This window comes from Anser cygnoides, chromosome 5 (assembly GCF_040182565.1).
Source record: "Anser cygnoides isolate HZ-2024a breed goose chromosome 5, Taihu_goose_T2T_genome, whole genome shotgun sequence".
Classification (NCBI taxonomy): domain Eukaryota; kingdom Metazoa; phylum Chordata; class Aves; order Anseriformes; family Anatidae; genus Anser; species Anser cygnoides.
This window is the reverse complement of record NC_089877.1, coordinates 34,041,691-34,293,349: the sequence shown is the minus strand read 5'-3', so window position 1 is coordinate 34,293,349 and position 251,659 is coordinate 34,041,691. Positions and strand designations below refer to the sequence as shown.

Genomic DNA, 251,659 nt, shown 5'->3' with positions numbered 1-251,659 from the left:
CATCCTGCAATGAAAACACAAGAGGCATTAATTCAGGTACTCCTAACTTCTTTCACAGTAAAAGCCTGATTTTTATGGTGCTTTCACCTGGGAGCAAACGTGAGAGCAGCTCAGTTTTAGGAAGGACAGAGGTGAAAGGCTGCTTAATGTCCGACAGCAGGGCCCGGCCTACAAGGCCGTAGCAGCTCTCTGATCCCGTCACAGGCCGAGCATCTTGCAGTGTCCCACACAAACATTTGTCCTGGTGCCAGCAGATAGGTTTGCCCGGCCTTTCGCTGCCTGACCCATCCTGTGTAAGTCGCTCTTCCCTCACAGCAGGCTGCCGTCCTCTCCTCCTTGACCAGATACCCAGCGGAGTATTTTTGTCTTGGATCGCACAGTCCCAATGTTACAATTACCCGCTGACCTCAAAGGCTTACTTTTAAAATTACCCTTCTTTAGCAAACCCTCTGTCTAGTGGGTTGGGTGGTTTTTTTATTTTTTATTTTTATGTCTAAATGGTTAAATAGTGGGTGTGGTTGAGGAGAGAGGAAAAGAAGAAAGAGAAAGAGGCTGACAGAGAAGGCGGGAGGGGGAGGGTTGTGAGGGTCTCAAGTGTCCTCCTCAGGACGGAGAAGCCCGTGTGCTCCGGAGAGGAGACACCAGGCTTTGTCTCGTTCCTCAGCAGCATCTTCTGGAGGGTCAGTTCTCCTGGCTGACAAATGCTACTTCACCTCTGAGAGAACAGCAGTCCCTCTTCCTCACAGGTACGCCTTGAGACGTACCCTTGCAGCCACCACAGGGACCCCACAAACCAGCGCCCTTCGAACACGGCGTGAAAGTTGGCACCTTCCTGTCAATGCTCGCTGATGCTGAATGTAACAAAAGAGACAGGTCAGCATCTCCAGAGTGCTCGGGGCCTACAGACAAACAGGACTAGGCCAGGGCTAGGCAGCCACGGCTGCAAAGCTGTATTAATGGTAAAAAATGTGTAATATAGGTGTCATTTTTCCATGGCGCTGCTCAGCTGACAGTTTCATCAAGTCCCTGCAAAGCTTTGCAGAATACATGGAAACCTCTTGGGAAGGGAGAGGTGAGCATCTCAGGGACAGAGAGTAGGAGGGAATGGGACACCAGTCTGTCCTAGCGAGGTCAAAAAGGGAAGCAGCTCACGGGCTGACTGGAGAAAGTTCAAATCTGCAGCAACACCTCACCCCCAGGATGCTCACACAACTTCTTCAGTTTCCAGCCCACCAGGGCTTTCCCCCCATGCTCCAAATAGCTTTAAAGCCCAGCTGAGATGGCTCTAAGGCTGACTGGAGCCACTGTGAAAGATAAGGCTCTGAGTGATACCAACAGCTTCGGATGGGCTGTTTTTGAAAGCTGGCCTTTAAACTACCTTCTTTCACCCGGCCAGCGGCTGCTCTTCCAGCCGCCTCATGCTCGTGTTGTTCTCCGTCACCTTCAGGCATGCATGTGTCTCAGACTGTGTCTCAGTCCCGGTGGGGTGAGCTTTCATCGTGTCAAACGTCACCAACAAAAAGCCAAGATCCTGCTCTGTGCTGTTGTGGGTCTGCCTGGGGGCTGAATGGCATGCGACAGATCTGAACACCATCGGACCGGAATGATCTCAGTATGTTTGGTAAAGTCAGTGTCCCAGCCAGTTGGGAGGGCATGCTCCTCTTCCCTTCGTTCCTCCTGTGGCTCCCCATGGATACAGCATCTTCTCCCCTTCACTTCAGGAACGCTCATGCTGCAGCACTGCCCCATGCTGTCGCAGAGCTGGCCTCACCCACCTCTGCAGTGGATGCTGCATTTCATGGTGGGTGAACAGACTTTTGGTTTGGGGTGGGGTTCTGTTGTCAATTTTGGGAAATACTTCCGAACCCTGTGAAACTGAAATGGATTCAAACTGACTACAGGCTGGTTAGCACAGCCCAGGCTGGGGCAGAAAGGAATATCAGAGCTACAATTAAGTGATACCTATAAATGGTGGCATACAGTGATGATGAAAGGGCACGCGAGGACACACCACTTCTCTCATTTGGATTTAAGAAGCCAAATCCACCTACTACCAACATTTTTTGAGTGGTGTTTGTTTCACTGGGTATCAGTAAGCAAGGCATCAGTCAGAAGTTTTCACCTCTGAAATAAAAAAGTCAAATTCTAAACTCTGCACTTCTAATGAGCTCGGGTAAATTTGCTCCCTTTTGCAGTCCCGGGGTCAATCAATTAGCGGCTGCTTAGGGAGAAGCTTAATTAAGCTCAGATAACACAACAGAGTTTTCACCCCCTTACCCTCCCTCTATACACATCCTCCTTTACACATCTGGATAAAAGCTTCGCTGCAAAGCCTAGAGAGAGCAATTGCTTCAAGCAGAGTCCCCGAGAGCACGTCCAAGCTCCCGAAAAGCATTGCAAGCTCTTGCATCATGCAGAGGCAGGAGAAGCCAGAGCAGCTAGGAAGTGAGAAGATCCACTCTGGCAGCTGCTGCCACAGGGACAGGGTGTCACTCAGAACAGCAAGAGGCGCTTGAACTGAGGAATTGCCTTGCCACGATTTATCCGTCCTTTAGCAGAGGCAGGATTCCTCCCCGGCCGCCTCGCGATGCCCTCGCGGTGCTGCTCCCGCAAGCAGCGCTGCGCCAGCCATTCAGAAGTAGCCTGAAATCTGGCTCCAGCTGCTCGGCTTTATTAATGACAGAAGCCCTCGAGGGGTGGGATCCAGAGGCATCACAGAGATTTTTTTCCCCTTTCCTAAGCACAAAAGACAGAAGTGGAATGTAGCTGAGGAATGTTTCGCCCTTGGAAGGGATGTAATAAATCTCCTTGGATGTGATATTTGGTTTATTTTGTGGGAGTCATTCAAAAGGAAAATGCAGATTGTGGGGCTTAGTGCTCAGCCTATGCTGGCAAAGGATCCCCGACAAAGAATGTTCATTGGCAGGGAATGTCCTGACTTTGCAAGTGAGCAAACGCCTCTTTTTCAGTTACTCTAAAAGCTGTCTTGTTATTATATAAAAGGTTGCTATAAAGCAGACTGTGATCCAGCTCCGCTAGGAGAAGGACAAGCAATAATTGGCCTAATCTGCAGGAGAAAAGATTTGGGCTGCACTCAAGAAAGTGCTTTCTTCCCAGGAAGGTCTCCTGGGTCGCAGGGGGCTGCTGGGGCTGTGGTCCGATGGCTAGAAGCCTTTCACACTGCTCCGGGTGACTCCACCTCAGGGGGCGGGGGGAAGATGGCTTCAAAGGCTCGCTGGAGTCCCTGCCAGCCCTCTGGTGATTATTACTGGTGTGTGATTTTTATTTAACAGTGGGAGTGCCCCCTTTGGAAAAGGCTCTTAAGGAGGATTCTTCCCCTGCTGAAGGTCACTGGATCTAGGGATAGGTTAGCAGGCAGAGGAGGGGGGAGAAGCTGGCAGAAGGGAACTGATGTGCAGGTGGACTTGATTTACTGCAGAAGCAAGGCAGAGAAAAAGCCCAGAGGTGACCGTGAACCTAGCACAGAGGCGAGGCTCACTGACAGAGGTGGGCAGGGAAGAGATTACGGCTGGAGCCTCACAGCTGTCAGCGAACTCCTTGGGAGAGGTCGCGACGGAGGCCGGGCGGATGGCAGCAAACCATCTGGGAACCCTAAAGTGGGATGAAAGGGAGCTGGTGGAGGAGCAGCAGACTGCACGGAGCCAACCTCAGCTGCCTGCAGCGGTTCCACCACTAAGGGAATCGCTCTGGTGGGAGGTGGGAGGGCAATGAGAAACGCAGCCATATGTGTGGTACACAAGCTGTTTTATAATGGTGTAGGCTTGGTGACTGCCAGTGGTACCAACCCAGCTGTAAAAACCCCAAAGCCCTTCCACCTACCTGTCTGGAGAGGAGCAGGGCAGCCTGAGCAGGCAGAGCTACCGGGAGAGCCGCAGGAAGCCCGGGCAGAGGTGGAAGCAGGCTCCCAGCACACACTCGGTGACCCCAGATGTGAAGCTGTGCCCTGCTAACGGCAGCCCCGCGGTGGCACCGCCGATGGAGCCGAGTCCAGAGGGGTCAGCCACAGCAGCGGCCGGCTCATCGCTCTGCTGGTCCTCCAGAAATGCCATTCTGGGGTGCTGGGGATTCGCCTTTCTCACGTGCTTGTGAGAAGAGATGAAAAAAAGGATACCATTAGCAAGGAGGTGCTTGTTAGGATTTTAATTTCCTAGACCAGGAAGCGTGTGTTTGCAGCCCACTTTTAAAAGCGTCCTTCAGGTTGTTGCCTGCCGTTGTCAGCTGCTGGAAGGAACATGTTTGCAGCATTCCCTTTCTTGTTAGGGAGCACAAATATCTTCTGTTCTCCTCCCTGCGCTTTCATATGGAGAGGAGGTGCTCGTGTAACACAAGTGACCTTATCAAGAAGCTAGCAGTCATGAGTTATTACCAGAGCTGGACTAAGCACTTTGCTGCTGTTATCATTGCTATTGATTATTCATTTAGAGCGAGCTGCAAATTTACACAGTGCTTAATAAACACAAAGTTTCCTGGACTGCCACTAGTGACAGGAGAACTGGGAGGCCTTTCTTTTAAAAAACAAAACAAAACAAACAAAAAATAAACCACACACAACAAACACACCACCAAACTACAATTACATCATATGTTATTTTTCCACTACAGCAAAAGGCTCAAGATCAGAGGAGCTGCCTCCACACTCTTTTGTGCATGAGCACATCAGGATATTGTGCGAGCAGATGATCTAACGTCCTACCAGACAGAATGGCAATTTTATACCCCTTATCCCGCTGTCTTAATCCAATGTTTTGGACAGCCAAGTCCAAAATGTGCTGGGTAAGAGTGAACCACCTCATGGCCTTGGCTTTTATTCTTGCTGTGCCTCTTAAAAATTCCCCCAAGTTTTCCAAAGAAGCATTATTTTCCTCCTGCAAGAGTGGGACAGGTTGTGATGCAACATGAGAAGTGTAGTCTGGACTGAGACGTGTAAGTAGGGAAGTCCAGCAATGTAAGATAGGCAAATTAAATCCCTTAGGACACAGCAGCATTATTGGCACAAATATTTTCACTCTGACCAAATTATTTGTTCATCACCGTAAAAATGAAAATCTTTTGGCTGAAGCCTTTGTAGGCATTTTAAGAATGTTTCTTTTACAGGCACCTCTGAGAGCTGGGCTGATTTCTCCTACCCTCTTCATCGTACATCTGAAAATATCATTTTGTGCAACACTTGTTGACAAAGACTCAAAAGAAGGAAAGGGAAGAGCAAACAGCTTTGAGGACAGGAGGCTGGAAGATGGGAGGAAAGACTAGAAGTCATGTGGCCTTGAAGAACAGGATAGGAGCACAAGCTGAATCCTAATCATCTCCAATGAATTAAAACATCAGGTTGGACAATTCCCAGGAGAAAGCACTGGGTCAGGCCTGAGGGGGGCTGAATCATCACATATTGGAGCTTGAAGAGGACTACAGAGAGCACTGAGGTTAAAACCAGTGTTTGGAAGGCACTTGGGTAAGGAAAAACAAAGACTTGAGGGTGATTTTTGGAAAGAAAAAAAAAATCAAAAAAATTTAAATGCAAAGATGACATGCCATGGCTGTGCTACAGCAGAAACTCTGTCAGGAAACCAGGTGAGAGACATTCTCCCTGGAGGTGGGAATATCCTCTAGGAGTCTGGGTCCCCCACTGCCAGTTCTGCTCCCCACAAGGAGGTAAAGCTCTGTCACTCTGCATTCACTGCCTTCGCGCAGTTTACATTGGCAGCTATGGACATTGTTCAGCTGGACACGGGTGTGGCTGAGTGTACCCGGGCCCTTTCTGCAGTGCTTCTCCGTGCCTTAGAGGCTGGCATGGCCAAATGGCCCAGCCTTGGAAAATATTATCATCTCACAGCGAACACAGGTTGTGAACTGTACCCAAAGGAGGCCAGCCTGTACGCAGGGAAAACTGGGATCCTTAATGAGCAGCTGGGTGAAACTCCCTCGGCTCTGCACGTCGAGTGAAGCAGAGAAATCAGCTTTTGAAAAGTTCACCTGAGAATACTCCCTTACATCTTAGCCCTCCCACTCTGCTTTCAGCATGATAGCTCCCTATGTGCCACAAACACAAACCAAATTTCTGTTTTTGAAGGACTGGACATGTGTGGATGTAACATTTGTCTGCCTCTTCCACTGGGCTATCCTAAAATACCTGACGAGGCATTAACGACTTGAGGCTGCAGGGTCGCACAGCAGCATTCCCCTGGGAAAGGGCCCTGGGGGCAGGCTTCAAGCTCCTTGGCCACGCTTCAGGCACATCCCAGCACAGCTCTGCGATGCCATCTGTCCAGGTATCTCACTGAACCTCTTACAGTACAGGCCAAATGCCTTCTGTTCTGTTCTGTGTCATGACCATATAGGGAATTACCTAGTTTTCTAAATTTTTCTAAATAGTGGTTTTTTGTTTTGTTTTGTTTTGTTTTGTTTTGTTTTTGCTTTTCCCATATGCTACTGCGGACCCTAGTAAATACCCATTAAGGCTAAGCCAGGGTGATTCTGCCATGCACGGTGCTGTTGCAGAGTCCTTGCCAGCGCTCTCCACAGAACATTTCAACTTCACTTTAACCCACCACTGTTCCATCTGTACATCTCAGTGCGTTTGCCAGGCACATATAATGTGATTCAATTTGATCCTGGAGATTTTCTACATGGGCCAGTAGGTATCAGAGTCTATGAGTTATTTTGAGCTTGTCTGTGACATCCAATTCCACCCACCAGGCTTGCACAGATATATAAATCGTGGAGGTGTCTAAAATAACAGGCCCTGAGGAAACATCTGTCACCTCCAAAAGCTTGTGAGGGAGGAAGAAGCATTCAACTCAGCAACTTAGAGAATTTTCTTTTAGCTCCAAGAAAGCAGAGAGCAGCGGGAGGCTTTGTGACACAGCCCAGATGCCTCGGCACTTAGACTTTCGCATCGCTTTCACAATTTATTTGACCTGTGAAGGTAAGGCAAGCAACACATAGGTGCTGGGCAATTCAGATGACCTCTGTGCCACCTAACCTTTGCCTTCAAAATGAATGGGTTACTTCTCTCCCTTTTTGTTCCTGCATATATATATATATATGTATGTAAATATATACATATATATATATTTTTTTCCTGAAAATTGGCTGGTTTGGGGCCTTTCCACCCAACCTCTCAATGAAAAAACACACAACTTGCCATATTGCAAGTTGCACAGCTGCTCTAGTCCTGAAACCTGCCACCTCTCGTGCTGGTTAAATATATGGGCATATATTGCATATCCTACAGTTATCAATCTTTTGGGCAAAATTGGGCAGAGCTGAGATGGTGTATTTTCACTCCCTGCGTCCTTTTAAAGTGATTTTTTTTTCTTGGACCCCAACGCCCCTAATTCTTTGTTGCTCTTCATAGCAAAGAAAACAGCTGCAGAACTGTGGAAGAAGGGGGGAATACCGCAGATTACACGCGGGGAACGGTACTTATGGGGTGACCGATGGCAATTTCTGAAGCACGTCAGCTTCGTGAAGGAAAGCAGCGCACTGAGCACAGATGGTGCTGCCCTCCAGCACCAACATGAGGGAGCGGGGCCAGCCTCAGCTCGCAGGACTCGGCGTGGGGCGGCGGGTACAGGCGGAGACCCGTCCGGCCCATGCCCCCCGCCAAACACAGCCCCCGCGGCGGCTGCGAGCCCCCAAACGCCGCCGCCGTCCCGTCAGGGCCGGCCGCAGGCCCCGCCGCCATCACGGGGCTGGGGCGCGCTGACGCTGACGCGCTCGGCCCGGGCCGGCCCGCGGCGGCGGCGCCCCCTGGCGGCGGGCGGGCGGCGCCGCTCTCGGTGCGGCCGTGGGCTCGGGCCCGCCGCCGCCAGGGGGCGCCCCCGCCGCGGGCATGGAGATGGCGGCCGGGGGGAGGGAGGGGCCGGCCCGCCGCCATCAGCCCCCGCCCCGGCACGGCACGGAGCGGCCGAGCGGGCGGCGGTGGGGGCCTCAGGCTGGGTGTCAGGGAGAGGTTCTGCACCCGGAGGTGGTCGGGCACTGGGGCAGGGTCCCCAGGGATGTGGGTACGGCACGGAGCCTGCCGGAGTTGAAGGAGCGTTTGGGCACCGCTCTCTGACACACGGACTGATTTTGGGTGGCCCTGTGTGGGGCCAGCGGTGGGACTCAGTGATCCTTGGGGGTCCCTTCCAGCTCAGGGTGTTCCTGTGGTTCTGCCGGCCTCGTGCAGCCTGAGGGTTTGGAGATGGAGGTTTGGAGAGCAGCTTCCTCTGCAGCTGTTACAGGATTTGCAGAGAGGTCTGAGGCCTAGGCAGCGAAAGCTCCCTTTCCAGACACTTTGTACCTCCAGATATCGCGGTACAGACACTGCCGCATCCTCCGGAGGGGTCGGGGACAGCTGCAGCAGCCCTTGCCTCCAGACAAGGCCAGCGCCCACGTACCACGCTCAGGGCAGCCTCACGAGTCGCTAGGTCAGGAGTGTGCTGTTTGGAAGGCAGCACCAAGGTGTAATGGGGCCAAAGGCGCTGAAATAAGGTGTAACGAGGGGCTGAAGGTGCGGGGGAGGATTTATGTAAGAGCAATCTAGTTTCACATAAAGAAGGAATGAGGGAACCTTCCCCTTCTAGTTAAAAAGATCAGCAGACTGAATAAAACCACCTCACCGGTACCCAGACCCTCCTGGATGCAGAAGCAGATTTAAGTACCAAAGATGTTGGAGGAAGAGGTAACAGGATGCAGATTAGCTGTCCAGGCAGCCTGTGGTTTTGTTTCCTACCCAGGAAAGCTGACTCTGTAACTCAGGTGTAGCAGCAGTGCATATGGTAGAGCCAGTTTTGACTGACAGCGTGGTTACTAATTGGCATATCGAGAGCAGCGTGATCTTTCATGCCAACTACAAACTTGCTGAGAGGCTGGGGAAAGACCTGGGCGCTAAACCCCCTGCAGCTGTGGCCGGCCTGGTAGGAATTCCTAGCTGGCAGCTGGCTCCGGTATGTCTCCAGTGCTCCGGCAGCAATGTGGCCATGCAGTGAGAAGCACTCCTGCTCGCTGTGTGCCATTATGTTGCTGGTGTCGTGTCATCTGTTCCCTGCAGGAGCCTAGGACTGCAGTGCAGGAGGATGGGATAAGCAAGGAATACATTCCTTCCGCTTTTGTAGCCTTTTGACTCACGTTCTGAATTGTATCAAACACCTCTCTTTTGCAAAACCACATGCTCTTTTAAAACAGAATCCAAACAAAGCTTGGAAATAAAAATAAAGGTGGAGTTAATCCAGTTTCCAAGGGGTTCCTCCCCACCCTTGTTAAAAATAGGATTTATAAGGGGGTCGTAGCACTTGAGTATTGGGAAAACTCTTTATTCAAGAAGTGATCAACCTTGTGGTAGGTAACGTATGATTATAAGAATGTGGAAGCTTACAGAGACATTTTTTTTGTTGACAGTGGACCAAACTGGGAAATATATATACAGCTGACAAAGTGTTGTAAACAGTAGCGGATCATCTTAATTGTGTGGAGAGTTGCATAAGGACATCTTCACAGGTTCGTCACACAAGCAAGAGCTGATTGCCGGTGCCATTGCAGTGTCAGTATCTTTCATATTTTTTATTTGATGTAGGCTCACCACATGCTAGAATCTGGTTTCTTCATAGAAGACACTCCTTTGGCTGCCTTGGGCTGCCCACCTGTCTCCAGTCCACACAGAGTAAGCAAATTCCACAGAAGCAGGAACATAGGATTAGTAGAAAAATCTGTAAACTCATACTAACTTAGGAAAGATCTGCAAGAAAAAGGGATTCAAAATGTGCCGGAGAAGCTGAGTACACTAATTTGTGTACTGCATTTGGTAGAAAACTATACAGAAAATAGTCTGTGGATAGAAATATGAAGGACAGATATATAAGGGATTATAAAAGACTGCAGGCTGAGCTGTCCAGGCCACAGAAGGCACGGGCAGAGCTTTCCCAGCCACTGCAGAGATGCCCACCTGCAGCTAAGTGCAGCGAGCAGAGTACCGGACACGGAAGACTTCCTGATGCACAGTCTGAAGTCCAAATCACGGACACATGGATTCGCTACACGAAAGAAAGAATCAGGAAGCTTTTAAGGAGCAGCTTATCCTGGAGCAGTTCACCAAACATTATATCCCTTTTAACAGATATTCCACAGGCACTTTTTCACTCCCGTGTAGTGCATACTTATTTAAAAGGGGGAATAACTGGATGATCAGCTAGTTCTTCAAGAGATGTTGATTACATTCAAACATACTATATTTGGAATAAATACATATTGGAATAAATACCGCTGAGCCTCTGGTGACTGAAGATTTTGATTTGGTTAGAAAGGTGTCAGATCCAGAGCCTGGAGATATTTAGCCCTATTTTCTGCTGTCTACCGCAGCACCTTATTAGTACTTCTGATATTATCATCTGCTTTAATAAACAAATTCCCTCAAACAGCAGTAGTCCCTAATAGATCCCTCTTATATTCCCATCTCGTTGGCCACATATTGCTTACTGTGCTAAGTGCTAAATGGCTCTTGGAAAGTGCTAAGAGGGTGTTGTGAAAGGACTAAGCTGAGTCTCACAAACAACTGCCTGTACAGAGAAATAGCGCTGTCAGCAGGGGAGTGCCAGCAGGACCAGAGGTGGCTTGGTTGAAGACCCCTGTCCTGACAAAGCTGAAGAACTGAACTTTATGGCTGTGTTCTTAAGATAATGAGACATTTCCACCTTGAGGAAATGATCCTAACTGAACTAATACAACTGGATACTTCATCAGAAGTATTCAATGAGATCAGTATGTTCCTGCTAACCAGGTCAAGTTCATCTGCTCTGCTGTCTCCACCAGAAACCATCTCAGCACTTGATAATTCTTAGAAGAGAAGAACAATTCTTGGAACATGGTGGGAACAAAGCCCCAGGCCCCCAAGCTAAAACAGGAACATTGCTTCTTAAGCCCCAGCCAAAGTCAGGAAAAAATGTAAACAACAAATAAGCCATCTTGCTTAAAAGGGTACTGGGTCTCCACGACAATCCAAATGCTCCCTGACTGATCAAAATTGTTTGGGCATGGGCAGAAAGAAGGTAAAACAGACCAGTATTTTTTATCTTCTCCAATGTGTGGCAGCATGTTGGGGCCACCAATAGGCATTAGCCAGTGCATTAGCTTCAGCCTGCAAGTAGAGGGGAAGCATCACTGTATGGGAAGCCACTTAACTGCAAGAGCATTTCAAGAAAGAGGTGTGCACAGGGTCTTTCCAGAGAGTCAGTTCCCTGGGTGAACCAGCTCTGTCTGTGGTATTGGGTTGTTTCTCTGCTTATGTATCAAAGTGCTTAACTGTGAGGAGATGTGTTCCCAGGAACTGTGGCCACAAAACACCTCTTTGACTCGTTAGTCACTGGCACTTAGGGGATCTCTGTTAAACTGGGCTGTAGCAAATCTTTTAGTGAGTGCTGGTGTAGGTTGGTTTCTGGCCTGAGTAAGTAGTCATATGCTGTGCCTTATCAGTGAAATTACGTGTTTTAACTCTAATCCAAAAGGTTAGCAAAAAGCAAAACAAAAAAACAACACACCAGTCTTTAGTTAGTGATTATTTTGCTTATTTTATAGGGTGCTTCAGATACTTTCAATTTCTGTGTAAAAAAGATGTAGTATCATGAACACTGATGGCTGCCTGGTAACTTTTAATTTTGCAATATTTGCAATTAAATTACTGCAGGTTAGATGCTAGCTAATACAGTTAAATCAACCAAATGAATTGTTTTTTTATAGATGAGTAACACATTTTGAAAGCACGTTTCCCTTAAGAAGAATAGGATCTGTAATTGTTTTACCAAGGTACTTGGGTTCTGAAATGCATTTCATTCTGAAATGAAAAAAAGGCCACGGAGCCTGTTATCTCCTATGTAGTATTTGTCATCTGTGGGCCTGTAAGGAAAGTTTTTTATAAGGAAAGTCAGTTTAAGTTATTAAGCCGGGATCATTATCTCATTTTATCGTTGGCGCTAATGTGGCACAGGGACAGGTGAAATGCTTTCCCCACAGTGTCACGCAGCAAGTCCAATTTGTCCCAGCTCCTGCTACATGCCCAGCCAGTCCTTGGCCCACCGCGCCATGCACTCCTCCACCGTGCTACTTCTACTGCTCCCCGACTCCACAGCAATCAGCATGGTTCAGTTTTGTCGCATCCTTCCAGCTACGGGTCTGCTACAGAGGATATAGTTTCCTAAGTGATGATGATGGATTTCCGTACGGCTTTCCAGATTAACAACTTTTACTAGAACCTTATGTTTTCTCGACTGTTTTAGAAAACAAATATATATCTGCTACGCTCACTTCATTCAGAAGAAAGGACACATTCGTAACTAAATTTGAACAGTGGAGGTTAGCAAAACCTTATTTGCCACTAACCATTGGCTGTGCTTTCCTTTTCCGGGTTGAGAAACGGTGAAAAACTCAGTGGGTTCCAAAATTGTTCTCTCTCTTTTTTTTTTTTTTTTCTCGATTGTTTTGTTTCCTCAATGAAATTCAAAGCTCCAGTATTCAAAGAAACTGCAGCCAGCTTTAAGGAGAATTGAAATCGCAGAGGAAAATATTGGCCTTTTTTTTTCAGTTCAGTCACAGCAGAGACTAGCAGCTACGGAAACACAAAATGTCCACATGGATGTAGGCAAGGCACAGGAGACAAAAGCAGAGACTCCCTATACTGGCAAGAGCTTAGACACTTTTTATTGTCCCTGGAAGCCTCCTGGGATCTCCTCACCAGGATGTTCAGAAACAGCTTCAGAAGAGTCTGGGGACATAATTCATGGCCTTTTTGCACCAGCTGCCACAGGGTCTTTTTGTAACTTGATAGATAGAAGGAAGTTGCTCTGCCCTCGCTGTCAAACTAAATATTGCCATCTTTGGGGTTTATAGCAAAATAAATCATTTTGTCTTCATTTCTGGGGTGGCACAGTTCAATTGTGGTAACCCTGTACGGATGCCTTGAGCTCGTTTCCATTTGCATCCTACGTTTGCTGCCTACTGGCAGGCCTGAGCACAGCTACAGCATCCCCGATAAAGTCTGTCGCAGTAGGTTGAACAACACTGTGCACGGCCACCTTGGTGGCTCCTCGACTTCAGTCCCTTAGGAATAAGTGGCAAAGGTTTTAATACATTGCTGGAGCCTTTGTTTTGAAAAGAAATGTCTTGTCCTGCTCCCAGTGGTCAGTAAGAAGACGTGAGCTTTATAAGCCAGCAATTATCCCACCGTTCTTTAGCCTCACCTTTCTTAAACAAGCCTTCTTTACTCTTTCTTCAGAGGACATTGCTTTCAAAACCTCTTCTCGGACTTGCTGCTCAGCTCTGAAATCTCCTGTTTGTGGATGGCCTTCCTGTGCCAGGAGGAGCAAAACAGTACCTGCCGTGTCGTGCACCCAACACCCAGCATTAACTTTGCCTTTTTTTGGAACAGCATCACACTGTTGACTCCTGTTCAGTTCACGGCTCACACCCTGAGCTGCCTTTCTGCAGTACTGCTGCCGGGCCACTTATTCCCCATTTTCTCTTTGTGCTTTTGATTTCCTCCTCTTAAGTGTAGCACTTTGCACTTTTCTTTACTGAGTCGTTGATTTTCTCCAATTTAGCGAGATCATTTTGAATTCTCAGTCCATCCGCCAAACTGTTTGCATCCTCTCCCAGCTAGATGATGTCTGCAGATTTTATGAGTACTCTTTATTCCCTCGTCACAGGTTGTTAATGAAAATACTGCATAAAATGGTTTCCACACAGATGTTGGAAAGACCCCGTTTGAAAACTCCTCTAAGTATGACGGAGAGCAATTGACAACTGTTTTTAAAGGTATCTTGCTAATGAGTCACGCACCTACTTTTTGAGGATATCATCTAAACTGTATTTTCTTTGCTTGCTTATGAGAATGTCGTGTGGAATGCTGTCAAAACCTTGTAAGAATCCAAATGTATAGGAATTGTAACTTCCTACCTACAAAGAAGGTTAAATAGACCCCACACTAATCTAAGCCAAGAAGAGTATTTTCATATGGGCTTGAGTTGATTTATCAGTTTGTAACCTTCAGTTCCCTCACTGCAATTTTGCGTGTAGCCATAGCCTCAGTAATTGTCTACAGTATCTCAGTGATTAAAGCTCATTCAAAATTCAGGCAGGCTTCAATAAAACATTTTCCTTCCTTTCTAGGACAATACGTAGTCAGGGATCAGAGACTTTTTACAATCCCAAATTCAGTGAGGGAGAAGTTGGCACTATCTATTACACACACAGCAGCGAAAAACTCCTTTGCAAAAACATGAAAATGTAGGGTGATTCTTGAAGTTATTTCTTCACTTTGTAAAATCCACATTGAAGGAAGCACTCTGATGTGTGCTAATAATTGTGTATCCCATCAGTCTAATGATTTTAATTTATGTACTATTCTGTACTGCTATGAAATTCCTGATGCAATCAGTATCATTGCAAGAAAGCAAAGCGGTTCTTACAGATGAGTTACAAATCCTCATTAGCCATCAGATGTTACATTAGACAAGCATTTGCTATATCCTCAATATATTATGCACTTTTTAGTGCTGTTTATTGGTCACCTCTGTACTTAACAGCCTCCATCACCCCAGTATCTAAGCAACTTGATCCTGTATACCCTAGTGTTAAACAGTGGCCTACCTCGAAGAGATGCTTTTCTTTTTAGGGAAACCAGTACTTCATCTCAAGGAGTGAATGGTTGTGATTCTATAACATTGGAAGTGACTAATCCCGTGTTGTAAATGGGATAAAGGGAAATGGAATGTATTTTGAGAACAAACAGTAATCATTGACACAGTAATTTGCATCCCTAGATGTTATAATAATGACTAAGTATCACTTCCCCTTGTTTGCATAAGGAAGAGTAGGCAGAGGAACCCAGTGATTCGGCTATCGCACAAGCCAGTCGCTGCAAAAGATAAGGCCTGAACGTAGACCGCTTCTCTTCCATGTTGCTTCCCTGCTCTCTGCTACGTGTTTGAAATACAGCATTACAAAAGATGCGGTCCTTTTCAGTACAAAATGACTCTGCCAGGGTTTCGCTCGCTCGTTCCAGAAATAGCCCGGTGCCACAAGAGTTGGTCAAGACTTGTGGAGGATTTGAGAGGCAGAGCGCAGCGCGTGGCCTTCAGAAGAGTTGGTTTGGATGGGTGACTCGGGATTCCTGGCAATTTACATACATTAAGTGCCAACAGCCTCAATCTGTGCTGTCTTGCTGATGAAGCTAACATATTTTTGCTGCCTGAGGAAACTTCCTGCTCTTCAGAAAGTGATTGCGATTGTAAGGACCAAAGCCTATTCAGCGACCCTTCTGCTTCACGACCGACTTGCGGGAATTTAAATGGGAAGTGCTCACTAAAAGTGGATCCTAAAGGTGTGTTTGTACAGCGAGCAGCTCTCACAAACATTTCTAGACAGGCAATCCCTAGGAAGTCAGAAACACTGCATCAGAGAGATGGCGTATTCAAACCTGAAAAGCAAATATGTTTAATGTCTTTTTTTTTTTTTAGAAGAAAATTAAGCACCCTGGGTATGATGTGCTTTGTACTAAATAAAGGGAGCGAAAAATATCATTAGTAGGACTGGTGATAGCGTCCTGAGTTGTCTTTGAATTTCGCACTGGCTGCATACCACAGGGCCAGGGCAAATAGCAGTGAATACAACCTTTACTTAGCTTCTCCTGACAAATATAAAGTAAAGGGTAAGGCAGGCACACATTGACATACGGTCAGAAGACGTACCTAGGAAAGGTAGTCTCTCTTTATTATAATTACTTGTTTTCTTGTGTCTATGGGCACAAAGGGAAGAGCAAAATGGACAGATCTTAAGATTTCACTGTCTGAGAATACGATCATCTCTACTGAGGGTCAGTTCGTCCCTGCTCCCCTTCTCCCTAGTTCATTGTCTAAACCAAGGGTTAGATGTCCCTGACTATGCGAGGTGGGAGTTACTGTGAGCGTGGAGGGTTCAGCTATGGCAAGCAGAGGAGGAGGAGAGTATCTAGTTGTAGGCCACATCTTCAGGCCAAAGAGGAGCAGGAGAGCTGATGAGGGCCAGGCTGTCCCGCTGGGGTGTCATCCAGGCTAATCTCTGAGTAAGCCTCTCAGAGTGTTTCAGGTTTGTTGGAAAAAAACAAACAAAAAAACCCAACAACCAGTTATTAAGGCCCCTGCTTAATGCCCTCCTGACAACTTTGCACCCTTCCCCTGCTCTTTGCCCTCGAGCAAAAGTGCTGGCAGTGTTGCAAGGTCTCTGGAGTGAGGATAACCCTGACATGCTGTGGGTTGATTGGCACCCTTTGGGGCACCACTGCAATACAGATGAAGAAATAATTGTTTACATTTGAATAGAAGACCGGAAATTCAGCGATTCTGACTCATTACAGCATTGACAGATAGCTAGGAACACCCTTATCTTTTCTTGTGCATTTTCCAGCTGCTTTTTTTGTTGCTCTCTCTCTCTCTCTCTCTCCCTACCATGTCCAAATGTCTTTGTGACTCCTAGTTCTTCTCTCTGGCTGTGCCTCCCTGATGTCATTTCCCTTCCCTTGCTTTCTTCTTATGCAGTTCGCTTCCCCTTGAACTTTCCTTGTGGCTTGTTCCCTGTGGCTCGTTCCCTGTTCTTCTTCTTCTCAGGGTCCCACTGTACGTGCTGCTTTTCAGGCTTTTCCCACTTGTTGCATGCCATGGCTGCTTGCACCTTCTCCCCATGGGCCCCAAGTCTGTCTTCCCCCAAATATCCAGCCTCTCACTCTCCAGCAGATGCGATGTGTTGTCTCGGTGGGCCGGGTGTCCAGCACCGGGTTTCCCCATGAGCTGCCCCTAGCACCAGCGCCAGCCCTGTCGCTGCCAGGTCCCCAGGGCCCAGAACTCAGCTGCGGGGCCACGTCTGCTGCTCCCCCGTCACCCAGCCACCCTGCTGCCACCCCTCTGGTCCTAAACCTTCCCGGTACCCCCTGTCCCTCACACCGCTGCACCACGCGTGCTCACGGTAAATGAAGTGAATGAGCTGTGTTGTCTTTGTGGTATTTTTATTTTACATGCATTAGCCCTGAGTAGAAAACACCAGAGAAAGGGAAAGCTGAGAGCCAGAGGAGTTTCCAGCAAGCAAGGAAGAGAATGAAGGGAGAGGAAGGCACGGGGGACACTCACTGCGATGCAGACAGGGACAAAGAGAGGGAAGAAAATGTCAAGGAAGGATGGGGGAAAAGAAGGCAATTTGGGGAGGAGCGTATATAGGATCATGGGGGTAAGTAGAAGGATTTGAGATGATATGCATTAGGAAGCAGGAGAGAAGGGAGGTATCATGGAGGGGAGTAATTAAAGGTGGAATTGCACTAGGTGATGAGGAAAGCACTTAGGGATGAAGAGAAAGAAAGGGGGAGAAGGAATGAAAGAAAAAATCAAATCCTAGAATGGATCAGGGAAATCCTCTGAAAAAAAAATAGTAAGAAAGAAACAAAGAAACAGTGACAACAAAAACGAACATCAGGAGCTAGAAAACAGAAGAGAAATATCAACAAAAGACAACACTCATCTAAAATATAACATGAAGAAAAAAGTGGTGATTGTATGAATCTTTGCGGAAAGACAGAAACAAAGGAGGACAGGAGAGTAACCTTGGAATAGTTCAGAAATCTTTAAAATAGGCCCAACTAAATCTTTATTAACACAAACAAACAAACCAAACCAAACATTAATAGGAACAAACAATAGGTACACACGCTTTTTTAAACACAGAAATGTTTTTGAATGCTGTCAGCCACCTTTTCTGGTCCCAGCTCTTGTGGCTCTTACCTTCCCTGTAAAATTCCTGATGTAATGTAGAGCCCTTCCCTATACAAAGGACATAATGTAAAGCCACACACTTGTTACTGCAACAGCAGTAGGGAGGAAAGAAGATCCTTCCATGTGTAAACCCCATTATCCTCCCCATTACTTAACATAATGTGCCTCAGGCAGCAAGTCAAATCCTCCAAATATTCACTGCAGTGAGAGATACGGAGTGAGGAGCTCACTTATCTTTCCAGGTGGATTTCACAGTCTGGTTTTCTCTCTTTGTTCTCACTTTCTCCCTGGTTCTGTTGTTTTTCTTTTATCTTTCCCTTTCACGTTTTTCAGCCCAATTTCACTTTCTGCCTGCTTTCAGGAGCAACTCGGTTTCTGATTATATTTTCCTCACTGCCTGCCACCCACCCTATGCCGATGCCCTCCGGGGGTCCCGTCGCTGTCCGTGCCCCTCCTCGGTGCCTCTCCCTCTCTCTCCAGGTGCCCACCTCTAGAGGCCATCCCCGTGTGCTCCGCACGTATCGCCAGGACTGGGCACTCTCCCTGATGGTCTCGTGTGACTTCCCAGGGTACCTCCAACATCTCATTCCTTCTCATGAAAGGGAAGTATCTAAAACAGTGCAGTTCTGCTTTGAACACAGTAGAAAAGAATATCCCCCTCCACCACGTATAGGCCCATCACTTGTCTATTCTTTGTTTACTCTTAACACTTGACCTCCTGGTCTCTGGTCCTCTCTGCTTCATGTTCAAACACCCTTTTTTTTTTTTTTTTTTGACCTTCTTTTCTGATCCAAATATTTTATCTGAATTAGAAAAGGTGCAGGTTCTCCTTTTACCCCATTACTGCTGGTTGGCCTTCTCCCACCTGGGGTATTCTGCCATGCTTTTGAACTGTGATGAAGGATGAGGTTTGGAGATCGGGAGCCAGGCAGTCCCTCACCAGGACACTTCCTGAGCCTCGTCCTTTCTTGCAATGCAAGCCCCATCCTTGCTCTGCATCACGGGGACAAATGCACAGCAAGCACCCCTCCGGCCCCCAGGGACGTGAACATCCCTGGGCAAGGACAGCAGAGGTGGGTGGGAGTAAGCAACAGTGGCCACACGTCGGCTGCCCCTGGCCAAGGTTCCTGAAGGCTTTTTGTATATACATATGAGTTTACTTATGTTTATTTTCTCACTGCATGCAGTTTCAGACTGGGATAAGAGACGGAGTTTGTTAATGCCAATGCTGTACATTGTTTTTGAGGGAGGAAATGCTCACTCTTTTCCTTAACTGTTTGCACAGTGCCCAGAAAAGATGGGTCTTATTTGGATCGGGTGCTGGGGCTGCTGTCCCGTGACAAACATCGTACCTCTGGGGCAATCCTGCCAGGGTGAGAATCACCCTGCGTCCCGGCGCAAGCACATGTGCCTGTATCATCTCAAAGCACATCTAGGGGGCAGCTGTATCTTGAGCCAGAGGATGCGAAATGACACTATTGTTTATCTATCTAATCGTGCCGTTTTATCCTCAATACCAAAACAAAGAAGGAGCCCCAAAACTTTTCCGATGCGTATCAGAGGATCAGGACAGACTGGCCCCGCAGGCAGACGCCCTACCAAGCAGCCCACACCAACAGCCAAGGGAAGAGGCACAATGAACCTGGGAAGCCAAAAATCAGCAAAAAAATCTCTGCTGCTTCTGCAGCTGCCTGATGGTGAAAAGGAGCCATCTCGATGCCAGAAGGAGATAATCCGCTGACAGCCGGTTATGCTAGTAAAGATAAATAAACACCAGCTATTCGATCCCCTCCAAGGACGCCACGGTAGAAGGGGTGTAACTTCCCATTCCTCAGCTCTTCACAAACAGCAGAGAAACATTTGGTTCTGGGGAATAATTTCTTGCTGTATGGGGGGAAAGAAGAATGGCTGAGGGTTGGGGTGAGCTGGAAAAGGTGTTTTAGCACTTTTGCATATTTGCACATTTTTTCTTGAATTCCTCTCTAAATCTGTACAGGAGGCATTTCTTCTCCATGAGGGCAGGCAGTTTGAGGTCTCTCATTTTATCCATCAAGGTTAAATATTCCTAATACAGCCTTCTCATCTCTGCCAGAAGGGATTCCCTGAGGAATTTTAAACTTTTGAATGAATTCCCCAGAAATATCCATTGATATAATTATTCTCTGGCACTGTAAGTTCAATTTTGCTTTTACTGAAGCCCTAGAAAGAGGCAAGCATCCCATGCAAGTGAGAAAAGACATGTTTAATGTGAAACTATGGAGTTAAAAATACATTTTATCAAGCCTCGGTACTGTATTTAACAGTGTTGTAGTTGCTGTGGTCTAAGAATATAGAAGGGCAAGTCACGAAGGTAATATATGAGATCAACCATTATCGCTGGAAAACACAAGCAAGGCTTTAGGTACATAAACCTTTCTTTAGGTCCAAGCTGGAAGCAGCAAACTTCAAGTTAAATATAGATTTAAATGTTGCAGAGAATGCAGTTTTCACAGAGAGAGGACTCTTCACTCCCTCTGAGGTGGAATTAAACCAGCCCCCGCTGCTCCTGGTGGCTCTCCCTTTTCTCCTGAGTGCCCCGACAGAAATATTTTAGGTCATACTTCAAACAAATTTGCCACGCATTTGTGGGTGCTGCAGGGCCAGCTCGCCCCGTCTCTGTCCCTGTCCCCTGCAGGCTGGGGGGAGCCGCCTCCCCTTTCTCCTTTCCCTTTTTGCCTGGAAATGACCTTTCGAGCAGCCGAGTGTGAGGATGCTATTTTGGGGGGTAAAGATGTGCAGCATGCTTCCTCCACAGCCCTCAAACAGCCCCCTTGCACTAGTCCCATCGGAACAATGTATTTTTTATTAAAAGATAAATTGTCCCCCATTCCAATAAATATGAGTGACAATTTAAAGACCGTTTTCTTTCTTGGAGGGTTGTGATATATATAAAAAAAAAAAAAAAAAAAAAAAGCAACAACCCACAGTACAAGAAGTTTCATTCTATTGAAGCAGAAGGCAGACCAAGTCTGTATGTCACGGGCACTTGTGAGGAGAAGAGAAGCCTCTTGCACCGATTTTTTTCCCCACCACAAAAAAAAAATAAAAAAAAAAAATTACAACTTCCTTTGTTCCTGAGCTCATCACAATGGCAATACTGAAGGAGACTGAAGATGCCTCATCCTTTGTGTAACAATGTCCCATCTCAGGTACTTTTGGAAGATGGTAAGAAATGGGGTGCAGACAGAAGGATCTTTCTCCTGAAATACTCCTTTATACTGCCAGGCTCCACAGCAATGAGTTCCAAATGTGGTTATGTGCTGACTGAAAAAGTATTGCTTTTTGTTTGCTTTACTTTAAACACTGCCTAAGCATTTCACTCAGTGCTGCTTACTCTTGAGAAATGGTGGCTGCTTGCTCCCTGGTCTCCTTTTCCACGCCACTTTTCTAACAGGACTCTCGTGCTCCCCTTCAATTTTCTCCTTTTTAAGCCAAAAAGTCTTTGTCCCTGGATTTTTGTGGAAGTGCTCCCATATCCCAGGAGCTGCCTTCCTGATTCCAGCACGGCTTTCTTGGGACCGGCAGTCCTCCAGCTGTGCGTAGAGGTGGGCACACCATGCCTGCATGAATGGGCACCACGCGAGCTCCCATTCCACTCCACAGTCTTCAGATAACTTCCAGCATCTTACGCAAATATTATTTGGCTGATGGCAAGCACTGGATTAATGTTTTCAGGAGGCCCACGGATAATATCAGTACTGACACTAAGATGAAGAGGAACTTTGCGGTGTTCTGAAGCTATCAGAGACTTTCGTTCTTACTCACTTTGGTGAATCCAAGTCCACCGTGAGAGCAACTAACCAAATTATGTCATGTTTCCACTTGATTGCCTACCAGAATCTGGAGAGAAACAGTCTTATCATGCTGTCCCCTCCTAGTGGGAGAAAAATATGTTTACATTTACGTGTACTATTCATATAGGGGTGATATGCCAATGAGATCTGCGAATGTATTGACATTATCTAACTGTCTATCAGCTGCGAAGCATAATGTTGGTGTATCTTACTGTTATTAATCAATTTGGAATGCAAAGAATGCACAAACAGGCTTAATTGCTGAATTTCTTGAGTGATATATTTTGCAACTTGCCTATCACTCAAACAACAGAAGACTTGAGTGAAAGAATCAAAGTCAATTATAAATAAATAATCTCTGTAGACCTCTTTCTACATGGAGCACTGCATTCTTCTCTGGGACCCCCAGCACAAGAAGGACATGGAAGTATTGGAACGAGTCCAGAAGAGGGCCATGAAGATAATCAAGGGGCTGGAGCACCTCTTTTGTGAAGACAGGCTGAGGGAGTTGGGGTTGTTCAGCCTGGAGAAGAGAAGGCTCTGGGAAGATGTTCTGGCATTACAGTGCCTAAGGGGGGCCTACAGGAAAGCTTGGGGAGGGACTCTTTGACAGGGAGTGTAGGGATAGAGCAAGGGGTAGTGGATTTAAACAAAAAGAGTGTAGATTTAGATGAGATATTTGGAAGAAATTCTTTACTCAGAGGGTGGTGAGGCACTGGCACAGGTTGCCCAGAGAAGCTGTGGCTGCCCCATCCCTGGAGGTGCTCAAGGCCAGGTTGGATGGGGCTTTGGGCAACCTGGTCTGGGTGAAGGTGTCCCTGCCCATGGCACAGGGTTGGAGCTGGATGATCTTTAAAGTCCCTTCCAATCCAAGCCATTCTTTAATTATATGACTCTAACATATTATACTGTAGCTCTAATGTAAGCCATAACTAGGTAAAAAAGGTACTGTCTCACAGATGTACTCCATATAAACCAGGTTATTGACTCTGTTTGACTTTCCGTCTTCCCTTCCCACTCGGTTCAGCACGCAGCCACCTTCAGCTCCTGATGATCTCAGAGAGCAGCCAGGAACCAAAGCAGAAACCCAGAAATAACAGCACCTGGGAAGGAAGCGTGGGGAGCCCTGGCAGGGCAGCAGTGCTTCCCACCGCCCACGCTGGTTCAGCATCGGTCACCCCAGGGGTATCGGCACCCATGGCGTGCTTAATCCCAGATAATCTGGTGTTGACTAACACTGTTTATTGTTAGGCCATGAAAACCCAATTTGAATCCCTGCACTGGCACTGACCTCTCTGTCCACTGAGTCACAGTTAACTCTTATTCTCACATGCAAAGCCATGCACAGCTCTGCTCCAACATTCCCCTTCCCCATTGCTCCTCTTCCTGCCGCGTCTCTGTGCCTATGCTGGGCTACTTGTCAGCAAAACAATCAGACAGGGCAACATAACATAAATACGTGGTTCCCAGGGACTTATTATTCCCAAGGCTTACTACTTCTGTGCTGCTAGAAACACTGATATTCTACATGTTACGTCATTCTGCAAAATACAACACTGAGATTAAGACTAAAATTAACGGTGTGAACGTAGTGCTCAGATGGTAGTTCCAAACTGGCAGCTGAAATATACGCCTAGTTAAACACTAAAAGGAAAGAGAATTGCTTTTTAGGTGCTCCATACCCTCAAAACCCAGGGTCTTTAAATATCTAGTGATAGGTAAGGATTTAGGGGCCAAAGTTATGCAAAGATTTCTGAAAACAGCCATCAGTATTTTCATTTGGATAATTTCATCCTGAAATTATCGTCATCACCTGGTTTTCCCAGCGCATCTTGGTTCCCCTCCTGCCCTGCCCACAGTGACCTCCTAAATTGTATGTTCCTGTATCACGTCTCTCCTGCTAGGTGCCAAAATAATCATTTACACTTAAAAGCACTAAAAAGATACGTACTACATCCTGTCTACAGGTTGCACTGTTTATAGGAACAGGCATTTCTCTATGGATGCTCTTTGCCACAATTCTTGATTTCTGTGCACATGGGAGGTCTCCCAGTTGTGAGGCCTGTGTGCCTGTGTTAAAACCTGGTGTTTGACATCATCATCTATGGTTTGTGCCCTTGGTTTATCACTCCAGGTGGACTTCTCTTCACTTACCATGCTAGCAACACGCAGAAACGCTTGGTTACAAAGGTTGTCATTTCCTTTCAGTGGGTCCCTGAAAACTTACTCGATGGTTTAATTTTCATACACAGTTTTCTGATTCTACTGAATTTTCTCCTTTCCAAGCTCCTTGGAAATAAAAGCGACAGATTTCTGCTTGAAGGTATCTGGAAAAGGGCACTTTGATGGAGGTTGGATGTGGTGGCAGCCCAACCACTAGTGGTCCAACAAGCTCCAGCTGAAAAATTTAGCAGGGTGACCAATATTACAAGAAATCAGCCTGAATTAGGGGGCGTTATGCTGCTTAACAAAAAGGGTGATGAGCCAAAAAGAGCTTCTTTTACCTGATAATGGAGCTGCAATTGCTCCTGGGATAGTTCACAGTGCTGGCTGAAAAATGAGTAAGTGCTCCCTGGACCGCTTACGTCTTGGCACGCAGTTCCCAGCTCATTGTGATTCGGAGCAGTGTGCGGGATCTGTCAGCATGCTTAGTCAGCCCGGCCAGCCACCTGAGAGTCATAACCAACATCCCCTTTATGGCTGCTCACATCTGCTTAAAGAGGAAAGATAAGAAAAGGTAAGGAAACCCACTCCTCTCGATTGCCAGAGACGGCACCTTTGCTCAGATCTCCCTTTGATCTGGAAATGGCCAGAGCCACCAGGCTCTCTGAAGGCAGATGCACCTCCAGAAGCAGAGAGCAACGGCTTGTGGAGGGTGAGATACACGCCGGCCTGCCCAAACTGCAGACGGGATGCAGAATTACTGGCTGAAGTAGCCAGCATTGTGCTGGAGGTCAGATTAGATAAGAAGCAGCCAACTTTCCCGGCTTGCCAAACCAAAACCTTAACGTGACAGAAGCCCGGAGAGGTTTTGCCACGGGTGAAGAGCTCTGAGACCTGCTGGGTTGTCAGGGGTGGTGGTGGGTCCTCACAGGTCCCCCTGCTCCCTGCGGGCAGCTTGGTGTCATGCTGCCTGTGCTGCTGAGGGGAATGTGATGTTGCAACAGGAAAGGGACGGCCCAAAGGCTGAATTCCCTCTCCCAGAATACAGACCCCAGGCTGTGCACTCCTATAGCCACTTGTAGCCCACCACCACCACAGCCCAGCGGTGCCCCCAGCCTGAGCTGTGCCTGTAGAGCATCAGAAGATCATCAGAAGAGCTAATTTCCAGCCGCGCTGCTCCCAGCTGAGACCAGCTGGCAACTGCTGAGTGAGCAGCTCCTTTCGGATGGGCCAGGGTAAGCAGGGGTCTGCTTCATCGGCTGCTGTAAGCAATCGGTCCTGTGTGGGCAATAACCCATGGCTGGAGTTGGAGGTCATTACATTTGCACTCAGGCTGATGTCCTTAATGGCAAGGCTCTGGCGTGTGTCATGCTCTCAGGCGCTGGCCCCAACCAGCGGTCTAAACCATTTGCTTAATTTTCCTTATCATCTGGAACGGAGCTGTGCCCTATCCTTCCCCACCCCTGGGAAGAGGAAGGTATGTGCTTGTAGGAGCTCTTTGCTGGTGAGATAGCCCCGTGCCCAACACCGAGGAGAAAATCACGCAGCTTCCCAGCTGTTTTCTTAGACGTGGGTATGTCTCGCTGGTCTCGTGGCTTTCTCTTGTGAGCATGACTGCACAGGCTGCCTCCCCTCCTGTCTGCAGCCATCTAGCATTCCTGCTGAAAGCGCGGGGAAAAACAGTAACAAGCAAGAAACTAAATCTAAGTTTATTTTTAAGGTAGTTTTGTCACTAAAAATAGAAGAGAAAGCACTATATGGCTACTCAGGTCCATCAGCTTCATCTGTGACCTGGAGTTAGGAGCTGTTGCACTTGTCACAAGACTGCTTCCGTGTGTTAACAAACGTCTTCCCGGATTTTGTGCCAAGTACTCCCAGTAAATGTCACTGTAGGATGGGCTGGATACAAAAAAAATGGCACGTTACGATATAACTTGTTATTCTGAAGAGTTATTACAAAAATGGTGCAACAGCTCTCGAAACGCTCCTGAATCAATACTTGACTGTGGCTCCCCCTCTGAAATTCACCCAGGCTGGTGAAGTAACACCCAATGGGAAACAGCGTCACTGAGCAGCCGCTCGCAAATTCAGATGGAAAGCCTGCTGATCTTTTAGTTTTCCACTAGCTTTGGAAAGGCTTTGGATGTGGCTTGACTTGGACTTGTAAGTGCTCTTAGGAAATAAACTTGGAGAAGGGGACTGGGTGAATATCTGGGGTGATGCGATCAAGCAGAAAGTAACAGATCTGTACAAGCTGAAGGTTGAACACTGATGAACAGCAAGAATACCACACTTGGAGGCAGAGGTGCGGAAGGCAACTTTGTGGACAGACTCAGAAAGCAAAGGAGGGAATATTTTTCCTAGGCTTCTAGCAAGGCTTTCCTTTCACTGCAAAGAAAGCGTGCTAGAAATCTGGATGAGCCAACAAACAACAACAGCCAGTTTATTCAAGCATTTAGCTGCTTATCTGATAGCACCGTTGCTTCCAATTCCACATGTGAAACCACTTCTAACGCTACCAGAAGCTGCGTGCTACACACACACCTATGGAAGCTGACGTGGAAACACAGCTAGAAGTAGCACGGAGGCCGGGACTGCTCCTCTTCATCGTCATGGGGCTGAACAAAGGAACGGCACACGCACGCTGCTGTTACAGATAAGGACTTCCAGCGCATCTCCGATAATTAGAGCGTGTGGATGAAATGGCTGAGTTCAGTGTGAAATGGGCCAAGCTACTCCACCTGCCTATGACCCAAGGATCACTATGGGTAGCGTGCTCTGAAGAGAGACAGGGTGGCACGATACTGATCACGGTCTGAATTCTAAGACAAACTATGTAAAATTTCTTTGTACATCTGCAATAACAGCTAATGATTATTTTTTCTTTGAACTTTGTCCAAAGTTCATCTCTAAAACAAACTTTAGTCAAACTGCACGTATTGACTCCTCAACAGAATAAACACGCCAGATCTATAATAACACTTAATCGCTAGTTCTAACTTCTTTTAACTTGCTCCTTAATCAGAAAGATAAAAAAAACAGCGAAATAAACAGGCTTCGCTCAGTGTTTATTTTCGTGGTGCCTCTGCTGAGAACTCTGAAGGACAAAAGCAGCTCCAGTGCGGTTGCTTTCCGAGCACGCTGACTCGCCTGCTCGCCCAGCGCTTCAAACCCTCGCTGGAGGAAAAACCAAAGACCAGGCTGTCGTCTGGGTCGCAACGCTCAGCTTGAGCTGCTGGCTGTAAGCACTGATGCGGGGGAAGAGCCTGAGGACCCAGGCTGGGACTTTTGGGGTGTGTGGGGGATTAAAAAAGGGCTGCGGCATCAAGAGCACAGCAGTAAGGGGGGGCTGGACACCCCCAACCCCAGCAGAGGTCTCACCTGAGCCATCGGCCCTATCCTGGTGTTACCCGAGATATTTGGTGGCTGTAGAAATAAAGCAGACAGAAAGTATAAAGAGCAAATTTACTTTTATTAAAAATTACGTAACAGCTTTATGATACTAATCACAACACTTTTGGTCGCAACTGGACACGTTACCAGAACTCCTGCAGCGGCTATTAGATTTTTCAGCAGTGCCCGGCACGTGACTTTACCTGCTAACCCCTGAATTGTGCAAGAGTCGGTAACTCTTTAATGAAAGCTCTGTAATTTTCCGAATGTTTATTTGTTTTTTAAAGTACTGCACCAGCCCTGCTTTTGAGAAACATACGTGGCTTGTGGAAAAAAATAAAAATAAAGGCGTGGGGAGAGATTGCCCCCAACGCAAAGGCAAGCAACGCGAGGTTAAAAAAAAAAAAGAGGCATTTTTGGCTGACTCCGCTTGCTTTGTACCTTTTCGGTTTTGTGCCTTTAAGGCTTGTCTTCAAGCTCCTATCTCCAAACCCACAGGCTGCAAACTTAATTAATAAAAAATAAACCCAAGTTTCTCCCACAACTGCGCGAGCCCAGGAGCTGCAGCTTTAAGACAGGCACCCAGCGCCGCGAAGTTCACAGGCAAACCACCCAGAACTCGGCCACCGGCTGGCGGAGGAGCAGCAAATTAACCGTAATTAACTAAAGAGGGCCCGGGCGGCCCCGGCGGGGGGCGGACAGCCCGGTCTCCTCACGGCAGCGGGACGGAGCGCGGCCGCCCCCCGCCAGCCGCCCGCGGTCCCCTCAGGCACCCGCGGGGCCGTGCGCGCGCCGCGCTTCTCCTCGGCGGCGTTCTGAGGGAATAAAGCGGCGCGAGACCGTTAAAAAGAGGGGAAAAAAAAAAGAACACACCAAAAATACCTCAAAACTCGCTGCCGCACAGCACCGAAACCCGCCTCCCCCCCCCCCCCCCTATCCCCGGCCCGGAACATGGCAGCCCCGGCGGGGCCCCGCGCCGTGCCCGCGCGCTGAGGGGACGAGGAGCTGCGCGCTCCCGCGGCCCGTTCCCCCCCCCCCCCCCCATCGCCTCAGCAGCAGCAGCTTCCTGCGCGCGCCCCCCCCCGCCCGGCGGCCCTGTTGCATCAACTTCCTGTGCGGAGCCCCTCGCGGCGGGGCCCCGCGCGCGGCACCGGCAGCGGGAGCGCGCACCCGCGCCGGCCGGCCGGGGGGAGGGGACGCGCTGTGTGTGTGTGTGTGTGAGGGGGGGGGGTTATAAAACGGGGGGGGGGGGGTGCTGGTTGCCCCCCCCCCTTCACGAACTCTCCCCCGTGGGTTCCCCTGAGGCGGCGGCGATGGCGGCGCGGTGCCGGTCCCGCCGCCCGCCCCGGCAGAGTTTGGTGCCCTACTTCGGCCGACTTTAGTTTCACTCACTTCACATCCGGGCTTTTTCCCTAGGCAATGGGGGCCGCAGCACAGCCCGTTCCTTAGGCAAAGGGAAATAAATTCGCCGCACCGACGCGTCAAGTAGTCCCCCTCAGGAGGAGCCGCCGAGACCGCCCTCGCCGCCACCCCCCCCCCGTCCCCGTCCCCGCCGCCCCTCCGCCCGGCTGTCCCCGCAGGGGGGCGGCGGGCCGGGACCCCCCCGCTTCCCTCGTCCCGTTCCCTCAGGGCTCCGGTGCGCGCGCCCGGCGGGGCGTCGGGAGCGCGCGCCGGGCAGGCAGTCAGTCAGGCAGGCAGGCAGGCAGGCAGAGCAGAGCGGAGCAGGGAGGCCGGCGGCGGAGGGATCCCGCGGAGCGGTGCTGCGGCCGGGCCGGGTGAATGGGATTGAAGAAGAGTTGAGCTTCCCGGCTTGTTTTTGTGTCACAGTTTCTCTCCTCCGGCGCCCCGCCGGCTCCGTGCCTCCCTCCCCGCCCGCCCCCTCCTCCCCGCCGCAGGAGGAGCCCCCCGCCGAGGGGGGGAAGGAACAGGACCCCAGAGAGGCGAGAGCCGAGCGAAGAGGAGGAGGAGGAGGAGGAGGAGAAGGGAGCAACCTACCATCTTCCACTCCCCGCTTAGCTTAAAGAAAAGTGAGAGGAGGAGAGCGAGGGGCGCCCAGGAGCGGGCAGCCCCGCCGGAGCGGCCTCGCCAGCACCCCCCTATGAAGAAGAGCTCTGCCCCCCCACAGGGAGGTCCTGCCCGGGGGACCCCGGCCGGCCCGCAGCAGCACCGCCGCCGCCAGCAGGGTGTAGTATCCCGCCTTCCTCCTCCTCCTCCTCCTCCTCCTCCTCCCCTGCCCCCCCCGACCCCCGCCGCCACTCTCCGGCCAACTTGGCGCTGAGGAGCACCAACTTCGCCGCGGCCCCTCCCCGGGGCTTGGGGGGGGGGGGGTTGTCCTGCGGGTGTCCCCCCTCTGTGTGTGTTTGTGTCCCCCCCCCCCCCCCTTCTCCTCCTCCTCCCCCTCCTTCCCCCTTCCCCTTCCCCCGGCGGGCGCCGGCAGAAGTTTGGGAGCGGGCGAGGTGGAGGAGGAGGAGGAGGAGGAGGAGGAGGGTGACACTTGGGGTGAAAGGAGGAGGTGACACATTGGGGTTGGGGGGAGGAGCAGGGGAAGGAGATGACACATTGCACCGGGGAGGGAGGGAGGGGAGAGGGAGGGAGGGAGGGGTGGGGGAGGGAGGGAGGGAGCCTGGTCCCCTCCCCTCCGGGGTTCGCCGGGATGATGATTTCCAGGCCCTTTTTCTCTCGGCCGGGTCCTTCGCCGTGATGCTGTCGGGGAAGTTTTATGACGGGCTCGGAAATGATGCCGCTCTCGGTGATTGATAATTCGTAGTAAAGCCGCTGCCGCAGGTTTTTTTTTTTTTTTTTTTTTCCCTTCCCTTCTCTTCCTCCCTTCCTCCTCCTTCCTTTCATTCGTCTTTGTGGCCCGAGTAGCGCCGGGAAAATTCCGTTTCTTCTGCAACTTGTTATTCGCAAGTCCCTCCTGCCCCCCTCGCCCTGGGGCTGCCCTTCCTGCACAGGTACAAAGCTCAGTGCAAGGACGCCTCTGGGATTTCACACTTCTGCTCTGGCACGGCCGCTGCTGGGATTACAGATGTCTACTTTTTTTTTTTTTAATTTTATTTTTTTCCCTCCCTCCTGCGTTTGCGTCTGTGTAGGTGGAGCGGGGCTGTATGTGGGACTCTGCCATTTGGTACAGTCCTCTTGTGCATGCTCCTTTCTTCACTTGCCTTTCAGTGGTGGTGTTTTCCTTCTTTTTGTGTGTGTGTGTTGTTGTTGTTTTTCTTTCTTTCCCTTTATTATTCCGAGCTTCGTTGTCGGTCGAGCTTTTTCCCCAAACGCATCTGCAGTTCGGTGGGTGCTGGGGTAGGATTGTACACCTGGGCTTTTAGGTGGATTTGCGTTGGGCTAATGCATGGAGCTCCTCATTCAACTTCTTCTCAAGTGTCAGAAAATGAGGCTGAGAGCAGATGTGTTTCAATATGGAGAGACTTCCAAGTTCCTAATTCTTGGGGGTGGAGGAAAGAGTGCCATTGGAGAGTGGCTTTTGTTTTCGATTGGTGAACAAATGTCATCACATTTCGGTCACGTGCCGTAATATTCTTTGTTCAGCTATCAAAGTATGATATCTGCTACACCTGTTCCCACTTTTTAATTGTGAGTAACGGTGATTGCCCGCGAACCTTGGCATTGCGGATAGCAGCACTTCCTCTCCTTTCTCCCCCTCCTACCCTCTGGATGTTTGTTTGGGCCCAAGCGCCGAGCTTGACAATGAACTTTTGTTCACTGGGGAGGCTGCGTGTAGAAAGATCCCACGGGGGGTAATAACGCGCGTGGTGCGAGGAAGGCGAGCGCTGTGGGGCCGAGTGTGGGAGATCCAGGTAGGGGCACGCGCCCAGCAGTGGCAGGGCTCGCGAGGAGCCGGCTCCTCTGGGCTGCTGAAGTTTCCTTAACTAGACCTGCTGGTGCTCCTCGTCATCTTAAGGGACGGGCGCTCCCGCGCACCCAAACACAGAAACGTAGCTTCTTTTCCTCTGAGCTGTAGATTCTCGGATATCATAAATAAAAAGGGTTTGGGCTGTCTGTTTACCTTTTTTTTTTTTTTTCCCTTCCTCACTGTGCTTGCTTGTAACAATGAAGACACCTGAGTAGTTTCAGTTTTGTCATTCAGTTTCCTCTGGCTTTCCCTTGCTTGCCCGGAGCTAGCTGGTGAGGCTGGGTATGCTGCAGAGCAGGGAGATGTTTAAATTTGATGGAGAGCGCCTTGTTGTCAGGCTTAATCTGTGAGGGAAATAACGTGCTTTTCAAAGCCTTGGAGAGACAGAAGTCTAAAATTCATGACTTCTACACATGTAAACATGTAATGCCCAAACTTTCGTGTTAAGCTTGTTAATGGCTGCGTGTAACATAACTTTATAGTTTGTATCTAAATACTGACATTAAATTACCACTAAGAACAGGAAGCTAAAAGAAAGAAACAAGCGAAAAATATGCACCAGCACCCATATTAGTTGGAGGGGTTAACCACCAGACTTAAGCAAAAAGATCCACAGGGTTTGGGAATTTTATTTGTACCAGGGCATGTTTCGTGGCAGCTGAATGAAGCTGTTCCTTCGAGGGGGGGATTTTTTAATTATTATTATTTTTCTTTTAAATAAGGAATTCTGTTGCTTAGTAAGTGAACCTTTAAATCTCTATTTAAGAAAAAAAAAATAGACGGTGCTTCTGCGTGGTTTTTAAACCTTCCAGCCTTACTGTAGCAGAGAAATCAGATTATCGTCTGGTAGTTATTATCATCCAGAAGTTTGCGCTGGTACAGAGGGAGCATTAAGTAACCTCGCTGCCCATTGATTTCGTGTTGCGTAGTAGCGCGTATAGAATATCACTTCAAGGTCTTACGGGGCCAGTTGTGCACTCGAAGGTGGGTGCCCGCTCACCGGGGGCTCGCTGGCCATCACCTGCGCCGTGCCCTGGCTGTAGCTGAAGGGACCCGGGCGGCGAGAAGCTTGGCGTGGAGCCCACCGCGGGTTGCAGTGGTTTCCAGTTAACTAACGCGGCTGCTGTGGTGTGTGTAGCTCGGATCGTTGTGTTAGGGAATACTTTGTGATTATATTACTGTTATTCTTGTTCAGATTTCTATCCAAAAGCTTTTCGTCTTTGCTCTTTTTGTGCGTCCCGAACTGGAGTTGTTGTGAGGTGGGAGAAGGCATTTGGTGGTGGTGGGGCTTGCTTTTCTTCCTCTAGGGAATGAAAACAGAAAACTTCCCTTCAAGGAACTTGGAGGAAGAAGTAGGAAACTGCATTTTTGGTAGTTCAGAGAAAAATACTTGTGTGTTTTGTGGCTGGATAGTAAGATCTCTGCCTTCAGTTTAGGTTTTGTAAAGATCTCTTTACTCTAGGCCGTTCAGCTTCAGCTGTGTTTCAAGTATTGGTCCTAAATAGTTCCTGCTCCAACTTTACTTCTGTTTTGAGAGATGAGGTTTTGTGTGTGTGTGTGTGTCTGTTAAACTTTACCGGGGAAATTCTAATTTAAAAAAATGCTTGGACGAGATCTGTACAACCAAGAACATTTTTAGGCATCTTTTTTTCTTCTGGGAAAATAAAATGTGTTGTAGTGGCTCCTTCGAAAGCTGTGAAATTCCGAGTGCCGTTGGAAAGCTGTAATAGTGAGCCCGGCTATCCCTTAGGTTGCTCGCGCAGCTTGTTTATAATGGTGATAATAATTGCGCATGAACGCGTTGTAGCTTTCCAGTTCCCTAATATTTATTCTTAGGGCCATGGAGGAGCTTATTCAGCGAAGTGGATTGATACCGTTGGAGCTTGTTTATAAGGGAGATTTCTCTTTCCTCTCAACACCCGTCTGTGAGAACCTTGAAGGGCCGTCTTGGTCCGTGCGGGATGGGCATCTTGTGCGCTACCAGAAACTCAAGACGGATGTCACGTGAGAAACATATGTTGGTGACTTAGCCTTTTTACTCTTGTTTTGGTTTTGTTGCTTCTTGGCTTTGATTGTTTCAAATCTTCCAGAAAGACCTTCGCAGAGCGATGGGGCTTTGATTTTTGGAGGGGCGTTGCGTGGCGATGCGAGCCGCTAGGCAGCCTGCCCTTTAGGAGAGGCTCCTTGTGCGGAAGGGGCAGCGCTGAAAACCTATTATTAAGCTTCTAATAGCATTTCTTTACTGTCCCCTTCACCCTTTATGCTCACAACTGTGCAGTCGCATGCGTGGCTGTATGCTAGAAGTGTGAGGCTCCACAAAGGCCTGGCTCCTGCATGTTCGTGAATTGCCCTTGTTCAATTACTCTGTGCCAGAAAGCAGCTCACATCCTGTTTCTGATGCATTTTAACTGCACAAAGGTTATCTAGGAACGTGCCGCATGCTGGAAAGGTAGGGCAGCGCACAGAAGGGGCTTGAGGTGTCTGCTGGGCGTGAGGGGTAGGATATTTGCTACTGTACCCTGTAAATAGAGGGTGAACTGAAGGATAGTTTTTATAGGTATCCAGCATTAATATTTCATGTTCAGTACAGCACAAAGCCGGTATCTGGCTTGTGCTGATGGTGGAGATATGCATTATGCAGGCAAAAAAGAAGTTTATTTACAGTTGGGGGGGAAACTTTGTGTTTTCTTTTTTTTTATTACAAATATAGTCTCATTTCAAAAGAGGAAAAATAATACGCAAACCCCGTGTGTTTCTAAGTTCTAAATAATTTATGGCTCCCGCACCTTACCAAGTTCCTTATTATTAACATTGGCAAGGTATGATTTTAACTTGTTTGACTTTGCCTTTATTACGTTAAAACCTCACGAAAGCAAAGCGGCAAGCGTAGATATAGGATGGCTTTAAAAAGTACAAAAATCAAGAGCTTTTAAAAATGTATTTAGTGCTGAGGAAAGGTGCGCTCACGTAACAATCAGACTTTACAATTAGAATCACCTGCCTTTTGAGTAATTTTTAAATCTGTAGGAAGTTCAGAAAGATCCCTTCCTTTGGGCCGAAAGGAGCGCTATGGCTGCTCCCCTAACAAAGCCTCAACTTTGCCACGGAGCCTTTTGTTTTAATACTTTGATCATCCCAGGCTTTTGAAGAAAGAACGCGCTACTTGGTATAGGTTTCTCTGCAGCATTTATTTTATACTTTGCTGTTTACGTCTTTAATGTCTCCATAGGAATTATCAAGTACCCTGTGCCTTAAAAGCTCTGTGCGTGCCGAGGTGGTTTGACCTATTGAACATTCATTCCTTCTTACCCGAGGTGTCTCGTTCGTTGTCACTGCACACACTCGCTCTCTGACTAGAGATTTTATGCCTGAAATACGCTGCAGGAAAACCCCAGGCCCCCACCAGAAGGCGAGCAGCCCCCCAGCCTGCCGCCTGTTGTTACCAGCGGGGATGTGTTTACGTACGGTACGTAAGGAGCGAGGCTCTGCTGAACGCGAGCTGTCTCGCGGGCCGTGGTCGCGCTGCTTCCACGCGACTTTAATGTCTGCTTTCTTAAAAGGTGTGCTTTCCGGATCCTGCCCTTCCACCTGGCAGTACCGTGCTCCTAGGACAAAAGGGAGTGTTACCAAGTTGGCTTGCTGCAGAAATTGTGTTGTTTACCTCTTAAAATGAGGGACTCTGCCGTTGCATGTCTAATTAGAGAGATGTTTGGGAAGCGTGGCCGGTGCATTTTGCTGAACGGCAGTACAGATACGCGAGCGGTTAAAGCAGATGAGGGGAGATCTGAGCCCGTGTCTCTAAGATGGCCTGCGCTCGGACTCTGTCTTCAGGCCCGCGAAAGGAGGACTCATGCATAGCAGGAGAGCTCCGGCTCGGTTCGGTTTCCGTGCTCCTGCCTGCGAAATGCAAGCTGTCAGTACTTGAAAGGGAGAGGGAGCATCGATTCCTTCCCCTCCAGCCCTGCCGATCCAGGCGTCGTTAACCGTGCGTATCCCGAAGGCAGCGTGGTCGCAAACAGTTAATTGGGGAGATCGAGTGCTATCCTATTGAAGCTTCAAATTGTTTTAACAAAACTTCTGAGTAATTGCAATAATTATTTTCTGATAAGCTGGCTGATAGTAACTATGGCAACAGCTGTCTTTGGCCTATGGACAGTATTGCTGTATTGACAAAACCTTTAGATGCTTCTGAGGCCTTTTGCCTGCGCAGGGAAACGCGCGAGGACGTCTTTCAGGTGGCCGGGGCGTCCCTGCTCGTCCTCCCGGCACGACGGGACGCTGCCGTTCTCCGGGTTTGCAGCCTCCGTCCTTTTTCCTCCGCGGGTGTTTGCGGGAGCTGCGTTCCTGCTTGCTAGCCGGAAAATGCTGCCAAAGCTGTGCTGTTCTACAAAGCCTAGTGAAACGTGCGAGGGGCTGGATGGAATTAGCTGTGCATATCATTGGTTTTTAACGATAATAAAAATCCAGGGCTCGGGAGGAAAAGGAGGAAAACAACAACAAGGAAGACTTGTTCATTTTGATCACTGGTTGTTTCCTTCCTCGATTAAAGCCTTCTTAGAACAGACTGGTAGGGGGAGCTGCCCTTCCCTTTGCTGAAGTACAGCGTATTCTTCTCTGAGGCCTACGCTGAGATACAGCTATTTAATTTTCAGCTAAGCTCTGCTTGTTTTTGGAAGAGAGGCAAGCTCGTGCTTCAGTATGTTGTAGAAATGGAGGAAGGGAGCAATTGCTTTCCAGCTGACTAAATTCTGGGCAGGGACAACGTGCCCCTCACCAAACATACTTTTCCTATTGATATTCTGAAGAGCACTCTTTGAAAACAGGCACTAATGCTAATAAACGTAGCAGTCCTGGGGAAAAAACATAATCTGACTGTGCCTAGAGATGCTACAAGCTGCAGTCCGTTCCTCGTGCTCGAGAGTAGCTAAACCGCTGACGGCTGTTGGGGAGTTACTGGTTAGCTGATGCATGTTTGTACTGGCGTGGTTGTTGCCTTAATTCCTTTGGCCTGTGAGAAGCAGCTCTCGACCCGCTTACCTGGCAGCAGCCTCCGAGCGCGGTGCGTGCGTGCTGGCCCGTGGAGGCGTGCAATATGGCCTACATCTGGGCTCATCTTCGGTACGAGCGCGGCTGGTGGGAACTACGGCCCCCAGCGTGCAGTGCTCTGTTGCTGTCGGAGCGGCTTGCCCGGCAAGTGCCGAGCTAATGCATCCTGGGACCTGTAGTTTCCGCAGGCAGAAGTTTGAGGCTGGAGGTGACGGGCGAAGGATGCTGTGGTGCCCTGCAAGCCGTGTTGTCAGCACCGCGTGCGGTTCCTAGCGGGCGGCTGGCCGCTACCGCTGTGCAGCAGCACGCACCTTTGTTTGTGAGTCAAAGTCAGCTTCCAGCAGAGTGTCTTCAGGGAAAAGCAGTTGATGAAGTAAGTCCTCTGTGTGCACGTGTGCTTTTGTACAAAGAGTGTGTAAGTAATTGCACTAATCACTCGTTTTGCCTGTGACTGCAAGTATCCTGCACGGTCTTTGGGAAATTTTGCCTCTTTCAAGGTAACGTTATGGATGGAAATGCGTGGCAGGAGGCGGCTTCCCTTGCTGGAACTACTGGTGCCCCGTTCTTGTGAAGTGCTGCCGGCCGCTGCCCTGGACTTGTGCCACGGGGACAGGGGCTTTGAACATCTCTCTACCTGCTGAGGTCGCCTCGGCCGCGCCATCACTCCGGCTGAAGCGGTGCCGGGGGCGCGGTGGCAGGCTTGGTGACATCGTGCGGTCGCCGTGGAGGCACGGAATCCACGCTCAGGTGGCGGCCGGTGGGACAAGGAGCCCGGTGCGGCCGCATCGTTTCTCCTTGGTGTGCCTCAGCCCTTGCCGTTACACTGGAGCTCGCGTGGAGCCCACGTCGAGGGAAGTGAAGTGTTTCTCGATCAGCGACAGAGGAATAGTAGCTTCCCAAAAGTTCTTTTTCTTTGCTGGTGTGTATCTGTAAGAATAACTTAGTTTCACACAGGTCGTTAGCTTCTGTTCAGTGGGGTTTGCTGAAGTTAAACTGGACATCAGTATGATTGCAAATGTCAGGCCAGTAATGAGTTTAATATTCGCCGTAGTCTCGTGTGCCAAGTCTTGGATACTGCAGTTGTCTTAATTTTTAAGTAAGCAAACATTTAACTTGAACTCTTGATTCCAGTCAATGTATTTGTTCTTGAGTTTGTGTGAAATAATAATAATAATAAAAAAAAGGCTTAGAGTTAAGTGCCAAGTAATATGAAGTGAACCTTTTTTGGTGTTTTTGAAGAGATTAATCAGAGCTCCAGTCTTGCAAAAACTTGTGTTTTACTTTCAGCCTTGCAGAAGCCAGAGGGAGTATGTGAATGCCTAAAATCAGTGTGTGTATTAGCAGTAGTAAGATCAGGACCTCCAGACTTCTAATATTGGAAAGTAGCGTCTGTGTATTCACCAGAATTAGCTTATATCTAGGTCTGTGTGACAAAACCCTACTTTTAGAAACTGTCACAGAATTCTCCTCAATATAAATTTAGGGTGTGTATTTACTTCATAGTTGTGTTTTTTTTAAAAAGAAAAACATTGACAAAAAGTTGCTCTCTCGCCTTCACCTGTGTACAGATTATAAATACAACAGATATTTAGGTGGTAATAACTTTTTTTTGAGGCAGGGAATGTATTTTGTCAGCACTGATGCCTTGTACACCCTGTACATTGCTGACGCTTCTGTTTAAAACAGATACAAAAAAGTAAATCTGTACAGAGCCTCATCTAAAACCTTGCGCGTTCTGTAACTGTTAATAGTGCTTGTTAGTAGTGATGTAGTTTGCTTTAAGGGTTCCCAGCCCCTACGCAGCCCATGGGGAGCAAATTGCTGAGGGTACACACGGTTAGCTAAATAGTTACTCTTGGTATATTGACGTGATTAGAAAAATTGTCATTGTTGCGGTGCCAGGATGAAATTCCCGTTCGTTGACCAATTGGGCCCACACAACCGGCAGGAGAAGAAACCGAGATAAATCCGTGCATAGCGGAACAGCGATGTATCTTGTCCTTCAAGGACGTTTTACCCTCCGTAGAGAGCCTGTGACGGTGCCCCTTGTAACACTGCTGTAGCAGGGTATTGGAGATAAGGAATGTGGGTAATAGGGATGTACAAAAGGATTCGATGCATAGCTGTAAAGAAAAAGCTCTTCTAAAAGTATCTCTTATCTCCTAAGAGCAAACGTGTCCTGATCTGGGAGGAAATCCTGACCCTGCTGAAGCTGATGGGAAGGCTGCTGTTGAATCAGGAGTACCGTGACTTCATTCTTTTCCCCCCCAAAAAAGGTAGTTTTAAAGGGCTGAAGCACTTGACAAGGCTTGAAGAATCTGGATTCTGTTTCTGACATTGTTGCTGCGCCTTGGATCTCATACCAGTTATTTTGCCTCCCGGGGTCTTTGCTGTTCCTTTAAAAATCGGGTAATATCGAGCTCCTGTAAAGCTTTGTAAGAACATGAAATGTATTTATTCAGGGCTTTTATTTAATTTGCTAACACAACAAAATTTGACATGAGAGTCAGAAATTAGTCCTTGACGTGTCCGAGGAATTGTCTTTCTCTCCTTTCTTGCCAGTAGGACAAAACTGCTCTGAATGAGATGTTCAGACTGAAATTTGCATAACCTGATGTGTGATGGATTTTAAAAATAATAGTAATATAATAATAAAAAACCTAACAAAGCTTTCTCATAGCTTTGTAAAAGGGCTACAATTGCCTGTCCTTATAATGAAGCTTTTTGTTGGTTCAGATCTGACTGGGGCCTCAGATATCTTACTCTTTTGCTGCTGCTTAGTTTGCAGTAACTGTCTCTGATAAGCATCTTTATCGTGTAAATCTCTCTTTGTGTGTAGTATGAACTTGCTGTGTTAAGGATGCTCGTCAGTGACCCGGCAAGGAAGTGGCTACCTGTGTTGCCCTTTGCTTCCCTTTCAGAACGTGTTCTGGCCAGGAATAACTTGGGAGGACTGGGAAGGCTTGCACTGTTTCTGAACACTAGGTATCTGTCCTCAAGCCACCTGCAATTCTCCCCTCTTCCGAAGATGAATCCCACTATACCTCGTATTCTGTGTTCTCAGAAAATCCTGCTGAAATCAGTGGATTTGTCACCCTGAGACTTGTTTCAGAATCGGTCTGTTTCCATCGCCTGCCTGCGTTTTGGTATATTTCACCAGCTCTATTTCCCTGTGAATTTCGTGCTCTTAAGTAAACAAGGAAATCTCCTCCCTTCACATAACTCTTGTCAGTTCCCATCCCTGTATGGCAATTTTTTCTGGGCTTAAAGCTCACAGCGCGTTCTCCTACCTGACTTCTTGCAAGAATGATACTTGGATGCCTGGCTGTTGATGCAGAACTCTAATAGATCATGCAGTGTTTAATTTAATCAAACATCCTTTCCTGTGATGATGAGCTGCAGCTTTTGCAGACAGTCAAAATGTGATGTCGTTGGCCTGTTGCTCTTAAATGCATGCTCTGGGTTGTTCCTGACTGGAATAACACCATGTCCTCAGTTGATTAGTTCAGCATAGGTCTGTGACGGTGTTAATACAAGTACCTGGCTTGTTGGTTTGTGCAGCCGTTGCCACAAAATTGCATGAGTGAGAAGATTGATCTCAGATTTGTGCCTCCCTGGTGTGAGACAAACGGGTATTCCTCAGAACCTGGGACCTTCTTCCTCGTTTCCCTTTTCTAACTTAATTTGTCCTTCTCTGCCTGCTGTTGTTTTTGTCCAAGACTACTGTTTTTTGTATGCCAGATAAAATTGTGATACAATGGATGATTGCAACCATGTTCACATAAGCTGACTTACTCTAAAGCTGTTGAAAAAATTTAGTAAGGAAGGGAACAAGCATCTGTTCAATCGCTGCTTGTTGTGTGTAGAAAGTGTTACATACGAGGCATCTCTCTATTTTCTCTAAGGTGTATCAAACTCTTGTGGCTTCCTCTGGAATTCTTGCATAATATGGGAAAGGTGATTAAATACTGTCCATGGAACGTTTTCCCTTCATTTTGCACATGGGATACATTTTAAGCCTTCGGCTATGAAACCTCCCTTGTGTTATGGTTAGGTTTGGTTTTCTGTGTTGCTTTCTGTGTTGTAATCTGTGGTAATCCAGTAGACTGTAAGGCTGGCGTGGTCTTCTTGGGGTCTGAAGTTGTGTTAGAAGGGGCTTGACATCATGCAATAAACTTTGTGGTCCTCATGGCTTTTTTCCCCCCTTCTGGTGTGTAATGACAGGAGTCTAAATAGACAGAAGCTGGGATTTTCCCCAGTGGGATTTAACAAACAGAAAGCTGTCCTTGGAACAGCAGGAGGAGGAGCATGTAAGGATGGTGTAGTGAAAGGAGCAGGTGAGAGTTTCTGCGTGTGTGCGGAGACACATGCGTTTAAACACCTTTTCTAGCACAGCCATAGGACCATCAAAAATGTGGGCATTAGCTTTTATAGACCAGAATTTGTTTAAAGAGTAACTTTGCACAGAAGTTGCAGTAAAGATGGTCACTGTGCTGACAGCACAGTAGTGCTGTGATCGCAAACGTATCATTGCAAGTGTCGGTCTTAAAATCCTACAGCCTTGCTGCTGCTGTGTTCCCTCGGGGTGACTGCTGCTCTGGCAAGCCCTCTCGCTGCGTGGTGGCCGTCCCCGTCTCCTTGGACAGCGGGGCTCTTGTCTGCCTGGAACCAGCAGGACCCAGGAGAGCAGGTGAACGACGTGATGTGAGGGGGCCTGAAAGAGGAGTGTCCCTTACCAGTGTGTCACTGCCTTCTCCCCTGGGTGAAACCCCTGGGATAGGTCCTGGCTCCTTGGGAATAAAGGGGTGACTGACTGCTAGGAGCAGCCTCCTTCACACGGCTGATCCGTTTGTTTAGGAAGTGGAATCACACCATGCTCCGTGCTACTTTCACTCTCCATCAACGTTATGATTTACCTATAAAACTGAATACAACTACATTTCAGTGTCCCTGTTCTAAGGAAGCAATCAGTTAAATACCCGTGGCAGTCAGCGTGAGTAATTGCAAAGCAGTGTTTTGGACACTTTGTTTTTCATGTAGCAGAAGTCTACTTTCATTGTACAGGAGTCTTGCACTCAGCTTTTCTTCCGTTAAACACTAATTGTATACTTAGTGATTCCGTGTTAGATTGGCACGGTGATTCAGGGCTATGTTGATGTGATCTAGCGTGTAAATCTTTTTACTTATATTGAATAATCATGGTTTTGAGAAGAAAGAAAAGAACTTCTAGTAAGTGTATGGTTACTTGAATCCTTCCTTTCAGATTAGTGACTACCATCAGTACTCCCACACCGAGTGTGACTACCTCAGCTACAAATACCATTCTCCAGATGCTACCGTTCTCGTTTGTGTGCTTGTGAGGGGAAGGCTTTTAAGGGGTGAGGAGGGAGAAACACAATAAAAGGGAAAGAGGAGGCAGAATTTGAAGTTGATACCTGTGCCTGTATATTTACAGGGAGCGGTGAGAGTGCCAGCTGACTGGAATGTAGGGGAAGGAAGATGAGAGCACATCAGCATAATAATTTTGGAGTGCTTCCTGTTGATTTGTTAATACTGCATGGAATTTGGCCCAGGCAATCTGCTGTTGTGAATCAGCACAGTTTATTCACTTGAGTATAGGTGTGCCTCTTATTACTTGAGAATCTTCTTCACTTGAAAGATAACAGGTCAGTCTGGTGAGTGTTACGATTCTCATGTCTCTGGCTAGAAACTGAGGAAGAAATACATTCCTCTATTCTGCTTTGTGGTAAGTTTATTGAAGACTTTAACCTAGAAGAGGCCTATGCTCTTGTGTTTAATTCAGTAAGCAGTATGCTTCTTCAAGTCCTGAACGTTCTTACGTTATAAACAAAAACAAGCCTAAAAACAATTTACTGATTAAGTATGGGGGATGTACAAATAAATAGTGTTTGCCCCAAAGGAGCGGAGATTCTTGTAAAACAGGTCATCCAAAATAAATAAGGTACTTTTGGTTTTGGAGTTTGGGATCTATCTTCCTTTAGGTTATCTTGGGTTGAAGGAAAAGTAGGCCTTCGAGTAAGGATAGGAGACCTTTTGATGCATAGGGGAGGTGATGATTAATAGATGAGAATTTAAAATCCTGTGAAGGTGTGGAGTTACATAGGTAAGCACTGATGTACAGAAAGAGTCCAGAGTTAAGTTCTACAGAGCCTGAAAAAATACAGAGGAAAGATGGTGGTGGTGGTTGTTGCTCTTGAATTTTTTTTTGTCCGCCTTTCTGGCTCTCTTGCGTTCTAGTACAATTAGTACATGAAATTGCATATTACCTTGCAAGCATGATTATGTTTCTACAGATGCCGTTACATGGGTGCATATTCTTAATGCACCCAGAGGGTCAGAGTTAAGGTTAGCACTTACATTTACCAGATTGAAACATCTCTGCAATGCGCGTTGTCTCTGATCAGTGGATGAATGCTTCCAATATCTCTGGTGCATAATATCGCCATGTTTCCGTATCATGTCTTATGAGTCTGGTACAAAGGACTTAACGTAGCTAGTTGCATGAAACAGTCCAATGCACAGCAAAAATAACCAGTTTCATCAGTGCTGAAGTCTTAGCCACTTGTTAAAACTGGTCTGTATACAGCTTATGTGAGCAGAATTCTCCAGTTTTCCTGAGTGAGTAGTGTTCAGGGACAGATATCTTACTCGGTTAATTTGGACAAGCCCCTTTTCCAAGTGGAAAATCAGCTGCATCAGCAATACCCAAGTTTCAGTGTTTCTCCTAGATGACTGGGTCCAGTGTTGCTTCCACTAATTCTTCTAGTGCTGCTCGTGAAAATATATTCCAAAGCAAACACGAGGCATTTGGCTTCCTTTTTGTTATATGCTTCAGTGTCTAGTGTAAATAGCTCGCTTAAAGGTGCGGGGCTGTGCTTGGAACTTCACGTGGTTGATGCAGTGACCCTCCGCAGCACTAGGCTCTTGGTCTCCAGTGGGATACTGAGTCATGATCTTCTACACGCCTGTCTCTTCTTCTGAAGTATCTCCAGGTATGACCCCTAATTTCAGGTAAACCATTCTGTTTGTGGTGTCAGCCAGTGTCTTAGGGTATTTCTAGAGCTTAGGAACTTTGGCATATGCTCTTCTAATGTTTCATTAGTTGTTCATATTTTGAGTCACTAGCTCTGCATAAGCCTTGGGTTGGCATTCAGCAGTAATCTGCTTTAGTAGTCTCTTTACTGAAGTGTTTTTATGTTGTGACATCTCAACTCTGTAACTGTGGAGACAGCTTCAAGGCCAAATACAAGGCAACTTCAGTAACTGTCATGTCTCGTTAATTATTCTGTGATGTGAATTCTGTAAAGTAAATTCTTTGCTTTTGCCGACCTCTTGAGTTATAGATAGGGTGTATTGAACCTTCCTGGAATATCTGCTTGTCCTAACATTTTAGTAATTGCTGTACTTCTTCTGTTTGTTAGCAGTTAGGCCCATTGACATCACCATTGCTTAATGAAATAATGTTTCTAAAATAATTTTGTTATATTGCCTTGGCATTAAAGGCCTGAGATCCAAAGGGATTGTGTTAGCTGGGACTGCATTTTTACGGAGAGAAAAGTTTGAATTCTTGTTCTCCATGTTGTCAGAGGAAGCAGTCTGCTTTGTGTGCAAGCATCATAGTAATGTGAAAGCAACGGGAGAGCACACTGGAAAGGTCAGCCTGCATCACTGCTAGGACCAATTGCTTGGGATTGCAGGCAAATGGGCATAAATCTGGAGACATCCATACAGTTGTCTACTTATTCCTCCGTCTCCACACGGCCTGATGTGTGAGAAGAGAAGATTCCTCAAAATCACTGCCTGTATTTTGGAACTTACTGGAATCAACTGGATTTTCCTTTGTAATTGTTGAAGTAGTATCACCTAATCTTGGGCTTAGGAGGAGAGCCAGAAGATGTGTGTTTGTTGTTTTGTATTATGAATGAGATTTGAGAGGTTGCTTGGTACCGCCGGGAGCACTTTTATACCTTTCTTGATACTGGAATTTGGTCGCAGTGAGGGATGGGACACTTCAGAAGAAAAGTTATGCATCCAGGTTATGCATCTGGAAGACAGATCGTGCATCTGTGCTGGGCTTTTACTGGTGGGATGGAGAAGAGAGAAATTTTCTTTCATGGATAATCAGCAGAAGCACTGAAACATGAATACATTCAGTATGAGCACATGCTATGATTAAACCTTCCTTCAGTTCTCCTGGGGATACCAACAAATTCAACCTGAAACGTTCAGCCTGTGACAATATGAAGTGTTAAAACATCTGGTAAATCAGAAGTTCCCAGCTACAAATACGAGTGTCGGTTTCTTTGAATTGTTGGTTTGTAGTGCTGGTTGTTGTCTGTGTAGTTTGTACAAATGATCTTTAGGATGACGAGGGCACTATGCTGCTGGTTCCTCCTCCCACAGCAGGACCAGCTCTGAAGCTGTTACTGGCCTAGGCAGCAACCCTCACTCCCAAAAGAAAACAACGAACGAAAAGTCAAAACAAAACAAAACACCCAACCTGAGCAATTCCGCAAGCAGAAGGTTATTTAAATAGCAAAATCATACTGCCCCCTATGTGAAACCGAAACAGAATGTGGAGCAGCTTGAAATTTTTATCTTGTTGTCTTTTTGTGTGACCTAGGAGATTTTTCATGTAAACTGGATCATGGTCAGCTTTCTTACTAGTGTAGCTGAGCAGTAATTGTATTGAGGCGATATTTGTGTCTTCATGAAACTGATCACAAAGCTTCTGTTTTTTCTTATACGTTTTTTTTTTCCTTGATACTTGCTTGTTCCAGATAAAGATGATAAGCTTATTGGGAACATCCATCTTCATCTGGCTGCCTACAGCAATACTCAAAGGTGGTATATACAGGACACTTGCTTTGTGTTCCAGACCTTTTGTAATTTGGGCTCTAGAAAATGAAACTTCTGTGTCAGGATTCACAGATTGAGACCTGCTTGTTTATCCTGCATGGCTCTCAGTTTGGCTATCTTCAAAAGCTCATCTGTCAGAAGAGGAGGAGGCTGACAGTGATGAGAAAGCAGACATTCACCAAATTGTTTAGGCAGTGCTTTCTAGCAGAATTTGCAGCGCTTTCTAGCATAATTCTGTTCAGTGTTTGTCCTGGGCCTCAGCTTGAGGTCATGCGTTTCCTTCAGCAGGAGTACTTCAGCTAGACTTCTGTGTCAGAAAGGAGAGCATCCAGCACTGCTCCAGGGTCAGGCAGGACCTGGTGGTTCGGCAGATTTCATTTTCTTGGAGAGGAGTCAGGCATTCATCTGCACGCTCTCTTTGAATCCATTGGTTCAGGAGATCTTTCCTCTGGTCAGCTGGGGGAAAGCCAAGTCGTTGCCAGTCTTAAATGGGTCTTGGCAGTTTTTCCAGCGAACATCCACAGCTGATGTTTAGCTCTGCTTTCCAGCTTTCTGGGGCTTCCTCGGTTAAGAGACAACTGCCTGAGTCTCCTTGGGCTGACATCCTGGTTAGTGTGGGGCTGACAGGAGATGTATCAGTAAAATGGGTTATGTAAAAAAGCAAGCAGTCACATCCTTGATATTTTTAATTTTTTGTCTTTTAGTGATGCTTTGTATAATACAACAGGCGTAGAACAGTTTGGTTTCTGCTTCAGAAGTTGCAATTTCTGCTTTCAATGTTACATGTGTGAATTACAGCCTGGCTTATTTACTGAAAGAACCGAGCTCCGAAACAACCCGAGACGTGTGCCGGTATGGTTGCTCGATGTGATTAAATGAAGGAACCAAAATGAAAGGACCAAACGTCCATCTAAGCCAGCATCTTGCCTTTATCAGTGGCCAGCAGCAGCAGCTGACTGAACAGCGTAGGAAATGGGTGAAGCCTGTCAGCTGCTGAAATATTAACAGAGTAAGTTTCTGACAGACACTTGCTTAGCCGCTGCCTGAGATGGAAGCTGCGTTGGGGCTGCTGCCTGTGAATAGCAACTTCAAACTAATTATAGGGGAACTTGGTGCCTTTTTGAACTCGGTTATATTTGTTGCTTCCAGTGCCCCACAGCAGCGAGCTCCCTGCCGTTTTACTCTATTTTCTGTGCGCAGGGTGGGTCGATGTGAGAAAACTAGTTTCGCTTGTTTTACACGAGCTCTCTAGTTGTCATTCCTCTCCATACACTTTGGAGCTCTCCCTTTTGGAGGTGGAGTGGACAGAGCTACGTGCAGCGTGCATCACAGCAGAATGCTCCCTGTTCAGTTTTGTTCTCTTCCTGACATCTTCCTCTGGCTTCTTGCTGCTGGGGGGTGAACTGTTTGCTTGCAACAATCTCAAGATCTTTCTCCCGAGTAGTAATGCCTAGTTGAGACTCCTCGTTGTGTATTTATAGCTAGGGTTATTTTTTCCTGTTACTTTGCTTTTGTCAACGTGGGGACGATAAAATGACAAAGCAGTCATTTGGTAGTATCATATCCCGTGTAACTCTTTGAGGTTTGCTTTCGTTCTAAGTATCTGCAGTAATGGAAATAGCGGTAACGTCTGTAACCTCCTCTTCTGCCAGGTCAGTCATAAACGTGCACAGGCTTAGCCCTGGTCCTTGTTATGATAACTTTCCCGCTCTATGACTGTTCAGCATTTTCTTTGTTTTCAGTCTTTTAATATATTCTTAAGGAGGGGAAGGTGCTATCGAGGCTTTTGCTCTAGGGTGGTGTGAGGCGCACAAATAAGTTCACCTTTCTCTTCTTGATGCAACGTGATGTGTGAACCTTTCCCTACTGCAGGTGTCTGTATTCCAGTGCCCCTTTTCTCTTGCTTCGAGGTTGGATGTCCAAGAGCTTTGTACCATTAAGATTGCAATCTGCTGTATCCTCCAATAAAGGCTTAAAAGAGTATTCTTCAGAGTTGGGATTTTTTTTTTTTTGCATGATAGTTTGATGGTCACTGCTTTGTAAGCTTAGCTTGTGAATTACATCACTTCTGGTGGGTAGTGGCATCCTTGCCTCTCTCTTTCACTTTTCCTCTTTGTGGAAGATGCTGCCTTGTCTTTTTAACTAAGTCTGTCATGTTTTTGTTATGATCAGTCATAAGTTTATTTTCTGAATAACCATCAGGAATCCACTGCTTATTTCTCTTTTTGTCATCAAAGTAGGACTTCCATAGTTTTTATCTGAAACTCTGCTCATATAGCCAAAACTTCTCTATTGCCCAGCATTGCTCTTGGTTAGGGATATTATCGTTGGGTTTAAAGCAGGTTGTCAGGTGAAGGGTAGGTGCTAACTCACATAGATTTAACCCTTGTTTAACTAGAACACTTCAGTTTGATTTAGGGTGTGATTTTTTATATTAACTGGTCAAATTTTTATGAAAGTGGGAATAGAGACTTTTCAGAGAAGAAATATTGCTAGAAGGTAACTTTTGATTTTTTGTTTCTACATGTGAATTCACCTTTCCCTTACTGCTGCAAGAATGGGCTGGGAACAAAATAATTGTACTGACAGAGTAATACCTCTGTTCTTTCCATATCTGAGGAGTAGGAAGAAGGGCTGCGACAGGCACTTCTGTCCACAAGACTTCTTCTTGCCCTTCAGGCTAAACTAATGCTTCGTGCATGAACGTGCAGATGCGACCTCCGCACTGTAACACTTCACCTGCTGTAGGAGAACTGCATTCTGTGTACACGCTGAGCGAAGCTGAAATAGATGTCTTACAGCACTGTGCAAATGTTTAGGTATCTAGGTGGTTTAGCTTATTGTTGGGTGAATCGACCCCCTTTCAACTGCCTTGCTATTTGTGCGTTTGGTAATTTGAATGATAATTTTACGCTATTATATTCAGAGGCTCATAGCAGTTTGTGCTCTTGTGTGGGTGCATACTTGCAATGCTTGGCAAGTTGTGGAAAAAAAATTTTGGTAGGTTAGCATTAATCTGTTGTGGAATTTGAACAGTCTGTAGCGTATGTGCTGTGTGACTGCAGCAGGAAGCTAACAACTGCAAAAAGTTTAATTCATAAAAATTACTGTTCTCTTAGCTACTTGTGTAAGAACTTCAATGCATGTTTTGAGAAAGTTGAACTGATGATTTTAGATGTTCATGAATAGGAAGTCTGAATAATGTTTTTTGTTTTGTAGCACGTGTAATGTAAGCAGCTGACGCTTGCTTGGCTCTCTGTCTCTGCCTCGACAAATGGTTATTTGGTGTGATAGTGAACTTTATTCAGGCGTTTCTAGAAACATACAAAACCAGGAACGACTCCTTGCAGTGTTATAACCCAGGTATTATTATCACCTGTGTGTTTGGAAGATGAAGTGTTCTGAGCGTCTCGACAGAGGCTGTTCTAATGAACCAGTTCAGAAACCAGCCGCACATGGTACTGCTGATCGACGGTCCTTTTGTCTGCTCACTAAAAAAAAAAATCCTAGGCTCTTTAAGGGGAGAAGAAGAAAAAAAAAAAGGTGGTACTTAACATTCTGGCTTCTTCCAAGGCTGGAGCCCATAGTGCGTATGAAAGGATGATATACAAGCCACTTCCCTCACAGAGCCAACGCAAGATATTATGTGCTTGTTAATGCAACTTGAGAAAATAGAAGGGGCTGAAATAATTGAAATTCTTAATGTTTCTCCAATAGATGATTTGAAAATACGCCATTTAGCACAGGTTAAAATGACAATAGGGACTATTATTCACTAGGAGCGACTTCCGAGACATTAATTGCCTCTTGTTTTAGAATTCTTAAAAATGCCATGTTTGTTTTGGGAACTTTAATACCTCCTGCTTGGTACAAGGACGTATGTTTTCTTGCAGCAGAAGGGGCTGAAAAGGGTGTGGAGAGTGATGCCTTCCTGCTTCCCTTCCTTCTAGGGCAGGCGTTTCTTGGAAGACTGGGGACAGAAGTAAACCTTGTAATGTAGTTCAGGTATTTGTGCACACTGGGGGTGGGAAACAGCTGCTCACATGTGGAGATCAGAAGACATGTCTCTAAGGGGGAAGAGAGAACAGGTTTCCCCAAGGTGCGTACGTGAACTTGTTCTCAGTTTGCTGTCTGTTTTGTGTTGCTTGTTGTCTAATTGTGAGCTCCTCAGGACTCTGTTATAAATGTTTTATGTATCAAGTGTGTCAGGGTTTCCCTTGCAATGAGCTAGTAAATCACCATTGTGTTCAATATGTAATTATTTGAAAAGTTGTATGTACTCGGAATGTCTGGGAAATCTTTGATTTTTTTGCTGTTTTCTTTTTTTTTTCTGTGGACTGTTCTCTGGAAGGAACAAACTGTGTGGTTCTAGGTTTTTGTGTGTGCTTTTTGTCTGTGTTTTTGTTTCTTTTTGAGAAAAGAAAAAAGTGCAGTGAAACCATTTTGTGTCTTAGTGTTCTTTAGGTATTGATTTGATTTATCTTGATCATTTTCTTTTAATGCAGTTTGCCCACGTCTGTCTGACCTACAGAATGTTACCTGGTTTTGTTTGGCCTGGCAAAGATGAATTTTGAGACTTTATTTATACCTCAGCTTATGCTGCTGTTTTTCCCCAGTAGTTTTGTGCGAGTCTCACGAGACTCTGTTGAATCAAGTACTTTGCCCAAAATGTTCAGGGTAAAGCTATTAGGAAAATGTCTTTATTTCCATGTTGTTCCATCTTGCCTGGATGAAAAAGTTCACACAATATAGAGACAAAACTTTCCCCCTCAACTTGAGTTTTGCGAAGCTAAAGATAGATTAGGAATCCTAAAAGAGGAAAAATGATGAATTAGAGAAAGTAAAAGGCTAAAGTAGTTGTCAGAATGGGATTAACCTGACGGAGAAATAGAGTTCTCTATAAGAGAACACTTGAGGTACTTGGGCCACCACTTAATTGCACTTTTCCTTTAATAGCTTTGTAGGAAAATAAACAGGAGAGTAAGGAATTGGTGTTGGAGGAGAGAGCAATATGTGGATGTTGAACCAGTGCTGGGCCTGCGTTGTATGTCTTCAGAGAGTGGGGAAATCTGGATGTTCAGAGCCCAGCAGGAAGGAAGCTAGGAGAGGGGATTCCACCCCCCCCTCAGAGGGATGCTACGAAAACAGTAATGCAGCCTGGCAGACGAAGTCCTGTTGCATTCAGAGATCAAACAGCAGCCATCGATGCCTCGGAAGCTGCAGGATAGCTGCTGTAGTAAAGAGGAAAAAACAGGGCCAAACCTTGTGCAGTAAATTGCCATTCCTTTTTTTTTTCTATGTATTTATTTTTAATTTTTATTACAGATACCGTAGCTAAAGGAAGCAGAGCACAAAAAGCTGGTGCTGGAACGATCCGGTAGGGAGATGGGGAGAAGGGGTGGACTCGGGCTCATCTGCAGCAGCGCCGACCGCGGAGCCTACCTGATTTAGGCCTAGTGACAGTTGCGTTGGAGGCCTCGGGAAGGCAGGGAGGGAGCTCAGCGAGCATGTTTTCTCCCCGTGACGTGCTCAGCAGTGTGTACAGCCTGCATGCTAAACGCAAGTGGCTGGATGTGACTTTGCTCCTAACAGTTCTAAGAATGTAATAAAATCCCTTCTCACTCGCGCTTTTATTTTGGGATGGAGGGGGAGAGAAAGGAGCTTTCAGTATTCTGTTCAGGCCGGAGTTGGAAACGAGTGTGTTTTGCCTGCTTCTGTTTACTGTTGTCTTATTTAGACTTGTAAAACATACTGTTCCTTGTTTTCTAAAAGTTGATGTCTTTTAAGTGCTCTATAATAACTTATCAGTACACAAACCTGGGAACTTATAATAACCTAAATGCTTTTTATTTTCCTTATTTAATCTGTACACAGCACATGCTGCATTTATTGTTGGAGTGTCTTAAGGTAGTCTTTTTTTTAAGTGGATCTTTGTGATCTGGAATATCAAAATGATAGCATATGAAATAATGGCTGGTGAAATAAAACAAGGCCCTGAGTTAGAAAGTGTGTCAAATTCAAATGTAGAATGAGAATGTTTTTAGTAAATATTAGCAGGGTGTGCTTAGAACAGGTGTTGTATTTATTCAAGAGTAGAGAAAATAAAACTTTCTGGTAACAGCAGGGAGTCCTAGCTGCCTTTTACAGGGTTCAGAGCACCCAACGGTATCAACAGAAGTCTGATTCATAGCATGAACTGTGTGAAATTAGATTTGCAATATTCTTTATTAAAAAATAAAAATCAGTTCTAGAAGGTGAGAGCGTTACCTTTTTTTATCTTGATCTGTCTTCAGATTTTTAGAACAAGGAACAAACAATTGCTTTTTTGATACTTTTGTCATGCGAACATCTATCTATTCGCTAACAAATCATTTTTATATTGTCTTCTGACAATTACTCAGAAGCCTGTGACATATTAGAGCCAGAGTGATCTGTAGCATAAAGGTAAGACTTTACGTATAGCTTCTCATTTTGAGCTGTCTAGCTTCCTGTTAAAACAAAAGATCTGCAAAAGATAAAATGAGCTCTTGTATTCTTTTAAGTACTTTACAGTATCATTAAATATAGAGCATGAGAATGTACATTAGCAGCTAAATTTCAAGTTTATGCAGCTGTACTATATATATAATATGAAATGGTTTATTTTTAATGCATGTACTGACATGAAGAATTAAATTGAAGAGGTCAGCTTATTGCAAGAACTGTGCCAGACAGCAGGTCTGGACACTCACTTGTTCCAGTACATTGACATGAAAGTTGACCCACAGCAAAAAATTTTACAGGTTGCATGTAAAGTATGTCTAAAATGATTTTTCTCCTTGACCTTTTACACAATCTTTACTAGGAAATACAATAAACAACTAAAGAATTGTTATCTTCTGTGCTCTAATGATACTAAGCAGAAAATGAGGGCAATTCTTATTCTGTATGAACTAACAAGCAGAATGTGTGCGATTCAGCTGCCTGGAGAGCTCAGGTGCCTCTCTTTCCCCAGTCCTCCCGTAGGTCATCCAGGCTCAAAGTGAGGACATGTCTCCGTGACAGGATCATCTCAAACGTAACTTGCCAGCCAAACTTCTGACGAGGTGGGGAAAGTGAAAGATGACTCCTCGAGGACTGCTGTAGTCTAAAATAAAAGGAAAAGCAGCAAAGCGCAGTCTCTTACTCAGTATACGTGCTGTGGGACTCGTGACTGCTGAAGGAAGGAAGGCGATCTCACTTCTGCCCCCATCCCAGTGCTGCTGCTTCAGCATGTGCTGGTGCTCCCCAGGCCCCTCTGTGACTCATTTTGCTTCCTCCGGAGCGTGATGCCCCCGGAGCAGAGCAAAACTGAGGGGGACTAGGCCAGGTTAGCTGTGCGTGGGGGTGGTCAGCTGTAGGATAGCTTCACCCAAAGTGGAGGAGAAACTGAAGGAAGGCCTATAAACTCTAAGCTGAATCAGGATTTACTTAGACTAACAGTACATCAAGAGGTTTAATACTCGAAGAATCAGTTGGCAGGCTGCAGGGGCATGCTGAGAGGAGCTTTACTGAAAGTGCAGTATCTGATTCTGAAACAGTTCTATAAATATGGAAGTATAAGAGATAATCTGTTGCTGTGAGGTGCCCTGCCGTATAATCACTAATCACAATGCATCTGAATTTTGAATGTCTGCTTCTTATTACTTGTGTACCTAGCTTATGTCTGATGTTTGTGGGAAGGTAACATCAGTAGAAGCTCGTGTACCTAATCTCCATAAATCTGCCGCTGAAAATCTTCCTGTTGCTCCTTATGATTCTTACCCTGTGATGCTTTAAACTAAAAATCCTTGTGATAGCAGGGCTTGTCTCTTTTTCCTTCGCTGTAAATGCATGTTAAACTTCTTTGTTCAACGCACTTTTCCATTTCAGTTTGCTGTTTCTTAATTTTAAAATGCCGCGTGTAATTGTGTCTGTTTCCTGTCTGTTGCGTGCAAGTTGCTGTTTGGCAAAATATGTTTAATATACATTTATTCCCTTAACAGATATCCCCTTTAAGTAGTTTCACTATACTTTGTAACCATGGAAATGGTGTACAGATAATATTTATAAGGTAGAAGAAAAACAGGGTGTCTAATGGGACCCCTGCTGTTCTGAAATCTCTTCAGGAGAAAAAAAAAAAAAAGCCCAGACTCTTGGGATTCCATATAAATGTAGTAAGTATTCTCTAAAGCAGAAGGATTTTTCTATAAAATGTGTATTCACTTTAAATAAATTAATTCCAACATTCATGTTGGATAGTCCTTTAAAACTTCATTTTCTTTCACCTTGGTTCTTTAAGTTGTGTAATCCCAAAACTTCACTCTTCATCATAATGCTAGATTTAAGAAAACTTCAGTTGATTTGCAGTCGCTCAGGGCGAACACTGAAACTGAAAGTTTGTTTTTGCTTGCTAGTACTGTTCTTCAGTGCTTGTTTTGAACAGGCACTTTCACTGTTTCTTCTCCAAAGGCTGGATGGCCGGGCAGAACTTTTCCCTCCCTTATCTGCTGAGGGTGTGTGTGATGGGTGAAGGGGATAGTTTGGGGAGAGGATTATTTTGCTTTTGTTTTTTATTCTTCATATTTATTATTCTGCTTTCAACTTTTTTCACTTGTTTGGCATTTCCCCCTGCTGGCAGATTGAGTTAATAACACTTCTTTTCAGATGTGGAAATGGAAGGCCGTAGTTGTCCTTGAATGCCGCTGTTTTGTGGTTGAAACATGGGATATTTTTCTGACGTTTTATTTTTTTTCCTCCGAGGATCTGATAAATAGATAAAATGCAAAGACTAGTTTGTACAGGCAGTGGGTCTGCACATCCACGAAGCTGTCCCCTCAGAAGTGCTATAGCACTTGCAGCAGCAGTCGAGGATGCCTCCAGCTTTGCATTTCCTGTCCGCAGTCCTGCAGCACTACCTGGATCATCTCCTTCTGTGCTCTGGACCTCTTCCCGAAACTCTTAAGACACTTCTGCCTCACTAATGTGTCATTCCCACAAGCCAGCTCTCTCTAAGATGCAGTGGGTTGCTAGAAAAGGAAAAAGTTGGGCACTCAGTCTGAAATTTTTCCTCATACTTAAATGAATAAAACATGAAGTTGGAGATCCCTCCACTCTTAATGGAATTGGAAAAAATAAAATAATACTTTAAATACTGGAGTAGAGTTTTAATTTTTTTCTTTCCGCCTTCTGTTTTTAAAGCAATCACTAGGATTTCCTATTTCTTTAACCCGTTTCAAACACCGTTCTTTCTAGAAAATAGTGTTCTCTTTGCTTTGCAACTCCTTCTCCCACATCTCCTTTTCCCAAAATAGTCCTCTGTTGCTGAAGTATAAAAGGAAGGCAGAAACTTCTCAACCACAGGAATCAGAAATTTATAACACACCGTAAGAACAGTAGATGTTAATGAAATGACTTTTCTAGGCATGTAATTTAAAAACAAAACAAAACCCAGGCAAACAAAGACTCTGAACAACTTCCCTTTTGAATTGTTTTTGAATGCTGAAACAAAACAATGGGCTTGTACAGCTAGGAGGACAACTCCGTCTGTTTTCTGTTTACCTTCCATCTTTTTCCCCCCAGGTGTATGTATACTTGGTAGCTGTTAGGAAAATAAATAAATATAAGAACAGTTCTAAGACTTCAGGAAAATCTGTTAACTTGTTTAAGTGTAAAAGCAGTTTAATTGATGAATTTTAAAACAAACCTTTTTCTACCAACTTTATGGAACATTGCAGAATGCAGCAAAAAAATTGTTGAACCGTCACCACACTCAACCTTCCACTGATGTGTATCTTAGCACCATGTAAATCTTTTAATTTTTGGAAAAAAAAAAAAACAACTCCCATCTACCAGCTTCAAATATGAAAACTTTGCTCTTGCACTGCTAATAAAGCATAAACTTAGTCTTCATTAGGACCAGGGTTTCCTTATGGTGTTTGTAGGGATAAACAGCACAACAAAGCTTACCAGTGTGCAAGTTCAGGTCATCCTACCTTTCACGTGAGCAGTAATTTAGCCATGCTGCATAGGTGGCTTTGTGTTTATCTAAAACTGGTGAATGGTAATTCACTGAGCAGAGTGAGGCTTGATGTGCTTGTTAGTTTTTCTCTGTCTGCAGTACAATAGCTGTTGAATACAACAATGCTGTAAAATATCCCCTTATGGGGTTCTGGGCACAAAACCCAGAATTGTAGTGGTGATAATTTTATGAATGTTAGAAAGGGTTATATGGGAAATATATGGAGTCCTCGGTACTCAGTAAGAAGGAACTTCTGCCAGGCTTGCCAACAGTCACAGGTCAGGCAGACTTTCTATAACTTTCTGGTTTACTTTTTAATAAAAGTTACTGTGAATGCCTTGTTTATCATATGAAAGGAAATAAAAAAAAAAGATTTTTTTTTTAAATGGTGGCATCTTAGCCTTTTCCTCTAACAGGGCCGAAGGTAGATGTGTGAGAAAGTGGGAGGATGAGTATTTTGTTTTTAAAGGTGGATTAAATGCTTAATCCTTCGTGAATTAAAATATGCTAACTTTTTTCCCTTTCAAGCGTAAGTGGCTTTAGGATGTGCTTCTCTGATTTGAGAAATGCACAGTGAGGGGTTGAAGAAGAGTGATGTGTATTTATGTGTAGGTAAAATGTGCAAAGCCATGTGTCGTATAAATCTGCTCAGGTAAGAGAGACAGGCCTGATGTTTTTAAAAACATCCACGAGCTGATTTTTGACCAGGCCAAATGTGCTGGTTCATTTTCCTACAGTGGGTGGCTTCATCGCCTACCCCACCCCGAGCTTCCAGCAAAGGCTGAATTCACAGAGTTACTAAGGAGCCTCTGAGCTGTTGTCAGAGGAGAGCAAGACTCGGAGGGTAATCTTCATCTATTTGTGTGTGTTTGACTGCCATGCCGAGCTTTGCTTGGTAATTTTAAAATGAGCTTGCAAAGTGGTTTTGTCTTTACAACGGGATGGCCTTCTTAGCTGTAGTGAGTCTTTTAGCTCTCTGTGTGGTAAATACAGTGCTTGTTCTGTAAAGACAGGTGATGGTGTCACATGCTTCCATTTAAAGTTAGTTTGATAGTTTCCTAAACTGTTTTAGAGAAGGTGAATCAGTCTGACCCCAAATGAAACAGGCTTTTGGTGTCTTAAACTCCAAGTTGTGTCTGTTTCGTGGCTAATGGTCGGGGCAGAGAGGGCCCTGAGATAGGATTGGAGCTTGTAGTTTGAACGCTGGGGGTTAATGTCTGTATCAGTAGAAAGCCAAAGCTCCGTGACCACTGTGGTGGGAGCTATCCACCAGGAGAACTGGGAGGAGGTGAGCGGGGGTCCGGGGGAGTTATGCAGGCGAGCAGGCCTGCGGCCTGGCCGGTACTGTCAGCGCGCTCGTGGTCATCTCGGTCCCTTGCTGGGCACCTGGGCCAGTGCTGACAGGAGCTCTCACAGCCCCGGCGTGACGACCTGGTGGGACAGCTCGTGCTACCGGGCAGCAGGCCTCCTGTTGTTGCCTCCTCGTGTTCACCCAAGTGACAGCCCCAGTGGTGCTAACGTGCCCCCCTGCAGCGTGAGCTTGGAGAAACGTAATCTAAGAGTCCTTTCTGGGCGCTGCTTGGCCTATCTTTTCTGGAGGCTGTGGAAATCCTGTTGACAAGTATGACTTTTTCTTTTTGTGACTAGAAAATCACAGTAAAAAAAAAAAAAAAAAACTTTTATGATTTCTTTTCAAACTTTGATGATTTTTTTCTTCAACCTTATTGTTGTAAAGCTGTACTCTAAATTGTGTGAGAATGGCAAGCTTAAAGCCTCCTCTGCGCAATAATTAGTCCTTTTTGTCTGAGCTCATCCTGTGCAGCAAACAAATCAGAGGCCCTATTGATAAAGAAAATAATAATTTAAATATTGTAGTGTGATACGTGTATATAAAGTTCCTGATTAAAGTTGCATGGTGTAACAGTAACCCGTGCTAGCTTTCAGAGTTAGGAAAAATGCTAGCCAGAAATGGCTAAACACGACTGTTTTTCTCACTTTTTTTTCCCAAGTGAGTCTCTGGTTATGATACAATAAAATTTATGTTATAACTTTAAGGTCACAGTAAGTATCTGACTGATGTACCCAAACATTTTAACATACAGACACTTAGCATTTAGGTAGTCTTAGATAGTCTTAAATTGTCAGGTACTATACACGAGGATGTTTAACCACCACATGTAATTCTTCTGATGTCCTCAGGGGCTATCAAGCCTTAGACGTAGGAGTTTGTGTTTTAACTTTTCTCCTTATTTCCAGACTTCAAACAGTTTAAAGTTGATCTACAGAATATGATTGTTTTGGTAGCAGTGGAGTATTTTTTCCCTTACACATGCTGTCTAGAAATGTTGAAAAGGTTAAGGTCCTCTGTTTTATTTTTATTTTTAATTACTTCAAGTGTGTGTATGTATATGTATAAAGTTTGTTTGGATACAAGTGAGGTGTTTTCTGGTAATCATACCAAGAGTATTAAAAAAAAAACCAAACAACAAAACAAAAACCTATTGTGTAGGAAAAGGAGCTGAAAAACTAATACATCTCTTAATGCTAGACTACAGACTTGCAAGAATAATTCAGGTTGCAAGGGACCTTTGAAGTTATCTGGTTCTACCCCGTTGCTCAGAGCAGGGCCAGCCTCAGATCAGGTTGCTGAGGGCCATATGCAGTCAAGCTTTGAGAATCCAATTGATGTGTTTAAAAATGTGACTTGTTACTTTTTATTAAGACATTCAAACCAGTTAGATGCAATTTAATTAAAGTAACAGTTAAAAGGAAAAAAAAAACGTTAATATGAGTGATTGTGAGCTGTTTAATTTTAACTCCCTGGTGTATTTTAATTTTAACTCTCTGGTGTGTTTTTTTTTAGTGAGTAAGAGGTGATGTGAGTTTGTGTATCTTCTCTTGCTGTGAACAAGAGATGTGATTTCATCTGTAGAAGCAGATTTTATCTGGTGCCTCTTCCATTAATACTATTTTGGGTTGCCTTCCAGTAGCCATGAATACAGAGTTGTTGAGAACCAAGCTGCAGATTTAGTTGGTTGTAAACCCTTCTTTGGCAAGTTTTCAATTTGGGATTTTGAATTGTCATGCTCCACTAATTCATTATGGCTTTATGAAGTACAGTTAAATTCTCTTCTTCAAATAAGCTGTCAGTGAAAGGAAGTGGACTGACAGTTCCTTCATTTCTCAGCAGTGACTGCTAGTAAGAATGTTTATGCAAGCAACACCTAACACCTCTGATATTGCTACTTAATCTGTGTCTGGCTTGGAAACAGGAGGGGCATCCTGACTTCACGTTCTCTATTGCCACATGAAAGTCATTTAGCCAAAGAAACTCTGCCTTCTTGGGGCTTGAATCTGTTCATGCAATAGCCATCAGTAATAATGAGTTCAGGCCTTCCTGTCTCTATTCACTGATGATGCAGGTCATCAAAAAGGTACCTGAATATGGAGGTGATTGTATCCTATCAATATAACACACTTCTTAATTAGCAGGCTCCATAGACACTCTCTCTTACTGGGGTGGGGAAATGCAGGAGTCAGTCTGGCATTCTCTCAGCTGCCCTTTACAGGAGTATTACAATGGCCTGAGCAGCAAGTATCTGCCTTTCCCCTTTCGTGAGGACCGTAGCTGTGGATCTTTTGGATATCTCTTAAGAGAACTGCTGTACACATATATATCTTCTGATCCTTTTCATTATTCTGTGGTACAAAGAAACACAGAACAAAAAATTAATCAGAATCACGTAGGCCAGCTAGTCCTCTGCATAGGGACTTAACCACTTGGCAGGTTAATTGCAGGGACTAATGCGTAGAATGCTAGAAAAATATTAAGAACGATGGCGAATGTAAGTCCATTCAAGATGCTTGGAGTTACCAGACGGGGATGTCTGCTCTTGATTTCTCTGTCTCAATCCCCTGTTTAAGAAAACTTGCTTGTATCAGGCATAAGTTTTTCTACTGCTCTCAGTAGTGCACTGCTTACGAGGGAACCATTTCTTTATTTGCTGTAGAGCTTAGATGTTGAATTTAAAAAAAAAAAAAAAAGCATGCACACTGAAAACTCAGAATGAGAAAAAATTACTCAGATGCTTTATTCTTTAAGCTTATCCTCTCTGCTAAATGAGGCAGAGATGCCAGGAAAAATACTATACTTGCATGAGGGCAGAACTAAAGTATTTTGTATTGTTAAAGGTTTGACTTTCGAACATTGACCTGCTTTCAACACTTAAGAAGAAAACCTGTAGTAAGTCATATACAGAAGAGGATGCAGATGTATTTCCATTCCTGGTCTAGGTCCTCTTTAAGTGACTTCTCCAAGGCAACACAGCAAATCACTCGGAGAGTCATGATTAGACTCCTGGTGTTCCCAACTCTGTCCTCGGGAGCCCCTGGGTTCCCAGCCTGGGGTTGCAAACATTCGGAGCAGCTGCAGGCAGCTTGGAGATCGGTAACTCTGTTCTCGGTGTTAGCTGAGGGAGAGGGATCCAGCCTGGAGGAAGATAGGGCCCCTCTGTTGATAGGGGTCTCTATGTAGGGGAGGAAAATAAAAGGAAGGAAGGAACAGTTAATCATGCTGTTATTTCCAAGTGGCAGTATTCTCTTCACATTGTGTGCACTCATACTTCAACCACATAGATGTTTTTTTTTTTTAATCATTCTAGGACTGTATTTGCAGATGTGTAGTGTGACTGTTTTGTTTAGCTTTCCAGAGTCAGTCACCTACAGCAGTGAGATTTTTTTAATAGCAGGGAGATGCAGTCGTTGCAGTTGCTTGTTGAAGAGGCACGGTTAGCGCTTCTGTAATTAGAGAGCTTCCTCTATAGATTTTTTGGGACCAATAAAATCACTGATAGATGGTAGGAGGTGGTGGTGACAAGTGAAGTTTTCAGTTGGAGAGGAAGCAACTGGAGTTTGAGAATTAAGGCTGTCTCTTCAGGAACTGTCAATAGTGAGGGTGTCGCAAGTTCTGTCACATCCAGAACAAATGCACTTAATTTGATTGCAGTTTCCAAACAAGCCATCCTCCTCTGTCCATACCCTACCATGCTGGATGTTGTTTATACTGATCTGAAACTGCTCTAAAACGAAGGATACAGAAGATAAGCTGTTACATCTTGTTGTTCAAAATGCACAATGAGCTTTGAGACTAGGAGAGGACAATCCCACGCGCTGCCAGCTGTAGGCTTCCCATTTTCTGTTCCTGTGTTGGTGCTCATCAGCACGCTGGTGCTGCTGGCTGGTGCGCGCTGGCCTCTGCAGAGTGAGAGATCACAGAATAGTCGAAGTTGGAAGAGACCTCAAAGATCACCTAATTCCACCCCCCTGCCGTGCGCTGGGACACCTCCCAGCAGACCAGGTTGCCCAGCGCCCCATCCAGCCTGGCCTCGAGCACTTCCACTAGGGCTGCACCTCTTCATGAGGCTTAAACTTCAGCTCGGCAGTGACTTCTGTGTGGATAGAAACATTTCTGTGAAGATCTTGTTGGCTGTGGATCCAAGCTTAAAATAGACTAATATTCTAGTATTTTACTAGAAAATTGGAGTGTTTTGGAGTTTTTTTTTAGCGTCAGGCAAAGTAATTGAAGAAATGAGGTATCATTTGTATTTTAGCTATCTTTTGAGGACTCTGACTCACAAGTTTTTATGATTCATATACGGATGACTTAAGAAGTACCACCTTTCTTTGCTGCTCAATGTTTTTCCCCCCGTGACACGGGCAATGTGCCTTCTCAGCCTACGTGGTTCATGACCTAACATATTAGCCTAAACTGCCATTGATTTCGGTTTACGTTAGTGCTCGGGGATTTGGGCTCTGGTGACTGTGCTGACATGCCAGCTGCTTCACCACCTCTGTTGTGCTGCTCTAACCTCTGGCAGAGGAGGTGCCAAAACATCCGGGGTGGGCAACCTCATCGTACTGAGTTGTGGCATCTGACAGGCTTGTGACGTGGATCTTAATAAAGTGACGGAGAAGAGATCTCCCCCAGGGGAGGGGGGCACAGGCCTTGGCAGAGGTGGGAAGGCTTGTATGTGTAGTGACTACACATAGTCCCGAGTGACTGTAATAATTTGTATTTTAATCCACGTTAGAATTGTAGGTCTCCTTGTGTTTCCCTTCCCATGTCACATAAATTTTCTTTCAGTGGTATTTTTAGCTAACTTCTACATAAGTAAAAACAAAAAAAAAGACCCAAAACTTCCCAATTTTTTTAATTTATCTGTTTCAAATTGTAGTTAAGCTGTTTGTCATTATTATTTTTTTTCTCTCTTTTGCAGGAGGGGGTAGAGAGCTGAAGGGAATAACTTCCTCAAAACTGGTAAGTGCTCCTTCCCTGAGCTAGGATGGTTTACCTAAGAATAGATGACACACAGAGCTGGCATGCGTTCCTGGAAAAATTTGATGTTTACTGAAACTGAAATCCTATCTGTTCTTATATTCAGAAATTAAATCTTAAAAAGTAAATGTTACAGATGGAAGCCCCAGTCCTATAAATAAATTCACTGTAGGGTTGAGATTTGGGCCTGAGGGTCTGTAAGTACAGTAGACATTTAACTTCATCTATTCAAAAATAATAATGTTATTTTTTCTGTACAATGTGAAAAATTTATCTGAAGGGATTTTGGGTGCAAAAAGACTTCTCTCTAAAATTCTAAAGTTATTTAGGTCCTTCCATGAAGTAATTAGAGAAGTAATTCATGGTTTTTGTGTATGTCCTACCTTTTGTTTTTGTATTTGTGTGTGTGTGTGTATAAGTTACATAAGCTGTGTTTTTAGCGTACTTTCCAAAATAGCCATAGTTTAAATAGCTTTGTGATGTCTTAGAGTTTCTGAAGTGGATTGCATTTTTTTTTTAATTGGGGTAATAATAGAGAGGTACTAATGCTCTTACATGACTCTTGCAGAGTTTAAGGTTTCGTTCAGTCTCCGTGCTTTTATGAACATGTAACATTCGTGCTGCTCTAACTGAGGTGAATTGTGGTACTTTTTCTGAGTGTGAAATTTTAAGTTTTGAAGCGATCACATCAGAAGTAAGGGATTGTTTATGACAAATGTGTGCCTGCAAGAAATTGAATGGAGGACTGCTGCCTCCAAAACTTGAAATTAATCCAAGGAATGGCAAATTTACATCTCGCTGTTGGTGTTCTTCCTGGTTGTGGCTTGGAAGTATGTCTGTATGTGCGAGAGATGCAAGTACTCCCCAGTCCTCTGCTTTCCCTTTGGAAGTCGCAGTTTCTAGCATTCAACAAGGCATTTTAATGTTTTCCTTTTAAAAACTAATGGGATGAAGAATGTTTGCAGACCAACCCGTCCATGCAATTTCAATCATCTACAAGGTTTTTAATTAAAATAATAATTCTGCTGTCATAAGAGTAAAGTGGAAAATGCAATATATTTTATGATTAATCCAGAGATAATTTTATACATCCTAGGATGTGATATTGTAGCTAGTTTATAATGCCACTGATCTTGAGCTGTTAAATCTCCCCTGGAAGTTGAATCTGAAAGAAAAAAGCTCAAGGATATTGAGGATTTTTGCACTTAAAAAACGTTTGACCACTTGTTTAGGAAGTTCTGTACCTGCTTTTGAAGGAAATGCAAGCAATATTTAACCAGCTCCCCTCATATATTTCTAGACTTATTCTACATAAAGCAGAAAAAAGCAATCTAGGACTTGTTGGATGTAAAGAATGATCACTTTTTTTAATTAACATTGGCAAAGTGTTTAAGGTACTTCAGGGGAATTTCAGACAGGGATAACTTGATAGTTATTCCTGCTTGGGGAGGGAAGCTACAGAAGAAGTGTGTTCTAGAGTGCATCAGCTGAGTAACAACTGTATATATTTTATTTCTGAGAAATTGGCAACTTGGCCAAATTTTAAAATGATTGTTTTATTTAAAAAAGATTGTTCTCCAACCCCCAGTAATGATTTGGATGCTCAGGACACTTCAGAGCCTCCCGATGAATTCTTCATTGACCTTTTCCTGTTTCCTCATCTTTAAAGTGATGGTGATGTGTGTTTCAGCTCGGCTGCCATGCCAAATATATGGTATCTTGTTTGTAACTTAACACAATTCCAGTAATCACCAATATTGGTCCTTTTTTTGTGTGAAAGAGAACAGTGGTGCTGCTAGTGACAACTACAGCAGCTGGAGAGAAGGTGATTGCGAAAAGATTATGCTTTACTGTGGGGCCTTTGCTGATGGAGCAGTGATAATTTCTCTTCCTTATGTATGAGACAACGAGTTTTTGAAGAGAGGAGGTAGTTTCCCATGTTTAACATGTCCTTCCGTGTCACTTTGCCAGCAGAAGGCAACTGGAAGTAAATGACACTGCAAAGCAAGTTGCTGTAATGGGAATGCTGGAGGGGGGGACAGTAGGAAGAGAGCGAAGAGTTGGAAAAGCTTTAATTAAAAAAAAAATCTCTTATTTTCTCTCATCTTTTCTTGGAGGCTTCAATCTTATGCATTGAAATTAATTCTACAGGATTTTTTGTAGTATGATGCCTATTTCTAATTCATATATATTTTAAAAAAGTTTGTGGTTATGAAATCTTAAAATCTAACTTTAAAATTACAATAAAAGAAAAATCCAAAATTATAACAAATATTGTCAGGTGGATCTAGTGGATGATGGGTGTTTTGCTAGAATTGTTTTGTTTTTTTTTTCTGGCTTGCTTGTTCCCCAGTACAACAGCAAATTACCCTTGTTCCTGTCTACAACTGTGTAAACATGGATAGGCTGAACAGCCACTTGCTTCTACAAAGCACTATCACTTTTTTCTTAAACTTCTAAAAATTAGTGTGAAAAATCCTTCTATCTGCTCAAGGTGTCTATGAAATGAAGCTGGATTATTTTTTATGAACCATCAATATTATATTTATAATATCTGCCTGTCAAATTAAGTTTTGCATTTGTGTGGTGTCTTTTTTTACTCCTCAGAAGTGCCACATCACTTTTCACGTGAACTTGTAGTAGGCTTTACAGTCAGGTGTATTAAAATCGTGTATATCTTTTACAGTCTGAGTTCCGACAACTTTTTTTTTTGTCTGTTTTGCTCTTTAAAGTTAGCATGAAGCCATAGAATGATAGTTGCTGTTTATCACGATCGCCATCTCATTCATGGAAGACGCCCTGAGAAGAACTTTGTTTGTGCCTGCCTGTATCTTTACCTCAAAGTGGAATTTCCAGGGCTTATGAAAGACTTTTTGCCTCTGCAGTGGGATCCAGTTTTCATTAGTCACTCTCCCACGTGGTTTTCTGAAGCATGGTTTCTTTTGAAACTGCAGTGATAGGGACTTAATGCACGCTGTAGTTGTTCTTGTCTGTGACTGGAAGTAATAATCCAGGGTTCTGTTTTCTCATTAAGGTTTGTGGTAATAGAACAGGGAACTATATGTAACTTCCATGTATCCCTTGATACAAATTACGATTTTATGGAGAGTGGTGCTGCAAAGGCAGCTGTTCTAGCACTTCTGTCACGTGTGGGAGAGACTCTTGTAGAAGGTCATTCTATGTGTTGACTAGAAAGTCTGATCAGGCCTTTGTTATTTAAATAAGTAACTTTAAACTAACAGCAGACAGCACTGAAAAAGAATGAATTTAAATACAATGCTTTTACAAAAACCCTGGATAGTCTTCTCTTTTCGTAATGTGATGTTTGGAGGGAGAAACAAGGCTAATTTAAAAACCAACCAACCAACAAACCCACCACTTTTTATTTTAAGGAATTCAGACTTGTCCAACACTTAAGTATACTGTGTATTTAGACAATATTAAAATTAATTTCTCTAATTTAAATTAATTATTCTCTTTTTATAGTCTACATGCCTAATCTAATCTGTCAGTAGCCTTTTGAAAGCAATGAAGTCCCATTATGTAGGCCTCTTAGTTGACAATACTTGTGCAATAATTGTGAGCAGTTTTCAAAAGATAAAAAATTGGAATTGCTTTAACACTCCAACAATTTCATGTGTGATGTCTGGATGGAAAGATCGGTATATATGATTTTCTGAGATATTCTGTGCTTATGCATTTATATATGTCTCTATATAGATATTTGTATATATTTTCATCCATTTTTTACACAAGTTCTGTTGTGTTTTGAACATATAGGATATAGAAGGGAATCTTAATCCTGTTTCAGAATCATGATACTTTTAACATATTTCTGAACAAAAATCACTTGTCTAGCTTTCGAGGCTTTTAGAAATAGGGATGTCGATGCTTTTCTTTGTCAGAGGTTAGGGGGATTAATTTGTTTGAAGTACAAGTGAAGATGGTAAACTCATACCTACTGGAATTCTACCTAGAAACAGCAGAGGGTTTTAAAGTTAATGCTTTTTAATATCTTGTGCTTTATAACTATCTTCTGTTCCTTCAAAATATGAAATGACTAACTCAGCACAAACTTTAGGCATTGCATGTTAATGTTGTTATGTGAAATTACATGCAGACCATCCCATCTAAGAACAGCTCTAAAGTCTCATGGAAGTATGGTAATGCAGTACGTTCTGGTTAAAAATTTATTGCTGTTAGGGTTACAGAATTTTAGCCTCAAGAATATTTTCTTGTCTATGCAGATTTTTTTAAAACATTCTCAGTAGCCAAATTTCTAATTTAATATGCAACTACAATGGAATATTGGTAGGAAATAACTGCCTGCAAGCTAGGATAAAGTACAAGTATGTCAACTTTGGGATATGTGAGAAGTAACAAATCTGGCTAAACTACTCCCAGAGAAGGCATTCTGTACAGCCGTTAGATTTCTTGTGATTGAAAGATCGCTTTTTTTTTTCCTAGACTAGGAAGCTGCAACTGAATATAGTTCACTGAATTCTGCTCTGTTATACTTTTTTTTTTTCAAATTAACTTGTCTTTCAGTAACTAAAGCAAAACATTTATTTTTCTATAGTGCTGTTGTGGAGAGGAAACCAGAAACTAAAGGCACTGGAATCAGCAAAGACACATCTAGAGAAAGTGGAGAAGGTAGAGAATGGAGCTGCAGACTCTACAGGAGGCTCTGAAAGTGGAAATTCAGGTTCACCAGGTAATTTGTATTCTTTCTTGCTTTATATTTGTAATTAATAGCAACATTATTATTACAGATACTATTACAACTAATGGTGGTATTGGGTAATACCATTACAACTATAGAAGTAATTGTCTTACAAGCTTGGAATTGCTTTAGAATTTCATACCCTGTATTTTGACCCTACCACCTGTTGTTTTTAGCAAATGTGGAAAAATCTACATATCGGGATGTGGGTGGGGATTTTTTTGGATATTTTGTAGAAGTGATAAAAAACAGTCTGAAAACTCTGTTCAGTAACTTGTGTCTGGAAGGGTTTTCTGATATTCTAAAGCCAACTTCGGTATTAAGTTGGAATGAGAAAAATATGTTGGAGGAACTTCCAAGCAAAGGTAAGAGGACATGTGCATATTAATTCAAACAAGTATTGAGACAAAATTGTTACAGACATAAACAGAGTAGCTGCTGTCTAAAATGTTAAATTTATCAACGAAGCCTTTTCGAAAGACAGTTCTCCAAGTATTTCTCAAGTATTTCTTCTGGACCTGAAACTGACAACTGTTGCACAGTGGATAAAAGAAATTTGCAATGAGTTATGCTGATCGGTTTTGCAAATTTTGGAAAATGTTTCCAAGTTACCTAGAACACTTGTTTAGACAAGTCATCAGATGACTTGTTCAGTAGTTTTTGCAATGATGAGCGTAGTGCAAGAACGTGAGTGGGTGGGTTAGTAAAATGAAATTTCATCTGCTTTAATAAAAATACAACTTTCAGCTGGGGAGAAAAATGATAAAAAGCTATGGATGAATTTCCAGAACTACAGACAAGTATTTTGCTCGCCTCAAACTCCAAGGCCCTTGCCTTCAAAACTTCGGTGAAGCTTTGTTATGGGGGTAATAAAACTAAGAAATTACTCGTGGTGTTACTGCAGGCATTAAAACATTTAAGGTTGGTAAGTACTTTAATGTTATCTGCTATGTGGTGATCAGAACTCTAGTAATACTTGTGTTCATATAACAGCATTTACCAGTTGTGTATCTATATTTCTCTTTACTCATAAACTAGCCAAAGATTTTGAGGCAACAATTTTTTAATAAGCTTTCATATCCTTTTGTAATGATGATGGAGAAAAAGGATGAAGACTGGAAAATGTTGAAGACTTTTTTAACATCCTAAAGATTTTTTTTTGTCCCACTTGCCTTTGCTCTGCCTAGCCCTCATCAAAAGTTAGGTCTGCACTTAACTGTGATTACATTTGGTTTTAGTGGATGAAACTAGACAAGCCATTACTGCAGAAAGTGTTCTTCATCTTCAAGAAAGGTGTATATTCCAATTACTAAGGTTAAGAACAAGTCTAAGTATTTACAATGGAAAATAACACTTAGAGTAGTATGTTTGGTGCTTCAGTAAACTCTTCTAGAATTGTGGACAAGTGGTTGCTGCTGTGCTGCTCAAATGGCCACCAATAGAAATGTAAATTGTTTTTTGGCACAAAAATCTTCAAATGAAATGTTTGAGTTATACTGTATACATTTCAATTCTTTATTATCATTATCTTACCTTTACATTTTAATTCTTTCAACTAGAAATATAATATATCCTTTTATTTGACAGTGCCCCAGGATTTCTGGACAATGGTCTCACTTGTCATCGTCTACCTATTTTTTTTCCAAGGACTTATTTTTTTTTTTTAAAAAAAAAAAAAAAACTTGCTAAGACTCACACAGTCATATTTTGTCCTCCTTTTGTACCTGGTGGACAGGTGTCTGTGATGAAGTTCAGCTTTTCACTGTGTGAGCAGAGCCTCCTAACTTCCTGATGCAGCATGTCACTTGTCATGACTGCTTATGTAGCTGTAGACAGTGGGTGCTCAGTATGATTGAAATTTGTTTGTAGAATAGCTCGTTATTTCCTGCCTATTCCAGTTCACCTTCAGAACTCTGTCTGAAGCTTTGATGCTGCCTGTTTGGCAGAGTGTATCTTAAACTACTACCAATAAAGACCCAAAGAAGGTGTTTAGCTGTTTAGGAGAAGATGCTTCTTTGTTCCAGTTCGATGATTGAAGGTTCCTCTATAAGTGAGGTCCGACCAGGTCACTTACTATATTGGAGTACAATTTAAATATTAAAATATCTTTCATAGCCAAGCAATCTCTTCCTGAGAAGAGATGCATCAACTCTAGCAGAGCTCTATTCTGCTACTGTGTTGTCTTGATTGAGGTTATTTTGAAACAGTCTGCTCTTCATAGTTTTGATCACAAGAGATGTGAGAGGCACTCTATTTAGCTGTTCTCTCAGCAGGGTTGGGCTTCATGGATGACTCTTCGAGCTGATGGGTGGAAAGAACCAAAAGCATCCTTTCTCTTTTCATTTATTAGCAAAAAGAACAGAGTATTTGAAGATATCTTAACTTTAGCAAACATTTTTCTTATGATTCGATGATGCCATATTACATGATCCATAAATTTAGCAATACATTATGAACGATTTACAGCCACTGACTATGTTGTCCTGTGGTTGAGTCTGTACAAGAACTTCATATGTGTCAATACAAACATCTGTTTTTTTTTTGTCAAACTCTGATGTGTCAGAAAGCACCGAGGAAAAGTGAGCTAAGCACGTAAGCACACGGCTAACATAGCACCTCAACTTCCCACGATACCGAATGATGAAACAATAATAATTCAATGTAGATAAATGCCAAGAGATGCGCCTGGGAAAAACTGTCCATCTTGTATCTGTAAGAGCAGACAGAATTAGTACTGAGCAAGCAGTTCTTGTGGTACAGACTACTTGAATGTTGCATGCAGTTTTAATCCCTCTTTCTCCCAGTGATGGAGAAGAACTGGAGAAGTACAGGGAAGCATGCTAAGAGTGAACAAAGCAATGGAATGACTTGTGCATGAGGAGACTTTCAATCTGAAAGAGATGGCTTATGAGGAATGAGATGTGGAAAAAATGTGGTATGAAGAAGATGACTAGAGAAACAGTAAAGGAATAGCTTTCCATAATTTCATTTGCCCCTCATGCACACGTTAATAGGAGGCAGATTCAAAAGAAAAAGGAGGTCCCTTTACCTAGGAGTACTACAGTTTAACTTTGGAACATATTGTTACAGGATTTGTGGTGTTCTCTTGAGTTCAAAAAGTAATTAAGGCAGATCAATGGAAGAAAATTTTGTTACTAGCTATTGAGCATGAGATACCATCTTTGAAGACATCCAAGATCTAAATTTCTAAAAGATGGGGGATGACACTCTACACTTTTGCAGTACTCCTCCTGATGGTCATGTTTGCTATTGGCTAGTACTGGAAAGATGTTAGAGCAGTTAAACCTGTGGTCTGGCTCAGACTTATTCCTCTGTTATGTTTTTTTCTGATTAATGCCACTTTTAGGATGTGAAATGAAATACACTTTAAAAAATCATTGATAAGGTGAATTCTCTGAGCCCTATCAATGCAGGTAGAATTAAACATGCTTCTTTTTTGTTCTGTCTTTCTGTTCCTCACTCCTTTTCCTGATTTTGATGAGGCGATGGAGAAGAAAGTACAGACTTTGCCGTGTTTTTTCTTCACATGCAAAGAACAATGTAATGTGATGAGACTTGGCTGTAACCAGAAAAGAAATTTGGGGGTGGTGGTGGTGTGTTGCCTCTTCATTGTGGGCTCTAGTTTTCTTTAGTGACAGCCTGATAGCTCCCCTGCTTATCAATAGGCAGCATCTTCCTGCAGCTGCCTGAAAGAAACGAAGGAGGAAGAATAGTGAATGGTAGCCATCTGTCTGCTTTCCCTTGGATGTGGAGGGCATCTCTTCTGCAATGATCTCAATCTCTGACTGAGGGAGGAAAGTGGCAGAGATACTTCTGAACATGGGTCTTCCATGTGGTACCAGCCAAGCCAACACACAGGCGTTCCCTTAGTACTTGAAACGTTCTGTGCTTGAGTGCACAAACAGCTTTTGTATTTGCAGTGATTCTCTGATTTGTGTTTCTTGTGACTGCAAGCAAAGGAGGCTACAGTTCTACAGAAGGCATGGCTGTTAGATTAGTTTAAACAGCTGCTTTAAATTGTCCTAAAAAGGCATCACTTGTTCAAGAACTGTTTAGGAGAGGGAACAAAAGTGGCAGATTAGTGATAGTTTTACTATATCAATAAGAATGGGTTTGGAAATTATATGTATTGATATTCCTCATGGATTATGCCTAGCTATTGAATGCTATGAAATGTGTATTTTTTTTAAAGTTCTCCAAAAATGTTTAATTTTAAACTGTTCAGTAGGATCCTTAATGAAAATCTTAATTTTATCTCTTTGCATCTCTTTCTTTCTAGAAACTGGTTGCTCAAATGAAGCAAGATCCGCAGGTAACTATTTCTTTTTGTATTGTATTATTTACCCTTAAAAATACAGGGAATAACAGTGCATGGGAATTTTAGATACTTTATATTTTTCCATGTTAACACAGTTTTTAAAAGAAAGCTATTATGAGCAAGTCTTTAAGCAATGACTGGATTGTTCTTTTAAAAGAAAAACGAAAAATCCCTGCAGATAAATCAACTAAACAAAAAAATTTCACCAACACTCTTGGAGCCTTTTGTCTCATTCTTATAAGTATAAATCAAGGGGCTCTTGCAGGCTATGGTACAATACAAGTGTTAAGTAAGTTTCTGGTTCCACTGGAAGTTTTTCTTTACAAAAACTGCCACTTGCTTTTTTCTTGTCTGAATTACAAAAGAAGAGAGAGGATCCTCCTTCCAAGAAATGTTGTCCAAGTGAAGAATAGAATATTCAGGTTGAATACAGTCTTAGATATCCAACTTCAGCACTGTGATGCCTGAAGAGTGGATACCAGGCCTTGTGGTGTTTCAGAGCTACTGAAGTTAGATAACTAGACTCCTTGTGTAGACAACAGAAGTCATCTCTTTCCCAGTTACAGTGTAAAGAGACTTGGTTTGTCTTGCACAGCAATTAAGCACTCTAGTTATCTGAATGGGGAGTTACATGGAATTAGTCTAACCAGTGTGAAATGTTGAGTACAGGGATAAAGAAAAGCAGCTCACTTCTGTTTTACTATTAAGTGCTTCCATTCCCATACAGTACTGAATGCACTGTGATTTTCTGCGTACATATTTTCTGATCTAAGTGGAGTGGGAAGACAGCTTTTTGTAACTGTCAAGTACAGAAAGACCCCTGACAGAAGTGTTGAGGGAGGAGTAGGATAATATTGGAAAATCTACTTGCTAGAACTTCCTTATTCTGATGGGGTTTGGGAAAGGTCTGCTGCTCTAACTTGCTGGGCTAGTCTGCTAATGATTAGCCTGCAGAGTAGTTTGCTTTCTGTTCGTGTCCATTGAAAGACAGCTCAGGGCTGCAAAAAGCCATGCAAAGTTCATGAAGCCAGGAAGAATGAATCTGGTCCCTGCTTCCAAGCTCTTAATAATCTGGGATAAAAAATGCATTAACTAGAATCCAGAGAAAGGGAGGATGACTGGTCAATATCTGGTTTTGTTAGGATTGTGTTTATATTGGAGAGAACTATCCAGAGATAACTGAGTTGAGATTGTTATACATTTTGGAATTGTGGATGAATATAAAAATGGGCAAGTTGTCTTGAGCATGAAGTTCCTATAACAATATTAGTCTCATGTTCTAATATTTCTATGTAACACAACAAACCTACATCCTCTAGGGTAAAGAATTTGCAACATAAATGATGGGGGGGGGGGGAACGCAGAGAAGTTCGCTTCCCTGTCACATTTCTTCAGAGCTTCACAGGCTTTAAACTGAGTGCAAATCTTTTTTAAATTTTATTTTTAGTAGAAAAGAAATAGTCCTGGTAAAAATTGTGTTCTCTCTGCATCTTTATAGTGATGTTTATTGCTTTTAAATCTTAAAGTGCTATTGTAAGCAAAGTGCTGATATGAATGATGTGCTAAGGCAGATGTAATTCTCTTAAATATAGTCTAAGGCATAAAAATACGTGGAATTGAAGACTTAGATATGTTAGCCTTCATTTGGCATGTGTGGCAGTTAAGATTTAATAGATATGGTTGCTGATGCTCAACACAGTCAAATGCATAACGTCTTTGCATAAGTAGCATAGGTGAGTGTGCTTTAGGTGACATATTGTTGCATTTAATATGATACAATTGCATTATATATTGACAAACATTTCTTGTTTAATTTGTAAACTTGATGGAATGTATAAATGTGCTTTATATTGTGGTGAGCACTAATGGATGTTCAATGAAATCTGAATTCCAAACTGAGTTGTCTCTCTTTGAGTGCTAGAAAGGTCCTCTGATGGTTTTTGCACTCAGTGACTTAAGTAAGGCTTTGTTGAGCCTCTTGAATTTTATTGGCTGTACATCCAGAGGTGCTGTTATCTGTAGTATAATATGAAAAAAAAAAAAAACCTTCCTGCTACTACTCTATGTTAACAAATGGAATATCTTTCTCACAGATATTTTTTCTTTCTAATCAGAATGCTGATTTGAAGAAACAGCTTCACGAACTTCAAGCCAAAATCACAGCTCTGAGTGAGAAACAGGTAGGGAGATGTATTTTTAACACCCTTTTCTAAAGATGTATATTCTCCCAGCTTCCAAGAGTGCTGCTATTTTTTTTAAAGTGCAAAAATAAGTATGGGCAAACAGGCATTTGGGATTTATATTTGATTTCTCTCAACAAAAGATAGGATGAATTATTGCAAGTCTATCAAACAAGCAACTACTGTAATCAGTGGAAGCTATAACAACAAATTACCTAGCATCGAAACTAATGGTTTGTATTAAGGGAGCTGGGAAAATGAAATAATTTTGTCACTTCCTTTATTGTTATTTTGAAATTTATTCTAAACCAGGACATCCTGCTTTAGGCAAATCTTTAGATTCTGTTTTCATTGGTTCAGACTGTTGCAATTCTAAATGAGGATGGTGGAATTTTTCTTTGTGTCAAGCCCAACTAAATACATGTTAGCTTAGGTACCTAAGAGATGAATTGGGGACTTGTTCCTTGTTTTTACCACGATAACTTGCATTTCAATTGTCTTACATTTGCTATTTTGTAGGAATTCTCTTCAATAGGTCTTAAGTATTAGTAATAATTATAAATGAATGCTTTATAGAAACACTGTGGAACTGGATGATGCATCTTGCGGGTAACTAGAAGGAAAATAACAGAGACATCTGAAAACATCTGAAAACTTGTTCTCATTTGTGTTTTTTAACAAAACAAAACTTTGTAGACAGAAACCCTGAAAAACTTAAAGTCCCTGATTGTGTTGCTGTTGGGTCAATAACTGAACCAAATTAGGTTGGTTGCTAGGGTGAGGAGCTTACACCTTTTGAAGATGGGGAACATTTCGAAATGTGTGCATAGGTAAGGATAGAGTTACACATCAGTGTCATATCTAGATACCTCCATTCATCACTCATTATCTGTATCTGCTCTGAGAATTACCTTTTCCCAGACTGGAACAACTGCCTTTCCTAAGAAAAGGAGTAGACAGTGATTAACATTTATCTAGAAATTTTGTTTACTAAAAATTATAGTATGTTTTAGTAGTGGAACAATGAGTCTAGGAAAGAACATGTAAGGATAATAAAGAAAATGATTTTTTAATGAGAATACTAATTCAGCAAAAACTGAGGTTTTGCTGTTGTGATGGCATGTCTCTCTTGAAGATGATTTATTCTCTAAAACCAGCATGAGCCTCTGCATGTGGCTGTGTCTCACAGCAAGCAGCTTCAGAATTCTCTGGTAAGCTCTGGAGGCCCATGATAATTTCAAAATTAGCTTGCCTTGATGCCACAAAGCAAATTATATTGACTACCAGTTCACATGATCAGCAGGGGTAGGCAGCGCGATAGTGAGTGGAAGATAAGAAAATATCTTGTTGTAACTTTTAAACTGATTCATAACTTTTAAGTTACGTTATGAAACGCATGTTAGTGTATACACTGCTTTAAATTATCCATTTCTTAAAAAAAAACCACAGCTATATCTTCCTCGTACACAGCTGAAAGTTACAGGTCAGAGTGCTGAAGCACACTTGTTCATGAGGATTAACATGGGCTATGTTTCCAACAGATTTAAAAATAAGTTTCTGATTTTACTTCCACCACACAGAGAATACAGTAAATATGAAGTCACGGTTTGGTTTCAGTCTTTGTATTTTTATAGTTTTGGCTATCAATAGGACAGTGACCTTCTCTCACCGTTGAAGTTTAAATACTTGATTTCATTAATTTACCATTAGACCACAGAGCTGCCAGTGTCCCAGAAGATAGTGTTGTTAAAGTAGTATGGGTGCTAAAATGCAATGATTGTGGTAAATGAGTTCTAGAAGGAGAACGAAGGAGGGAGGGAAAAAAAATAGAACAAAAACTTTCCAATGCAGAGAAATGCTTACTCGCTCTTAATTGTAGGAATCTGTTGTATAGACAGCTGTGGCTTGGCAATGCAGAGTTAAGCAGCTTTAGAGAGACTATAACAAAGCCTTCTTCTGTTCTCGCTTTTACTTCTTATTTTGGGAAAAATAATTATTATCAGTTGTTTTATGGGGAGAATATTACCCAACAATTTAATTTTCACACAGGGTGGGGACGTGTAATTCTGTGTAGTAAATAAATTCTTGGTACTGTCTAGTGTGTTTCTCAAGGAAGAAGGAAAGTACGACGTCTGTTTTCTGTAATCTTGTTTAGAGCTAAGTAAGTAGTCTTGATGTTTAATGTCCAATGAATAAACTCAGAGGGCCTAACACTTGCACTGTGGACAGTTATGGGAGGCATTATTGTCACTATTTTATCAGCTTTTAATGAAGTGTGAAATATTAAAGCTCCAGCCTGTGTGATATCCCTTCTCTGAGACTGTGGAGTGGAGCTGAGACCCTGATGTTACAAAAGCAGAATGCTGAAATATTTCTGGCTTCTGAAATGTTATATGAGCCTAATGTACCCTTTTTCTTTGCTCTCTCATTTAATAAAGTTTCATGAAGACTTACAGTGCAAGAACCGACTCAGTGGTAGCTTAGCTAAAAGCTTTTAGTTGCTTTAGGATTTCTCTCCATTTCTGCAGCATTGTGAGAGTAGTGCCGACACTTGGTGCCAGTCACTGCAATGATTCATAGTGGCTTGGGTTTCTTGCTGAGAATTAATAATGACAGCTCTGTTCAGAAGTTTGTGAAATTGAAGAGATCTGGCAAAGTACAAAGAGAAAGCAAATAGGCTAATGCTGTGTGTAGGCTTAAACCTAAAGAAATTTGTTAGCTGATGCAGGGTTAAACTGTTACAGCACGAGGTATGTCATATACTCATCGGGGTTTTGAAAACTTGAAAGTGGTGAAAATAAATGCTTTGATTCGTTTCACCTGAAAGATGATGGAGCAGGGTATGCTGATTGTGTTATCATATGGAGGAAACTTCAGAAAGAGGAAAACTTGCTTGAACATAATTTGCATTTAGAGAGCAGTACACGTGAATCCTTCAGACAATTATTTTCCTCTGCTGGTCTCTTTGTTGTTATTACAGAGCTCTAAACTGGGTTTACCTCACTTTTCCATTCTTGGGGCAGAAAGGTGAATTCAGTTTAACAGTCTTGTTCCTCAGCTATAAATGTCAGAGTTACAGTTTGGAAATTCTGATTGCGTTTCTTTTAAAACTGATAATCAGATTCCACCCCAATCTCTGCCCTCCCAACCTACCCCTAGTTGTCTATTTTAATAAAAAAAAAATTCAGGAGTAACTTTTTTGCAAAAGTTTTAATTATGATTTTAATTGTGAAATATAAACTTGGGTTTTAAATATGAATTATGTTGCTGTGTAGATTTGTTTTTTATTATGCTTTTTTAAAACAATGTTGTTTTTGCATGTTTATAAGAAAGTAATACCGTCTTCAGCGCTCTTCCATTCCATGTATTCTTGAATAGTGTCTTCTCCTGGCATTGTTTTCTAGAAGTTTACCTATGATTGCATGTATCCATTCAGTTTTTATTTGGGTTAAATATATTCTTTACAGTAAAAACAAAGAATTTGTTCTTGAATCTTTCCATGAGGATGTTTAGCAACATGTACTCTTTTTTTTTTTTTTTTGATTTGAGGTTGGATTATTATCAGTGACACTAGTGAAAAATTGCAGTAGAGTAGGGCTAATATAAGGTTACATTCCTTGTTCATCTTTAAGTAACACCTTTTTCCTGCTTCTCTCCTTGCATAGTTAATTAAAAATGATAATATGCTCTTTCAGATGTATCATCACTTGGTATGTATCATAACAGTACTTTATTCCAGTGACAAGGAAGAGGTCATGTTCATTCGACTGAAAAAATATAAAGGAAGAAGTGGGCAGCAAACATGCTTTTTAGCAATGTCATGTCAAATATGGAGCAATTTCTACATCTGTGCTTATCACAATTTCTTGGAAAAGTTGTAGAAACATTCTGTCTTAAATGTGGAAGAAAGCTTACAGGAATAGGATCTTTTGATCTTATGCCTATCACCATCACCCTTTTACTATATTACTAAAGAAATAACACATTGTTTTCTCTGTATTTGAAAATAAATTGGAAATGTCTGTTGTTGTAGTTAAGTTGCAATGAAATTCATTTAATCTTCAAGAAAACAGTCTTGTGAAAGCAAGACTTGTATTCGAACACATTTGCTCTGACGTGGAAAGAATAAAGTGGATACCTTTTGTTCCTTTGATTTTAAAGAGCTGTGTACTCTTACATGAAAAAGTACTAAAAAATAGTTGTCAGTGTAAGGATATTTGTTTGTTTATTTTTTGGAGGGGAGGGGGTAACATACTTTACTGCAGAGACTAGTTGAAACTGTAGAACATCACCAGGTAGAACACACATTGGAAAAGCAAGATTATCTTGTTATAAATTCAACATTGTGAATAGGCAAATCTACTGACTTTTGGTTGTATTTAAAGCTCACAGCAAATTGGGGTAGTTAAGATTATTTCAAATCCTGTATGTTTAGGGTAAGATTCCTTTTAACCTTGCCACTAAATAACAAGCAAAGGTTTTGGAGGGGATTTTAAGAATGGTGGTGTAATTTAACCATGTTTTTTTAATGGTTGAATAAGTGTAAACGTTTAAGGTTTAAACTGGTTGAGGAAACTTGTCAAGTCTTCAAAAATTGTCAGGAATGGGATTAATGTTGCTATATTTATTCCAGGTAGCATGACTGAGTAATAAAAAGATTGGCAATATGCATAAATGCCTCCTGTGAGTCTGCTCTTCTTGCATGCTTGTCATCTATAGTAAAGGTGAATTTTCATGGAGCCTTTTTGAACACATTATCAGCAAGTTGTACCCAAAACATGTTCTGTCATATTCTGTAAGCATGAAATGCTGTGCCTTGGTGAGAGGAATGTGAGTTTGTGCAAGAGGGATGGAGAGCAGGAGAGAAGCAGGTACACTGAACAGGGACGGAAGAGCACTTAAAAATGCATTTGTATTGTTCATTAAAAGGTAGGCAAGATATGCCTGTGTATTTTAGGTATAGCCATTGAAGTCCATGAGAATTTTAGTATTCAAAATACGGAAATAAATAATGAAGTCACTCACTTCCGTCAGTTGTGCCTGGAGTTTCTAATCCTTCCTTTCCCTAAGCTCCATCAAGGGCACATTAAAATGCCAGTTATTCTGTCAGTAATGGAGGCGGTGTGCAAATATGCCATCTGAATGTGTAATAACTAATAACTTGAAGCAGGTGAGGCTTATTTTCAGTTCCAGTTGTTTATCTGGAGCTATACCTATTACTGAGCACCTATCTTTTTTAAGTAAATGGCACAAATGATAGATATGCTAATTTCCATGTAACTATAGCATCCGTCTATGCCAACTGCTTATAAAGCAGTCTTAAAATATATGAAAAACAATTTTGTGCCTTCCCAGAGTTCAGTTTTAATAATGAAATGTAGTGATACATTTAGCCTTGTCCCCTCCCAGAATTGACAATTTGTAGGTTGTTTCTTCGATAATTTGATGTAGTCGCTCAGTTTTCCCTATCAAAAAGTAACTCCTCCTTACGTCCGGTTGACTGCCTCTGTGAATCATAAGAATGTTTTGAACCCTCTGATCAGTGTGAACAGCACCTGTTCAGAAGGTGAATGTTTGAGAGATCTGTGTGAGCTTACTATTTTAATCGTTGACGTTTATTTAATTTGCATCCAAATATTGTGTGAAAATGTGAATATAATGACTTCTCATTAAGTCGTCATCTTCCATATTCTCAAGATGTACTGGCTGAAACAAGTTTTGAATGTTGTACAGATGATTTTAGATAGGCAAAGTGCTCTCCCTGCTGCATCTTTTGCCCCAAACTTTTTGCAAAATTGATGTTAGTCATTTGCATGTGATGACTGAAATATTGCTAAGTTTTCTCAAACCTTTTGTAATGCTAAATCTTGATTAAACCCATACTTGCATCTAAACTTGGATTTCCCATTCTCCTCTTAAAATAACTCCATCTAGATTTCTTACTGTTGGTTTGTGAAGTTCATTTTTGCATATCTAATATACATAAGCACTGGAGTAACTTAATTTGGGAAACACAAATGACTATTTCTTTATGCCATTAAAAATAAAAAGAGACATCCGCATCTTCCTCCTTCTAGCCCTCTTTTAGCAATGACTGTCTGGCTCAACTTTTGATTTTTGAATTCATACAGTATTTAAGCCAGATTTGGAGGCAGCTGGAGAACTTTTTGAATGGAGCCTAGCTGGATGCATCTTTAATCTTCATGTGCCTTGGCTTATATCTCCAAAATAGCCTGCTCTGTTTGAAAAGCAACCTTGTAGGTAGAAAATGGGCAGTTAAACTACAGTATTTCCTTGAAAATCCCCTATTGATGTCAAGAGTTGGTTATTAGTTGCTCCTGCATGTTTTGACTTGCTGGGTAACCTCACACGTCAGTAGTTATTTCAAAGCCTACCACTATTCCCTTTCATACTTGGAGGAAAGGTGGGAGAAACATCAGATTGTGATGACGGGGACTTAGGATGTTTTATTGAGCACCCTTTAAGGTGTCTTATGTGGGAGCCGGTAAAAGGGATTAAATTCACGAATGAATTTTTATAAGAGAACAGATTAACCAGTTCTGTTAAACTAAAAGCACAATTTAGAAATGGAAATTGGAAGATAATATTGCTGTATTAGATTTTTTTTTTTTTTTCCCCAAATGAAATCAAAATCTCGCTGTGCTAGGGTACATCCCTTTTGTGGGAACCTTTGGCTCACGATATTTTTTTGTTGTTATGGGAATGTTTGATAATAGTTGAAGTCATGCCTTGTGTCTATTGCGCAAGCCTGTGTAGAGAGGTGACCTACCCTACAGGGGCAGCTTTGCTGTTTGCACAGAAGCTAGTGCAAATGAAGGTACTTGAGTGTGTCCAGATGAGCAACACTCACATTTTATATTGCACTGTAAATGTTTAAACATCAATCTTGTTTAGGAAACAATGGGAGAAAAATGAAAGACGGGAAAAGTATTAATATGTGGGTCAGCCACAAAGCTGGAAATAAAACTGCATTTCCTTAATTCCCATACTAATGCCTTCCATCACTGAAGAGTGCAATAAATCACTTGAGTGTGTTGATCTGTGAAAATAATTGGATTTACTTTTAAATAGGCAGCATAACTTGCTAGGCCAGCTGTTAGGACCTGTGGATTTCACTTGCTGTGCTCTGTTCTCCTTACCTTAGCAGAATGACCTCATGGCCAAAGGAACAATATTTTGACTTATGCTAAGTGTATCAGTGTTATAAGGAGAATCAAATCCAGGGATCTGCTTTTCAAAAGCCTTATGGATCTTTAGCTCCTATTTCAACTGTTTGGTCCCAATCTCTTTTGTGAACTGGGGTGAATTTTGGAAGAGAGAAAGACAATATGTCTCATGCTTAGAAATGATGCAAAAACTTTCCTTTGCTGTTTTTTCTCAGCAAAGTTAGTTGATTTGAAAAGAAGCCACTTCCTGAAACTGTTTTTTTTTTTTTTCTTGCACAATGAGTATAGTACAGCTATAGACTGAAATACTTTTATTAGCAAAAAAACTTAATGCTACTACGCCAAGGACAAAACTGACAAGGACAGTTAGCCTTAGGCAGTATTTTCCAACATATCAGTTATGCATTACAACCTGCATTGTTGAAGCATTCAGTTCAATTCCCCGTGCTTATTTGTGAAAAGGACTGAAATGAATGTGATTTGTTGCACGGTGTTTGGAACTGGTTTCTTTTAATCGCAGTGGCATTTTATAGGTGTGCTGGAGGTTTGTTGATGGACACTGGATAGATAAAGAGGAGTTGCGCCTTTCTGGAAGTGATTTGGAGACAAAGGTGTATATGAAGGAGGAGCGAGAGGGCCAAGTGCATGTAAAGTTTTTGTAAAAGTTTATTTTTAGGGTTTGGTTTTCAATTCGAATGAATGTTATCTGCCCTTAGTGGTGTAGTCAGTATACGTTTCTTATTTTATCATGGAGGCTGCAGTAAGATTGGGCCTCAAAGGGTTTAAAGAGAGAATTAATGGACTTAAGGATAGAAGGATAAGAATGTTTTTAGTGTTTCAGTAAATCTGTGTGCTTTCTTTCCTATACTGACACTGTTGTAGGAACAGAATGCAGTCTTCATTCTCAGGAAACATCAGCATTCAGTGAAATCATCAACCAGTATGTATTTTCTGTCCATAAAATAATAAAGATATTTTATTTTCTTTGAAGGTGGGTCAAGTCAAGGTGAATTCTAATATTTGCAGTGTTGCATAAAGTCATTTTTTTCGTTATTATTTCTGGGTTGATTTTTAAGATACTTTGTTTGACTTCTAGAAACTCCAGAAAGCGTGTGATCTGTTTAGAGCAACCTTTCCCTGCTGGTGTGTTGCAGTAACTAGCCAGCAGAGGCACCTGGCTGGGAGCTTCACTGTTACAGGAGGCAGGTGCTTGAGGCCAGGTATCGTGTAGGTTTTCTTGGCGTGTTTTTTATTTCTGTTTTAATTAGGTCCGTTATTCTTTGAGACTTTTTTTTCCTCCTTCCTACTAAGTCAGTAAAAGCTGGTGTTGGTGTGCAAGGCGTGTTGTCTTTCTCGACCTTTGCTACCTTTGGAAACAAAATTGGTAAGTATTAGGCAGTGACAAGTGTAGAACTCCGATGGAAATTTTGGTGGAGTTAAGTTTGAATTATTATAGTTAAGTTGTGTCGGGAGGTAGAGAAAGTGTTTTCTCTATAACATTTATTTGATCTATTTTATGAAAAGGAATTCTTATTCTGTATTCTTTTAATAGTGAGAAATTCTAAATGTCGTCTTCTTACGGACATGAGAAAGCACCTGAGTTGTCGTGAGCACTTCCTCTTTGTGTGGTAAATTCTCTTCAAGGCTAGGTAAGGTGAGGTAGAAACAGTTAAGTAGTTGTGATTTCTTTTTCTTCTTTCTCAAGATGTCATTGGCAAAATGTTGGCAGTGAGTCATAGTAAATGGACACTGGTATTTAAAAGAGTTAGATCGGGGCTGCCATATGTAGCAAGGAGGAATGAGCCAGCTTTCTCCTTAACTGATAAGTGAAACCTTGGTGATGGTGTTTGCTAAGAGAAGAAGTGCATTGTACTGTTTATAGAAGGCTGAACGTATTTACCTTATTTTTCCTATGTATATGTGATGTGAATTTCTAAGAAATATGTTTTAGAGTTGCTTAATATCCTGCAGAATGAGTGGCTGTCCTTCTATTTTAGACTTCTGAAAATATGAATACTTGGCAGTCTTTGGGCCTGTGTAGTTTTTGCTCCATATCCATGCACTCTCTTTATAATTTGCTTCAGTTCATTCTAGCATGGCAGCTTTTCAGAGCAATGATTTGTCCTTTAGAGTTGCGTCCAGCCCTAGGCAGTGTGGAAGTGCCTGATCATTGTGTCAGCAACTTTCTAACCTCAAAAGCTCCATGTACACCTTGGGGCTAGCGACAAATGCCTTTGTGATTGGCTTGCACAAAACTGTATTTGTGAATTCTCTAAGTCGTTGTAAATTTTGTCATATATCTTAAGAAACAGAAACAGTCCCATTCTCAGAGTAAGTCAGTGGGGGAAGCAGTTTTACAGAAGCTCAGAATGCTAAGCTCCTAACATCTATCTGCTGGGCAATTAAAGTTGTGTGGCTTACAGGTACTACGTTTTCTGAAACTTGAGACCAGAAGAAGCTTTTTGGTTTCTTTATTTTTTTTTTTTTAGATGAGAATGGTTTCCTGACTGAGATTCAGTTCTGCCTGCCATACAAAGAACTTCTTTCTTAATATACTGTCTTCTGTAATGTGCAGGAATCCTGCTTTTGAAGGCAGGTTTGATAGATGTTTCTTCCATACGGCAAGACTCTTCAGAAATGACTTGTTGGGATGCTCTAGTACATGGAAATTGTCCACTTGAAATGGATGAAAAGTGAAATCTTGCTCTGTCTAAACATTAAGATTTCTTCTGCTACCAAACCAGGGCTGGTGCTTTAACACCTTTGGGAGAAAATGACCCTCTGCAGGGAAGCTGGGTATCATACAAGTGGTTACAGCATGTTCCCATTTTATTTTTAAATGCCCACACAACTTATACTATTCTTTAGAGAACTGAAAACGATTTCCTCCTTTTGAACTTCCGTCTTGTTGTTTGCATACCTGTCCAAATTTGTCATGGGTTGTAGGTCTACTTTTAACAGACTTAGGAACTTCAAGAGTTATTGTATAAAGGATGTAGGTGCACAAAATCATACATAGTGGAGAAGATTCATTTTAATCAGATATTAGGCTGCTTTTTCAGAAGCAAATGAGACTAATTTATATTTATAGATACAGACAAAAATGATTTGAAAGATTTTTGTCTTTAACTGTAATGTAGTGTATGTTAATTTCCTTTAAATATTCACTTAGACATAACTATTACAAAACAGATTTGGAGTTTATAATGGTTTTCTTTATGGAAAACTGGTGAGAGACTTGATAATTTCTCCCAAATTACTTTTAAATGTATTTCAGTAGTTGCGTAGCTTTTGTCTGACATAATTTCAACAGTCAAGAATGAAGTTTCTGCAAAGGTCTTAATTTTTGAGCCAAAAAAATACTGTTTGATGAAAAATACAGATACTACAAATTGAATTTTCATCCATTAATGGAAAGGTCTTTTTGAGAGGGTGTTTAGTCATGATATGAAGTGTCTTTAGGAGCTGTTATGAATTTGTCTATCACTTCAGCTACTTTAATATTCTCTGCACCTGGAGTTTAGAGCTACAGGCATCTCCTGTTAACAGGAGCATTGGGTCAGGCCCCTCAGTGAGTGTCAATTCTGATCTTAAAATCCAAGGAATCCTATGGCTAGAGTCCAATTAACTTAAAATATGAAGCCACTTTAATTGTTAGCCAGGTCTTCCAGTATTCTCCCTAGTTTTGTAATTGGAAAGCCTTTAAATCCACTTATATTGAGAACTGTAGAGAAAAACTCTTCATGAACCCATTGAAATCGACACCTGGAACGCAAAGGTATCAGTACTGCAAGATGTCAAGACGATGCACCCACTGCAGACAAGCAGGAGGGTGTCAGACAACCTGGCTTGTGAGCTGGACAGATCTGCTAGCAATTTTTCTGATGTCACCAAAAATTGCTAGACGTAATGTCAGTCATAAAACTAGAGTACATAAAAGAGAGGAAATAAATAGCCAAATAGTTTTAGAAACAGCTATACTAGCTGGGTTTAATGTACTGTTGCTTTAAAATGCATTTTTTCCTAGATAAACCAGGCAAAACCACAGCTTATAGATGTTGTGTTTTTGGAGTTTTTTTGGTAATAAATCCAAATGTGCTGCTTTTATCTTTTGCATTAGGAAGATACATTGTGGTGATATAAATGTCAGCTTCAGTATCCCTAAAACTTAATTTCTCTGAGAAGAGCATGGACAGTAGCAGCTGGGATGTGGCACTATGTGGGACACTAATAGATTGTATCTGCTTATTTTTCTGTGCTAACATCACATGGACTGTAGTGTGGCAGTGCTAGGTTTAACTCCTTGTATAATACATGGGTTTTTGTATTTGAATGGTAAGAAACAGTTACTGTCCATATGTTCAAAAAGAGTTTAAAACTTGAAATATTGCACTGTTTTTATTCTGGTTTCTACTTTTGAGTATAAATGCCATTTCAAAACTGTAATCCCTTCAGAACAAGAGTTAATATTTATTAGACTCGTAGCTCTGCTAAGATAATCAGACATGATCTCCAAGCATGGGCACTAACGTACAGTGGAAGTTAAGTAACGTAGCCCTTTTAGAAGGTAAAGGGTAAATAGTCTTGCTCTCGCTTCTTTCTTTTGTATTAAGTGATGTAAAGGCTTCTTACTCCGTAATTTCCTAATAGCTGTTACATCAATCCTACTCAGGTACGTGGAATTAAACTTGATGTATTTCTTCTCAGAATGGTTTTGTGGGTTCCAAGTTATTCAAAAGTTGCTTGAATGAAATCCATCGACTGACTTTTGTCTCAGTCTTCACCAGCAAGCGCGTTCTCTAGCCACACTGTCAAAGTCAAGGAAGGTAAAGGCAGGGACTGGGAGAATGAAGAACCACCTGCTGTAGGAGATCAGGTTTCAGACCATCATAGGAACCTGAAGGTGCACAAGTCCATGGGACCTGATGAGATATATCTGAGGGTCCTGAAGGGACTGGCAGATGGAGTTGCTAAACCACTGTCCATCGTATTTGAGAAGTTGTGGCAGTCTGGTGAAGTTTCGGCTGACCGGAAAAGGGGGAACATAACCCCCATTTTTTAAAAAGAGAAAAAAGGAAGACCTGGGCAACTACAGGCCAGTGATTCTCACCTTGGTGTCTGGCAAAACCATGGAGCAGATCCTGCTGGAAACTATGCTAAGACATGTGGAAGACAGAGATGTCTGGGGACAACTAGCACAGGTTCACAAAGGGCAAGTCATGCCTGACAAATTTTGGTTGCCTCTTAAGATTGGGTTACAGCATTGGTGGATAAAGGAAGAAGAGCTGATGTCATCTACTTGGATTTGTACAAAACCTTTCACGCTGTGTCCTGCACAACTTCTTGTCTCTAAATTGGAGAGACATGGGTTTGATGAATGGACTGCTTGGTGGATAAGGAATTGGCTGGATGGTCTCATTCAAAGAGTTGTGGTCAGCGGCTTAATGTCCGGTTGGAGACCAGTGATGAGTGGTGCTCCTCAAGGGTTGGTATTGGGACCAGTGCTATTTCACATCTTCGGTGACATGGGCAGGGGGCATTGAGTCCACCCACAGCAAGTTTGCCAATGACACCAAGCTGTGTGGTGTGGTCGACACACTGGAGGTAAGGGATGCCATCCAGAGGGACCTTGAGAGGCGGGCCACTGTGAACCTGATGAAGTTCTACAAGGCCAAGTGCAGGGTCCTGCACATAAGTTGAGGCAGTCCCAAGCACAAATACAGGCTGGGCAGAGAATGGATCAGGAGCAGCCCTAAGGAGAAGGATTTAAGTTTCTCATCAGCCAACACCCCCAACAGGAGCTCTCATTGTGCCCTGAAAAGCCAGCCATATCCTGGGCTGCATCAAAAGAAACATGGCCAGCAGGTCGAAGGAGGTGATTCTCCCCATCTACTGTGCTCTCCTGGAACCCCACTTAGAGTGCTGCATTCAGCTCTGGGGCCCCAGCATAAGGAGGACGTGGACCTGTTCGAGTGAGCTTGGAGGAAGGAGATCAGAGAGCTGGAGCACCTCTTTTGTGAAGACAGGCTGAGGGAGTTGGGGTTGTTCAGCCAGGAGAAGAGAAGGCTCTGGGAAGATGGTCTAGTGGCCTTACAGTGCCTAAAGGGGGCCTACGGGAAAGCTGGGGAGGGACTCTTTGACAGGGAGTGTAGGGATAGAGCTAGGAGTAATGGCTTTAAACTAAAATAAGGTAGATTTAGATGAGATATTTGGAAGAAATTCTTTACTCAGAGGGTGGTGAGGCACTGGCACAGGTTGCCCAGAGAAGCTGTGGAGACCCCATCCCTGGAGGTGCTCAAGGCCAGGTTGGATGGGGCTTTGGGCAACCTGGTCTGGGTGAAGGTGGCCCTGCTCATGGCGGGGTGGTGGTGGTGGAGAATCTATATGATCTTTAAGGTCTTTTCCAACCCAAAACCACTCTATGGTTTTTGAAGCCTTGCAGATGATAGGATCTTCTCCTTCACCTTCATAGTTTGTGTGTATCTTTAAAAGTTGGCTGTTCGGCTAGCTTTAAATGTGTATGCAATTTCTCTTTTCAGGAACATGTTTTTAAACAGAAAATGAATTATAGCACTTAACAAATAGTTAGCTTCCCTTCTGACCTCTCCTTAGCTAGCAGGAGACCCACTTAACTGACACACATACAGTCGTTTTGAGCCTTAGCTTTCAAAAATATTATAGTGGGTCAGATGTCTCCAAAATTTCATTACATCCTTTATTTGACTTTAAAATATTAATGATCTGCTCATGCAATGTGCTGATTAAGACTAGAAAATGCTGAGACAAAAAGTTCATTTCTACCACTTCTGGTACTCAGGGCTTCTCTGTGTTTTGTTACACATCTCACACCCTATTAAATATTTGGAGACCTCCTGAGCTGAAGTCTGTTCTTTGAAAAGACAAGGTTTGACTAATTGATGACATAATCTCTCAAAAATTTCTGCATGAGAGGAGAAATGCGTTGTGGACTGGAATTTGACCCCAATCTGAGATGTGCAAGGGATGGGGAATATATTTGTTGTTTCTTTATTATTTTTTTTAAAGCTGTTCCTACAACCCACAGGAAAGAATGATATCTGTGCTCTCTTGGACTCGGTGGGGTAGTCAGTCCATCTGTGAAAAAAGAGCCCTTTTCCCACCTTCTCTGACTATTATAGAAATTTATATAACTAATTTCCAAAATATTAAAGTTGAATTTTCCTCTAAGAGTGTCTAATAGCAGTGGCAAATTCTAAGGCCAGGCGGAAATGCTAGGTGCTGTAAAAATCTTGCACTAACTTGATAAAACTCTTCAGTAAGACTCAGGATAATTACTGCCATGTCAGGCTGAAAGATGAACGCAATTAACTTTGACCAGACCAGGGAGTGGAGTGTGTCTTTGAACCAGAAGTAACTGAGGAAGCCCCAGGGGAAAAGCTCTATCTGTAGCCAGTTCTGAGGGGGAAGCATAAACCAAGATTGATGTTGTGGTACTGGGGTATTTTCTCTTACCAGGAGGTTTGGATATGGGATATGTGTGCTGTTGTTTGAAGACTTAATAAGAGTTTGGCCCCTTCTTGGATAGACTTTGCCTTGCTGGATGGGGGGAAGGCAGCGCTCATACCTCTGACTGCAGCTTACTCTCCCGTATTGAACAAGTCAGGACATCAGGTGTTTGTTGATGCCAAGAGAGAAATTTGCCTTTGGTATGTGAATTCAGATTGGAAGAGCTGTTGCACCCAGAAGTACTTTAACCTCTTCAAGACAGTCGCAGTCCTGGCTGCTCATCTCAGCTGGATTTGCTCAGTGTTTCCCAGCATCCATTACTTCGTTCACACCTGCCTTTAAGGAAAGCCACCGAGCTGCGCCATGCGTGTTACCTACACCTCATCCCTGCTTGGACTACTCCCCTTCCCTGAAGGTGAAGCCCTTCTTGCAGACACACGTCATTGCTGGAGGGTCAGCAAAGAGGAGAAACTGCAGAGGGAGGAGTGGGGTGTACCCTCTGAAATGCTGGCTCAGCTTGGGCCCGTCCTGGTGGAACTGGTGGTTTTCAGTCAAGTAACGTCCACAATGCAGGCCTGGCCTTCAAATGTGCAACTTCTCACGTCTGTGCTTGGAAAACAACGAAGACGATAGATCTCTAACGTATTGTATTAAGAAATAAAATTGCTTGTTATTAGGCCTTAAGTAATTTAATGTTTGCATTGATGCTGCTTTGATAATGGGACAAGTTAAGTTCTATATTAGACAAGCGGGGAAAAACAGACAGCAAGAGTCATGGTGATAAGGAAGTATCTTTATTCCCCTGTGCGTTCTGTTACTTTGGCTGGCTTAAAAAATACAGGTTGTTTTGAACTCTTATTTTGTAGGGCTGAATTTCTTTCAATAAATCATTTAATAAATTGTTCCATGGCATATATTTTCTAGAATGAGTTAATCTCATGTTGACTATTTTGCCCATTATAAAAGATAAATATTTCTGTAAGAAGCTTTGGTGCTTTTATTTTTTCAACAGGCCTGTGATAACCCAGACTAGAGAAGTACCTGCTTTTTTTTAAACGAATGCTCATCTCATACTATAAATAACCCCCAAACCTGCTTTTTAAAAACTGCTGTTTTCTTTGTCTTTTCCTAATGGTCCTTAAAAGACCGTAAGCAGGCTGCTGAAGAGATATCTAGGTAGGAACATCCTGTGGTTGGGCTGATGATAACACTTCATAGCATCATTATCTGGAGCTACTGAGGCACTGCTCAGGAGTGAGGGAGGTCAGGTTGCTCTTCTTTATTTTTGTCTTTCTCTGGAACCTTTTCTGTGTTTCCAAGGCAAGAAATTCACCATGTTTTAGAGGCAAAACTGGCTTAGGGTCCTTTACCTTGTGTTTTCATAGTTTGTGATTATGTGGTCGCTGTGATTAGGCATCAAATTAAGACTGCTGCTAAAAGCAATGACCTGACCTCTGATCTGTTTGTTCCTGCCCCTCTCTTGTGCCAGAATTAATGTTCCTGTTGCTGTGCTGTGGGAGGACTCAACAAGTTATCTGACCGAAGACTAACTCTCAGATGTGCTAGTTTTTGGGCACGATCCACTTTGTGTGCGTGCAGTTGAATGAACGCTGCTTCTGGCATAAGGGAAGTGGTGGAAAGGAAGGGCTGAAACACAGGAAGGGTGAAACAGCTTTCATTTGACAGCTGCCTGAATTTATTCTGCACTAAACAGCTGTGTAACCGCAGCTTTGAACCATCTGTGGTTTGGTAGTGTCCTCTTTCAGGGGTGCAGTTTTGGTAAATGTACCTGCAGATGCTGACTGGCGGAAAGGACGGAAGACTCTGTCTTGCTTTTCCCTTGGGAACAGCCAGTCCATGCAGTAGCCCAGTGTGTGAAGTAGACACACCAAATGTAACACGAGTCCCAAATGACTGGGATTTAAGTATAGAGAACAGAGCTTGTTACAGTTGCACATGGAAAATTTCTGTAAGAGCTTTGAATTTTGTCACCGTTGATGCTATTTTCGGCATAACCTAATGCAAGAAGTATGAAGGTGAAACACACAAAGAAATAGTCTAAAATGGTTCTCGGGAGTGTTCTTTGAAGAACCAAATTCATACAACTTAGGTTGTGCACACGAAGAACAGAGCTGAAAAACTTTTGCAGTCTGATAGCAGAGAGCAACCTGAATTCTAAGACCTTAAAATTTTTTGTTTAGCAAACCTCAAATTGAGCTGATCCAAGTCAGAACTTTTAAATGTTGTCTGAGAACTTCTGTTGCAAGTTCTGAGTGTTTGGGTGCAGATCATGTAGACTAGGGTCAAGTAGAAAATAACCAGGTGGCTTTGAAAGCTGCCCTTTTTTTTACACATTAATCTTTAGTTTTGAATAAAATTATTCATGGATAATAGAAAATCAGACCACAATGAATCCCCTCTGGGAATCTTTATCCCTACTGCCCAATTATTAAAAAAAGAAGAGGAACTCCCTAAATTGGAAAAAATAGAACATTTCCACACCTGCTTTTGTTTGCAGTGGTCTTGCACAGACATAGCTACAGAGAAAATTTTGTCCTGCACTTGAAGCTTGGTTAAAAAGTGTTGGGATTTTTTTTCTTTTGTTTTTCTAAGGCATGAATTGGAATAGAAAAGTGTTTCTCCCAAGTTCTGTGAAGTTGATTCAACAAATAAAAAAATAGTAAATTTATATTCCTTCAAAAAGAGGTGGGTGTTTTTTTTTTTTTTTTTTTAAGACTAAATGTATACAGGATTGAGCTATTAAGGAAGATGACTTCTTTGCACTCATTTCAAACTGTAGCTCAGTTTTTAAAGAAAACTAGCAGTAAGGCACATGGTTATTTTCATAATCAGGAATTGTAGAGGATGCCTTCAATCTAATGCTCTAGTATATCTATATTGTGGATCGGTACACAGTAGTTATGATAAATGTTATATTTAATACTGATATAAAAAAAAAAAAGCTAAAGGAACTCAAAGCACCCTAAAGCAAAAATAAATAAATTCAGATGTAGATGGTCACAGGTGTAGGTTAAAAAAATAATATATATATATATGAGCATATACATATTTGCATTTTTTAAATATATAAGCATATTGCCAATGGGGGCAGGCACTTGTAAGAGGTATTTTGCATGCCCTACGTTTCTGAAGCAGGGCAGCCTCTGATTTTTCTGCTTCTCTGCACGCCCCCCAAGCCCCCATCACAATTGCTTTGTATGGTGGCAGGGTGATGGGTAAGGCTGTCTGAGGGGAAAGACATCTGTGAAACTAACGTGGTGCTCAGTAATTTTTCACTGGTGTGCTGATGCAGTCAGGTTCTTTCTAGACAAACTAGCAGCCAGGTCAGCCAGAAAGGAATTGTAAATGACAAAGACTAACACAACAGAGCTTAAAAGCAAACAAAAACCTCTCCCTCCCCCACCAAGCTACCACAACCAACGGCATGAAAAAAGGAACCCCAAGAAAAGTGTCTCCTCCTGTCTACAGATCCTCAGAGTGTAGAGACCGAAACTGCGACACTCGTGAGAGCAGGCAGAGGTAGGCTCTTTCACAAGGAGGAAGTAGGAAACATCCTTTGACCCTAGCTTACTTTCATTAGATTATTTCCCCCTAAAGCCCACTGTTAATAGGGCAGGCAGTCTGGGGCTCTGGAACTGAACCAACTCCTACAGGATGCTTCTCAGAAGCGAGTTATGCCTCAATGATGAGAAGTAAGATTGTTATGACACAGGAAAGTGAAAAAGATCGAGAAGTTCAGGCATGGGGTAAACTCGAGCATACAATGCAAGTTTTATTTTAGTAATGTGCGTTCAGGGCTGATACCGTAATTGGTGTTTTGATGGAGTATGGTGAATGGAAAACTTAAGGTACAAAGGGACCTCCAGGGGTCATCCAGTCCAACCTCCTGCTCAAAGCACATATGTACTTCACGAATACAGAGTGATGCCAATCTCCCAAAAGGGATTGATGGCCTGGACTTGCATCATTTGAATAAAAGTGTAATGCTTGTATTCCCATTTGTATTACTTAGTATCCCTGTCTCAACCCAATGCAGGTGCCATCAGTCTTAATATGTTCGCTCATATACTTGACAATTTATTTTCCTGGGCTGGAAAGCTCCATCCATTGTTTTCAAAATATCTTCCTAAAATGCCACACTGTTGTTTTGTGTGAAACTCTTGTGTGTTAACATTGCTGCGGCTCCACTAGCATTAACAGCCAGAAGAGCAGTGCTGTATGCAAACAGTTTTTGTTACCGTGTTGTCTTCCAACTCTTACTGTGCTAGTAGGTGACCAGTGCTTTCCTCTTGTGCACCCAACCGTTATTAACTGCAGTAGATGTGAGCAGGCACTACAACAAGGGACAAATGTTTTCATTTGTCCATCTGCAAGGTCTTATTCCAGTGTGAAGAAGTCTTAAATTGAGCATGCCAGTGGCAGTGCTTGAGATGAGTTCTTAGACAAGTCTAGTCCAGAGCTGCTGCTAAACTTGTATTTTTTTAATTAATGTCTTTCTGTGAGTGAGGAGTTAAAATCCTACTGTATTTTCTCTTGAATGTTAGCTCTGTTTATTCTCTGTATGTGTGGAAAAGATAGCTGTAGCGCTGGCTCTGTCCCTTATACAGTTAATTAACACCCCCCCTCCTGCTGTGGACCTAGACGTGTGCTCTTGCTGTTCAGTGATGTGTGTGAATTGACTGAAGAACGTGCACTCCCATGCAGGCATATGCAGAGAGAGAGAAAGCCTCCAAGAAGCACAGAGAAAGCTGAGGGGATAGCGTGGGGCTTCATAATCTGTCGTGCTGAATGCCGGCCACAGCTTGCACAAAGTGAGGATTTCAATTACAGCACGTAACTACAGAAAGGCACGGCTCACCATTGTGCTGTAACAACTAGTTAGTTTTTAAAGGTGGACTTCCTCTTTTTAAGAGCAAAGCACAATAGAGGATGAGCATCACTAACTTAACGTTCTTCAGACTTTGAAGTGCTTGAAAATCTTTGATTAACTGCATAGCCTTCTACACAGAACTGCTAAAGGATTTTCTTGTGCTCTTCAACCACAGATGGGTGCAGTCCCAAAGCAAGACGAGAAGCAAACTTTGGGGAATCAGTAAAACTTCATAATAGCAAAACTGCTTGTAAAGTCTAATGAAAGAGAAATAAAATCATTTCTTTGGTGAATATTTTTATTGCAGAATTAACCTGGCTTATTCTCGTGTGTTGCACTCAAATTTCTACACAAACTCTACAAATTCATGCACCCCCCTTTCACTGTAGTTGGTGTGGCTTGGAGCTCACCTTTGCTGCCGCAGCTAAAGTCTGCATCAAGCACGGCCAGTATCCTTTTACACTCACCCTTGTAATCAGCCCACTTCTGAATAACCCTAGTCCCTGCACTGCCAGAGTTTTCTAATCTTTTTTTTGGTAGTTTCCTTCATGTGCCAAGGAGGGTAGGCAAGTTGTAAACTAGTAAAGGCGTACCACTTCATGCATCCAGCACAACAGCTGAATGTCTTTTGTTACCTATGAGAAGAGAGTAACTGGCATCTAGTGGTACAGCATCCCTGCTTGCACGTTGGCCTGAATCTGGATGCCAGTCAGCCTGCCTCACCCCAGTGATAGTATGGCAGGTACCTTATCTCATCTCCATGGATGTGGTGCTGTAGAAGTGAAAGCTGGAGGTGTCACCAAAAGCCCCCCCCTCTGGCCTCTGCTCTGTTGATGGTGGCACTACATGGTCCTTTGTGCTGGGCAAGCGTGTGTGCTTTGTCTAGAGGGACTGTCCTGCTGTAACGGGGCCGGTGACCTAGAGGCGGGTTGGCCCTTGAGCTTAAAAGTGTAGTCTGAGTCCTATAACACTCCATGCATATACATCTTATGTGACGTGATTCAATTCTTGACTAGGTTGCTTGCTGCAGATCCAGATACAAATGTGTATTTCATCTAACTGGCAGGATGCCTGTTCGTAGTCTAGATGCAAGATAAGCAACATGAGATCTCTAGTGTTTTCTTGTAACTTACATGCTTCTTTATCCCATCTGCAAATTCTTCCCCATTTTGCACAGTTGACTGAAAAGGAGTCAAAAGGGTTTCAGTATGAAGAGCCAGGCAGTATTTCCCCCGACGCTGTGGCAGAGGGCATATCAGGGCACCAGTCAGTGGCTGTGCAGAAGGCACGTGGGTGCTCTGCAACGTGGACAGCCTCCACATCTGGGCTTCTCACGTGTGAAAGTTTGATTTCTAGAGCTGTTGAAATGATCAATGTACAAAGGGAAGTAGCAGCCTTTCTGTTTAACCGGAGTTCTCAAAAGGCTGCTTTAAAATTCACTTGCACTTACAATACACCGATCGCTGCTGTTCACTGCAAAGCACCCCAGCTGCTCACGGGGTGATTCTCAGTTGCTTGGGAGAAGGAAAAAACTGAGAGGGTGCTACTGAGAGCAAGGGGGGAAGAGAGAATTACAGTTTTGATCATCTTTATTGTGAAACATATCAAAACAGGAAAACAAAAGATGTTTACTGTCTGTATTTTCCTCTACACTATTTCACCAGATTCTCCCTTCACAGAACACCGTTGCAGCATGTTCTGTTCAGTGAGTAGGTAAAAAAAGTCATAGTCTGGAAGTTAGAAACTGCTCTGAATTCTAATTCCTGCTTTCCTGCCGTTCACTGGATATACTTACAAAAGCCTTTTGCTTCTCTGTGCCAGATTGTTGATCAATTAAACATGGTTCAGAGTATTTCATAAAATGACTAAGTCACTGAGATGCATCCATTTTTGTTTACAAACTATCGAGATGATGCAAAGAGCTACGCTAGTGTTAAATATAAGTGATCTCATGTTACACGCATTGGCATGGATACAGAAGCACCCTGCTGTCCATATAGACTTTAGCTATGTAGGAACATTACCCCAGAACATCTTCTGATTTTTCAAAAAGATTTCTTTCTACGATTGGGTTATTTTAAATCTTTCCTTTATGTCGAAAAAACTTTCAGATATATTCTGGTCTTTTCAGCTTTCCAAGGGAAAACATGTTCAAGGCAATAAAAGCTTTTTCATTAGGCAGGGATGTTTGTGCAAGTGCTGTGGAGTGGCATCTCTTAACTAGGATATTTAAGAAAGGGACGAAAGAGAGCTTCTGCAGGACCCCTGCTCCTCTCCCCACAAAAGCAGTTAAATAAATTCTAAGCTAATTGTAAATGTAAACTTTGTAGGAAGTAGCATTTTGACAATACATACTTCTCAAACCAACTTGCCTTATTATTAAACCGGGGGTTTTGAGTTCAGTTGGAGCGCCTTGCAGCAGGATGATCAGTTCAAAGAAGGCTGATCAAAGACTAGCAAACAGTTTTGCTTTCTTTTGAATTTAAAATAATCTGGGTAGAATGACTTGATACAGGATTTTTTTTTTTCTGTACAGATTTAGATAGGATACAATATTTTTCAGCTGATTTTCTACAAGCACAGTGGTATTAAGAGTTGTCATCATCAAGCTGTCTTTAACCAACTGATCTCAGGCTGGAACTGAATTTCAGTGTCGTTATGGTAAGTTTATGCTGACCTTACCTGTAGTGCCCAACGAGAAAGCTTTGTTAGCCTGTGACAAAGATGGATACAGCTTTAAAGTTGTTAACCACAAACCCAGATTTACCCAGTTCCCTTGATTTGCTTCAAATTAAATTATTAAATGGTCTGATATAAATCATTAAACATATGTTTTAAGGTTCTAGAAGAGATGAATTTTTCATTGTTTTCCTCACATGTAGCCACCCCATCTACATGTTGTAGTTTGAGGGCTGGTGAAATTAATAGAGAACTGTTCTTCAGGGTGCCTAAGTGACTTGTTCACATCAGTACTCCTGGTTGGAATGTTTGCTTCTGGCGTCATCATTTTTAGATATAAATATTCATATTTCACCTGGAACAAAAACTGCTGATTTTTGAAAGTGGGTCATTTTCTTTAAATATGGCTCTTTTGGCAGGTTTCATTGTGTGCGTGTAATGCTACATCAAAACTGGGGAATTATGTGGCAATGTTTGTCTGCAGATGTAATCAGCTGAACCTTAGATACCTTGACAGCCCCCACACAGAAAGGAGAGAACTTGTTTTCAGAATTTCAGCTGTGCACCAGCTGTTTGGAAAAAGCTTGAAAACAGAGTGTGGTCTGGGAGCTGGGACGGCTCCTTTTTAACCAAGCAGAGACTTTGATCTGGAACAGGACTACACAAGGCCTTCTGCTTTATATTTCTCCACTCTCTGACAGCCAGGTGGAGAGCTGCTATGGGTCTGGCCTTGTTCTCTTCTGTCAGTGAGCATTTGGGGAGAGAAGAGACTGGTTTAGGGATTCCACATAACAGTGTTAGCACATAAAGCTCTAGGGGGTTTGGGACTGGTTTATCTGAGGGACCACATCTTTTGCAGCGTCATATGAATCAGTGGCTGTAACACAGCTTACCAAGTACTTGAAAGGGCAGGAAGGAAAGGACTGGTGGTATTGTCAGCACGGAGGGCCATCTACATTGGAACTCATTCTCTCTGAAGTACACACCATTAAAAATTACAGTTGTCACTGTATTTCCCAGCAGTAATAAAACAAGATGAGATAGGTATCCATGAGTTAAAATGTGTAGCTGCAGAGATTATTATGACTCTTAGGAAATTCTCATTTTTTTTCAGCATTAACGAACAGGGTTTCTGTATAAACCTATGTGAAAAAGGCTGCAAATGGGAAAAAAGTGGAGCATTGTGATATGGACATCATTCACCTTGTTCTGCTGTTTTCTTATTCACTTCAACTAATTCATTCAGAAGTAATTACGCTGGAAGTCACGTAAATGAAGATTCTAGTCCCCAATGCATGAAATGAAAGCACAAAAATTGTTCCAACGCCTAGAGTTGCAGAACGTAGAGTTTCTACTTTGTAGAATTTACTTCTGTAGAATAACTTACAAAAGGCTATCCAGATTAATTTGCTAAAGTTTGTGTGGTGCTCTGAAGTGTTAAATTGCCTCGTAAGCAATAGGGATAAGGTTGTAAGAGTTATAACCTACTTTGGTTGCTCATACATGAGCAAGGACAAATTCTGCTTTAACATACTTGGTTTAGTATAATGCTATATTGACAGTTCAGTGTCTGGACACCATCTAGATGTGTGTTGGTGGGAGAATTGGCTGTGTAGAGGAGCCTACAAATATAAATGCCTATTCTGGACAAGGTCTCAGTGTTTAGTAATTTCACATGTGAATCTGGAACATACTTTTATGCTCTGAAAGGAAGTGCAGAAGAGAAGAAAATAGAGTCAACTCTACTCATGGCAATCTTCGCACTGACAAATTTTCCTACTCCTGTTTTAAAAGTTTTGAGCTTCTTCAAGTGGGGTTTCAATAATCTAGAAAACTACAGATTTTGATATCCTCCAGTGGTTGTTTATTTTTTGTTTGTCCTTTTCCCTTTAGTGATGGTTTTCGTTTGCTTATACAAAAAATCTATTAGAAGATAATGGAAATCTAGTAATAGATTTTAGTTATTTGGTAAAGAGAGGGAGCTCTCATCATTTTGTGTGCTAGAAGCCCAGAAACAGAAATAAAAGTTGCATGAAATTAGGATAAGTGATAGATATATATGTACAGTGCATAGAATGGCTAACTTGAGCATCAATTTATGTTTTTCATTTAGGAAATTTCAGTGTGTTCCAGACCACTAGTGAACAACAGAATAAAAATGCCATGGAAAATGATATTCAAAGGCTTTTGATTAAAATTCTGACCCGTTTACATGGTGCTGTATCTGACAGGCGAGCTAAGTATACTATACATGTGTCACAATGCATAGGGGGAAAAAAAAGGCTAGTTGCCACGAGCACCATTGTACTGTGCTCCATCTACTGGCCTTGTGTCATTGGTAACTATTGAACATTCACTTCTGATCAATCGTAAGGACATCTTTCTGTACAGTGACTGCAGAAACTCAGCTGAGCTAATTTTACAAAAGAACAGACACACTTTGCTGTTAGAAACAGTTATTTTAATTTCAGCTTAGGAGGAGAAATGCTGGACCGAAAAAAGAAAAATATTGTCTAGACAAATATTTTCCTGCTTTTTAAAGCAGGATGTGTAAATTGACAGAAGATTAAAAAAAATGCAGATCAAAGTTATCCAACTGTCTTTCAAAGTTTGTTTGCATTTTACTTGATATGAAGCTGAAATATATAATTTTGATCAGATAACTTCTGCATGAAAACATTCAGCAGTATTTAATTATAAGAGTTTACAAAACTTTCAGTGAAAGTCACATCTATTAAGTGGACCAGAATATTATATGTTGTAGTCATTTCTAGCTAACGTATCAATCTTAGAAAGAACGTATGTGTGGGTATTGCTAAATATTCAGTACAATGTGTAGCATACTGAAGCCCCTCCTCAGGCTCGCTTCTCATCAGTTAAAATCAATGTTTTTTCTGTTCATTTCAATTGGCATAGAATTAAGCCTCCCAAGGAAAATGCTTGTATTTTCTGAATATTAATTTGCACTATCACTAAGAAATAGAATAATTGGACCCTGAATCTCCCTTCATGTTTCAAATAGCAAGTTTACCTCTGTTGTCAGGGAAAATGAAGCTCTTGAAATGGAAAGTGAGCTGAGGAGGATGCAGAGACTGCTCAACCCTGGGCACCTTCACGCTGCAGCCTCCGAGCTCCGTTGCCAGCACTCCTTGCAAGCTGGCTCTTGAAGGCAGGGGACACTAGGAGGGTGGCAGGGTTCACAGCTTTCACATATTTTTTTAACTGATATTCGTACGTAAGGCATGAACAACTGCGAAGCGCATTTCTTTTGTTAATGTAAACATGCAGGCTCTTGGTGGAAGTGGGGGTGGCCTTAAGCTGTGCTATTGGTCCTGTTCTCAATTTGCACCTTCAGAAGTGAAACTTTCAACCATGTTTGCAGAGATGTCAGTTAGAAAATACAACAAATTCTTGAATACCTGCTGCAGTTGGAGAGAAATTGTCTTAGGATATTGGGAATTGGAAACGTGAGAGTAGCTCAGGGATTCAGTCCATAGATAAAAGAGAAAGTAAAGGAAAAATCCTTGAAACATGCCCTTAACACGCCGTAGGAGTTGTTAAACCAGACAATTCATGAAGTAACATTATTTGCTTTATTTTTTGCCAACTTCTGTAATACATTCTAGTTGTGTAAAGAAAATTTATGCTTCTGATCAGCTTTATTGATTCTAATATATTGCATGTGTTGCAAACAGGAATTGCTCTCCAGACAAAACTGTTTGTAATAGTGTTGTGATTTTTTTTTTTTTTTAATTGTGGAAAGAGTTGTTAATCTTGCTTTTTGTAGACCTTAGTTCTTTCTAAAATACCTTTTATTTGCAGACAGCTTGGTTTTGTCCATTTAATATTTAAGAGGAGCCATGGAATAAATCTCCAAAATAAGGACTTGGGAACCTTGGTGAAGGTACAGACCTTGAAGTGTCTGCTCACCTTCTGCAAACAGAAAACAGGCTTTGGAGTCATTTGGACCATTGTGGAAAATTTGTCTTTTTTAACTTTTAATTTAATTTTTAAAGATTGCAGCAAGTGTAGTGGTGTGGTATGTGAAATTATAGACAATCCCTAGAGTTTTTTGGAACAGAACATAATACAAAAATTGTGCCTTTTACAAAAAAGTTCAGCGTTGATATTCCGGTCTTTTAGCAGACTGCTATAAATGCAGTCCTGTTTGTTTCTAAACATTGGTAAAACTGGTTAATTAAAACCTAAGAACCACGGTTTAAATTAGGATGCGAATAGCAAAGGTCATCTGAGGTTTGGTACTCAGCTAATGGAAAGTGGAAAATTGTTTTAGCTTCTTTCATAACCTCTTGAATCTCCTACAGATATGTCATGAGAGCTTACAAATACGAATGTATCCAGAAGCTACATTTTATTCTGCTTTTCTGTTATCTCCAGATCCATTTTCCAGTATTAGGCAGTCATTCACACGATGTTTGTCAGATATCATGTCATCAGCTTAAAAATGGTGACAAATTACCCCTTTTGTAAAATCCGGATAACACTGAAGCTGATGTACATTTTGCTGTTTATTTCAGTGGGCCCAAAGTTTTGTCTCTTACCCTCTTTCTGTCCCAGGATCTTAGTTTTCTGTCTTTTTTTTTTTTGCTACCGACAATACAGTCTTCAATTTCTATATTATCCAGGTGTGCAATGTTTAGATTTTTTTAGTGTGTTCATTCCATTGGTTGTAGTCATCTAGGTCACTTATAAATCTGGTGCTTGCTTTCTTAGCATCTTAAGTCATGCTTTTTTTGGTATCCCTATGGGCAAGCAGCATTCTGTGCCGCGTCTTTACCACTGTGGTACCTCCAGCTCTGCTCTAGACACGTCTATTATGCCAGAAGGAGTGGAGACTTCTTTCACTTCCTAACGTGTAGCTGTTAAAATAATCCTTCCTGCTTGCTGATTTAATTGTCACTCTTATTTTTGTATTCCCCCTACTGTTCACCACCCATATTTGCATCAGATTTGAGCTCCTTTCAGTACTTCCGAAGTTCCACATAATTCTGCCCTTCCTTACTTATGTTCCTCGTTTCCTGTCTCTCCCCCACCCCCTCCACTTCTTTAATGTTCCCACACATCCATCTGGCACTTCTTGAGCGCTTGCTTCCATGTCATCTTCCATGCTACCATCTCCGTATGCGTCGCTTGACCTCCCAGGACTGCTCTGTGGAGGTGCTCCGCTTGTCCACATTTAGGTCCCGGCTGAGAGCACACTTCTTCTCTGCTGCCTTTATGGAGCTGAGTAGGACTGGATTTCTAAAGCATAATCTTTCCTGTTTATGATTCCTCTTTCTGTAACTTCTGTTGCTGTATCTATAAACTGTACGCCGCTCTTATTACCAACTCCCTTTAAGTGCCTAGACAGCTACCCTTTTGCAGAAATGTCTAGGATAATTTAAGAAGTTACCAGCCGCAGTTGTGTATTCTGCACCTCAGCTAATCAAATGCTTCAAATATTTTACAAGCTGATAATGACAAAACTTGGAGCAAAGTGGCCTCAAGTTTTCCTCTGCAGAGGAGAACATAAAACTTGGAGTGGGGAACAATAACTTCTAAAACGGTTTTAGCCAGATTTGTAAGATGATATCTGCTGGAGCCCAAGCTGTCTGGAAAGAAACTAGTATTTCTGCGTCGGTACTGTATGACGGGTTTAAACAGGTATAACTTCAGGATTTACGCTCCTCTTGCAAAGGTTACTAGTGAATTTCCATACGATGTGTGCTACCAGTAAATGCCTGGGCAGCAGTAGGAATCCTTACAAGCCCATATGGGCAAAACTTGAAGAATAAGTGAAAAGCTCTGCATGGTATTTGTTTGTTGTGTGTGCCACTTATACTGATACTGCAGTCAGTGAAATTTATGCATCTCTCCTGAAAATTTTAGCTCAGTGTGATCTTGTTAACACTGTGTTAAGAGTACATGATCAGATAGTCGGGTCTAGGCTTGTTAATTATTTTTTTTTTAATCAGTACAAACTATTTTGGCTGTTGATGTAGTATCCTGTCTGGAAAAATCTGAAGCAAACAGATCAGACTTGTGGTGCTTCCAAAAGAAGGAAGGCATAAAATTAACTCCGATCAATGACGGTGCTCCATAACTTGATGTCTTGTGCTGAGAGCATCTGCTTCCAGCTTTCTTGAACTTGACATTAGGCACCAGTAGGTGTGTTGTACGTGTAGATTTCAATATTTCAGAGGAAGCATGCAGTAGAAAAGGTTGTCTTTAATTGATCCCACTGAAAATTCTCAAATACCGTCTGTATAATAAAGTACGTCTGTATTGAAATGAAATGATGTGCCTTTGCTGGAAATAGCCACTAAACCAACTGGACCTGGAACTTTTCAGCCAGGAAGTGTGTAGAAGAAGAACTGTGAATGCATTCCTACTTTCTTGGAGTGTTACATCCATTAACAGCACTTCAGGAACATTTTCACTTGCATACATAGTCTTGAAAACACCACTACAACTGGTAATGATCTTGTCTGGTATTTTGGTATCTGAGCGCACAGTCTTGCCAACAGGATGAGATACAACTAAACTCGTCTGACCCAGTAATTTCTCCATGGCCAAGTAAAAATACTTAAAGGACAGAAACAGAGTTCAGACAGGTCCAGTATCAAGACTTAATGTGTTGTAAATGCTAAAGCAGAGGTCACTTACAATAATTTCATAATAATTATTCCAGAATATTACTTATGATAACGTATTTCTATGGTGTTTTTATGCAGAACATGAGAAATAAGTTGGTGTTGATGGTAATTTTGAATTTGAGTTTGTACGTAGTTTAAAAATGAGCTGGCAGACTTCTGAGGAGGCTTTTCATTATGTTGGTATATGAATAAGCACCTGGCCAAGCTGGATGGCTTGTGAGGCTTGCGTGATAAAGAAGCATAGACTGGGCTGCCTCTTGTGGTGGTTGCTGCTGCGGGCTTCAGTGTTCAGGTGCGTATGTAATTTCCCAGTGTTTGGTAGGACAGGGCAGGCAGTTTAGCTGGTTTTCTGAAGACAGCTGAATTATAAGACCAAGCGTTTAATTTATAACAAGCAATACAAGTGTGCAGGCCAGTTAGCCCATACGTGTATATAAATCAGGTAAACAGTAACAGAACAATACAGAATTGTGTTCATTGTGACTACTTTTAAAAACAAACATATTTCTGCTTGTGCCTGTCACACCTATTACCGAGCATGGAGCAAACATGCCGAAATCACAGTATCAGGTTAGAAATCTAATAGTAAGGGAGGGAGAAAGCAGAATGATGAGAGGCAGCTGCTGCTGCCGCCGCTGCCCGGATTGGCAGCCTATTTATAATCGGGCAGGCTGGTAGCTGGATTACTGTGCTTGGCTCTGACACATCAGATACCAGCGATGATGGCTTGTATATGTACGCTAAGCATTTTAGATTTTAAAGCAATGCAGGTTTTTCACCTGGTAAAGAAATTAAATAAATGGACCAAACCAAATCCTCAGTATTTTAAGTACTTTTGAATGGTGCAATACTTTTGTATCAGGAAACTATTCTTAACAGCTCGGTACAGAATTTTTGCATGAATCAAACATGGTAAAGTAGGAGGGCTTGTTTTACATGTTCTGAGTACCATCTGAAACGGTTGTGTCACGTGAGATGGAGCATCGCACAAGTTTTGTCTGTGTAGGTGAGTCTGTAACAGTTACCAGCCTGTTTTATGGTGTTTTTTTTTTTTGTTTGTTTGTTTTTTAATTGACATTTAAATGCATGCTGTGGTATTACCTTAAACTTGAATTCAGCTTCTCAACTATTAGGGCAATTCTATTTGTAAGCCACATGTGGAAGTATAAGGGCAGGCGTCCGTTCCACCTGGCTACATTGGCTTGCTGTCGGAGTTAAATTTAGGGGTGCAGAGCCCAGGTGGCCAGTTTTGCTGCTCAGACTCTACTGCAGGACTTCCACCACTTGGTTTGATTCCAGGTAGGGGTCAGCTCCCTGAAACCTCTCACCCTTCCTAGTACCCTCACCGCTCCGTAACTCTGGCAAACTTCAGAAACCTTAAAGAAAACTTAAAATTTTGCATTAGCAATTGTTTTACGGTAAGATTATTCTGAGCAGGCCAGTGCACAACTTCATCTTGACCTGATCTGCTGTTTGGCAAACTCCTGACAAGCAGATAGGTGAAATGTTTTTTGCGTATTGAGATAGTGTAGTTAGCTTGCTTTCTTTTTCAAAATGGGCTACGAGATTGTAATTGATCGAATACCTTAAACCATGAGAAAAATTAGATTTTCTGTCTTTTGGGGAAGAAGAGGGAAAAACAAAGTGATAGGAGGAGTCTTTTCTTTACATAATGATGTCCTTCTTACCTAAATAAATATGAATGTAAATTCTTCACCATGGTATCACAAGTTACCATGTGGTTGTGAGTTCTAAAACCTATTTATTAAACAAAATTAATTTATTTCCATTTTATTTTTTTTACTCTCCATTTTTTGTAATATTCCTTTGCTCTTGAATTTTTAAAAGGAGTAAGAGGACTACTTAGCTTTCTCTGTAGCATTAATTCACTCACTTTGCCAATTATATAATCCTTTTTTTTTTCCCTCACATGAAAATCTTTCTAAGCCTTTGATTCATTTGTATTGTCTATGACTGAATTAATAATATTTTGGTTGTTTCTGATGGCGGAATTAGGGAAAATGCAAATTCAGGCTCCTAGACCCACTGTTAATTTATATAATGACATATCATTTGTATATTAAACCTTTTTCTTAATGATTTTTTCACATTGTGTAAAACTGAGCATCTGAAAGAAATATTCAGGATTTTTATTTTCAAATATATTTATTGTTTGATTTTGCTATGTCATTGCTGACTGGATTGTCTGGGGGAAGCACTCAAAGTGCCTTATATTGAGGTAAAGCTGGCTCACTTGTAATTTCTAGGGTTTCATTTCATGTCTTTAAGGTAGTTATAAAGTTTACATTTTAATATGCTGATGAATATAAAATGTCAGTTTCTGTCAGTTGCTGAAGACCTTCAGTTTAAAATTCCTTCATACTTACTAGGTGTTTTATATATATTCCCAGTGAGTATTTATCCTGTAACTTTATCACTTGATTCCAGCACCATTTCTTTGGCTTCCCAGTTATCATACTATTTTATATGAAAAATAAAGTTATAGCTATACATACATCTCCTGTGGTGAAGACCTGATACAAAGAAGTCTTTTTGTTTCCTCTGCAAATTTTTGACCTTCCTTTTGTTTCTTTATTCTCCAGCAGGCTCTGGTGGCTTCCTGCTTTGATGCATTTAAAGACTGCCGTGGTGGTGGTGTTAGAGCTCTGTTATTTGCTGTTCAGATTTCCTCTCATGTCTCCTTATTTCCATCTTTCATTTCACCTGTCATAATTGATACTTCCTGCTATTGGTTTGCTATGGGTGAATTTCCATCGTTAGAAGGATACGTGTTTGTCTCTAATAACCTCTTAAATCACACCATTAATGAAATTGGGTTATTTCTCGCCTTTTTTTTTTTTTTGGCTTCCTGTTCTGTATGTGGTTTTTTTCTGGTCGTTTTACGCTTTCTGTGAGTCTCTTCCATTTGGTAGGAAGCTTTCTGCTAAGTACAGGGATTTTAGTTTCCCTGCGTTATTTATAAAGCCTTACAACCCATGTCATTTTTCTGAAGTATTAAGTTAAGTTAGTGTTCAGAATTTCAGGTGTAGCAGTGTCTGCCCTTTCCCAAATTCTCTCCTGCTTTGTTGCTGGATCCTGTACAGCCCGTGGGCTGTATTTCCACACGTTTGTGTGGACATGTCCGGTGAGGTACACTGGGTGCTTGTAGGAGCTTCCAAGCATAATCGGAGAAACCAGCAGAGCTTGTGAACTGAGCCGGGGGTGTAGTTCAGGATTTCGTCCTCCCCTTTTGAAACCCAAGGTGATCCGGTGCAGACAGCTGTGGTAATGCTTTTAGGTTTTTGGCTTAGACTCAAAGGGAGCGCTCTCCATTGGAGCATCCCCGGCAGGACAATGAGGTACCACGGCCTTCCCAAGTCTGGCTTCCTGTGCTCTTCCCTTTTCCTTCATGCTTCAGTGATCACCACCTTGTGTCCCTCTTCTGCTACTGCACGATCTTTTCTCGTTGGGTTTTGTGGCACTGGAATGACTCTCTTCCAGCCTAGGAACAAAGACCAGCCCAGCTTTGGATCTGTACAAGTATCTTTCATTTGCGTGTGCTCACGCATGTCAAATCCAGGTTGAAATACATTTCCTCTCACTGCTCCACAGTTAGCACCACCAGAGAAGTATTTTTTTTCTGTTTTCAGGAATTTCTTGTTTGCAGGGGTGAGATTCAATAGTCTGTCTCAGCAAAAGTGCTGACCCAAAGCAATATCATGAGGCTTTATTCCAAAAAATCACAATGTAAGTGTCAGGTGTCAGCTGAGATCAGTTTTAGTCACTGGTTAGGAATCCTGTTGAAAAAAATGGCCATGTCCTCAGAGGAACTGAAGCCAAATTAAGAGCAACAATGTACTGGTAGGAGGTTGGTTAACTTCAACTGATCTGGCATAGCACATAGGGTCCATTTTCCTGCCGTGAATAACCAGAATAGCCAAAGGAGACAATGATAGTCCTTATTCTTCTGTACAGCAGAAATCCATGCATGAAGGTGTCCTCTCCGTGCAGGTTTGGAGCCACCTTTGTCCTGCTTCATGTCACAACAAAAGCAGAAGTGCACCCGATTGCCCTAATGCAGAAGGAAGTGGCATTGACTGAGAGTATAATTCTTAATTCTGGCTAATATTAAATACGAATATCTGTGTGTCTGAAGAACTAACATGCGTTCTTAGTTGAAAGTTAGAATTATAAAAACGTAGCTGAGATCGTGGGCTAGAAGCTGTAACAGGAAAATTGAGAAACAAGAACTGGCTAATCTTGCTGCAGAACTGGATGCTCGTTTCATTACTTGTGGGGAATAATGTAACAAAAGTTAAAATACAATAAACATGCTGCCCTAGACTGTCAAATGTCTAATGTTATAATCCTGAAGAAAGCTGGTTTTCACACGCACAGAGCCCCATCTGCTTTTATTGATTTTAGTGCCTTTAAAATAGTCTTTTTTTTTCCTTAGGACCTGACTCTTGCATTTGGGGGATCTACACTTGCTTTTCAATTTATTTTTTTTTGGAATTAATCTCTCCTTTTCAGTTTTCCCATATGCGAAGTTAAAGAATAATGAACATTTACTCCCTACGAACATTACAAGGTTATTGTGAAGATTAATTATGCTTGTAAACATTATATAAAGCCTGCATGTTGCCAGCAGTATTACTGTGTTTTATTAGGTATTTCCATAGTTCATCCTATAGGTAAATATTCAGTGATGAGTAGTTAGCAGTTGATAGTTTGAAAAAGAAGAAAAAATATTGTTAATTTTAATTCCTCCTTCTTTTTTTAAATGCACCTACTTAAAATTATTGGAAATCAATGTCATGCCCTGTTTCAATTTGAATAATTCGAATTTTAATAAAGATAATGTTAAAAAATACAAGGTTGTTTCTGACATTTTAAAGAAACTCAAATGAACAACCTCATGGAAATCACTTGGTGCACTGCTGGAATTAGTGCATATGTGTTAAATTGAATTATGGCAGTAGTAGTCCCCTTCTGCAGGTAAAAAGCATATTTCTTCATTTATGCTTATTCAGTTAATTTAGGTTTATAATTACTTCATAAAGAGCTGAAAAACAGTAGAGAAACTGTTTTCTGTCTTAATCTGTAAGTAAAAAGCAGCTGAAGAAGGATGAGATCTACTAATTCTAAATATTGAAGGACATGTTCACTAAAAACAGTTCAGATTTGTCTTATCAGGGGGCCCTGCTCTGTTTAATGTCTGTTTTAAATGCAAATCATGCTTCGACACCCTTCCATTTGCCCCTCAGATATACAGAACATTAAATGTATTTATTCTGTTCTTCTTTAAAATACAAAAATAGTGTTCTGGTACAAAAATATTTATATTTATGTTGGTACAAATTATTGTTAAGGGAGTAAAATAATAAAATCTATTAAAATGAAATAATAATTTTCTAACATAGTATTCTATATATGAAAAATTTGAATGAATGTTTAGGTGTATTTTACTTTAAAATTATATTGATCAGAGCTACTTGCTGGTTAGCAAAAACAGGTAAAAATTTTAGAGACTTTTTATTACATTGTTTTATAGATTCAGTGCCAATGAGAACAGCTTCTTGCCAAAAAGTTAAATACAAATTCACAAAAAGATTAAATCCCAGCTGTTTAAATGAAGATTTTCCTGTTGGCTTACATAAGTAATGACTAATTTCAGGGATTTTAAACAAAGCTCACTAACTTCCCCGTGAGCCCTGATAGATAAAACGTACCCTTAGATTTTAATGCATTTAACTCTCTTGCTAACGTAGGGGTGCCTGTAGATCTTTGTGTTAGGAGTCACGGGGTGCATCAGCAATGTGTTGAGCCTTTCTCTTTGTGTCCGCACGCCCTGTTTTGTTTATAATGTCACTAGTGGATGTTCGCTTCTTTATCTGAATACCTGGAGAGAGGGGTATGTTAGAAGCAAAGGTCAACAGCATCATGCTTTTGCTGCAGCATTGTAGGTAGCAGTTTCCTGTTACTATTCAGCTGGTTGTTAGATTACCTCCTTTCCTTCCCCGCACCACGTGTGTGTTTTATTCAAGGCACAGTTGAATCAGCAGGGCTGGAGAAAAGAGTAGCCTCCAGAAAGGTTAAATTCATCAGTAATGTAATACTGTATAATAGCAGCATGCAACCACAGCCTTGCTGTCAGCATCCAGATGTGTGACTCCGTATTTGAATTAAACTGGGCTGATAGTTGATGTTTTGTTGTTTGATTTTCAAGAGGATGCTTGTACAGCGAGTGATGTCTTTAGTGAATGAATCTGTCATTTCAATACGTTTGACAGTTTTTTGTATTTTTTTTAATGGATGGACTTTAATGAAGGACTTGTGGGGGCTCAGTGTGAATTAGAATTTTGCATTTTAGTCACAACATGGTTTTGTCACACCTGTTTGTGTATGATACCCTAATTAGCATTCAGTTGATTTCATTTTGATGTAACTTGATTTGAAGCTGAAGTCCTGAGCTCATCAGAAAGAGCTTCTAGTGGTAAATGAGAATGCTGACACTACAAATGCTTTACAACGCTGTAGAAAACATGAAAAGTAGCTTTTCTCTTTATAAACAAAGTTAAAGCAAAGGCCAGCTGTTTAAAAATGAGAAATTGCAGACCCCTTGACAGTATAATGTGTGTCTCATAGTCTTCACACCATGGAAATGTGTTAATTTTTAATCATTAAGGATGTAGTTGCTACCTTGTGAAGAACTTTGAAAACTATTACTTCTAGAAAATGTACGGTGTTGGTGCATCCCAGGTGAAACTTCAGAAACTGTCACAATACCCATTGCTAGATTTTCAAAACATCTTTACATCCCTCGAGGAGTGGACTTACAAATAGGAAATCCTGGCCTCTGCATTCTTCTAAAAATCTAGTTTTGAATTATTGTGTACTCTCCCCGTTCTTCAGGAGCTTTAACTGAGATCTTACATGAGCGTTTGCTGCGGATACAGGTGATACACGTTAGCTCTGCCGATGTCATGAAAAGCCTCGTTACTTTTACTTGGCGGTGACTTGCGCCGAGCTCCGGTGCTGCAATTTGTCATCTCTGCAAGAAGCTGGCTTGGATGCCTGCGGGCTATTTGAGAAGAAGGAAAGGAAAGCGTTACGTTGTCCTGCCATCGTGCATTCGGTTACTGTTCACAGTACTTCCATACTGGCTGCCTGAAGTTACAGGGAGCATCTACATACGTAGACAAACATCATCATCGTTGTTTGGGGAATTGTAGTCACCTGTGGTGCAACTGAAGTGGTGGTGCAGGTTGTCCTCTCTCTAACAGCAGCTAGGACCAGGGGACACTGATCATTTGAGCTGGTAGCAGCACTGTGTTGACCACACAGCAGAACCCTTGAGGTTACAGTTTTGTGCAGTGTTGGAGTGTGTTTCAGAATTCAAAACCTGCAATAATTGTATTATAAATTTTTTTAAAAGGCAGCATGTGGAGTTTTTCTAATCTACATATGCATTTGGTAGCTCAGTAGTTGATCTAGCTTGACAAACTAGTTCTAGGAGAGGTTCAAAAAAGATGGATGTATGTGATGTACTTTTGAGAAGAAGTTTTGTACAGAATGAGAACTGTTATGAGCCACCCTGGTTCAGTCAGCCACCCCTTACAGACAGGCCTCATGATTTTACTGCTGGCTTCTTAATGCTGCTGCTTGTGCTTTGGATTCCTACTCTTGGAAAGAAGGTTTTTGGAGGGAGGAAGCGACTGTTGGTGGCATGTGTTATGTGAGTGCTCAGTGTGTCTGTTACAGGCAAAATGCAAATGTGAAAGCCTGACGGACACATCTGATAGTATTTATTTGCTGGAAGCTTTTTTGTTTGTTTGTTTGCTTGTGTTTTTTGTAGCATTTTTTCTTTTCCTTAAGAAATGGGGAAAAAAATTGAAGTAGGGTATAGTTACACCCAGATAACAACCTCGATTTTGGTTTTCTGGGGCAACTGAGAGCAGAAAAGGTTTTTAAGGAAAAAGGCTGTGAGACTTACTTGAACAGCTTTAAACAATCCAGTGCTTCACGTATTGCTCTGTGGTCATCTCCTGCCTGTAGTTCATAGAAAGCAGGCTTTGCAGACCAGGATTTCTGAGTTGGGATGTTAGAGGAGAACCCAGTTCTCCTTGGTACACTCTGTACACATTTTTTTCATTACTTTATATGCAGTGTTTCAAGAGGAAAGTAAAATAAACATGCCAGAAATATTTGATACAGAAGTTAATAAATGAATCCAAACAAGACCTAGGAGTAATATTGACTTAATCAGTTCTTCTAACGAAGCAGCTAGAACCTGAAGGTAACGTGCAGCATTTACAGAGGCTCAGGACCCAGTCCTCCTGCTAAACCAAAAGCTGGCAGAAGCCCCTGCACAGCAGCTGGGTGTCAGCGTGTCCCCAGGGCATCGTGCCGAGCTTCGCTTGCTCTCAGGGAGAAGATGCAGCAGCAGCTGAATGATGCCAGAAGGTGGAACTTGGCGGTTTGTGCGCAGTGGAGTGGGAGAGGGGGGGGTCCCAATGAGGCAGCCTGTATGGGAGTGCTTTGTGTGTAGGGTATCTGATGGTTTCAACTGGAAAGTTGAAATAAACAGATGCTGGTGCAGGACCAGGCTTCTCTCATGGGAACTGCCTCCTCTTCCACGCACCCTCTTGCTTTCTCTCTCTGTCTCCGTGAATCTTGGCTTCTTTTCTACGTTGTGGCTAAGAAGGGGAGATGCGAAGTGTCTCTGGCCCAACTTCACATGTAACTGGCCGCTTAGGAAGCTCTTGGGAAAAGGAGATGAACTTGTGTATTATCTCAAGCTGAAAAGGGAAATGAATGTCATCTGTCACTTTTTGGACAAGTATTCCAACCACAAGGACATGTGCACTCAAGCACTGCCGCAGTAATGTGGGTAGATGCCTAAATCTGCAAAACAAATGGGATTTCAGGCATTCTTTCAGTTACAGGCTTTCTGTGGCAGAATTTGTCTTTTCCCTTACTCTAGGCGGTGTAAATGTCTTTCTTGTTAGCTCTCCCTGAGCTCTGCATAAGGTATGGAGGTACCTCATTATGGTCGCTTGGGTCTGTGTGCATGCAGCCAGGACGATGCATTAGGTGCAGCTGAACTGCACCAGCCAGTACGAAAAAAAAAAAAAAAGATTAAAAAGCTAAGAACAAAATATTGGTAAACTGCCACTGCTTTTCTGCTTCTCAGAAGTGTAGAAAGTAAGGGCTGAAAAGCTCTTTTGTACAGTATCATTACTGTATTACTGAGTGTGAATTGAGGAAAGTGAATTTACAAGAAGTAACTTCCTTTTTCAAATTAAATGCTTTATTTTATTTAACAGTTGTGGGTAGTGTATCGCTCCTGTTTTATTTCCTTTAAAATTACTAGCTTCCAGGAAGATTCCAGGTAAAGTTAATATTAATGAATAATTTTAAAAGAAAAAATTTAATTATTAATAACACCTCAGAAAGTCAGTTATGCACTGGAACAAAAACAGCAGCTTCCTGAAACAAGATGGGGTAAGGTTCTTCAATCAGTGCTTTCTAACAGTATCCAGGAAAACGATTTAGCAGAGCATTATGCTCAACATCTGGCTCTCTCATTTTTAAAACACTGATTCTCTGTGCTTTCTTAAAAAAAGCTCCTGTTTTGAGCAGAGAGATGTCCTTGACTGAAGATGAGACAGAAAAATTGTTACATTTCTATTTGATTCCACGTGTTCTGATACTTCTTTTAATTACTACAATCTTATTTTTAGTTGTGTTCATCCTTGCACTTTCCTTATTTAAGCTTCCTTTTCACGTGATTCTAATTTTATCTAGATGTTTTTGTAGCATATTCCTCTTCAAGTGGTCAAACCCAAATTGAAGAAAAAAAAAGTTTAATAATCGTTTCAATCTTTGTGCATTCACCAATTTCAGTTTAGCTCAGCTCTTCCAACTGTTAAAGGCTTATTTTTGCTTATTAATGTAAACAGCCAGAAGACCTAGTTAAAATTAAAGTCTTAGCATATTAAACAATTGTACAGACAGGTTTTTTGTCTGTTTTTTTTTTTTTTTTCTTCTGAAATGTGCAACTCTCAGGATAGAGGAAAGGAGGATTTTTCCAAGTCTGTGGATTCATTTAACTGGTCTTTTATAAAGTTTGGGGGCAGCGGATTCATCTCAGAACTGTGAAGTTTAGAAAAATCAATTTCTTGTTCTCTACAGTGCTGAAGTTTCTGCTGACCCAGCAGCCCCTTGGGCTTCTGCTCCCCGAGAGCTGCTGGGACAGCGCAGGGCGGCTTGTCTCAGCCTCCACACTGTGCGTGCGACATACGGTGTGTGGGACATAATCAAAATACATGAGAAGTGACTGAAATTTCCAACACCTGTCTTCTGTTCTATGTCCTTATAATTTCAATTATGGTATTTTTTTCAATGATGCTTTTTGGAAGAAAATATTCACATGAATTAAATTAGATATTTTTGAAAGAAAACTTGTTGGAAAAAAAAAGAAACAGATTTTGCTATTGGCTACCATAACAAATGCGCTACTTTCAGTCCTAATGCAAGGAGATTACGTGAAGGTTTGAAACAAGGACCTTTCATTAGCTCTCAGCACAGCTCTCTCTTGACTGAGTTAATGGGATAGTGGGAGAAGTAACAAAAGCAATTTGTCGGTATTTTTGCCAAAAACACAGCTATTTTTAAAGGAACACTTGAGTGTGCATTGGATTTCCTGGAATCACATCCTGTTTTGAGGAGAGGCACCTGACTAGCATCAAATATATGGATTTGACATGTTGTCTAAAGGGCTGGAATGGGTAAGTCTTTTTTCTGTTGTATTAGAACCGTGTTTCTTGTCTGATTTTGCAGAAATACCTTTGTGTGATCTATTTTAATGTATTTATCAGGCAAAAGGAATAATTTGTCACCCTTACAGGTTGAGTGGTTTGTGACCAGATTCAGCAATAAACCATTAGAAGTGAGCAAAAACGTGAATAGCAGGAAGCGTTTCTTGCCTTATAGTTCACTGCACCTTCCTTAAGGCCATGTATTTTGTCAAACACCCTTTTTCTTAACTTCTGCTTAGCAGAGATGTGTGTCAAGGAGATTGATTGACTCAGGCTGTGAAACACTGAAATCGGTGATGCTCGAGAGGTCTGGAATACCTGTCGGACAGCTGGTACGGGTACACAGCTCAGAACGGTGCCTGTTGAAGGCCTGGCTGCCGGGCCAGTGGTAAAGGAGCTGCTGGTTTGGCATGTGAAAATCTTTTTGTGCACATGTATGTGGCTAGACAGATTGTTTTTAGGAGCATGCGTAAATTAATATTTGTTTCCAGGCATCTAGGAATTTGTATGTAGTGTAGACTAAGAGTAATGCTAGCTTACACACTTTCCTTTTATGTGTGTACATATGCAGATATTTTATGAAATGTGTGTGAGAGTCTGATTAATTTACAGCCATGTTGTTGTATCATTGCAGTGATTTGGGGCCACGTTCCTGTTTTTTTACATTTGTTGACGATAATGAGGTTACACCAGCAGCTAACTCAGCTGTTAACCTTCTCTTCAGGCCCAGAAGATCCACAAAATAGTGAGCTTCTCATGACTAGGGCTGTATCTTAGTTGTAACCTTGTAAAGAGTAATTGGAAGAATGGGGATGGCACAACACAAGTAGTGCTGCTCTCTCCCCCTCACCCCTTCAAGTCTGTCAGTTGTAATACAGTAATAACTTTTGTCCTGTTTTGGGCGCTCATAGCACAGTGAAAGGAGAGAGAATATGGATTAATCACACAGGGGCAGAGACCGGTGGGGAGAAGGAAGAAAGAGGCAGGACATAGCAATGGGTAGAACTGTGATTATGCTCAAACAGCGAATGGCTTCTCTGGTTCAGCCACCTGCCGGCCGCCGAGCTCCGGGCAGCAGCAGGCCCCGGGCCTGCCGGCGGGGGGCACCGAGCCCGGCTGCTTCCAGCTGCCCCCGGCCGGCCGGGACCCGCCTCGCTGGGCCGGCCGGGCCCGCTGCGGCTGCCTCGGGATGGCGGCACCGCCAGGGGGCGGCCGCTCCCGAACGGCCCGGCCCGGCCCGGCCCGGCCCGGCCTGGCCCGGAGCGCCCCCCGGTACCACCAGGCCCGGCCCGGCCCGGCCCGGCGTATACGTGAGGCGTCTGGCAGGGCCCGTGGTTTTTAGTTCTTTGCCCAGAGCTGCTGGGCTAGCTCACTGCTGCGGGTTTAGAAATATATATGTATATATAATATATGTATTCTTTCATCAGTTTCAGCTCATTTTAAAACGCACAAAACTTTGTGCAAGCCATTGGTTTGGTTGTTTGTTTTAATACAGACAAACCTATTTATGTGCATGAAGTTACTTCTCCATGTTGAGACCACTTGTTGGGGATGTCAGGGCGCCTCCTACTAAAACAACTTCCATGTTCTGGTAAAGTAATTTTTGGTCTGATCATACAAACACACTTGATGAGGGCAAATTCTTCCAGAGGCACGGAACAGCTAGTGCTTTGAACAGCGTGAGCTTATCTGTACTGCTTGTTTTACACTGACAGTTAGCATTCAGCTTTCTTGAGGTCTGTTCTGACCCTAATTAATCAAAAATGAACACAGAAACATCTACAGAGGAAAGCTTTTTGAGAATGTATGTGTTTGCTGTACACATATACATAGTATAACAGAGGAGATTTGGAAGCAAAAACACAAAACCAGAGAACAATAAGCAGAAGAGTTTGGTGCTGTAGTTGGGTTTTGAACAAAATAGAGCAGCAAAAATATTTAGTTGTCTTACAAAGGTACTTACTCAGTGTTGCCAAGACTTCACATAACTGAAAACATGAGCGTCAATTTGGTATCTCTGAAACATGTCAAGTCCAAAAGAAGGATACATTTTACAGATGCAGCCACTTAAATATTTGGACGTGGAAAGGCTTACTTTTAACTGGTTTTGGTTCTATAAATTTTAATATCTTTGCTTTCTCTCTTTTTGTAAACAGCCAGATAGAAGCAGGAAAGTTGTCTGTTTTTCATCAACTTCATCCTATTCTGTTCAGCAAACTTTGATGTATTTTATAGGTTTTTTTTTTTACTTGATGTGAATTTTGCAGAGGTCTTATTTACTTTATTGTTTGTGCATCTCTAAGACTGATAATACTGGCTCACTTCTAAAATTATCATTTACCAGCTGTTAAAAACACGCTTCTTTAGTTTCCTGTGCAGCCAATTTTCTGTATTATAGTACAGTCGTAAAGTCAAGAAGACAAAAATGTTGTAAGTATGGTGATCCTTGTAGGATTTTTTTTTTTAGTCTTGTAGTCTTTAACAATAATGGAGAGATGACCTGCTTCTTGAAAGTTTTTTCCCCTAAAAGTGTCAGTGATGGCTTAGACTCAATGTTATATGAGTAACATTAGAAATTTTAACACAGGTTTCCAATGGTGCCCTTGCAGAGAATTCAGTTCAACAAAACCCAGTGCTTGGTCTTCTCTGATGATGAAGCTAGCCTGTAAGAATTACATGTAAATACATTAGTATTAAACTGAAGTCAGTCAAAACAGTATTCAAGTTGAAAGTATTTAGCTGGATCATTTGGCAGAGCTGTTCTAGGGGGATTACCTAGACACTTTATGGGGTAACCCCTTTGTTCCTCCACTGTGTTCATAACCCAACAAGAGAGATGCATAAACATCCAGCGAGATCTGTTATGAATCATCTCACCATGACAAAGTTTGTAAGAAGTGGTAATATCTCTTTGATTCAAAGAAATGACATCCATTCAGGAACACAAGCCTTTTACAGTTGCAAAATGGAAACAGCAACTTCCAAGCTAAAAGCAGGCTGAAAATAGTCGCTCTGGGTTGTAATCGAAAACTGTCAGTCAGAGAGGAAAAGGTGGGTGGTATTTGTGAAGCAGAGTGAATGTCAGTGAGGGTAGAGGTGCTGCTTTGTATCGCCTGTGCTAGCATCAGATACGCATATGTAAGTGATCGCTACTGTAGGCAACGATGTGGAAGATGAGTGTGGTTGCTGTTTTTAATGATGGACAAATTAAGTTATATTAAACAGCAGTATATGCATCCAGGTAATGGGACAGTAAAGAGGGGTCTATAGGACTGAGGAAGGTGAGACATTCTCCCTAGGTTGTCAGCTAGGGGTTTCTAATTTCAACTGTGTAAAAAGTAGTCCAACGCGTGTCTGGGATTTGAGAAGACAGGGCACATGCCGAGCATTACTTATTCAGCCATCCATCTGTTTCTGTTGACTGTACATGGAGGCAAATGATTTATTTTTAAATTACAGTATTAGAAGAGTTGAATACCAGCCTGGGTAGGTGACTTTTGTGAAAATAACTGTGCTGTGATATGTACCTTGCTTCAGCTAAGGTGCTGAAGCAAGTATATTCCTTGCAACTTCTAAAAACAAACAAACAAAAACAGCAACAACAACAAACATTGTTCTGTGCATTTAGCCTTGATGGTATTCGGAGCATCATTCAGAGAGGATAAAATAATGTATGTTTTGATACCTGAATACCTTCTTAGTTTCAGATACTTGGGTGTCACTGAATATGATAGTTGAAATGAGCACCAGCTTTCACCAGACAGCTGTAGCACCACGTTAATAAAGATCTTTGTTGCTGAATTTCCTTAAAACTTTTGTGTTTGTTGATATTCTTTTTTTTTCTTTCTTTTTTTTTTTGTTTTTGTTGTTAAGAACAAATTCCTTGTAGGGGTCAGTAATCAGTTATGCTGTCAGAGCTGCATGTAGCTGAAAGACCCCATGGAATAGCAGATGCTGTGCAATTTGCAAGCACAACTTTCTTCAGTGCCGTATCATTGTGGAGTGGAAGTTCGTGCTTTGAAAGGTCTGGGGTATGTGGTTGGCAATAGGGTCTGTGAGAGCAATCCACTGCCATGGATACCTGTCCCAGTCTCGTATAATTACACCAAATTATGGCTCTAGTAACTTTAACCGTGTGACATCAAGCGCCTTCTTCACTGCTGTGCTGCCCTCCCTTGCAACTCACAGCTCAGCTCCTCCCTACCATTACTTCCAGTTCATTCTGTTCTTCCCATTAAGCTGATGCAGTTCTGGTAGGCATTAGCACATGGCAAGTTTTCTTTTCCATTGTGCTGTCCCTTCTCTTCCACTTTATATGACAAGCACAGGTAGTAGTTACAGGATGCGATTGTGCAGCTGTAGCTGTATAGCCCAAGTTTAAAGCAAATCATGCCCAGCTGTGTCCTTATCCACCCTTCCCCATGCTAATTAGTTACTTCCAGTTAATTCCCGCTGGCTGAGCAGAGCTGCCAGGTATTTTAATTTTTATTACAGATGTACAATTTTGGCCCTCAGATCTTCAGCCCTCAGCACTGAGCCACTCCAATGCTTCTCTTCCAATTTCTGCAGTATCTCTGGGCACACGTCAGTCCCTGGTGTGCTCTCTCTAAGGTGCTGATAAAATCGTTGCGTTATTTCCTCAGCTCCATGCTGCTGTGCTGTGTGAGGGAAGGCGCGCAGCAGGCTGCTTTTGTTCTGCCGGCAGCCTCGGCCCCGTCCTGGCCATCGGCGCCATGTGTCCTTGGTTAGGTGAGAGCCCTCCAGCTGCAGGCTGTGGTGCTGGTGGTGGAGAGGGACCGTGAAAAGAACAGGTTGGAGAGATGGGAGGAGTGCTGGGGGGCTGAAGACTGACACATGCTAACCCTGGGGTACCTCTGTCTTATTTTCCCCCCATCCTCAGCACGTCCTCTAAGCCTGTGGATCCAATGCTCCTGCCCGTCCCCAGGTGCTGGCTATAATGCTAAGTACAGGGAGAGGCTCGTACTCCAAAGGGAGGCCTGGCATCTGGGTGCGAGAAGGGTCTGTTCTCCCCCCGAAACGCTGGTTGTTCCCGGGTGAAGAGCCTGTAGTTCCAGGGCAGGCTGACCAGCCCTGTGTGAATAGTACTGCGTAGTGGTGCTGAAAAGGGCAACAATTTATGAAGAGCGAGTGTCTGCAGTTTTTAATAAAGCTTTTAAAAATATCTGCACAGACCCAGATTTTAAAGCTCCCTGTTCCAATTTTAAATGTTACAGTCCCTCTAATTTTGGATTATTTTGACTAGGCACAGCTGTTAAGCCTTTCTGTCCTCTTCTGCCTCTCCTCTCCCCAAAGAACATAAGCCTCTAAAAGTCCACGGTGATCTGTCTTACTGTGAGCCTTGCTGGCTATCACATATTTAATGAAGGCTATTAACTACCTTGTGATTAGGTTGAAAGAAAGAAAGTAACTTGAAAGAGGACAGTGACTAATACCTAGCTTGCATCGGGAGATTAAAATACACACATTTTCAAAATAGCATGCCTTAAAATACACATTTAAGAAAATCTTTAGCTTGATTTGTTATGGGAACCTCAGCTGTGTATGTCACAGCTGAAAAGCTTACAAATAGCTTTTGCGGGTTATTTCTCCAGGAAGCATTTTACTCATGTTGCCTAAACTAGCTTGCCTGCTACAGTCACCGGCCTTCCCAGAACAGTGAGTCAGTGCATAGTGGTGGCATTGCTGCCTTTGGGAAATAAGCTAAGCCCACCCTTCTAGCAACTGACCAGTTAAGTTACCAAGCACGCACATGGCATGCTTTTGCAGTTTTGCTAGCATTACTAAAATATTTCCCTATTGCTAATTTTGCTTCTTCAGTTACAATACTGGGTATTTTCTGCAAGCGAGTGGCAAAATGTGGTAGAAGACCAGAGCAGGGGTAAACAGGAGAACCCCAAGCTGTAGCACAAAATGTAACTCGTGGAGTTCAACAAGCCATGCAAAACAGTGGGATGACAAATTTGCCAGTTCCTAATGAGTTAAGTAAATTAATAAAATCATGTTATTTTTGGGACCTGTTTTTCGCTTTTGATGTCTGATGGTAATTTTCCAGCAGTCTAGTTTTAATGAAAACATTTACTCATGTAAATTAGGGTTTCAGTTTGTTTGTGTTGACATTATTATTTATTTTCGTAAAGAAGTATCCCTCCTTTCTTCACCGTCTACTTTCAGAAATCTTTTGGAATGCGCTGAGGAAATGTCATCCTTCCTTGACATTCGTGTTTTGTTTGGGTTTTTTCTTTCCTTTTAGTTTCTATGAAGTAATGTAAACTCTAGCTTAATTTGATCTGGCATCCCTGCAGTCGAACATTTGTAAGTATCTTGTATTGTGGCCCATCTGGGTTGTCATAGAAACCGGAGACCTCCATCCTCCTCCTTGTTGTTGGAAATGGCATGCAAACAGGGCATCAAAGTGACGTTTTCCGCGCACGAGCGAGAGCCCTGTGAAGAGCCGAGCAGAAAGGTTTCTAACTGGTTTTATTCCCTCGTGGCCTGTTGGAGCAGTTGTTAAGAGTACACCCTGTTTTCTCTTGAATATCTGGCAACAGGGTAATAGAAAAAACGTGAGCGTCATGAAAAAGGCAAGCTTGCGTGGTTAATCTTGTCCCCAGCTTTTTCTTTTCTCTCTTTTCTTGATGTATTTGTCTTGGATCGGGCTGCTAACTCGCAAGGAGGTGCGGAGCACGTTACTGCAAATCATCCGCGCTGCGAGTGGCTGAAAGAACCAATTATGTAGCACATGCATGGGGCTTAACGTTTCTCTCCTCTGATCCTCTGGCCTCTTTAAAGAAAGAACGGTTAAATAATTCCGGCAAACGCGCCAGAAGTTTTCACTTGCAGAACAGCAGCCATGCCGAGCGATCGTTCAAAACGGAGTGAATGGAATGGATTTGAGAGAGGGATCGGCGAAGGCGTGCGCCGCTCCCCTTCCCCCAGGCGCGCTCCAGCTGTGTGCTCAGCAGTTCTGCGGCCGTGCTGGTGAGCGGCAGCATCTCCTCCCCGGGACAAAGAGCCTGCGAAATCGCCGCTGAATACTAACCAGCGCAGCCAATTGGGAACGATTGTGAATTTCCAAAAAGGGGTTGAGAAATTGTTTTCTAAATAGCGACTTGCTCGTCAGCTGAGAGACAGGCTCAGTCAGCACAAAGAGGGCACGGGAACAGTTTGGTTTTGTGTGTGGGAGAAAAAATCTTCGTACAGGCTGTTCATGCTGAGCATGCTGTTGCTGGCCTAAAAGCAGCTGCCTCTGTAGCCTCTGCTGCCTGTGCAGCTTCTCGAGCAATGTGGGTCACTGGGCAGGCTTCTGCTCTGCTTCAAACTGATTGGGGAAATCAGTTCCTGCCCCTGTGCAAAAGATGGATGCTCCGGTTCGGAGAGCTACTTGGCGGGAGAACCTGCGCTGAAAGTGTTAAAGGCTCGGAGCAAAAACTCCGGTTTCGTCATCGCTCTGGTAAACTGGAAGAGGAAGACGAGGAATGTGGAGGCAGAACGCTACAGTCCTGCAGCATTCATTTAGCTCATAATGAATGTGTTCAAAATGCAGAGCAGGAAAAGGCCACTGAGTTATTGTTGTCATTTACATAGGACCCGTGCATGCTAAATATTTCAAAAGATTTTTGCAGACCGGGTTTTTGCCCTGCAGAGCGCCCAAGCTAATTGCGCAACCTACCAAAACAACAAAACAAAACAGGAAACGCAATTAAGAGTGTCTGCAGGGTTAAATCAGGCATGTTTTATTGGTCAGATTTTGCATATGTGTATATGAAGCCTGGACTTTCTTTTTTCAATAGGTAGTTATTTCTGTCTGATACCTTGCAAAAAAATCTCAGATAAACTGTGCCCGGCACTCCTTGTGTCACTCAGATGCCTCTCGGGGCATAGTCCTAGCTTAGCACTGAGAAGGGACCTTAAAACAGGTTCAGGTGACCGAAAGCACACCCTTTTTAACCAAGTCAGCCTGATAAGGTGTACTGCTTTCTCTTGCAAGCCTTGCCTGCCAGCTAGAAAAGAGTAATTTTTGCTTGCCAGACTTTGCTGCTTTTCAGTTCAGCTTTACATTGTGCCCGAGCACCCTGTATTTGTGAGCACCTGCTTCTTCTTTCTCCTTTCTGTGTTTCCTGATTATTTTGGAGCTTGTTTTTCTTTTCCATCGGAGCTTCCTAGCAATCAATGGCAGTGTGACTGTCTTCCTGTGTAGACTGACAAATGTGTTTTGGATTAAATGTGTTTTTGATACGAGCGTATATATATAAATAAATATATATATGGTTCTCCAAACGATTACCATGAAAATCCTGCTCTGCTCGTAATGAATTCTGCCTATACAGCGCCAAGTCAAATATTTCTGTTTGCACATTTCAATCTTTTCTTCTTGCGTTTCTGCACCACCTATCTGACACTGACATTTTTATTACCACTGGTTAATATTTTTCTCAGAGTTTGGTTTTGGTGCTTCTCGCTTTAAAGGTAAGTTAGATCACCAGTTACTTCATGCCCTTGCTTGTATTTACTGATACGTGTGTGGGTGTGTAAAATAGATCTTTTAAAAGCCTCTTTCCTCTCCTCACATCCTGCCCCAACTCGAGACGAAATACAACAGAGGATAGTTTTATCAAAATGAGCAAATAAATACACTTTATTTTCTTGAACGCTGAGGCTCTTTCCTCCAGAGCACCCCTACATCTCAGCACTGGTTTGCTTTACTCAGAAGCAATAGGAGGGGCAATGGGAGCTCAGCTGCTTCTTCCCTCTCACGGCTCCCCTACCTCAGCGCCCGCCACACCTGCTCCCTGATGGCAAAGCTCCCTCCTATTACAAAGGTTACCTAAGGAGGAGGGTTACGCGAGAACTGATTTGTATTTAATTTAAGAGGGGTACACATTACGTGCAGGAAAGTTTAATGAGGCTCTGGTTCCAAAGCCAGTGCTGCTTCAGGGTAGTTCTCTGGGCTAATACCGGGGCTTGAGCCCCCATTACGAGTGAAGTTGCCAGAGCCGAGGGCACAAAGCAAGATGGCTTGCTCCAGCAGCCCGTGGTTTAGTTGCTAGGTTTCTGTAATCTTTCAGCCTTTCTCAACAGCGCAACATGTGTTTCTTTAAAAAAAAAAAAAAAAGAAGAAAAAATCCATCAGTGCGAAACCATGGGGAGGAGGACTACTATTTTGTGATTTGCAGCTCTTAGAGACCAGCGTGAGAGGTGTCTTTCGAGATACACGCGAGAGGGGCCGGCTGATGCTGTTTTTAGAAGTCCTTGCGCTCTGAGCTAATGCTTGCAAACATATTCACAGCTGAATTGTCACGCAAGAAGTGCTGAGTTAGGACCAATGAAGTAATATTTCTGAGTCTGATACCTCTGTGTGCAGGTTTAGCTGGTCAGACTGGTTTGAAGCACAAAATGCGTTCATCAAGCAATATGTTGCCTGTTCTCTGCAATATGTAGCAAGCCGCGCATATGGTCTCAAAAAAAAAAAAAACAACAAACAACCCTTGCTCTTCGTCATGTGCAAATATACAGTCGTTTTTGTTTAATCCTTGCCATCATCATTAAAAAAAAGTTAATTTGCCTTTTAAATATAATATGGGTCTGCAGAGGCAAAGAAGAAATCTTGGTTTCTTCCTAAATACACACTTATTATATATTTAGTATTTCATAAGGAGGAATTATAAGAGAGCTTATTTTCCATTTCTTACCTCTCTTTGACAGAAAACTCCCTGGAGAATGTTATAGAAATTCATCAAAGGCTTCTTTAGAGTTCATTTTAAATCTGTAGCACTCACGGGCTCTCTTTAAAGCTTGAAAAAAACAGCTGTTAACAAAAATACTCAAAAAAACCCCACCCAAAATACACAGAGCTTCAGTCACTTGGACTAAGATTCTTTTCCCAACATTTAACATGGGTTTCTTGCATTTACATTTGTGATCCCAACAGTCCTTAAGTCTTCCAGGGATTATTACAGAAACAGTGTAAAAAGACACCGCAATTCTGTTCTAGGAGTCCTTCATCAGACTGCATATTTCTGTAAGTACAGATAACAGATCTGCTGCCCCACCTTGCAGCCTCCCAAACCTCTCAAGAGATCTCCTTTATTGACATAACAAAAAAGGTAAACTACTTGCGTTATTTTTGACAGGTCTTCTGTAAAAAGAGAATGATGGGCAACTGTACTGCAAAGTATTTCCTTCTGGAATATTTTCTAGGAGATATTAGGAAAATAACAAATATTGCTGAAAAGTTCTGGAGAGGCACATTTCACAGCTGAAGAGTTAAACAAAAAAGTCCCATCAGCTGCAAGATTGTGTTCTTTAGGTGAGCTTGGTCCACTTGTCAGAAAAGAGTATTCCAAATGCTGTTAGCCGTGATGGCCAAGGAAGCAGGAGCACTTCTGCAATGTTTTTTTTTAAAACAGTTTCAATACTCAATGCTTCCGATACATACTCCAAAAAAATGAGAGAGCAAGTTGCAGAGACACTAAATACAGTTCATAAACACAGAAATTCAAAATTCTTTATTACAGAAGTAAGAGCTGAGTGTGGTGCAAAAATAAGATTCTGCCTTCCTTCAAAGTGCTGCGCTAACTGTCCTGACAAATTTTAATCCCAGCTCAAACAAGACTGGATTGCATTACAGCACTGAGCCACTGTAGATACATTTTTCAAAAACAAGAGATATGGATGCTTTCGATAATTTTATTCAGTGTCCTAATTACATTGTTTCAGATTTATTAGGTTTGAGAATGAACATCATCTTTAGTAGAGAAATTACATCTGACAAAATTTGTCTTGCCTCTTAGTTGATATCAAATGCATCCCTGCAACAGCATTCATTGTTCATCCGAGAAATTAATGTTATAAAAGTACTTGTGTTTCCACTTTGAACAAGCCTGTTTTGGAGAGAAGAACTAACTGTCCTCTGACTGTTCTGCTTTCCTGAGGCAAACACAGCAGCTTGACGGTTTGGGAATCGCTGTGCTCAGTCACATCCATAGATTCTGAATTCGTGTCATATATTAGATGGGCTTAAATGACACAAGTTAAATTTCAGTAAGGACGGGTTTGGTGTCTTTAGGTTAAATTTAAGAAAATTTGCAAAAGGAAGTCCAAAATAGTTAAAAACTTACTTAAATGTAGAAAGTGGGACTTACATTAAGAGCCTTTAATGATTGCTCTGAAAATCAAGTCTCCTCAGGGTACTTTACGTGGGTTCAGCAGCAGTGCTTACCTTTCTGTTATAAGATAAAGTGCCACCTCTGCTTCCTTGGTACTGATTGGAATCTCTGGCAACGCTCACGAGAACTCTGAAATAAAATTCCTGTCCTGTAATGAACAAGGACAGTGCTGGATTTGTGTCTTGGCTTGCAGCACAAACAGATTTTGTTTCAGACACTTCACAGTTACCAAGGCATAGAAAACAGCAGATCATTTCAAAATAGCTGAAGGTGGGAAACTGACCGTAGGAAAGAAGTAAGTTATATTTATTTATGGAGATACATGCAGATGCCAGTATCACCATATGTTAAACACCAGGAGAGGGAAGGGAAAGGATACTGGAGCTAATAGCAAAATGAACATCACCATCACTCACTTCTATAGGCCAGTTCTGTATACAACTTTATGTTGTGAAAACATTTTAAGTAGTTAAAAATTCCAGTGCATAGTATAGAATGTCATTTCAAAGTGCAGATTTTGTAGTGTTTCATTTATTTTTTTAAAGAATTTGGATCCTATTCCAGATTGTTTACAATCCCTCCTTCCAAATTTGTTTCTCTTTTATCTGTGTAAGCATGTGCCGACACCGTTGCTCGGTATACACAAATGCTAATCTACCTTCATGCACATGGAAAATAGCTTTCCTGGCACTGAGTTTAAAACTCCCGTAGAATACATTATTAATCGAAGAAGTCTCTCTTTTTAGAAGAGCCTATCATTTATGTGGTCACCGTTGAGAAGGTTATAGATAAATATAATGCTGTTTGTTAACCAGTGTGGTCTTCAAAACGTACAACAAACAATCCCAGATACTGAAAGTGTATAAAAAAAAAAGATTTAAATTTCAAAAGTAATTTTCCTTCTCTGTACGCTGGTTGCATACTCTAACATGATCTAATTATAATGTAATGACAACTTCTTTTATATTGCCCTGCATGCTTTAATGCTCTAAATGCGTTTCTCTTGGCAGGTCTCCGCAGTGAGGTGAAAGCATGGTAAATATTCAGTTCCCTATAGTGAATAATTCCCTAGTTTTGCATTTAGCATTCAAATGCTAGACCATGTATCTACAAAGTTCAAGGAGTATAGTAGTGAGGGAAGTGGGTAGGGCGAGGCTGGTGTCCATCTGTGTGTAATTTAGCTGAATGTGTCCGCGCTAAGTAACAGGGCTTCAGCCGGGCTTCTGCTAAGTCTGCAGTGCTGAAGTCTCCCTTTTGTTACACGTGCAGGTCTTGCAGACTCTGTTGAGCCTTATCAAACAGAGCCAGTTGGTGCTGCTGGTATGAAAGCACGGGGGAGCTCTCATGTGGAAGGTTAATGGAGTGTAATTATAAAGAAAAATGAACTGCTCAACCACTCTATCTCCCTCTACCTGCACTGAGAGTGACAAGTGCTCTGATCTTTTATAAACCCTAGAGCAGAGGTTTAACAGTCTAAAATGATGACGGTATAACTGTCAAACAAGCAAGCACAGTGTGAAGAAGTAGTACAAACTTATGGAAAAGAATGTTTACATTCCCTTATATGGCCTCTGTCAGTACTATCCTTCTTGCTGCATACTGTCCATATTGATATATCATGTCTCAAATGTATTTTCCTGTGAAGTGTCCATCAAAGCCAGAAAGATCTTTGTCTTCCACATGTGGCTTCTTCATTTCTGCTCCTCACATTACTGTTACCTTGCTTGATGAAGTAATGGCACCTACCTAAGGCATTTCAATCCCAAAGGATTAAGCTTTCATAGAAGAGGGCTCTGGTGGCAGCAAGAACAGCTACTGGGATTTGTGTTCCAGGAACTGACTGAAATTTTAGATTAGATTACATACATAATTTGGGATTAGATACTAATGTCTGATCCTGTTAATTAATTTAGGAACTATATACAACTGTTGAAAACTATAACATATGTAAGATGCTTTTTCTCTTTGATCTATCAGTCAGATTTTTTTTTTCTTTAAAAGACTATAAATAAACATCAATTGGGAAACTACATCTAGGAAGTAGATGGAAGATGCCACACATCAAAACCAAAAGGAACAAGGAGATTAACCGCTTTGACTTTCTGCGTGTTAGAAGACATTATATTCTACCCCAGTGCTCTTGTGTGACATCTAGCTTCAGTGAGACTAGGACAGTTTCGTCATTAGGAGACAAAGTTTTTGTGTTCCTTAGCCAAAAACCAGGTGGTAGAATGGGCTGCCAGTTATTCTGAAGGCCATTGCAATGTCAGCAGGTTGATATGGGGAAATGTGCCCAGCTAATCGTAGCAGGCAGTCCACATTCTGCATTGCAGTGGAGGGGAAAAATAACATCCCAGCAAGTCTGACCTGGGAAAAAAAATCCCATTCCAAGTCTGGAATCAATAAGAATCTGAATATGTAAGCAGGACATACAATAAAAGACATCAAAGGAAGAAGATTACCATGCTTTGCTTAGCTTCTTTTCTCTACTTTTTGCCAGTTTCCCATGTTTTAGAGGAAGGTGAAAAAACGAACCTGAGTATATCAGGTCGTTAGTGCCCCTGCACATGTTCATATTCTAAAGAGTAAGGCTGCATTTATGTGGCGGCTCAGTGCTGGAGAAGCATGCCGAGAACAATGCTGGCACTTGTACTCTCCCCGTGGCCCATTAAGGAAGGGAATGAGCAGAAGCTTTCCAGGATACAGGGTCCTCTGCACCACACGTGTACTACACAATCTCCTCCAAAAGTTAGATTAAGCATTTCCTTTGGAAAGCTGCATAACCTTGTCCTGAAGACTTCAAACCACGGTAGGCCATTACCTCCCACATCAAGGTGTTCCAGCATTTAACCATCTTTGTATCTTATTTCAAGGTTGAATTTGTCTACCTTCAAGTCGCAACCACAGAACCATCATTTTACACTTCTCAGAGAAACTAAAGGCCCCCCTTCATCAGAAGTCTTGTCAGTGTATAAATATCTATACTCAGTGAGAAGTCGCTTCTCAACCTTGTCTGTGATAAACTGGGTACGCTGGGCCCCAGTAAGCTTCACGTCGTGCAGCGATGTTTGTTGGGTCCTTGACTGTGTTTGTGGTTTTCCTTTGAATTGTCTCCAGTAGCCCTGCACCCTTTGTCAGAAAGGTAGCTGCCCGTGCTTTTGGTAAAACATGAATTCCTGACTGTTTTTAAAAGAGATAGAAGTTCACCAAATCTTCAGTTTTTGAGTACTCTTAGCCTTAGTGAGGTATTATTTGCACTGAGATAAACAAACATGGGGGCAAAGTCCTCCCTCTCTTTTCCATTTAAATTGGGAGGCTAAGGAAGAACGTTTTTTTCTTTTTTTTTAGAGTCATTGTTGATTGATCCACAAACCTTGATACAATGAAAGGCCAGCAATTTTGGTCTGTAGTACTGACTCAATTTCATGTCTTTTCTGTGAAGCAGGCACTTTTCTTTGTTTTGAACATGCTTGGTTAACTAAAGAGAACAGCATGGTAGATATGTTTAGCTGGGCAGAATATCTGTCCGTATACTGTTTAAGTGACTAGGAGATGGGGAAAAAAAACTCTCACTTAAGTGAAATGAAACTACAGCTTTCTGCTCTGATAACTCATTTTGCCTATGAAGTAGAGCTCAACAACGAGTTGCTATGTGATATTGCTAGTGACAGGTTTTAACTGAATCAGTGCTTAACAGTATTTGGTTGACAATATAGAAAGGGGAAAAGTCTGTCCACTGCTGTTCAAGCAACAGTGATAAATCCCCAAGGAGAATGTAACTTTTCATCTCATCCCTGAAAGAGATTCAGCAGGACAGTGATAATGTGATCTTTGATACAGGTTGATTATGCTGCATGCAAAATGAAATGGGTAAAATTGCTTCTGTGTGTTCTAAATTGTTCACATTCAATTTCACCAAATATTTTCTGTGTTTTCTAGTACTGGACAGGGTAAATATGAGTGTCTACTTTGTTCTGTATCTCTGTATCATGTCTCTGTGTATTTATTCCTTCTCTTATCTCTAGGCTCTGCAGTTAGTTTGTGATCTCTGTAAAGAAAGTGTGGAAATGAAATATTAGATGCTGTTGACAACATCAGGGCAATCAACAGGTTCTCATACAATATAGTTTGAGCATCCAGATCTTCCTGTTCATAAAAAAAAAAAACGAGTTTACATTCTGTGGTAGCATAAAACTAGTCATCTGGCTTGATACTTCCGATCATGCGTGAAGTGTGTGAGCACGAACTGTGTGTGTTTCCTTTCACAAGGAGGAGAGGAGGTGTGATTCAGTCGTGGGAATAGCTGTGGGATGCACAAGAATCCTGATGAAACTGATTCATATTTTATTCAAGGGACTGTGTTAACTGTGCAATAGTGCGCTGTAAAATTATTTGATGGCTGTCCTTTCCATTTCAGCTAGTCAAAAATATTAGGAGGTGTCAGTTTAGAAAGCAGACTTTTATTTAGGCTGATCATTTGTAAAATGAGAAATAAGTTCACTAACTTATATTGCTCTACTGTGCTTATTTAATTCAGATAAATTCAGATTAAAGGATGTCACATAATGAAATAAATCATAGGTAAGAGGAAAGATGCAGTGGTACCTCCCTGGTAGAGGTGTTTAGCTTAGATTGCTGGCTACTATAGATACGTGTGAACCACTTTCCCAGTGGGGTCATTCCTGTGTGTTCTCCTGCATAAGAATAATAATCCGTGATGATTTTGATGCTGAGATTTTATATACCAAGTTTCAGTCCATGGCAGAATTTACAAAACCATATTATACACTTCTAGAAAACTAAGTTCAGTCAGACATCGTAGAAATGTACTTTACATTGAACTATGAAAAAACCTTGTTGCATTTCTGCACAATCCAGTTTGTTTGGTTTTTTTCCTAAGGAGTTTTTTTTTTCTCCTGAAGTAAACAAATGTGGGAAGTCAATATGGAGATGGGCAAAATAAAATTAAAATGAGCACCTTTTCTGTGGTAGTCAGCAGTTCAGTTTTTTTTTTTTCATTTCCCTAGCCATTTCATGTGGAGGTGATCTCCACATCTTTCACCATTCTGTATTTGTACTCAGAAGTATTTCTGGGAAGCAGGAAAACCTAAAACAAAACAAAAAAACCTTGTCAAACCTTGTCAAATTAAAATTTTAATTTCATTTCTCACATTCCGTTCCTCCTTAATTACATTACAAATACTGCACTAAACTGTTTTCCTTGTTCTGTTTTGCCTGTTGTCATATACTTAATTCTCCATTCATTAATTGCTTCATTATTTGATTATTGTAGCTGTTCTTGCAAGTTTCTTTCAATTAACATAAGTATTGGGGGTAAGGAAGCAGAGATATTATATTTATTTAATGTATAAGCTGAAGGAAAACACAGTATATGCGGTGCTCCTAGTACTTCTGCGTCTGTTCCCTACTTTGTGCACAGTAAAGATTCTAAAATGAGAAGACAGTGATGCATAAGGCATTTCACGGTACAGCATTACCTTCAAAAAATTAATTGGTCTTGTGGTGCTGCAAATGGTGAAAGACACAGTACTGAAAATAAAGCAATCAGGAACTCAAATAAAACAGAATAGCACAGCAGCTATTTTCAGTCATTTTCATTTATAAATCTATCTATAATTTAAATAAAATAGAAAAGTTGATAAGCATTCTCCTCCATTAGGGATGAAGGAATGAACATTATTTTCAGAACTTACATAATCCATTTCTGAATAATTTCTAGCAACTTTGAGAAGTATTTCTCTATTCTAAATGAAAAACCTTTAGTAGGTATGTTCATATGTGAACTGTGTATCAGAACCACACATGTTGTATTTATTTTAAATAGTTTACAACATAATGAAGTGTATTAAGTTTATCAGCATTTTTAATGACAAAAATACTTTTCACATCGTGCCAATGCTATATAACTATCTGACAAAATGGCAAAGTACATTTTTATCCAATGAAAAATTATTTAAATTCCATTTTATAAAAAGCACCCTCTGCCATATTAAGTAATTGCATTAAAGATAGCAAGACTGCAACAGTAAGCTCATGAGCTTAGGGCATAGCAAAATTAATGGTACTGCCTTAGTCTCTGTCTCGCTCTCACCTGTTCTGTAAGTATATTTATCAGTGTATTACATTGGGTCATCATGGTAGAATGAAGAAAAGCATTCAGTTCCTGTAGCATCCTCAGCATCTCCTTGTAGACATGCAGAAAAGTCCTTGTATTTCTGTAGTGCTTTTAGCCACGTTTTCTGGGGGTTACATTGGAGGTTGTGCTCTTTGGGACGGTTAGTGGTGTTTTGGCTATGCAGCCTTCACTGTGGTCAAGATGTCTATGTTTAACAACAACAACAGCAAAACTTGGAAAAATATGAGTTAGGTTATCAAACTGTAAAAAGAAATAATGTACATTTCAGTAATAATGTCCAATAAGGCATTAGGCATTGGGGGAGGCAACCTTGCAGTCCCACTGCTTGCATTGGTAGCTACATCCCTTAAGAGAGCACAGGCATCCCCTCCCTCTGCCCCCCAAGAGAGTCTTTTCAGCTAAAATGTATAGGTGGCAGTTTGAACAGCTTTAAGAAGCAGGAAATTGTACCACACTTTTTTTTTTTTTTTTTTAATGGGAATAATGCTCTTTCTAATTCAGTTGGTTTTGATTTTTTGTTTTAGTTGATAAAAAGACCTGGATATGAGTCAAGCACAGCCAGAGGTGCAAAATGTGATAAAAATACAGGGTTATCACAGAAGTAGCTGAAAATATTTCTGTAGTCTTTTGCTAAATCTGTCAATGGAATTAAATTCCATGTTTTTTGTACAACATTTTTTTCTTCACTGTTGTGGAGTACTGTGTCACGGATTTCTATAGCTGGATTTCACTACATAATTTTCCGATACTATCTTAAACCAGTAGATGAGTGTACAATTGCTCTCCTTGCTTGCAATCTTTCCACTCCCGAATTCTACTCCCAAAATGCACACCCGTGGCATTTTAAAGAATAACCTTAAACTCTATGTAAAAGCAGAGGTCTTTCACTTCTCATTGGGTAGCGCGGCAGGGTATGGGGGCTGGCAAGGCGAGGCGCGTGAGGCTGCAAAAGAAGATTGCAGAGCAGGGAAATTCCCTCCAGCCTTCCCACTCCCAATTTGGAGCTTACTTGAAATCACAATTTCCTCTCACCATTTCATTCTCAACAACTGGCAACTTTTAAATCCCAGAGAGCATTTCTTGTTCATTGCAGGGAACGGGGAACAGGGTACACTTAATAGTTTACTTCTGGAATCGGTGGAGCAGGAAAGCAGGTCACGAGCAGGCAGTCGATAAATTCAAACCACATCAGCTCTGGTTTTGTGATACTAAAGGTATGCACTTAGAGGCTGTTTAGTACTTTACTTTTCTCTCTCTTTTTTTTGAGATTTTTATATTTTACTCTTTTATAGATTTTTGAAGTTTAAAAACAGACCCTCCCTTAGATAGGTAACCTTTTTTGAATGTTTCTTGGATGAAAAAGAAAATGCATTAACAAGTACAACAAGGGATGTAGTATTTTAAAACTTGCTGTACGCACAGTATCACTTTTTAATTGATCAATTGATTGATCAAAGTGGAAATAATGCTTAGCTAATAATGTTATACTTAAAGCTTTAAGTTTGTTTCAAGGACTTTCTTACCTTATGGCAGTATTTTCATGATAGTTTTTGATTTGAGAGCAGAGAAGACACCTTTTCTTATATCACCAGGACACAGATATATGGCCAGTGAGAGACAGCAGCAGATTTTCTGCTTAATCAAACACAAATAATCTCCTAATGCTGTGTTACGATCTGGCCTGTACCGTGAATGAGAAAGTGGTATCACTAAATGTCACAGTATTGATTACAATTATTACCTTTAAGGAAGGGTCATATAAGATGTGCAGGGCTCTGTGAACTCGGTGGTGTGAAGAGTTCTTGATGAGGTTAGTTATGAAGATGTCAAGACAGCAAGAGCTGTTAAATTATGCATTATACTTACGGGGCACTGCTCGACAAACAGATTTTGTAGCAGTCTGACCGTAACCATTGCAGAGGGCTAGCAATTACTTTTTAGGTAGAATACAGTTTGGTCAAAAGGATGTGATTATTAATTTCTTTCACATTCTGGTTGTAAACAGAGGCTTTGGAGAGAATTCAGTAAACTTGAAAGACAAATGCTTTTCACATATTTTTAGCATTGCAGGAAAAGAAACTACATTAGGAATATGTGTGGGTTTTAGAGCTTTCTAACATGCAGAAAAACGTTGTGTTTATGATATGTTTATGATTGAGTTAATCTCAGTTTAAAATTTCAAAGTTGTCCATAAGAGTATAGGAATTAAATATTCTTTAAAAAGGATGGGAGGGAAAAATGGCAGTGATTGGGAATATTTCTTAAAGGTTCTGTGATACTTTTAGGTAACTGTGATCTCCCCAGCTTTACCAGCTGTGTAACCAGGACTTTGCGCCAGCCCTGGTGAACTTTAGACGTACGGATTGCACGTTCTGCGGCACAAACTGCATTCAGAATTAAGAGCAGCCGCATAACCCACAGGAATTTTAAAGCACTGCTTTAATGAAGTACGAAGCCTCACCGTGGACAAGACTTGCTCTTGTAGTGCCCCCCGTTTCTCCCCTGGAGCAGGAGGCTCGGCAGGCAGCCGTGCGCAGCAGCATCCAGGCCCCGGCCCGGCAGCCGCACTGAGGAGGACGCGAGGCGCCGAGACGGGCGCGGGCCTGAGGCCTAGTGCCCGTGTAGTGGCACTGAGCGTCTGGTCTGGTTTGAGTAATTAAGCAAAGTCATTTCGGAATACGTTGTTCGGAGCCGCTCCTGATAAGTGCTAACAAGCACGTAATCCTAACAGCCTTTCAGATAGTAAAATGATTTCTGTAGTGGCACTGTGGTATTTTTACTGACAGTTGGTAGAAGGAGCTTAATAAACTGCGTAAGCAATTGGCATGCTCTGCAAACTTCAGTTGTACTGCTCTGAATCTTAAAAGCATTAGATGTTTCTTCCAATTTAATATCTGCATAATGGATATGGATGGCAGGATGCACTGCTGCCTGGCAGCTCTCGGCAGCCTGTACCAGACTAGCACAGGCTTCCAGAGCAGCAGTGTTGTTCCGCTCGTGTTATCCATTTTGTGCCAAACATGCTGAGCCTTAGTTTTTGCGCAAGGTGCCACGAAAAGTTGCGCTCGGTCCTGCGTTCCCCACAGCTCAGAGTGCTGCGGAGCAGGGTGGGTGGCAGAGGAGTCCTGCAGCCTGCCTCTGGCTCGCTCTTTCCCCCCTCTCTCTCCTTTTATTGTTTGGATCCTTTCACTAATGTTCCCTCCCAGTGCAAAGAACAGGATGGAAATGAATTACAGTGCCATTGCTGCTGCTTTTCTCCAGTTAGAGAATCAGTAGAAGAGCACCCTATCACTGAATCTCATTCAGGTGGCTATGGAAGACAAAAACTCCCTTCCTGTTCATGTTGGGTACAGTAATTACCAAAAGTCTCCCGTGCAGTCCATTTTTTGGCAGGTAGCACACAGTTATGTTGCAGTATTTCCTCTCCTACTTCGCTCTGTTCTCCTCTCCTCCCCCTCGGGCTGATCTCTGGAAATGCTTTTCAGCTCTTCTATCTGCTTGCTGACACAGCACTTTAGTTTGCATGTTAACATGGTTGATCTTTTCAGAAAGCAATTTTAAATGATTGTTCAGTTATTACGTGTATGAATGAACTGATAGACACAGGCCATTTAAAACTATGTAAAATATCTGAATTAGAAAAATGCTTTCTATACTCTTAATATTTTCTGCTTGTTCTAGGAGGGAACAAACGATTTCCAGCTTTGAGGTTTTGACAGCTTTTAGCACTTTTCTTGATGCAGTGTAAAATAGTTACTTCGCTCTCCCATCCACTGAATTTTCAGTGTGATTGGGCCTGTGTTTCTCTTGGTTTTGGAGTCTATTGTGCATTCCAGGCAGTACTGTCACAGTAATACCAGGGAGAAAATTTTAGAAGGCAGGTAGTCGTCCTCCTGTACACCTCTTAATTGCTAAATCCAGTCTTCTGCACAAAGGTCAGCACTATGAATTCATATCTTTCAATCCTATGAAACAGGAGTTAATTTTTTAGTTGATTTGTTGTTTTCTTTTGCTTTTGCAAGTTCCAGTTCTCAAATCTGTCAGTTTGGGACTCCACACCTTTTGCTGTCTCCTTTTAGATGAGAGGTACAAGTTTAGTGTGTTAAGCATGGCAGTTTTAACCCATCATAAGCAACATAGTCAGAATCAGAAGTGCAAAATATATGAATGAGAACTACATAAAGAACAGATATTTCATTAGCTCAGAATTTCATAATCCTCTGTAAAAAAATCTGAGGGAAAAGATTGTTTCAGTTAGTTGTACATAGCTAGATTATTTTTTTTTCATTTTCATTCTGTCTCTGTGTTTTGTACTGTGCCTTAATACAAATGCTTCAAGGCAAGTATCAAAAGATTTGGTATTATCAGGAGGTTTTTTCCTTTTTCTTTCCATGTAAGTGGAAGTGCTTCAGGCAGCCCCTTCTGCCAGAGTGAGGCTCTGACTGAGGTTTCCTGACCATGGCTGTTTCTCATAGAGCTTGCTTAGGCCAGCCCTTGCCATGTTTGTTCACTCTTCGTTGTTCTCCTCCAAAGCCAGCAGTGTAGTATAACCATTTTGGAGTACACAGTTACTCTTGATCAAGGTGGCTTAAGTACACGTCTGAATCTTTTTAAAGCTATCCTAGTTTGATGGTGGTTAGAGTGTTGGAAAAAATGCCTATTTCCTGTCATACCCCAAAAAGGTAAAAAGTCTTGTGGTGTTTGCACTCATGTCTCTGTTAAAGTATAATGTGAACATAAATCGTGAGCCCTTACTTCCCATGTGGTAACATAGTATGTTAGCCTGTAGCTCACCTGGTCTGCTCTTAGATCTGCTGAGTTACTGTCTAAGGATACCCAATGGCTACCAAGAGAAAAAACTTTTCTTTGAAATCAATTCAACTTTCATGAAAGCTGTGATGTAATAGGAAGCATTTAAGCTGAGAGAAATAAATCTGCACTTTGTTTCCCATGTAGGTAGCCTTATCTGATTTTCTTGCAGATGACAATAATATTGAACAGAATGACCACACACCCATGCCCATCCTATTCCCTGCTCCACATTCAGACTGGTTCTCTCTGCGCTCAGTTTCTGTGCCTGGTGGTGCATGTCTGAAGGAGATGGAGACTTTGGAATCTGAATGTCAACAAGTTAATGTTAACATGTTAATGAGGTCTTGCAGTGGTTTGTGAACAGCCTGAACTAGGGTGGGTTTATGCAAGGACAGCTAGGTCACCCTGCTGGACAGCAGCACTCTGTGGCCTATTTTGGCACTCTGACCATTAGATAACACCAATTTTTAAAATTCCAAGAGAAATTCCACTTCTGAGTAGTTCTTTATTTACATTAAATGCTTTAGGTGTTATTATCTGCTCTAACATATGCAGCTAAATAAACATAATCATCTCTGTTTATGTTTTTGTTTATCTGGTAGAAAAGAGTGGTGGAACAGCTTCGAAAGAATTTGATAGTGAAGCAGGAACAGCCAGATAGTAAATTTCAAATACAGCCATTGGCACAGTCAGAAAACAAACTACAGACACCACAGCCGCAACCACTACAACAGCTACAGCAGCACCACCATCAACAGCAGCAGCAGTCTACTGCACCCTCTCCAAACGTGATTGGATCACAGGTAAGAATTGCTACAACAATTCTTATCCTCTCTGAAGGTGAAGTTCACTGCAAAAAAAATCAAAGAAAGGTTCAGACAGGAAACTACAAACCTTTACTTCAGCCTCTTAGTATACCAGTATGAATTTCTCTTTCTGTGCATATGCACATACGGGTTTTGTGTGTTTTTTTCTCCAGCAGTTACCTCAAAATAGTAATTAGAAGTCAGATCATAATGTCACGGAAAAGAAGGGAGGCAGTATCACCTTTCTTAGAAATAAATAAAAGCTTAGCAAATTAATCACCTTTTTCACAGGTGTGTGAGTGATTGCCCATAGTCAGGAGGTCTCAAGAAATAGTAAAGACTTTACATGCACAGTATGAGGTGTATGATTAAAATAATTTATTTCTAAAAGACTAACAGTCTTTGTATCTGTGAACAAAATATAAGAAAACAGTTCCCTTTTCTTTCTGCTCGGTTTTCTAAACAGATGTAACTCGTATCTAATAATACTTACCTGAGTCTGCAAGGATTAATCTAAAAGTATACAACGGTAGTTGCAAAGTTTGAATATTAGAAAGTAGTGTCTTTACTGGAAAGATACACTAAATTTCATTACAGTATAGGATTAGAGACATAATCCCAGAACTCACCAGAGAAAGTGGTCCACTTTTACTGAGATGGAAATTCCAAGCTGATTCAAAGTCTCTACTGCTTAAATATATAGAATCCCAAAAGTCTACTAATAAAACAGTTAGAAAGTGCAGGGATGTGTTTTGTAATAAAACAGGGTATGTGAAGTCTTTTTTCCTGTTGTCGCTATCTCAGCAGCCCATGTTTACCTGGATAGGCAGATGGCAGAATTCACCGCTGAAGTTTGCTTTATGCATATTTCAGGGAATCACAACCACATCTTTGACAAGTTATGGTTCTTGTCTTCCCTTTTCCTGGAAACAGAGGGGTAAGACATGACTGGGTTAGTTCCGTCATTAACTCAACAAGTTGCTCTCTAAAAATGTATGTGTAAGACTTAGGTACTTGCATTTTTGATAAAAGAATATTGAAAAAATGACACAAATTTAACAAAGAAAAAGACATTTTTAAACACTAACATTATTCTGAAGCTAAGATAGAACAAAGAAGTGTATATTAACGTGTCCTGAAATATTCACAATCAGACATTGGTTCACTCTTAGCTGTATCATTGGTCTCATCTTTTCTGTCAGGAAACATGACTGCAAAAGCAGTCTCGTGCATTTCTCCGTACTCCACACTTTGCATTCATGCATTAACTTCCAGGTCATCTTCTGGGTTCTGAAAATTTAGGTTTTGTTCAAAGTTAAAGAGCCCTCTAGTGAAACAGTCAAAAAACTGCTACACCCTTCTATCATTGATGCAGTCGTACTTGGAAAGTAATTATAAACTGAAAGGCAGGTCTTCCTCTCGTTTGAATAAAATAAACCAGCTCTTATCCTTAAGAGTGTTTTGTTATTATTCATGTTGGTATAACTCTGAAGTCAAGTCACTTCCTTTTATACACAGAATGTGTGTACAGATTCTCTCTCCCATTGCCCCTCAATCAAAACGTGCCTTCTTTTTCAACAAAGACAAGCCCATTCACATGTAAAGAAAAATCATATATTTTGTCTCTCCAGAAAGTTTTTTGCTGCCAACTTTTGTAAATAGTACATCTTCCAAGGCTGTGTCAGTAAAGAGAGTGCTTTCAATGGTTATTTTCAGAGTAATTCAATTTAGGAATAAAGTTATATATACTGCCTTAATAGTGACATTTTAATATACTTAATATAATCCACTAAGAAGGGCTTTTAAATTTTTCAAAAAGCAGCAAGCCTGCTAAAAGGTCATGTTATTACAGTGTTATTATGTGAAATAATGCAAACTTACTATGGATGCTACTTCAATATGAATTCATGCATTGAAAACTTTTTAGAATAACCAAAGCAATTAATGCTTTGTAAGTAACAGGGAAATTCAAGCTCTGTGATCTGCTGACTGAAACTATGCTCTTAGTACTTACAGACTTACCAGAACCCCTTGAAAGATTCCCAGTCTTGTGTTACATGATTGATTTACTTTTCTTTAAAATGTTTATGGCTGAATGTAATGCTTGTGAAAATGATACTGTGTTACATTTCATTGGAAATGCTTGAATAATAATACTACTGCATTAGGAGGAAGGAGCCTCTTGTTTTGGAGAACGTGCAGCAGAGGTCAATAAGAAGCTATTATATCTTAAAAAAAAGGGGGGGAATTATTCACGCTGAGAAAAAGGAAAAATAATTATGACTGGATTTTACATAAACGTATAAAATTGTAGCATAAAATATCCTTTGATTTGGCAATATGCAGTGATTTTTTTCCCACTTGTGTGTCATTAACAATTAAGATATGTAGTTTAAGCATTGAGAAAGTTGTGTGAAGGTAAATGCATTTTTGTTTAAGGAAATAGTACTGGAGAAATACGGAAGAAATCAACTGGAAATATATGTATAATATTTTATTAGAAAGAAGAGAAAGGTCTTGTGTGATTAAAATCAAGCAGTCTAAATCAGGCGTGTTCAGACGATGGAAAAGACTGTCTGATCCCTCGCTCTACGTTTTTTCCTGTTTTAATATCTAGCACTGTCATCAGGTGGGAATGGCTCTTACTTCATACTAAGAGCATTTAATGATGCCAATAACTGTTTGGAAGATGCAGTGTCATTGGCACAATGGATTTTTTATACCAGAGAGAGAAGGACTAAGTTCACCTGCCATTCTGTTGAGTGTCATTTGTCATGATTTTTCTGTGCGTATTGTGTTCTGGTTTTATATGGAGATTTTCCTGCCTTGTCGCTTTTTGGATGAGATTTGTAATTTTCTGTTTCCCTTAGCATCTTAGAAGGCAGTACGTTTTCAAACAAAATTATGAAATTGTGGTTGTTTAACTTTAGAATACACTGAATTTGTGGGCATAGTGTATCCAGGCATTTCAGATAAGGTTCAGATAGAGTTAAGTGATTCAAAACTACTCTCATTAAAACAGACTAAGACCAATCATGGAATCACATACATGCACCAAAACCACCCCCGTTCCTGAGAAGTTAAAATTAACTGCCTGCAGCTGGACAGGCTTATAGCTAGCTCTTGCAACTCGATGTTAGCCCTGCTGATATTCTTAGGAGAGAACATGAAGGGCTAAATTACTGTATGTATGACTAAAACTGAAATTTGGGATAGCCAGGATCAAAATCCATTTTTGTTCTTTAAGAAACAAATGTATGAATGTTTTTCCCTCTTTCTCTGATCATGATGATCTCTGTAAGTAAAGTTTCCATTTGAAATTTTGGGTTTTAATTGGTGAGAAGCTAGTTTGCTGGTTTGTTTCATAAACTTCCACTATATAGGTTTGATGTTGACAGCAAACATTTGGAGGTAGTATGAAAGTAAAAGATCTAAAAATATATATGCCACTACTAATGCTTGGTTGTCATTTTCTAAGGAATTGTTTTTGAATCAATCTGTAATGCTGCAGATGGTTAAAATGTACCCAACAGGTGTCCCAAAAGAGATTTGTCTAGTAACTTGTCACAGCATCACAGAGTGGTTGAGGTTGGCAGGGACCCCTGGAGATCACCGAGTCCGGTGCCCCGCCAAGCAGCATCACCCAGAGCACGTTGCACAGGATGGCATCCAGGGGGGTTTTGAATATCTCCAGAGAAGAAGACTCCACAATCTCTCTGGGCAACCTGTTCCAGTGCTCTGCCACCCTTACAGTACAGAAATGTTTTCTCAATTTCTTTCTAGCTATCCAGTTTTCAGAGGCATAAGATAATGTGCCTGTCTGAACAGTAGGTAGGTAGACTCAGTGCTGCCTTTTCTTTTTCTGTAGATTGTTTCCAACTAACCAGCCCACATCCTGTCTGATACAAAGTGTCTCTGTTTCTTACAGTGTTTTTTCTGTTTCCTCTAGAAAACTGTAACTACAGCTTCAATGATCACCACTAAGACACTACCTCTCGTCTTGAAAGCAGCAACTGCGACCATGCCTGCCTCCGTTGTGGGTCAGAGACCTACCATTGCCATGGTCACTGCTATCAACAACAATCAGAAAGCGGTCCTCAGCACCGATGCGCAGAATGCACCAGTCAACCTCCAGACGACAAATAAGGTCACTGGGCCGGGAGCTGAGGCAGTCCAAATAGTGGCAAAAAACACAGTCACTTTGGTAAGCATTTCATGGGTTTTCCCTGCAGATACATGTGGGTTTAGTTTACAGGAGGGCTATAGAAAGTATTTAAATGAATAGTCAAGTTTTTGCAGGAGAAAGAAAAGTACCTGTTGTGAGGCTTCCGTAGTTAACATTGTTAAAATAAGAAGCTAAGAGAAAAGCATTTACTGTCTACATGGGTTGTTATTACTGTTTTGATTATAGAATTAAATTAATGCTGTCATTGCCTCTGTGTAAAGTTTCCCCTGGTTGCAGCTGTTAGTCATGGGGAAGTGTCAATTGTTTTGCCCCTACCTAGTCTGTGTGGCTGTGTTCTGCAAAATTCAACTAGTTTGATAAAGGTGGTGTCAGAGTTTCTTTGTTTGATATTTGGGGTTTTCATCTTATATTTTTTGAGTCTATCTCTCATGTTCCCTTTCTGTGATAGTCTCTGGCGTTAGACACACCACTTAACTCTGTTCACTATCCTGTCTTCGCTCACCACTTTTTCGTACATAGATCCTGTTTCCTTAAGTGTGTTTTGGAAAGTGCTTTGATTACATCACACAGTCTTTTCAAGAGTAGTAAAGCTGCTGAGCAATCAATCAGCCACCTGAAAATATAAGAAGTAATGTTTTAGAATTGGATTGTATAGGCTTCTTGGACTGGAAACCAGCAATTGTATGAGATCATGACAGAGAAATTTTACTTCTGAATTAAAGATTGAAATTTCACTAAACATAAATCTTTTTTTTTTGTTTTAAAAAACACACATTTTAGTAATGCTAATGAAAGTAATTTTGCTTTCTAATGAGGCACATGTTTGTAATCAGGACAGACTGAATGGAGTTGTTCTGCTATTCCCTTTTCCAGTGTCATCCATTGCCCCACTCTCATCTGGCCTTTATGTTTCTGCTCAATCTCTTTGCTGAGTAACTTACTTAGGCTGGGAGGTGATACTGTCACAATACTTGTCCATGATTTATTTTTCAGTAGTACATTTCATCAAAAATCTCAGAATATTTTCCAAGCATTAATTAATCAGTACAAGAGCTTTTTTAAGTAAATTGCAATCTTATGTGTGTGGACAGAAGTACATAAAGGTGGAAACTAACATGGACGTTGATTTCAGAGCATCTCACTGTGTAGTCACTAGTGCTATTCAGAGATTAATTATGTGGCAGCTCCAATTGATTTCAGGTAGACAGTGAAGTACTTAGGACTCCTTAAAATCAGACCCTAATTGTTTTGATTGGCTTACTTTTGAAAATTTTAAGTTGTGTATTTACAACCCTTCATAGTGTCATTAATATTGCTAGAAATAGAAGAGTTTTAACCTCCAGTTCTTTACTATTTTTTACGAGATACTCTTTCATTCTTCTGTATATCACTGAATATGAGAGGACAATAGTTCATATAGCTGGACATCAAAGGCTGGTATTATTTTCTGTCTGTTGTAAAGCCAATTATTAACTATTAAAACAAATGGCAGTTTCATTATCTTCAAATGAAATGGTTTTAGATCATAGTAGTACAGTCGCACTAGAAGGAAAGATACCTTCAATTTGTGTTCCAGGGTGTACAGGAACAGGGACGTAAGATTAGTTCTGGCTTCAATACATTTATAATGAAGAAGCTGTTACTGTGAAAAAATATTTACAGAGTGGAAAACCAGGAACATCAAGTCTGAAAATACATTCAGGAGTTTGATTTTGGTGAACAACTTCAAAGCTGTTTTCCACTTATTTAACTGTCTTTTATGTTCTTACAGCAGGTTCAGGCTACACCTCAGCCCATAAAAGTGCCGCAGTTCATCCCACCTCCCAGACTCACTCCTCGTCCAAATTTTCTTCCACAGGTGAGTGTACAGAGAACAAACATTAGAAGAAGGACCTTAATTATAGCATAAATAGAAGATATTTTCTATGTACATCATGTTTGCTGGTCTTTATTGGTGACCTGGTGGAGGAGATGATTCATCTTCATCAGGTTTGCAGATGATGCCAAATTTGAGGGTGCAGTCCACACACTTGAGGGCAGTGCTGCTGTTCAGAGGGACCCAGACAGGGTAAGGGAGTTAGCCAGCAGGAATCTTCTGAACTTTGGCAAGGAAAATGGCATAGTCTTGCACCTGGGATGGACTAACCCACTGCTTTAGGTACAGGCTGGGGACTGGCAGGCTGGGAAGCAGCACTTTTAGAAAGGTCTTGTCTGACAGTAGCTAAATATGAACTAGTAGTGTGCCCTGGCATCAAAGAAGGCTGGCAGCATATTGGGCTGTACCAACAGGATCAATGGAAGAGATTAGCCACCTTTTCCCGGCCAAGTGCCGGGTCCTGCACCTGGGCTGCAACAACCCCAAGCAGAGCTACAGGCTGGGAGATGAGTGGCTGGAAAGCTGCCTGGCCGAGAAGGACCTGGGAGTATTGGTGGATAGTCGGCTGAATATGAGCCAGCAGTGTGCTCAGGTGGCCAAGAAGGCCAACGGCATCCTGGCCTGTATAAGAAGCAGTGTGGCCAGCAGGTCGAGGGAAGTGATTGTGCCCCTGTACTCGGCTCTGGTGAGGCCGCACCTCGAGTACTGTGTTCAGTTTTGGGCCCCTCGCTACAGGAAGGACATGGACGTGCTCGAGCGAGTCCAGAGAAGGGCGACCAAGCTGGTGAGGGGTCTGGAGAACAAGTCTTACGAGGAGCGGCTGAGGGAGCTGGGCTTGTTCAGCCTGGAGAAGAGGAGGCTCAGGGGCGACCTCATCGCTCTCTACAGTTACCTGAAAGGAGGCTGTAGAGAGGTGGGGGTTGGTCTATTCTCCCACGTGCCTAGTGACAGGACGAGGGGGAATGGGCTAAAGTTGCGACAGGGGAGTTTTAGGTTGGATGTTAGGAAGTACTTCTTTACCGAAAGGGTTATTAAGCATTGGAACAGGCTGCCCAGGGAGGTGGTGGAGTCACCATCCCTGGAGGTCTTTAAAAGACGTTTAGATGTAGAGCTTAGGGATATGGTTTAGTGGAGTACTTAGTGTTAGGTCGGAGGTTGGACTCGATGATCTTGAGGTCTCTTCCAACCTAGAGAAATCTGTAAATCTGTGAATCTGTGAATCATAAAACTGGATCTGGTGCATGGCATCCAGTTCTGGACCCCCTGGTATAAGGAGGAAGTTAATAAATTTGAATGAATTTCAAATTTAGGGAGAGGAGGCCCACTAAGATAGTTGGGGAGGGTAGGAATACATGACCTGCAAGGAGAGGCTGAGAGAGCTGAGCTTGTTCAGTTTATACAAGAGGTTTTGGGGAACCTAACAGCAGCCTTATTTCCAATACCTACAAAAAAATTAAGAAGATAGAGACATAGGTGCAGGAGAATTACAGACAAGGATCATAAATTTTAACAGGAAAGGTTTAAACAGTGAATGGAATGGAATGGAATGGAATGGAATGGAATGGAATGGAATGGAATGGAATGGAATGGAATGGAATGGAATAGTTCAGTTGAAAGGGACCTTCAAAGATCATACAGTCCAACTGCCTGACCACTTCAGATCTAACAAAAGTTAAAGCATATTATCCAACTGACAGACATGGGGTATCAACCACCTCTCTAGGAAGCCTGTTCAAGTGTTTGACCACCCTCACAGTAAAGAAATTTTTCCTAATGTCCAGTCAAGAAACAATTTCTCACTGTGACAATACTTAAGAGTGGAAGAAGCTGTCCAGAGATGTTATGGAAGCTCCAAACTTGGAGGTTTCAGAGACTTGTCTGGATGAAGTCCTGAGCAATCTGGTCTCTGCATTTAGCGTTGGCCCTGCTCTAAGCAGGGGATTGGATTAGAGACCTCCTGAGCTTCCTTCTAACCTGCATGGGTCTGTGATTATGAGATTCACCTATGATGATCATATATGAAAGTATTTGCATCATATGAAATGAACCCACTGAACTGGTGTTAGCAAAATCAAAGTATCAACCAAGGCCTTAAATTGCTGTTATTGTTTGCCATTCATGAGCAAAAAAACGAAAACAAGATGTCTTTAGATATTTCCCAAGTGTTTCTGTATTGCAGCAGAAAGTGACCTGTTAGCAGCTGAGCAGTAAAACTTGTTTTTTACAGGTTTTTCCATGGTTTGGGAAAGACGCTGATTCATTTTAAATAAATAAATAAATAGGTAAATAAATCTTGGAGGAACTATTTAATTACCAAGATATATGTGGCGCTGTGGCTAAAATTCTGAATCTTTTACAGAAAAAAAAGGAAAAGGGAAGTATAGGCTGATATCTGGTTAAGATTTAGGGACAGTGAGATCTGTGGGGATGTGTCCTAGATTTCGATGATAAAATCGTAATGGAATATTAAAGATGGATAGGACAATAGAAATTAAACAATGAAAAAGGCTTTATTTTCAGAGTAATGCACTTTACTTCTATACTTTGTAATGATGCGATAAGTAAAAAGTTAACAATGGGCAAGAAATAAGCAAATGTTGGTGGTAGAGGACTGAAAAATTTTTGTGGCCCAAGAAAGAAAAAAGATTAACAACTGTATTTACCTGTACCCTTTATCACTTTCAGTGAGAGATTAATGTATAATCTTGATTTTTGTTTGTTTGTTTGTTTAGCAAGATTGGTTGTGCAAGTGTCTATTTAGATATAGATAAAGCTGACAACAGTAACAAGGATTTGCTGAAAATTTGTTGAAGGCTCAGTGTAAAGCCTTGAGATACACTTTTAACATGAGTGCCTCGGCAGTGCTGGTAAATATTACATGAATATTTGGCTTGCGAAACCAATATGTTGATTTAGACATATATAAGGCACTTGGCAATACACATGCAGTATATAAATATCTGTGCATCAAAATACCATTTCAAGGACTGTGACTTCACATGCAAATGTTATGGCTGCGTCTTATGCAAGCAGGTTTGAAAACATGACTTTTCTTTCTCATAGCTTACTTATGACACTATGCTAAAATTACATTCTATAAGTAATCAAGCAACCTTGTATGAATTATACAGGCTGAATTGAAAGACTTGGTAAAGAAGTTCTTTGCAATACTCCTATATGAATCTCTCTGTCTTTTTTACTTTTTCGTAGGTTCGACCTAAACCAGTTGCCCAAAATAACATTCCTATTGCCCCAGCACCTCCTCCAATGCTTGCAGCTCCTCAGCTTATTCAGAGGCCTGTGATGTTGACAACAAAGTTCACACCCACCTCTTTACCCAACTCTCAGAACTCCATACATCCAGTTCGTGTAGTTAACGGGCAGACAGCAACCATAGCCAAAACTTTCCCTATGGCACAGCTCACCAGCATCGTGATAGCAGCACCGGGTACCAGGCTCGCTGGACCTCAGACTGTACAGATCAGCAAACCAAACATTGAAAAACAGGTACAGATAAGAAAGTATCTACTAGATAAACATAGCGGGTTTATTGCTTTATGGAGCCAGTTTTGGAGAGGATAAGAAATGGAGAAATTTTCAGTGGGTACTGGAAATACTCGTGTTCCAACAACAATACAAATTAAGGAATGACTTTCAACTCTTGGGGTAGAAATTACCTTTTCTTTAATATGGCTCATTGGAATCTTATTCTCAAACTTCAGGGGTTTTATTCTCCCTGTACTTTCTTAACTTCAGTAGTTTATAAACAAGCAGTATTCCAGGGCTGTACTGATTTATTGGATACTGAGTACAAACACAAGTCCGTGTTCATATCAGGCTTTTAAGAGACACTGGAATAATATTTTCAGTGGTTTTGTTTTTCAGATAGTGACTACCAGAAAGGCAAAAAAAAAATTACGCAAAATCATAGGAGTATATAACCCAATAAGTACAATAATTTCTTCCTTGATCTTGTAGTCTTGTACACTTGTGATTGGAGACAAAATAGTCTTGCTCAGCTTCTGAAGACTGGTAGTTTCCCATGACTAAATTGGATTGAATGGGCGGAAGGGTGACCTTCAGAAACAGAGCATTCTGGATGTTTAGTTTTAAAGTCTCTTTCCAGTAAAGATTTTCATAAAATAAAATTTTGCTTTAGTGTGGGTTGCAGCTGCAGTCCTTCCCATTCAGTTCAAGTGAAGCAATCTTCTGTTTCACTTTTAACTACTTGGTATATTACATGTTAGTAATATTTTAATACTATATAATGTATAATACGTTATCTATAAGATATAACATATATTTATGTAATTGTGCATATATTAGTATATATTTCACTTACAACTCTTTCATAGACAAATGTGCCTTGAAGTTATCGTCCATATTTGAAGTCACCTATAGAGACTGTGAAAAACTTGTGCATGAACATTATGCTCGTGTTCAGTTCTCCTCATGAATTCACATGAGTAGGTTCTTGTGTACCTCAAGGCGGTCTTACAAGTTATTCAGCAATGCATGCCCTTTTCATATGATTTGAAGTTGTACTTTTACAATACTGTACTTTTGATGCCTATTCCTTTTGATGTCAGCAATATTCATTTGCTCTTTCAATAATTACTGGAAATTCAAGGAACTGTTGAAAACCATGCAGAAAAATGCTGGTGGCTTAACAATACACAATTATTTTTGTATATTTTCCCTACATGGTAAAGGGGGAAAGTTTGTGTCTGTATAGAGATTACCTTAATTTGTAGCATCAGCAGCTGTGCCATGGGTTGAGGATTGTCATGCAAGGTTTTGTGATACCATTGCAAAAGATTCTAACTTCAGAAAAGAAAAAAGTTTCAGAAACATCTGAGATCTTAGGAGTCAGAGAGACAGTATTTGAGCCATTCATAATTCTTCATGAAGACCAAGGAGCCAGAAGTACAAAATACGTGTACCATGAGAATGTTTTGTACCTGGAAGTTTTCCATCCCATACAGTATAGTGATTTCTGTAATGGAGTTAACTCTTACGATGACTTTTATTGCTTGCATGGCTGCTTGGGTTAATGGAATGGTAGTGAGGCTGCTCCATCCTTTGTTAAAGCAAAACACAAATTAACATTCCTCTCACGTCAGATTCCTCAATTAAGTCTTTGTTAGTATACTGCCAGTTTTAAACTGTTTTTCTCCTGTATCTGCTAAAGTATTTGTTTTGCTTTATTAGTCAACGTAAAAAAGTCATTCTTATCACTGAATGAAAGAAACACTGTTTCTTTTCAGACTATTAAACCACACGTGGAAGCAGAAGAGAAGCAAACAGAAAGTCGTACAGTTACTCCACCTGCTGCACCGAAGCCAAAACGAGAAGAAAATCCACAGGTATCAGAACACATCCAGAGCTTTCTTTTGAGAAAAAAAAAAGGAAGTACTCTGTCCTTCAGAAAACAATTTTTCTCCTCTGTTCCATAAAGACTCCTAAATTTTTATGTTCCTTACATTCCTGTTGGACAGCAATAGCTGATAGGGCTACAGAATAAGAAATCTAAATAGATACAATGCATTTGCATTTTCCAGTCCTGAGATGCATTGGACTTCTGAGCCTTTTGTCAAGCTAGAAGATCGTAATTTACCTCTGATACTTCCTTCAACCAGGAGGCTTAGATTACGGCACTGATTTCCATTCCTTTGAGCTTTTAGACTTCTGAAGTTATTTTTAATGCTGGAGAACTGTCTTTATCTTGCTTTATGAAATACTACCGTTCTGGTGAGCAGGACGGAAAGAGTAATGTATGTTCACATTCTCCCAGTTCTTATTCCAGTTTAGGTATAGTTAGTCTAGTGATTAGTGATATTATTAGTGATTAAATGGCCAAAATGGGTATTTTTAAAGCCTGCCTGCCATGGCAAGCTTTGGAACTGATTACAACTAAATGTTCTGCTATGTTTGTTTTTTGTAGATGGATTCAAACTGACTACTGTGAGCATTAACTGTTGTCAGTACCAATTCTGATTTTTAGATGTCTTTGCAATTCCTGCATTAAAATTAGAATCCTTTAAGAGAGCCATAGCCTTTATCAAACTGCAAATGTAAGCCAGAGTTGCTCCTTGTAGTCTGCAATAATCATAGAGATAATATGGAGATCGTATTCTGCAACCAGCAATGTTTTGCTGGCAAGTGAACTGTGTTGGCATTTACTAAGAGCCAATCACGTAGTTGTTTCAGTGCTGGATTAGAATTAAAGAAACTGCTTTCTTGTTACTAGCTCTGCCAACTCTGTGATCATGAGCAACTGGCATTTCCCTACATCTCAGCCTAGTTTCCCGTCTAGAAAATGGGACTGGCGTCTATCTTCTGTAAAGGAGATTGACATATATGAATGAAAAGGAATTTATAGAAGCAAAGCATTATTAATAACTTCTTTGTTGCTTAGTTACCTGTCAACTGACTTTAAAGGGCCGAAGTAGCTTATCCTAACGATTGGAAATGTTATGATCTCTGTGTTTTTATTTTTTTTCCTTCTCACAGAAACTTGCCTTCATGGTATCTCTGGGACTAGTTACTCATGACCATCTGGAAGGTAAGAAAAATGTCGTAAGTTGGTTCTTGAGCTCTCTGCTTCATGGCCATTCTGAGTTGGAAGTTCAAGTCCAAAATATTTCTGTATTAAGTGCATTTGGGATGCCTGTACTCTTAATCTTAGTCTCTGTTGTGCATCCTTTTTATTCCCCGTGTTACATGGACACAGATCAGTTGCTTATGCAGCTGAGATCAGTGGTTGGGAAGAAAGTGTATGTTTTGGTAGTAGGAAAGAAGTTTGTGACAGTATTGTTGCTTTTAGGGCAGCCCCTGTATCTGAAAAGTTATGCCATGGATAATTTTATGGTAACTCACATCTGGATTTCTTATTTGTTTCATGATTTCATGGAACTGTAATCTGTAAAGGAAATGAGTTGATAGATAATTGGCTTTCTTAATCCTATACAGTGAAAAACAGCTTAAATTGCAACAGCTTGCATATTTCTGTACTGCATTTATTTTTAAGTATTGAAAAGATTACCAGAGGCTTTTAGTTTTAGCTCTCAGTTACACTGACCACCAATTTAAAAAGTCGTAGTCAGGGAGTACTTTTATTTAGACAGAAGGTGACAGTCATTTTGTGAATTAGTTGAGCACTTACATTCCTTGTCAGATCTTAGTTTTCAAACCTTCAGAAATTAGAAGTGTGACAAAGTTGCCTGTATTGATTACGAGTGGTGTTCTGCAGAAATCTTCACAGCTACCGTCACATGCAAACTGTGTTCTGAGAACTTCATATAATTTCTGAGGCCCGTTGTTTTCTAACCTGAATGCTTTGTTTTACAAGAAATCCAAAGTAAGCGACAAGAGAGGAAAAGAAGAACAACAGCAAATCCAGTATACAGTGGAGCAGTTTTTGAGCCTGAGGTATTGATCTCTTGCCGGGGGAAGCTAGTACTTTCATTCTGAGCTTATGTGTTTTTCTGCCACATTGCTGCCTACTAAGCTGTCTCAGTTCTAACTGGACAGGGAAGCTATTGTTTATGATTTAAAAGGCCATTGCAATGATATAACCCTCAGATTTTTAAAAAGTAAATACATTGGGGTGTTCTTTTAATACTTGCATCCCTTTCTGCCTTCCCCTATGTAAAGCTGACGTTAAATGGCAGTGTGTGTTAGTCCTAGTCATTAGGTCAGCTTGCATATTAGCCTGAAGCAGTCCAGATGTCAGAAGTAGTGTAAAAAAGCTGACCTTTCTGAAGCTATGCTCCAGAAAATAGAAGAGCCAATCGTCTCATGTAGTACTACCATGCTATCCATCAATATTGCATATAGTTGTTGCCAAAAATGTTAGCGAGCAAAAATGGTTCTATTCTCCCCTACAGCGCAAGAAGAGTGCAGTCACGTACCTGAACAGCACAATGCATCCTGGGACACGCAAAAGAGGTGAGATATTTAGACTTGTCTCCCTGCTGTGTGCCTCTTTCTCCATCTTGTGTTTGCAGTTCCCTTGTTGATACGAAGAACAGAACAAAGAAGGGCATTGCAGTACTTCATTTGTATAGTGAAGTTCTACAGTAGACACAGGTCGTGACTTCTAGGGATTAGCATAGCAGGTTTTATTAGGCAGCTCAGTGTTTCATTTCAATTTCACTCTCGCCCCCCAAAAATAGGGCAAAGTGAAAGGTGAGATGTGTGAACATCATTTAGTGGTATAAAGCTGCTGTCGAGATCCTCTTGTTAATAAGTAAATTGTATTGCTACCATCAAGAAGAAGGTGGTTATGGAAGAAGTGTCTCTGCCCAGAATAGGAGAGGAAACTTAGCGTGAGAAAAGCTTGTTCCCTACTGTGAGCAGAGATATGTCCTTGGAAAGATTTTGTCTTCAGAAAGAAAGACTATCTCGCTCCTTGCTCATACTGAGCACTTCGCTGCAAGCAGAGTGCCACTTGTCCAAACAGGGGAGGTGATGTTTCATACAGGTATGCAGTATTATTCAGTAGAAATTCTTCTGTAATACAGGTGAAATTTTAAGACTTAGGTTATGGTGAATCAGATGAGTCAGAACAGCATAGCAGAGAACTTGATACTGTTTTTTGTGCACGGCATCAACCACACGTACATGACAATCTTTCCCTGATTTTTGACAATTTTCTGCGGTTTTTACAGACTTAAGCAATCGAGCATATTTAAAATCCACAGTCTAATCTAGCATCAACCAGTTCCAGTTCTGTTGTTTTTTTTGTTTTGTTTTGTTTTGTTCTGTTTTGTTTTTTTGGCTGCAAGGTCATATATCCATTTCACATGTACTCTCCTAGACATACCTTGTCAGTCTAGAAGGCAATGTGGCAAAACTGACACTTCTGCAGCCATGCTGTTTCTGAATAAAGCACATGAGCCTCTAGTGCCATCCTCTAATGACATAAAAAAATATTTTTTAAATAGTATAATATAGATTTTATATAGAGAGAGGTTTGCATTTGATCTGTGGATAAGTAAATGTTCCTACTTCTAGTAATGATTTCTTAATTCTGTTTTATAACTCATTGTGAACTGCATCAATGAAAGAGTTTGCATGCTTTTGTACTTGATATTCTCCTAGCCTATTTATGCATGCTGACTGCTGTTATGCTCTCTTTTTTTTTTCTCCCACACTGTTTTGAGCCTGCACCTTGTATCGGTACCAAACTAGCAGCATGCATTTTCAGTTGACAAAAGATTTGGATGTATACATTTGTTTTGTGATTTAGTATAGCAATATATTAGGTGAAAAGCTTATGCAAGCAAGTGCCCTTGAGAGCTTTAGTTTAATTCTAGATGGTGCTGAGCATGTCAGAAATTTCAGCCATGGACATCACTATCAGAAATCCGTTTCCAAGGACATACTTAGTTCTGGAACATATCCAGACTTTAAATGCTAGGTTTAGCATGTTAATAGGTATGGACTGACAATCTGTAAACATAAAATCTGGAGAATTATTCCTAGATCCTAGGTCCTTTATGTTTACATATCCATAAATTACCCTGGAGAAGGGAGGCAGAAATAATGGTTACATATTGTTTTTTGCCGTCTTCTTTTGCATACGTAATTTTATGAAAATAGCTACAAACACATTCTGCACTTCTGCTAGTCTAAAGGAGCACATGGAAGTTGTGTAGAATCAAACGTATTTGACTGAGAAATGCTAAGAAAAAGCACAGGATTTGGGTGAGGGTTACAGTGGAAGACCAATGAAAGATTACAGCTGGTAGTGCTGGGGTTATGAGTCACAAAATAGGACCTGTTTTAAATTTAAAAGATGTACCAGTAGACTAGAAAGTGCTGATCTGTGGGTGAGTGGGTTTAAAAAAATGGGAAGAAAAGGAGAGGGTTGGAATGGTGAGTGTTGGCCTGTGATAAAGGACTTAACCTTTGTGTAGATTTATGCTGGCAGTAGAAAGATAGGAATGTGTGGGATAACAGTAGAAGGGATTTAATAGTAGTTATTGTGGCTTCTCTCTAGTTTTGATGCCAACATGCTTTCCCTAAAAACTGAATAGCCTTGTTTCTAGGAATGGAAAGCATTCCCACACTGCTTTTGTGAGAGCGATACTTTGACCCTCGACAGAACTTGTTTCTATTTCCTTCTGAAATACATCTTTTAAATGTTCTTTCCTTGCAAAATTCTACTTAAAGATTTCTTAAAAATGTTTTAATCTTTGCTTCTGTCCTTCCACTTGTAACTTTTATATTAATTTCCTCTCTGTGCTACATCATTTCCTTTTTCATGCTAGCCAATGAGGACCACTGGCCAAAGGTATGTAAGATCATTTTTCCTTTTTTTTGTTTGTTTGTTTGTTCCCTTTTGTTAATATGTAGGTCGTCCACCTAAATACAACACGGTGCTGGGGTTTGGGGCTTTGACCCCCACATCCCCTCTGTCCAGTTATCCTGACTCCCCTGAAAATGAAAAGACAGAGACCACATTTACTTTTCCCGCAGCTGTTCAGCCTGTGTCCCTGCCTAGCCCCAGCTCCACAGACGTAAGTAACTCTTGGGGAGGGGGTTGCTTTTGGAAAGATATGTAGAAACAGTCGCAAGGAAAATCATTGCAGATTTTGTTTCTTTAGTCTCACTCATCCTTTGTCCTAGTTCAGTGCAATGAAATGGTCCAGCATCCTTTTAACACCCTTCCTTTTTCCTCCTGCACCTATGTTCTTATCCTGTAGAGATTTTATTTATAACTCCTTCAGTGGATTGAAACACTGGGAGGCACCAGGCATGCTAGATGAGCTCATTTCCTTTGTGCCATGTCTAAGATCTTGTCTGACTGAATTGAATCTGTCATCCATGAAAATGGGGGAAGGGGAGAATGAAAAGTATTACTTACAGACCCTAATAACAAAAAGTTGTGGTGTTTCTATAATGAGAGAAGGAAAACCTCCTAGATCACTCAGAACAGCCAGGAGCCGTGTTCACAGCATCGCTTATGGTAGTTCTGGTGTACCAATATAGCTGAATACATTGCCCCTGTGATCAGATCACTATATCTGTCTTGAAAGAAATTTGCCCATTTTGTTATAATTTATAAAGAAGTAGGTATACTTTTTTTTTAAGTTAAAAGATAGGATTTGCCACTCAAAGTACAACTTTTTTTTTTTAAGTTGCTGAGAACTACTGAATTATTTTATTATTTCTAGCAAAAACATGATGAAAAATTTTAAAGGTCATGCATAAACCTCAGAAAAGAAATAGTGAGAAAACTTGGACTGAGTTTCTGTGTAGGTCTGACAGGACATAACGAAGGGACACTATGGCTTGTCCAAAAGTGTACTGTTACTCTATTCAGTATGGGTGAAACAATTCATTGCATAAAAATTCTCAGGAGGTGTAGTGTAAAAGTAAAGTGCTTGCCTTTTAGTGACTACTAATTACTGGGTACAGTTTAAAAATAAAAAGGTGCTTGCTTATTTAGTCATATCATTGCAGACTCCTGCAATCTGAGTAAGTGATCTGTGGGTTTTTTGTTTGTTTGTATGTTTGTTTTTTACATATTTTCACAAATATTATAGGCCCAACAACTTGAAATGGGCTTTAAGGAAGAGCTGGGCAGCTTTATTTTCATCTATGCAGTTTCACCACTGTAAGTGCACGGACTGAGGGACCAACTCTTTTGGCCACATACAAGAGGGAATAGAAGCCAGCTTGTTGCTTCTGAACTGTATTTGTTCTGTACAGATAACAGGAATAGAAATAGTACAAGTGTGTCTGAGTCACAGAAATAAATAGATGCAGTTCTGATACACAGGGAATATGTATGTGAAATTAGAAGGTGCTCTTTTATGTAGTCACTTTTGAGAGCAGAATAGCACTTGACTATAAAAGCCCTTTGCTGACAGTCAGATGAAAGAGACTGGAACAGCCCCTCATAGGGAGGGTGGGGCAGCTCCACCTCTGGGGTCTTCTGTAACTAAGCAGTAAAAATGACAAGTAAACATGCTGAAGAGAACATTTTTGACACTGGCCCCAAGAGAAGGGCTGGATAGTGTGGTAGGTCTTTTCCGTCTCTGACTTCTGTATGCATACTGCCGGTCTTTTCCCACTGTATAAGAGCTCTCAAAACAGTATAATGTGATGTTATCCTGTTTTCCAAGGTGCCTGGCGACAGCAGGCTAAATCAAGAGTAGAGAATTTTTGAGGCATTCTAATCTAGTTCTGAATGCCGTGAATTTTCTGAAATTTTATAGTATTTAGACCTAGATTATGGATTATTTCAGTATTCATTAATTATGAAAATAGAAGTATTCTAAAGGAGACAGTGGAAGTTTACAAAGAAGGTAGTTAACATGCTCTCTTACCTGAGTGTATTGTAATATAGCACAGTAGCACTCTTTTCCCTTTAGAATAATATTTAAGTCCCCTTTAAAATGTTTACAGACAAGTGATTTAGTTTATACATAAGCAATGGTTTTAACATTTTTGTAGGTTTGGTTTTTCGAAGGAATTTTATCCCAAAGTCTCATTCAATGTATATTCCCTATCAGTTGAGCTAATTCTTTAGACTTTTCAGAAATATTTGGTATTGAATTCCATGTAAAATAAAATACATGTAAAAGCAGAAAATATATTTCAACATGACAATCAAAATATAGAAAGGTCTATTTATTCCAGATAGGATAGAAAATGCTGCCTGTTGTTACAGCTCCCAGCTTTTGGGGACCTACAGAATGAAAATATGAGATGTGCATGCCTAAATAAAAGGTTATTTCAAAAGTCCCAGTTAAAACCATTCAGCAGTTTCCCAGACAGATACAGAAGAAAACTGCAATGTTACCCATCTTTAAAACATTTTGCACTCATTTACTGAGAAGGTCTTATTCATGTAGGCTTCAGAATGGAAGTTTGATGTTTAGTACATAAACTTTGCTTTTAGCCAACCTGTAAAAAATACAAATCAAGCACTCATCACCACAGCCCAGAAAGGCCTTCTTGCCTTTCTCCTGAATTGTCATTCTCTGAATGACAGAGATGAATTTTGAAGGGACAATGAAGCAGGAGCTTGAGATGGGATTGGAGATGAGAGCAGAGGAGTAGAAACTAGGAATAGAGCCTGGGGAAACAAAGGAAGTAATACAGTAGGCACGGTTGAACAGATCTTTTTTTTTTTTTTTCTGTCTGGCAATTGGCTGTGAACCATTTGGTTATGGGTGATTCTCTCTCACACAGTAGCATATTCACCTGGAAGATGGCAATTGCCTTTGACAGTCAATTACTCAGCAGCAAGAATAAAGCAAAACTGTTCTCTGTCTAAAAGTCTCTATTCTAGTGATGGTTCAAGTCTGTGGTCACAAAATGCCTTTTTATTAGTAAATTAATAAATGGTCCAGTTGAGAAGAGCATTAGAGAACATGCAGATTGCAAAGTCAAACCCATAAATGTTAGAAAGTGCCAAGATTATTATTGCTTATGATAACTTAATTCACTTACATCATGCATATATATTACGATCATCTTTATTTATGTGGTCTTGCACAGTTGTTGTCAAAGAGTATTTAGATTTCCCACGTTATTCCAGTGAAATGTACATATACATGTATATATATAACATATTCAAACACATAAACTACATATACTTTGGATATGATGCTGTATTGTTCAGTTCTATTCCTAAAGCCAGGCACTATTGCTCTAGCCACTGTATATAAAAATAAAATGTTAGCTGTTCAAAAAGCTTTAATTTGTTTTCTGGTTCTCTTGGTACAGAGGAAACAGCAAAAAGTGACCTCAAATCACCTTTTATACTGTCTCTGTCCTGAAATTATTCTTCTGTCCATTTAGCCTGCAACATATGTCCGAGCATTGTCAGCGAGCTCTGCTCTAACATAAGTTGGCTGCATATAGTTTTCACAGAGCTGGTCCAGACACTGAGATTAGTGGGGTGCATGTCACATCACATCCAACCCCCTTCATGCATGTATTTATTAACGGTCTAGAAAACCTGGGGCATTTCTTTGGAATTGAGCATTGGCTGGGATTTGGTATGTCCAGTTATTAATTTTGAGGAAATACCCTGAATTTTGTATTATTGTTTTGACAAACCAAAAATAGGACTATGGATTTTGTGCACGTGTTGTCATCCTGATGTGTTCAGCCACACTGCATGCTGACCAGTTGTATGACTTCTGGATTTACAGTGTTCTGTTGAATTTAGAAGGCTCTGGGTCTAAATTTCTAAATGTCACCACCTCAAGAAGCAACAGTTTGCATCTCTCGTGTAGGTCTCTTTCTACAGGATACTAGATATATCAGTTTTGGTTTTCAACACACCAATAATTGGGCACCTGAGCCAGATACCAAATGCTGTTTGTGGTCCGTGGCAACCGAAGGCATCTTAAAAACACATATAATACTCTAGAATGAGAATTTTCTTGTAAAATGTGATAATTTTGCTCTTAAAAATTTCATTAGGTTGCAGAGGATTTCACATCTTAGCTTATGTCACATCTCCTGTCTGCCTTCTTTTCCTTACTTGTACTCGCGGAATGCTTGATGGAGGAAAAGAAGTTCTTCTCAGACTGGTTACACAGATCACTTCACAAGAGGCATGAAGTGTCACTCATTTCATTCTTCTGTTAACACGGAAGAGCTCTGTGGTAAAGCATGAAATAATACCGTAACCCACCTCTCAATGATCCCTGGAGTTACGGAACCAAAACATGATGCTGAAAATTCACTGAAGCTTGATCCTTTACAAAACACGGCATCAGTGCTAACCTTGGGAATTAAGAGAAGAATAGCATTCCCTTCAGAGAAAGGCCTCATCAGCAATAGAGCCGCCAAGTAGAAACCTTAGCAGATTGCCTGTGTCTCATTCTTCTAATATGTTTAATATTTTATCCACAGTAGAGGTTAGCATCATTTTTCTTGTCTGGCAACTTAATGTGTAAGTGCATGGCCAAGTCCGATATCATTCCAAGATGATGGAACTTATTCACACACTTGAAAAGACTGCACGGGTCAAAATGAAGCACCGCGAGTGCTGATAGTGCATATATACGGAGGGAGTGTATATGCGCAGTTTGACTCAACACATGCATCTTAAGATCACAGTCTTGCAGATGTTGTGCATGTGAAAAGTTGGCTGAAGTCAGTGAGAAGTGCATATTTCTAACTCCAGATGGGGCCTAGAATATGTCAAGTTGCCTGAAAAGGCCACAGGTGGAGAGGGGAGAGGGGTTCGGATGCCCTTTTCCTGCTCTTTGGGTGCTAAGCCATTTTTCTTTCATGCCTCTTTGTTCAAATATCCAAAGAACAAAGGAAAACAAACAAACACCATCACCACCACTACCCCAAGCATGAGATGGGAGTAATAGGAGGAGAGAGAGAGAGAAGAAAAAGTGACAAAAATTAGACCTATATTTCTGGGGAGTTAATGGCTTTAGAAAAGAAATTTCTCTGAAGGTGATAAAGTAGTAATTTGGACTGGATTTTGTTAAGAGACCTTGTCAGTATGTTTTCAACTCTTTCTGGGGGAGAAAAAAAACCACAGACCCTTAGTTAGAAAGTCTCTCTTGCTATTCTTTCATCCTGTCTCTCAACCTATGTTAGTGATGAAACATAGACCACTATCTATAGAGAAAGAGAAAATTTTGAGTCATAGCTTATTTGGTGCAACTTGAGGTAACCTGTGCGAGGTAAAAAGAATTATCTCAGAACATATAATTCATTCTGTTCTTTTTCATTTACAAGCAGAGCACCTTTTCCTTCCACTTTCATTTTTAAAGGTGACCTAAATATTTGACAGTGTTCTTTTAAGTCACTCAGTTGGGGTTTCTTACATACTATTACTGGAAAGAGACAGCCTCATCAGCATTCCCAAAGTGAAGTTGTGCTTACATCCAGAAATGAGAAGGGTTAACAAGGAGAATAGCTCATCATTTTAGGCCAAAAAAAAAAGCAGGGTAAGGGGGGAATCTAAAATAAGACAGGCTATGGGGTATCAGTTGTTAAGAGAAGTTTTGGTAATAAGTGTTTGTTGTAACATTTCACCCTGGGAGGACAGAGGGAGTGTTTGGGAAGACAGATGTCAGTGTTACTGACATCATGCCTGGTTTTCCTGTTTCACCTTCTAAAAAGGGCTTGACCATTTGGAACCCCCTTAGAAATAGTTTGTGCTGTAAACTTTGCATTTAACAATGATGTAGATGTCAAAGGTCAAAGTTCACTTTTTGCCTTCTCTCTCTTTCTCTCACCCTCAACCCTTCCCCTCAATTTTATAGGGCGATATCCATGAGGATTTTTGCAGTGTTTGCAGAAAAAGTGGGCAGTTGCTGATGTGTGACACATGTTCACGTGTTTATCACCTGGACTGTCTGGACCCGCCTCTGAAAACCATTCCCAAGGGCATGTGGATCTGTCCCAAATGTCAAGACCAGGTATTGTTTGACAGACAGTGTTATGCACAATGCACTGTAAAGATTTTTCCAAGTTAAAGAAAACAATCATATCACTTGGCTTACTTATATCAAGACAGCCTGACACTGAACAAATTTATTTGGTCTGCAACAAGGCTTGTGTGAATTTGATTTGATTACATCTGTTGGAATGCGTGCAAGTACAAAACCGTTAAGTTTTACTCCCGGACTTGGGGTCTTTATTTGTTACCCTTGTGGTTTTACTCTTTCTGGGCTGAGGCACACAAACTTTTGGGAAAGGTTCTCTACTACTCATAGAAATTTTCCCGTTCATCCCAAACTCGTTTCTTCAAAAGTTATTAGCATGTTCTTCTGGATAAATAAATAAAACATTTGTAGAAGCCTACATCAAGAGATAGAGAAAATATAAACCTCTCTTTGGTTATATAAATCAAACACCAGAGAGGTTGACTTCAGTGATCTCTTTAATAACGTTGTCCAGAATCAGTGTAACGAGGATGGACAAACAGCTTGGTTCTTCTTTCTTCCAGATCCCTTTGTAAGAGTACACAATTGAAACAAACAGATGATATTTTAATATTTTGTTCATAATTGCATTGAGATTACAAGACAAAGAAGTAAACTACTGTATTCATAACCCTTTTGTGGAACTCCAGAAGTTGCAAAGGGTTGCTCTTAATCAGCAGCCTGAAGCTGTTAGTGTTCTGTCTGATTTAGCATCTTGTTTAGTCACCCACATGACCTTTGGTTAGCCAGATGGTAAAGTAAGAAAACAGCCTGGCATATGATTTGCTGTTCAGGAGAATGAAAAAGCAAAACTCAAGTGACTTGGTCAGTAGTTGCAAATGAGGAGGGAGAGTTACCACTTTCCTATTCCTGGTCTTGTGTTCCATCATGTAACCCTTCTCTTTGTATTTCAGTGATAGGTTCCCACAAAATTATGGGGAAAAATGGGAGTTATTTCACTGTAAAGTGGCCGAGTCCTCTGTCTTCTGAGACATCCCTCTGATTTCACATGTTAAAAAGACACAGTACATTTTTCTTCTCAAAATAAAGGTCCTTAGGAAGGAACATGTTAGGAAGGAATATGTAGGTAGGAATATGTTAGGGAGGATCTGAAAGGCATAAATGGGTTTTACCCTTATATAAAGAAGATTTGGCAATTATATTAAAACGATTCTAGTAAGAAGGGCAGATAGGACAGTTTCATGTTTTACTAGCCAGGAAGTGTGGTATTTGAATGTATGGTGTGGAGACTGCTCTGTGCCATGAGAAGTTTTCTCCCAGAACATCTGAGATCAGCAGTTTGTCTGAACCATGAAATAATGTTTTGTCTCCTGGCAAGTTTGAGTTCAGATACGTTATCTTTTCATTCCTCTTTTAAGTTGTTCAGTTTCATTAGTAGAGTTTATTTGTGGCTATGGAGGGAATTTGAGAAAATGCTGACATTTGTAAGAAACAGGCCTCCTTTGTGGGAGCTACGGTACAGTTGTGAATAATTCCCTCTGTTAAATCTCAGAACAGGTCTGCAAAGCAGACATGTTAACAGGGCTCAGACTAATGATAGCCATAAAGAAAATCCTCTGCCTTTCCCTCTTTCTCCTTTTTCTTTTCCTAGGAGTAGATTATTTATCATCTAAATCTCTACACACTTTTCTTTCAGATGTTAAAGAAGGAAGAAGCAATCCCGTGGCCAGGAACTTTAGCAATTGTTCATTCATATATTGCATATAAAGCAGGTAGGAAAATGGGGAGCAACACCTTTGCTTCAGTTTTAATACCGGAAAATGTTGTTGAGGGAATGGGACAGAATGATACTTCCTTTAGAAAAGGAAATTAAAGGGAAAGAACCTTAATCACTAGTGAAGTGTAAATGGCAGTCAAAATATCTATTAAGCTTTCTGTGATGCTTCTGTGTACAGGTGAAACATTGGGTGTTATTTATTGCAAAAGTTGTTGAATTGATTTTAAACTCCCCCTTTAAATGAAACAGTTCACAACCTCTATCCACAGTTGTAACAGAAACAATTTAAATATTATTTCTTGACGTGATGAATGTTCTGTTTTGCAGCAAAAGAAGAGGAAAAACAGAAACTACTTAAATGGAGTTCAGATTTAAAACAGGAAAGAGAACAACTAGAGCAGAAGGTCAAACAGCTCAGCAATTCCATAACGGTGAGTATTGCCCTCCCAAATAACTCTGCACCTGTCCTCTGGTGCCAGAATTCAGAAAGAGAACTGTAGAGCCCATGTGCTACACCTATGTTCCACTGGTTTTACTGAGAATTGAATGGGCTCTTTCCTGTGTTTTTTTTAGGACTTTGGGGAGCAGGAATGAAATGCAGGCAACATATACTTAGAATGAGTAACTTACACATGTTCCATGCTGACTGTGCTGTATGTACTGTAGACATACAGTGACCTGTAATAGCAGCAGGTGACAAAAATGACCCACAGCATTATTGTCTGTGGGCAGCAGATAAATTCTAATTCTCCAATGGCTCACTTAAGTTTGAATAGTTGGGCCCCTGTGTATAGTAAGAGTTACATTCTCTGCATTTTCCAGACATTCCTAGTACAAAAGTGACCATTTACTCACAACTGGCTCTTGGGCTCCTGACATGTTGGCTTGGCAGTCAGCAGGTGGACTGTGCATGCCTCTGCATATTATTAATTGGACATTGTCATACTTCTATCCAGAAGCTGTGGTTTCCACCTTAATTTATCGCAGTAATTGGAACACATATTAATTTGCTCTTTCTTCTCACCTTAATATGCAAATCAGGCTCTTGAGGTGCCAGTGTAAAGTTTGAGGCCCTCACTTAGCATAGGCTGAGTCTGTATCACAGAATGAAAAATACTGAAACCTATGTGGCAACTCCTGTAAGGCTGGATACGTAAGTACAGACTTGTTTTTTTAAATACAGATGTGCTGTCTGGTCTCTGTGTCTTTACCTCCTAGGCCAAAAGTAAGCGTCCCATGCTTAAAGACCTCTAAATGCTGATGATACAAGTAAAACAACTATGAGCAAGTAGGTGGTGATAGGTGCTGGCTAGCGGTTCTGGAGACTGTCATCTTCTGGTTATCAGTAGCTGGGCATAAACTGAGCAGCACTAGAGCACTAGCACCATTTCTTAGTGATGTACGCAGGCAGGGGCAAGCCTTAATAAGAGGGATTGATAGCAGGTAAGGAGAATGGTTTATTTGCTATGATCAAGCCATTGCTTATACTTTCATTGGAACTGTCCAATAAAGGCGGATTAGATCTAAATTTCGTAGAGCTCTTACAATGCCAAGAGCTCTGTGTGAAAACAGTAGAGCTGAAACCAACAGTGTCTGGAGATCAGCATGGATAAAAGATTTGAAAAGTGTAAGAAGGTTGCCATCTCCATGTAAGAACCTGAATGTTATAGATACAAAGTAGCTACCATCTCCTTTTTGAGAGTTTCAGCTATAGATACAAGCAGTTTTTCACTCCTGAAGCATCATTTGTGGGCATTTTTTAAAGTTATCTTACCCTGACTCTTATCTGATGAGCTGGCTATTGCTTCTAAGAGAAATAAGTGGTCGCAAAATAAGATTTTCAAATGAGGAAGGGTTTGTTTTTCTTTCCAAGTGTCCCTTTATTTATTGAGAGGAGGAAGTGATATTCCTGCTAAAGCATATGTGAAAGCAAAGGCTGTATCCCATTAGTTGCATGCACACACACTGTCAGCAGTCAGCTGCAGTAGGACGCCTGAGTTTGCACATCTGAGCTAAAGAAATTTGAGCAATGCAATACTACTAGAAAAATAATAAGAACGTATACTTGGAAGTTTCCCTTCAAAAGGAACACAAAAGGATGGAGCTGTCTGTGTTGATTTGCCAAGCACCTTGGGATGAAAGGGCCATACTGGGTGACAGCTACGTACTGACAATTTAATTCCGCAGCCTGCAAATATGAATTCTCCTATGATCGCAGCTCTGAGGCTCATTTTCTTCTAGGCTGAAATTATAGGTGACATTGTAGCTGCAGTCTTTTCTGAGTACTTACGTTTAGATCTGCAAACGTATTCCTTCTCTTACCTTCTTGCATTCATATGAGGGTAAAGCTTGAACTTACTACTGCTTTTTGGTCTTGCTGCAGAAATGCATGGAAATGAAGAACACCATCCTTGCAAAACAGAAGGAGATGCACAGCTCCTTGGAGAAGGTAAAACAGCTGATCCGCCTCATCCAAGGCATCGACCTTTCAAAACCCATAAACTCTGAGGTCAATTCAGTAGCCATCTCCAATGGCATGGACTCCACTAACAATACTAATGCTGCCACCTCCACCTTAGCCCCCTCCCCTTCCCAGAGCTGCATGGTGAACTGTAACAAGGGCGATGAGACTAAATAACACAGTGAAGTGCAGAAGGAGCCAAGGGAGGTGGCGGCGAGGAGGAGGAGCAAAATAACGAAACTCTAGAAAAGCAAAACCGGATTTCTTCTGGAAAGTGCAGAATTCTTTAGTTCTTTGGTTCCAGAGAGAGCGTGAAGATGCTTGTGCCAGGCGGCACCGGAGTTTGCCAATTGATCCTTCTTATTCTGTGTGTACATGCAAAGTTTGGATCATGTTACATGAATAGTGCCAGCTGGGGGTTCTTTGCCAGCACCATGCCAAGTGAAATAATATATTTACTCTCTCTATATTTTACACCAGTGTGTGCCTGCAGCAGCCTCCACAGCCACTATAGGTTTGTTTTATTTTTGTTTGGGGTGAGGAGCAGGGATGAGGGAGGAGAGCAGGTTTCAAATCCTTATTTGCAGAACAGTTTGTTTAGCTAGGGGAAAACAAAAACAAGTCCAAAGAGCCTGTGGGCTTTTCCTGTTTCTAAACTCTCAGTACTATTAAACCAAAAAAACAGAAATATAAATTATCAAATCCCAGTGCCCAGAAGGGACAAGTCTATCAAATAAGCAGTATTTACTATTGTTTAGACAGGAGATGTACAAAAGGAAAGGAGATGGACTTTTCACTGAGTAACCAGCACATGTACAGGCTGAAGATCTACTGTCCCAACAGCTTTGGGTTAATCCTATTTCTTCACATCAGATAAAAGACATGCTTTGCAGAATTGGTTTGGGTCCTCACACTCATCCAGAAAGCCTGTGTTGGGAATGGGAAAATAGAGGGCCAGAATCCAGGGTCAGCTTGGAGCATTGGACGGAGGTGTCCCAAGAGAAAATGTGCATCGATTACTTGAAAATGAGATTCCAACCCTTTTCTATATTTATAAACAACAAAAGTATCCTGAACAAAGTAGCACATGACCCAGATGTGTGAACTGAACAGAGAAATGTCCTTTTCTTTCACTTCCTTTCTCTTCTTTTGGTAACAAGAACTAAATAAGGAATAGAAAAGCTGTTTTTCAGGCTGACAGTCTAATTAAAGAGGTAGATGGGACCTTGCATGGTATAGATTAGAAGTAATAGTGTCAGTGAGATACAGTGAGTCTTTGTGAGTCCTTGTGTCATCGTTTTGGGCACTGTTTTTTTATGCAAGGGCAAAATCTTTGTATCTGGGGGAAAAAAAAAACAAACAACTTTTTTAAATTAAAAAGGAAAATAAAAGATATTGAGGTCTTCCTAGTGTTACTTAAAATAAGATCAAGGTAAGAAACATTGTAAAAAAAATACAAAAGTGCTATTTGTTTCCTAAACAAGTGATTTCTATTAAAAAGGTGTCAGAACTGGAGAAAATGCTGTGTACCTAGAATTTTTTAACACAGACTTTGCTTACTTATGACGACATTCTGCTGTGTTTGTGTTTTAAGATCCAATGGGACAGCTTCCATAGATTATACCATACATGCTACTGGCTAAACTCTACTGAGAATCAAATCCTACCGTGTTGGATCTCACCCCACTTGGAGGATCCGCCAGGCTTGTCTCTGCTGTTACCATATCTCCCCCATTCTTTCACGTGTTTGTAACCCAGAGAAAAGCATTGGCAGTGTGCTTTAGTACTTTCGTGATATGGACTGATTAGAGCTTGAGAACGAAAGACAGTGAGTTTGTTGAACTGAAATCACCTTCTGTTATATCCTCTTATTTAAGAAGTTCATCTCTTACATATAATCTTTTCACTCTAGGTAGCAAAGCTTGCCTTGTGCTCCTGTTATTGTGGGGTCTATCTCAGTTTAGAGTGCTGACTCTGGTCACTTCGGGTTGTGTCCCAGAGCTGCCCAGTTTTACTACAGCACGTAAATATTTGGGCAAACCCTGTTTCCACTGGAAGCACTGGCAAAACTCCCATTGCTTTCAGTGGGAGCAGAATTGAGCCTGGACACAGGCGATGCAAGGCAGGGTGTGGTGCCATTGACAGCGTGCATTGGGTGGAGAGGCAGACTTGTTCAGCTGCTATTCCTAGTGGAACAGAGAAAGCTTTGCATTTCACGGACGCGTTTCTGAGCAAGAAGTATCAAATACTCCAAGCACTACATAGCCTGAGAGAGTCCCTTTGCTGCCACAGCCAAGTACACTTCTGCGGGATTCTTGGCGCTGTCCTCTTCCCTTTCCTTTGCGTTGCCCTTCTGACCTTTAAGGACTTTTCTTCCTTCTATAGGAGGGTGCACTATTTTCAGCTCTGAGCTCAGAACTGATATCCTGAGTTCTCACATTTGTCCGTGGCTTGGGAAAGCGACTCTTACGTGCACTTCCCAGCTAAACTAGTGATAACCTCGACTCTCGGTTTTGATGTTTGAATTCTGTTCTGGAACCAGCAGAGCTGCAAGAATCAAACTGATCAAAGTAAAAATGTCCCTGCATCAACCCAGTTACCACTGGAAGTCATTACCACAGGGCAGCGACCCGTAGCATTCAAACAAAGGACTGTATGTTTGAAGGGATGAGGAGAGAAAACAAAGTGGTTATGAGCCTTCTTTCTCTACAATATGAGCCAGCAGTTAGTGGCCAGGTACTCAGGAGAAACGTCCTTTTTGGCCAGGTTGTTGTTCTCTAGTTGGTCACTCGGGTAACTCTTACATCTTCTTCTGAAGCATGAAGTACGTTCCCAGTAAGAGACAGTATCTTTATGGTTCTCATGTTCTTATCTCTAATGTTATTTTCTGAGCTCTCTTGGAAGCACTGCACTATCTGGGGGTAGCAAACTGTGCCTGAAGGCTTGAGGGTCCTTCTGTTTCTTTGCCAGTTCAAGAAGGAATGGGAGTGAAATCCACCAGTAGCTGCATTTATATTTGAGCGCAGTTTCCCAGCCAGGAGCTGTTAAAACAGCTATTACTGCTTTTCCAAGGCATCTGGTTGTGTCTTGAATCAGAGAACAGACTTTTACATCTCTTTTCTTACAGCTTTGTGTTCCAGGCTGTCAAAGGACACCTTTCGTTAATCATCGCCTAGCAGAGAAATGACCTTAACTTAGACTTTTTGATGCTGCTGGGTAGTTTTCTTGCTCCCTGATCCTGTTTGGACACTCTCCCTACTGGCCCTGCAGCATTATCAGTCAATAGGCAGAGAGCATTCCCAGGGCTGTGTTGACACTGGCAATGAGGCTGCTACACAGACACAAGTAAATTGGAGCCATTTCTGCCAATTAGCAACAATAGGGTGGAAGGGGGATTGGCATTTGCTAAATACAGAGGAAAATGTGCTTTTTTTTCTACCTGCCCTAAGAGGTTTCAATGAAGTGAGAAATTTAAACTCTGACAACTTTTAAGCTCAAGCTTGTCTTCTGGATTTTTTTCCTCTCACGTAGCATTTGAGATAGGCTGAGTTTGTATTACAACTTCTGCTCTTTGGGAAGCTGTCATAATGACTGGCATTTTGTATTTCCAAACCACCATACAGGTAATAACTAATTCTTATGTCATTGCTTGTCATTAGTGGGAAATAAGTGGCTTTTAAATCTCTGTTATAAAGGAGGAGAAGATGAGACCACAGAGGAAGCTCATATCAGAGGAGTTCCTGGCTCTCAGCCCAGTGCTAAGGGCTTTAAGAAGTCATCCTGCTGCTTCAACGGCTCAGAAATAGAGTAAGAAATGCAGAAGTAGTTTTCCCTTCTCTTTGCAATCTGTTCTTTAAACAGCTGGGAAGGCGTGTTGTGGTCAAAGTTTGAAAAGGAGCATGTGAGCTGGCTAGAAGAATTAGTCTTATCATTAGTATTCTCGTTATCTTGGTTTAGTGCCAGCAGTGTTCTTAGTGCTGTGCAAAACACAGTAAAGGCAATACCTCCAGGCATGGGTGGCAGGCAGGGTAAGTGGCGTGGGTGGTTCTTCGAGGACATCGCTGGCCAGGAGTTACCATGTTGGTAGGATAAACTAACGGTTTGTGTGAGCAAAACCAGGATTTTGTTCTTTGTTGCAAGCGAGTTTGTGTCAGTGAGAACACGGATTAAAAGCTGCCTGCCCAGAAGTTAAAGAGCATTGTTACGATGATCATTTTATGGGCAGAGTGTTAGTTGTTTTGTTGGTGGGAAAAATCACATTGTATTTTGTCCTTCCTAACTGACCAGGCTTGGGAAAGCAGATCTGTATTCCAGCTGTCTAGAAATGCGTACCTAATTCTGACCTCCTTGGCTTCGAATCGTCTTCTTCCCTGTATTGTTGCAGAGGCAGCCCCAAAAAGCAATATGATCAGCATTCAGGAGGCCCGGAGTGAAATCTCCCTCTTAGTCCCACCAAGCTGTGGCAGCCCGCAGTACAGGGAGTAACCTCTGACATTTCCTTCTCATGTGGATGCAGAGAAAAATATTTGTGAATTTGCAGTGCACGTTTCTCTTTCCTTTTGTTTCCCAGCTGGGTCGCCCCTGCCCTCTTTGCTTTTGAACCACCACTGATGAATACATCTTTTTTAATGAAACATATTTTTAGAAGATCATATTCAGATGTCAAACCAAAATTCACTCTTTTGCTGGGGGCTTCCCCCTGTCAGCTGCTCAGATGACCACTGAAATGCTGATACTATACGTCCTGGTGGAGCATGCCCCTTTGGGCAGACTTTGTTGTGTGTTTTCAGAACTGTTCTGACCCTTCTTCACCTCCATTTGTCCTCCTTTGCGATTCTGAAGATCCAGGGCGAGTTCAGCCTTGCTGGGCTCCTGCAGAGTTTTCTGGCAAGCAAGCAGAAACTCTTCTGAAGAGTCAGGAACCTGGAGAAGGAGGAAGATGTTTTGTCTGCAGCTAATTCATTTGGTACTGAGGCGTGCCTGGCCAACAAACTACCTCAGCAAAGGCCACTCCCAAGCACCATGTGGATTCTGTAGTTTCTGTCCTTCAGAAGGCAAAATGTCTCCAAAGAAGCCTTGCAACAGCCAGCTAGGTGCTGGTCTCTGAATGCGTGTGAGCGAGCCTTACAGCAGCACATTATTGGATACCTGTTTTCAGTGATCAGACCTGGGCCAGGGAATGCCCTAAAATCAGGTGGGATCAGGAAAACGCAAGAGCTGCAGACATCTTGTCTCCAGGTTATTGCCGTCTTACTCAGATCCTTCTTTAAGCCTCAGTCCTGTTTGTAACACCTACAGAATGGAATGTAATACTTGAAAATATGACTCTCATTATCCTTTGCCTTTAGCTCCCGTTTCCCAACATTTATCTTTCATCTGGGACAAGAACTTTCTGCATCATTGTGTCTTGTATAGGCTGAACACATAGTTGAAACTTGCCAATAAAGAAAATTATTTATACCATGCGCTGGTAAGCTTGGTAATTACAGACCCATAGAAAGACAAAAACCTCTCCTGGAGGTTAATTTAAGATGTGGGCTTGTTTCAAAAAACCAAGACCTTACCTGTGTGAGGGTCTGTCCGTCAGTATTTCTCAGCTATGTGACGAGTGAGCAGAAAACAGGCAAGCCAAGAGCCTCTGTGCGGTGAAAATTGCTGTCCTGGAGCTTACTGCATGAGAACAGTAACTCGGGGCTTCTCCTCTCCCTGTGCCAGCCGTGGGTACCGCAGGGACCAAGGAGAGACAGGAGGCCTCTGCCTAGAAGCAAGGGCAGAAGGAGGTGTGTAGGCCTGGAGACGGAGGAAAGGATGAGAGGAGGCAGGAGGAGCAAAGGAAAGGAAGATTACACGGGGTAAAGCAGAGCAGAGAAGGCATGGGAACAGATGAGAAGCAGGGAAGGTGACGGTAGGAAAGGTCCAGGAGGAGCAAGAGAAGGCTCTGTTCTGAGGAGACACCTACAGGGTTTGCAAATTCAGCGGAAAGATGAGGAGAAAAAGGCTCTTATCCTACCTTGGTTTCTGACTCGGGTTGATCTGTACTCCAAAAGGACTAATTGTAGTGGGAGTTATTGGCTGCAGGTGCAGAAGGGAGCAGGCACCACACCCCCCAGCTCTGCTTCTACAGCCCAAGTCATCCCATCCTGACCACAGCGCTGTCTGACTTCGTGCTACAACGTGGGACAAGGCAGATCAAGCAGTCAGAGCCTGCTCCGATCTGGACCAAACCAAGTGAAAATTTTCCCCCTGGCTAGAAATATTCCGGGGACTGGCAGCGTGACTGCACCTTCCTAGTTCAACCATTGTGGTCAGCCTGGTTGGAACCAGCAGCAGCCTCCAGAGGTGCTGGGTCCGGTGTGTGCGGAGGGGACAATGCCGGGCAGGACCTGCGCGTCAGGTACCTCTCAGCTGCCTCCCGGGGGATCTGCACGAGGTTCCTGCTCTCTGACCTGCTTCATCGGGGGGTTCTGTGCCAAAACCACTCTGTTTTCTTAGGATCCGGCTTCTTTCAGGACACTTGTGGAAGAGCGGCACAGCAGTGCAGTGGGACAGGGGCATGCCGTAGGTGTAAGGTAACCCTGCAGGAGCTGATCCTGCGGAGCCACGTGCACCAAAGCGACCTGAAGCAGCAGCCCACAGGGTCCCTCCTGGGAGAGCTGCTGGCACAGGCTGTCAGGAGGGCAGGAAGCCCTCTGGCTCTGTTCTTCACCCTGTAGGATCCAAGCAAGCAGAAGGGCCCCATGCATGTCGCTGGGGCGGGAGGCGAAGCAATGCGCTGCGCAGGTCCACCCCAGTGGTCACCCTGGGTTTTGGGTCCTCAGTGCCGAGGGTACCCTTGCTCCTGGTCCAGATCTAGGCCCTGCAGGCTGGGCATACCAAAACTGAGGAGGGGAGGGCACTTACTTAAAAGAAGGAAGGATCCCTCTGTACCTCGCTTTCCCCAGCGTAAAGCAGCCGATGGCAATGCTGACGCTACTGAGAGAGGCTTCTCCTGGGCTGCGAGTGCTGGAACAGGCACTGCTGAAGAGTAGGTACAGCAGGGCTCAGTGCTGGCGTGTGTCTGCTTGTCCTGGGCTAACGTGTAATTTCTAATCATAGTCTGATGCACTTCTTCCTTTAATTATCACTGGCATCAGAACAGTGGTTGACTCTAGAGCCAGGAGCGGTGTCTCACCCGGTAGCGCTCCCTTCCAGAAGGTACCTTGTCTCTGAGTCACCGCTGATGCCACATATGATGGGCAGCCAGGGCTCTGTAAGGCTTTTTTTTTTGCCACCACCTCAGCCCTGAGGCTCAGGTAGTTCCCAGGCTCAGCCCCACCAGAACCAAGAGGCCGTTGTGCCCCCATGGCTGCTTCGCTCCAGACCCCCCCGACCCCGATGCTGCTCGTAGCGCAGCCGGGCTGTTGGCCACCTGTAGCAGGCCCAAAGAAGCAAAGTACAGGAGCGCTGCTGCAAACTGCATGAAACGAACATTAAGCAAGGTAACCTGGGGGGGGGGGGGGGGGGGGGGGGGGGAGCTGGCTAGTGCTAACCTGTTCAGGCTCTGCAGAGCAAGGTAACTCGCGCACAGGAAGGAAACAGCTTTGCTGCATCGACAGCAGTGGGGCCGTGGCGCAGAGAAGTGTTGGTGCTTGCCTGGAGGGCTGGTGCAGTATTTTGTCTTCTGGGGGCTGACCGGCTCTCATCTGCAAGCACCCACCGTGTCTTCTGCAGCGCAGGCAGGCTGTGCAGGAAGCTGTGCTTATATCAGAGCATAATCAGGCCCCGGTGAGGGCTGCGCGTTCCCGTGGTCACACCAGCACCATCTCAGCAGACTTGTCGCTGCCGCCACGCCGCCCCAGTGCCGCGCGTTGTCCTCCTGCCCGAGACCAGGCTGTAGACGGGGAGCCCAGGCTGGGGGCTGACCCAGAGCTCGGGCCACAAGGTGCCGCGTCTCAGCCCCGCCACTTCCCGAGGTGCTCCAGACACTTTTTGCTGACAGCCCCCAGTTCTGCGCCACGGGTCTTCCGGCAGGCGCTGCCTTCGCCACGCTCACCTGGCACCTGGGAGCCTCCGCTCCCTGGCAAGGAGCAGGGGGTGCCTGAGGCCACCCGTGCCTCGTCCCGAGCTCGCAGGTGAGGGCACGTGAGCGTGGCTGGGCAGGCAGCTGCCGCAGCACTGCCCCTGCACGAGCCCCGGCCGGACGCTCCCCTCGGGGACACTGGCGGCAGGCAGGCTCTGTCCCCTGCGCTGCCCCCAGCTCCCTCACAGTCTCATATCGTTGCAGGCCTTGGTGTAAAATACCCTTTCTGAGCGGTCACGCTGTCCTCACAGAATCACTTAATGAGAACACCGACTCGTGAGCTGGTTTGTTTTTTTTTTTTTTAAATATCTCTATTTTTTTTAGCCTGATGCTCATAGTGATCTGCAGTCTCTTTGCTGCCTTCAAGTCCCTTGTGGTTTCAGTTTTGGTACAAATGTGTTTAGATTTTAGCAAATTAAAGTTTGGGGGGGAGGGGGTACAGAGCATCTGATCAATTTGTATTTATTTATTTTAACATTTTACTAAATAAAACACAATAAAATCTCTTGTCTCCTTAGCTGTATTTCGCAGGAGGGGACAGGAGGCCCTGCGAGCCGCCCTGGGGACAGCGTTGCCCACAGAGGGAGGGCCTCGGAGGGCAGCTCTGCGGCTGTGGCTCCTGCTCGAGGTGGTTTTGGCAAGGCTGAGGGGCGCTGCCTTCAGCAGAAATGAATTTTATCTCTCAAAGGGGCTGTGCAGGGATAAGAAAAGCTCCCCGGCCTCTCAATCAACGCCTCCTCCAGCTGCTGTCCTCCAGCAGAGGGCACATTTTGACCAAAGCCTTGCTCCATTCGCTCTAGGAACGCAAAACTCGTGTGTGTGTGTGTGTGTTTCGGGCTAAGGGCTTGCTGGGCCAGGACGTGTTACCGCAGCACGGTGGCTACAGGCAGAGCTGTGCCTTCTTGCGGCGCCCACAGCTGAGCTAGTCACAGAGCCGGCACTGCCACAGCCATCGAGCCCTCACAGAAACACCCCGCTGCTCCCTCCCATGTCTTAGCAGGGCGCAGGCCGAACAGGGGTGGGTGAGCAGCTCAGTAGATGTGACCTGAACCTGAACGGTTGCCAAATTCAGCGAAAACAGCGAGCTTTGGCTGTATTAAAGAGAAGCTGCCTGCTGGGGACCAGTGGGCTGGAGCTACGCCTTGCTTCGCCGCAATTAGCAGCATCTTTCCAGCCCTTTCCCAAATAAAGCCTCAGCAACTTGCTTCTGGCATGCCACCACCTTCCTCTCCCCCTGCAGATGCAAGGCTGGCTGCTCGGAGCCAGGTTTTGTTCCCAATAGCCCCGTGAAGCCGGAGGCGTGCAGCCAGGGAGCGCCCTGCAGTCCCCCCGCCTGCGTCGTGGGCTCAGCTGGGCTGCCAAGGTGGGCGCAGGGCAGGGAGGTCCTGCGGGCCACAACGCAGCAGCCACAGCTCTCAGGGACAAGCTGTAGCAGCGCCAGAGCAAGAAAACACATCTCTGCTACTAGGATGTGATGAAACGGGGTGCGCAGCTACGCCATGAAGTCACAGACTGCCCCAAAAGGGGGCCACCCCACCACCCAGGCTGCCACCCCGCAGCGATGCCCATAGCCAGCCCACGCCGAAGCTGGCAGGGGCTGGCTCATCCGATGCTTGGTGACACTGGCATTTCTTCTGCCTGTTGTCATCCCTGCTCCCCAGCCCTCCTGCTGTGCCAGCCAGAAAGGGAATCGGCTTCAAACGCGGCAGGCAGAGCGCTGGCCAGCAGTGCTTTACCGCAGCCCAAGCTCCAGCTACCGCTGCGGTGCTCTGCTCCCGCTGCCTTCCCTCCAGGGCACACTTGCAGGCTCGCAGCAGAAAAAAATTAATAACCATGCACTTCTAACAAGGATATGAAAAAGAATAAAAAAGCTTTAATTTAAAAATTAAATTAAAAAGAGAGAATAAGCAAGAGGCGCTTGTGCCCTTTCCAGACAATGCGATTTGTATGGCTCCTCCTGGCCGTTCCCACCACGGACGGAAGTCTTCACACCTGCACAATCTGGCTCCTGCAGACCAGACTAATGCTAAGAAGAGAACAGCAGAGGCTGCAGCAGCAGCTGGCCTGGAGATCCTTCAGTGCCACCAGCAAAATCATCCAGAAGGAAGAAAGGATTAAAAAGCACCCACGACACCCTAATCATTTAATTCTTAGGAGAAAAGTATTAAATAATTTAAACAGCGTGAGGAAAGCAATGCATCCTCTGTGCTCCAGTGTGTGATAGCCGCGGAGCAGTGCCTAGCCAAGCTGCTCCCAGCGCGGGGATCCAGCCACAGCGCTCAGCTACGGTCTCCTCCAGTGTCAGCCACATCCCTGATTGTCGCTGGCAGCCTCGGCGCTGCCGAGAGCGGGGAGGCGCGGGGTGGTCCCTGCCAGGAATTCCTCCACACAAGTGCTGGCCCACTGTGATGCTATTCCACCCATCCTGACGGCTGCAGGGGCTGCAGGATTTGTACCGCAGCTCAGCCTGTTTTCACTTAAAGCTCCTGCTGATCTCTGGCCCCCACCTCCCAAGGCATCGTGTGGCTGCCTCTGAGCTTGCTCAGCAAAGGATGCAGAAGGATGGCCTCCATCCCCTTCTCCCACTCACCGAAGCTCCAGGGGGAGTGCAGAGGGTTGGGAACTGGGACTGCAGAGCAGAGGCAGAGCAGGGAAAGGCGCAGCTCCCAGGCCTCTTGAGCCAGGCCCCAGCCTGAGGTGACCCATGAAGGCTGTCCCTCCACATCCGCTAAAACAAGGGATGGAGGGACCAGTCCCTGCAGTCCCTGCATGGTGGCGGCTCCCCATAACACAGGAAGGCTGCTGCTCTGGACAAACCCTTGGCCACGCTGCAGCGGCTTGACCCGCAGGCACCGCCTGTTCTCATAGATGGCATCCTCCCTTATCTACGGGCATCCCATTGCTGCCGGCTCGGATCCCTGGGCAGGGCTATGAGATGGGCTGGGGCAGGAGGGAGGCCCTGCACCCTCCCTTCTCCTGCTGGCTGCTAGCGCCCCGCACCCGCTGTCCCTGGGCATCACAGGCTCCTCTCGGCGGTGAGGTATTTGAGCGCGGCCGCCCCGTATCGCCGCGACAGGTCCTGGTGGAACTCCTCCCGCAGCGTCTGCAGGCAGCCCCGGTACGCTGCGCTCAGGCGGAACTTGGAGATGTCAAAGCTGGGGGCATGGGGCATGTGGATCATGAAGGCATTGGGCAGGACCAGCAGCTCGTACTCCTGGGGGCACAGCGGCAAGCGTCACCGTCGGCACTGGTGCCGACACCTCGCTGCCCACCAGCACCTCCGCCCCTCACCCACCTGCGCATCCAGCTCCATGATGTGGGACACCTTGTTCCAGCCGAAGCCCACGAAGCGCTGGTCGTACTTGGGGCAGTCTCGCCTCACTACAACGTAAGGCTCGAAGTCTGGCTGCCATGCCACGCGGTACGGCACGGTGGCTGTCCGCCACTTGGCGTAGTCCGTCGGGGCATGGCCTTTTGGCCACACGTGGTACCTGTAAGGAGAGATGGAAGTGAGACACCAGGAAAAGTGGCAGCTCCCTGAAACGAGAGATCCTCTGACCTGGCTGCGCCACAGCCCCAAGGCACACGGGTACAAAACTGGCTTCTGCCGGGTGTGACAGCCCTTTGGATGGTGGGGCAGCTCCAGTCCTTACCTGAAGGTGTAGAGGGAGCCCATGTCCAGCATGGAGAGCAGTTCTGCTTTGGATTTGGGGAAGGTCAGGCGGTAGTGCAGGGTCTCAAACGCCGGCACAATGAGAGCTGCCTTCCTGTGGGGCAGCTCCAGCTGCTGGATGGAGTTCCTGTGGCGGTAGAAAGGGTGTGAGGCCTGCCCGGCCATGACCTGTGGCCACAGCCCCCTTCCTCAGCCCCTCCACTGCTCCAGAAGGGTATTAATGGGTTTGGGCACCCTGCAGTGCTGCCGTACAGGAGCATGAGGAACGAGGCACCCCTCACAGCCACTGCTCCTTCCGCATCCACCCTTGTCTGAGAAGAGCAAGAGCAGGATCACACGGCTGAACACAAACCCAACCATTTCTGCAAGTGAAGAACTGCTGCCCGAGCCCCGTACCTGAGGTAATCGTAGAGGCCATACATCGGCAGGAAGTCAATGTCAGTCAGGAAGACGTATGGCGTCTGCGTGTTGGCCAAGGCCACGTTGCGCAGGAGGTTGATGGGGTAGAACTGCCCCTCCTTGTAGACGATGTGGTAGGCGACGTTGCGGCGGGCGCTCAGCACCTCCGAGGCCTGGGCGTAGCGCAGGAACTGCTGGGCCTCCGCGTCCGACATGTACAGCGCCAGGCTGATGGGGCCTGCCCAGTGTTTGCAGATGGCCTCCAACATCTGCAGCCTGCGAAGCAGAGGGCGCTGCATGAGCAGGAGCTCCTGTGGGAGTTCGGCCAGACCCAGAACGGGGTGCCTGTCAGCAAGCCGTGTGCCAGCCGAGCCTGCTTCGGGGGAAAGTGGAAGGAATTTACTGTTCCCCAACACAGGGTGCTGCTCCTTGCTGCAGTGCTCCAGCGTGAGGGTGAGGAGCTCATGTTAGAGATCTCAGGTAGCTTTAGAGTTGCGGAGTCACCCCAGAGGCAGCGCAGGGGGGAACCCAACCACCCACCAACCCCACTGGCAGGTACCTGTCCATGGAGAGCTGGGCCACAAGGGTGACATCGGTGGGGTTGGGGAGGGCCAGGAACTCGTACTGCAGGAAGAACAGGTGGATGCGGTGCTGCGTGAGGTGCTGCCGGCGGAAATCGTAGCAGGGATCATCCTCGTCCAACTCCTCCAGGGCCTGCTGCAGCTGCAACACCGCAAAGGTGAGGTAGAACAGGAGACCCAGGGCGTGCAGGGGCAGCTGCTCGGGGCCTCTGCCTGCCCCGCACTCCGGGTCAGAGGCAGAGTCGCCACAGCCTCACCTGGTTGCTGGGCGGGCTGGGGAGGCTGGCACAGCCAAAGAGCTCCCTGCGCAGCAGGTTCCCATCGTACTCCAGGAAGGTCAGGTAGAGGTTGCGGAAGAACTCCACGTGCTTGTTCTTCACCCGCAGTTTCTTGGGCGAGTTCCAGTGGATTACCTGGGGGCAGCGGCACGTCACCCCGTGGAGAAGGCAGCAGCACCCAAAGTTCCCCAAGACCCCAGACACCACGCTGACTCCCCCCGAGCTCCAGCTCCCATACTCTGTCCTTCAGGCCCTGCACTGTATCTCCTAGTAGGAAGAGCACAGTGCCCCTAACAGGGGAATGTGGGATTCTGCCCCCATCTCAAAGGCAGCAAAACCTACCCACCTTGAGATCCGAGACCTCGGTGTAGCACTGCTCTGAGCGGGTGTGATCAGACAGCTGCACGTTCCAGAAGCATGGGAGCCGGTACACCAGGGCTGGGTCCTGCTTGATCACCGCATTAAAGATGTCCTAGGAGAGAGAAAGGTGAGTTCACAGGAGGATGAAGGAGCCAGCACAGTCCCCACACGCCAGCAGTGCTATGGGAACGCAGCACAGCCAACCACCCCGGAGGAGGAACCGTTACCTGATCGGCCAGCGAGGTGGAGAGCATGCTCATGAGCTCCCGCTCTGCCGTCAGCCGCCACATCTGCTCCCAGCCCAGGCGACGCAGGCGGTCCAGCAAGAGCAGGATCACCCCTGGGTGCCAGGACAGAGGGCACTGGGTCACCGAGGGAGCACAGCAGTCTGCATGCCTCCAGGTATTGGGGCACGCTGCTTCTGTGCATCCACCCACACAACCTCCAGCACACTGCAGCAGCACCTCGTGCCCACACAGACTCTCCTGCCTCGCCTCAGCCTTCCCCAGCCTCCCCACACCACATGCTGCCCCAGCTGGATGCTCCGTCAGGGTGCAGGGCCAAGCCCGGCAGTCCATGCTCACCTGTGTTGAAGCCACGTCCCAGGGCTGGCCATGGTTTGTGGTTTTTCCAGAGGTTGCCCAAATACCAGTCGCTTTGGTTCTCCACCAGCCCGATCACCTGCTTGTCTGAGGAAAAAGAGGGACACATGTGGCCCACCCTGCTGCAAGTTTGGAGGGCCCAAGCAAACCCACTGCACTGGTGCTGTGGCAGATGAGGACCACCACCCTGATGGGCCGTGGGCCAGAGCTCCACCGGGTCCCAAGGGTACCCTGTCCTCACCAGAGAACTTCCCAAAGACAGCCCAGAGTTCAGCAATGTCGGTGGCGAAGGTGATATCGGTGTCCAAGACGATGACCTTGGAGAGGTTGGAGGGCAGTGCCTTGGTAAGCGTCAGCTTCATCAACCCATAGATGCCGGAGTAGTGCTTGTTGGGGATCCACGACACCTCTGGCTGCAAGGTGACACAGCCTCAGGTCTGGGCACGGCCATGCCCTTCCTTGCCTGGGCAGAATGGCTGCGTTCCCATGCAGAGGAGGCCAGCAGAGGGACAGAGCCACTGAGCAACCAGCAGGGTTGTGGGACCAGTAGAAAAAGAGTTAACTACCCCCCTCCCAGCCACCCCGCTGTTCCCCTGGGACCCTCCAAGTGCCTGGCTGGGAAAGAAAGGGGGGAGAGTGCAGAGGGGATCAAGTGCCTGCCTTCAAGTCGTCGGCGTTGTAGAAGCTGACGTGGACAGAGGGCACCATCCAGGACTGGAAGAGTGTCTGGAGGATCTGGTGGGCCACCGAGTCCGTGATGAAGTGGAAGTGGAGGGGGTTTTTCCTGCCAAGGGCAATGCAGCGGCACTCAGCACCACAGCAGGAGGAAGCAGACATGGTCCCCATCTCTCCCACCCCTGCCAAGGGACAGAAACCAGGGCCCATGGAGAAAAGCCACCCCTGGGGGGAAACAAACACCCTTCTGTCCCTTTAAGCCTCATCAGTGACACAGGAGGCAGAGGGAGGACTCTCCTCCAGAACTGCTCATCTGCAAACCCCAAACCAGCAGGCCTCTGGCCCAGCACACCCCCGTTACCTGTGGAAGAGGATGGATTTCACCAGGGTGACCACATCCCGGCTGGCGTTGTGTCCGGCACACACAATCGCAACGTGCAGGAGCTGCCCAGAGACAAACATTGCACTTTTGAGACTGGACCCTCCCCTCTGCAGGGCTTTCAGATCCTCCCAAGCTCAGCCAGGGTGCTGGCCTCCTGTCGGACATTCCCCGTGTGCCGTGGCACCGTGTCGGTGTGGCCACCCACCTCACACTTGTGCACCATCCGCTGCTTGGGACAGGCCGTGCGGTTGCTCCTCTTGCCCCCAGAGGGGGACCCATCCTCGGCGGAGGCCCCCCATGGTGGGCTGCCGTCGCTGCTGTCTGCCTGCGCCTGTCCGAGCTGCCTGCGGAGCTGCTGGTTCTCCTCCTCCACCCGGCGCACCTGCAAGGCCAGCGCCTCCCGCTCCACGTCACGGCTCGGCTGCTCGCCCAGGCATGGCGACAGCAGGAGAAAGCGGCCATCTGCGGGGACACGGCGAGGGGGACGTGTGATGGACATGGCAAGAAGTTGATGAGGCGGTGCTACGCCAAGGAGGGACTGGGGAGGATGGGGGGACCAAGTCCCAACCTGAACAGAGAGGTCCTAGGACACACCATGTGTCCAGACAACATCACAGCTCTGCTCCCCCAGACCCCAGGTGTGTCCCTGGGAGCCTAGAGGCCAGGTACTCCCACAGCAACTTGCACGGTCATAGAGCAACCCTCCCAAGGCCTGGGCCTCCCCTGCCCGCCCCGTGCTTCCCTTGAGCCAAGAAGGCGGGGGGCCCACTCACATTCGAGGCTGCCCATGAAGAGGTAGAGCCAGGAGAGGAGGACGGCCAGGATCACCGTGGCGAGCAGCAGCTTCAGCTTCACACGCCAGGAGCGCAACATGGTGGGCCGGCGGGAGCGGGGCGCTGAGGATCAGGTGGGCAGGCCCAGCCCGGCTGGCCCCAGCATCCTAGAGCCTGCGAGGGGCAGGGAAGCGGAGAACGGAGTCACTGACGGCCCCGCAGCCCTCATGTGGGTGCCTCAGTGTCCCCCTGTGGGACTGCTGACTCCAGGGGCTGTGACTGGACGGACGCCCCTCAGCCCTCTGGTGACACCCTCCCACAGCCGGCACCCTCCTCCCCACGCTGGGGAACCTGGACGCCCCCAGACCTGCCCCACCACCCTGCTGTGGCCTCATGGCCCTCAGAGGGGGGAGCTGCAAGCAAGGGGGGAGTGATTTCACTCCTTGCCATCCCACGGGCTGAGGGGAGAGCATGAGAGCTCCCAGGGGAGGAGATGCCGTCCTGCCCCGCTGCCCCCACCCCGCTGCGCTGGGTGGCCGGCCTGGGCTGGTTAACGCTGCCTGCCCTTGAGAGGGAGAGCAGAGCCCTCCCCCACCACCTCCGGAGGCTGAAGGGGCCGGGACTGCTCTTGAGACACCGGCCTCAAGGACGTGGCCGGGCTGGGCGAGCCGTGCTGCCCAAAGAGCACGGCCCGTGAGGAGATAAGCGAGGAGACCGAGCTCGGGGCGCTGGCTCCCTTCCCAGCCCTCCTGCCAGCGGGTGTAGGGGAACTCCGGCAGCGTCCCTTGTCCCTTCCCCAAGTCCCCGGTGGGTCAAACGCCTCCCCCTATGCTCACCATGCCGAGCACAGCTACCTGCCCTGGCTAAGCTTTTGGAAAGATCCCGAGCAGTTCGGTGAAACTCATTTCCCAGAGTGCTGACTTAAAGGGACACGTGGCCCAGGGGCCGCTGGAGCCGGGGGGGCAGCGGGGACGTGGGCACAGCACCCTCACCACACCACCAGGGCAGCCACCGGCCCTGCAGGAGCGACTGGAAACTGGGGGCTGCGTGGGGAGGAGGCCGCAGCAGTGCGGGTGTGAGCCAGCCCACAAAAAAACTCCACTTTTGGGAAGGGGAAAGCTCAAATGCAGCCAGGAGCAGCAAAAGAGGAGGGATTCCCCCTGGGATCCGCTGCCCAACCCACACAGCAGGCAGCGATGCCCACGGGACCCCCAGCGCCCTGCCTGCCCCGTGCCCCGCTGGCCTCAGGATGGCACCGTGCTGCCCGCTTTGTCGCCACATCCCGGCCTGCTGACTGGGCTGGGGGAAGCACCACTGTCCCCACACACACAGCTGGAGACACCTGCGCCCTGGCCACACAGGGCTCCCCATCCTCCATGCCAAAATTGTCCTTTTTATGTGGGAAGCAAGCGGTGGAGACCCATTCTGTCCGCCACCTCCTGAGGAGAACCAAGCCAAACACGGGGGCAGAAAGACGGCCTCAGAAAGCCCTGCCCGACCCCAAGAGCCAGAAGCACAGCGCAGACGAGGGCCCCACGAAGCAAGAAACCACCCCACTCTCCCGGTGGGCCAGCCTCGCTCCGCACCCCTGCCTGCCCCAGCAGGAGCCCCAGCCCCTGCCCTCGGCCCCGCATCTGGCGGCGCCACAAAAGCCCGCGCTGCCTCCCGATGAATGGGACACGGATTAGGGTCGGCTCCCCCTGGCGTACCCCCGGCCAGAGCCCATTGATGTGCAGATGTCTGAGGGGCCGCTGGGGCCTGGGGCCAAGGCAGGGCTGAGAGGGCACCGCCACCCGGGCCAGCCCAGGCAGCCCGTGGGCAAGGGGACGAGGGCTGAGAAGCCAACAGCTGGGAATGGGACTTGAGTGCCAACAAAGGAGGGACGAGCTGGGGGCACACAGCAACACCCCAGCTGCTCCTGCTAGCCCCTTTGGCCTCCCTGCCCCACTTATCTGCAGCACCATGGGCCATCCCCGTGGGGAGCGGCACCCCCTGCATGTGAGCATGCTGCCGGGATGGCAGCTTTGGGGGACAGAAGGGGACCAGGGGCAGCAGCACGACCACTGGCAGAGACCCCGGGTAGGCACCCAAGGGCTCCATCCCCTCCGTAGCACCGCCAGCCCTCCTCACCTGGCCTCTCGCTTGCCCCCCAGGCAGCGATTTCCTTACCTGCCTTCCCCTTCTCCTCCTCCCAGTGCCTCCTGAGCCAGCTTGCAGCCCGCTGCTGCGGTTCCCTCCTGGGTCTGCCTTTCCCAATCCTCCCTTTACTCCTCCCTTTCAGATCTGACACTTCCCCCCCCTCCTCCCCGCTCTCAAACCCGAGCTCCCCCCCGCACGCCCTGCGCCGGCCCCCCTTTCGGAGGAAGAAAGAACAAACAAAACGAGATTAAATTCGCTTGCTACTCAAGAGCCCCCAGCGCCAGGGGCATGGAGTTGCCCAAAGTAAGTCAGGACGAATCTGCCCTCAACTCCCAGCTCCGGGGCCTCACGTACCCCTCCTTTGCTGCGATAAGGGCAGCGTTAGGATTAATACCCCCTGTCCAGCACCTGCCTCCTGCTCTCCCAGGACAGGTGGAGGAGGCTTTGTCCACACGTAGGATAACAGGGGGGGGGGTGGAGGACAGCAGGGCCTACCCGGTCTCCCCTTGGCTGGCAGAGACAGGGTGTGTGGCCAGCCCGGGAAGGAGATGTAAGCATGGTGAGGATGGGGTGTGGGCTGCCCTGCACCTCTCCTAGCTACTGAGAGAGAGGAGACACTGCCTGCGGCCTGAACCATGAGGACAGGCTGCAAACGCTGCTGTAGGTGTGCAAAGGAAGGAAGAGCTGCCCACCCGCAGCCAGGAGCGGGGCAGGTTTGCTCCAGCCCCTCCAGGCTGGGAAAGCAGGGCTCCCCAAGGAGCGCAGCGTCCCACTGAAGGGATGGCAGCAGGAGGAGCGGGAGGCCGGGGCTGGGAATGCTAACTATGCAGAGATTGCCTCTACCTGCAGCTCCCCCGCGCCTGGCCCCCGGGCTGGGGAAAGCCAGGGGACAGAGCAAAGGAAGCAGCCCCTGCCCTCCGCCTGCCCTGCCAGGAGCCCACGAGGATGCCCGGAGCAGGCAGGGCGCAGTGGGAAGCAGCCACCACCGCCAGCACAGAGGGATCAGGATACAGCAGCCTGCATAGCGATGGAGATGAAACGCAAATTGCCCCCCACCCCGTCAGCAAAGGGCGAGCTGCGGCAGCAAGCACGGGCCTGCCTCGCAAAGACGGAGCAGCACCGGCAAACGCAGCCCCCGAGCTGCAGGGCTGGGGCAGGCAGGGTCTCCACCCAGGCAGCGCAGAAATCACTGCCCCAGGAGATGCGTTTACCTCCCGCTCGGGCGGCTCTTGCTTGTCCTTGCAGAGCCCCTGTCGGAACAGGCAGTCGCACCCTAATAGCGCCTTTCTGCCCTGCCCAGCCCCACAGCGGGAGGAAACCCCCGGGCTGCCCCGCTCCTGGGCCAGGGGGGCCAAAAGCAGGAGCTCTCCCTTTGCTCCCCCTATGTCGGGGGGACGCGTCCTGTCCCTGCCCCGTGTGCTTTCCACCACGTAGCACGTGTGTGTAGGGCTGTGGGGAGGAGGTGGCAAGCAGGAAGGCAATTACACAGCCTCTCCTCCCCCAGGCAACATTGAACGCGCAGCAAGGGCAGAGCAAGGCTGGATGCGGCTCCCATAGACCGGTGGCCGTGGCACCGTGCAGGGGGGCATTGCTCGCAGCATGGGACCTGTGCTGGCCTCCCCACGGCACTCTCGCTTTCCCCGTCCAGCCCTACCCCTCCCTGCAGCCCACGCGCTCAGCCCCCTGCCCTCCCTCCTCAGTCTCCTTGCTCGCGCCAGACGAGCATTGCCAGCGGTAAGATGAGAGGTTTCCCAATACCGCCGCTCTCTATTTCCAACCCCTGCGCAAGGATGCGGGGCAGAAGTGCTGTCCGCAGCAGGTCGTCCTCCCTCTCTCCCTCCCCCATGCTTCTCCTAACCGTGCTCTCCCCAGGAGCAGGGCAGCTCCTGCTTCAGCAGGGATGGGGACTGTGGCACACGGGACGAGAGGCTCCGTGTCCCCGAGGCTGGAAGAGGCTGCCAGCAGACACACGGCCCTCTCCTCCCACCTGGACTCCCCCATCTGCAGTGACGCTAGGGCAATAGCCGGGTAACGGGGAGCGTCAGGCCAGCGGGGTGAGCAGCTGCACAAACACTGGGCCGGGCCTCCCACCGCAGGAGGCAGAGACAGGCCCGGGGACAGCCCAGAGCCAGGGCATCACGGGACAAAAGGCAGAGAGACCCCAGTCACCGCCACCAAGAAGGACTGCTGGGTGTGCTCACATCGACCTTCAAGGCCCTGGCAGCAGGCAACCTGCCAGCTATCCCCCCGTGCTCCCACAGGAGCCCCTCATCTTGGCTCAGCCCCGCCGGCCTTCGCTCTGCCTGGCTGGGCGGCTGCCCGGTGAGCAGTTAATGTTTAGGGAGAGCTGGCACAGGTCACAGGGCAGCCCAAGGCTTGCTCTGCCATCCCGCTCCCCCCCAGGCACTACAGGTGAAGAGGTGGCCAGGCTGGCCCCTGCGAGGAGCAGAGAAGACGCACCACACTTCAAAGGGAGGCAACAGGGGACAACCTTTTGCTTTTCTGACTAGATTGGAGGGGACAGGCCGGTCCCCCGTTCAGCAGGTCACCTGTAAACCACGTGCAGCAGCACGCATCTGACGCAGTGACATACAGCTAGGGGTCATCTCCCTTCCCTGTCACCAAAATGACTCTGCCCGAAGAGGACTGCACCAGCCGGTGGATACCACACAAGCAGTTCAGAGCAGAGCAGCTGCAGGAATTTACAGAGGCGGAAAGGAATTTGGCTAGGAGAGCAGGATTAAAAACCCATGCTCCGGATTACCCCTCCACCCCTCCTTCCCCCAGTCTTATGATAAGCAAAACTTAAGTGAGAATTTCACCTCCGTTCTCACTGGAAAAGAGAACCTGTGGCAAAGCAGCCACCATATTCTAGAAATGGGATCAAGCCACGGAGTGAGACACCAGAGCATGGGCTGTAAAACAAGAAAGTGTCGTCATCCCTCCACCACCACTGAGCTGCAGAGAAAATTGCAACTAAGACAAACGTTTCCCTGGGTCGGCAGTCAGCCGTGTCTCAGTTGTGGCTCACTCCTGTGCGTCAAGTTCTTCCCAGGCCCGCGAGATTACCGTTGCACAATTCTGCAGCTGCACAAGTTCAGCTTTTTATTCCACAAAGGTCACACAGAAAAAGCTACGCTCTCCTGAGAAAAGCATACCACGCAGGGAGCAGGAGCTGACAGTCACTGAAGGGCGTTAGTTGAAGCTCCCAGCTTGGTCAGAGCAGGGACCTTCATCACCAGACTGTTTCCCTTCCTCTCCCAGAGCACGAGGAAAACAGCAAGTCCAGACTGGGTCTGACACGGGCACATGCCTCACTGCTTACCCCTCAGCATCTGAAAGCCCAGGAACGCATCAGGGAGCAACTCCTCTTGGCAGAGACGCCGATCACGAGGCCCTGCTAGATGCAGCCCGCTCTAGCTAAGCGCAGTAGCCTTCAACCACACTTGTGGGGACGCCGGGGCAGCAGGGTGCTGAGCTGCACTCCTCTGCACGTGCTGCATTTGTCCCTCACAGGACAAATTCCCCCTCGCAGGGGAATCAGCAGGACAGAGTGGCCTGTATCACATCTCCAAGTGCTAGGCACAGGAGGGACCAAGCCTGGATTCCGTGCAGGAGCACTACAAGGGACAGAAGGACCCTGCCTGCCTCTTGAAACAGAAGAGGAGCAGCATTTGGGCTGGTCTCCAACTTCCTTCCCTCTGTTGGGATTAGGTTTCTAGTATCTGCATTTTTGCTGACGACTGTGCTGCAGCTAATGGCCAGCTCTGAATCCACGAGGTTCACCATGTCCTGGTCTCGGGACGTGCTCCGAGCACTGCAACCTGCTCACCCCGGCCATTTCCTGACACTGCTGCTGCTGCGGGCTTGCGGCAGACGCAGTTCCTGTGGTCAGAGCTGAGAGGTAACAGCAGGGTCAGCAGTCAGCAGCTCCTGCTTCTATCCAAGTCTGTCTGCAGCAAGCCCCCTTCCAGACCCAGCTCTGCCATCAGCACAGCTGGAGCACACACCAGGCATCGTGTCCCATACAGCAAAGGGACGGGAATGTCACTGTGCGAAAGAGCGATGCCTCAAGTTTCCAGCTAGCAGTGCCCAAGTGTGTGCAGCCTTCTCCCTGTTCATCAAGGTAGAGGCTGGCAGGAGATTCCCTCCACAAAATCTCCCTCCTCCTCGAAACACTCATGAACAACCTGCACCAGGAGCTGCTCCCCAGTGGGACAAGGGAAAGCACGAACCACATCTGACCAGACTTAGCCCCTACAGATGCTTGTGGAGTCTGCGCCATCTCATGCGAAACACCAGCTTAATTACAGCAAAAAGGAGACAAAGTGACCCCAGCCACCCAGGGCCAGCACTCTGCTTGGAAAAGCCCACGACAGGCACGATACCGTCCTCCCCGCCAGCTCCGAGAAGATGCCAGGGGCAGGGCTCTGAGACAGGACCCCGGGTGCCTACAGTGCCTCGTCACCCGCAGAGCTGGGTAAGTGTTTTCGGCTGAGTAGTCATTGATTGAAAACTGCAGTTTCCAGACAGCTCAGAGCTATTTGCTGCTTCACGACAAGTTTTGGACAAGAACAAAATGCTTTGTTTTCCAAGCAAAAAGTCTCATTTTGCATTGTTTTGCCTGCAATTGAGCTGTGTTACATTTAAAAGAAAAGATAAAAAGGTACTTCAAACCGGGTTGTGTTTTTTTTTTTTCCTCCAGCTTTTCATTTTGGGCATTAAATCAAGCAATTAATTATCTGCTCGGTTCTGCTCTCCAGACAAGCTGCGAGCATCACAAGCCAAAGGGATGGAGCAGCTCTGCCTAAGCAGCAGCACTGAGGTCAGTGCTGATGTTTCCTGCACCACAGGCTCTGTTCAGAGCTCGGTTTGAGCCCTCCAGAGGCCAGCAAGCACTTGCCTGGAGGAGGGACAGAGAAGCACAGCCACAGCCTGGCCTCTTCCACTAGAGACTGGCCCAAACTGGGAGTTGTGTTCAAGCAGCCACTCGCATCTTCCTTGCCCAGAGCTATTCCTGGCATTGATGCCCTCAGCGTCCAAACAGGGCTGAAAGCAGAGCTCGTCCACAGAAGAATGGAACAACTGCACTATAAATAGCAAATCAGGATGGCTCAGGGCAGACTCTGCCCTGCCCTGAGGGAGGCTGTTAAAAAATCCAAGCAGCAACAGTACCATCCAGTCAGAGTGCCCTGGGCACTTTATAGCCCTGAAGTGATACCTGAGCCACAGAGATGCTTACGCATTGCAAATGGGCTCTGACACTGGAGGTAGAGCTGTTGGTCAGGCTAAGAGACTGCTAACTTACCTGCAAAAAAGCACACGGGGCATTTTGCAAACTGGAAACTGAGGAAGCAATGGATAGGAACAATAGGATGGGAAGGTGGTTCCCAGAGCCAAGGGGAGAAAGAAAAATGCTCCCAATAGCCAAACTCCATGTTGAGCCTTCCCAGCACTCTTCCTCACCTCATCCTGCTGCTCGCTATCTTTCCATCCCTGGTGTTCCTCACACTGCCGAGCCAAATCCTGAACCTCAACAGCAGAGGACAAAGGCAGGGAGGAAACAACATGCCTTGACTCAACCAAGCAACAGGATAAAAGCTCACATCTTCTGCAAACCGCTGGAGCCTCTGCAACACCCAGCCCACACCAGGAGTGGGACAGATGAGAGCACAGCCCACCCGGTGACCATCAGGGTTGAATTCCCCTCCTACCCTCAGGAAGTCTCATCCTCCCAGGCTGTACCCCTGTCCTCCCTGCCAGTGCCTCCATGTGGAGCAGAAAGCGCTCAGCCTTCCCCTTCACACTGACAGCATCCGTCCAATAAAGATGTCCTCGTCCTCTTCCACAGACGAGGAAACCACTAACCTCATGCAGCCCTGCCAGACACCAGCCTCCTGCTCCCAGCAGGGAGCCCTGAGCTTTCAGCAGCACAGGGATCACAGTGCTGCAGCACGGCTCACTCGGGTGTGTGCAGGGAATAAGAGGACAGGACTGACAACTGGGAACATGGGGAGAGGTGTACACACACAGGGAAAGCACAAGACCTATACCAAATCATCCAGCATATAAACACACGTGTGCTGGGAAGCAGTCGCTTCCTCTGCCAGAAAGTGTTGTTTTTTTTCCTGTCAGAATAGGAAGACAGCACTCCGAAAAAAATGTTAAGGGAAGCTTTCTGCTGCCAACCGTGAAACAGCCTGGCGGAACTGCTTTGGAGGACAAACAGCAAGCAGGAAAATCACAACCCCTCGCTTTACTGCTCCTGGAACACCCAAGACAGCCAGGGCACAAGAAATGACGACAGCCAGTGCTGACTACAAGTCCACCTTGAGAAGTGCAGAAGCCCACAACTCACTTCCCTCCGCCTGCTCCGTCTCCCTTCTTAATCTTGTGCCACAAGCCAGAGGAGAGGCAGAGGTCTCAAGTGTGGCCAAGTTTCTACTTCAGGGAAAGAAGGTTGATAACTGACCGGACAGGATGCGAGCACCCGTTGAGGAAAAGGATTAGTAACCCCCTAATCCGTACATTTTGGAGTCTAAGCACTTTGCTCTCTAATTAAACCACAGAGTGCAGAGGTTGCCAGAAGGGGTAGAACAAGGAGGAAGAAGGAAAGGGAACAGAGGCTGTGGCTTAAGATTCCTTGTGGCTTAAATGCGAGGCAGGGGGGTCACTGGTAGGGACGTATTTCACCTCAAGTGCAGGCAGGACTGCTTCACATCCTGCCGCCTCCCCTGAGGCCCGTAGCGGGGCTGAGGGCACGCTGCAGAGGAACCTGCACCATGTCCTGGGGGTAGCAGAGGAGGGAGCAAGGGGCTGTGAGACAGGATGAAGCTTTACCTGTGGCAGCCTCACAAGTTCGTTTCCCTCCTGGGAAGCCACATGAGCTCCAAGCCACATTTGTGTCTCCTCTTCCCAGACCCAGCCGCACAGAAGTGCCTTGTTTCAGCGCTTATCTGGCTCCAGGCTGGGAGGGGCTGGTGCCTCGCTGCCCTGGCACCCACACAGCGCGTTCAGCTCTGTGCTGGGCTCATTAGGGGCTCCCTGGCAGGAGAAACCTTCCTGGCACAGGTAAAGAGGGAAACCTTTTATCACAGCGCACGACAAACAAAGCAGCTCACATAATGTTTCCTTCGAGCTCTGCTGAGGCCCACGTGCCTACGCCGAGAGGCAGCGGCAGGCCCGAGCCCCGCTCCTCGCTGCTGGCGCTGCAGCACGCAGCAGGGACAGCCTCAGCAGGAAAAACTAGCCAGGCTGCGGGGTCAGAGGCACTCGGGGCTGCCCCACACTACCACGAGCTGGTGGCATGGCTGGGAACGGGGAAGGTTTCGTCTCCCGAAACGCTCTGCCTCCAGCTCTGCCCCGCCACACCAAGGGGGGTGCCGGGGCAGCCCGTCACTCCCGCGTCCCTCTCTTCCCTCGCTCCTATTCTTTGGAATTCCTCTCTTCTGTTTGCTTTGTTTCAGCCCTCAATGAACAGGAAGAAAAGGGAAGGAGCCTTGACAAATCCGATCAAGGCGCAGACATGCTGAGGCCCCCTCCCGCTGGCATGCCAAGCCCTGCACTAATGAGGGGTGGAGGAGAGGCAGCCGCTGAGAACAGTGGCCCCACAGAAACCCTTGGTGTAAGGGACAGAGGGAAAAGAAGCTGCTGGAGCAGAACAACATTAGCACAAGCTCTCAGCCTTCAGAAGAGGGTCTTCCCATTTCCCTTGGCCCAGAGACCTTGCTCCTCAGCCCCAGTCCGTCACTGGCTGCCCACTAGACTAGAAACAAGCAATAGACCACCACTAGGGTTGGGTGAGAAGGATCCAGATGCACACATTCAAGGGAAGTTCAACTGAAACAGCCACGGAGATGGGACCACGCTTTATTCAAAGGATTCACACAGGAATCTGGTATTTCCCCCCAAGAGCTGGCCCACAAGGGCTTACAAGCATCAGTGTTGTCTCCAGAGCCTCCCCACTGGTCCCAAACACCACACATCCAGTAAGGAGGAAGCCCGCAGTGCCATGCGATTATCCCCGGTTTACCAGTTGGGATACAGAAGCACTAAGACAGAAGGGAAGAGAGCACACGTAACTTGTCTACTCAGAGAGAGATAACCAACCTTTGGAAGCTGCCAATGTTGCAGGGGTACCTGGGAACGGCTGGAGAAGCTGGCAGGGCCCGGCGGTGGCTGAGGACCACGCTCTAACTGGGGATCCTCAACTTGAGGGGCAGAGAGCACATCCCAGCTGTACTTGAGGGTTTTGCAGCTTGCTATCACCTGAAAGACAAAGTCACAGGAAGAGCTACTGGATAAGAGAGCTGGGGGCCAGGCCCCGGCACAGCCAAGAGCGTTATAAATCAGCAGCAGCACCACCCAGCACCTTGACCCTGTCCCTTTCCTCCAGCTTGCTACAAAGCAGAGCTCAGCGTCACCCGAGGCTACCCAACCAGCCCACGGGAGAATATGAGTGCCGCAGACCAGTGCCCCATCCTGCAGCATGTCCCCACACACTCAGCATGGTGACTGTGGCTTTGCCAGCACTTCTGGGGATGCTCCACTGCAACACACGTAAGTGCTCACACCAACTCTTGAGAAGGAGCTGGGTGAGGAAGACAAGTTCCCTGGCCCCCTCCCAGATGACAGCAGCAGCAAGTGTTGAGCTTGTAAGGCAGTGAGGGGATTAACTATCACGTCCAGTAACCCGAGCCCCTGCAACATACCCTGGGCAGTCCCAGGGGTGGGTCAAGAGTCTGTCCAGATAGACGCACAGCCAGGAGAGAGACAAGATAAAGGCAGAGAGGAGGACAGAGAGAGAGAGCAGGCAAAGCCCACCAAGCCACTTGCATTGCCGGGAGCCAAGAAGCCTGCACGCACTGCTCCTCCCGTGCTGGGATCTCACCCAGCGCGCCTCTTCCCTCCGGCTCCCATGGGGCTGGGCACACGCGCCCCATACCCGCCTGCTTGGATGGATAAGCATCTTCAAACCATGTGTAAAACATGCCAAAACATCTTTCTGGCCTGTTCCACCTGCTTTACAACCCTGAACAGAGCAGTGAGCGTGCTGTGAGCCCGCCCCCCACCACAGCACACACTGCTCTTCTCTATCCATAACAAACCCCAGGTCGGCCTGGCACAGCACAACACGAAACCAGGTAGGCAACATCAGCCCCAACAAGGGCTGGTAATAACAACAGCACAACAGCTTCCCCCGAGCAGTAAAACCCAGCAACTCCAGTGAAGAAATACAGCACCACTGCCCAGCAAAGCCCTCCTGCAGCAGCAAAGCCTGATGCTACTTCTGCTCTGCAAGTCTCCCGCAGTATCTGCCTACGAGGTGGCAGCCAGTGACAGAGGACACAGGAGGGAGCCCTGCTGCACACGTCAGTAACGAGACATCTTCTCCATCATCCCCGCTTTGATCGGTCAGCTCCCACCTCAGACCAAAAGCATCTGGAAGGGAGCACCTGGAACACAGATACTTCTGGGATAGGGGGAACGGGATATGAGCCAGGATGCAGAAACAGCAGGGCCCAGGTCCCCTTGCAGTCACAACCCTCCCTCAGGTGTTCCCAGAGCCCTGCATTTACAGGGGTCAGTTCAGCAGGTAAGAGTCAAGCCTCTGGCACCCACCTGGACTAGGAAGCAGAAGCTGCCGGGAGCACGGCTGCGGAGTTTCAGCAGCTGAGAGCTGGATACCAAAGGCACCTTCAGCAGGGGTGGCACCGAGCGGGGAGAGCCGGGCACGTGTCTGCCACACAAGGCAGCACTGCCCAACGGGATCCTCCCCAGCCCTGCCAGCAGAAAGCGAACTCCCCGCAGGGACGTGGCAAGAGCCTGACCTCCAGGGCACAGCCCGCATCTGCTGCAGGCCACCAGCAGCTGCCCTGCTCACCCTAACGCTGCAGCACCGCCTCCCTCGGCGCCCGGGGAGCCAGCCGAATCTCTCCCTTGAAGCGTGTCCATTAACCCGGGCTGCCAGAGAACTGCGTGTCCAGAAGTTTTTTCCAGCTGCATCACATGGTTATTAAAAGATATCGCCTCCCGCTCTCAGCCTGTAGCACAGGCAGATTTGGGATGTTACGGGAGAGGCTGCACGTTGCTAAATGAATCAGAGAGGGGAGTTATCCGAGCAGCAGGCCAGGGCCCTAAACAGCTTGCTGGAAAAGGCAGGAGGCGGTCAGGATCTCACAGCAGGGCTCTGCACGCATTGCCAGACATGCTGCTCCTCCTGGGAAGCCACAGAGTCTCTCTTGCAGCCTCGGCTAAGCTGGGGAGGGCAGTGGCACCATGACAGAACAGCAAGAAAATGCCCCCAAGTCAAAAGGCCCATTCAACCCCCTCTCCCCACACACATACTTTAACTTGTTTGACCTGGGTTTCCCTTCCCCACAGACTACTGCTTCGAGCAATAGACCTGTCAGCAGCACTTCAGGAACTCGAGAACTACAACGGCCAACATCCCCTCCTAGCTGCTGCCTTTCCGGGCCCCAAGGGGGCTGTAAAAGGTCAGGGATGCGAGCAGCCACCCTCAGCAACGCCACGCTTGGAGCCTGGTGTGGTTCCCTGCCCTCATCTCCTCATTTTGGCAGAGAATTGAGGCTCTCCTAAAAGGTGCTGGCCTCCAGTGAGACACCATGAGTGCATCGGGCCTTCCATTCTAGGCAGGGCTCATGTGTCAGGGACTAAAATACTCTGTGTACACGCATCTGCCCACAGGTTATTTGGAGCTAGTCACAATTTAACCCCAGCCATCCCGAAGGCTTGGCTGAGCTCACCCAGAAGCAAAGAAAACAGGCCAACACCACAGCATGGGGCTGAGCAGGGCAGGAAGGGACACCCAGGTGGAGGCAGGGCCAGAAAGGCCACCTCGTCCTGCAAGCCTCAGAGGGAAAGATCCATGCCCCAGGCCTCACGCTGCCGAGCTCTTCCCCTAGCCCAGCACGCTGCGAGGCCTGCATTAGGCATGGTTTGAGCAAGGTTTCCGTAGGACGAGCTGCCTCAGACCCACGGCAGTGCTCTGCCTGGGGTCAGCCTGCCCACACACGGTGCAGTCTTTGCAGACCTGAGCCAAGAGCGAGATGCTGGCAGCCAGGCAAGCTGGACTTCAGCACGGCACCTGCTGATGGGCTGGCAGAGCGCGCGCTTTTCTGGTGTGCTTCTTTTCCTGCCATTACTGCTGAGCCTGCATCCCTCATCAGATGAGAGAAACCATTTGGCCTCGCTTACAGCTGTGGGGCTTCCAGTAAGCACCAGCCTTTGTCACCCTGACCAGTAAGTGCTAGGAAAGGAGCGGCTCAGAGATCTTTTCAGGCACAGGCAGGAGAGAAACCAGCCCCTTCACCCAGCCTTTCACCTCCTACCCCTGCAACGGGCACCGTAAGCCAAGGCAGTTGAAGTCTTGCCCAATCTCATGGGCTCCCAGCAGCTTTGAGAAGCTGCCCCTCCTACAGTGCTCCCTTGCAGCTTATTGACCATAAAAAGGCACCGTGATGCTACTCAAACTGCCCTCCAAACTCGCTCACTGCGGGAGGGAGACTAGCAGGAAGGCAGACAGGACAGCCAGCGGATGGGAGGAAGCCACAGGACAGGGAGGGAAGAGGAAGCGTCTGCCAAAAAGCTCCTCATTAGGGGAAAGAGCCGCACTATCTAGCGATGCTGTTCGGAGTAGCCCAAGGACTTTGTTCATCAGGCTTCACCTCTGGCTGTGGACAAGGTGTCTCTGGCAGCCTCCTCAGCAGCCGGCTCTCAGATTGCTGTCTGGCAGGGCCAGTGCTTCTCCTTGAAGGGCAGCAGCTCCGGCAGTCGGCACTGGATATGCCCCTAGAGTCATCAGCAGTGCATATGCCTACCGTGAGCAGGCAGTTCTGCAGGCCTCCATCACGGGCTTCAGGTGCTATCCCACCCCACTTCGACACGCACGCTAGCAGCTCCGCCACCGTGAGTTTCAGAGCGGCTCACAGGTAGTAACACGACATGCGAATGGGAAGTTGGGTCTAACCCACGCAATTCTGACTAAAAAGTTTTCTTTAGCACCAGACCGTTTGCCAGCAGTACCTCGTGCCCTTCACGAACTCAGCCTGCCGGAAAACAAACCCTCAGGGGAAGGGGGGAGAGATCAGAAAGGATAAAGTGCCTGCCCATGCAGCCGTAATCCTCGCGGTGGAAGCCGCAGGCAGACACTGCGCCCATTGTGCGGAGGTAACCGGACAGGAGGAAGGAGGGGCAGCTTGGCGGAGCTCTGTTTGCACTCGGGAGGCTGCAGAACGCCCTCCTTGCCCGCCTCGGCTCCCTCAAAGGCGCCGCGCTCCAGCACGGAGCCGTGCAGCTGCTGACCTTTGCACCGTGAGGCTTGCCGTGGGGCGGCTCGGGGGCACTGACCACAGGCGTGCCGTGGGCCAGGCGGGCTCAGCGCAGGGTGACCGGCCACAGCTGAGCCCAGCAGAGCTGCAGCACGGCTCAGGGAGGGTCTGCAGGACCGAGCAAAGGCGTGGGCCCTTCTTCTGCAACAGGCTGCAGCCAGGTGCATCCCACACCTATAGAACGGGGGTTGGTGCTTAAGCACAGCAAAGACACGGCACGAGCAGGGCTGTGCGAGTCCATCACACCTGTAATGTGCAGGAAGGAGCACGGTGGCTTTGACCACAGGGCCCTGACCGCCTCCCTTCCTCCAGCCCCACCAGCCCAGAGCAAGGACACGAGTTAGAAGGGGCAAACGAGGCCGGCAGGCCCCCAACCCCAAGTGCCCCCTTACTTTTTTTATCTAATGCCCGCTGTATGGACCCCACAGCCTGGGGAGTTCAGCATGCTAAGAGCTGGGGGCTGCTCCTGTGCAGCCTGCCAGGCGTTACACGTCCAGAAATAAAAACCCCTGTCAGAGCAAAAAGCTGGCACTCAGCTGCACACCGTGGGGAGACGGACCCCTCGGGGACCAGAGCTGAGCCCCCCGAAGGGGACCCCCCAGCTCACCCCCAGCTGCCGGCAGAGGCACCCACCAGCACCCACGCAGGGTACCTCATCACCTACCCGGCCACCCCGCGCCCCCTCCTTAACACCACCGACAACCCCCTTCACAACCAGCGCTGCCACCAGATACAACAACCCCCCGCGGACCCCACCGCCAGCTCTCCGGGCGGGCAGGCTCCCCTCCCCGGAGACACCGAGCACCCCCTCCCTAACCCCAGCCCCCCGGGACCCCCCCCCCGGGCACAGGCTCCCCCCCCCCGCTGCCCTCCCGCAGCCGCCCCGCACCTGCCGGGCCGCCACCGAGACCGGGGCCGCCGCCGCCGCCGTGCCTTTAAACCCCCGCCCCGGCGGCCATGGGGCGGCCGGCGCTGGGCGGGCCGTGCATGCGCGGCGGCGGCGGGAGGCGGCGCGGAGCCATGGCGGCCCGGGCCCCGTCGCTGGCCCCGGCCCCGGATCTGTCCCCGTCCCGCGGCCCGGCGTGGCGGCTGCGGCAGCTGTGCCAGCGCTACCAGGACTACGTGAGGCGGCACCCGGCCGCCACCGCCCAGCTGGAGGGCACCGTGCGCGGCCTCTCCTACCTGCTGCCAGGTGCGGACGGGCCCCCTTCCCCCCAATGCCGTGCCCGGTGCCGTGCCCGGTGCCGTGCCCGGTGCCGTGCCCGGTGCCGAGCCCGGTGCCGTGCCCGGTGCCACCCGCTCTCCTCCCTCCGCAGGTCGCTTCGCGGACGCCCACGAGCTGTCGGAGCTCGGTAGGTAGGGGCGGCCCGGTGCCCCCGTTGGCCGCCGTCACCGGGTCGGAGCCTGGGGCTCTTCTCGCCCCTCTCCTTCCCCTCGCGCCCCGTAACCGCGCCGCGCTCGCTGCCTTTCAGTGTACTCTGCCTCCAACCTCCTGGTGCTGCTGAACGACTGGATCCTGCGGAAGGAGCTGCAGCGGAGCCTGCCAGTGGTAAGGCCGGAGAGCGTGGGAGGAGGAATCGGGACGTGGGTTTCTCTCCCTAGCAGGAGCTGTGCTCTCAGGGGGTGCCCACAGAAACTTACGGGGCCCTGCCGCAGACTCTCCTAGCTGCCAGGTACACAGAGGCCAGAGGCAACCGCTGAATGCGTGCTAACAGCAGCCCTGTGGTATAGCTGCTGGCCTGGAGGAGAGCACTCCCACAGCACAGAAATCAGGCCCTGATTTGCCCCGGGAGCCCCACTGCTCTTTTTGAGGAGCACAGTCTCCGAATAGCCATTGCTATTCTGATTCGGTTCCTTGGAGTCTTCCCTTGCGCGTAGCATTGAGCAAAGCAAAGATAAAAGCACCTGGCTGCCGTGTCTCTTTTGCAAGAGCCCCAGGTTGGCTGTCAGCACTCATCTGACCCTTTGGGGGAAGGAGGAGGAGGGCTTTTCTTTTCCCAGACAGGCCTCGATGTTGCAAGCTTGCCTGCCGAGTGGGTTTGGATGCGGGTGGCTCAGTGTCAGCCCACGCAGGCAGCTCTCTGGCTGGGACATCAGGTACGTAACGACCAAAAGTGCAGATGACTGGCTTCTCTGGGTGTTACAGGCCGAATGTGGGGTGAAGTGGATTTCAGCTGTATTTTCCTTATTGATACTTTTTGGGTAATACATGCTCTATGTTGAGGTGAACAGCATCAGCACGTTCCCTTGTGAGGAATAGGGGCTCAGGCCAGAAAAGTCCCTCCCGGCTGTCACACGGTTCGTGCCTGGGATCTAGGCTCATGCTGTCAGTTTGTATTTAGCAGGCATTCACTCTGGAGTGGCTGTGGACCCTGGGTTCCCTTCCCTGCGCTCCAGGTGTGCTGTGTTCCCAACTCGGACCAGGGAGGAGGTTCATCGTGTGCTCCAGCTCTAGAACAAGGAGGAAGAGAGGATTTTACCTTTGGAGTTTGGGCAGTGTGCCACAATCCAGGATACTTTTTAAGCTGTTTTAGTTGGAACAGGTAGCAGCCTGACATACAGTTGCGAAATTCTCCTTGTTTCTGATGTAGCAGCTCCATTGAATATTGTGATGTGTTCTGCCCCTGCTTGGAGGTAGAGAAAAGGGCTTGCCTTTAGCCTCTGGCTGTAGGAGAGGCACCACTTCTTGTTTCTGAGGCCGTGACTTCCAAGGCCATCGCTTTCTTAGCTCTGAGAGTCCCACCAGTCTGAGCTGTGTGTCCGCCCCTTTTAACTCCCAAGCAGAACCTGCATCCTGTCCCCCTTCCTCCTCTTCTGTGTTTTGCAGTCACTGCCCCAGCAGAAGCTGCGGACCTGGCTGAGCGTGCTAGAATGTGTGGAGGTCTTTGCAGAGATGGGGACAGCCAGGATGTGGGGGGAGATGGGCCGATGGACCATCATCGTCCTCATCCAGCTGGCTAAGTAAGTGCTGCAGGTGGAGGGGAAGGGGCTGTGTGCTCAGAAGAGGGGGCTCGGCGTTACCCTGGGATAAAGGCCAAGCAGGACTGAGCTGCTGGTCCCTGAGGCTGGAGCAGTTTGGAGCCCTGCAGTGTGTTGGATGCTGTGCTGGAAGGGAGCACTTACCCTCTGGACAGTTCCCTGAGCAGACCTGAATGTTCCCCTCTTCTGGGGAATGCCACCTTTCGAGCGCAGCAGGAGCACAGCTCCATAGCTTGGTATTGAAGTCTCCTGCATGTCTGCCCACAGAGCCATCCTTCGCCTCCTGCTCCTGCTGTGGTACAAAGCTGGCATCCAGACATCTCCTCCCATAGTGCCGCTGAACAGGGAGCAGCAGCCACCTCTCCATCCCGAAGGTGAGCCCTCAGTGCTGTCACCGGCTCGGCATCTGCTGGGCCACGTCTTGTCCTGCTCGGAGTTTCTAGGGAGCTGTTCAGAGTTCAGCACGCAAAGCTGCGCTGTGTTGTGCTTTCCTTTCCACCCTCTCCAGAGTGTGGGTTAGTTTAGGGACAGTGTTACCCTACAGTCTGGAAGGAGGGGGCAGAAGGGTCTAAGCCTGGACCCACAGGCTGAATTGTGGTTCAAGCTGTCCACTGGCCTGATGGTGAGGACAGAGGTGCTAGGCCTGGACAATGTCAGGCAGATTAACTTTTCACCCTGTGAGAGCTCTGTGTAGTGTTAGTCCTTCAGTAGGTCAAACCTTCAGTCTGGTCTGCTTGCTGCAATGTAGGGAAGGGTGCTGCCAGCTCTGGGTTCAGATGTGTTCCTTGGGAGCCTCACCCTGTGGCTGTTTTCTCCCACAGACATGGAAGGCAACTCCTCAGGGAAGGATCAGACGTATGTTGGCAGGCGTTCTAGCCGTGTTGTGCGGTCTCTTCAGAACAGTAAGTAGCTGAGCCTGTTTTCTATCCTTGTCAGAGCTGTTTCTGCTCGGTGCCCTTTACGTGTGACCTGGGTGTGGGCAGTAAAGAGCAAAACCTGATCAACTTGTATGGGGGCATATCCTGCCAGTTGCTGGGCCCTGTGGGTGGGGGGGATATCAAAGCAATGGAAATTCAGGCACATGGTGCAAGACCAGCACTTAGAGTTGTCTTGTCCAAAGCAACCTGTGTGGTGGAGACAACCCTACGGTGTGGTAATGATTTGAGGAGCATGGATCTTAGGAATATCTCTCCCTGCTGTGTCCCCTGTGGAGGCAGGCTCTGAGGGTGCTGGTCAGCTGCAGCAGCTGGAGAGGGGCAGCCACAGCTTTGCTGTTGGTGTACCTCTTTAAGCTCTCCCATGCCATACCTGATCTTCTTGTTTCAGCTCCGTCCCTGGAGTCCAGGCACTGGGGGTCCCCCCAGCAGAGGGAGGAGACGCAGAGCCGAAGAGCAGAGGAGATGAACCAGCCTCCCACCCCTCTGGGTCTCCAAGAAACCATTGCAGAATCGATCTACGTTACCCGTCCCTGCTTCACTGTATCCTGCCCTGGCTGCATGAGGGCACGCTCTGTGCCTTGGGTGCCAGCAGAGGGTGCTACGGGCTCGTCCAACGAGCCCTGGTGTAGGGTGGTACCACACCTCGCTCCTGTTTTCCTGCTGCTGCCCTGCCTGTGCAGGGCTCTTGGGACTCCTTCCTTCTCTTACATCTTGACAGCCAGTGTCACCTGCTTGAGCTGTGGGTGCAAGTCCTCCAACCCCGTCCCTGGGGCCCTCCAGCACTGCCTTGGAGTGTATTCTCCTGGGCTCTTTAGAGCTTTGCTGGTACCCAGGGGGTCACTTGTCTGTGTGCCTCTTGTTAGGCGTCTTTGGTTCTTTCTATTCCTTGACTGTGCATTCCTAGTATTGAGTTTAGGAGTGTGGGGCCAGAGATCATGGAAACCCTGGCTCCTCTCAGCAGTCCTGGACATCTCAAGGTCAGTCTAAGAAAGTCTTTGCAGGTACCTGAGGTTGGCCATGGCTGGGCATCATACTTCCCCCTGTTCCCCAGTCCAGGACAGGCCCTACTGACATATGCACAGGGGCTAGGCCTGGTTTTTAACTGGGAGATTTGCACATTTAGGTATTTTCTACAACACTTGCAGTACTCTCTGGTCTGTACTGCCCATCAGAAAGCTGGTGCAGACTGCTCAGCATGGAGCTGTGAACAGAGGGCATTTAGAAACCCATTTCCTTTTTTCTGTTGGCGGCTGTTGCCTTGAGTTAGCTCTCTGCCCTTCTCCTTCCAGTCTGAGCTTGCTGAGTGATCTAAAAGACCTGAACAGGCGAGAGCGAGCGGAGCTGAGGCGACGAACCATCCTGCTGCTGTACTACCTGTTGAGATCTCCTTTCTATGACCGATACTCAGAGTAAGGGGCCCCTGCTGGGCTTTTGCTGAGAATTTCCCTTTTAACAGAAATAGCATCAGGGGACTGGGTGAGCAGATCTGAAGAGGTCTGGGTGCCTGTGACCAGGTTAATACAAGCCCTTGCCTAACAGCTGCCGTTGCTGTTAGTGCTCGCAGCAGCTGGGGCAGATGTCCCACTGGACTTGCTCATACTTTCTCCCTTCCTAGGGGCAGGATCCTCTTCCTCCTGCGCTTGTTGGCTGATTACGTGCCTGGACTTGGCTTTATCACACGTAAGTGGGCCCCATTGCTGTGTCCCTGGTTCTGTTGGGTGGAGAAAAATCACAGGAGCTACGCAGAATGTTCGTAAAGGAGTTTGCCACTTGAGGAAGGAACTGAGAAGTCCCTGATGGTTAGCAGCAGTGCAGCTTGTATTGATACTGGTGTTGTTATAAACTGGAACAGAAAAAGATTAATCATTTCCCCTTGCAGGCTGCAGAGCTTTGTCTCTGCCACCTAGGCCTGTTCCCCTGGGCTGCCTTTCTGCGGCTGCACCAGTGCACCACAGCCCTGTTTTGCAGCCAGTGCTTCTGCACTCTTTTCTTTGATCCCCGGTCTGCAATACAGATGTGAGGGGTAAACAGTTGCCTAGAAGTACTGACCCAGCCAGGAAGGGATTGCAAACCGAAGGGCCGAACCAGGTGTGTCTTCTAGTCCTTCACCTGAGGATCCCTTTGTCATTGGCCAAAATTTCACTTCCCCCTCTTCCCTGCTGATGTGAAGCGGTTCATCGCAGTGATAAGGCATTAGATTAGCCTGGCATTATGGGTCTGTCCTTTCTCTGAGGAAGTCACAAAGCTGGCTAGCTCAGGAGCCGCTCCTCCAGTTACTGATTTCAGAGAGGCTTTGGAGCCTGCATTAATCCTTGTGCCAGCGTAAGCATTTTTGCTGTACAGCAGTTCCTTCTGTGTCTGCACCTGCCCATTACTGCTGAGTTGTCTCCCTCTTCCCCGTGCCATGGCTGTGTCCTCCTGACTCACTGTACGCAGGTTTTCCCCTTGGGCACTGCAGAAGCCCTTTCCCTCCAGAGCTTGGGCACGTCAGCACTGAGGGAGTGATGTTCCACACCGTACCCGTGCTGACCATGTTTCACGCGCCTCTTGGTCCCGCTCTAATCTCTGGCACTACAGCCCAGAGTTGCCTCCCTTCTTGGCAAAAAATACCCATTCTGTTCCTGGGTTTTTCTGAGTTGTATAATTGGAGATTTGGAATTGTTGGGTATCATAATGAGGAGGGGGTAGCTACCTCATATGCATACAGCTTCAAATTCTTGCCTTTACATGTGCGATCCCTCTGTTCTCTTGTTTCAGGGCCACTGATGGATTACTTACCTGCCTGGCAGAAAATCTATTTCTACAACTGGGGCTGATGAGAAAATGATGATTCTTATTCGCTAAGATCATGGCTGGATGTTTCTAAGGAGGGCAAGCAGGCTGGGGGAAGGGGTGTTGATAATGATCAATTTTCAGTTAAACCATCAATGAGAAGCTCCTGTTTTGCAGGGTGGGGAGGGAGGGGTGTATGTAATTTTTAAACAGATCTAACTGAATGATGGACGCTACATGTGCGGAGAGACCCTGGCCACCTCTTTCTGTGGACAGTGCTGTGGCTCCAGTGATGGTGACGGGACGACCTTTTTTAAGCACTTGATTTTTTTTTTTTCCTCCTTTTGTACAGCTGCACTATTATAAAGCCGGGCAGCGTAGTGATTTTTGGAGAGCATTGTCTCCCACCTCACGGCGCTGAGGTTGACCTGCAGCCTGCTTGTGTTGGCAGTGCCTGGCCAATCTGCTTGGAGCGGGCTTCTCTGTCAAATAAACTGCCTGAACTGAAAGAGCTGAGCTGAAGGACCTCCTTTCCCTTGCTTGACAGGGATTCCCTTGTGTCTTCTGAGTCTGGATGCCAGCAGGTCTGTCCCTATCAGAAAGAGCAGCTTTTGCAGTTGTCTACTCAGGGATGTGCTTTCTGTTTTAATATCCTCTCTTAGAGGCTTTTTGCTCTGGCCTGTACGCTCAGCTATGACTATCTGTAACTCCAGGTGCCTGCTTCAGCCCCCAGTTTCCTGACACAGTTTGCGGGATGCTGTGCTAGCACCTAACATGCTGAAAGGGTTTGCAGAATGGCTGCCAGCCAGCGCTCCGGGGGTTGGCCAAGGGCAGAGAAGAGAACTGGAGAGATTAATTCAGCAAATGCTGCTGTGCAGCACTTAATAAAGGGTCCAGCTGAGGCTTAGGCAGCTATGGCCATCTTCTGTATCTGCCCTGGTAGTTCAGGGACATGTGAGCCATCAGTTCGGTCTGTCAGCTGCCGTGGAGGCTCCCTCGGGCAGAACAAGGGGCAGCCAGCCTGTGGCACTGGGCTGCCCCCGAGCAGCCTGCCTGCTGCCAGCGGTGCCGCCTGGGCCTGGCCAGCAGTAAGCTGGCCTTGTGGGTGAGGGAGGTGTTCCTCAGGGGGCTGGTAGGATGCGGGGCTCGCAGCCCTCTTGCCTCAGCAGCCACGATGGGGTGGGGGGGGGGCGCAGCAGCAAGGGGACCCCGGGGCCTGTCAGCGCCTAGCGGCCGTGTTGCCACCTCAGTTGGCAGTGTGGAAAAGTGACTTGAGCAGCTCCATCCATTTGGGCTTCTAACAAGGAGAATGCTGAAGAAGGTAAAGCCTGGAAGGCGGAGGAGTGAGAAGGTCTGGGGCCACCCGGGTGGCTCCTCTGTGACCTCGCTGCGGAACCTGACAGGGGTGGGTGACAGGGCCCAGCCATGCGGTGCTGGCTCCTGCTGCTCGCCCAGCTGCTGGCAGCTGCGCTCCCTCTGCCCCTGCGCCAGAGGTGAGGGCACTTCTCCTCCTCTCCCCCCCTGTCCCGGTACCTGCAGTGGTGCCGCAGGGGCTGGGTGCCCTTTCTCCTGCAACCCCAGTGCTCCTGGAGCAGGCCTAGGCTGCCGCTGGTGGTGCCGACGCGGGTGAGTGGAGGAGGGCTCCGGCTCACTCCCACCTCTGGGTTTCTTCCGCAGCTACTCAGTCCCTGAGGACTTCTCTGCCCTCCTGGAGCTCCCGCAGCAGCACTTTGGCCTGGTGGATGGTACAGCTCTTCCCCCAGCCCCCTCCCGTGCACTCACCCCCTCCAGGGAAGGCAAGGACAGCTCCCTGGCCCTCACCCCACTGCCTACCCACAGATTACGGCATTAAACCAAAGCAGCCTCGCTTCAGGACGCGGGCAGCCCGGGAGCGGCCTGCAGGACTGCGCAGAGCTGGAAAAACCAAGCGCGATGAGCTTGATTTGTTGGAGTACTACTATGACGCCCACCTGTGACCCCCCCCCCTCGCAGCTCTGCCCTATACTCCTGCAGGACAGCAGGGCACACAGGTAGGTGCGGGGGGCAGGAACAGGGGGCTCCAGCCATACCTCAGGGTATGTGAGGCTAGAGGAGCTAGGGCTGCTCAGCCTGAAGCAGAGAAGGCTAAGATGGGATGTTATTGCTGTTTTCAACTACATAATGGCAACTATAGAGCTAGCAGAGCCAGAGTTCTCCTGGTAGTGTAAATGGGAAGGCAAGAGGTAAGTTATCCCACAATCACACAGTGGTCTCTGGCCTCCAAGGTCTGCAACTGGGGCTCTCGGAGGAAACCTGAGGTACTCGAGCTCCTCCTGCACCCCCAAAGGAAGGGGGGAATCCAGGGCCCAAACCTACCGCTGTGGGACACAAAGAGCACCGCAGCACTGCTCCATGAACCATCATATTTAATAGTTGTTGCCATCACAGCAGATCCAGCTGAAGCACGGAGACCGCTGGCTGCAGGGACCAGGAAAGGTTTTTGTTGTTGTTATTGTTGTTTTTAACCTCCCTGGAGATGTGTGCGGCTCCCTGCAGGCTTTAGCCCTTCCCTGCTCCTCTTCTGGCAGGCACCCCGGTCTGCACGGGGCTGAGACCCACCATGGTGGGGTGGCTCAGCCCTGCCCCTGCCACCTGCGGCTGGAGGGGAGAGGGGACGGGGGCAGAGAAACGCTTCCCTCCCCATGGTGTGGTCACTGCAGAGGTATGGGGGGGGGTCTTTCTCACCAGGGCATGGATGTAAGAGAGGAGGGATGGGGGCAGAGGCAGGGGTGAGCTGTCTCAGCTCCTCCTTTCTCTAGCACTCAAAGCAGAGCCACTGGGCTCCCTCCTCCCCGCCCAGCAGCCTTGTCCCCAGGGCCTGGCAGGGAAGCGATGTTCCCCTCCCCAGGCAGGAGCTCTCACGTGGTTCTTGTTGGCTGTAGCTGCTGTGTCTTCATCCTGCAGGAGTCCGACTCTGCCACTGCGTTAAAAGTCACCCCCGAGGGGTGTGACGGGAAGCTGGGCCACGGTCACAGGGAGGAGATGCTGGCACCCCAGCCTGCAGCAGGGAAGGGCTGGAGCAGGCTGCTGCCCGCCCCTCCAGCACTCACAGGCAGGGCACCCCGTGGGCACTTCTCCAATAGAATAAACTAAATATTTTGTACAATAAACACGATTTGTCCAGCCCTCCCCCCTCCCGTCCCCCCAGCCCCAGCCCGAGGAAGGGGAGCCACGAAAAGAGGCAGCTCGGTGCCCCGGGGAGCCGTTCCCTGGGCCCGCTCCTCCTCTGGTCTCAAAGCAGCTCTTGTCCATGCACGACGGGGAAGGGGCGAGCCTTGGCTGTGCAGCAGGCGCCCATGCCAGCCCCTACTCCAGGTAGATGTCCTCTGTGGGGCACGTGTACTCCACATACTCCTTGTAGAATTGCTGAAAAGCCCTCCTGCAACACAGCATGGAGCAGAGCTCAGCTGCGCCCTCCCCGAGGCACTTACAGAGCCTGTTTTGCTCCCCTTCTCGCCCTTGCTGTCAGGTCAAACCCCGTCTGGCCCCAGGAGCCTCGTGCATTAGCACCCAGGGGCACCGCTGGAGTGAGGTCTCCATCCCAGCACCGAGCCTCCACACAGCGCATGGCTTTCAGCCATCTGCCTGCAAAGCTTTGCACCGGGATTTGTTCCAGGGCTGTCAGGAACACGCTGCCCGCAGCAGCGTCAGCCCTGGCTCTGGCCCCAGTCCCCTCGCTGTAGGGGAGAGGAGCCAGGTGCTGCTCCTCCTGTCTATCGGGAGGGAGCACCTTCCTCCTGCCCCAGCCAGGACTCACCCTACGGACTCCGCGAGCGGCTTTGTGGACTCCTCCGAGACGAAGACGTGGCAGGCAAATCTGTGGTCAGCAGGGTGCTTGGTGATGAACCCAAAATATCTGAGGGCAGAGAGAGCGGGTGAGAATGGACTGTCAGGCAGGAACAAGTAACCCCAGTGCCCAATTTTGGCAAAGGGGGGGTCCCAAACCCCAGTGGCCACCAGCTCCCTTGTCCCAGGCCCAGGTCTGGGATGTGAAACCCATCCAGAGGATGCTCCTCACATGAAGCTGTGGCTTACAGGGGAAGGGGAGCCCTCAGGATGGGGATGCTGGAGGCAGGAAGGCAGTGAAGCCTCCGTGCATTGAGGCACTGAGAGCTGCCCCGCACCTCCCGCTACTCACTTGTTGTTCTTTGGATGGTATCCACAAAAGGAAATGTTCTTCAGCTGGAAAAAATGGCTACACTTGTTTACCTGGGGGGGGGGCAGAGAAAAGACTTGTCAACACGCCTCCCCACCTGCCCTGCGGGGCAGCTGGTCTCCAACCCTGGAAATAGGAGCTCAGGCTGAGCCCAGCTCTCCACCACAGTACCCAAGGCCATGGACTAATCCAGCACCCCGTCCAAAGGCAAGGTTTCCAAAAGGCTTGCTGTGAAGGCTTCGCTTGCCTCCACACAGCATCTTGCTAGGCTACTTATGGAGAACACTTATCAGCAGCCTGCAATGCCCAGCTAAAGAGATTACGGGGCAGATCTGGAGGACACCACTCAAAATAGTAGCAGAAAGGTTTAGGAGCAGCTGACGGATTACGGGTGCAGCTCAGCTTGCGGCATCCCAGCACAACAACACGCTTGGCAGCTGTGAGGGCACCATTCTGTGGTACGGCCCAAAACTGGGGTCCCACCAGGCTTGGGGGGCCCTGATGGTGGGCCTACAACCCTTTGGATGGTGTTTCTCATGGAACAAGGAGCTCATTTGGGTGGAGACCCTTAATTCCCAAGCTAAGAGCAGCAAGTAGGGAAGGGATGAGACGAGAGGGTACTACCTTGCTGTGCTCCTTGGAGTCGTCAGATTTCACAGCAATCTTGACCCCACGCACGCTGATCTCCAGGACGCAGCTGGAGGGTGGGTTAAAGTGCACAGTAAGGCGGCGCGTGGTGGCAATCTGCGGGGAGACGGAGACACAAAGGCCTGGCACTCATGGGCAGCACGTGAGGACGGCTTGCCCCTTGCAGGGGCTCAGCCCGGGGTGGGACACTACCTTCTGCATGGCTGCGCACAGCACGTCGTTGCCCTTGTGATAGGGAACCTGCACCGAGCCGAGGAACTTCACCCGAAACTGGTCCACCCAGTCGCTGTTCTTGGCCAGAGCTGGAAGAGAGAGAACGTGGCGGGGATCGTCTCTGACGGCCTCGGCCATGCTCCCACAGCTGCACAGTTCCCTGCCGAGCATCAGGTACAGGCCCCCACCGCCACCGGCTGGAGCCACCCCATCATTCCTTGCCTGGATGGGCAGGAGATCAGCGACATCACCGACCGTCACAGAGGCTCGGTACCTGTTATGTGGTCTGGGTCCTTGGTGACTTCGATAGCGTAGTAGGCAGGAAAAATGCCCCGGTCGCCTGTCCGCATGTTGTAGGCCTCGTACCAGTAATCCTCCGCCTGCACCTCCACCAGCAAGGGATCGTCCACCTCCAGCTCCAGCTCGTCCGCGTGGCGAGGCACGAACCTGGGCAGGGAGTCACTGGCACCCGGCCGCTCTGGTGGGCTGCTTACCCACAGGCTGCTGGGACGGGGGCAACGTGGGACCCGCGGCCAGCACGGGTGGGCAGCAGGTGTAATTCGCCAAGATCTGGGATACTGAATGGAGATCTGAGTGGATTTAGGCTCAAAGGGCAGCAGGACCCTGGTACACACACAGGGATATCTATCCCCTCAGGCATCCCTCACGTGGCTCCCCAGAGAGGTCCTGAGTGCCCTGGGGGGGAGTCTCTCACCCCTGGGCAGGTATTGCCCAGCCAGCGCCTGAGCTAAGGACAACAGCTTGGCCCCCAGGCTCCCCATGTTGGAAGCAGCATGGTTTGGGTAGGGACGGCCTTGGGACACTGCCCGCACTCACCTGAAGACAGCGCGGTGGGTCTGCTCCTGCTCCTCGCCGTTGATCATGCAGGAGAACAACCCGAAGGACTCGGCACCTGGGGAGGAAGGTAGAGGGGCACGTTGCAGCTCTGAGGGTCAGCACCACCGCAGGTAGAAGGACACGGCCCTCGCTCATGCCTCGCGGCTTTAACTCAGGCAAAAAAAACTGCTTGAAATGCCCCCAGCTGTGTGAGCCTGCAGCTCATGAGGCTTTTCCAGCCCCTCCATACCCCTTGGCCACAAGGGAAGAAGTCCCAGACTGTGGAGCCAGCACCTGCTGGAGCTTCTCCATCTCGCTGGAGGCCCTGCAGGGCACCCCGGACCAGGCAAGCTTATACCAGGGACCTGCAGGGCTGCCTGGGGACACAGCCCCCCCCCCCCCCCACCTCCTCCCTCTGCCCAGCACTCACTAGAGGAGCGTGTCCGGCCACTCATGAAGACATTGAGGAACTTCTTGGAGAAGTGGATGTCCGCCTCGGGCGTCGAGTCCTCGGAGAGGCAGACCGAATCGCGTTTCAGCGCGTCCTCCTCGTACTCCTCGCCGATGGCCGACTCGTAGGGCGAGGAGACACAGTTGTCGTAGACGGTGGCCGAGTCGCTCTCGTCGCTGTAGCCCGAGTAGCACTGCTTGAGGCTGACCAGCTCCAGCTGCACGTTCTCATCCACCACCAGCGTGTACTTGACCGAGTCGTAGGAGAGGGCGCTGGTGTCCGAACTCACCGACGCTCTCTGAAGGTTGTGGCCCGGCCGGTAGCCACTGCTCCCACCCACACAGGAGGCCCGGGGCAGGCTCGTCTTGTCAGGGGAGGACATGTAGTCCAGCACCTCGTCCTCCTCGCTGATGGAGGGGTTGGTTTTCCCTGCCAAGGCCGAGTAGCTGGAGGTGTCGATGTCGGAGCTGATGGACATGCGGTTCTCGCTGGACTGGGACAGGAACGGCTTTTCGGTCTCCAGCGGGTCTGAGTTCTTCTGCACGGGCGTCAGGTAGATCTCCTCCGTGGCCTCCAGCCTCACGTCCGTCTGGTAGCGGATGCGGTCCCGGTGGGCCTCGGGGCCCCTCGTTGTCACCACCACCACGCTGGCTCCGTGGGGCGGGGGCCTGCTGGTGGCCTGGTGCTTCTCGGGGGGCCGGGACGAGGCGACGCAGGCGGGCGCCATCTGGGTGGCTGCTGTGCGCCGGCACGGGCTCTCCGTGGACGTGCCCCGGTCTTTGGTGGAGGTTGTGCTGTTTTGGTGATTGACCTCATCACTCAGGCAAACGTGGTCGTGGGGAGGGGTCTGCTCACCTGCGGGGAGGAGAGCAGCGTTGGTGTTCCCACCGACGGGGATGCTCCAGACTCAAACTGGACATGCGCCAACTGGGGACGTTTTTCCCCAACCTCCAGCACTGCTCGTCCCATGCTCCAGGCCGGGGATCAACTCCCAGGAGCCACCAAAGGGTGTGAGGCCCCTGGCCACCAGCCCCCCGACTCACCCGTTTTCAGAGGGGACGACGACCGGGACACCCGCTCCTGCCAACTGTGCTTTTTCCCCAGGGAGTTGTTATTCAGGGTGTCCTGGGGAGGAGAACAAAGCCGCCTTGTCACCCGGGCAGTAAACAGCACGTGGCAGCCGTCCCTCCCCACCCCACAGCGATGCACCGCGGCCGGGGCCCTCATGGTCCCTGGGCGCTGCCTGGGACTGCCCGAGCGCTTCCCCACGGTGCCCGTGCCCGTCCCTGGGTGCAGCCCACCCGCCTGGGCACGCTTTGCTCCCAGGCTTTGCAGGCAGCTCTGGGGCACAGCGCGGGTATTTCTCCCCCCGCAGCAGCGGCGTTTTCCACGCTGTTAGTTTTTGCTCGAGCACCAAGCTTGGGACTCTCGGGGGTTTTCTCCTGCAGCCATCACCATCAACATGGGAGCTGCCCTGCTCGCTTTGCTTCCCCACCAACACGAAGAAAGCCTCTGCCCTGAAGCCCACCAAGATTTGTGGGATCCCCAGCACCCTGTCCTGTCCTCGGGGCACACACACAGGCTCCGTGTGCCCAGCCCTGCTCGCTCCGGGCTCCCGCTGCCAGCCACATCAGACCCTGTGCTGCAAAGCTCCTGTTCCCCGTGTCCTCACCTCAGGTCATGCCCGTGGCTCCCAGTGTGGCCCCATAGCCTCCCCCTCCCCAGCCCACCATCTATGCATCCCCCCACACACACGCCACCCCCCCCAAAAATACCTCTCCGCAGGTCTGGACACTGGTTGGGACCAACTGCCCGGGGGGTGCCTTTGCTGTCCCCGTCCCCCCAGCTGGATGTGGCTCCCACGTGCCACCGGCTCCTCGGGGTCCCTGCGCAGGGTGGGACAAGGCTGCCTGCTGTCCCCTTGTCCATTATGCTCCAGCCAGCTCCCCCCGCCTCCCCAGCCCTGCTGCCTTTGTCCCCGGTGCCAGCTGCCCTGCGGGCATTGTCCTGGCTCCGTGCCTTCCTCCTCCTCCTTCTCCTCCTCCTCCCACCCATGGCCTCAGGCAGAGAGCTGGCATCAGCTGCCTGTGCCGGGCTGGTGACACCCAGCTCCGACTACTCCCCATCTGTCACCCACGGGGACACCTGCCTCTCGCTTTGCGCTCCTCAGCTGCGCGTCACCGCCACGAAAATCCTCCTACTTGGCAAGGGAAGCCACTGCCGAAGGCAGGAGGAAGGCAAAAATAGCCCTGCGTGCAGCGGCACACCTTGCGCGGGTTTGTGAAGTTCGCAGGAGGGATGGGGCTCGGGGAGGCCAGCTCAGAGGAGCAGCATGCAGGGCACCTAAACGTCACCCGTCATGGGGACGGCAGCGTCTGGGAAAACCCTCCATGCAAAAGCAGGGGGGCAAAAGCTCAGGGGGCAAAAGCTGAGGGGCAAAAGCCAGGGGGAAAAAGCCCCCAAACCCCCTCCCACCCCCCCCCCCCCGGGCCAGTTCTCACCTGGCTGCGAGGCACCTGCGGGAAGAGGTTGAGCGTGGTGGGTCGCTTGGGCCGGTAGCTCTCGGTGCTGGCGGGCTGGGGGGCTTTCTGCAGCGGCTGGGGCTCCGTCTGCTCCTCGGCCGGCGCGTCCCCGGCGGCGTCGATGAGGTCGAGCTGCAGCATCTCGGCCTGCAGCCGGCTGCCCTCCCCGCCGCCCGCCGCCCGCGCCGCGCCGCCCGCCCGGCTCACACAGCCCTGCCGGGATTAGCGGCTCGGTCAGGAGACTGGGAGGGCCGGAGGACGGCCGTGCCAGTTGGCCTCAGCCTTTTAAAGCAGCAGGGGATGGCGCATCCCACCCCACGTGCCCATCGCCGTGGCTGCCGGCCTTCCCTCCCTCCTTCCTTCCGCTACAGCGTAGGGGGACTTGGTCCTAACCTGCCTCCCCGGCACCCCGCAGGAGTGCTGACCCCAGCACCAAACCAAAGGCAGGATTTCCAGCCTCAGCCCGGCCAGCTTGCCCCCTCTGCTCATCCCCCTCTGGACCACCAAGACTTTCAGTGGTCATCGCCTTCATTTTTTACGCTGGCCTAACACAAAGATTTCAGTGGTTCCCGTGGCAGATGCCACCGGTTGTGGCAAATCACCTGGATTTGAACAAGGAAACAGAGGCACGGGAGAAGAGCTGGGGGAATATGCCAGCTAAATTGGTGAGACCTAGCTAAGGTAGACGTATTCGAGTCAGCTGGTGACATTCTGCCTAGACTGCTAACGATGCTGCCTCGGCAATCCTGTAGCTGTGGCAGTCACTCCGAGAACTCAGAGGAGGGAAAGTCCCAGAAGGACGCAGGAGAGCAAAACAGTGCCTATTTTTTGAGGAACGTACGCCCTAGGAGTGAAGCGCCATTCAGGATTCAGTAGCTGAGAGGGAACTACAACCCCTGCAGGTACGTGTTCATGGACTGGCACACGGCGGATGCTGCTTGTTTCCCTCGTCTGGAAAAGCCTTGAGGCCCAGCACAGCCCGAAGGCTGGCGGTGGGGAAGAGAGGCAGGGTCTGAGGAAAGTTTTGGAAAGCCACCCAGAGGACGCAGCCGCCTTTCTGCTGCATCCCAGCCCCGCTTTGCTCCCCGCCTGCCCAGGCACTGGGTCCCTGGCACAGCGCCGCTGCTGGCATCACCCCTATCTGGGGCAGGTGTTTGCAGCCGGTCCAGGTCACACTGAGCCAGGGGTGGTAACGAGAGGAAGCCCGGCGTTTCCAGGAGCCTTATTGTGCTCTAAAATCAAAGTGATTGTTTCCCCACGTCTGTACCTTCCTGGCTGGTTCAAGCCTTTTCGTGCATCTGGATCAGGATCAGCCCATGCGGGTTTAATGCAGGCGTATCCCTGCTCTTTTCCCTCGGGCACTCCTCCTCTCACTCTCCAGTATTTCCAAGAAGGGTGTTTTGTTTTTTTTTTTTTCTATTTCTTGTTCCTGCATTAAACAGTTTCAGCAGCTCCCGGAACACGAATGATGCAACAAGCCTTCGCTAGCTGCAGCCTGCTTTCACCAGGACCCACCTTGCTGAATTTGGGAATAAGCTGCCCTGTGTTTAAAAGCAAGCAAACCGAGGCCGAACCCAAAGCCGGGGCCTTGCACTTGTGCCACCATGACCCACGTTGCTGCACCGAGCCTCCTTGCCGGAGCCAGCCACACTTTGCAAGCTGCGTGCCTGAGCCGCTATTTCTGGAGAGCTGCTAAAATAGCCCGTGATGAAGTCATCATTGTTTTCCCGGGACCAAAAAACAAAAACAAACAAACAAAAATAAAAAAACCCACCAACCCCCTCCTCTGTCAAGGTATCGCCCTTTGCAATGGCATTTTGCTGCTGGGCGTCTTTGCCCGCCCAGACCCCGGGTCCCCCAACCAGCAGCCGCCTTCTCCAGACTCTCCCGGCTCCAGGGGGGGAATTTTGGCACCTGCCCAGCCCTCAGGAGCCCCCACTGCTCCAGGCTTCAGTTTGGCTCCTGCCCTCAGCCAGGGTCGCGTCCCTAGGGGATGCAGCCAGCACTCACGTGCCGGGGTTATTCCCGGTTTCCCAGCCTCCGCGCCGTGCACGTGGCCAGACCCAGCCAAAACACTCCCCCCGGGCCTGGCTGCTTCACCAGACACATCCTGCAAGCTCTCGTCTCGCGGGAGCCATCGCCATCGGGCCTGAGAGCTCCCTGGCTCTCACCACTGACATTTCAGGCTGAAGAGACCCTCTCGCAGCCACTGCTTTCAGTTCTGCTCCTCGGGCAATCCTCCACATCCCGTCTAAGCCATCTGTATGTATTTTTAGCAGCTGCTTTTTTCTGAGCACGGTCGGCTCCCCTGTTTAGGAACAGCTCGCCTCCGCCTCGCGCCCCAGCAGGCTCGGTACGCCCAGCAGCAGGCAGCGGGCAGGGCATGGGGCTCAGTGCTGGTGCCCCAGCAGCCTCCTTCTGCCCTGGGATGGCCCCAAATCGGAGGCTGCAGGAGGCCACCAGCGCCTCCCTGCCCACAGCCCGCATCAAACACATGGACACAATGCAGTATCCCATCCCATGTGCTTACCCGGGCGGCCAGGCTCTCCTTGCAGTGCAGGCTGATGCCACACTCATCGGTGATCTCGGAGAGGTCTTCATCCTCAAACTCCTCGAGGCTGATGTCGTGGGTGAGCCTGGAGGGAGCGGAGACCGCGGTCATGCACTGCACGTGCAAGGGGAAGGAGGGCACACCCAGACGGGGCCACCAACACCAATTCTGGGACCACAATCACCATCTCTGGGCCCACCAACACCAGCCCCGGGCCCACCAACACCATCTCTAGGCCCAGCAGGGCAAACACCGGGGTCATGGTGTCAGGAAGGGCCTGGTGGGGCACGGCTGGAGGATGGACCTGCCGGGGCATGTGATCACATCAAGACCTGCAGACCTTGCACACACCACAAACCTGCTGGCCGTGGCACGAGCAGCACGTGAGCCTCACAGACAGGCTGGAAGGGGTGTCCCAGCCCAGGTGCTGCCTGCAGCACAGAGGGCAGCGAGTTCCCTCTGTGCCAAATTCCCTCCCCGGGGTGTCTGCAGCATCCCTGCATCCATCGGCACCGCTCACCGCCCCGATGAACCCTTTATGGCTCCCTCATGGCTGTCAGCCCCACTACTTCCCTTTGGAAAGTTTGCCGAGATTTCCTTTTAGTGGCTGGAAATGTGCTGACTACCCAGCTCCTCGCGTGCTCGCTTGTATCCCCGGGGAGCTCCTGGCTCCCGTGCATTAAAACATTTCTACGCGGTGCTACCGCAACGCTCCCTCCTCGTGCCTGTTCATTACCGGGGTGGGAAACACAAGAGCCCAGCCCAAAAGTCCTCTGCCAGCCATGGGTGGCGTTGGGTGGAGGCGTCCCTACAGGAGACGAAGCAGGGCCACACTGGGAGGAGTCCCACATGCCCTAATGCTGCTGCCTGCAGGAGGGGAAGAAACGCAGAGCAGGATGCTCACAGTGAAACCTTCAAAGCCTGGATCGATTTCTTCTCCGGTTACACGGGTCGCCAGGGCCGGGCACCATCAGCCCCTTCCCTTTGTCCGCCGAGGCGCGGAAGCACAGTGAGGAGCCATGGGTCCCAGCACAGGACTGGGCACAGCCCTGCCTCGGGGACGGAGATGCTACGTGGGCATCCAGCACCATCCCTGCCTGCATCCAGCAGCAGAAGAGCTGACCCCCCCGCACACCAGCCCTTTTATCTCCACGCCGCATGTTGGCAGCTCCCTCCTCTCGCCCTGCTGAAAAATCCTGCCGGACACGCACATTCCCGCGCCCACGGCGGCCCCATTTGCTGCACGTCTCCCTGCACAGCCAGGAAAACTTTGGGCTCCGCTCGCTGCCAAGTTTGCTGCTGTCCTGCGGCAGCGCCGGTGCAAGAGGGCGATGTGCCCGCAGGCGAGGGGCTGTCACTCGTCCCCATGCACACCCCTGGGGACAGCCCCCCCGCCCCCATGCCCAGCCGGTCCCCTACCATTTCTCCCACTGGTCTTCCAGCCAGCTCTCTTCTTCGGCGCTCGACTCCATGCTCAGGGGCAGCTGCATCGAGGAGGACCCCCCCTTCCCTGGGGCACGCGCTCCCACCCCGAGGCAGACCCCGGCCTGGGGTCAGTTGTTGGCGGGGGGATGCTGAGCGCCGGGCACCCACTGCCCCAGTGCAGCCCGTGGCTGCCGGCGCTGCTCTGTCTCCTCACTGCGCAACCTGGGCAAGCTCATTAAAAATAGACGGAATCAGCTGTCCTGGAGGGGGAGAAAAATAAAAAAATAGCCTCCCCAGCTGAGCCGGTGCCAAGTCCCTGCTCTCTGCCGGGGATGCTGACTGCCTCTGCCTGCCAGCCAGCCAGCCCGGCTCCTGGTAGCGCTCCAGCGGCCGGTCCCCAGCACCCGCAGCAGGGCATCTGGTTACCCCGGCTCCTTCTCCTGCCCTTGCACCATCGCTGGCTGAGACAGGGAGGAACAGAAGATTCCCATTAGGGCCCTGTCACAGTGATGGGACGCCTTCCTGTAGGGCACCGGGACTTTCTTTTGGCTTCACGCCACTGGAGAGGGGTCAGCTTTCTGCCCCCGCGGCCCTGCTGCCGCCTCAGCCAGCCCTGAGCCACGTGGGACACACTGCCGAGCTCCTCTGCCGCCGGCTGCTGCTCCCCTGCTTCGGCGCCGCTGGCAGGTTTCACTTGTGATGCCGTGTTTGGTGTCTCTCGGCTCCCTTACAACAGTATCCCAGGCTCCATCTTCCCTACCAGCTCTGCCTGGAGGCGTCTGCTCTGTTCAAAACCTCCTGGCTCAATGGAATGAATAAAGAAATCTATCTCCGCGTTGCTGCTGCCCTTTCCTCCTCTCACATGGATGCTCCAGGACTTGCTAGGGGAGGCAAGGGGGGCTCTCCTTCACCCCCTGCTCCTCTGTGCCAGGAACACCCCTGCCTTTCTCTCCTGCTCCTCAAAGAAGCTAGGAATACCAGCAACAAGCAGCAGCTATGGCTCCCATCAGCTCCATCATGGTCCACAAAAGCTCGAGCAGGCCCTACAGGGACATTTGGGCCAACTTTCCCCTGAGTGCCAGCAGGAAAAGTGTGGGTACCACCTGTGTGCCACTGCAGGAAGGTGTGGGGCTCTTCAGGGAGGCTGGCACGAGGCTAAGCAAAGTCCCAAGGCCAACAAGGACAGCACCCCTGCCAGAGGACACCTCTCAACCCCCCGACAACGCTGGCATCCCCCAGCTGCCACCCAAAAACTGCGAGTGCACAAGCAGGGGCAGCCCCTGCCTGCAGGGTTTGTCTGTAGGAGCAGGGGCCAGGCATAGGGCTTGGCTCCAGGGAGGGTTGGGGTCAGAGGCTCCACAATGGGGCCTATCCAGGACAACACAGCACAGCGGGGGGCTCCAGCGAACCCATCTGCTGGGGCTCCCTCAGAACCAGACCAACCTTTGGTCCCCCATCACAAAAAGCAGGGTCACCCACCTCGCTCCCCAACCCAAGGCCTCCACACAGGCTTCCCAGACCCAAAGGCACAAGTCAGGCACACAGACAACCCGTAGCGCTGAGGCTGGTCTCTGCCTCGGCATGAAAACACTCCCTTGAGCTTGCCGAGGAGGTGGTGAGGTCTCCATCCTCCAGAGATGCTGTCCATTGTGGGACATCATGGTTTCCTGCAGGCAGCCAGGCTCCCTGAGGAGCGACACCACAGCTCCTGGCTCCCCTCCTGCAAGGCTCTGCCACCGAGGAGCCACGGCAGGCTGGACAGACGGCCAGCTGATGCAATTTCCCCTTGGCCCCACTGATGCCTGCCCCCGCACCGTGCTGGGGCCACCACCACCCTTGGATAGAGCTTGGGGACAAGGGATCAACAGGATGGGCAGCCGTGGGGCCCTCCACCCAGCTGCGCCCTGGTTGTGCCGCCCCCCCAAGCTGGGCACAGCCCCAGCCATGAGGCTTTCGGAGGCCAGCATGGAGGAGGGGCAAGAAGAACGTTTTTGTTGCTGGTTCCTAAAACGCTGTTGCTGTTCTCACGGTGAGCAGCCACCTCCAGAGCCCTCCCGCCTGCAGGTCTCACCTCACCATCCTCTGCCCCTTCTCAGACCGCTCCAAACCACCAGCAGCCACGGCGACCTGCCAGGCCTCCACTCCCGGCCTCCTCAGGGCTTCAGGGCCAGCCTGTCGTGTCACCTGCTGCCCGAGTCCCTCAGGACCCGAGCCACCAGCTCACCCCCGCTTAGGCCGTGCAGCACCTTGTGGGGGGTGGCGGCTGGAAGGGCAGGAGCCCCCCACACACACAGCACACACACAGCCCGGCGCTCTCGGCTCCCATCCCCTTCTCAGCGCCCGAGCCCCGGCTCCGCGGCGGCCGTTTCCAAGAGGCAGCGTGAGGGCTGGGTGTGCAGGCTTTCCCCAGCCATGTTGCAGCAGCGCCCAGCGGCTCTGGCAGGCAGCGCTGCAATAGCAGGCGGCTGCAGGAGCCGCCCGGCAGAGGGGCTCGGGTGGCAAAGGTCTGCTGGGCCCTTCGGAGGTAAATGGAAAAAAAAAAAAAACCACAGCTGGACACAGCTGGATGCTTCCTCACAGGGCCCCGCTGGTCCCAGGGCTCAGGGGATGACAAGCACTCGGCCACGGCTCCACTGCTCCTCCCCACCTCCAAAATCTCACCACGTAACCACCTGGTACTGATCCCCCCTCACCCAGCTCCCCCACAACGCCACCGCAGCAACCCCGAGCGTAAATCGATGGCTGTAAAGATGTCAGAGCCGCCAGGGGCACCCAGCCTGCCCCGCATGGCAAGCAGACGACGCTCCCTTACCCACCAAGCCCCCTTACCCGCCGAGCGCATCCCGTCCCAGAGCTGCTCGCGGGAGGCACCGGCGGGTCCAAACCCCCCGGTCCCTGCAGGTTGGCACCTGCGGCCATGCCTGGCCTGGCCCTCGCCATCGCACGTCCCCGCCGGGCACCGGAGGAGAGGTGTCGCACCCCCCCTCCCCATCCCAAATCGATGGGAGCGCTTGGTGTAGCTGCGAGGATCAATCCTGGCACGCTCCCACCTGCTCGCCTGGGGCTCCTGCTTCACGGGGGTGGGGAGGGAAAGGCAGCGCCCGGGATTTCTAGGAAAGGGCTAGAAAAAGGCTCTCCTGGGGGTGGAGAGGGAGGTGAAGCGTTGCCATCGGGAAGAGGTGTCTGAAGAGGAGGCGAGACAGGTGAGGAGGCTTGGGGGGGGGAGGGACAGATGGGCCAAAAAGGGGCCAAAAGCTGGAGGCTGGAAGGGGCTGAAATGGCAAATGGGGGAGGTATATGGGGCCAGCACGGGTTGGGGGGGGGCTGGAGCGGTGCCGGGGGGGTGAGGTGGGGGTTCAGCGATGTATGGGGTGGGGGGGGCTGAAGGGATGCATGGGGCGAGCTGGGGGGGCTGAAGGATGCGCGGGGAGGATGCAGAAGGGCTGGATGAGGAGGGGGCCGCAGTGGCAGTGCGGGGCTGGGGTGGGGGGGCTGCGGCGGATGGGGAGCGGTGCCCGGGGCCGGGGGGGGGGGGGAACGGAGGGGGGCTGCGGCCCGGGCAGCCCCGCGGGGGTCCCGGGGGAGGCGTCCGGTACCTGAAATTGGGGGGCGAGGCGAGGTGCAGCCCCAGGAAGGGGGAGGAGGCGGGCGGGGATGCGGCTCCTTTCTCTCGCTCCGCCATTCCGCGGCTCTCCCCATGCAGGCGGAGGGAGGGAGGGCGGGCGGCGGGGAAGGAGGCAGGGAGGGAGGAAGGAGGCTGGAGGGAGGAAGGAGGCTGGAGGGAGGGGATGCCGCCGGGGCCGCCGGGGAGGGACGTACCTGCTGCCGGGGGGGCGGGTGGGGGGGCTCCTCCTGTGCCCCCCACCCCGAGCTGCAGGACAGATGTGCCGCTGCTGGACCCCCCCCGCACACACAGCCAGCTGTGCCCGCAGCTGCAGGCAGAGCCCCCAGTGCAGGTATTGCTATGGGGCTCCTGCCCAAGGCGAGGGGCACACAGGGTCCCCTACAACAAGGGACGGGGCACCCCTGTCACCGCCACCTCCCCCAGGGTCTGCCCGGGGAGGCAGCACCACCCAGGGCCTTTCCTCTGCCACCAGCCTCCCCCATCCTCAGCCTCGGCAGCCAGGTGTGCCTGGAGCCCGCAGCAAAGTCCCGCTGTGGTTCTGCGCCCCTCGGGGGTCTGGCACCAGCGTTGGCAGCCCCAGAGCAAAGCCCGTGCCCACCAGGGCTGCATGCGTGGCGAAGGTAATTTAAGCAGGGAAATAAACAGATTATACACAGGTTCCACTGGCACAGGTGGAAAAAGCAAGTCCCAAGGCTGCAGGTCACTGCCCAGAACAGGCAGACCCACTCTTGCACCCAGCTGTGGCCCAGGGACCCTGCTGGGTGAGCATTATTCTCTGCCCCCTTTCCCCAGCAGCAGGTTTCTGTGCCTGGCCTCCCCGTGCATTGCAGGCTGCTTTAAAAACCACGCGGGTTGTGGTGTACACAGAAGTGGACAACACCAGTATTTTTAGGTCCCGAGGCTACTACTGTAAACGATCAGGAGAACTTCCCCTATTCCCTGCACGCCTGCTGTGCTCCCAGTTATCACTCACGTCTGTGACAGGCCCGCGTGGATGCGTGGCACTGCCTCAGCAGGTCAAACCTTAAAGACAGAGCAGGTGCCATCAGCATCTCAAGCCACGGGGCTGGCTGCCTTCAAGGCAACGGTATTGCATCTTGGCCAAGGCCCAGGCCGTCAGCTGCTCCTCCAGAGAAGAGCGAGCAGAGCCCTCCGAGGCACACAGCCCTGCTCTCAGCTGGGAGCCTTGGGCTCCTGCCAGCCCAACTCAAAAGAGATGTCACTCCTGGGCCAGCGTGGACACAGGCACACAGCCACCAGGTGACTGAGGTACCCCCAGGGCAGCCTCCCGAGGGGCAGATTGGCCCTGCCTAGCTCTGCTCCAGCCTTTCTGCCCACACTACTGCTCTTCACACCCATCTGCTCACCTGCATCTCAGAGCTCAGGGCCGTGGAGTAGGACCTCTGGAAGCCCCTCTGCAGCTGGTGGGACGCAGCCACCAGCCCTGGCAGGCATTGCTGCTGCCACAGAGGCTCACAGAGCATTGGCTCCCGGCTGCAAGAGGATGAAGCCCAGGACTACTCCATGGCTTCACCCAAGTCCCCTCGCTGCAGCCACCATCCACAGGATGGACACCTCAAGGGGCTGCAGGCTGCCCTGCCTGCAGCGGGAGGGTGCCGGCTGGTCACTGCTCATCACTGCAGTGTCTGACTGCCATAAATAAGGGGCTTGGTAGAAACAGTCTATTTAGTTACATCCTGACTCTCCCTAGACCTTGCATAAAGCCCCCCATCATCCTCAGCAACATATATGCATGTACATGCCCTGCAAAATAGAGACCACACTTCTGCCACAGCCAGTGTCTCTGCTCACAAGGCATCTATTGTCTTATGCTTTCAAATTGTCTGACTGAACATCGGGTTCACTTCAGAGCAATTCAGCCTTAAATTAAGCCTGAGGAATGGTTATGTGCTGAGAGGTCTGCCTGCTCCTCTCCCCAGCTGAACCAGCTGGTCTAACCCAAGTTATTCCCTCTCCCCCCCCAGGTATGGTTGTGCTCATTTCCACTCTGTCCCAATTTTCTGCCCCTGGCTCCCATTCCTTCATACCCAGGCACAATTTCTATGCTCAAACCTTTCAGCCAGCCCCTCCTGAAGCCACTCCAGCTCCTTTTTTTTTGTGAAGGTAAAAGAGACACTGGAGAATTTCCCCAACCACCAGCACAGGGAGCAGGCAATCACTTACTCTGCTAGAAATCCATGGTTAGCCACTTTACACCTCCAGCCACATCACTGCGATTCCTTCAGAGAGAACATATACTGTGGCCAGCGTGGAGGAGCCTCCAAACTGGCCTCTCCAAGTTTAATTTACATTATCACACTCTAAGCAGGGAAAGTTGGACAGTTTGCTGTCAGCCTGGCTCTTCTAAGGCACAAGCTGCAACTTCAGAGGGTTTGTGTCCATAAGCCACTTTAAGCATTGAAGTGTTACTCCCCCAAGCCCACTAGGTCCTCGCTAGAGACAGAGAACACAACAGCAACATCAAGCACCTCGACCACACCTGCAATCAGGTAACCAACGCATTGTACACATTGCCCTTCTGGTAGGTCACACATGGCCTTTTTATCTCTGGCACCTCCGGTTCCAGTAACTGGGTCTGGGGTTACTGGGGATGATGGTGTCACACACAAGCAGAACTTTACTCCAACCTCATCTTAGCCAGCAACTAGACTGCAAAGTCATGGTGCATTTGGTGCCCATTCATGACTTTGCTAATTGCAAGAGAAAAGGCTCAGTCACTGACAGAAGGCCCGGTCTGAACAATGTTCACATTGTTTATAGCTCTGTAGCACTTCTCTGCCTCAGTGCCCACCGTCTGTGACAAGGAGCCTCCACACTGCCCTGTGGAACATCCTAAAAGCCACTCTGACAGCACCAAAACCAGCTGCTCCGTCCCTGTGCAGAGGGCTCACCCTATGCTCTATTTGGGGATGCTTGTGCCAGGTCAGTCAATGCAGCCACCTAGCCCTGAGACACAGAAAGCAGTCGTTATCCCAGGAAATGGAAATCCCCTGACACACATTCCACGATGCTTCCTTTGTTATCTGCTTCCAGCAGTTCTCTGCTCCCTCCTGAAATAAAGATGGTATCTTCACTAATAGTTATTGATGGTTTTTCCTTTCTCCATGAACTGGTCAGGCCTTTTTGAACTCGGTCAAACCTAGCAGCCACAACTGACAAAGAGTTTGACACGAAAACATCTGTGTAAGGAAGTTGCAGATGCACTGAATCTGCCATTTGGTAGTTTAATTGAACATGCCCAGTCCTAAACACTACAGGAGACAGCGTACAATCATCCCCTATTCCACTTCTTTGGCATGTAGTTTCACACACCTTTATCATTTCAACTGTAAAAAGATAACAGAGTGGATGAATCCCAGCCTACTTAACATGTTTCTTGTAGGAGTTTTTTCTTTACCTTTGTGTTTCTCACTGCCCTTACCTTTTCTGCTCCTAGGACTGCAGCTCTTCCAGCTGCCACCATCCTCACCACAGATGATGTCAAAAACCTTGCAAATGTGATTTTCCATTCACCCAAAAGCCTTCCAAAAAATCGCTTGGGAGATTTTGCACGCACTCCCTTTGGTTATTTACCCCCATGGATCCAGCCCCAAAATGCTACTTACCAAATTAAATAATTGGAATGACAGCATAGAGAGGGTTAATGACATTTATAAAAACAAAAAGAGTAATATTTACAGACCATTGCCTAAGCAAGAGACTCTCCAAAAGACAGAAGTCACAATTTCTGTAGTCGAAATGTACAAAGTGCATGTCTTTCCCCTTTCTTCTATCTGCAGCAGAAGATGGTGGGAAGGTCTCCTTTCCCTCATACCTTACTGCCCTCAGCGGGAATAAGATCTGGGTCAGACTGGAGACAAAACCTGCTGATTACTGGGTTATCCCAGGGAGACCCTGGTGGACAGTAGCTTAGAAGAAAGGAAGGCCTGGAAAAGTGACTCATTTACTTGGACAGTCTGCCCAAAGGATTCCCCTGGGAAAGGGGAATCTAGGATCAATGCCTCTGGGAGGTTAGTTGGAGGGAAAAGTTATTCAGCTATTCTATTAACTAAATTTTGGACACAATTCCACTTCTCCCGCCACTTCAGGTTTCCCAGATACAGTTGAGTCAGTTTCTACTTGCAGCCCCGTTGCTCAGGGTTCAAACATGGGCTCCAAAAGTGAATCTTTTTATCCCAGTCAGAGAGGGACACGATGACCATGCTCCCCAAGCTGCTAGTTGGATAAGCTCACATCTAGCCCCACACTATCGGTGCCAGGGTGGGGATGAAAGGTTTTGGACAGCAAATGAGAACAGTGCCGACAGCAGACCATTGCACAGGATTAGCTACTTGATAAAAACCCTCTTGGAAACTGCCGAAACAGAAGCTCTTCTGCAGTACTGCCATCCATTGCCCTCGTAGGTGTAAAGGCAAACAGAGGTGCTCTGCCAGTACTGTGCTGAAATGACATCCTGTAGCAGGACCAGGCCAAGAAGCATATGGTTTAGAGGCAGGAAAGATACGTGTTTGTCCTGCTAGACTACAATGCACCAGCCTGAACGTGAATGGGAACTACGAGCAGTGTGCAGGGTATGAGATACAGGGACTACACTGCGCAGAAAACTCAAAACCACAGATGTCAATACAGGAAAGAGCAAACATCCACACAGAACGGACAATGAACTGAGCCCAAGGAAGACTCGTTTCAAGGAGCTGATGTGTGATACATCCTCTATCAGTATGATGCACTCCACAGGCTACGCACTAGACACTGGTCACTCCACTTGAGAGTACTCTCACTCAGGGAAGGAAATGCTGTAAAGCCCTGAGCCCAGGACTGTTCCCCTACAGGGTACAGCTCACTATGTGGATCAGCAAGCTTTTGGGAGACTGCTTTAATCATATCAAAGCAGAGCCTTATTCTCCAAAGAATTCCTACTTCTCTCAGAGTCATCTCCCTGAAACGGCAAGCTGCTCTGAAGCTGCCAGTTGCAGGCAACAGCACTACGGCTCACCTTGCACTAGTAAGATTCCTCTTCAGGGAAAGTTCTAAGTGCCTTTTAAAGGTACAGACAGTTTGTATCTCTTTGTTCTTCTACTACAGTTATCCTTCTTTTCTTTTTCATCCCCACACATGTACCACCTTGATTTACTTGGAAAGTGTTTACATCCCCACCAGTCTAACCTAGAGAAACAGAGATTTTCCTGTTTTCTTGTAGGATGGGTACTCAACCTTTGATATTCCAGCAGCTGTCTTCTCCTTCGCAACTACTGAATTTATCTTAGCATGTCTTGCTGCCTAGTACTAGCGATGAGAAAAGACATTCACTATTTTTGAGATGTGCAGACGCTGCTCCCTCTATCAATGCAGCAAGTCATGTGCTGATCCATTATCAGAAACAACAGATACACTTGGGAGTGAACACGTTGAAAGAAAGCTTTTGCCCTCTTCAATGAGGGGAGATTTTGGGCATGGCTGAGAAGAGACATATTTAGCTCTTTGGAGAGCAGAAAGCCAAATATTCCCAAGTACAAGTAACACAGTGCCCTTTTGTGGCAGCTATTGGAATTACACATTTTTATGAGACGCCCCAGATTTTCTGTTGCAGATCACAAGTTGCAGTCCTTCTGTGGTGGCAGCAGCCTGTACTCTTCGGGTCACCTCCAACACTCTCACTCTTCACTTGCAAGCTGCATATTGCTGGCTGCAGGAGAAAGCAGAAGAGAAAGTTTGCCTTGAGCTCCCCCACATACTGAAAAGTTGGCAAAACATGCGATCAGCTCCTTCCCTCCTGGGATACGGGACATCTCAGGCAGAAGATTGGGCCTGCTTGCTCCCCTCCTCCAGCCTGTGCCCTCACCACATGGGCAAACCTGGCTGCAAACTCACCCTGGAAGGGGAAGAAATCCCACTAGAGCAAACCCAAACATAACTGTGGTCTGTGCTTGTTCTAGTCATAGGGTACTGCTCTCTGCTGGACTACCGAGTTAACAGCTTGTCAAGCAAAAGCAAAAACAACTAGAAGGCAGGCCACTGCCAAATTACAGGGCTAGGCAATTAAGAGTTAGGAGCCACCTTTCTCCCTAGGCAAGTCCATTTTGTTCATGAAACTGTAGGGAACAAATAAAATTGAGCCTTGCTTGCTGTCAGAACAACACAGTTTAGGCCAGACCATGCCAGGGACTACTTACAATCATAAACTCTTGCCAGGGATCTCTGAAGCAGGGAGGCCTGTCACTTTGGCTCGTTTGTACAGTTCTTCAGTGCACAGCTCTTCTGCTCCCTCGTGTTTGCGCTTTGGCGAAGCCTGGTCAGATTGCGGCAGTCTCACTGCTGGAGAGGAAGAAGAGTCACTGCAACATTTCCTCTGGCTTTAGATCTCCTCACACATATACCCTAGCCTAACGTGCCACAGAGCTGGGAGAAAGGAGAATATGCAAGGTACAAGCACAGAAAGATGTTGCCACAGCTGCCTTAGAAGTTTTTGAAATACTTTGTTAAAAGCAGAATAATTAAGTCCACCAGAACAAACAAGAAAGTGTCCTCCTTTGACAGAGGAAAGTTTAATTACACCAGATTAGCCCTACAGTCATCTTCACTCCTCCCTTAAATGGCTGCATATGATCCCATACAAGCAATAAGAGATTCACTATTCTTCAGCCCTTTTAGGCATGAAGGCTCACTGGGGACTTCTGAAGAAAGCCTGAAGGAAGATGAATATGATCTATGTTTTCCTAGCTACATCCTCCTCTTATTAAGAAAAGAATCTCTCTCTCCTGCCCATGAAGGTACATCTGAAGCACCCAAGTCCTTCCAACTCACCTGTACTGGTGCTGCTGCCCTGCCCTGAAGCTGAGTCTGCAACTGGGCCACTGAGATCTTCCACACATGAAGGGACTGATGCCAATAAGCCTAGAGAAACGCAAGAAGATCATAATAGAAATAAGAAATATTTGGGCTGGGATTAGCCTTTCACATGGGAACACCTTAGCGATCACCAACCAGCACAACTAAATTTCCAATTGAGGATGGACTCCAAGCTCTGCTCACCCAGGGCTGCCCACAGACACTGATCTAGCAGCATATTTATTTAGGATGCTCTGCCTACTATGTCCCCCAAGGTGAAGAAGATACTATTGGTAGCACATGGATGGTGCCCTGCCATCACCAGCTCTCAAACTAATTAAACCCCACTCTTACTTGTCCAAGAGCAAAATTACCTGCCCCTGGAAACAGCAGTTTTGGCAGGAAGTGTTTCTTGCAAGGAGTGGTGAGAGAGACAATTACTATGTATTTTAAATCATGTCCCTAATTCCAAGCATTTTATGTCATATTAAAGACAGAATCTTTTGCTTTTTTTGTTACTTACAGAGCCCCCTGTAGCGTGATAGCTGCTGGTAGATCTGCTTCATGCGTTCGATGTTCAGCCGGCTGGTCTCAGCATGGTTCACCATGGGTTTGGGGTAGTCCACCCCAATGATGCACTTGGCTGCCTTCTGCACAGACTCTGGGGCATTCCACGGTTCGTAGATGTATCGTGAGGGGAAGCCCTTCAGTTTGGGCAGATATCTCCTGCAACAAGTTAAAAGATGCACACAAACCACTTAAAGTGCAGCAAGATAGCATTCAAGGTGCACAGGAAGTACCACCATATCAGCTACTGAATGACTTAGGCTGACAGATCAAGCAAGGAAGAAGTTCCAGACACTCTACTTACTTAACATAGTCACCACTGGGGTCTGTGCGACGTCCAAAGCCCACGGGGCAGTAACAGTGGAAGAACTGCTGGAAGAATGCGCTGCATGAAAGCCACATCCAGCTGCCTGCATTTACACTGAAATCTGCATCCAGCAACAGTTCATCAAATACCTGCAGCAATTGAAGGAAAATGCAGTGAGAGCTTCCCCAGCTAGGACTTCGTGCTAGGAGAAACCAAAATGCCAGTTCAAAGGGCAAGCACTGAACAGCTCTCAGAAACCAAAGCAGCAGCAAAGAGGCAATCCGCTGGCTGAAGCCAGGTGGCTGGTCAATATATCACACTTCCTGACACCTTCACATAGGGAGGCACTGTCTGCTCACACTGATAAAATGCTGGATAATCTCTCATGCAGCTACAAACTAAATCACTACCTAGCGTTACAGCAAGCCTTGGGTATTGATTCTAACCAGGGAGGCGTAACAAGTGCAAAGCACCAACTGTGAGAAGCAGGCAGACGCTGCACAGAAGAGCAAGCACCAAAGCAGGAAGAAAGAACCCCTCTGAATGTCCCAGAGCTCACTGCCACTCTACGAGGCAGGCAGGTTTCAGCAGTAACTCGCTCACATCCAAGCACAGATGCAGCGTTTTTAGCACCTGACTCTGACACACTTTCAGCTATGCTCTGCTTTGACAGCCTTCTGACAAGACGCTGCTTCTGCCTCCACTTTTTGCATAGGGCAATATGTACACCCAGTAAGTTCAAGCTGTTTGTCCCTTCAGATGTCCCAAAAAGAGTGTCTTTTACCTCTTTTCTTGAGAGAATCTAGACTCAGATTTCACAGTCACGGAGCGTTCCCTGACTGGCACGGTGATGGATTACACAATGAGGAGAAAGGTCCAGTTACAAAGATACATTGAACTTGCAAAGGAAACAGATGGACTGATAGCATTTTACCAAAATAGCTCCCCCAAACCCAAACCCAAATCCCAGTCCATATTTACCAGTGGGTCCCACTAGCAGTTAGTTGTGGTAACTGGAGACTCTTGATACTGTTTGAGCCCTCGTGGTAGAAGGCAGACTGTTGGCAGGCCAGGAGCCTGCTAGCGAATCTGTCTTCCACACAACTTTTACATGCCAAGCAAAAGCCATACCTGTGTGGCAATCCTTGCAGCAAGTGCCAGGGAGACTTTGCTTTCCTTATGGCCTCCTGTAAGCCTCTGGAAATGCCAGACTCACCCTGACTCCTGACTCCCAGCTGATCCAGAGGTCGCCCCTGGTCAGGAAGCAGGCCACGGCGTGCCTGGCCAAATGGTGGATCCACCCTTCCTGTCTCAGCTGGGTCATGATTGCATCGATCCAAGGGAAACCTGTCTTGCCCTCTGCCCACTTTGCCAAGGCTTCAGGGTTCTTGTCCCAGGGGATTTGAATGCAGATGGGGTTCCCCTCCATGCGATCAAACTTTGGGTTGTTTGTGGCTGCTGTGTAGAAAAATTCCCGCCAGAGAAGCTGTCCGTACAGAGAGAGGGGAGGAGTGCTGTTCCGCTTCACCTGTAGAGGAGGGAACAAAGGTATTCACAAGCAGGGGAGGACTGGCTTCATTATGCTGAGCTGCGAGACACCCATGCATTTATACACAATTCCCAAGTCTGTTGCTGACAACTTCCATAAAGGAGCTCAATTTCAGACCATCCTTTATCAGAAACCCCAGGTGGTGAAGTCAGAGCATGCTTTTAGCCCACTCAGTACGCTGGCAAGTGACTCGAACCACCCATAACTAACAGTAAAAAGCCCTACATGGCTCATGACAGGAGTCCAGGCTGAAGAACAGGGTACCATCAGATATAAGGGCTGCTCAACTACACAGGAAAATCACTTTTCCTTACCCAAGAGACTCTTCTGTACCAGCAACAAAAGCTTTACCCAACAGTCAAACACAAGTGAAGCAATAACAATTTTTGCAGCTGTTCCGGCACACAGTCTTGGAACCAGAATCAAGCTATGCTCAAAACCAGGCTGCTCTCCAGGCGAACCTTTTATCTTACCTTCTTATACAGCTCCCAGAGACGATAGTAAAATAAGCGGCAGGACAAACAGCCAAAACGCAGGTAGGGACTGAGTCCTGTAGGGCTGGCCAGCAATGAATTGGCGTTCATCCTTGGTCTTTCGTAATTTGCAACCCATGCCTAAATATATTCAGGAGAAATTAGCCCCAAAAGAAAATAAATCCCAAACTGTCAGACACTGCTAAGGGCAGGCCTCTGTGCAGGTGGCAAGGTCACTGAGGTGTGGCAGCACCACTTCTTCTATTCATTTCCAGCCACCACTGGGAGAGATCTCAAGTGGACAACTCCAGCCCCCACACCCCATGTTTCTGCAGCTGGGTCAACTTTCATTACTTTGAAATTGTTTCCCTCGTGTACTGTAGTGAAGAACACAAGCCCCATAGAATAAATCTCAGTAAGAGAATAAATCCCAGTAAGAGAATAAATCCCAGTGAGATACGAAGAGACTGATGTACAAGGGCAAGGTACTCTTTTATGAGCACATACTGCTAATAGTAACTCAGATAACGACAAAAGGAGATGGTGCATAGCGTGCAGCACAGATGGAACAACTTGCAGGAGAGTTTCCAAGTTTGCATTCCTCTAAAGGAAACAGCAGGAGGAAAAACAATTAAAAGAATCCTATGTGCTTCTAACAGCAGTATAGTTAATATACAGCTCTTCTTCAGGTCTGAAGAAGCCCAGGGAATCCCTGCTCCACAAACAACCTAAGATGACAGGAGTACTCCAAAAATACCAAATGTCCCTGCCACAGGCCAATGTAGTGACCATTGCTAAAAGAGAAAAGAGAGCAATGGCCAATGCTCAACATTTTTTGTTTGGACCCACAGCCTGCAGGAATGACCACTTAAATAGCAGGGCGTTACCTTTCTTTCCAAATGTTTATCCAGTCGTGCCAAAGCTTCTGTCTCCCCTCCTTGCCAAACTGCAGGGGCAAGACCATCTGTGGGGAAGCCTGAAGGAAAGATCTTTGTAAGATTAGAAGCCAAGTCTACACAAACGATACAGATGTGAATAAATGTAAGCAATGACAAAACAAGTTAAATACTGCAGTTGCTTAACGGGGCTTATTTACTGCTCTAGTTCTTCTACAGCAGGCCAGCCATTTGGAACATGAGGAAAACCTGTTCGTGACACTGAGACTACCAGGTTCTCTCCCTGCAACGCTTCAGGCAGCTTTCTGGGGACCTTCCCCAGTGGCCACATACCAATTATCCCGTGTGTTAGCACTACCCACAGGGCTCTCTGTTCCTTGGGCCAGAGCAGCTGGCAAAGGAACGCATGCTTCACAGGTTTGCCTCATGAAATACCTTGCCATGACCACCAGCTGCTCACTAGAGAGCCTGTTGCTCCTCGAAAGACTCATTTTCTGTGGAAAGCTGGTGCGTTAGTGCTGAAGAACCAGCACAAAAGTGGAAGCAATAATGCAGTTTCCTCGCAGTGCTCCAGGCTGACAAAGGAGCTTCCCCTGGCAGCAAGCAGACCAATGTAAGGTTACAGAAGGTCTCACATTAGGCCAGACAACAAAGGAAGCAGATCTATCCAGGACCGCAGCCCTTAAGATAGTCTTGTTTGAGAAGTCCCCCTTTTCCATAACTCTTAAGGTACAAGGTGATACTCCTAAGAAGCCAGCATGGAGTACACTGTGTATGACAGTATTCTGCATTAACCTTTCCTTCCCTTGCATTTAAATTCACTTCCTTGACGTAGGCCTCACATTTCTCATGCCTCAGTTCTCTATTTATCCTCCTCCTCCAAGAAAAATAAGGGTATGTATGAAAGAGGAGGCAAACACCAAGTTTCCAAGGACCAAAAAGCATAGCAGGATAAGCGAAAGAAGTTTCGGTAATATCTTTTGTTTTGCTAAGCTCTCAGGTTGGTGGTGCTTGGCAACAAGTGAATGACATGATGTGTGCCTGGTACACAGGTTACCTCTTCAGGTCTGTTACACAACCTGTCTAGGACAGCAGTAGGAAAAAAGCAGCTGGCAAGGACATGAGACACTGATACAGTGGTTATATGCCCAGAATAGCAGAGAATGTAAGGACAGATGCAGAACCTTTCAGAGCAATGCTAAAGGGATGTTGTGCATCAATGGCAGTGCAAGAGGGAGCAGTCTGCTTTCACAGAGCCCAGCACTGGCTAAAAACATTACTTTGCTTCTATGGCTAGAAGCAGCCCAGGTCAGAAGACAACACCGGACCTGTCCTGGGCAGGTGACAGCCACCAGAAACAGTTTCAGTAGGCCCATTTTGGGTGGCAGTTGACCCTTGACTTCACTCTCAACACATACCCAGCTCTTCCAGGGATGGGACCCCATACACATCATCGTGGTTCTCCTGGATGTCCACTTTACACGTCTCCATCTGCTGGCTCGTTACGCTGCTCACTGGCTTCTTTGGGAGCTCCATACGGCTAATGATGGCCTGGAAGCGCTTGTAGGTGAGAGGTGGCTTGTTGCCATTCAGCTCAATTATTCTGGAAACAAAATAAGCAAGATGGCATGACAGCCTCGCTACCACAGGAGGGACGAGGAAATGATAGCAAAACCGTATCCTGTTATCTCTGCTCAGGACAGCCTTTCTGTTTAGACAGAGAAATCCTTACAGACTCAGCTTCCACTTGGTGCATGCCTCAAAGGGATATTTAAAAGCAAGAACACAAAAAAAAATCAACACAGAAATCCATCTCCACGGGGAAAAAAAAAATAAAACACAGAACAGCTCCAGCTGAATCAGGCTTAGCATCACATCTTTCTCCCATAGCTCTTCATCAAACCCCTGTATGAAATCTCAGTCTGAATACTGTCTCCCCAAGCTGACAAATCCCAGACCTGCATCTATTTCCTAGCCCGATTCTGACCTTACTTCCCCCCTGTCCGACACAACAAGTCCCAGACTGTTAGCGAACCCTCCTCCACCTCTCCCAGACGAGACAAATCCTATTTTGCGTCATTCCTCTCGATCCTGGCGATTACAGAAATCACCATCCTCCCTCACGCCATAAGGTCATGAGCAGACCTGTTTCATGCTATTTATTCCCGTGTCAGACCACACTATGGAAAGGGCAGCCACAGTTTCCCCATTTCTCTACTTCTTTAAGCACCCAGGGCCTGCTACGGCTGCGTGGACTCAATTTTTCTTGGGACAGAGAGCATGGAGGCCTTTGGGAGCGCTCCTGGGCAAGAGAGAGGAAGGAGTTAACAGCAAAGCAGGCGGCAGGGGAAAGCCAGCATTACGTAAAGCGGAGGCAGCCAGCCCCACAGCTCACACAGAGCCGCAGCAGCGCTGCCTTCCCCACCCAGCACGGTCAACAGCTTATGCAAGGGGCTGGGCTTAGAGCCCGGAGCTTCAGCGGACGCCATGTGCCTTCCCTGCCCTTCCCGGCGGCCGCACGTGTGGCGAGGAGGAGCGACACGCCGGCCTTCCCCGGCCCTGAGCCCGTCCTCACGTGTGCTCCGCTTCCCCGCGCCGCCACGATGCTGGCGTCCGCTCCCCGCCACCTCCATCCAGCAGAGGCTCGGGGCTCCGGCTCCGGGCAGAAGGGAGCTGTGGAAAGAGGCAGCAAGGTGGCAAAGATGGAGGAGATTTCATAGCCTCCTGCAGTTTCTGCTCATTTTAATGTGTACACCTTTGGAGAAAAAGACATCAGCCAGCAGGAGAGGGTAGGGAGGGCAATCGGGATGTGCACTGAGAGCAAAACATGGTAAAGGTGTAGGGCAACACTAGGAGCAGCGTGGCACAGCACCCTGCCACCCCTACATGCAAAGGTACTGAGGGGAGCCTTACAAGCAGCTTTGCTGCTTGGGAGAGAAACAAGGCCCTTCCAGTTACTGCAAGCACTCCAGAGAGGCTTACTCCGTTCCCCGAGGAGTTCAGCATTTGGAAGTGAAAACGTGACAGAGCTGCACAATGTGTGCCCCGCGGTGCCTGGGATGGGGGCAGGGAAGCTGCTGCTTTAGCACTGCCTCTTTTTCCAGTCCTCTTCCACCGACCTGCCAGTGCCGCAGCTCCGTCTGAGACCCACGCTGCCGTGCTGCATCTGCGATCCACGGCTTCTGCAAGCAGACAGCTATTTGGAGCACATCCCTGCGACTTGCAGGTGGATGCCTCTATCCCTGCCTGACGTCCTCAAGACTCTGGATGTGACAGAAGTTGCCTACTACAGCTTCCAAAGGAGCCAGCTGCTGGATCTGGGACACAGATCATTAAGAGATGGGACTAGGACAAACTGCACATTTTATAGCACCTGACGCTGCCATTATGCAACAAAATTTGCATCTTGCACAATACTGCCATGAAAAGAAATGTCAGATACTGGGTTTTGTACAATATTGGGTATTATACAATGCATACCAAGTACTGTAACACAGTTCAACCTGCTACACAAAGCTTTTACAGGAAGCCCCGTAAGCAGGAGTCCTTTCCCTCCTCCTAGTGTCCTTCTAACCGAGGCAGTACAATCTTGCAGAACATTCCCCTGTGAGACTGGGCCACAAATTAAAGAGAGGACTGTCCCCAGAATTTAATGCTCCCATGTCATCCTTCTTCTCCAGTCCAATTCAGACTGCACGTGGCACAAACTGCATCATTTTAGTTCTCCTGGAGCAGACCACAAACCAGCAGAATTGCTGTATTCATCATACAAAACCTGACCCTTCTGGTGCTTGTGAGCACTTACAAAGACGGCTGTCCTACCAGACAAGCAATACGGTGCCCAGCACTATCCGACAGCAGTACCTGGATGCCAGTTACGAGGGTTTTTGACTGTCGCACAGTCATATATTATACCAAGAGCTCAGGCAACCAAAACCTGACCACAGTTCTGGCACTGCTAGGGTTACGCGGGATCCGACAGTCAGCCACCTGTGACAACTCAGTGCCTGCAGACCTCCAACGCACACCCCCAGAGGTGTCAGCGTCTGACTCACTTCTCCATGACAGTGCCCCAGTGGGATGGCTGCTGGGCGAGGGAAAGCTGCTCTCCTCAAAAACCTGACTCCTCGGCCAGCTTGCCAATGGCAGGGCCCCATCCTGGCAAGGCACTGACCGTGCTCCCACCTGCGAGCCAGCTGCCAGCGCTCGGCAAGCAGGCTGCTCACTGATGCACCCCGCTACCAACTCACATATGCTATTTAGTGAGCCCCGTCAGCTTATGCAATTGCTCCAGTCTAAATCCTTGTGCTAGTGAGCCTGGGCAATAAATGCATAGATGAAATGAGCAGTATTTTTCCTGATTCATAGAGAAATACCTTGCAGAACCAGCAAGGTATGCAAGCTTCCCCAGTGCTTGGTTCCTCTAAGTTAGTCAGCACTCCTATTAAAAGGCATTTAACTACTGTTTCAGCCCGACACAAGAGTGTCTGAGGTGAAGCTGCTCCTGATGCGTGTTACAAACAAACAAACAAGCTCACAATGCTCCTTTCTGGCATAAACCGCTCCCCCCGGCGTGACCCCGGCCGGCTCGGGATTACAGACACGGCAGTGCTGACCGTCAGCAAGCAGGCTACAGAGGATTTAGATCCTTAGGAGAAGAAAACAGGCAGATCCAGAGAAGGGACAAAAGAGCCCATCGTCTGGAAGTTGTCAGACAGAATAATTGTCAAGTAAAGGCTGCGAGCAGGCTAAGCTGATACCTAAGAGATTATCTTTTCTGACTTGTACAGTCCGAACGTTGCCAATCTTGACTGGGAATCCCCAGGTTTGTTAGGGCTATTTTCCAGTATCGGTGTTCGTTTTCTATGGCCCTCTCCTTGTTTTGGGGGAGAGGAGAGGAAAGAAGCCCTGATAATCACACAGCTATGCTGGTAGTGCCGAGGACATCGTAACCTTCCTGCTAGGTAAAACTGGTCAAATTCACAAGTTAGGAGAACAGGTTTATTGTAGGTGTTAGAAAGGAGCTGCTGGTGGTGACACCCAGAGGATACTGCAGGGGAGAAGGGAAGGACTGCTGGAATCATTTATGTCGAAGTGAAGGACTAGTCTATATTGTTTAAAAACAGGCCTGGCTATTTTGTAAAGAAACTTGATTAAAGAAAGATGAGAAGTAGGACACCACCCCCAGGTTATGAATTATGCAGGAAGAAAGAGTAAGCTGAGCAAGGGACAACTCACACCATGAGTTAAAAGACTGGTAAGATGACTGGAGGGCAAGATACTCTGTCTGAGAGAGACTTCCAGAGAAATATAATATTAGAGCTGCATTACCACCTGCTGAGAAATCCCAGAGATGCCAAGAAGCAGGAAACGTCAGAGTAACTGGAGACTTCAACTGCCTCCACACAGGCTGGGTAGCTGTCACAACCCACGGCCTGGTATGAACATAAATGCCATAAATGACTGCTCCATGGAACAACTCATCAGCAACTCTTAAGACAGAAAGGCAATTCATGATTTGTCTTAGGCAGCAGGTAAGGTATAGCTGAAAGTGTTATTTATCATGTCTACTCTAACCATGACTTTGTCATGCATCAATTTAGCATCCTTCCGGGATCAACAAAACAATAATGGCTTCTATTTTGAGAAGAGAACAGAATAAAAATAGGAAGCACGCTGAGCAAAAAGAAGCTGAGAGGTAAAATGCTGACAGACAACAGAGAGATTATCTGAAGATGACATGTCAGGGGAAAAAAAATTCAATAAAGGCACATAAACCATTAGAAAAGATTTCAGAGAGATCACTAGTCAAAATAATAAAAGAATAGCATCATCAAAGATAATAGAAGGCAAAATCCTTCGGGAAACCGAAGACTAGAAAAAAATGGTAGGTTAAACAAAAGCCACAAAAGCAGTCCCCCGTACAGCTCCCGACCCAAAAGAAATCTTGAGAAAAATTAAAAAGAAAAGCATAAACAGAAAAAAAAAATCCCTTTACAGACAGTCCAGGATATCTGTAGGGCAAAGCAGCAAACAAGGCGTTAAAGAAAAACTGCATTTATTTTTTGCACATGTATTCAGTATGGAGATATTCTGGGAGGTTTCCACACTGTATCTCTCTAAGGAAATGCATCGGGAGATGTTACAGGCTGAGAGGTCAGCAGGAAATAGCACAAAACAAAGCTATGCTTGAATAGCAACAGTTGCCAGGACCAGCCAGCACTCACAAAAGGGTTCTAAAGGACATTGAGAAATAGCTGCTGCATGTACCACTTGCCTTAAAACTGTCCAAACACTATGAAGAAAAAAGGCAAGCACGATTCCAGATTTAAAAAGCATTTCAGGGCATCAGAGGGACTACAGAATAGGAAATCTGATATGGGTATTAGGCAAAGTGGTAGAAAATACTAATAGAATCAGTGAACGCATGTGTATATGCAATACACTGGAGGGCTAATTTGGCTTTGGTAATGGGAAGTTGTGCCTCAAAATCTATTAGCCACATTTGAGCACAGGGGCAAAGGAGATTTGGTTGATTTATTCTACGTGAATTTTCAGAAGCCATCTGACAAGATCCCTAACTGCATTTTTTTTAAAGAAACCAAGGATAAATTTAGATACATGACAAAGTCCCTGCAGACAGAAGATTCTAGTTGAGATGCATGATAAAGTAAGAATCCATCTTTTGCAACAGAAGGAGTAATCCTACACAGAGCTGAGCTAAGGCTTCTGCTGCTCAACATCATTCATAAATTATCTGGGAAAGGACAAAAAAAGAGCATGATGCCAAAGTTTACTGATGCAGTAAGTTACCTGGGACAGCTGAAAATGAAAGGCAACCTAAACATTTCCCTATTCGCCACATGTATCTTCTAATGCAAAAAGTAGACAGCAGTGTCTGTCTGCTCATGAGACAGGTGAAAAACTCCCCTCACCCCAAAGGCAAACATTTCCACACAGTATGTCCTAAACTGCAATGCTCCTTCCCACAGGAAATTATGTATGCTAAAGATTTGTAGGATGAAACCTACCTTCAGCATTACTGGTACAAGAAAAAGAATCCAAAGGAAAAAAAAAAGAAAGCAACCTATACGAATGGTACTGAAACATGATTGAAGTCAAGCATACCTTAGAGTCTCTGCTGAAAGACTGTCTCCACTGTTTAAGATGATCATCTATACATATAAATAAATACATAAACCTCAACATAAAGGCAAGTCTTCCCCATAGCAAATGCACAATAAAGACAAGGCATTCAGATTTTAGAATAAAGTTAGTTTGCCCCAATCTACCTTGTTCTACTTCTTCCAGCTGTCCTGGCACATCCATCAGTTAAAAGCCCTGCCTTCATAACCTGTTTGAGACAGCAGCTCAGACACCTTTATTACAGTGAAGCAAAATAAAAAAAAAAAAAAAAAAAAACAGTCCACGCAGTGAGGACATGCTCAAGGAAATCAATCAATAAGGACGCAGCTGAGCAACTTAAATGACTGTGAAGTACAGAGATTAGTTAGCTTGAGGCAACACCTTTCCATGCATTCACGTCACTGCACTTTGATGTACTCTAATAAAAAGTGTGAGTGCAGAGTAATCCTTTTGACACCTTCTAGGCTCACCCAGGATGACAGCGATCAACGTATAGAGATCAACGTAAATGAGGAGACTGAAGTCATCCCAGACACGACAATCCCATCCGAGCCCAAGAAGCACCTCTGCCCTTGCTCTGCCCGTACCTGTCCAGGTCATACAGTGTGTGGGAGTTCTCGATCACCACCTCCACGCCAGCCTCCTTGGCCAGTTTGACAATAGCTGCATCTCTCTCCTTACCAAATGGCTCTGAGTCGTATTCAAAGGTGAGACGAGTGACTCCCCATTCCTGCAAGAAACACAATACATAGAGGTGTCAAACAGAAGACTTTTCTAACCATTACAATTACTAAATTGTAGAAATTGTAATTGCCACTGTCAAGTCCTGGGAACTTAGAGAGGGTTCCTGTGAAGAACAACAGTCTGGAGTCAGGATAACTAAAGAACCAGTAATTTTTATCAGCTCTAGCAAGCACTGCACTTGCTACTTGCAAATTCCTAAACGCCAAATTTATAACACACAAGGAGGTTTCAGTTCTCCTCCGTTAACATTCTTAGGTTACATCTTGGTTCCTCAGCCTTACAACACCTTGTATAGTTGCATTTGCTGTCTGAAAGAAGCCCTGCCATCCCATTCCAGCATTTGCAGACAAAGAATTTCAGAGAACTCTTTTAATACAATCTCTGCTCAAAAAATCATATTTTTATGTGGAGACTATGAACAATTAATAACAATACACACGATTTTTTTCCAATATCTCTTTACAACCATCACATAGTAGAAGGCCGATGCCCTAGCCAAAGGCAACAAATGTGGTAGAGGGAATCACAGGACAAAGGATGCCAACTGAGTAGACCTTTCTGCTCAGAACAGTAGACTATGATACTATGATTCAGATTTAAATGATCAACTCTCCAGAGGGAGGACTTTAGTTCATCCTAGCAGAGCCATGAACCCATTCTGTGTCTTCACACCTGTAAGAGATCCCTCACAGACTACAGAGAATAGGCCTTATGAAATAGCATTCAGCCTCTTCCAGGCTTTTCCAGCACACAGTTTGCTCTCAAAGACTATGGCCTAGTTTTCCTCAGAAACGGAATCCTATGAGAAGAGGTTTAATGGTTTCCACAGCGACCCTCCAGAGGCATCCATCAAACAGAGCAGCAGCCCACAGATTTGTTTAGCAAACACTCCAGTCAAACACAGCCAGAAGTCTGCAGAGACACTTAAAAAACCCCTCACACAACTAAGACATGAACCAGTCTCCAAGTGAGACAGTGTGAGTCACCGCCGTATGTAGAGGACAGGCTCTTCCGCCTCAGAACCAGAGGCATCAGAAACACAAACAAAGCCAAGAAGCAGATGTTATTAGGTCACTGATGACCATTGAAAAATAAATACCAAAGACAGGGATGGGAATCTAGAAACAGGAAACAACCAGACGAGCATCCCTTCCTTTCTAAACTCTTTCAGACTGAATCCTAAAATTAATATTAGGAAGGACAGAGAACTACAACAGTTATGTACCACAATATACATTTCAGAGAGGTCCCCTATTCTTTTTTCTAAACACGAACATGCCAGAATGCATTACTCAGAGCAGGGGTTAAACAGACACGTTCCAGGCCCTACAATGCTCCCCACATAGAAACGTGATTTAACAGCTTCATTTCAAACTTTTCTTTTATAGGAAAGACCATATCAGCTAGCAGGCTTGAAAAAGATAGTGCTAGTCTTTAAGAAACATGTATTACTACTTTGAAAGAAAGGAATGAAAAAAATACAGTTAAAGTTCACAGAGATTTTAGGTAAGAGTATAAAACTTCAAATGCAGATATTTTCTGCTGTTTTGAGACGCCCAGCATTGTATGTGCTACACAGGAAGCAGAGCACAACCAGGAAACTGCAAACTATATCGCAATAAATTGCTGCATAACGACATACAAAACACAAAATAAAAGCCATGACTGACTTCTTTTAATATCTGGCCTACAGCAAAGTAAAACCTGAAGCAAAGTAGGAAACAAACATGCACAAAAGGGATCGTGAGCAAACTTCCATGAACAAACTACACGCTTTTCTTTCGTAGAAGAGGTAGGTTTACAGATGTTTGTTCAGAGGACAGGAGACCACAAAACCTACACTACAAAGGTTAACGCAGAGCTAATGAGTACACTTCATCCGTCTGCCTCACTGGACCCCTGCACACAGTGCCTTTGCAGCAACTGTTACCGCTGAACATACTTCAGCTACTGGCAGCAAGAGCAGAAATTACATTGGACCTAAGTGTTGCATTACTACATGTGATAACTCTCCAGAACAGCTGAGAGCAAAGCATGAGCTGCTGCTGTTCTCTTGTCCAGCCTTTGCTGTTCAGTGCAGCAGCTCTGGAGAGACCTGACTTCTCATGAAAGCCAAACATTTACCCTTTAGTAGTGTAAAAAACAACATTCTTTTCAGCTCTCTTACAGCACATGTAAGATATTCGTTAACCCGCCTACCCAGTCAAAAAAGACTGTACCGAAACCAAGGTCTGGCTGATTCCACAACCATCTCTCCAAACCCCAGATTCTGCCAACTACTTTTTGTTCCTTGATCAAAGTGGTTACGTTTCTCCCACACAGCTTCAACTATCCTGTGAATACCTGGTCCTTGAACTAAAATAAGGAGGGCATGGACTACTAATAGCCAGAACTTATTTGCAGATCAAAAGATAAAAATAACTCAGATTCTGAAAAGGCTAAAAGCAGAGCGTAAATTGTGCCATGTGTTAATCTGCAGAAGCCAAAATAAATATCAGTGCACTTTGTGACCTGCATAGTCTGATTCTCCTCCCCAGTACCACCCTCCTCCCAAAAACACACATCAGGACCGTGTAGTACAGCAGGAGGGTATTGACTCAAGTTTACCTCTCTTTCTCAGCATCTGGGCTACAGCAGGCTTTGGGGACACTGGTTCCTTCAACCATAAGTAAGGTACAGTCCACATGACAAATACAACTCATAGGATGATTGGAAACCAAGCTTTTTTCCTTTAGCTTTGTCATCCTAGCAAAGACACTCTCAGAAAGCTTCAAAGACAATGATAAATACAACCTTAGGGTAGGACAGAGAATAATGAATCACATACTTTTATTGCTTGAGGAACCCTTACATTCAAGGAGATACTCTTGCCAGCCCTGCCTGTCTCATGATCTGCAGCTTTGACATATCACTTTAGAAACACATCCCACCAATCCATCATCCACCATTGAGGTCACTGCATATTCCTCTGTCCTAAATGGTACATCAACAAGGAGCTCGGACCCAAGCTGTGTACTGCTGCTGAGCTGACTAACTGCAGCCTTGAATAGAAACAGGAAAAAAAAAAAAAAAGGTCAGCTACTGTACAGGCTTCTGAGTTTTTGAAATTATAACACAAAGCCTTATTTGCATTTCATCTGTAGATCAGTATCATTTTCTATTTGTCTCTAAAGGTGTATGGATATGGCACTCTTCCTGAGTTAAAGCAGCAGGAAGACAATGTGCAGAAAGGAAGAGGCTCTCAACCCAGAAGAGTGGGTGGATTACAGTACAACCTTGTGAGGCTTGAGCTGCAGAAACAAAGGCAAAAGCCACTATCTGCAAAGAGAAGCTCAAGCACCCTGGTAGTGGGTTACGCAGTCGACAGTACTGAAGTTAAAGAGAAGCCAGGGTATTGCCAACAATGAGAAGATAGTGAGCAAAACCAAGGATAGCAGTGGGACATCAGTTTTTCCTCACTGCACTTCAGAAAATTAGTGTATCCTCTTACTTTAAAGAGTCTTGGGAAGACATCTGTTGGCTGTCCTCGCACCACAAACAAGCGAGAATTGAGTTTCCTTAAGCTGTTGTCCAGATCTTCCAGGGACTGGAGCAGAAACCTGCAGAGAAGAAACGAGAGCAGTTACTGTCAGTCAGACTGGCTACAGATAAAAGACAAATGAGGAGGATTTACAAGGAACTCCAGCAAACCTGCATTAGCAATCAAACTGAAAGTTAGGACGAGAAATAGAAAACAAGAATTATTATTCATTCCCAGTCTACCTACCAATGTTATGAGATTGCCGTACCAGCCAACTCTTGGCCATTCATATGCATGTTCTGCTTGGCCAGATGCAAAAGCTCTCAGTTTTTTCTTTTTTTTTTTTTCTTCTTGCAACCCCTACTCTTCCCATGTTCTTTCTCAGAGCTGTGAGTACCCCCTGACACCTGCTCCTTCCACATTACATCACCTGCATGGAGAAGAGCATAAACCATACAATTCACATTCTTTCATGGGTTCTGCGGCATAAGGGATTTTGCATGAAGTAGAAAGATATCCATACACTATTTTGAGGAAAGCAATGAATTACCACAAGAACTGTGCAAGTTTTACAGTTCTGGCTCAGAGTAGGGAAGGCATGGCAGAGAAATGTACACTCACAGCAGGGAGATGTACACTCCTACCTCATCAACAGCGAAAGACTGAGCACCAAGACCTCCCAGGGCAAGAATTATCCATACTTAGAACGGCTGCAAATAGAATAGCAATTTATCTTCCACCACCAAGACACGAAGATGAGAGCATGTCAAGGCATTCAACTACTTCCACCCGTCCCCAAACCATTAAAAGGCATTTAAGTGCTTTCTGCATTACACATTTAAGCTCTTAATGTTGCATTTTACTGGTCCCCCATTTTGCTATGAAACCTCTCCAAGTGTATCACCTTTACTTTCACAGCCATACGTCATAACTTCACTTTGTCTACCTCTGTGAAAGACACCAGCTTTAAAACTTTAATCCCTGTGACAGCACGTGGCGCTGCTGGCAAACTCACAACCATGAGTGAGCCTGCCAACCTCTGCCTCTCCCGCACCGCTACGTGCCCGCTCTGCACTGTGACCTGCAAGACACGAGTGTCTGCATCAGCTCACTTAAGACCCCACATACTTAAGAGGAAAGCAAAGCTACAACTGCCCTGCAAGCTGGGTCCTTCCTCTCCACGCAACTGCATTGCCTGTAACAGGAATTGCAAGCTTTGAGACAGAACAAGCTCCCTCTGCACTTCTGCAAGGAGAAAGGCCCTAAGGGTTCAATGCAAGGAGGGCCAAATAGTAAAGAAGACCAAGAAGCAGGTCTGGGTAACCAGAACAAACCATTCCCCTGCCCCCAGCCCACCTTCTGGCTGTTAAATAGGAATATCACCTTTCCAAGGTGTTCTGAAAATTAAACACATGCTAGTCCTATATGGCTCCCACATGCTGTGCAATTACATGGTAAGGGATTTTCAGATTGATAAATGTCTAGAGGCTAGGTAAAACACAAACGCTTGCAGAGCACAGACCGCAAAACACAAGTAAATGAAGAAAAAACAGCAAAACAAATCCCGGGCTCCCCTTGGGAAACAACAGAACTCCAGTAAATGTGCGGAGCTTGCTAAGACATTTTTGCCTAGCAGCCAGCGGTGCTAATTTCTGACATTTGCAGTAGGTGCACACCTCCAAGAAAACATGATTTTGTATTTTAAATTCACGTGCTCATATATATTTCTACGGCCAGGACATAAATAAAACCACTGCCTGCTTCCCTCCCTCCATAACGTGGGTGGAAACAAACAAGGATTACATGGATCAGGAATTACTCTTTTGGGGGCCCTGCTTTGGTTCTCCCAAACGAGGGCAGCTGGCAGTAACAGCAGCACGTGAAAGGCATTTCTGCCTGCTGCAAGTGTGGTCTGTGGACAGATCAATTCAGGCTGCTATGCTATTGACCAGTGACAGAACCCATGAATTCCTGCAAATCGAACGCCTGCATTGTGGTGATTTCTGCACATTTATGGTTTTTTAGCCACCCTCCGAGGCGTGTTCTAGAAACGCTCGGAAAGCAGCCGCGCCACCCCGCTCCTCTCGGATGGGGCTAAGTTGGCAGCAGAGGAACCGGGGACACCCACAGCTTCCCCGGGCGGACACGCGCCGCCACGTGATGCTGCAAAGCGCGCTTAGAAGGATTTCTGGCCAGGTGGCCGCCCTGTCCACAACCCCTGACGGCGTGATGTGCTTCACCGGTGCGCGGGGGAGTCTTGCGGAGGTGAATCCCTACCTGGATTGGGTTTCCAGACGTTTGGGCATCCGAGACCTGACACAAGGGCATTATGTAATAATGTCACTGTACGCACGGTCTGGCTTTCTGCGCAGAAATGACTCACCCCATAAGTTTGCTTGTATCTGGGGGGTCAGGCAGCTCCATTCCAGCTGCAGCAACAGCCCCTGGGGGGTGGGATGAGGGGGGCAGCACTCCCACACCCAGCAGCAGCCGCAGGGCAGAGGGGAGGCATCACGCAGCACGGGGGGCTCTGCCTGTCCCTAAATTAGGGGGAAAAAGCCCTTCCCAAGGCGATGCTCGGGACCACCGCCGTACCCCCACCATCCCCTGCCCCCGTAGGAAAGAGGCAGGCTTCCAAAAAACCCCTGCCCCCCCTCCTCGCAACCCCAACCCCTCGCCCCGTGGGGGTCCCCGGCGCCCCGCACTCACCGCCAGCGGTTGATGCCCACGGCGGAGGAGGCGGCGAACCAGGGGTCGAGGATGTAGATGCAGCGGAGGGAGGCGGCTCCCCGCAGCGCCGCCTGCAGCGCCGGGTTGTCGTGGAGCCGCAGCCCGCGGCGGAACCAGTGCACGGAGCGGGACGGGGCCGCAGCCGGCGCCGCCATCACGGGCGACCGCAGCCTCCGCGCCTCACCCGCCCCCGGGACCGCCCCGCCGCGGCTCCGCGGCGGGGCGGTCCCGGGGGCGGGCGAGGCGCGGAAACCCCGGCCTCCTGCTCCCCCCAGCGGCCACAGAGAGAGCCCCCCCCCTCAGCCCTGTCACGAGAAGGATTTAATCGAGCAGTTTTGGGTGTTACATGGTTAAAAGTTTATTTATTTATTTATTTTTTTCCTCAAGCGCTGAAACGGTGGTGGCGGGGACCGGCTAAAATGGCGGGGGGGTTGTGAGGGAATGAGCCCCGAGCAGCTGGGGAGAGTACAAAGCTGGTGTGGTGTAAGTCTTCTGGAAGGAGCCCAGGTGGTGTCAGCCTGGCCCCTAAATTGAGAGCACGGAGGGTGAGTGTTGTGAACCCCGTGAGATGTTGTGGGAGGAAGAAAGTGCTTCAAAACAGCTTTTCCTCTCCCTTTTGTCACTGAGGGCAGAGGCATGCTTGCTCCTCTTTTTTAAGGCAGACAGGCCATTTGAGAGCGCACACTTTCCCTCACAGGAAAAGGTGCTGATGTATCACACCTGCTTCTTAACAGGGTTCCCAAACTAAGAACCCAGAGGGCAAGAAACAAGAGACCTCAGCAGGATGAGTTACTGACCCACTGAAACAGGGATCTGGGGCACTGCTGCTTCTTAGGCTTGTACACAACCAGATGGGAAGGAATTTCCATCCCTTCACATTGAACAGGAATAAACCATTATTGCCAATTCTTTTGCAGCAGAACCATTTACTTAAGACTATCCCAAACAGCTTGGCTACCTGCCTCCCCCTCATGGAGGTTCAGGATTTTGTAACTCCACACTCTTAATTCAGTCAGCTGTCATTCTAGATCCCTAAATACACAAAGCTCCCATCCCATTCTTTGACCACTATATGCCCACCCCACAGAGATGGGAATTGCTCAGATTAGGTCAGTGGCAATAGCCATTTTAGAAAAATGTCCACAAAAAACCTGATACTTCTCTAGAACACATGCTCTCACCCTGTCTCTGAGCTGGGGAGATCCAGTGGACAAGACATGATTCAGTTAGCTCTTTGGCTCTGGTTCCTGACACAACTCCCCATACCATTTGCAGGTGAATTTTTCCTGCTCCTTGCTCTTCTCCGCAGGAGGAAAAGAGCTCTGACGGTTAACTCCCAGGTACAGAAACAGGTGCAGGCTGAATCTGCCTACACGCCAGTCTCATTTCTTTCACTGCTTTTGAGATTAGGATCCTCTTCCACTTTTCTCATCTCCAGCCCTTTTACCCACGTGTAGGCAAAGGAGCCCCCCAACACCATCAAGTTACTTGTCCACCACAAGAAGCTCTTTGTCTCCTCAAAGTAAATAACAGCCAGCACCGTTTGGGCACAGGCCTTGGCTGTCCCGGACACATTGTGGGTGAGTGGGCTAGTGAACTTAATCTGAAGTCCAGTCACATACCCAATGGCAAAGCCAAACACTCCCCCCAGGGTCATCATGCCCCAGAAAGTGGGGTTTCCCAGCTTGTCAAAGTGGTAGAGGGTGTGGAACTCGCCCAGCATCATCATGAGGGGGAAGAACAGGACACAAGCATTCACGTTGTTGTAGAAGGTCAGGTGCCAGATGCTACCATCCACCACAGGCAGCACCTTCTTGGTGTAGATGGCATTGAGGGAGACGCACAGGCTTGCTAAGATCCCAAAGAATATACCTGTCCATGACAGAGTGCCCTCTGCTCCTTCCTGGTCAATGCCCAGCCAGAAGCCACCTGCAACAAAACAAATCAGGCATAATCTGAACATATGCTGAAGGACTTAAAATATACAATTGGTGATTCATCATCTACCTAATATTGAACAACCACAGCCACAAGCAGAGGCAGGTTAGAAGGCTTCCCCTTTCTATTATACTAACCCGCAAAGTGTCATGACTACTGTCCTGGGAAGATTTATTTTAGGAGTGCAGGTAATTTATTGTGCTATCATTCAGTCTCATTCCCACACTGAGCAGGAAGCAGGAGTTTAGAAATTATTATCACAAAAGGACATGAACTAAAGCTACTGTTTGTGTACAGGTCACTTGCAGAAGATCATATGATTTTTAATTGAAAAGACAGCAAACTGGACATGTAGGTAGCAAGAAATACTCCTCTTACCTTAGAAGTTTAAAGAAAAAAAAACTTAGGGGAAAAGTATCGCAACCCACCTAGGCTTTGCTGCACTGTTAACAGTAACAGAAATATAAGTCAGAAAAGATGGTAAACACATGGATTAAAATACAGAAGACCTTGATCAAAAGAAGACTACAAAGTAGAAAGACATCCTCACTGTATTAAACTTCTTCAATGGGCAGAACGCTCTTTAACCTGCTCTGAAACAGGAGCTACAGGCTCTTTTGCTCCAGGGCAGAGAGGGAGACTTCTCCCGATCCAGCTCTTCAGCAAAATATAAAAGGAGAGATCAGCTACTGAAGGAATGCTGCAATGCTTCTGCATTAGCTACTTTACATTAGAAGCCACGTGGAAAGTTGCCTGCAAGTCAGCCAACACATGCTATAAGCTGAGCCCAAGTACAAAAGAGCTCAATGCACAGACAAGAAGGACTTCGTGTCTGGCCACAGAGAATGCTTGGCTGGTATACACATACAGGTGATGCTCCTACAGCAAAGAGAGATGGAGCCAGGGGACAGAGCCTTAGAGAAACCCAGAAGGCTGGCAAATGCCACAGACTTAGGCAACATCTCTGAACACAAGGCTAGCTAAAGCCAACTGCTTGCATCACTTGGTAGGGGGGAACAGTAGCTGTTCAGCCAGACTGGCTCTCCTGTTTCTCTCTCATATAAAAAACTTCTTGTCTCATCTTACTGAAGTCCATCTGCTTGTCTAAGCACCAACATGAACACATGTCCACCTGGAACTGAAGTCAACATTTCACCATCCTTGGCATCAAAATGACCCCCTAAATGGAAGGCAGCTTTTCATTTTACTGGGCCTTTGGAGCAAAAAGACTTGTAAGCAATTCCCGTTAAGCCAGTCAATGCCCTGCCCTACATCCTTACCACACAACCAGACTTTCTGGTGGTGCTTTATGCTTGATTTGATTAGCTAATCCTGTCTGAATTGGCAAGCTCCGTTGTATGGTCCCAACAATGCTGACAGTGTAAATAAACACTTATTGTTTTCAAAGTTAATTATTAACATTCACTTGAAAATAGGGAAGACACAACTAGTTCTTTGATGGCCTTTGTGGGGAAAAGACGTGGTATCATCTTAAGGCAAATGAAACTTCATTAGAGAATAGACAGTTATTAGTGCTTAAAGAGAGCAACAGTCAAGTGATAGTAATTTCCTTTCCTAATGATACCTATGTGCTCCAGACACAGGAAGCAGGCTGCCTAAGGCAGAGCGAGAAAAGAGCCCTACGATTACCCCATCTCATTCAAAAGCAGTCGTGTGTATGAGGATGACTTCCCAAGAGGAAGGATGGTTCTGCTTGGTTTGTTATTTGGGTTCAGCATCCTGTTCTGAGTGTTAAGCAAGAAAAACACTACCAACCATTACCGGCCACTTGAGGTGGTTAATACAGCCCCAACAACCCACTTACCAGGGCTTTGCCTACCACTAGGGTTAGGAAGGAACATGTGCAAAAAGCAGGTAGGAAGCCCTCTGTGGGAAAGCAGGAACTTTGCATTCCCCTGTCCTACAGGAACAACGACTACAGACTGGAGGTGCACCAGCAGCAACAGCCAGAGAGCAACCACGGACCTAACAGGTGTTAACCCCATGGGCTGTAGCAGTACAACTGCATGCTGCAGCCTGGAGCGAGACACCACAGTCCTGTTAACCTGGGACCTCTACAGTCACTTTCCCAACCTCTGGAGAACCCCCTCCTCGGGCTCTCTGAGGTTTGGGATGGGTGCTGGGTGCAGGCCCCCCATTCCTACTCACCTATGATGACACCGCAGGCCAGGAGGGCGTAGAGAGAGGTGGTCTGCTTGAGGAGCAGGTAGGAGAGCAGCACGTTGAAGACGGTGGTGAGCGAGCGCCCCACGTTGTAGAAAGCCACGCCGACGTGCTTGAGGCAGAGGTTGTTGGAGGTGACCATGCCGATGAAGACGACGGAGAGGGGCAGCACGCTGCGGGACACCTTGAGGTCAAGGCGCAGGGCGGGCAGCCCGGCGCAGCGCGGCCCGCAGGCAGCCCCCAGGCTGAGCCCCACGCAGAGGGCGGCCGTCATGGCGCACTGGAAGAAGGTGACGAAGAGCGGGGCATCGAGGCGCAGCGAGGGGCTGTCCAGCAGGTACTTGTTGAGGAACACCATGGTGATGGAGGTGAACCAGTAGAGGCAGACCACCAGGGCGATGCGCAGCGCCCGCAGCACGAAGGGCGCCCGCCGCTCCCCGCCGCCCTCGGCCGGCAGCAGCGGGTCGGCGGCGCCGCCGCCCAGCGCCATCCGCAGGATCCCGGTCCGCGTCAGCTGCGCCCTGCTCATGGCGGGCACAGGCCGTCAGCCGACGGACCGGCACCGGACCCGGACCCGGCCCTCGGCCCCGCCGCCGCCGCCGCCGCCGCCACCACCGCCTCGCCTCCCGCCTCCTCCCGCCGCCGGCCCCGCTCACCCGCCGCTGCCGCCGCCGCCGCCGCCGGCCCCGCGCTTCCCGGAGCGGCGCGGCCCCGCCCGCCGCCCTTTATTCACGCCCCGCGGGCGCCGCTCGCCGCCTCCCCGGGCCGCAGGCCGCGCCGCCATCTCGGGGGAGGGGCCGCGCCGCGCCGCCCCGCCGCCGGCGGGCAGGGCCGGGCCGGGCCGGGGGGCGCCGTGAGGGGGCTCGGGCCGGGGAGCCGCCACCCGCCCGGCACGGGGGTGCTCCCAGGGGCTCAGGGGGTCCTCCTGGGCTCCGGTTTGTGCCCACTGGCGCTGGGCACCACTAAAAGAGCCTCGATCCGTTGTGTTCTGCTCAGGGAGTGTTGCACCGTATGAGGGCAGGTCCTGTTGTCGTTGTTGGGGTTATTCAGTCACGAGTTGTTTACTCTGTCACTCGTAACATCTGTAGGGCTCTTGGCCTACATGTTCTGATGTGGAAAATAAAGACTTCTGATGGGGAAAATAAAGACTTCTGATACCTGATCCCCTCCCCACCTTTTAAGTCACTCCTCTTCCCTTTATAGTTTCCTATATAAATTTCTTCCCTATACAGTTTCTTCTTGCAGCAACTTGCAGGTTTTATTCTATTTCTGTTTCAATTATTTCCCCATTTTATTTGCTGCAGTGACCAGGAGCAAGGCACTTAGCATTGACAGCTATGTTGCCATCCTCACCTGTAGGATTTGGCCTCCCGGTAAAAGTAGCAAGGTGGGGCTGATCGTATCTCCAGAAGCAAATCCGCTGCACGCCCTACTGGGACTGCAGCTTTTGTAAATGCCTGAGGGGCCCGAGGGATGCTCCCTGAAATAAGAATCTGGTCGCAGTGCTGGCACCCCAGGGCTGGTTTGGACGTGGGCTGGGATGTCCTCACGGTACTGAAGTACTCGCACAGACGCTTTGGGTACGCTCATATAAGCTCCAGTCATGCTCAGTAAGCAGAGGCATGGAGTCATTGTTTCAGACTGCTGGTAAATTTGGGAGGGCAGCCTCCATCCCTACAGAGCTGTGTTGCTTGTGGCAGTGAAGGAGGCTCGCCCTGCCAAAGCTCTGGAAGCTGCAGGATCTGAACGTCACCTGGGCTGCATGTATTTTGGGTGGGTTGGGTGTTTGACATCAATGTGCTCCAACACGGAAAGGAGGTGGGGGTGAATTAAAAACTAAAGGATGAAAGACTTCAACAGAGGTCACCTGCTCACAGAGCAGCCTCTTCCTGTCATTAAGGAGGTTACTGATAGCCGCGCCTGTGCCGGAAATAATTCCAGCCCTGCTATCTCCTATCAATGTCCTTTATGTGGTGGTTGGAGCAGGTGTGACACAGGTCTTGTGTGTTCAGTGATTTTCTAATGTGGATTGAGCCCACAGCGTGCCATGGGGTATAGGTCTGTGCTCTGCTGTCTAAGCCTTATTTACATAAATAAATTTCTCATTTTTATGGAGGTAAATAAAACCTTTCCAGTATGACCTGAATGAAGTAGACACGGTGACATCTGTAAACAGCTCATAAAGACAGTACGGAGAAGTGTTGGCTGCCTTATCCCTCTTCCTGCCTTGTTAACTTGGAAAGCTAAACACAAAAATGTCGCTGCCACTACTATTAACTACTCCAGTACTGAGGTGCAGCCTGCGCTGATCTCTGCACCCTGCTGCAGCAATGCAAGCTGTGCAGGAACTCACCAACCCCTTTAAAGGCAGCCTGGGTGCTGGGGTAAGCTGCACACACACATTCCCTCCTGCTGAAGTGATTATTCCACAGTCCCAAATCATTATTCCAGGTGTAAAAGACCCATTTGCCCATACTCACAGGCCAAAGCGTCCCACCTTCTCTAGACAGTGTTTTATAACAAAGGAGTATTTTCCCTACCAAACTCTCTAGCATGTTACAGATTCAAACTGCCGAACAGGACAAAATAAATTAACAAAATTAACAAAATAAATTAAAGTTAATACCAGATTCCACGTGGTGATGGAAATAAATTAAAAAATAAAATAAAATAAAATAAAATAAAATAAAATAAAATAAAATAAAATAAAATAAAATAAAATAAAATAAAATAAAATAAAATAAAATAAAATAAAATAAAATAAAACAAAACAAAACAAAACAAAACAAAACAAAAAATTAAAGTTAATACCAGATTCCACAGTGGTGTGCTGGAAATTTCTGACCACTGTCCCCTCTAGCTCAGCCCTGCTCCTGCTACTAGCAGGGCAGCTAAAACTTACTCACTGCAAGCTTCCTACAGGGCATTCCTTCCCATTCCCTCCCTTCTGGCACCAGACCCAGCACTTCAGTAAAAGGGTATCACTTGGGTAAGGAAAGAAAGCAAACAGCCTGGGTGGAAGAGCCTGGCTTGGTTCTAGAGGTCTCAAAGGGCTCTTACACATAAACATGGCTTCAGCATCACACATGCATCTTGAATTTGAAAGAAATTACCTCTTCCCCAGTAATGTTGCAAATATGACCCCATCAGAGCCAGACAGAGAACAGTTTTTCTCTGAAACTTGCTCATATTGTTCAAAATATCTTCTCTAAACTAAACACAGAAATTAGAAACGGAAAAATGAAACCCCAGCCCTCAATCCCATCTCGTCTGCTCATTCAGCACACAGAAGATTGCTTTGTCCTACACAACTTTGAAATATCCCAATCAATAAAATGTTCATTGCTTCTCTTGGGAGATTATTCTCCAGACTTATAATACATGTACGGCACGTCTGCGTGGGAAAATTGACCAGAATAGCTATCTCAGCCCTGACAATATAATTCCCTGATGTTGACAGTGTTTTCCAAAATAAAAGTGATTTATTCGCAGATAATCACGTAGTTCTGTGATAGTTGCGCTGGTCAACCTCCCTAGGCAGAGCTTGTCTGCAAGCATGGCAATGGTTTTGACAAGTGCTTTGAGTAAAGGCTTGCCTGGGTGGAAAAGCTGTCTGGCAGAGTTACTGTGCCATAGCTGGCCTGCCTGCCTGCCTCAAGGGATGCTCTGCTTCGGGGCACAAGAGATTCCTGAGGAAAGGCGGTAATTAATAGGTTATAATGTGAGCTGGAGCCATTGTGGCAATGCGGGCTGGCCTCTGGCACAGCACCAGCCTTGGGCTTTCCTGAATTAATTCCTGCTTGAATGAAAGCTCATCTTTTAGGGGGGAAAAAAATCAGTCTTGTCTAAAAATATGTCCAGGAATACTAGATTTGGTGGGACTCTAGCAATATGTCTCCAATGGCTGTTTGTTTCCCTCTAAATACCGCACACTGCTCCATGCTCGGACTTGCTGGGTTCAAGATTCCAGCCTCTGGATCCTGTTACAACTTCGCTGATGTTTTCCCGAGCAGGAGCTTACAGGCGGATGAAGTTACATTTTAACCTGGTTTTGAGAAGTTTAACTTCCTTATAGAGCATGTTTATTACGCTATAGCAGCAGTGACTGACTTCCTTACGCACACAAGGCCTGGGTATTTTCCTACTTGGTTGCACATTAACGCGGCACCAGGTCAGGAAGAACCAGCCCAGGGTTATTTCTGCTTTAGGAGAGCGCTGCTTCAAGTTCCCCAAGCGCTTTCGAAGTAAACAGTTACCACTAGCTTGGAGCTGAGCTTTGCTGGGCTGTTGGCGTTGGGAAAGCTGGCTGTCGCGGCAGTGTCCTTGTGCCCATGGCCCCAGAGGTGCCCGTGCCACCGCTGGCTGCCCCTGGGCGGGCAGCAGCACAGCGCCCGCACTGCTGTGTCTTTCCCAGTCCTTCCCCATCTTAACACCAAAACCTTTTGAAATCAGGCAGAAACTCCCCGGGAAAGCTCTTCCCTTCCTCCTTAAATTGCTTGACCTACTTGAAAGACAGCAATTCGGCTGAAAACCTGCAACCCGGCTGCTAAAGCTGGGGTGTTGGTGCATCCCGGCCCGGAGGCAGCACGGATCGCTGTTCCCGGCCGCACGGGAGACCCGAAACCGCCGAGCATCATGTTGGCGACACTTGGCGCTGGGGACACTAGGGGGCAGGGCTGGCACGCTTTTGGGGCTTTCCCTGCCTGGCCTGGACAGGACTGGGGTGCTGGAGCCCACCTCTCGCCGTCCCGCATCGCCTCCCCCCCGCAGCAAATGCAGTGCAAAGCCACATTTGGGGCCACACCGAGCGCTGCAGTGCCCAGCCCGGGGTTGCCCAGCGTGTCCCTTGGTGCCACAAGTGACCTGTGCACCCCTGGGACACCCCCAGGCTGCCCCCCGGGCCTCCCCAGCAGCCAGCAGCATCCTGCCTCCCCGGCACTCCGGGGACGTGATTTATGAGGCAGGCCCTTGGAAATGCTCCGAACCCAGAGCTTAAGTGCTTCTGAATGGCAGCATTAATTACTATTAAAAACACACATTTATATCTCTCTCACCTGCTTTAAATCCTGGGAAATTAGATTCCCTACCCATCCCTTCCAGCCCTGGTGGCAGCTGGGGGTGTTTTATGGCCCTATAAAGCCTTGCAGTACCTGCTGTCTATATGGGCTTTTATTTATGAGGCCCTTAACAGGCTTGCTGGTGGCACTGCTTGAGCTCCCCCTACCCCCATTTTGGTGCTGTTTCCCCTGCCAGGAGCTGTCCCCACAGCTGTTCCTCCTGCAGGGCTCCAGCTCACTGTTCAGCCCCATTTCCCTATGTGCTTCTCGGGGGAAAAGGGGCTGTGATGGCAGCACACTCCATGCTGCTTCCCGTGGTGGGAATCAGGCTCAGGGTTGGGTGGTGGGACGTGCAGTTTTGGGCAAAAACACAAAATGGGGAGTTTAATGGGGAGCCCCCAGCTGCTCTGGCACAGCATGCAGCAGGTGAGAGCACCGGCAGTAGGTGTGTAGGGCAATTTGTCTCAGCCTCGGTACTTTTTTATGTGGAAAAGGGATTCAGGGAGACACACACCTCTTGACAGGCTTCTTAACGGCCTCATTTGCTTGTCCTTTGCTGCAGTCATGCCAGTTATCACCAAAAGTCACCAGGGGCTGGGAGATGAGCAGCCCTAAAACCCCAGATCGCAGAGACAGTAGTTTGTGTATATCTGCCTATGTTTGTGTAGGTCCTACAAATATTATAGCCTTTCTTTTCAGAGGGTGGAAGCGAGCTGTGTAGATGTAGATCTTAAAATAGCCAGCTTTTCCCTAATGGACTGCAGCAGTTCTGCAGCTCATCGTATACTGAACGCCTTGATGGAGCATTTAAAAACACACCATGCCTTGGGGCGGAGAAGCAAACCCCATTTTGGTGGGGGCCTCTTGCACCCACGCAATGGAGGGTGGTGGGATGGAGAAGAGCAGGGGGCCGGCAGCAGTGCTCATCTCCAGGGCTCTCCCATATAATGCCCCTGTCGCCAGCTCTGCCCTCCGAGCTCTTCTGGGTCCTCAGACCTGCTGGAGACCAGATGCTGCTCTGGGGAATTGGCCAAATTTCTGTGCCTGTGTCAGCCTGCCAGGGAGAAATTGATAGATATCTCAGCCTCCTGACTCCCAGGCTGAGCATGCTAATTTATAGATTGGATCTGTCGCTCCTGATAAACGATATCTTACTTCCCTAATGCCGCCTTCAAATTGAGTTTTTAAGGCTAGGTCAGACAGGGAAACCAAAGGGTGACTCCGCTTTCTCTTTGCTTTGGCTCCGTTCTCTGTGGTTGGGCTGAAGTTGGCTTTTCAGGCTGGGGACAGAGCCAGGAGCTGTGGCTGATGCCATCCTTGGTGGCCAAGTGGCTGCCTCAAACCAGGCTCTGAAGCCCCACCTGCCTCCTCCAGGTGCTCACTTGGAACAAAATCCCTGAATCCAGTTTGGGCACGGCAACCCCTGCAGGATGCTTGTCAGTATAGTTAGTAACACACGTTATTTATGGAGCAGCACACCATTTTCCTTGAAATGAAAAAATCCCCAGCCAACCAACCAAAAAAAAACACAAATAAACCACAAAACAAACAAACAACAACAAACAAACAAACAAACAAACAACACACCCTGCACCATGTTCCCCTGTGCTAGACATCTATCCAGCTATAAGGTCCCTGCTGTCCTGCCTCCTGCCCTCCTCCCACGCCCACCCAGGAAGGGGGGTGAGATGTTCAGAGCGATGCTGGAGGCAGCTGGGGATGCAGGTCCTCCCCACACACGCCTGGCAGAGGTGTCCCAGCAGCCTGAGATGCCCGTTCCTGGGAAGCTGTAGCACAGTGGGACTCAGCTCCATGTGGCTGGTGTGATGTGCCGGGTGCCGGAGCTCAGAGCAGCCTGACGGGGATTGATGGCTTTGTGTTTGAGCCAAGAGCTCCCAGCAGCAGTGGAGAAGCAGGGCTGGTGGGGCATGGGCAGTCAATCCAGCAGAGAAGAGGCATTTCCTGAGGGGATGCTGAGCAGGAGAGTGGACGGCATGGTAATGGGATGCCCCGTCATGAAGCACACACCAGACAAAGATGCCCCAGCTCAGTTTCCCTCCTGCCTGTGTCCATCCCTGTATCTTGCAGCTTGGCTGAGCTGTGTGCTAGGGGAAGGCGGTGGAGGGCGACCTGAGACCTCAATGAGGAGCCCCAGCTTGCCCAGGAGCGCAGGACAACGCCAGAAGGCTCCCAGCTTTCCCCCTGTCCATGCCTGAAGCCAACAGAGAGCCTGCTGGCAATCCCCAGGGAAGAGCAGCAATTCCCTTTCTCTGGCTGTGCCAGGTCAGGTGTGCCGAGCGTTAATCCCTCCAGGGGCTGCGCCTGGATCAGCACAAGCACAGCTT

General features: G+C 46.2%; 7 protein-coding genes and 1 long non-coding RNA gene across 25 annotated transcripts; 3 read left to right on the top strand and 5 right to left on the bottom strand.

Annotated features, from left to right (window-relative positions):
- Positions 1-28,845: 28,845 nt before the first annotated feature.
- Positions 28,846-167,390, top strand: PHF21A (PHD finger protein 21A). 10 transcript variants are annotated; one of them, XM_066997836.1, is made up of 18 exons: positions 28,846-29,352; positions 61,260-61,300; positions 65,898-66,032; positions 70,342-70,374; positions 72,474-72,560; positions 135,039-135,239; positions 139,192-139,446; positions 141,200-141,286; positions 144,515-144,811; positions 146,572-146,670; positions 147,818-147,869; positions 148,656-148,735; positions 149,194-149,254; positions 151,667-151,830; positions 157,567-157,722; positions 159,386-159,461; positions 159,794-159,897; positions 161,850-163,447. In XM_066997836.1, exons 3-18 carry the CDS (start codon positions 65,979-65,981, stop codon positions 162,102-162,104), a joined length of 2,061 nt encoding a protein of 686 aa, XP_066853937.1. In that variant the 5' UTR covers positions 28,846-29,352; positions 61,260-61,300; positions 65,898-65,978; the 3' UTR covers positions 162,105-163,447. The 10 variants fall into 10 exon arrangements, with proteins under 10 accessions (XP_066853937.1, XP_066853939.1, XP_013048298.1 ...); XM_013192844.3 differs by lacking the exon at positions 28,846-29,352 and adding an exon at positions 29,794-29,953 and having other exon boundaries at positions 161,850-167,390; XM_013192884.3 differs by lacking the exons at positions 28,846-29,352; positions 151,667-151,830 and adding exons at positions 29,794-29,953; positions 151,582-151,604 and having other exon boundaries at positions 161,850-167,390.
- On the bottom strand, positions 34,212-36,210 carry LOC136790919 (uncharacterized). The gene is made up of 2 exons (XR_010831787.1): positions 36,078-36,210; positions 34,212-35,433 (listed from the first exon to the last, which is right to left on the bottom strand). It is a non-coding gene; the product is annotated as an uncharacterized lncRNA (long non-coding RNA).
- A 4,449-nt stretch (positions 167,391-171,839) lies between the features above and the next one.
- LARGE2 (LARGE xylosyl- and glucuronyltransferase 2) lies at positions 171,840-193,185 on the bottom strand. Of its 2 annotated transcripts, none has more exons than XM_066997832.1 (16): positions 193,088-193,185; positions 187,958-188,116; positions 177,710-177,883; positions 177,142-177,398; positions 176,916-176,998; positions 176,547-176,663; positions 176,121-176,299; positions 175,862-175,966; positions 175,505-175,617; positions 175,264-175,389; positions 174,897-175,052; positions 174,618-174,781; positions 174,056-174,334; positions 173,640-173,786; positions 173,282-173,477; positions 171,840-173,200 (listed from the first exon to the last, which is right to left on the bottom strand). In XM_066997832.1, the coding sequence occupies exons 3-16, from the start codon at positions 177,807-177,809 to the stop codon at positions 173,003-173,005; spliced, it is 2,220 nt and encodes a 739-aa protein (XP_066853933.1). In that variant the 5' UTR covers positions 177,810-177,883; positions 187,958-188,116; positions 193,088-193,185; the 3' UTR covers positions 171,840-173,002. The 2 variants fall into 2 exon arrangements, with proteins under 2 accessions (XP_066853933.1, XP_066853934.1); XM_066997833.1 differs by lacking the exon at positions 193,088-193,185 and adding an exon at positions 189,470-191,422.
- PEX16 (peroxisomal biogenesis factor 16) lies at positions 193,184-199,396 on the top strand. Its single transcript, XM_066997842.1, has 11 exons — positions 193,184-193,390; positions 193,515-193,550; positions 193,671-193,747; positions 195,026-195,159; positions 195,445-195,551; positions 195,999-196,079; positions 196,504-196,662; positions 197,020-197,092; positions 197,405-197,524; positions 197,731-197,795; positions 198,873-199,396. The coding sequence occupies exons 1-11, from the start codon at positions 193,186-193,188 to the stop codon at positions 198,929-198,931; spliced, it is 1,116 nt and encodes a 371-aa protein (XP_066853943.1). The 5' UTR covers positions 193,184-193,185; the 3' UTR covers positions 198,932-199,396.
- Positions 199,397-199,531: 135 nt separating this feature from the next.
- FREY1 (Frey regulator of sperm-oocyte fusion 1) lies at positions 199,532-201,967 on the top strand. Of its 2 annotated transcripts, none has more exons than XM_013192820.3 (4): positions 199,532-200,380; positions 200,565-200,632; positions 200,727-200,917; positions 201,831-201,967. In XM_013192820.3, the coding sequence occupies exons 1-3, from the start codon at positions 200,313-200,315 to the stop codon at positions 200,861-200,863; spliced, it is 273 nt and encodes a 90-aa protein (XP_013048274.3). In that variant the 5' UTR covers positions 199,532-200,312; the 3' UTR covers positions 200,864-200,917; positions 201,831-201,967. The 2 variants fall into 2 exon arrangements, with proteins under 2 accessions (XP_013048274.3, XP_047921190.2); XM_048065233.2 differs by lacking the exon at positions 201,831-201,967 and adding an exon at positions 201,152-201,288.
- On the bottom strand, positions 201,273-215,481 carry MAPK8IP1 (mitogen-activated protein kinase 8 interacting protein 1). Of its 5 annotated transcripts, none has more exons than XM_066997834.1 (13): positions 215,326-215,481; positions 210,284-210,389; positions 207,733-207,966; positions 207,007-207,117; positions 206,275-206,356; positions 205,211-206,086; positions 204,781-204,856; positions 204,218-204,390; positions 203,923-204,032; positions 203,707-203,826; positions 203,065-203,135; positions 202,684-202,782; positions 201,273-202,305 (listed from the first exon to the last, which is right to left on the bottom strand). In XM_066997834.1, the coding sequence occupies exons 1-13, from the start codon at positions 215,409-215,411 to the stop codon at positions 202,233-202,235; spliced, it is 2,217 nt and encodes a 738-aa protein (XP_066853935.1). In that variant the 5' UTR covers positions 215,412-215,481; the 3' UTR covers positions 201,273-202,232. The 5 variants fall into 5 exon arrangements, with proteins under 5 accessions (XP_066853935.1, XP_047921187.1, XP_047921186.1 ...); XM_048065230.2 differs by lacking the exon at positions 215,326-215,481 and adding an exon at positions 213,801-213,823; XM_048065229.2 differs by lacking the exon at positions 215,326-215,481 and adding an exon at positions 211,724-211,914.
- A 3,529-nt stretch (positions 215,482-219,010) lies between these two features.
- On the bottom strand, positions 219,011-240,336 carry CRY2 (cryptochrome circadian regulator 2). 3 transcript variants are annotated; one of them, XM_066997840.1, is made up of 13 exons: positions 240,115-240,251; positions 237,652-237,835; positions 237,376-237,484; positions 233,729-233,871; positions 227,414-227,598; positions 225,987-226,075; positions 225,100-225,240; positions 224,294-224,605; positions 223,075-223,226; positions 222,727-222,929; positions 222,180-222,269; positions 221,549-221,690; positions 219,011-221,061 (listed from the first exon to the last, which is right to left on the bottom strand). In XM_066997840.1, the coding sequence occupies exons 5-12, from the start codon at positions 227,529-227,531 to the stop codon at positions 221,551-221,553; spliced, it is 1,245 nt and encodes a 414-aa protein (XP_066853941.1). In that variant the 5' UTR covers positions 227,532-227,598; positions 233,729-233,871; positions 237,376-237,484; positions 237,652-237,835; positions 240,115-240,251; the 3' UTR covers positions 219,011-221,061; positions 221,549-221,550. The 3 variants fall into 3 exon arrangements, with proteins under 3 accessions (XP_066853941.1, XP_066853940.1, XP_047921087.2); XM_066997839.1 differs by lacking the exon at positions 237,652-237,835 and having other exon boundaries at positions 221,549-221,687; positions 240,115-240,336; XM_048065130.2 differs by lacking the exon at positions 237,652-237,835 and having other exon boundaries at positions 240,115-240,335.
- A 168-nt stretch (positions 240,337-240,504) lies between these two features.
- Positions 240,505-245,053, bottom strand: SLC35C1 (solute carrier family 35 member C1). Its single transcript, XM_066997841.1, has 3 exons — positions 244,914-245,053; positions 244,243-244,778; positions 240,505-242,064 (listed from the first exon to the last, which is right to left on the bottom strand). The coding sequence occupies exons 1-3, from the start codon at positions 245,039-245,041 to the stop codon at positions 241,505-241,507; spliced, it is 1,224 nt and encodes a 407-aa protein (XP_066853942.1). The 5' UTR covers positions 245,042-245,053; the 3' UTR covers positions 240,505-241,504.
- Positions 245,054-251,659: the final 6,606 nt, after the last annotated feature.

Bases quoted from the DNA above. Each gene is read 5' to 3' on its own strand.
- PHF21A (XM_013192844.3), top strand. From the start codon at position 65,979: ATGGAGCTGCAGACTCTACAGGAGGCTCTGAAAGTGGAAATTCAGGTT. The intron at 72,561-135,038 runs GTAGGGAGATGT...TTTATCTGGTAG, and splicing joins CAGCTCTGAGTGAGAAACAG to AAAAGAGTGGTGGAACAGCT. The intron at 144,812-146,571 runs GTACAGATAAGA...GTTTCTTTTCAG, and splicing joins AACCAAACATTGAAAAACAG to ACTATTAAACCACACGTGGA.
- LARGE2 (XM_066997832.1), bottom strand. From the start codon at position 177,809: ATGTTGCGCTCCTGGCGTGTGAAGCTGAAGCTGCTGCTCGCCACGGTG. The intron at 176,664-176,915 runs GTAACGGGGGTG...TGCCCTTGGCAG, and splicing joins AAATCCATCCTCTTCCACAG to GAAAAACCCCCTCCACTTCC. The intron at 173,478-173,639 runs GTAAGGACTGGA...CTCTCCTTACAG, and splicing joins GGCTCCCTCTACACCTTCAG to GTACCACGTGTGGCCAAAAG.
- PEX16 (XM_066997842.1), top strand. From the start codon at position 193,186: ATGCGCGGCGGCGGCGGGAGGCGGCGCGGAGCCATGGCGGCCCGGGCC. The intron at 193,391-193,514 runs GTGCGGACGGGC...CTCCCTCCGCAG, and splicing joins CCTCTCCTACCTGCTGCCAG to GTCGCTTCGCGGACGCCCAC. The intron at 196,663-197,019 runs GCCCTGGCTGCA...GTGCATTCCTAG, and splicing joins TCCCTGCTTCACTGTATCCT to TATTGAGTTTAGGAGTGTGG.
- FREY1 (XM_013192820.3), top strand. From the start codon at position 200,313: ATGCGGTGCTGGCTCCTGCTGCTCGCCCAGCTGCTGGCAGCTGCGCTC. The intron at 200,381-200,564 runs GTGAGGGCACTT...TTTCTTCCGCAG, and splicing joins CCTCTGCCCCTGCGCCAGAG to CTACTCAGTCCCTGAGGACT. The intron at 200,633-200,726 runs GTACAGCTCTTC...GCCTACCCACAG, and splicing joins GCACTTTGGCCTGGTGGATG to ATTACGGCATTAAACCAAAG.
- MAPK8IP1 (XM_066997834.1), bottom strand. From the start codon at position 215,411: ATGGCGGAGCGAGAGAAAGGAGCCGCATCCCCGCCCGCCTCCTCCCCC. The intron at 210,390-215,325 runs GTACCGGACGCC...CGCTCCCTCCAG, and splicing joins GCCTCGCCCCCCAATTTCAG to GCTCACCCACGACATCAGCC. The intron at 204,391-204,780 runs GTGAGTGCGGGC...CTCCCTGCCCAG, and splicing joins ACCCACCGCGCTGTCTTCAG to GTTCGTGCCTCGCCACGCGG.
- CRY2 (XM_048065130.2), bottom strand. From the start codon at position 240,290: ATGGCGGCGCCGGCTGCGGCCCCGTCCCGCTCCGTGCACTGGTTCCGC. The intron at 227,599-233,728 runs GTACGGGCAGAG...TTTTGTTTCCAG, and splicing joins ACACTGTATGACCTGGACAG to AATAATTGAGCTGAATGGCA. The intron at 224,606-225,099 runs GTAAGATAAAAG...CCTCCTCTACAG, and splicing joins TCTGGGAGCTGTATAAGAAG to GTGAAGCGGAACAGCACTCC.
- SLC35C1 (XM_066997841.1), bottom strand. From the start codon at position 245,041: ATGGCGGCGCGGCCTGCGGCCCGGGGAGGCGGCGAGCGGCGCCCGCGG. The intron at 244,779-244,913 runs GTGAGCGGGGCC...CGCCATGAGCAG, and splicing joins GGCGGCGGCGGCAGCGGCGG to GGCGCAGCTGACGCGGACCG. The intron at 242,065-244,242 runs GTGAGTAGGAAT...GTTTTGTTGCAG, and splicing joins GGCCTGCGGTGTCATCATAG to GTGGCTTCTGGCTGGGCATT.